Here is a 248,638-nt window from a genome sequence, read left to right on the forward strand (position 1 = left end):
TTGTTCAAGCTGAAGGGCTCAGGGTTTACTTGAAGTGACCTTCAAAAAGCCTACTTAAGGGTATTTTTGTTTTAAATCTTAATATAAGATGCTTAAAGGTAAATAGTTATAAAATTTAGTTCTCAAAGATAAATATTTTCAATCAAAAGCCCATTCACTTCTAGTACATTCAACAATCACTTATTTTGGGAGAGAATTTCTTACATGTATACAATGTAAGATTATTTTGGCAATTTCATATGTGTATACAGTGTATTTTTTTATCAGAGTCAGCTCTGACGCTCTTTCCTGTCCCCCCTCTTCTGTTCAGCCCCTGCCCTCTGTGTATGTGTGTTTGTATGTGTCCCACTGATTTTAGTTAAAGTTGCTTACATGAGCATAGACAGAGGACTATTTGCTGGAGTTTGGACAACATACCAGTGGCTGCACACCTGGAGAAAATGATTCCCCCTCCCCTGGCAACCCATCGGCTGTCAGTAGCTCCTCAAGGAGGAGTGGACCCTTAAGAGCCCTTCCTGAGTGGATGATGAAATGCTGATGGATTCCATCTTATGCAGTAACCACAGCTACTATGAGTTCATGACAACAATAGCTATGTCGTATCTAGAAAGGAGTATTTTATATTACTCCTCCCCACCTTTGACTCTTACCTGGTCCATCCCTTTTCTGTAATGTTCCCTGGATCTTGGATGGGGGTGCTATAGACATCCTATTTAGGGCTGACCACTCAACAGTCTCTTATTCTTAGAATTACCAGTTATGAGTCTGCATTAACCCCTGCTCACTGCAAAGCTAACCTTCTTTAGCCAAGACTGAGAACAGCATTAGTCTATGGGCATGAACATATATCTTTAGAAATTGTTTGGACAGCTTGCTTATTTAGCAAACCAAATGTAGTACATTCTCCCCTAGAGCCTGTGGCATTCCCAACTATGGACTTTGAACAGGTTTATAATATCAGGCATGAATACTTTCCTACAAGGCAAGATTCTAATCAGAAAGCAATTGTTTTCCCCCATAACAGTCATACCACCATTGAGCCAACGGGCATTCCGTGCTTGGAAGGTTGGCATTGAAACCTACAGTGTCGACAGATGGAGAAGATCCTTGATGACTTTTCTCCCCAGCAGCCTGCACAGCAGCTTCTAGCACTAGAATGCTAGCCAGCAGGGAAGACACTCCAGCTTGATTTCTTTATATCCTGTAACCAACATGCATATTGTCTTCAGCAATAAAGTCCCATTGTCTAGTTCCAGTGAGTAACCAAGAGCAACAGCAATAGCTGTATTGTTTGGGGAACCTCACTGGCCTTACTGATCAGCAGCTCATAAGGAAGTACCTCATGTATAGGCTTGGGGTGGTTTAATAAACCTTGCCTTCTGGGAGCAGCATTATCAGCTCATGCAGAGTTGATACTCATCAATAGCCAAATCATCCTCTCAAACTCTTTTACTTTATACATTTTTATGAATTATATTTTTAGTTTATAAAGTAGTAGGTTACTATGTGTTTTTTCTTCATGCATCTTCAGTTTTGGTTAACTCTTCCTCCACCCCTCTCTTCTTTCTATATCTCTGCCCCATCCCAATTAAAAGGGGGTTTGGAATAAACATTTCACCTTGCTTATAAACTTAAGCTACTTGTATAAATTCAATGATGTCCTATTTTTGTAAATCTTTTATTTATGAGCTAGTAAAAGATAAAACTTCCTCATCTCTTAAGTAAATAGTATAAAATTTTATGTATATATATGTATGATTAAAATATCTCCAATGTCCTGATACTGAACATATATTTAGTAAGATTTTTCACTTAATTCCTAAGTCTGGATCAAGTTCTCAATTATGTATTTTAACTGTGACTAAATGTCACTCAAAAAAGTTCTAGTTAATTCATATATATATATATATATATAAAGTACTCATTCATATATATATATGTGTGTGTATATATATGTAAAGTACTCAACATTTATGAACTTTTCAATACAAAAATACCAATGTCTTCAGTTTGATTTTCTTAAAATATGTATATACAGTTCTAAACCTTATAAGTTGGAGAGAACAGAGACAGTACGCTAATTATTTATTACCTTGCACATTGAGGACAATTATATTCTTATATATAATGTGGGAATGGCCTTTAGAGAACTAAATTACAAAATGACCACATATGTAGTTGGGTGCTCTGCACATCCCCTTCTTTGAAGGCCTGAAACCTGATTTGCTTTTATTGTGAAGACTACAAAGTCAGAGTGCTTGTGGGCTATGAAAGGGGGGGAAGCAGGGGAAGTGTTAGTCATTCTCCTGAACTCAAGTCTTATGAATCATCCTGTTTTTATTCTTTTCATGGTGTATATAACTCCTAACAGTTTGACAGTCTGACTGGATTTTACACTTCCTTGGCTCTTAAATTAGCGTCTGCTTCATCTACTTTTGCATGTCCTCATATTTGATTAGGAAAAATAACGTTCACTTTTTCATGGATTTGTGTTAGAGATGCATCTAACTTTCAGGAGTAGTACGCGGAGATACACCGTACCCTAAAGCTCTCTCTATGTTTTCCCTTACTTTTCCCAACTGCAAGGCCACCGAGCATGAGCCTAACTCTACAGTATTCAGTACTTGGCAGACCATGCCAGCTGCCGTCTGTATATCACTAGTCCGGGCATATTTTAAGCTCTCATGATAATGTAATTAATGTCATCCAAGGACAGCCACTGGGCTGCAATGAGATTTGGTCAGCAGCATCCACGCGAAGTGACATAAAGGAGGTTTTAGGGAGACATAATGACAACCTACAAATGTGTTCTATGAATGTGGTAGTAATTGGTTTCTCTTGCTTGGCTCCTGAGACCAGGGAACAGATGCAACAGGGTAGGAGGGAGATTGGAAACTGCCTGTTTAAAAGGTGAATGAGAAGAGTCAGATTGCAAAGACATTATTCGGAAAACGTGAAGAAGGGTGTTAGAAATTACAAAGAGGAAAGCTCAGAGAGGCAGAGGGGAGCTCAGAGCAGAAGTAAGCAACACAGAGCACCGGCTGCATAGTTGCTTAGTGGGAGGTTGTGGGGGATCTCACCAAAAGATAAGCCAAGCCCCCAGTAGTGAAGACATCAGCAGTCCTATCCTGGAGAAAACCCCATGGTCCCTGTGAGTCACAGCCACCACCATGGGTTTTGGTGGGCACTGATTCCAGATGGGTCGACGGTGAGAAAGGGGTCCATTGTCAGGCCATGTTTCTCTAGATCTTGTTCGGTTTTAAATTGTTGCTTCATAAGAGTTTATTTTCTCCTCTCAGCGATGCTAGAGACTGAGCTCTGAAGAGGAGGGTGCTCACTAAGAATATCTTCAGATAAAAGTGGAAGCTATAACCAAATGTGCATATCGCAACACCAAAGCAAAAGGAACATGAAAAAAGAAATCAAAAAAACAAGAGATTCTAACTGCCAAATTCAATGACATTGAAATGTTTGAAGTCCCAGGCAAACAATTTTAAAGTCTACTTCTAAATATTATCAGAAAACCGAGTAGATGAATGAAGGAATGAAACTATTGAGAACATAGATAGGAGAACCAGCAGCACAGAAGAAAAGTTAGCCACACAAATGTGAAATCCAGTAAGAAGGCTGGGGAGGAGGGGTTGGAAACAAAGATTTATGCACAATAAAGATTCTTTGAACAGGACTCCAGTTGCTCGGGAACTAAGGCCAATGGCTAACAAATGAGACCTCATGAAATTAAAAAGCTTCTTACACCGAAGGAAATAGTTAACGAAGTATAAAGATAGCCTACAGAATGGGAGAGAAATCTTTGCTAACTACATACCCATCATGGGTTCAGTATCTGAACCACGCAAAGAACTCAAAAGAGAACACAAACAAGCCAACTAAAAATGGGCTAAGGAAGCCAGCAGTAGTGGCACACGCCTTTAATCCCAGCACTTGGGAGGCAGAGGCAGGCGGATCTCTGTGAGATTGAGGACTGCCTGGTTTACAAGGTGAGTTCCAGGACAGCTGGAGCCACACAGAGAAAGCCTGTCTTGAAAAACCTATAATAAATAAATAAATAAATAAAATTAAGAAGTGCTAAGGAGCTAATCACAGACAGTTCTTAAAGGAAAACATGCAAATGGCTAATAAATATTTCTCAGGTGTTTAGTACACACAGCCATCACGCAAATGCAAATGAGAACTGCTGCAGCATTCCACCTCGGTCCCCACAGCTAACATTAAGAAAGCACGATAACAAACACTGCATGGGGGTGTTGAGGAACAGGAACATTTGTTTACTATTGATGGGAATGTAAATTGGTGCAGCCACTATAAAAATCAGTGTGGAGATTTCTCAAAAAGCTAAAAACAACACTTTGACGTGACCCAGCTCTGCGACTCCTGGGAATACAGCTGTCAGATTCTGTGTCCCATTACAAAGATGCTTGCCCATCCACGCTTATTGGTACGGTATTTCCTTAGCAAGGAAATGGAACCAACCTAGAGTCCATCATTGAAGGAACAAAAAAGGAAAATGTGGTGCTTTTACTTAATGAAAATTTTTCAGCCATAAAAAGATGGAGTTGGAGAACAATAAATCAAAGAAGGCAACTGCCTCAGTAAGACCAGTACCACATGTTCTTTTTCTTAGCTTCTCATATAGATAGATAAATGGATGGATGGATGGACGGATGGATGGATGGATGGATGGATATAGATATGTAGATACATATGCATGTATATAGATGCATATCTACAAGGGAGAAATGAACTAGAAATCCCAGGAAACAAGAAAGGTGCCCAAGAGAGAGTTTAAAGCTTACCTTCCAGCAGAAAATTACACTATAACTATGTATTGGTGAATACTATCTATGCTATATGTAAAACATGAAGTCATGAGTAATTAAATCAGTGATTGACAATTTGTGAATTTCTTAAAATTCCCAATTATGTTCTGCTAGGAGTTGCTGTTCAAATTTACTTCTAGACTTATCTCTTCTTCTGATTAGTAATGAAAGTATTGCAGAATTATGTTTCATACATTTCTCTACATTGAACTATTTCCCCTGAGTTTCTTTTTTAAATTTTATTGTCTATTTATTTTATTTTGTCTTGGGAGGCATGCACATGCCATGGCTTGGGTGTGGAGGTCAGTTGGTTTTCTCTCTTCCCCAAGTGGGTGGTAGGGAATCAAACTCAAGTCACCAGACTGGGTGACAACTTTAGCAACTAAGCCATCTTGCTGGTGCAGAGTTTCACTTTTATTTACATTTTGATACCTTTCATCTTTCACTGTTTCTCATTATGTAACACAGAACTCCCCAGTGTGTTCTCCCTGAGCATCTTATGTTCTAGCTGGGAGTGTCTCTTGCATGTATTGGGAGCGTGGAAAGCAAACACAGTACTGAGCCTGTGCAGGTGACCTGTCTCTGTATTTTCACAGGCCATTGAGCAGCAGCACCTTGCTGAAAAGATGAGACTGTGGTTGTCAAATTGTCCACGAGAGCCTGAGAGTTCTGTGTGCAGCCCTGAACCTCATGACAGGTGGATCCTGAGATCAATCCACTTGCTAATGTACAGTCCCCCGAGTTATTATCAAGTCTTAAAATCAGCTCTAATCCCTTAGAACTACCTTCCTTGGAGGAAGTAAACTTAAAACAGCCACTTTGGAAATCAATGTGGATATCCTTCAAAGTATTAAAATGGATTTACCAGAATATCTGACTGCACCCATCTAAGTCACCAGGCCACAGAGATACCTGCATACTTGTGATTGTTGTTGCTTCAATAGCCAAGATACACAAGCATCCTTGATGTGAGAAGTCCTTCTGTCTATGTGTTGCTTTTATTGATTAGTGAATAAAGAAACTGCTTTGGGCTTATAGCTGAGATATAGGGAAATAGAGCTCGGTGAGAAAACTAAACTGACTGCTGAGAGAAAGGAGGCGGAGTCAGGGAAATGCCATGTAACTGCCAGAGGGAAAAGATGTGAGCTGCCAGCTGGATCCTTGCCAGTAAGCTATGAGCCTCGTGGTAAAATATAAAATAATAGAAATGGGTTAATTTAACATGTAAGAGCTTGTGAGGAATATGCTATAGTGATTGGCCAAGCAGGCATTTAATTCAGTTTCTGTGTAGTTATTTCAGGAGTCTGGGCAGCCAGGAAATGAACAAGTGGCCTCCTACAACACATCCTAGACACCCATCAGCAGATGCATGGATAGAGAAAAAAGTGTGTGTGTGTGTGTGTGTGTGTGTGTGTGTGTGTGTGTGTGTGCGCGCACAATGGAATTATTAAACTATAAAGAAAATATAATCATGAAGTTTGTAGGAAAATGGATAAGCTTAGAAATATTGTGGTACATGAAATAGGCCAGATTGAGAAATACAAGTATCATAAGACAAGAAATTAGAAGGGGGCCTAGGATAGGGAAGGAAGACAAAATATCACAAGTTTTCTCTCACGCGTAACCTAGATTTATATATAAATATGTATATGCTTACATCCATATAAATGTAATAAATTTAAATGTATTTACATGTCTTTATAACATGAAAGCAGAAGGGAAGTTTCTGTAGGAGGAAGTAGACAAGCAAGAGGGGAATGGAGGCACTGGAGACAAATATAGACAAAATATTCAAGAATGTATCACAATGAAACCCATTATTTTATATGATCATTAATCTTTTAAAAGATACAACGGAATAGCAAACTTGACTCCGAATAAGCAAGATCTTTGTGATACATGACTTTTTCACAGGGAGGATGTTGCCTCGGGAGAAAAGTGAGTTACTCTGACTAGACCTATCTGCATGATCTGGGGTACCTGTCAAGAGTGGACCAGATGAACTTCTAACAATAGTCAAGAGGTTGTCATAAATGGTTTATAATGTGTCTTTCACCTTTGAGAGTCTCTGATTACAGTAAACAGTTTGCAAGGCTAGACAGCTCATAAAAGACACCTAAATGTCAAAACTTAATGGTGTCATTAAGTTGCCCCTTGTGCTGGAGCATAGCCATGTCAAACCTGATGCTAAGAAAGCATCCATTGTTCCTGGGACAGAAAGCCCTTTGAGTTTTAGAGAGATATCACAAACGGAGATGGATCTGAGAAGTAAGGCAGAGGTCTCAGAAATGAAGGGAAAAACCACAGTTGGAAGAAATTAGAGCCTCGGTGAAATCAAGAGAAACAGCTACGCAAAAAGGAGAGAGAATATATCACCACTCAGCACTTTAAAAAGAGGAAATGATAGAAAAGGTTTATTGTAAGATCTTGTAGATGCAATCATGAATGTGCATGTGTGTGTATGTGTGTGTGTGTGTGTAATAGATAATAATTTAATCAAAGAATATGCTATCTAAATGTGTATCTAGATAGAGCAAAATAAAACACTTTATCATTAGTAGTCACTATATTTTCATAATCCTATTAGCTAGTGTTTATTAAATCCCTGATCAGTAACAGGCACCACCTGGTATTTTTTTATACAGTATGCTGGTTTCCATCAGAAACAGATTAGGCATGATGTGGGACTCAGAAGGCTAAAAAGCATTGTAGAAAAATGTTCAGCGACCACTCTTCACACAAATGGGTTTTCAGTTTCTCTAGTCAGACATCTGACTTTGAAACTGAGTCCCATCATTTCACCAGGAACAGAAAACGTAAAATTGTAGAACCTCAGCTTCCATGCATATGGATAAATGATAGGGCTACTGTGTCATAGGACACAGGTACACAGTACGTGTTCTGTCACAGGAAGAATGATTTTTTTTCTATAAGAACAGGATTGTAAATTTTTCAGGCTTATGGGACATCCAGTCTATATCACAGCTATTCAACTGCCCAACTATTTTATTTATGGGCACTGAAATTTGAATGTTATAAAACTGTCACACGCACCCAAAATATTCTTCTCCTTTTTATCTTTTTCAACTATTTAAAAACATAAAACCTATCTTTAGCTTGCAATCTGTGGGTTGCAGTTTGCGAACCCCTGGGGCAGCATTCAGAGAGCCTTTTCCTCTACTCCACATTAGCCACAACTGAGTCATCAGCCTTGAACCAAGGCTTCTTTCCCCTCTCATAATTCATCGTTTTCTCACTTCAATTACAATTTTAAAAAAAACGCCCAAAATAACTTGAGTGAGTGCCGATACAGTGTTAAATATCGTAAGAGGAAGTAGCCTGCCTCTTTGGTATTTCCATCCCTGGTAGAGGAAGTCAAGAGTAGATGTGGGCGCCTGGTGGCCAGTCTCTTGCCACCATCTCTCTCCCTCTCTACACTCAGCAAAATCTGCCTGCCTCCTCACTGCGGCCTCTCCACTTATGAGACATATGCTCACAAACAGAAGTTGCAAAGTAAATTGTTCAGTTATTTTTGAAATAGCCTATGAAGAACATGAGAACACATACACATTTTTGCATATGTATGCATATTCATAGAAAATGCTGGGAGTACAGCGAAAATGCGAACGGTTATGATTGCTGGGCTATTCTCCTCGTTGCTTTCTTCCTGTTGCTACCAAGCCCCTTCTTAAGGGTTTTGGAGATGGCTCAGCAGGTAAAGGCAATTACTGTTAGGCCTGATGCCTGAGTTCAAGCCCTGGCACCCTATGGTGGAAGGAGAGACCTGAGACTCACAGCTTGTTCTCTGACCTCCACTAACGTGTCACAGCACCAATGTGCATGTGTGCGCACATACACACAAAATTAATAAAGAAAATGTAATAATAAAGACCCTCTCAACCTGTGAAAAGCAGTTGAAGCTGGCCATGAAAGCAACTTGGGTGTCATAAATAAGTTGTTTTTTTTTTGTTATTGAAGTTTGAGTTCTTTATTTTGGACAAGGGCCTCTGTTCAGATGTTTCTTTTTTTTTTTTTCATTTTTTTTCTTTTATTGAGAAAAAGAAAAAAAAGTTTCAGCCTCCTCCAACCTCACATTTCCCTCCCCCTCCTCCCACCCTTCTTCCCTTCCCCCCACTTCTTTCCCCTTCCCTCTCCAGTCCAAAGAGCAGTCAGGGTTCCCTGCCCTGTGGAAAGTCCAAGGTCCTCCCTCCTCCATCCATGTCTAGGAAGGTGAACAGCCAAACTGGCTAGGCTATAAATAAGTTTTTAAAGCATAAACTGATCAAAATAGGCTAGCACTCAATCTGACTGAGCTTCCTTTGAGGGATCTCATTACCACGTTTTAAAATCAGCACCATGCCGCTCTCCAAAATAAATGAATATTTCCACCCCAACGAACACTGAAAAAGGGTATCAGCTAGGCATTTATTTGAGAATTTCATAAATGAATACTGTGTTTACATAAATTCCACCACTCCCTCTTCCTCTTCATGCTCTCCCCCAACTCTTCACACTCCCTTTAGAGTTCATGACCTCTTCTTACATAATTACTGTGACTACAGATCCATGCACACACACACACCATACACACACACCCACACCATACACACACACACACACACACACACACACACTGGACACAGGAACTGATACAGAGCCATGAAGAAGTGCTGCTTACTGACTTGTTGCCCATGGCTTTCTCAGCTCTTTTACACCATCCAGGGCCACCCCAGGAGTGGTAGTTCCACAGGAACTGAACCCTTCCTCATTAATCATTAACCATAAAAATGAACCGCACGCTTTCCCACAGGACAACCTGGTGGGAGCATTTTCTCAAATGAGAAATTTTCCATCTAAAATCCCTCTAACTTGTGTCAAGTTGACATAAAACTAGCCAGCACAGACATTACGCTGGTTTTGTTTAAGCAAAAAAAAATCTTGAGATTTCATAGATGGAAACTTCCTGTCCTTTCTAGAAGACACTATCTCATAGCAGTTATCCTGGCCTCTGACTTTTAAAATCTTTCAGCTCCCCTCTTCTGTAATACCCCTGAGCCTTAGGTGTAGGAACCTCATTATAGATCTATCGTTGGGGCTGGTGACTGTGACATCCCATAGCCATGTATCCTTTGCTCTTTGACGAACTGTGGAATTCTGTAATAGTTTCCACCTACTCGCTCTGATGAGGGTTGAGAGCTACCCTTATCTGTGGGTATAAGGATAAGGAACTATATTGGTTTGGGGGAAACAGCAGTAGTGGGCTCTCCTCTAGGATCTGTGACCTCTCCAGACATGAGTAGCTGACTAGAATTATAGTACCAAACATGAATTCCTTACTATTAAGTAAGCCTTAAGTCCACTTAGATAGCTGTTGGTTACCACAGGACATAGGGGTCACTACAGCACCTTGAGGTGATAATTGCTATCTGTGATTCATAGATTTGACAGACGGATAACATTATTGATTGCTTCTCCTTTGGCAGCTTGGAAAGCGCCATCACATAGTATGAGAGCTAGTCCTCAGGGAGGAGACTTCAGTTTATTCTTGTTTCCTCCAAGGCCTGTGCCCAAGGCTCATGGTACCTTCAGCAATAAGGTCTTACTCTCAAGTACTGAGAGGCAGCCAAGGACAATGTCAATAACCTATATAGTTTGAGAGTCTCTTACATCCCCTGACCTCAAACGGAGAGTTCCCATGCTGGGCACTGGGATTTTGTTAGATCCCAGTCTATGACTCTTGAAAGGGAGCATTATCACCCCTGGGGTATAACTCCATTAAATAATATTAATAATATATGTGTGTTATTTAAAAATGAATATTTACCAAACTGAATTAATTGCATACATATTTAAAATAAGCTTATGAAGTAAAATATTTCCTTGTGGCTTTTTGAAACATCTTTAGTGTTATTTATTTCTCATTCTTTCCCCTCCCTCTGCGTTACCCTCCTCACTCTTCACACCACCTTCCATGTTTCCCCGTTTTCCCCACCTCAAAGCATCTGCCTCCTACCCGCCCCCACCCCAGCTTCTTCTTTCCCTTCCCCCAGGATCCATTTTTCTGGATCCTGTGTTTATTCTAGTTAACATACACAGCTCCTAAGATTCAGAGCTAGGATTCACAAATAAGAGAGAACATGTGACATTTGTTTTTCTGGGTTTGGATTATTTCCCTCAACATAGTGTTTTCTGGTTCTATCCATTTACCTAAAAAAAATCACCATTTTGTTTTTCTTTACATCTGGTAGAAATCCATTGTAGATATTTAGCACATTTTTAGTATCCATTATCAGCTGGAAGACAGCTAGGCTCTTTTAGTGTCTTAGCTTTTGTGAGTAGAGAGCCAATGAGCAGGGCTGAGTAAGTTTCTCCGTAGTAGGATATCAGACCTTTGGGGACATGTCAGGAAGTGATATATTCAGGTAATATGGTTACTCAATTCTTAGTCTTTTGATAACTCTTCACATTGATTTCCATAGTGGCCACACCAGTTTGCAATCCCACCAAGTAAATGAAAGTTTCCTTTCCCCTAAATCCTAACTACTAGTTATTAGTTGTTTTCTTTATTGATGATTGATTGATTGATTATTTGAATATTTTATTTTTAAAATCAGACATGACAACAGTTGGCACATTTCCTGCCTCAGAGGAAGAAGACATAAATGTTTTTCCCCTTAGAGAAACGGGTTTTTTTTTATTTTTTTGTTAAAAATAGATTCTTTTCTCATACAGTACATCCTGATTACAGTTTCCCCTCCCTCTACTTCTCCCAGTTCTTCCCCCACAACCCATCCCATCTGGATCCACTCCCTTTCTGTCTGTCATTAGAAAAGAACAGACTTCTAAGAGGTAACAACAAAACATAACAAAATAAAATATAATAAGCTAAAACAAAAACTGTCACATCAATGTTGGACAAGGCAAATCAACAAAAGGAAAAATGGCCCAAGAGAAGACATGAGAAGCAGAGACACACTCATTCACACACTCAGACTAAACTTAAAGCTATACTATATATGCAGAGAACCTGGTGTGAGCTGTGTTATCCCTGTGCTTGCTGCTTCAGACTTTGTGAGCTCATATGATCTTTGCTCAGTTGGTTGAGAGCCTTGGTCTCCTGGTGTCCTCTATTCCCTCTCTCCCCCCAATTCCTGCTTCCTGAGGTCTGAGGGGTTTGATGGAGGCATCCAATTTAGAGTTGTTGTACCAAAGTCTCTCGTTCTGAGCATAATGTCTGGCTCTGGGTCTCTGTATTTGGTCAGCTTCTCTGTTGACGGCTGGGTATGGCGCTGATCTATGGTAAACCAGGATATCACTAGAAATTGTTTTATTCTTAGTTTCCCTTTTGCTTTTTAGACTAGTAGTATATGGTTGTACTCTAGGTCTCTGGGCTATCTAGTTTCTAGCTCTTGGTTACCCAAGCAGTACCAGATATGGGTTACATTTTGTGATGTGGGCTTTAAATCAAGTCAGACATTGGTTGCTTACTCCTCCAATGTTTGTGCCACCATTGTCCCTAGCATATTTTTCAGGCAGGGAAAATTGTAGACCAAAGGTTTTGTGGCAGTGTTGGGGTATACGTTTCTCTTCTGGTAGCCTACAGAGTACCTTCCTGTACTAAAGACACTAGAGTATCTTCCTGATTTATAATACAAGACATTGTAAATCCTTCAACTGTCCTGGAGAGTATGCTGGTGATATTTATCAGGATTTTCAATGTTGTTACTCCTTTCCCACTAGGTAACTGATCTCCTAAGAATGAACCCTGAGGAAATTATGCAAATACATATGTGGAATTTTATGATCAAGATGTTCATCATAGCTTATATATGGATATGTGTTAAACGGACAGTTTCTCTCAGGATTTTGGATTAGAATAGCAGTATTCTTCACACAGTATTTGATGAAAAGAATAGGACATGATGGCAACTGAAAAGAGCTAAGTATAAACTGTTCATATTATATACCTTAATTTTGACAAAGTTAAAAATGAATATTGAATAAGTGAATTGCTTAATAATTAGTTTGTATGTGGAAAGAAACTCTCAGAGTTATTTCTCTACTCCTATAAATGTTTTATATGTGCCCTTCATGCCACCATGGATGTGATGGCTAACTCGTCAACCCGACTGTGTTTCCAATCACCTAGGACACACATTTCTGATGGGTCATGAAGGGGTTTCCAGAGAGGCTCAACTGAGGGAGGAAGAACTTCCATGAATGTCGGTGTCACCATCTCATGGGTTCTTGTCCCTGATTGAATAAAAGGGAGAAGAAAAGATCAACTGGACGTTAGCATTTGCCCTCTTCTTTGCTTCTGGGTCTGTGTCACAAAGTCACTTTCAACAGTTTTGTTCCTTCTCTTCCATGATGGACTGTGTTTCTCAAAGCCAGAGGCTAAAATAAGCCCTTTTCCCCTTATGTTGCTTTTTTTTTTTTTTTTTGGTCAGGTATCTGGTCACAGAGACATTCATCTACTTGTCAAATTTATCCTGGATAGCAGCATTAGAACTGAGAGTCCCCTCTGTGTGCTGTGATTAACATTAATCAGTAAAGAAACTGCTTTGGAGCCGGGCGATGGTGGCGCACGCCTTTAATCCCAGCACTCGGGAGGCAGAGGCAGGCGGCTCTCTGTGAGTTCGAGACCAGTCTGGTCTACAGAGCTAGTTCCAGGACAGGCTCCAAAGCCACAGAGAAACCCTGTCTCGAAAAACAAAAAAACAAAAAAAAAAAACCCCAAGAAACTGCCTTGGCCTATTGATAGGGCAGAACTTAGGTAGGCAGGGAGGACTTGCCTGAACGCTGGGAGAAAGAAGGGCGGAGTCGGGGGATGCCATGGATCTTCCACCAGAGACAGACGTGCTGAAACTTTGCTGGTAGACTACGATCTCAAGGTGATATACAGATTAATAGAAATGGGTTAAATTAAGATGTAAGAGTTAGCCAATAAGAAGCTAGAGCTAATGGGCCAAGCAGTAATTTAATTAATACAGTTTCTGTGTGATTAATTTGGTTCTGGGCAGCTGGGATGAACAAGCAGCTCCTTCTCCCTACAAGCATTGACAGTGAAGGTGACAGCTATGGTTAGTTACTTAATTTTCTGAAGGCTACAAAGATAAAACAGGACAAACACAAGGGTTTTGGCACATGCCCACAAGCACAAGTTGCACAGTCACTTGTTCAGTTTTTAAGAAGTTATTCTCTAGAGATGGAAAGTCAGCTTGGTGAGTAAGAACAATTATGGTACAGCATGAGAACCTGAGTTCAAATCTACAGCATCCACATGAAAAGTTTAGCATGGCTGCACATCACTGCAACACCAGTACTGAGGGTCAGACACAAGTAGATCCCAGGAGTTCACTGTCCAGCCTGCACAGCCGAAACAGAGTTTCTAGTTGTCTGACAGACCCTGTCTTAAGGGGATAGAGTGGGGCGTAATAGTGGAAGGGATCTTTCTTTGCCTTCGGCCTGTGAGTTCATGAGCGCAGACACTCATGTGTGCAATGCAGACAAACACACATACACTTAATTGGTTAATTAAAACAATTAAATTAAGAAAATAAGCATACAGATACATAGCACAAACACACAACTACACCTTTGTACATTCACATAGAATAAAAAAAATTAGAAGATACACCAAAATGCAGTTATCTGTTATGATTGTGACAGAATGGCCAATTGTTGTGAGTTATTTTGCTCTTTGTATTTTTCTACATTTTATAGGTGACTTGCATTTTGAATGAACATGGATTTCTTTTCATATAGTAATTAATAGTAAAGGGTTTGCAAGAATAATGATCATAATGGTAATAATAACAGCAACACCATCCAAGTTAGGCTCCATTCCTGAGCCCTTGCATTTCCTCTCTTTACTCTGACATGTGGGAGGTGGGTCACAGATAAGATTACATGTTAGGAGAAGATATAAAACCGTATTGATCATCCTTGAAATATACCTATGCTGGCATCTTCAGCTAGCTACTCAGATCCCTTTCTGCTCTTCTGCACTCACCTCAGTGGCCCCCTGGGCTGATGTGCAGAGGTGTGCCCTACCAAAGCTCCTTTTCCCGCTGGTATCAGCTAGACCCCATCAAGGCAGTGTACATCTTCGGGTCTGTGGAATTCAAGCTCCACAGCCGTGCCACCCAAGCACTTCCTTCTTCTGAAGTCCTAGGAAGTCCTTTCCCCACCTTGTCCCTTCAAGTCTGGTGGCAATGGAGTCCTTACCATCTTTGCCCCATGATTCTTCCTCATTCCTTATCATTTTTACAAGCATTGCCCATATCACTAAAGTCAACCATTTATTAAATGTTCCTTTATATCTGAAGCCAGTGACGTTTCCTACTGAGCCAGGGCTGCATAAATGCATGGTTATCAAACCCTGGAGTCATTATATACATTTGCTAAGTAAGGCTCAAATGTTGATGTGTTTGAACACTTGATTTCAAGGTCTGGAGCTGTATGGGTGAATTGTGGAACCTTTAGTAATAGGCCAAGCTGGAGGAAGTAGGCTGCTCAGAGGAAGAGGGTTGCTCAGAGGAAGATCTTATGAGTTGTAATTGGGATTGCCTGGTTCTGGAACAATCTCTTTACATTTCCTGTTTGGTACCATGTAACCAGCACCTACAAGCTCCTACTACCAGGTACCTCATTGCTTCAGCTTCCATGCCTTCTCCCACGTGACACACAAAATGCTCTCAAAGCCTGAGCCAAAGCAAACACTTCCTCCCTTATGTTTCTTTATTTGATGTTTTGCCACAACGATGAGAAAAATAACTAATATTGTATTCCTGTTTTCAATCAACCTGCTAATCACTAGGACTCTTCCCTAATGTCCTTGCTAAAAGCACAGTGTGGCTCATGGGTTTTCGCCAGACATCTCTGCACTGGGATCAGGGAATATGAAGGATGAGGCCTCCACTGATCATGAAGCTGTGTTCCTGGATAGTCTGAGTGGTGTCTCAATGTCAAAGCATGGCCCAGACTGCTAGCCACCATAGCTATTCCACCACAGACCATTCTCCTTTCCCTTCCATGATGTATTGTCCTCTTTGTTTTGTTTTGTATTGTTTTTTGAGACAGGGTTTCTCTGTGTAACAGCCTTAGCTGTCCTAGAACTAGCTCTTGTAGACCAGGCAGGCCTTGAACTCACAGAGATCCGCCTACCTCTGTCTCCTGAGTGCTGGGATTAAAGGCATGCACCACCACCGCCTGGCCCTCTTTAATTTTTTTTTAAATCCCCATATCTAATCTCTGGGAATTGTTAACTTTCCAAACTGAGGACACTTTCCTCATCTCCCAGTGTGTCCTGCTCATACCAGTCCAGTCTTGTACTCTTGGTGTCTTCCTTTAGTTCCAGAGGTAGCTATAGCTTCTGTTACCATCTCTGCTAAAGTTCTGGCCCAGATCCTAAAGGGAAGTGGGAGGTGTTAGAGCGTAGGAGAAGATAATCCCAGCCAGAAACGCCAGTGAATGCTATGCAAATTGTTTATGATGTCCACATATATAAAACAACACAGTCTTGGGCTTTTTCTAATAAAAAAAAAAACCATGACTTCAAAGCTGCATGTACCTAGACCTTCTTTGTGATGGGTAATCATCACCTGTTGGGACCATTGGGAGTCCTGGCCTTCAGCTGCTCTTCCCTGCTAGAGCCTTCTCATTAGAGTTACTAAAAGCTGTGCCTTGCCTTGAGGATCAGAGGATAAGGTTTTCACCTGTTGGCCCACTTGACTGTTGGGTATATAAGCGTCCATGGCGCTATTGAATAAAGGGCTTCTTACCAGTGATTAGACGTCCGTGTGTCTGTCTGTCTCTGTGTGTGTTTGTGTGTTTCAACCTCCAGCCCCTTGCCCGAAGCTCACGAACTGTATTGTACACATAGAGCACAGATAGGGGCGTAGTGCGCGGCAATCACCTCCATTTGGAAGAACCATATAGAAAGCACCTCAGGTGACACTTGAAAGAATCAACACCCTATTCTAATTCCATGTGGCAAGTGTGGGTATTATTAGTCATTCTGAACCACAATGCCTCTGTCCAGTGCTGATTCTCCATGGCCGGTCTGACACGGGGCACTGTTCTGAGTGGGCTGCCTTTATGTCTACTATGTGGATTTCTTAATAACAGTGAAACCATGTTCATAATCTATTTCTGTTTAACAAATCTCTCCAAGCTTAGTTGCTTATGATTTATTATAAACTCATGGTTTCAGATCTTGGTTGGAGAGTTCTTTTCCTGGTACTTTTGGGGCTCACCCACATGCAGCAGGGGTGGAGGCTAAGGACCGGCTCTGATGAGATGGATGTTTGCCTTCACTAACATAATCTTCTGTTATCACAAGGTGGTCTCAGATTCTCAGAGGATGAGAACAGAAGCCTCAGAAAAGTGACGTTTCTACTACATCTCAAGAAAGACCTAGCTAGAGTCAATCCAGAATCTAAGAGGCAGAAATACATTCCTGTTCCTCACAGGAGGAGCTACGACATCACAATGCCACAGCACACAAAAGGTGGAAAAGATTGTTCCATCTTCAGAAACAAACTAACAGACACAAGGGGGCATGAAACATAACTCTAATTTTCAGGATAAACCCTTAGTTTAAAGAATAATTAATTTATCAATCAGGTGATTTTGACAAATTATAATTTCATTATAACATGTTATATGAGTATATGGTATAAAATCATTTTTAAAAACTTAAATTTTTCCCTTTTTATTTTAAACTTTTTTGTTCATTTTACATACCAACTACAGTTCCCCCTCCCTCCTATCCTCCCACTTCTCCCCTTCTTCCCCCCCCACAACCCCCTCCACTCCTAAGAAAGGGTAGAGTCTCCCATGGAGAGTCATTTATGCATTTTACCCTTATTGGACTTTAGGTTTTTCTTTTCCATCTTGCTGATATGCATTTACAATAATTCATTTAAAGTATATAACCTAGCTCTAAAAGGAGCTTTGGGAAATTATTGTGGAATGTATTTCTTAAAATATAATATTATATACTTATATAACATAGATTATGATAAAATTATAATTTGTCAAAATCACCTGATTGATAGAGATTTTTTTAACTAAGGATTTATCTTGAAAATTAAGAGAAATGTTTTATCCCCCTTCTGTCTGTTAAGCTGTTTCCAGAGATGGCACAATCTTTTCCACAGTGTCTGACTTTACTAGACAACAGCAAACTACTTTGCAACTTACTCCCCTTAAATCCTGTGAAAACTCCCAATGCTCTATTTCTAAGCCAACATATGACTTTTTAAATCTATTTTTTTCCAATTCAATGATAAGAATCAGCATGTCACTCTGTTTTCAGTGGGCATTTTAGTCAATAACGGTGTTGAGAACAGTTCCATAGACTTATTGATCATTTCTCTTTGTAGACTAGCCAGGTGGTGGTGGTGCACGCCTTTAATCCCAGCCCTCAGGAGGCAGAAGCAGGCAGATTTCTGTGAGTTCAAGGTCAGCCTGGTCTACAGAGTGAGTTCCAGGACAGGCTCAAAAGCTACACAGAGAAATCAAAACAAATAAACAAACAAACAACTCTTTAGGCATATTTTCCCATTTCTATTGTCTTTCATTTATTCTTAAGGAATCTTAATCCTCTCAAGGTTCTACCTAATCACATAATAAAATATCTTCTTTTCCAGCTCAAGGGTCATTTTTTTTACAGTTGCAAAACTATATTTCTTTCTGATACCACTAATTTTACTTGAAAACATCCCACTTCTCTGACTACAACCCTTGTCTTTGAACCTCAACTCTTCCCGGGAAAAATCCTTTTTCTGTCCAGCTAGGGCAGCGGTTCTCAACCTTCCTAATACTGCAATCTTTTAATACAGCTCCTCATCTTGTGATGACCCCAACCATAAAAATATTTTCATTGCTACTTCAAAACTGGAATTAATTTTGCTAGTGTTATAAATTATATATAACTGTCTGATATGAAAATCCCATGAAAAGGTTGTTCAACCCCCAAAGGGATCACAACCCACAGGTTGAGAACTGCTGAGCTAGAGACACCTGTGCAAATAGGCTTTGGAATTCCCACTCATTGCCCAACATCTCGGAAAGTTACAAATCCTAGTCTCTTGGAAAATGCCCTTTGTTCCCCAAGTGGTGCCATGAATTGGCCAATCTACAACTGGAGCTAGTGAATGAGTCAGAACACACACACACACACACACACACAGAGAGAGAGAGAGAGAGAGAGAGAGAGAGAGAGAGGGAGAGAGAGAGAGAGAGATGACCTCCACTCTCCACAGCCGGAGTGATGGACACTCCCATCACCTGCCACACTGAGGAAGAAGAAAGAGTGGAGAAATAATCACCCAGACACTGGGAATCCACCTCTCTTGTGCTTTCCAGTCTCAGCTGAGTTTTGTGTTCTTCCTCTTGCTCCTCATCACTTTTCTTCTCTCTCCATCAGCAATGTCCTGTTTCCAAGCCATGACAAACCCAGGGCAGCTGTGTATTTGACCACCCTATTGACAAATACATCAAATGTGTAGCTCAAACCTTGACAGGAACTGTAAGTTCTTCCCTGATTTAGACTTTGGCAAAGCATGCCACACGGGAAAGTACTTTCAGGCTTTGTTTATTTTTCCCCTTTGCATTTGGCCTGAAAATCATTAGACCCTATAGCCTTCTGCCCCTTCCTCCCAAAGACCTTCAGGGTTACCCAGGAGTACCCAGGAGCAGGTAGTCCAGTACCCAGGACCAGGAGTACCCAGGAGCAGGTAGTCCAGTACCCAGGACCAGGAGTACCCAGGACCAGAAACTCTAGTACTCAGGACCAGGAGTACCCAGGATCAGGAGTACCTAGGAGCAGAAGTACCCGTGAGTGATCGTAGGCACTTTCCCCTCTAGCCTCAAATCTCACCAAGTTTCCACAAACCTAAGAGACTGGAGACATGGGCTAGGCATCATGACATATGTGGAGTAAGAAAGCAGAGTTTTTTTAGCTAGACAGAAGGTGAAGGAAGGTATAGTCAGTGACTTAACTGATTTGTTTTTCCCCAAACAGTTCAAGAAAGTCCTCTGGGCCATGTCTAGAAATTCCTCCTCAGGGTTCTCTTCACATGGAGTCTGGAGGATGGTGTTCATGCCATACATGGTAGTTTCATCTAAGGCACAGGTTTCCTCCCACCAGGCCTCACAGCCAGCCCAGCCCCTTGGGATTCCCACCACCTCCCTAAGGCTCTCCTGCTCCAACATCAATCCTTTCCACAACACCTTCACTCCCATGCCCATCCCTACCTCCTCTGACCTTCTTCCTTTCCCACACCTGCCATATGGCATAAAGATCTTGAGAAAAATATTTAGGCTTTTAAAAGATCTAGGAAGTATTCCTCCAAGCAGCTTTTGAAACAACCCTACAAAACGCTTAAAGGTTGGGCATCAAGGAAAGCTTAGTGGGAACAAATGCAAGCAAAGAATGCCTAAGCTGCTGTAGTCCTTGACTTTCTATTGCTTTGCTCAAACAGCATCCAAGAGCAACTCAGGGGAAGAATGGGTTTGTCTGACTGATGAGTTACAGAGCCTCGTCAAGGGAAGGTGAGGCAGAAATTCAAACCAGGAACTGAAGCCTGTGACACGCTGCTTCCTGGGTGGCTTCTGTAGCTTGCTCAGCCCCTTTCCTATACAACTCGGGACTATCTGCCCAAGGGGTGGCACAGTGCATGATGGGCTTGGCCTCCCATATCCATCATTAATGAGGAAAATGCCCCACTGACAGGACTAAGGCCAACACGACATGATGCCCCACTGACGGGACACAGGCCAACACGACATGATGGAGACAATTTCTCAACCGAGGTTTTCTCTTCTCAGGTGACTCTAGTTTGTGTTAACAGAAACTAGCCAGCAGGGCTATCCTGCCATAGCAGCAGGTAGGACGCTCCTGTGGAGATGGTGGTCTGGGCCTCGGTAGTAGCTGGTAGAGTCTAAGGTGGGGGGACGTTCTCAGGGTCAGGCCTGCAGTTCCTGAGTAGAGCTCTAACTAGTGGGATTCTCTGAAGACAGCGGCGCCCTAAATGTCTGCACCACTTTGCCTCTCATATTGCAAATTCTGATATTGTTTCTCTTATCTATATTTAGTGCTTAAATTCTCATTTCTCTTATTACAGTCACATATTCCAGCTTGCTAGTTGCATACCAGTTCTTGCCAGAGCAGGGACCCAGATCTGCACCTCCTTACATAACACATCACACTCTACAGATGCTCAATAAATACCAATCCAGTGAAATCACGACTTTCAAACAAGTCTCCAGCTTTCCAAAGGAAGATCCTAATTATTCCTTCTTCTCTTATAGGTAGCTCCTTCAATCCTGAATAATTATAGACACTTTTCTTGAATTAATGTTTCTTGTTTGCAAAAAAATTGTATTTCAGCTACAGAAGAGTCATGCTTTAACAGAAGCAGATATTTAAGTTTTTATGGAGGATTTTGTATTTAATTTCTGTGCTAGGCAGATGAGACTGTATTATCTTGGTTGCCTTGGGTGAAGCAGTGCATTCAGGGTTCAGTCTAAGCAATATACGTAGCTATTAAGGAGTGGCCCCTAATCCTTGGGGTGCTTGAGACACTCTTGGAAGGACAGCAAGATAAAAAAAAATGATCTTTGTTGTAATACAAAGAAGCCATTTGCTTTGTTCAGTAGGATTAGTGCTTACGTTCCAAATCAAAGATGGGCCAAACCGATGGGGCCTGGGCATTGGCTGTCATTATATTCTTCACACCATGCACTCGGCATTTTTTAAAGTCAATTTTCTCTGAGTGTCCTTGACGAAGTAGTAAGATTGTTAATTTGATTGAGTCTTGGCCATTGATAACACGTCTTTTTAATGCCTAAGCGATGAGTGAGAACTGCACACACATCACCGCTGTTTCATTATGAATCTAAGGGTTTCTTGGGAAATGAAAGCATGTGGCTGAACTGTGGGCTCCATTGTTGGCTTGTTCATGGAGTACCAGTTTAAACGTGAAGGAATGACAGGCAAAATGTGGGTATGGGGCTTGGCAGACATTTTCTCCAACAATGATGAAGTGAACCTGTCATTTCAAAGAAATAAAGTTGAAAAGCCAGACATGCGTACCCCAATAATCCCACCATTCTGTAGGCTGAGGTAAGTGGGTCACCAGCTCGAGGACAGCCTGAGCTACAGAACTTTCCCCCAAACGAAACAAAACACGACCACACATTACTGAACGGAACGTCAAACCTGAAATCACCTTCACAACTACACTCACGCATCCCCTAACAGTAGGGAGTGCGGATACAATTAAAACACAAGACAAATCACTTGCTTTTACAGCACATGACCAGTCCATATGGGTTCAGATTCCCAACGCAACTAACTTCTAAAAAACTAACTTATACTGGGCCAGTGATATGGCTCAGCAGGTAAGGGTGATTACTGCCAAGCCTGGCAACCTACGTTCAATCCCCAGGCCACACGTGATATAAGGAAAGGAACAGCTCCACATACATGACTGAATGCGCATGCATGCACACATACAAACACACTCATTCAATAAATAAATGCTTTAATAATGATTGTATTTTAGTGTATCATCCAAGAAAAATACCCACATTGGTTTATTTGCATTCTACCTTTTAAAAATATGGTTACTAAAAAAGTTCATTTGTATTAATATGTAATGAATTGTTTTTAATGAGTTTTACATTAACTACGGACTCTTGTTGGACTCTTTAAAACATTTTAATTTTTATCACAGGGACCCAAAACCACTGGGTAGGCCAGCTCAACTTGTGGGGCTGTTTATTGGCTCAGACTTACTGGCCCCGGGTAAGATGCACTCCCTATCTTTAAAGTTCAAACCAGATCATGTTTGCCCATGTGCACTATCTAACTGTTGCCTGTGCTGCTTTCTGCGGCGTGCTTTCGTGGGCTCACAGGGCTTGACTGAACAACAGCTGTGTTGCACTGTATAGAGGAGCTTGGTGTTATGAGAAAACACAGAGACTCTGTCTTCCCAGATCCTCCATTCAAATGTTGAGTCAGATTGCCCTCTGCCTTGTTATTGATAACAGCATCCTTTTAGCTATATAAACTTTCTGTTTCAAAGACAATCGCCTGCCCTTAAGTAAACTCTGCCCCTAGACAATCTTAGCCTGGGGATTGTCTCCCCAGTGCGCTATCATCAAAGGCTGACGTCAGAATCCACAGTTCCTCATACGAATCCACCAGGGTCTCCTTAGAGGACGATTTGCCCAAATAGTTTATGATTAATTCAGTATCCTTGTTGCTTGAAATTTCCTGCTTCATGGAAATGTCTGCTGGATACTATGGGCCTGAAGGCTGAAGATGGATACCCCAATGGTACAGAGGAACTTTGGGTGACTGTACAGGCAGCGAGATGTCTCTGTCATTTCTAGAGCTTTGGATTTCTTGTTTGCTTAGGTAATATTACATCCTTCTGGAGTCTTTGATGGAGTTGAAGAATAGTTAGTTATAGTTATAGTTTTCCTTAGTTATGATGAAAGATAAAATAGATATAAATATTGTAACTGTAATTCTTGCTTGATAACTGTTTTGTTATATGTAATCTTACTATGTTAAAATGAAAGTCTTTCTTTTTTGTTTAAACAGAAAAAGGGGAAATGATGGGGGAGAGTCTTCTGGCTTGTGTTAATTTCATTGGTTAAATAAAGAGACTGCCTTGGCCCTTTAATAGGACATAAAATTAGGTAGGTGGAGTAAACAGAACAGAATGCTGGGAGAAAGAAGCTGAGTCAAGGAGTAGCCATGATTCTCCTACCGGACACAGAAGCAGGTTAAGATCTTCCTTGGTGAGACACTGCGTGGTGTTACAGGGATATTAGAAATGGGTTAGATAGATATGTAAGAGCTAGCCAATAAGAGGCTGGAACTAATGGGCCAGGCAGTGTTTAAAAGAATACAGTTTCCGTGTAATTATTTCGGGGCATAAGCTAGCCATGTGGGCGGCTGGGTGGCGGGACACAGCCCCGCTGCTCCTATTTCTACAACATTGCCGCTCAAGTGACTTATTGAAAGTCTCAGTCAGAGATGCTTTGTATTAGAACAACATCCCATTTGAAGTCCTAGCTTATCTTCAGCCTAACCCCAATGTGAAGCTGGTCCAGAAGTGCCCTGTGTCCCCGTGTCTGATGTCTATAGAGTCCTTGCATCATCCCCTGTATTCCTCCGACCTTCAACAGTTTCTTCCTCTGTGCTCGGGATCATTAGGCACTTCCTTTCAATATCTAATGTGCAAAACTGGTGGCATTTGTTGCTCCCAAAAGCATTTTCAGCCTCTTAAGACTCCCTTTTGTATGATTTTCCTTAAGTAACTACAGGAATTCATTTCAACCTAGCCGTTTAGGGCTTGTGTTTTTAAAGCTGGTATAGTAATGCTGCTTTTTCTTACTTTGCTCTCCCTCTAGTTCTGGATGTAAGCACGTGGTCACTGTTTTGTGATGGTTCCCCCACAGTTAGCCTTCTGTAGCTATTCCTGGTCACCACTCAAGACAAAATGCATTGTATTTATTTCCTTGAGGATCAAAGACTGGCTTTTATAAAAATAATTTGTATCATCCCCAATTTCACATTCCTATAGGTAGTCCTGATCCATGCATAGTAACTACAATGTGTGGAAATCCTTCCTTAGGGATATTCTCTATTCTGATCTCTGGGTCTGAGTCTGTTCCTTCTTTCCTTTCTGCAATAAGAGTTCAGGCTTGTCACTGAACTCAATGACTATGTGTCCAGCACACGCTGGAATAAACGCTGCGAGGGACCATGCTATAGAACACAATGTAAAAGTCTGAATACACCAGGCCCTCTGTTCAGTCGACGGAGGAGACAGGCTGACAGGAGTAACTGGAACTGGCACAAACACAAGACGTTGGGACCACAGAAGAGGCCAGCAGTTACCAGAATTGCATTCTTGGTGGCAGCTGTATTTAAGGTTTCACACAATCCTCTTTGTTTAGTTCTTTTTCTTTCTGACTATAGCAGTCTGCCTGCTATGCAGCCCAGTCAGGTACCAAGCACAAAAGACATTGCATAGAGTTCACCCCCAAAAGTCCCACTGGACAACCTCTACCTCCCAGCCTGCTTCCTGTGGCAGGTTCTGCGGTGGCCTCATTCTGTACTGCTTCTTCTCGCGTGCGCCTCGAGCTCTGCTACACAAACACATTGTGGCCATCCCCGCCACGGCCTTTAGAGCAGAGCCCTGCGGCTTCTACCGCTACCACTGATGTGCTAGATGCTGGGACAGCATTTTATCCACTCTTGGAAGCTAGCTGACAATGGTTTTTTTTCCAGTTGTTAGGATGACCTATATGTCTACGTAGTCCCTTCTGAAGAAGATATTGGAACAAGTTCCCTGGAGTCAGAAAGTTGACTAGAGTCACCACCATTTGTCAAAGGCTCAGAAAAAAAATTTTTTTCTCTTCACAGTAGATTCTCTGTCTTCTTATATACATACAGATTTCAAAGCTTCTAAAATCTTTTTAAATTTTGTATTTGTTTATTCTCACTCTCTTTCTTGTGTGTCTTCTTCCCCAGTATATACTCATACATAGTATATACTATATACTATATCTGCTCAATACACTAACATATAGGTTATCTTTAAAATATTATATTGTGAGTATTTTAACAAGTTTTTCAGAAACAATGCTGCTGTCTTATCATGTCAATTAATACATTTTTCATATGTTTCATGATATTTCATAATGTGGATTAACAATAACTTTTTTGTTTCTGGTTTTTGAGCACTGTTTGTCATAGCCAGAACCTGGAAACAACCTAAATGCCCCTTTAACAAAAAATGGATAAGGAAAATGTGGTACATTTACACAATGGAGTACTAGACAGCAGAAAAAAATAATGACATCTTGAAATTTGTGGGCAAATGGATGGATCTAGAAAACATAATATTGAGTGAGGTAAGATCCAGAAAGACAAGTATCATGTGTACTCACTCATAAGCGGCTTTTAGACATAAAGCAAAGAAAACCAGCCTACAATTCACAATCCCAGAGAACCTAGTCAACAAAGAGGATCCTAAGCAAGACATAGATGGATCTAAACTACATGGGAAGTAGAAAAAGACAAGATCTCCTGAGTAAATTGGGAGCATGAGGACCATGGGAAAGGGTAGAAGGGGAGGGGAGAGGAGAAAAATATATAGCTCAATAAAAATAAAAAAAACATATCTGAACTTGGGTACAATACAAAACCAATAGAAATCACTGTCTCTCTGAGGGATACCAGTAGCCACTGAGAATATAACAGACTCAGAAATCATCACCACAGTCAAACCACAGCCTATTCCTGGTTGCTCACTTCTCCGGGCTCTTGACATGGTCTTGTCACTTCTCTGAGTGACATGAAAACTGTGCCAGCATCTGCTCTGCTCACCACCGTAATTCCAATGTCCGGAGCATAGTGAGTCCTTCTCTCTCCAGAACACTCCTAAGGGCCAAATGTCCAGGTTTATCTGAGACTAAGGGGCTTTCCAGAATACAGAGCATACAGTGCCACATCCATGGGAGTCCTAAGCAGACTGAGGAAACTGGTTATTGTTCCTGTCAATAAAATCCAAAAGGAAGGGAAAATCTGAGTCTCCACAGTTAGCAAAGAAGTAACTTACTTCTCAGAAAAGAAAATGAGCCCAACATGGTGGTGGACACATGTAAACTCAGCATTTAGGAAGCTGAGGCAGGAGGATCTCAAGTCAGGCTGCTGTACACAGTGAGATTCTGTCTCAAAACCTAAAACAAAGCAAAACAAAATAAGAAAGTGAGTGAATTTTTACTGTGGCTATTTGGGCAAATAATTAAACAAATCAAACTTAAATTTAGAATTGGGTTATGAAACTGTGTCTTGCTATAATAAAAATACAAGGGCATTTGGGAACATAAGATAACATTCAAACCACCGAAACTATGTGAACCTTAAATATAAGATTCTTCCCACATTCTCCTTAACAGAAGCTCAAAGTGAGAAACCATAAAGAAATTTTCTTTATGAAATTGCAAGCAACTGTAATAGCTCTTCTACCAAAAATAACCCACACAGATCAGAAGACCCTCATTGCTCTGGAGATAATTTCAAAAGAATACTCATCTGATGAAATAACTATGTGAAATGAGGGATAGGAATGATTCATTTGCATTACATTCACTACTTGAAAAATAATTTTTCTAAGATACCCTCAATAGCACCAGAGAGTGTTACTTCAAAATAACCTTCATTACAGTCAACGTGTAGAGGAGAATAACGGTGACACATTAGTCAACAAGTCAAAACGTGCTATGGTGTAAATGTATGCGTTCCTCCGAAATCCGTATGTTGGAGCTTAGACCCTAAGAGTTATGTGAGGTTTTGGAGAGAAATGGGAGTGACTAATGGGAACAGGGTTTCTTCATATGATGACAATAATATTCTAGAAATGACTGTGGTATTCTTTGTTCAACCTTGGGACTATAATTAGAACCAATGAACTATACTCTTTAAATAAGTGAATTGTATGGCTTGTGAGTTGTACCTTACTAAAACGGTTAGGGGAAGAAAAGAACAATGGGTTAGGATGAGTGCATGCATAAATGTCCCTGAATCTTCACCCCTGCCTGCTATGTGATTTTCCATTTCTGTTCACCAAAGAAATGGAGTCGTTTCCTTACCGGTTGAACCTGGTCTGACCGTGTGATTTACCTTGTCCAGTGGGATGCAGAGGAGTGACTTTGTGCCTTCCACCTGACTTCACCTGAAGAACCTACCTAGATTATCCACAGAAAGAGAAGCTTGTGGCACCAAGGGGCTCCTTGGTCTATCAAAGGTCACCCCAAACCAGCCAACATTCTGTCAGTTCTAAGACATGTGAAGGAGGCCAGCTGTAACCGGTAAAACTATCATTCCACCCACTTCTGCCAACTTTAACAGATGTAAAGTGATTGGCTGTTTGTTGTCTTAAGGCAGTGTGTTGTGGATTGTTTTCATCCTTGGTGTGTGTGTGTGTGTGTGTGTGTGTGTGTGTGTGTGTGTGTGTGCATTTGCACTCAAATATAATCAACCAGCATACCAAGATAACACAGGATTCAAATAGCATCTCAGGAACTTGACGAGAAAGAACAGAGAAAATAAGCAATAAAACTCAGAGCTGTCTGGCTCCCAAGAGTGGGAGATGTAGATGGACATGTATTCAGTTGTGTGTGCAAATGCATATGTTGTTAAAATTACATTTAAATACACAACGTATTCTCCTTAGTATCTACAACAGACTACAAAGAAAGTTTTCAGTGTAAGAGTCTGGCCAAGGAGCATCACATCAATGCTATTCTTACCCCAAATTTTTATTCTTTTTTTTATTCATGAGAAAATGTCAGAGTAATCCAGATTGTGGGGAAATTTTAATAGAAAATTCAGGATCATGAAGGAACAAAAGGTAAGGAACTTATCCAGATTTGAAGAAATTAAAAAAAAATCATGAGTTAAACACAGAATGTTTGTAGTCTACAATCTTAAAACAATTGCATTCTATAATCTAAAATTTTTAAAATAAGAGTTATAGACTAGTCAATAATAAATAGTGTTGGATTGACAATGATTTTTGGTATTTTTTTAAAAACCTGTTTATCAGTTCTCAACATTTGGGGAAGCTGGGTGAAAGGTTATGTGAGCATGCTGTGTACTATTCTTGTAACTATAATTATTTAAAAATGAAAAGTTTTCTTAAAGGCAGGGCAAGTGTAATGTGATCAATTTACAATTTTCAAAGAGGGGCACACAGAAATCTGTCAAGAGTTATTTCCCCAAATAACTTACTGGCATGAGGGGGCTGAAGCACTCAGCAGTACAGAGAATCCCTGCTCCTTGCTCTCAGGAACGCTGTTTCACAAGACAGACAGGAGATGTACAAGATCATTTCAATGGGTACTAAATCCTGTGCAGGAAGAAAACAGGATGAGGGTGAAGATTGGAGGAGCTATTCTAGAGACGGTGGTCAGGGACCCGTCTCCGAGGGTGCATCATTCATATGAAACCAAACTGTGAAGATACAGGCAAGTACGAAGTGTTCTAGGGAGAAAAGGCCCAGCCCGTGCAGAGTGAACGCTTCCAGGTTAGTCTGGTCCAAGAGTGTAGAACAGAGAGGTCACTCACGGGGAGGAGTTTGGGTTTCAGCTTATGTACAAATGAAAGCCATTGGGTGGTTTTGCAGGGGGTGGAATAAGATATAACAGACTTTTTTCTTAAAACATCATTTCATTTTTGGTGGAAAATCCCTAATAGGAAGACAGGAGAGGTAGAGGGAAGCCTGTTTGGTGGGAAGTAGTAGGCAGTTGTAGAGATAGCTTGTTAGAAGGGGAGTTGAATAAGTTACTGATTAGTTACATGTATAGGGTGGAAATATTCTTGAATAACTATTTTTTTTCTTGTTCCACTTGGGTGGATTTCGGTGCCATTTAGCAGAAATTGATAGAGGAACCGTCTTCTGATGGGGTAGTGGGAGATGATGACAGCATTCTGCTCCAGAAATAATAAATTGGAGGTATTTCAAGGCTTCTAATATTTCACATTTTTTGGATGATTATATAACATATATAAACATACATATTATTTTTGGAGCTTACACTTTGAAAAACTAATGAAGCTGTAGAATATCCAAACGTATCACGCCAGGGGATACATCATTTATTCTAATAAAGGCTTGGCACATGTCCTGAAAAAGTCGCTGAGGAGAGCTGATATATGAGACCAAATGACTCCATCCTACAATCAAGCAGTTGTACAAGTCACAAGTGGAAGTGACATCTGAAAAGTAGTCCCAAGGATGACCAATGCTATGCACCCATGAGTGGATCTTTACATAACTGTCATCATCCACGTAGACGAAACAGTTTGCAAGAGAAAAATCAATGGAATTGCAAGAAGAGGGAAGAGAGGCTGACCATGTGTGCAATATACAAAGACAAGTGTAATTTCCCTTCCTCTAAAGCATCAGTGCATGGGGAATCCAGTGACTCCAGGAGTACGGGTAGTAAGTAGACCGTGGTCGAACCATGTCATGGTGATGCTCAAGAGCCTGTGCTATAATTTTAGGTCCACCACTTACTTGTGTAACTTTACTCAAGCCCTGTAACATCTGTATGCTTCAGTTCTATGTGCTTCAGATATACACGCGTCTGTCCCATAAAACAGAATATCTTCTCTTTCCTCCCCGACTGTGAATACTCAGACCACTCCCTAGTAAACATTCGGCATGCTTAGCTCTACCTGGAAGGCTGCCTCCAACAGAGTAAAACATACAACATGATCGTATTCCCCTCTTAGTCCAGTCCTTGGGAATAAATAAGCCACCATGCATAAAGTACTTAAAGAGAACTTGCACACAGGCAAAATGTAAGGGTCAGTGGTCATTGTTGAAGTAGCCTTCTTAGGAGGCTTCCAACATCTGCAATAATCTTTATTGTTGCGCTCATGCAAGTTCAATGTCGTGCTTTGAAGTAAATAAAATTAGTTGCCATGCCCTAGGTGATGAGATAGGAAAGGAAGTTGTTTTGAACTTACTGTTTCTATTTAGAATTCACATTTTCTTGATATCTGGGGCCAGCTCCCATTAACTATCTGGTTATATACACCATTCTCTATTTGTATAGTGAGCTTCTGGGGGGGGGGGTGTTACTGAGAAAGAAGAGAATTACGTTTCCACTGGGCTTGGGTTGCCTTCATTTCATAGAGTTATGACAAGGATCTGATTTTGCAGGGTCCTTTTCTGAGATAAGAGGAAGCCAATGTCCTGAGCTTATTTTGCTCTGTCCAGACACAGTTATTGTAACCAGAGGGCTGGATCTTAAACTCGCTTTGTTGTCGCATTTTTTTTTGGTCTGGCTCGTAAATATTTGATATTTATAGACTAAAATGGAGATTGAATTTTCCCCATAAAGCTGAAGGCTCTAAAACAAAAATCACCACAAGGCTGCTCCTCACGGAAAGTGACGCAAAGCCTCATGTCCAAATCTGGAAAACACGCATCACTCCAGACAGCCAGATTATACATTAGTTGAGGCCCCATCCCGATATCTCAGGAAAAGAACTGGCAAATGCAAAGTGGCTTAGAAGTAGAGGCTATGGCTGGAAGAAGATATAGCTGGGCTTTAACCTAATTTCTCAAAGAATATTAATGGTACAATTTGGTTTGAACAATGTGTAAAACATATTCGTTTCTCCTTCTTCTAATTTAGATCCCTCAAATTTATATCCCTCCTATATTTGTCTAATATCTTTGTGCTGTGCACAATTTTGGAAATAATCATCCAAGTGGCAACCTGTTTAATAAAAATTTTGTGCTGTCTGCTTCTTATCCACCCTGACTCATTTGAAGTCCTTGGGACCTCAAGATTCTATCCATGACAGTCAGGGCACAGATCTCCACTCCAGAAGGCATTTCCCGTCATGACAAGTTGAGGAGGTTGGAAGTGAATGGCATGTCTGCTTGAGGGAAAGGTGGCCCATTGTTTTGCCTTTTTTATAACCTCTGCCTCCATCCATGCATAATTCTTATTCCTAGGATCATCTATGTAGTCTTCATAGTCCACAAAATGATCATGCAGAATCATCTGTGCAGTTGTTTCTTTAGCCCCTACCTCTGTAATGAGTTCATAGCTTTATCATTAAATTTTCTCTTCGATGTGGTGTTGAGTGCCCCTGAACGCATCTTCTCTCCCCTGGAGTTATTCATTCTCCTCTGTCTATCTTTTTGATGGCTACAAACTACAAAGTATTTTCCCTGGAAACAAGGTAGGTTACTGCATTTTCCTGGCTATCCCTTTTCTGCCCAGTTAGGTTAGTATTATCCCTAAGATTGGGATTGAAAGGCTTCAAAAGTCACATCCTGTGGGTCCTACAGGATTTCAGAGTTCATCATTTTCAACCCCATACAAGTCATTCTGACTCCCTCTTTCCATGTACCCTCCGTATTTATTAAATTTAGGACAGACATTCCTTTCATATGCCAGAAGTCCTGCCCAAGACATTCATGCAGTGTCCTCTACAGGGTTAGAACCACATTGTCTCCACTCAACCAGACACTTTCCTGTTGGAGACCCAACCCCACTCCACTTTAGAGCCATGGTATTGGGAGGTCCCAGATTTCTTGTGTTTGGAGGGGAATCTAAGCAATGACAGTTGAACCCAGGGTAATAAAGTTTAGAAAAAAATCCACATAAAGAATGCTGGGCAACTGCTGGACTCGAAAATTGTAGAGACCAAGACCAAAGAGAGAAATTATCAAAGTTGGCCAAGAAGCATCCTGCTGCTCACCACCCTGTGACCTGTTATTATCTGGGTTGTTGTCTCTTGGATGCAATCACAACGCCATATCCAAGGGCCCTCACGGATGGTGGCCAAGTTTTTCTACAAAAGCTCCACTAGGGTTAGACTTTCCTAATGAGTTCCTGGTGCTTCCAATCACCTTCTGAAACACCAGAACCATGCCTAAATTTAACTGAACCCAGGGTGACTAGGAGCTTACAGGGACCCCAGTTCTGTTTCATCTCAACCCTCCGGGTCTTACAGTCTTCCTTCCCCTCTTCTGAAATGTTCCCTGATCTCTAGACACAGGAGTTGGTTTTTTAGATGTAGTCTTTGAGACTGGGCTCCACAACTCTGCAATTCGATTGCTTGTGGTTTTCTGAAATCAGCTTTGTCTGCTGTGAAGAGAAGTTTCCTTGATGGGGAGGTAAGACAACACTGATGTGTGGGAATTAAGACAAATTAGGGTTTATACTGGTTTAATAAAGTAAAAACTAAAACGTTTTAAAAGTTAAAAAATGAATGATAGAGACAGTTTCAAAATGTGGGTCCATCTTTTCCGGTCTGAATGGTTTGGTCAAGTTGCTTAAATCTCACTCCTAATGCCAGCTGCCATGCCAGTCACTGAAGGCTGGACCAGGAGGCCACTGCTTTTAGGTATTTCTTTCGAAAGGCAGTACAGATGGGAGTTAAACAAATTCCAGTCCTGGTGCCAATCCTACTTATCCCCCTCCCCATCAACGTGGGGCCTTCTTGAGCAAAGTTACTTGCGTCCTCTTCAAGTTTCCCTGTGTGTAAAGCAGAAATACTCTTAATACTTCCTTAAAAGATTGTTATGATAATTAGGTGGGGTGTTACATGAAAAGCTATTAACACAATGTGTGGTCCACAGTGCACACTAGTGAGAGCTAGTTGTCATTGTTGTAGCTAATTAAGTTCACATACACACACACACACACACACACACACACACACACACACACACACGCCCGCGCTGAAAACTGTGTGACTAGAACAGGTTAGCTGAAGCGATTATGAGAACTGTGTAGCTCACATGTGAGGCCAGTCTGAAATAGCCTACAACTTCTCTGATGGAGAAATTCCAAACCAAGAAATAATAGCATCTAAGCTCTGAAATGATAACTGAAGAGAGGAGACACAGTCTCATTGCAAAGAAGAAGAAAAAAAATCCTTGGGCCAAGTATCTTCTCATTTGGAACAGCTAGTTTTAGAACAAACTGAGTATATGTCATTTGTCTAATTGAAACCCAAAGAATAACACTTCCAAAGTTGGTTCCATATGACACCAATCCTTTGAAACACATCTAATAGATAATGATGTAAGGTCAAATATGGTCACATAATTCTATATAATTATGTCCTTCCACTAACAAATCTGCAGGATTCACATCAGTATTTTAAAGACAACTGAGAATTCTTCCAGAAGCAAAGCAAATCAGCCCTAAACCATGATTTCGTTTTATTTGATATTTTCCAAACTATTTGGCCAGAGACTGCTTCTTTGCAATAACTGGCACAATTTAGAAACAGACTTTCTCAAATCTAGAAATGTTTCAGAGTATATATCTGTGCCTGCACCTGAGGGGAAGTGTAGACAGTTCCATCTGAAGTCGTTTTAAGTTATCACCATTGTGACCACAGATGGCAGCTACTAAATCCCTGTCCCATGCCTCTTAAAGAATCCCAAACTAGACACACCCTTCTGAAAGCCCTGAAAGTCAGCAATAACTGGGGTTATAAGAACAAGGCAGTGGGAAAGAAGCGAGAGCACAGGAGTATGAGACCCTGTCGTAACTCACAATCACCAGAATCAGCAATGTTGAGATCGTACTGTGCAGCAGACACTGTAGCAAGCACCACGGGAAAAGAAACATGATCAGTCAGCAAGACGACCCAGTTCTTTATAAATCTTATCTGCCTGTGCATGATCTTTTTCATTCTTGAAATTCCTTTCTCTTTGGAAAAAATGTTTTTAAAAACCAATAATATGAGAACTTATCAATTTTGAGAGAAGATACTTATAAATTTTGCATACTAGTATTTTCAGGTTCCTAACCCAACTTATAAGAAAGAAATGAAGGATATGTCTTGGGATTGCCTCAGGCTTCCTCTTGCTATAGGTCATGTAGCATTCCTCTGATATGTGGCTTCTCTGAGTCTTGGTTCCTCTCTATAAAAGGAATGTGTAAGCCTCTGTTATCTACAAAAGTCCTTCCGGCTTTAACGTTTTATGGTTCTAGGATCTATAAAAATCTCATTATTAGAAGGCCAAGGTCAAATTTTGCTATTAATCAAAAAGGCCAGATGTTCGAATATAAACAACCAGACGCTCAGGGGGAAACACACACACACTACACACACACACACACACACACACACACACACACACACACACGGGAAGCAAGAAAAAAGGGAAGGCATGGAAAGTCATATACAATGCAGAAATCTGAAGCCACAGAAGAATTCGTGGAATAGCAGATAAAGAATACTCCATTTTATTTTTTGGCATCATTAAATGACAAATGACAGTCAAGTGGGACCATTTCATAACCATAGTGCACAATATACCCCAAGGAAAAGAAGTGAAAATTTTTAGGAACCAAAAGAAGTATTTTCTGGGAAGCTACTGGATAGATTCCTTTCCTAAATCATCTTCTGGAGTAGAACAGACAGAGTTAAACATGGGGAATGGTATGCCCCAAACCAAGAACAAGGAACAACCACCAAGCAGAAAGTATTGCAGAAGGCAGAATGCAGATGAGGGAGCAGGGACATGAAAGGGTCCAGACAGCACAGGAGAACCATCTTTCTTGCCCCTCTGAAAAGCAGAAACAGTCGTACCCATACCCAATGCATTTAACCGTGAAGCATTCGTCACTCCCTGAAGTGAGGCTAAGACCCGGTTTCAGAAAGAAACCTAAAGGAGAACAGGGGCAGGAATTTTTCTTCACTGTTAGGCATTATTAATGATAATAAATAAAGGATGTACGGTAACTGCCATTTATAAGTTCTTTTCAAGAAACAGACTGGAGGACACAGGTTTGCCTGATTTTGAAGCCTGGCTCAGTCACCTCTTAGCTAGGTGATCTTATTTTATAATTTCTCCAGGCCTGAATTTCCTTATTCAAGAACTGTAATGGCATCTGTGCTGTAAGCTTGATATAAGATTATTCAACCAAAGACCTCAAATTCTTGAAAAGTAAGACCTTGATAAATACCATAGTCTAACACAAGTATTATTTCAAGCACTGAACATTCATTATCCCATTGTTCAATTATCAGATAATCCTAGGAGTTAGGCACATATACTAATATCACCAGCTACCACCTAAAGACACTGAGGTTCCTGGTTAAGTTAAGTGTGTCCAAGGTCACACAGCTAGTCACTAATATATATTAGAACTGGAATGATTTAAAATTCATGTATATTTTATTGAAAGTTTAAATTCATGTTAAAATTTATTTTATATGGCAAATAGTAGTATTTTATCATTAATACATAAAGTTGGGTTACATTAAAATGGTTCTGCTAGGGTCACTGTAAGAAGCACAGCTAGGAGAAAACAAAATTGTTCTAATACAACTGTAAAGTGAAGATGTCCTGAATGATGGCCGAGTTCAGAGCAAAGGGAGACAAACTGAAGAGGGTGTGGAGGCACAGAGAGAAGGAGTCCAAGGTCGCCCACTTCCATTCAAAAGGACCCCATGGGTTGGTAGTGACAGGCAGAAATGGGGAACTGGGGAAGGGTTTTGGCAACATGGTTTATCACCACATATGTTCCAAAGGTACCTGATAAGCACATGGAATGTGAATGTGTGCTTTGAGAATGCAAGATTTTGCCACTATTGCTACTGCTTTACATTTTTACTGTGTGTGCGTGCATGTGTGCATGTGAGTATGTGTCTTCCACATGCACACACAGGCATGCCACAGCTTGCACGTGGAAAATAGAGGAAAATTTGTGGGAGTTAGAACTCTCTTTCCACCAAACGGGTCCCAGGGATTGAACTGAAGTCTTCATCCTTGATGGCAAAGCGTTTTTATTCACTGGGCTATCGTGCCACTATCTTCTTCTGGGTCTCAGTTTCCTTTTAATGAAACGAGTAGTTGATTTAGAACTAAGCCTTTTGTTTCCTTCCAACTTCCCAGAACAGGCATGTAAGTGAAGTTGAGAAACTATAAGGTAGCTTTTAGAGATTAAGTATTGAATTATGAATTTGTTTTGAAGTAAGAGAGAAAATGGAATATTTACTGACTTTTTAAGATTAAGAAAAACTGTGTTTTTTAAGAACTGATTTTGACAAGATAATATAGCCATATGTAGAACTGAGGAACTTCTATATTAATGGAAGCAAAGTTTATAATGGTGGTAGTTAAGTAGCCTTTACTGTATGGTGTGGTTTGAGGGTGTTACAAAAGTCCAATGGCTAGCAAAATGCCTTCCCAACTTTAAAATATTGCTTCAGTTTACAACATTAAAACGAATTCCTTCAAATGTTCTTTATATTGTAGATTGCACATTTATCCCACCCTCCAAAGCTGCATATTTTCTGATAAATTAGTGGAGCAGACTACAATCTAGCCACAACAGTCACCCAGAGAGAGCATGTTCTCTGAAGGGTGGGGAGGAAGAGATTCTTTCAGAGTGTGTGCCACTGTCCACGCCAGGCGGTCCACAACATGCGGCATCTGCCTTACTCCGGATACTGAGCTAGTCCTTGAGCTAAAAGGTCAAATGGTTCATTGCCTCAAGACGCTTATGTCCTGAGAGTAGGCAACGTAGTAATTGTGGGGTTGGGGGAGTTTTGAACAGCAGGACCAGGGTCTAAGAAAGGAAGCGTGTAATCTGTAATAGACAGGACAGTCTGAAGGCTTTTGCACGATCCCAGTGAATTTCCTCCTACCAAGGTGGGTTCGATACTACATGGGCTAAGAGCACTATATAAATCAAACACTTCTAATTTAATGACTTTCAGTTTTCTGAAATTTAAATTAGTTAAGCTTACTATATCAGAATTTGGAAACTATTTCTGATAATGAAATGTCCACAACTAATTTTTATGCTCCCTATCTCCCTCTGAAATTTTACAGTATGCCTGAGTAGCCAGGGATGGTAAGGATATCAGAAGGAATTGGAGCTAGAAATATGACTCTTTTGTTGTCGTTTTTTTCTTTTTTGAGACAAGGTCTCATTATACAGCACTGGCTGTCCTGGAACCCATCATATAGACCAGGCTGGCCTTGAACTCACGGAGATTCACTTGCTTCTACCTTCCAAGTGCTGGGATTAAAGGTGTGTTCAACCATGCATGGCTGAGACCTTCTTTAAACAGCAAACTAGCAGAGTGCTGTGTTTTCACAGATGACATCAAACACTAGAACTCCCAGGGTCAGAAACCCTCAATTAGGGCTTTCAAGGCTTGAAGCTTATTCTGGTTCTGGCATCCTCTTGCTTGATGGCACTGGAAGCATAATAATATGAATTTATATTTTTGAGTGCCACTTCCCAGACACTGTGCTCCATACTCACAATGCAGAATATCTGGGAATCCTCAAATTTCCTGTTGACAGCCTCATCCTGTGTGATTGTATTAAAGGGGACGCTTTTGGGAGGAGCTTAGGTGGTAATGGTGGGGTTTGCAAGACTGGGGTGGGTGCCCTCATGAAAAGGATCCAAGTATGTTAGGCAGCGGTGCTGCTCCCCTTGAATCCCAGCACTCAGGAGGCAGAGGCAGGCAGATCTCTATGAGTTCGAGGCCAGCCTGGTCTACAGCGTGAGTTGCAGAACAGAAAGGGCTACACAGAGAAACCCTGTCTTGAAAAACCAACCAACCAACCAACCAACCAACCAACCAACCAACCAACCAACATATCAAGCAAACAAAGTAAACTCAAAAACCAAAAAAGAAAAGAATCTCAACATAGGTCTCTCACTCACTCTCTTTCCTCTGCCAAGACACAAGGGGTTGACAATTTGCACTCCCGAAAGGAGACATCTTCTCACAGAGCTCTGGCCACAACAGAACCCTAGTCACAGACTTCCTCCTCTAGAACTGCGAGAAGGAAATGTTTAAGTTACTTACTCTATGGCTGCTTTCGTTGTTGCTGCCCAAACTGACTATAGAGTGTTTTACAGCTAATGTTTAATTTTCACAAAAGCCTCTGAAGTAGATGATGTCATTTTCCCTACTACGTTGAGAAAGAAACTTAACCACATGTAAGTTCACAGCCCAACATTTATCAAGGAAGGGATTTGAATGTGGATAGACTTTAATGGCCACATCACCTTGATATTCAGGTACCCAAACCTTGTAGGCTGTAGTTCTCCTGATTTAAAACATTTTGGCCTAGACAGTGTTCATACTTCTTTCTGGCCTTAAAACATTATGGTTCAAATAATATGAACTATACATATATTTAGGATTTTATCTGTGCTTCTGAATACACCGTTGTGGAGAACGGTGATAGAGAAACTTTCTGAAACATGCTCTAATTTGTTGGCGTTCTTTTGCACTTTAGTCAAGTTGCATCATACTTTTTACTGCTCCACCAAAAACTCTCCTCCTTGATCAATTTCCCGCTTTTCAATTCTATTCCTTCAAAAACCCGAATGCTGCCTCCTCTATTAGGCATTGTGAATCTTTGGAGGTTTAAAACGATGTCCCGGACTGTTGGAATTTGGGGGCTTGGGGAGGTGTTTCTGATAACGAGAGGAAGACATGAAGGATAAGGACGTGAGGAGGGAACTCCCGACAGGAACAGGAAGGACTGTGGCCAGTGTCGCCAGCAACCTGCGGAAACAAAGTCTCCTTTGTGACAGACAATAGGCGAGGCACCAAATTTTATCCAGTGGTGCTTGGTCAGTGAGTGTGTGGTGAAGATTAGCAAGATAACAGACACAAACAGGCTAACCCTGTGTCTGGAAGGACCACAACATGGCGGTGTGTAATCGGAATGCCTTAACGGGAAGCAGGACATGCCTTTCACACCAAAGCCTGCAGCTGACACAGGGATGACAGTATGATGAGAACTCAGAGAGGGAGAGTTAGGAGGAGACAGGAAGGAAACACAAAGAGAAGTGAGCGGAGATGAGAAAAGGGAAGCCCAAGGAAGTCATGATGGAAGAGGAGCCTAACAAGAGAATGAATGAAACAAAGATAGAGGGGAGAACAAAGTGCCGGGGCGTGCATGGGGGTGGGGGGGTGGTGTGTTTGGTCACGTCGCAGAAACTGACCTGGAGGATGAATCCCAGAGGTGACCAGGTGCTGCACCCACGCCTGGGGCACCTGTCACTCATCACTCTGCTCTGGGCTTCATTCTCCTCTCCCTCACACCGGGCATGTGTGAGCCTTTGTCACATGTACACGAGTTTCTGCTTTCTCCACAGGGTGACTGAGGAGGCTGAGAAGAAAGGGTAGGAGGAAGGCCCCTCTGCTTGGTATCTCCACAAGAAGCTGCTCTCTGTCATTTTTTTTTTGCTCCGCTGCTCTGGAGCCCTAGGGGAGAAGCAGCTTCTAGGGCTACCAATCTCAGGGTAGCCTCACCCTCCCCTGGTGGCGTTTGCAGTTCTTTCAATGTATTTGCACTAATTTGATTTATCTGGAAAAAAAAAAAACACCAGAGTTCAGATCTTCTCCCAATGGGACTATATACTAAATATCTAGAAAAAGAAATCCAGTCATCCCAGCAGTCAAGAAGGACTAAGGTCCATCCCAGGATATATGAAAAGTAGTGTTTGATCAGACAGAGATGAATCCACGCATCTCATCAGAACTGGAGGGCTCCTCGTGTCCCTAATCGTCTGTAAAGTGACTGAACTTGTGTCTGTTGCTTTATGATTTCTTTACTCTATTCACACTGGCCACCGTGGGCCTTGCCGTAAGGAACCATTCAGAAGAACCCAGTCACTCTCCACCCAGAGCTGTTGTGACTTTAGACTCACTTAGATGTGGAGAGTGAATACAGAGACAGGAAACATGGAGGACACACTTGGGGTTCGAAGTGTTTGCTCTTGACAAGATGAGATGTGTGCTCTCAGGTCTTCAGAGACTCCACGTTCTCCGGACCCCGCCGAATGGCAGACACGAAGACAACACGGAATTATTTTCAGTTTCATTTCTCCCAGTTGCTGGAACCCTGTTGAAACCTGGCCATTTTCCTTAAGAAATCTACAGGATGGGAGGGGAGGTGTGCATGGCACAGGCACATGACTGATGCCTAGGTCAGATTGATGTCAGTCGCCAGGGAGTCCAGAAGACTAAGTAAAAATAGTGGAAGGAAGAAGGGGAGTGGAGTCTAGGAAACCTGCTCAGGTAGAGGGAACCCGGGTGCTCTCTGGCAGAGAACAGAACAGGATCCAGGGAATGCAAATCTACCAAAGCATTCAAGGCGTGGTATTTAGGCATAGGTTCTGAGGTGACAGTTGGATAGAAGAGAAGAGGCTGAAACTGCTGGGAGCTCTGGCAGTGAAGGAAGCTGAGGCCATGTGAAGTCCTCAGAGGACTCTCAGCACCCCGGTGGGGAGGTCACTTCTGGGAGGGCAACTTTTGAATGTCAGGTGCAAGATGTGAGATTAAAAACCAGGGAAGCAGGAGGCAGAAGAGAACTGCGAGCGCCCACGGTCAGCTTCTATAAGAAGCACCAACTTGACCAACGAGCACACTGATTTTTGAGCTGTTTTTCTATCTACTCAAGGGCAAGCTTCCTATGGGAACGGGGGTGACGATGGAGGGGATGGAGTGGGGGTATCTAATCAACCGCTGGAGCAGAAGCAGCCTCCAAGCCAGAGAAGTTTCAAGTTTCTCCTTGCCAAGGTCGCACCACTACAGGTGGGCTACTCCTAGCTCCTGGCGCCCGCTTCGCTCCACGCCCACTCTGCCTGCCTCCCCGACAGTCCCCCATCCAGGCCGGGGCACTGCGGTGGGCTGTGCCCAGCAGGCGCTCCGGGAGCTACGCAGCAGCGGCGGCGGCTGCTCCAGAAGGCCTGGCGGGCGGCGGCGAGAGGCTGTGCCCCAGTTTGTGTCCAATCAGGGAGTGCGGGCTGTGCCCCGAGCCGGGCAGCAATGCGTAAACAAACCCTCTGGCAACTCCTCCGCCCCCTTGGCGCGCTCTCCCCGCGCCCATCGCCGTCGCCTCCGCCGCCGCCACCGTCACCGCGGGCTCGGCTGCTGTCGTGCTCTCCCTCCCATCCCGCCCCCCCCCCCCCCCCGCCACCCTCCCGCCGCGGGGCCGCCCGGACCCCCGCCCGCGCAGCTCGCGCCCCGCCACTCGGCCCTGCTCCGCCCCCGCCCGCGCGGGCTGCTCACCTACCGCCCCACGCGCGCGCGCTCGTGCACCACGCGCCCCGTGCGGCCCGCCCGGAACGTGGCCTCCCGAGAGCTAGGTAAGAGCGATGCTCGGGGACCCCGGTGGTGGCTTCCCGGCTTTGGGAACTTTCTAGCGCGGTTGTTCTTCCGCTGGGCCCTGGGCTAGATTCCCCGCGGGAGCCTTGCGAGCTCAGCGGGCTGCAGGGGCCGCGCGCAGCCGGGGGTCCCAAGTTGCCCACGCCAGGGCACGGGTGCGGGTGGCGCGGCTGGGCCGAGCGGGCGACGGGAGGGTCCCCGGGAACTTTATCGTCCCCCGAGACGCGCCTGCCAGCGCGGCCCGCGGCCCTGGCCCCACGGTGGCGGCTCCGGGGCTGGAGAGAGACAGGGCACGGTGTTTGAAGAAGCTGACGCAGTTGGTGACGCTCGCGGCTTCCTGAAGGGGACCGACCACAACCGAGCGCCTTCGCGAGGGGACGCGTGGGGCAGGCGCTCGGGCCTTTCCCCCGTCTCGTGGGAGCTGCGTGGGAAGCCCCTGGGGCTCGGGGCTTGAGCACCTCTGCCCGGCGGCGCGCGCCCCGCTTCCGTTTGGATCGGCTCGGGCTATTATATAAGATGCCACGGAGAGCAGAGGGGCGAGCGGGAACGCGGCGGCGAGGGCGGCGGGGACCCACCTGTGCGCCACCGCGCGCCTCGGGGGTCGGGTCGGGGACCAGCCCTAACCACCGCGCCCCTGCCCGCCCCGGGACTCTCGCTCCCGGCCACCTCGCCCGGCTCGGGCGTTTCTCGCTGCAGGCGTCTGTACTTTGAAACATTTGTTTAATATTAAGGAAGCTGCGTGTGCGGCCGTCATAGTACGCCGGGGACGTGTGGCCGCGAGCTCCGGAGCGGTGAATGAATCATCGCCCGGGCGGACCGCGCTCCGATGATCCACACGCGCGCGTACTCGCCGTGGGCCTCCGACCCAGGAGAGCGGCCCTTCTGCAAGTGATGACGCCTGGAGGGGCGGGGGGACTTCTTGCTTAGGGCGGCGAGGTTTTGGCTTTTTAGACCTGCCACTGTTAACTTTGAGGGCGGCGGGCTCCCCCACCTTCCCTAGCCTGGCTTCGCGTTTTCTGGGAGGGTAACTAGAATCCACCTGGCTGCGTTAATGAGGCAGGGGAAGCGCTGATTCGCTGCAGGGCCCGGTCCAGTCTCATTCAGAATTTGAATGGTGTCAAGTGAAGGAGGTTGCTAGCTTGGAAAGACTTCTAGTAATTGCGTCAACTTCAGTAGTTTTCGAGTAATTAGAAGAATCTTAAAAAAGTTGATCTTGAACAATTGGTCCCTTAAGTAGATATTAAAGATTAGCTTGAATTTTCTTCAAGTTATAAAAGGCCATTTAATTTTTCATTCATAATACAGAATGTTTCCTGCTGTAATCCTTCTTAAGTGTCAACTTGGCTCATTCGCATCTCACCACGCATTTCAAGGACTATAGAGCAAAGTTTTCTCATCGTTGGGGCTCACCTCCAATGGCAAGGCCCCACAAATACTCTTGATGACTTGACTTAGTTCTTGCCCCCCCCCAACTGCTCGATAGTCCTTTTTTCTTCATAGCTCCTAATTGCTAATAATATTTTGTTGAGGCAATCTGTAAGTTGGCTCTTGCCCAACAAGAATGTAAGTTCCATGGGGGAGAGAACAGAGGACTTTACCTGCTCATTAATTTCTATACTAGAATCTACAAAAACCTCATATATATATATATATATATATATATATATATATATATATATATATATATATATATATATATATTCGGGGCACCCTAGGTTTGTTGACATACTGAAAGAATACATTGTCTTTCCGGTTCTTGGTAGGATCACGTTGACGCTTGGAATTCATTGTCCTTGGTGGGCAAGCTACCAATATGGTGCACTTCTGATTTCCTCTTTACTGTTGTCTTTTTCTCGCGATCAGTTGTTTTCTCCTCCTGCTGTTGGTGGCGCAGGATGACAGACCTCAAAGCATGCTGTCTTAAGATGCCCACCATGAAAAAGGATGTGGGACTTTGGAACTACAGTGCATTACCAAGGGAGCAAACAAAAATATAGGCAGTAGTTGAAAATGAAAGTGCAAACGCTATTGCTGTGAGATCAGTAGTTAAAGCATCAGTGGGCCGTGTTTCCCCATCCCTCTTTCCTACCTGTACACCAAACTCGTAGTTAGCAGCAGTGAAGACTGTCCATAGTAATATGACATAGTGATAATTAAAACAAACCCAAAGCTTTCTTTCTCTGTCAGAGGCCCTAGCTCTAATTTGTTAAAGTTGGTAATGCCACACAATAGTAGGTAAAAGGTATTGCTTAAATTTATCCTTTAAACTTGAAACGAGCTCATGTCTCGATCAGTGTGCAGCATTATGGGAGGAAGAATTGAATGTAGCGTTTATACTCCCCAGGAGACTACCTTGATAAAGTATATTATTACAATGAATAAACTTTGCATCGTCTTACTCAGCCTCCCGTCTTGGTTTTTCTACCATTTGCTGATAAATAAGAGGGGTCACCCTTCCATTTGTGGTCACTTTTGGGAGTGTAACTTCAAGACTGAGTTCAGAGAGCAACAGTTTAGAGCTAGCGGCAAGAGAACTTGAAGTGGCTGGACTATATTCTTCCTTTCCCCAGGTCCCTCTTAGAAGAGACTTAAGGCCGTAAAGTGATTTGCTCAAGAGTTGGAGCTGGCATCAGAACTAAGAATCTGGAGTTTCTGTAGTTGGACACCCTTGGGTTAGTCCAGTTCCCAACAGGTGGGGAGGAATGGCTTCGAATCTGGAGTTTCTATTGTTGGAACCCAGGGGTTAGTTCAAGTCCAAGCAGGTGGAGAGGAATTGCTCCTATCACTAACAGATCTGCTGCTTCTAGCTTGTGACCCCTCGGAGAGTAAAATGCCGAGATTTGTACCTTCCCATGTCCCACATCTAAGGGACTCAACAACTACTTGCTGAATGTGGTTGGACGCAATGACTTTTCCTTTGAAAATGTATTTAAGAAGTAAAAACCAAAAAAGACGTTTTCTGGCAAATAGGATCAGGCTTCACAGTTTTCTAATGGGAAAGCTACCGTATCATTTTAATGTCTCTAAGTTCTAAGGAAAATGGGTTGAAACTTTTCGTGTGTGTTTCTACTTAGTTGTCATAGTTAGTAGGAGAAGACACAGCAGGGGACAGAGTTAGGCCACGTTGATGCTGCGTACCCCGAAGGGTGTGTGAACCCGGCATAACGTACGAGGAACTGGTGACTGCTCGGCTCTTAATAAGTAATATCTGAAAGCTGGGTGTGGTGGCAACACCTGTAATCCCAGTGCGTGGGAAATTGAGGCAGGAGGATCAGGAATCCAAGGTCATCTTTGGCTACCTAGTGAGTTCAAGGCCAGCCTGTACTAGATGAATCCTGGTCTCAAAGATAAATAATAAATAAATAAAACATAAAATGGATGGTAACTGCTGCAGACCACACACTTTTGCAGCTATGAGACTGACACAGAGGGATTAAATGACCCCTAAGGTCTACCCTAACTCTGGGTTTGAGAACCAATTTCATTTGTGCTGTTCTGCATTTGTAACTAAAGTGATTCCTACATCCCAATCTAATGTTATTAAGTACAAAAAGTGCTTAGTTTGTAGGCCCCCTAAGAGTTTGTTTAATTAACACTGATAAATTTAACTCCTTTTTTATTCTGTTCACTCTGTAGATTAACTTGAACCTTCTCTCCGTTTGCTATATGAAAGACAGTGTGAGAAGTGTTCGGGTTAATCAGGCTACGAGAGCCTTACGAGTTACATAGAAAGGATATGACAGATAACCAAAGGCTGTGTCACATGGAGCTGTTAAAGAATCGTAAAGAAAATAAATACATGGCAGTTTTAGGAAAGAAAATCAAATCTGTTACTAGACAGAAAAATTCAAGGAAGTATTGGGGGATTTTGCACAAGACCTTAAAGAATCCCTAGGAGTAGAACTCGCAGAGACTTGGGGACCGACCTGTATTGAGACTTGAAGGAAAGAGTATGCAGCCATATCCAGAAATGGAGGAAATGTGGCTGAGTTGAAGGCTGAGGAGCTAGAAGACTTTACTGGGAAAGGGGGATCCGTGAAAACGGTAGGGCCCATATTATAAAGCTTCTTAAATGTTGGGCTGGGGAGCCTGTTTGGTTTGTAGGGGAGAATATCAAAGATATGCTAAGTGCAGGTCCGTGTTATCAAAGTTACATTCTGAAGCTATTCCACACGGGGAGTAATGTAGCTTCGGGTGGGGAACTGTTGAGTTAGCTTCCGGAAGAGCAGCAATGCAAATAGGCACCGAGGAGTGGGTAGGCGGGTGAGTGAGCTGCCATAGAAGGGCTGCAACACCACTTGTTGGTGAGTTGGATGAAGGAGATGGGAAGACAGGCATTGAACCACACAGGAAGAGCTGTGGGAAGCACATCCAGGTGATGTGCAATCCATCAACACAGGTCTAATGGATGGAGGCAATTATAACTTAAACCAATATAACTCAGCCAGTTATATCGCCAGCACATCTCTTAAAATTTCTTAGGATACGTTTTATTTATTTGCATGTTGAGGATGGCCATTTCCATTCTAAAGGAAACTCCCCTTTTCAGCAATAAATTATTTGATCATTTTGATTATGATGAAGTTATTTCTGGATAATCATGGCAATAAGACAACAATAATACAAAGATATATTGGTTCTGAAAGAGGAAATAAAGCTGTGGTTGGTTAAGAGTTGTCTATATGAAAAATGAGAAAGAATCAAAATTAAACTTCCTGCAACTAATAAATAATAACCGCAGAGATCATGCAAGGTTAACGGACAGATGCTACTGTCCTGTATGCCAGGGGTGAAATTTGCATTAAGAAACTTAGTTAGATTTCTGTTGCTGCAATAAACATCACTGCCTAAAGCTACTTGGGGAGGGCAGGGTTTGTCTTACTCTTGGTGATCCCACTGCATCACTGAAGGAGGCCTCGGCAGGAGCTTGAGCAGGAATCTGGAGGCAGGAGCTAAAGCAGAGACCACAAGGGATCCTGATTACTGACTTGCTCTCCATGGTTTGCTCAGCTACCGTTCTTCCATAACCCAGGACCACCTGCCCAAGGGTTGTACCTCCTACACTAGGTTAATCCCTTCCAAATCAATCATAGATCAAGAAACTGACCAACAGATAGATAGCTGATAGACCATTCTGACAGAAGCATTTTCTCAACTGAAGTTCCCGTTCCCTGGATGATCCTAACTCGTTGACAAAAGTCAAGGAAAAGTTAAATAAGTAGAAATTTCATGTTGGTGAATAGGGAGATTCAATAGAGTTAGGACTTCTGAACTTGATTCATAAATTCAGTGCAATCTCAAATGAAATTCCATTAGTTACTTAATGAACATTGATAAACTAATTTTAGAGTTTATATAAAAAAGCAAGCAAGATACTAAAGAACGGAGCTGGATGGTTGATATTACCCGCCTTTAAGACTTATAGAAAGATGTAGTCATCAGGGCACTGCGGCATTGGCAGGAGATTAAACAAGCAGGTCAGTGGAGCAGAACCGAGATGAGGGCTCCTGAGGTCCCACAGAATTAATCAATTGACCTCTCTCATGAAGCAAGGGCAGCATGGTGGGGAATTGCCTTTTCAGCTAGTGGTGCCAGGACAACTAACAAAAGATAACTCAAAACGGGCCATAAAATCTGTTAGGAAGTAGCAGATCAGGATATTCAAGTAACTTTCGGCTTGACTATTTTTTAAATAGGACAACAAAGGCATAGTTCATGGGTGAAAGATACCAGAAGTTGTACCTATTAAAATTTTTATTTAAAAAATATTCCTTAGCAAAAAGACACTGTCAAGAGGATAAAAAGATGAGTTCCAGGCCAGGAGAAGATAGTGTGCAGGGAGGGGTGGCTAGGAAGAACACGGAGGGTTTGAGGGCTCTGGATGTGCGCTGCATCTTACTGTAATGATGGATACACGCCATTACATTTCTCTAAAACTGTAGCCTATGCAGTTAAAGAAGTTAGAGAAGGCAAGGATGAATTCTGAATTTTAGAGTCGTTTGAAGATGGTCACTGACTTCAATTGAAATGATTTGATCATCTTTTGTCTATTGCTGAGAAATTGAGAGCGAGGTGTGAAGCTGAGGTAGAGTAGACGACATTTGAAAGCTGTTCGCCTACATCCACGGAAGATCCGAAGGCATTGAGAGCTGGGGTAGTCTGCTGTACCTGTGGAGGACACGCCACTCCTGTGTTCATGGCTTCCTCCAGCGGTGTTCACAACATTAGAGGTAGAGATGGCTTACCTGTCTCTGAATTGCCAACCCTACGTGGACACTCAGTCAAGGACAAGGACTACTGGAAATGGGGTGGGGGTGGCTGGGACAGGGACCAGGAGCACACACGTGTGGCAGCAAGAACGAGGAGAAGGGGATGATGTGGATGGTAGAGAGGGAAAGGCATGAGGGATTTTCAGGTCTTTCTAACTGTGCTGTGACCAGTTGTGAGTGACGATAAAAGCTCAAAGTGAAGCTGAGGTAAACGATGGGGCAAGACCAGGCCCTCGGAAGTAGAAAGCTGTAGTCGTCGAGAACTCTGAAACCAGAGTGTCACAGTGATTGTGTGTCACAGTGATTGTGTGTCTCAGTGATTGTGTGTCTCAGTGATTGTGTGTCACAGTGATTGTGTGTCTCAGTGATTGTGTCACAGTGATTGTGTGTCACAGTGATTGTGTGTCTCAGTGATTGTGTGTCTCAGTGATTGTGTGTCTCAATGATTGTGTGTCAGTGTAAATGTCTGTTCCCGCAAGCAGAGAATATATGCATTCAAGTCTTTCTTAGCACTTAGTCCGCAGGGTTAGAAAGAGGAAAGGGAGGGACGAGATGTGGAAGTGACTCTGCCATTTAAAAGATGAGGACGTCCTAAGGTCCTTTAAACAGTTTGTACAGATGTGAGACGGTCCCAGATGTGCAGGTCTCAGCCGGAACAGATAAAACCTGGGGTTTCTGAATTCTAGTTAGAATGGCTGGCAAAATAATTCCAGTATCCACCGACTGGATCTTAGAGAGCGTCCTCTGCATGCAGTTCCACCAGTGCTGTCGAAGAGAGTCTGTGGGCTGTAGGTCGGATGCGGGCACCAGCAGCTCCTCAGCATGTAAGAATTGGTGAAGAAACAGAACACAGATCTCTACTCTTGAAGGCTAGGTTGGAAAAGATAGCTTGGTGTGGGGCTCAGAGGGACTTTGTGTGCACCACCTCGCCTACTCTGAATTTTAGATGGAAAACTTTAGTCTTCCCATCAAAAATGCTTACCCAAGTGCCTTTACTTCCCAGGTAGGAAGAAAAAAATGCACTAAATACCGCACTTAATGCCTTTGAATTTTTTTTTTTAAATCTCCCTCCTCCAAGCCCCACTATTTGAGAACTGGGAACCCCGAACCAGACCCATGGCGTTCACACGCAGAATAAATTTCTCTATGAGGAGGAATGTAATATGGAAGATAGAGGCTCCTGGGGTATACTGGGGGTACCCCATATTTGGAAACTCCTTGAGCCACAAAAGGTATCAGTTTCTTTGTCTAAGGTTATTGACTGTCCGTACCTTACATGCATCTGACTTTGACCTCTGATGCAGTATTGTTACGTCACCTAGATGTGAATGAAATGATGGGACAGCTAGCCTGGGTCCTTTGTAATGACTTCCACAGCCACACTTAGTAGATCTCTCCTCCTCTGCGGGAATCTCAGGAAACTCATAGTTCCAGGACCGACTTTGACATCCTGTGTTTGAACTCAGGACTTTGGAAATGTAGGCAGTTCTCTCCATAAAACATTTAAGAAGCCCCTAGCATGCTTGCGCATGCCTGTGTTGTACATGTGTTCAGTGCACCACCCAACCCGGACCCGCATCCTCTCTCCTGATTCTTTCACTATTTGCAGTCTTGGCTGCTGCTCACCTCTTACCCCAGTTCTGGGGCTCAAACCTACGGCCTGGAATGTAAGGCAAGGTACACTCTGAGCTCACTATTTCTGACTGTACTAACTGGCTGTTAAGCCTTGCACTTGCCTCACTCATTGCATGGGCGAAAGTCACATTTACTCCATCTTTTGTGGATTTGATGCTAAAACTCTCTGTAAACAAATAGTATTATGCAAATGCCAGGGTTGCCATAGGAAATGCAACATCAGCCTAATCTCGGGTCATCCTTTTCAAGTAGCTGTTTCCAACAAGGACACAGACAACTGTTGAGATTTGGCAGGACACCGGTTTAGTCTTTTATGTTAGTCGTGGCAACTTTCCTCCTTTATGCATGCCAGACTGGCTACGTGAGATCGAAGCTGTATACTTCCTGACAAGTGGGATGTCTGCCTTATGTATTCTTTTGGCTTTTGGAGACTTTTTTTTTAATTGTAAAATGTCATACATGTACACAGAAAACATTTGAAGTGTAAATGCACACATTCGCTAACTGTGAAAAGCGAGCACCCACATAATTGCCGTCCAGCTCAAGAGCTAGACCCATTTAATTTCTTCCACATGGGGAAGCCTCTGTCCTGAAAGATGCTTGCTCTGTTTACTTGTTCTTTAGGGGAGTTGTGAGTAAGAGCGGAAGACAGGTATTAAGTTTTGACAGGTCAGAGTATATTCCTTTTGAGTGGAATCAGACCAAAGGTTTGTAATACTAGTGTTTTCCTCTCTAGGTATTCTTGGACTTTATTTGTCCATATAGCTGTGCATTTAGTGTTTAGGACAAGTGCTTGGATTTTATCCTTACAGATTGAAACCTTCAGGCTTAGCATCTTCAGTTTGTGTTCACTAGATGACCATAAAAAGGCTGTGATCCCCTGGATGTAGGAACAGCCCTCCTGCTTATCTTTTTTTTTTTAAAGTTCTCCTCCATCCTTTCCTGCCTTTGGAAAATACTTAACAGTATCAAGGCAGGCAGGTGCCTTTCAGTTCATGTCATCATAAGGTAGACGCGAGGTGGCAAGAAGGATTCCATGAAAAAACCTCATTGCACAAAAAGCCACCTATTACCTTTAATTGTGATGTAGGGCCACAATGCTTTGTCAGGGCATATTATTTTTAATTTTTAAAAATCTGTTTATTTATTGTTTTTTTCAAGACAGGGTCTTTCTGTGTAGTCCTGGTGGTACTGCAGCTCACTCTGTAAACTAGACTCAGAATCAGAAACTGGCCTGCCTATTCGCCTCCTGAGTGTTAGGATTAAAGCATGCCCCACCACACCCCCAACTAGGGCATACGTGTGTGTGTGTGTGTGTGTGTGTGTGTGTGTCTATGTGTGTTTCTTGTCTTTTTCTCTAACTCTTTCTTCTGCTTGTTTCATCCTAGTCCAGTTTGTTTGGTTTTGCTTTATCTTATTTTATTTTGCTATTGTTCTTGAGACAGCTCTTAGTTTTATAAGGATAGACAGAAAAGTTATGGATTCCGATTGAAGGAAGCATGGAAGGATCTCAGAGGAGATGGGGTAGGGGAGCCATAATCAGAATATATTGTATAAAAAAATCTGGTTTCAATAAAAAAAAGAGGAAAATAATCAAGTGTCATAAATCATATTTAAGAGTAAATTGATTCAAGAGTAAATAGATTAAAAGTCTTTTGTGCTACCTAGAAAAAATTCTTTATTTAACTTACTTGTTTAAGTTAACTGTAGCACAATTAATAAAAATCCAGAGACAGAAATTGGGGTTCAACCTGAAGATCCCCAAAAGCAAAACAACCAGCCACTAGCTCTTACCTTTAACTTAGTCTGAAATGGCGATTCTGCCTCCGGGAGTCCTCATAATGAGGCTGTGTCTGAGAGCTGTCTCCTCCCATCTTACATTCCTCTTCAGTGCTGGGAGTAAAGGCGTGCCCAGTTTCTATGGCAAACTAGTGTGGCTAATGGGTTTAAAGGCGTGCGTCACCACTGCCTGGTCTGTAAGGCTGACCAGGGCAGCTGTTTTACTCTCTGATCGTCAGGCAAGCTTTATTTATTAAAACGCAAAAGAAGTATCATTGCAGTTAACTTATTAAGCGGGTCCTATTTGCTGAAGCTGTACCCCCGCCAGCCTTATATTTGCCTTCTTCTCTTTCCAGTAGCCCCAAGAACTGAAATTACCCGTGTGAGCCACTGCACCTAACTTATTCATTTGAATGTTCTGTGTGTGTGTGTGATTAAAAAGGAAAAAGCCTTTTCCCACATCTTAAAAAATAGTAAGATAATTGGGAAGCTATTAGTGACTCAAATGACCTCAGCAAAACTCCAAGTGTCAAAAGCGCAGTCCCTCTGCCTATGAAAGTGGGTTAGTAAGGCTTCCTATGAGAATTTGGTAGACTGGTCGTGTTTACTGGCAGCCCTTCCTGAGATGCTGCGTTAATTTGGTGTCCCTGTGGGAAAATACCCGAGATAAAGGGAGAAAGGTCTGGTTTGGCTCATCGTTTCTGAGGTTTCAGTATCCTTAGTCAGCCATGCTGCCTCTGGGCCTGGCTCAAAGACAGGGCGTCACGGCAGGGAATACAGTCTACTGTGATGCCCTTCACTTGGTGGACAGGAAGCAGACAGAAAGAATCAGGGCCGGGGTTCTGATATACCCTCCAAAGCACACCCCAGTTACCCAGCTTTTTTCACAATTTCCCAAGTTCCCACAGCTTCTGAATAGTCCCGCTCCACTGGCTGGCAGCCAAGCCCTGGATGCGTGAGAATTCAGAAGGCTCTCAGGTCCAAACTATTAACAAACAACCATGGAATGATGGTGGGCACAGGAGGCAACAGTGGGGAGTCGCATGCAAAACTTTAGGAGATACACAACCAGCCCAGTGACTTCTGGCTTAGTGCAGAGGAGAAAATAGATACCGGAGTGTCCCGAGGGGGTGGGGGTGAATGCTGGGAAGAAGCTGTGGGCTTATCGCTAGAATCTGGAGAGGCTCAGGAAGCAGAGACCCTGGGGCAGGCAGAGGCCTCCAAAGCAGGACTGTTTGAGAGCCTGAGAGTTAGAAATCTCTTCTCCCATCACAAACAACACCCTAAGACTAGAATCATTTTCCTCTGCAGAATGGAGAGAAAGGAAAGGTTCCGGCTTTGTAATTATGGGGCAAAGCAAGGAAAAGGGAACATGCTCAATAAAAACAGAATTATTGAAATTCTACACACTAAGTAAGCAGTGAGGCCCTATACATTTCCCACGGATTGATTCTTGGGTAGCCAGGTAATTAGACAGACAGTTTATGAAAAATAAGAAAACTGATTACAGAGAAGGCAGAAATACAGGAGGAATAGGGAAATAAAACTCAAAGCTCGTCTGCCTGTATTAAGCTGTAGAGAGATAAGAAAGATTCTGCCGTAAGAATGGAGACTGAAAAAGTAACAATGAGAGAATACGAAGTTAATCATAGAAATTAAACATAAAATAGCAACAACAAGAAAGTCATTAGGCTGACCAAAAAATTCATTGGGCTGAACCAGAAAAGCAAACAAAAATCAAAGAAAAACGGAAGAAAAGTTAGAATTAAATTATTGAGCAATGTACTTAGTAATATTCTAGAGAAGCTGAAGAGAAAGATAAAGAGGAGGAAGTTACCTAAGGAATAATAGAAAAAAGTCTTTCCAGAACTGGAAGACAGTCATTTCAGGATTATCCAGAAGAGTCAGTGAGAGCATACACACACACCATGGACACGGACACATGCGTGTACACACACACACACACACACCGCCTAATGTACAAATCACACCACTGTAAAATTGCACTATACTAAGACAGTGAATCTATATTAAACCATATAGTGGAAACAGGCCCTATGCAGAAGACTGAAATGGGATGGCGTTAGATGATTTAACACCAACACTGGATTCTTGCACACCTTACATCCCAGCAGTCAGGATGCAGAAGCAGGCAGATGTCAGTGAGCCTGGTCTGCATAGTGAGTTCTGGGACAGCCACATCTACATAATGGAGAAACCCTGTCTCAATAAATAAATTAAAAAAAAAATAAGAACCCTGAATTACTGCCTTAAAAATTCAGATGGAAATCATTTTCAATCTAAAAATGAAAAAAGTGCAAACACTGGAGATTAAATGTTTTATTCTCCCTTTGAAACAAAGTCTCATTATATAGCCCACACTGACCTCATGCTCACAGTCCTGCCACTACCAGGATCCATCTTCTAATTCAGCTCTCACTGCCATGTCTGATATTGGGGATGGAACCTAAGGCCTCCATGTGCACTGAGAGTCAGCCCTCCTTTTTACTTATTTTGAAACAGTCTCACTAAGTTGACTAGGCTGGCATTGAACTCAACATTATAACCCTTGATGCTGGAGAGATGGCTCAGAGGTTAAGAGCATTGCCTGCTCTTCCAAAGGTCCTGAGTTCAATTCCCAGCAACCACATGGTAGCTCACAACCATCTGTAATGGGGTCTGGTGCCCTCTTCTGGTCTGCAGGCATACACACAGACAGAATATTGTATACATAATAAATAAATAAATAAATTTTTTAAAAAAAGATAAAAATGAAAAAAGTATCAAGTGGGAGAAAGAATTAAAACTTTTTATTGCCTCGTAATAGAGATCTAAATAAATTATTCTCTGCATCATTTTCACTGAAAGCTACTGTGTGGTATTTTTAAATAAAAAGTGTGGAAATAAATCAAGGAAGAATAATATACGGTATTCCAGAGCCTTGTAACTACACAGAAGGGCAAAGAGAACTCTAGAATGACAATTTAGAACAGTCTAGCAGCCTAGAGGGAAGCTGTCCAGGGCAGAGAGGTAGCAGGCTGACTTTGGGGAAGAGGCTTCCATGAATTTCCAAGTAAAAACAAAGCTGCCGGGCAGCCTGCCTTAGTGTAAAATGCCCTTCAGAGGGGCTTGCTATCTCCAAGGGCTTATCAATTAGGAAAAGCTGTCAAATGAGGTTGGTGGAAGGCAGTTACAAATGGCTCTATAAGAAAGTGAAAATGGCTCAGCACATGGCATTAGGAAGGTCCCAATGGCGCCAGTCACTGCTGAGCCAGTAAAATATAAGACCGTGAGGAGTAGTGCACTTTTTAATCCCAGCATGCCTTCAATCCCAGCATGCCTTCAATCCCAGCATGCCTTCAATCCCAGCACGCCTTCAATCCCAGCACTAGGGAGGCAGAGGGAAGAAGGACCTGGATTTCAGAATTCAAGGCCAGCCTAGTCTACACAGAGAGTTCCCGGACAGCCAAGGCTACATATTGAGACCTTTTCTCAAAAAACTAAAAGAGGTTTAGTTTTAGAAAACAAAACAAGCCGGGCGGTGGTGGCGCACGCCTTTAATCCCAGCACTCAGGAGGCAGAGGCAGGCGGATCTCTGGGAGTTCGAGGCCAGCCTGGTCTACAAGAGCTAGTTCCGGGACAGGCACCAAAGCTACAGAGAAACCCTGTCTCGAAGAACCAAAAAAAAAAGAAAACAAAACAAAAAGTCTATACAGCTGCAATATAATAGAATTTCCTTCCCTAAATTGTAATTTAAAGAAGCTAGTCACTTTTTATTTCTTGGTCCAGCTTAGGGTTAGCAAGTGTTTTGAGGGGTTGAATGTCTGCTTTACAAGGCTCTTCACCCCTTTCCCCCCACACCGTCCCCTGCTATCTGTAGAGTTAAAAGCCCGTCAGCTAGTGTTTGTGTTGTGGATTGTAGGAACATAAGGACGTGTCTGGAAGTGCAGTACCTCACTTTCGCTTATATTCAAATAGTAAGAATGAATTACACGGTTATACCTACAGGCAATATTCAGAATTTTTAACAACCAACTGGTAGCCAGGCCACTGACAAGTCGGAACAGGGACCTGCTGTAGGATAAAGGCAAGCTGTGAAGGCTGTCCCTGCTGCAGCACGTGTTAACCCTTTGTTTGCTGAATTGTGCGGACCGGTGGGCTGGAGGTCAAAGCCCCAGCTACCATCAGCTGTTCTGGAAGTATGGGAATGACAATCGGTGCAGCTTTGTCAAGATACATGAATCAAATGCTGACCCTGGCTGCGCCTGACTCCAGAAAAGACTGACTATTACAGATGATCAGGAGGGAACAAGCTAGCATATAACAAATTTATATTAGTAAAGGTCTAGAATTAGTATATCAATAAATTTTGTTTATTTACATATTGTTAGAAATATAAAATGAAATATCAGAAGAAACTTAAAAAGTTTATATTGAGTTTGCCTTTGGGATTGAGTGAGAAGTTAGTCAGGATACTGCTATTTTTTTTTTTATTTTAAACTTGATAGCACACTTTGAATTTCCGTGGGCTAGTATAGTAAAAACTAAAATCAGTAAGAAAAAGGTAATGAAGCGATCAAAAGGGATTGGAGATTGACCTGGATCCAAAGCTCTAGAAATGTGTATGTTCAAAGATAAGACATACATTTGCTTTGAAGTGCAATCCTCTGCCCCAGCACTGATTCCGGCAGGGCTCATTCCATCTCAGCACCGTTGGGTGAGCTTTTTTTACACACTTGAAATGCTTCCTAGCCCCGCACTCTTGAGTGTTTGGTTTGGGCGGACCCCCGAGGAACTCCCAGCTTCTTCTTTGCTGTAAGACTAGCTTCTCTACCCAAGGGGTATTTAAACCTCACTGTTTTCCGGAACATTGTAGTCGCTCAGCCTGTTCGCATTTTGAATTTGTTCATGGTCATTTTTGCAAAAGCTGCTTACCTTTATCTCAGATTCTCTGTGGAGAAATTTTAGGGCTCAGATTAAGTAAATCTGAACATACTGTGATTTTTCTCGTGTCTTTACCTTCCTCTGCTGCACCCTCAAGTTGCCCCCCAGCTTCGTCTCCATGGTCATGTCTGATATCTCCCAGCTAAGGTCTGCCAGGAACTCAACCGAGAAGAGCAATTCTCGCTGTAGTTGGCATCACCAGAGGTTTTGCCTAGCTAATTAGTTTCACCAAAGGAATTCTAAGAAAGATGAAAATATTCAAGAAAGGGTCGTAAGAGCTATGGTTTTCCAAGGTTGGAGAGCTTGCTGCATTGGACAGTTGACTAAAGAAATTGTGGAAAAAGCCAGGCGGTGGTGGTGCATGCCTTTGATCCCAGCCCTTGGGCAGTAGAGGCAGGCGGATCACTGAGTTGGAGGCCAGCCTGGTCTACAGAGGGAGTTCCAGGACTACATGGAAAATAAGAAATGTTTTATTGTATAGATGAGATAAATATTCTGTACACCAGAGAAAACTTTTTAAATTTATGTTTATTTTATTCGTGTTTTACCTGTGTGTATGTCTGTGTGAGGGTGTTGGATCCTGGGGTTGCAGAAAGTTGTGAGCTGCCGTGTAGGGCCTGGGATTTGAACCCTGATCCCCTGGAAGAGCAGTCAGTGCCCTTAACCACTGAGCTGTCTCTCCAGCCCCAGAGGAAACTTTTAATGGCAAATTACAAACAAAAGTTTTCTCCGTGCTTCTTTTCCCTATAGCGAAGGGTGTCAGATGTGTAAGGGACCTGCCAGGCCCAGGTCTGGCTTCTGATACGGTGTCCATACTCAGAGAAAGTCCAGGCTGGTTGCTGAGATTGCCTTACACTTGTACGTACTTAATACGAGTGTGCCAGTGAAGGCTTTAAGGCAGTGGTTCTCCGCCTTCCTAACGCAGCGCCCCTTTTAATTATTTCTCATGGTGTGGTGACCTCAACCATAAAATTATTTTCATTGCTACTTCACTTAATTTTGCTACTGTTATAAATCATAATGTAAATATCTATTTTCCAATGGTCTTAGGTGACCCCCTGTGAAAGGGTCGTTCAGCCCACAGGTTGAGAAACACTGCTTTAAGGTGAGAGACTGGCCCTCTCCTACAAGGTTCAGAGTTTGTCCACTTGATACAAGACATGTCTGGGCCAGTGCTTTGCACAGTTGATTGTACACCCCAGTTGCTGGAATGTCATAACATTCTCAAGGGGATTCAGAGTCTATTCCAGGGCCTGCCTACACTTTTGGGGGGGTCAGACTACAGTAGAATCAGGGTCTGGTGAGGGTCTGATTCTCGCGGTTGCTCATGGTCACTTTAGAATCATCTGAGGGTCTTTAAAATGACTGGTATCCGATACCTGTCTGTAGTGACTGCGATTGAATTGGTCCTGAAGTGTGTACTGATAGATATGAGTCACCTACAGCTGCCTCTGATTTCACACCCACGTGCTAGTAGGACCAAGAGCCCAAGGTGTGGGATCGATCGGCACACCTTTTCTCTGACTCGTGGCTAAAATTCTTTCTGTGTGGATTAACCCGGGAGGCACCTTAGGTAACATTCTAAATACAGTTACTTTGTGGATGTCGTCAACAAAGAAGAGATTCTTCTCAGTCGGAAGGTCCCTGGAGATGAGCTGAGTGCTGTCAGAGGAACACACCCAGGAAGAAAAATGGTCCTTCTTTAAAGTACCCAGACAATGTCCCGTGCCCCAGGAAGGAGGTGAAGAGAGACTCTGAATGGATTCTCTCATCTCAGGAGACCCTTTTTCCTCTGTGTCTCTGCACTGAGAGACCAGGCAGACAGTGCATTGTGAACGCAACTCGGTTGCACTGGGGTTCTTTGGAAACAGCTATTTCTTTACTCCTTACTGTGTGTTCATGTGTGCACTGGTGAAATTTCCACACTGCTAGAATTCTGGCATTTATGTGTTTCCTTTGCCAACTGTTTAAGAAGTTTTAGAATATTTTCTGTACACTTACTTGCTCCTCTGCCCAAATTTAGTGACTCAAGATGCTGGGAGTACTGCTGCCACTCTAGGAGCTTCCAGTGCTGCCGACAGAGTGAGGGTTAACTTGCTCAAAACCGTAGACCTGGGTTCAGCTGTTTGATTTCTGTTGCAAAAACAATCTTAAAAAGAGAGGAAGTAACTATATTAACATTGTGTTAATGACGACTTCTTAAAGAAAGTACACTTCAGCGTTCATGGGTTAACAATGAAAATAGTCGTGTTGTTGTTCATAAGTTGGAATTCTTGAGGCCAGCGATGTGGCTCAGCGTGTGAATGTGCATGCGTACCTCGAGTATGGTGACCAAAGTTTGATTCCCAGAACCCACGGGAGAGAAGGACCAACTCCCTCCCTCATGGTGTCTTCTGAACTCAGCACTTGTGTGTCCTGGTACATGCAAGGGACCCTCACATTTCTTGCATTCTGCCAGCTCCTGACTAAACCCTTCCGTTCCTGGTCACTCTTTTTATGCATGCTCGGACCACCCTGTGAAACACTTTGTCTTTGCTGCCAAAATTCTTTTTTATTATTATTCTATCATATTGTATCCCAACACAGAAGTTTCCCCATCTTCTCCTCCCCCCAATCTCTCTGCTCCCACGTCATCTCTCCATAGATCTACCCTCCCTCTGTCTCCCCTCTGAAAGAGCAGGCTTCCCAGGGACATCAGCCAAACATGGCATAATACACGACTGTGAGACCAGGCGCATACTGTAACGTCAGGGCTGTACAAGGCAACCCAGTAGGAGGAAAAGGGTCCCGTAAGTAGGCAAAAAAAAAAGTTTTTTTTATTTTGGTCAGTTTTAATTCTTGTAATCTTTAAGGAGGAAAGGATCAATAAGCACAATAATCAGAGCTAGTCAACAAAAGGAAGATAAACAGCAGTCGGCATACCGAAGACGGTGCCTAGGAAATATTTAACAAGCTTGTGACTTCATGCTTTCAAAAATTAAGACAGCGAAGTTATTTTTCGATCAAGCAAAACATCCGGCTGTAAGTTCCTGAAGACAGCTGGAAAGAAATAGGGGACACTTCACAAACTGGCCTGCCGTCCTTGCGCGGGGTCCACGCTAATCTTCTCTCTGTCGTTCCAGTTTTAGTTATGTTCTGCTGAAACGAGCTCAGTAGTTCTTTCTTGCAGACTGCTGTTGGCAGTTTTCGCCTCTTCCCTTTTCCCCATGCTTGGTCCTCTCCCCTCCCTCCATCCCTCCCTCCCCGCTAGTGGTGCACTGACTGCACCACAGCTAGGACCCTCCCCCCCTTTTCTCCACTGTGTTGTACATTCAGCAGTAGTTAAGTTGTGAACAACACACAGTTAGCATGTGTAATAAATGTTAGGCAAATGAATGAAAAATGTTAGGCAAATGAATGAAAGATTTCCCTGTAAAGTATTGAGAATCTGCACGTGTCTGGTTGGGGTTCAAGATCGATTCCGCTTAGAAATATTTAGCCAAAAGTTACATTGATTTGATTTTCATTATGTTTTTCACTACAAAATATAAGCTCATAACGTTCTTTCCAAATAGTCACCAAAATTTTTATTATGTCTTCCCCTACCAAATATAAGTTCATAACATGTTCTTTCCAAATATTCACAGATACATACCTATGCATAAGTGTAGATATACCTATATACAAAAGTGGGGGAAGTAAAAACCATCAAAGATTATTCATAAATATTAAGTATCTGAGGTTTAAAAAAAATGTTTAAATAAACTAGAAAAATGCCAGGCAGCAGTGGTGCACACCTTTAATCCCAGCACTCAGGAGTCAGAGGCAGGCAGATCTCTAAGGTTGAGGCCAGCCTGGTCTCCGGAGTGAGTTTTGGGACAGTCATGGCTACACAGAGAAACCCAGTCTCAGAAAAACCAAAACAAAACAAAACGAGAAATCTTCATAGAGGTCTGCACGATGCGCATGCATGGCTTATCTGCTTTCTTTCGTGAAGCCTGCTTGGTTGAAAGCAAACAGGCTAAAGCCCTAGACTCACCTGAGCCAGTATGGAACACGCCTATATTCAAGTTATACTGCAATTCTAACTATAAAAAATACTTGGAGAGTTTTTTATCAATCATGTGAAAAGCATGGAAATTTTAACCACCGAAACAGTTTTATATAGTTTACAAATGGGAGCCAGACAGAAACTGACATCTGCCATTTTTTCTGCAGTGACGTCTTAGCTTCTTCAGGCTGCTATAAGAGAATGTCAGAAACGAGGGGGCTTAACAAACAGCAGAAGTCCATTCTCCACAGTTCAGGGAGGGGGAGCCGAAGATCAAGACACGGGCAGATTGACATGCGGTGAGGGTGGGGCTCTGGTTCTAGCATGTGCTGTCTTGGCTGTGCCCTTGCATGGCAAGATGGGACTAGTCTGTGGACTCTCTTTGGTAAAGGCGTGGATCCCAGCTGTGTTCTCATGATGTGAAGCCCTCAGAAGGCCTCACCTTAACAGGGTCACCTTGGAGGTTAGGGCTCCATTGTACGGATTTTAGGGGTGCAGACACTGAGGTCATAAAGTGTAATGACTCCTCATCAGTCCTGTTGAGTGAGGAGCCTTAGGGTGGCTTCCTCCTTAAGCTTTAGTTTCTCCATGTATAAGATAGGGGATTTGGTTCAAATTACTACCATGGTCATTTTGACTCAAGTATGAGTCTGGAAAGTTAGGAAACACAGCCCGTTACCATGGTGAGGTCAGATGATTGGTGGATCCAAAAATACATTATTTTCTCCTTCTCCCTAACAGCAATGCTTTCCCATTGAGTAAGTCACTCTGTGTATATTCCATTAATAAACCAATCTCTTGATTTTTTTTAAAAGAAAATACCAGCTGCTCAATAGTGAATGGAAGAGCATTGAGAAATACCAAACAAATGAGCTCTTGCCTCTGTGTTAAATATAGATCTGCATTATTGCAATGTTTTTCTTTCCTGTTGTAGGTATTCAGAAGGCAGTGGGTGATGATTTGATATATTTAGAAACTATTTCCCATCAATTCCTGCTGCCTTTGTGTTTCTGTGAGAATCTCATTAAAAATATATATGATTTATTCTCTTAAAATATGATTTCCTTTATTTTGGCCTTTCTACAGGCAGCAAGTTTGTGTCTATAAATACAGATTTTTGTCAGGATCCTTGCATTGACGTTCATTTTTCTCCATTAGCGTCTAGGTAATCTACTTAGGCAATACCGCATTTGACCCTCTTGGTTTGCTGAAGTGTGGTCTCATCAGTTTGTCCTGGCACACTGATGCCCTAAGCAGCCCTCCAAGAGCCACTGTGAAGCTGCAAGGCTCGTGGCCAGGCTCCTTGGGGACTGTCCCCTGTCAAGAACGCTGCTCCTGAAATGAGGCATCCTGACCTAGTTGGGACAAGCACCAGACGGACAGGCAGTCTCACTGTTTGCTAACATACACTCCAGACAGACTCAGCTTTCTGAGCAGAGATTCGGACCATTAAATGAACATTGCCCAAGGAGATAGCAGAAAGCCAGGTGTGGGTGGTGCCCCTCCCATCACTTGGGAGGTGGAGACAGGAGGGTCCAGAGTTCCAGACCAGCCTTAGAGCCAGCCTGGACTGCATGAGACCCGGGGATAAACCAAAACCACAAAACTAATAACTATGATAAAACAAGGAATGGAGATTTGGTTGGTTTTCACTGCTTTATTCGACAGTAGTCTTTTATTGCTGACCAGCTGTGTGAGATGAGAGGGATGCTCTCTTCTGAGCTTCGGTTTATAGGACAGTGGTTCTATAAAGTTTGGGTCTTATTTCTAAAATGCATTTGGTTCTAGAACCCACTTATGGTCACCTCATGTCTGTCGCCTCTACTTTCTCCTCTTTCTTTCCATTCTTTCTAGCTTCATTTAAGCTTGCTGGGGACCAGCTGTGCTTTAAATCTAAGCAGCTTTCCCTTTTTTCTCATGGTTCTTCCTTAAATCAGTGTGGTTCAACTTTTCAGTTTGTAGAGATTTTTAGAAAACATTTATTATGACTGATTTAGTCCATTTATTTTCTAGACATGTTGAGATGAGGTTAACTCAACAACTCAATTTGTTTTGCTTCTATGCTTGGATAACGGTCTGAAAAGAAACCATTATATTTCTTATTGTTATAGAAATTGTAATTAGACACATTTCCCTCATCAGGCATTTCTGTACATCTCTATCAGCGAGAATCAAGCTGATTTGATGCTGTGGACAGCAGTCACAGGATATATCTAGAGAAAAAGTGTTTGCCATTTACACATCGTCCCTGCCATCAGCGCAGAATCTGTTCTACTTAGTACGTCCACACTGTTAAAAGCAAAAGGAAGGCTGGCAACCACGAAGTCCTGCAGAAGTGAGTTAGAAAATAGTCTCCGATAGGGTCACTCCCTCCTTGCAGAAATACCCGTCGAGCTGTCTGCTAGGTTGTCTTTGGCATGTTGTCATGCAGAACAGACGTTCTTGCTGTACAGAGTTGATTTCTCTGCTATCAGAAAGCAAGGTAGTAAAAGCTGTGGGACTACGAAAACCAGAGCAGAAAAGGAGGGATCCAGGGGAAATGAGAAGCGGAGAACTTGGCTGTAGTGTAAGTACCTATGAATGGGTTAAATGTCCAGGCTAAACAGACTTTCTGGGTGCAGTCACAGTTAAATATCTTAAATCAGGAGATGTCATACTGGTTAGTGTATGGAAGTGTTGAGAGGTTGGTGAGATTTGATTCCAAATCAGCATAAGGGGCCATGGGGAAGCGTACAGAGGACAGGGAACAGCCTTGAGGAAATAGATCAGCTTTCCCACTCACTGCCCCCAGGGGCCTAGCAGAGACCAAATCCAGCCAAAAACCAGAAGCAACCAGAAGAAGATGCTTTTGGTGGGCTTCAAAACGGTTCCATTTGAGAATTGAAGCCAAAGGCTCAGCTGATGCTGCACCCAGGCCTGGGACCTACAGGACTGACATAGTAGGTGGTATTGTCTGAGCCTCCTCTTTCTGTGGCGATTTGACATATCAGTAATGGAACACCCACAGAGTCAGAGAGCTGGCAGAGAGAAAACAAGAACAGAGTTCTAAGGTGGTATACCTGGGGGACAGAGGGGCTGCAAGGTGGCCACTGTGGCTGGAATGCAGAAAATACGGGGCCGAGTAGGAAATGAGGTCAGATAGGAAAAGGAAAGTTAGTGGGGGGCGGAGACCATGAAGGGCTCTGGCTCTTATTCCAGGGGAGCTATGGGGACATTGCGTGTTTTCATTGCAGAAGCAATGGGCTTGCTTAGCTTTAAAAACAATCTTACTGGCTGCCCTGAAAAATAGACTCCAGGAGAGAAGCAGGAAGACCAATTAGTAATGACGGCAGGCCTCCCAGGGCAAGGTGGTGGGAAGGGGTCCGGAGTCTAGGTATATTTTAAAGATAGTCCCTTTTCTTTGTGACTTGGATGTGATATATGCACGTGGGAGAGAAGCCAGAGATGCCCCTACATGAAGTGGAAGATGGAGTTGCTATCTGCTCGGATGCAGGAAACAGCAGGCTGAGTGTTGAAGAGTGGAGGTCAGTTGGGACCTACCGAGTCAGAGTTGTGTGTTGGCCGCCCAGCAGGCGTGGACGCAAGTGTGGTAGGCAGAACAGCGGCCCGCACATAGTTCCCGTTCTGGTCTCCATAACCTGTGGCGGTGTCACCTTACCCTCGAGGTGGCTGGTTATCTGGGCCCTTTAAAAGCTGAGAACTTTCGCATGGTGGTCAGGAGCTGAGGCAGCTCTGGACGAATGACCAGAGCACTGTTGCTGACAGAAGATGGAGGAATGAAGGCAAGGGCCTGCGAGTGTGTGTGACCTCTAGCAAGGAGGCACGGCACGGAAGCCCGTTCTCCCCTACATCCTCCAGACCGCCCGACACCTGACCATAAAGCTATAAAATGATAAAATTTAACTTGGGTAATTCACTACAGTAGCCAAAGAAATCCCCCAGAGTAAACAGTGCGACTCTGTAGGAAGAGAGAGTTAGGGGTTTGAAGGCACAGAGGTAGCAGTGGGATCTCCGAGACAGGCTGGAGACAGGAGGCAGATGGAGAAGCATTCCTTATCTGTTCCTGTGCTCTGATTAGTCTTATCTAGGCACCTGCTGGCCAGGTGTTCCAGATGGGGTCTTTCAAGACTGTGTGTGTGCGCTAGAATGGCTCGGGGGGGCTTCACCTGGTATTCCATAGGGTGGTGGCCGAGTGAGGCCAGAGCGGGCAGTGTAAGAAGAGGGAGAAGCTGACATGCCGTACTGACAAAGACTGGACCAAGAAAAAGTGTGCCAAGAGATTTGGAGGAGTAAACAGTGCCCAGTATAGAAATTTACTAATTGACAATAAACATGCTAAAATTTGAACAAAACATAACCAGTCCTGCGTTACATTATAAAAGATGTTATTTATTTTTTATATGTATTGAATGCTTTACCTGCCTGTTTGTCTGTTTGCCACACTCCTTTAACCTCTAGAGGTTAAAAGAGGACAGCAGAGTCCCCAGAACTGGAGTTAAAGGTTGTTAGAGCCACTGCCTACATGCTGGGAACTAAGGCCAGGTCTCCTATGAGAGCAACAAGTACTGTTAGCCACTGTACCACCCCTCCAGCCCCTGGTCATGAATTCTACCATACAAAGCTTCAATATGGTCAGTTTGTATGGTGTGTGTGTGTGTGTGTGTGTGTGCGCGCACGCGCGCGCGTTGAGGAGCAAATTTCTTACCACTGAGCTGCACCCCAGTCCTTCATAGCTTTGACTTTTTAGGCAAAATATTCCATGCATGTGTATCAAAAAGGAAAACAAAAACTGAGCACCTCTGGCATCATGGAAGCTTGGAGCAGAGTTCCGTGCCCCTCCTCTTACTTGGGCCTTCACATTTATTATGCTACCTTATTCCTTGATATCAAAATTTTTCCATGACTCCACTCATGCATAGTTTGGGTTTGGGTTTAGTTTTTGTTTGTTTTTTGTTTTTTCGAGACAGGGTTTCTCTGTGAACTCACAGAGATCCACTTGCCTCGGCCTCTTAAATGCTGTGATTAAAGACCTGTGCCATCACCACCCGGCAGTCCCACAAGTTTTAACAGAAGTATCAAAATGTCCTCAGAGGGACCTTCCGTAGTACCCTAACAAAATACTGCACACTGCTGTTGGAACCCAGCTGCCTTCCTTCTAAGCGAAACTCCTCACCTGTGTGCTTAGGGTTTGACTCTGTCCGCAGCTACCCCCCCCCCCCGCCCTCACTCAGACTCAGACTCTCGTCCATATTCTTGCCACACCCTGTGTATCTTAGTGTCCTCTGCCCATAGACCCCCTCCATGGGGAAGGAGCCAAGTCTATACTTGTGGGCTACACTGGTTTTGAGTATTACTCATTGCTCAGCCCACGCGCACTACCATGGTCTGCTTTTGTGCCAGCAGCACAGGCAGGCAGTTTCAGGCTAAGGAGCACTGAGGCAGGCGCACGGTCCCTTTGGAAGGTGAGCTGTGGTTGCTTCCTGAATCCTCCAGTTCTTGCTTCCCTGTGCAGGATGGGGCGGCACTCCTATGGTTTGATGTAGTTTCTAGGTAAGGGTGGATAAAAGACGGGATTGACCCCAGCGTTCTGGTAATCTGATGCCGTGTGTCAACCCACCCCAAAGCTTAATGACTTCAGACAACGGTGATTCTTTGTTATCTCCCGCCGTTTCTCAAGTCTGGAATTTGGCTGTGTGGCCTGGCCCTGTTCCACATGGTGGTCACAGGGTAAACTCAACAGCTCAGGGCTGGAATTATCTGTAGGCTTGTTGATGTGCCTGGTGCCTGATCTGAGATACCCAGGTTCTTCAGGCTGTTTCTGTCTGTCTGCGGGACCTCTCTCTCATATCGTTTTCCAGGGGCGTCTGCCCAGGCGTGTGGCTGTGGAAAGTGAGATCTCCACAGGCAATGTCAGAGTCACAGCGAGCACTGACGTTTATTGAGGGCTTGTTAACCCCTCGCAGGTGTGATTTATAAGGTAGCTTGCTCTTTACAGTGAGGGGTAGAGAGTCCGTGAGGTTAAATAATGGTTTTAAGCTCACAGTGGGTTTCTGAGTTTGTGATAAAAGGGGCTAATGGTGGAGAGTCAGTGGGAGCCTCGTTTCCAGAAAGAACCACAGCTTTACTGGTGCCTCCATCAGCTTCTTCTGGGCACCCCCCCCCCCGTCCAGTACAAGCACACCCCCCTTTCCCTTCCCTATAGGATCGAAAACCTTCACTTTGTTCGATCACATTTCAATAATATTTTCCTACTTCTATTTTTTCCATTGAAAATATGTCACTTTTATTATAACTTGAGCCAATGAATTGATCTAGAAACTTAAGTATTATAAAAAAGACACCCAAACTGATTTAAAAAAAAAAAACCAATAGTCAACCAATGTAGCCTTTAATCCCAGCACTTGGAAGGCAAAGGCAGGCAGGTCTCTCGTTTGGTTTTACTAGTGAATTCCAAACATTTTTTTTTCAACCAGAGGCTGGACCTGAGACGTACCTGGGTCCGTGGAAACGCTAGTGTTGATGGAGTAAGTGTCCTTTGGTTCTTTCCCACAGTCCCTTCCTGCCTTGAGCAGTTCCCCGTTCCCCTAGTACTGTCCTGTGTCAGTCTCATTATAATTGCCTCTCTTGGACACTCTTGTTGAGCGTGTGGTTAGTGAATGAATTTCATACATTTGAACCCTCCAAATGGCTGCGGAATCTGTGGTTTTCCTTGAACCTGGCCAGCAGTCTTTAGAAAAGACATAATTTAGTTTACGGACCTCTTCTAGGTGCCCTAAAGGGAGATAAATATAAATAATTGTTATTTTGTCCTCTTGGTAGTAGGTTAAGTAGGTGTGTGTGTGTGTGTGTGTGTGTGTGTGTGTGTGTGTGTTTGTTTGTTTGTCTGGGTACACTGCCATTCATGAAGGGAATCCAGGTTTCCCCCAAGATGGTGTGTTGATTCATTGTGTTAATTACACACTCTATGTGACACTGGGAAACTCTCCCAAGGGCCCAACAGACAGACAGCGCCTCCTCTCTCAAAGCCTGCCTCCTTAGGGGCTGAGATAGTAAGCTCGTAGCATGTTTAACTGGTCAATTGTGAGGAATAGTACGTACAAGATAAATCCTGTCGAGGGCTTGTTTCCTGCTTTTCGCATTGCTGTGGTAGAATAGATAGAAAGTAAGAGGAACGTGCTCTGGCCCACAGTTCAGGGACTCGGTGACATCACGATGAGAGGAAGGCATGGCGGCAGGAGTGACCCCTCTGTGGCAGGTGGAGTATACCGTGGCTGGTCGGTTCCATCGTGGCAGCCGTCAGGAAGAGGCAGTCCCAGAGGGGCTACTGTAACCTCTAGTCCCACCCCCAAGTCACCCATTTCCTCTAACCAGGCCTCAGAAAGTCCACAACTTTCCAACACAAACGCCTCCAGCCCTGGACCAAGTGTTCAAACATGAACCTCGGGCGGGGAGGGGGCGCGACATTTTCACATTTCAGCAGCAACTGAGGGAAACTTGGGGTGTCAGACTGTGTCATCCTACCCAAGTTTGTCCCCATTTTATTTCCCATCTTCAAGTAGAAGCCAGCAGGTTTCAGATCAGCCGCTCCTCTGCTTCTCCTCAGCCACACTGGTCTCCTTGCTGCAGGGACCCGGGCGCCAGCATTATCCTTGTTCTTGGTACTTCCCCTTCTCTTGGTGTGGCCCCACGAAGCTAACCCCTTCACCTCTTTCTGGGCTCTACCCAGATTCATCCTCTTAAGTATCAGACACCTTGCTACCGCCCTCCACACCTCTAATCCCTTGGCTGTAGTGCAACTGAGGCGGTGGAGACCAGCAGTCAGACACAACCGTGAGCAAAGCTGTCGCCAGCTTCCTCTCCACAGCTACTGGGGATCCCCCTTGCCCTTCAGTTGTCAGGAAGGTTCTCTATAAAGGTCCTCCCTGCAGCACCCTGGGGATCCCCCTGGACTCTACAGTAGAACCAATTCAGCCCTGCTCTTAACTGGGAATTTCCGCATGACATTTGGCCTCTCCCCGTGTGGCCTTCACTCTGTGGATTGGATGGAGTTTCTTGAAGTCGGGGACCCCGCTTCAGATCCGGGTGATTTCTGCTGCAGGAGTCTTGGCTGTGTGAATCCAGTCTGTGGCCCCTGCCAGGGAGCCCATTCTAGCCCTCCTTGGATGCTTCTCTTACATCATCGTCTCCGGCTGCCTCAGCTGTGGTCTCGGCTTTCATTTTCACTGGCTGTTCTGGCCTTTTATGTCTTGGTTGTTTTGTTCAGAAACTGAAACTGCATCTCATGCCTAACAGGTTTGTGTCTACCTCGTTTCATTCTCTTAAAACCGCTGCCTCTCTCCCTTTCTGCCACTCGCTTCTTGGTCCCAGAGCAGCATCAAGAAGGGACAGCGCCACCTCCACCAGTAAAGTTCCACACGGTACAGTTTTGGAGACGTTAATAAGCAGTATTTAAAGTTGTCTTGTCACGGGTTTGGTTCTCACAGATTCAAGGTGGGTTTTTGTTTTTTTGTTTTTATAAGAGAGATGGGAAGGAGGAGCTAGGTATAACTCAGTGGGTAAGACTGCTTTTTGTGTATTAGCATGCAGAGCTGAGTTCAGATCTCAGGACCCATGAAAAAAGCTGTTTGTGTGTGTGTGTGTCTGTCTGTCTGTGTCTGTTATGTGTATCTGTGTCTGTAATCCCAGTCCTGTGGGGGGTAGAGACAGCAGGATCACTGAAGCTTGATGACTTACAGCCTAGCTCCAAGCTCAGTAGACATACTGTCTAAGGCAGAGACCAATAGATCAGGATATCCAATGTCCTCCTCCAGCCTCTGTGCATGGATACATACGTGTACTTATGGCACATATAAACACCCCTCTCATACACACATACACACAACACAGTCATTTACTCAGGGGTGGGGGGCAGAGGAGAAATTCAGCAGATTAAGCTGCTATGCCAGCCTCAGTGGGAGTCCGGAGCTGGGATGGCTCTTCAGACCTCTCTTGACTTGACTTTGACTTTACGCCGGCCTCCCTCAGTCACTGCACGTTGGTCACCTGGACAGAGTCCATCCCTGCAGACCTCTCAAGCACCACATGAAAGTATGCCATGAAAGCCTCCCTTTCATGTAGTCCTCAGCTACGCCCCAGCACCTTCCGTATTCCTGTAGGCGACCCCTGGGGCTGGGGAGATGGCTTGGTGGTTAAGATCTCTTACTGCCCTTCCACAGGACCCAGGTTTGCTTCCCAGCACCCACACGGTGGCTTACAGTGATCTTTAACTCCAGGTCCAGGGGATTGTATACGCTATTCTGGCCTCCTTGGGTCCAGGGGATTGTATACGCTATTCTGGCCTCCTTGGGTCCAGGGGATCGTCTACCCTATTCTGCCCCCCTCGGGTCCAGGGGATCGTCTACCCTATTCTGGCCTCCTCGGGTCCAGGGGATCGTCTACCCTATTCTGGCCTCCTCGGGTCCAGGGGATCGTCTACCCTATTCTGGCCTCCTCGGGTCCAGGGGATCGTCTACCCTATTCTGGCCTCCTTGGGTCCAGAGGATCGTCTACCCTATTCTGGCCTCCTTGGGTCCAGGGGATCGTCTACCCTGTTCTTACAGTGATCTGTAACTCCAGGTCCAGGGGACCGCCTACCCTATTCTGGCCTCCTTGGGCACAAGGCACACAAGCACTCATACGTAAAAGTGAAAATAAATAAGTGGGTTTTTTAAAATAAATAAACTTTTTGGTCGGTTTTAGTTTGCTACTGAACTTCTGTGGATGTCATTGATGAAGCCTTAGAGAGAGTTATGGAGCCCTTCTGTCTGGCAAATGGAGAAGTGGGGTAATAAGAAGACAGAGGAAGTCATAGGGTGGCTTTCCATGGCACAGACCCCTGCCCTTTATAAGAACTTAAGAAACAACCCCCGAAATACCAACAGACAAATATGGAAGTGGGATCATGAGAGAAAAATCACCCAAGAAGGGTGTGTTCTAGAGGAACTCTGCCCTGGGCCAGGGGAAGCCAGTCCCTTCAGACAGCTCCAGAGACCAGTCTCCAATCTCCATGTTACCCTGCGCACGTGGAGAGGAAACTGGGGTGATCGGCTGCCCTCCTGGTCTGAGACCGTGTCCCGAGCCACGACTCCCTACGGTTTCACTGGGTCTGCAGAGGAGTCCTGTTACGGGAGGTCCTCCCACTCCTCCAGCCTATCGCCGCTGAGATACCAGCCCCTTGGGGCGTGGTCTCTCTCCCTTTAAAAAAGCGGCCACTTCCCTCTCCTCTCTCTCTTCACTTCCTGCTCCGCCGGTGACTTGACTTCCTTCCTGGTTACGCAGAGGGCCGACAGTGATCTGTAAGTTTTTTCCCCTTTAAATAAATACCACCCTATTAATCATAATTCCAAACCGGTGTGGCATTGTTTGTGACTTACGCCTTCATTTGGCGCCCAACGTTTGGTTTTAGAACCTCTCCCGGCTCGCAGCCGCGAGTTCGGCTTGGCGGCCGGAAGTTCGGCTTGGCGGCCGCAAGTTCGGCTTGGCGGGCGCTTGTTCAGCTTGGTGGGAGCCCTTGCTTCCTCAGCCGCTGCCTGTGGATTTAAACTCCACAGGCCCACGTAGTCTCTGCCCGCCTGGTTTGCTCTTTTCTGAGTCGTTTTTAAATCCCCCTTGCAAGCACAGCTCTTAAGTGGCGCGAACCAGAGCACGCGGTTGCTGAAAGCTGCAACCCCTCAGGGTGACTCTGTCACGTGGAGGCATAAGCGGCTTCCAGGTTGCTCTTCTCTACCCCTGGATTCTGGTTTCTGGTTCCATCTCTGGAATTGATTTAATTACATTTACTTTGTTGAGCAACTTACATTTTCCAGTTTTTAACAAATACTAGGCGGACTCTGAAACAGGACCGTGTTTTCGTCGAGACTTGGCAACAGCGCCACCTGCTGGATAATAGGTAATATGGCAGTTCCCGTTTCCAACGCGAATTTTACTGTTCTGGTTACCAATACAATGGGTTATATCATGCAAGGTTTATATGACTATGGGGATAACTTAATTTACTGGTTACTAGGTTTTAGTATTCTTTTGCATATTCTATCATTTAGGAAGATCATGGCACTCCTAAGAACCATACAATCTTTACTAGAAACTCATGCAGGTCAGGAGATTAAGGATTCAAAAGAGACAATAATAAAAAGACTTGAAATGATTGAAGAAATGATTGGAGCTGGTGAACAGAGTAATAAGGCACAAGGACAGGATACAATGCCAACACCAGCTATTAGAACTGGCTTACCAAAGGTTTTAGCAGCATACCCTATACTTAATTCTGACAAAGCGTCAACTTCTAAAGGCTCAAAGGGAGTCAGAGAAGCTAGATGGACGCCAATAGCAATGAATGATCTAAAAGAAATTAAGCAAGCTATTGTTAATTTTGGCTTGCACTCTGCATACGTAAAGGAAATGATAAGGACTTGGGCTTCTAATGCTAGAGCTACCCCCCATGATTTCCATCAGTTAGTGTCTGCAGTTTTAGATAATGGACCTTCCTTGATGTTTGGAATTTATTTTAGAGAAGAATCCAAACATATGGAACAGCAAGGAAGAGCAAAAGGTATTGAGGTTTCCCAAGACCAAATTCTTGGTGCAGGAGAATATGCTGATCCACAGGTCCAAGCTCTTTATGATGATGAAGTACTGTGTCTATGTCACCAAGCAGCTTTAAATGCTTGGAATAGGATACAAGATCCAGCAAAAAGGGTTGAATCATATACCAGAATTAGGCAGGGACAGAGAGAACCCTTTATTGACTTTTTGCAAAGATTAATTAAGGCTCTGGACATAGGGGTAACAGACCCAGAAGCTAGACGAATACTTCTTGAATCTCTAGCTTTTGAGAATGCAAACATAGAATGCAAAAAGATAATTGGGCCTTTAAAGTCTAGATCAGCACCTATGGATGAATGGATTCAGCATACGATGAATGTTGAGACATTTAGCTATAACGATGAATCTTGGGTAGGAGAAGCGATTTCCACAGCAATGAGGAGACATCAAACTGCCAGGTGTTTTAATTGTGGTAAATTAGGACATCTGAAAAGGGATTGCAGGCACAGAATTTCTAGGAATATTATCTCCTCTGGGAATGACAAAGATAGGAGACCTAGGCCTTCAGGTATATGTAGGAGATGCGGTAAAGGCCGACATTGGTCCAATGAATGCAGGTCAACAACAGACAAACAAGGCAACCCGATACCGTCGGGAAACTCCTTGAGGGGCCTCTCGCAGGCCCCCAAGCCAACAGTGGCCCAGTCATTCCCAGTCACAGTGGAGAACGTGCCTCACCAAGAAAATTAAAAGCTCCAATTTCTGCTGTAAAAAGTAATACTGGTCTAAATGATGAAATCCATGTGGAGGATGAGTCAAAAAACCCAGTTGGACAGAGTAAACGTATATTTTGGCAGACTTCTATTAATGATCAAAGACCAAAGCTAAGAGTCTGTATAAATGGCACTTTTATTGAAGGCTTATTAGACACAGGTGCGGATGTAAGTATCATTACCCCAGAATCTTGGCATCCGAATTGGCCTCTTCAAGAGGTTGATGTTCAGTTCCTGGGAATTGGAACCCTATCTCGTGTAAAACAAAGCACAAGATGGGTTGAATGCATAGGGCCCGAAGGGCAAATAGGAAGACTAAGGCCATATATAGCCAATATTGCCATAAATTTATGGGGCCGTGACCTGCTACAGCAATGGAATACCCAGATTAACATTCCTGTAGTTCCAGGAACTCATAATTCTGGGAAGTATATGATGAGGTATTATGGAAAAAGGTCACTAGCCATTCAGGCTGTACAAGAACATACAGCAAATACCAAACCTTTAGAGGTACCAACAGCCCTACCTTTAAAATGGCTAACTGAGAAGCCAATATGGATCAAACAGTGGCCTCTAGCTGAAGATAAACTACAGGCATTGGAACAGCTGGTGCAGGAGCAACTAGATGCTCACCACATTGAAGAATCAACCAGCCCTTGGAATTCTCCTGTGTTTGTTGTAAAAAAGAAATCTGGTAAATGGAGAATGGTGACAGATCTAAGAGCTGTCAACAAAGTAATTCAACCTATGGGCTCACTACAATCTGGAATTCCTTTGCCTTCTCTGTTACCAAAAGGATGGCCTCTTATAGTTATTGATTTGAAAGATTGTTTTTTCACTATACCGTTACAAGAAAAGGATAGAGAAAAATTTGCCTTCACAGTGCCTACTTATAATAATTCTCAGCCCAATAGGAGATATCAATGGACTGTCCTCCCACAGGGTATGCTCAATAGTCCTACACTGTGCCAATATTTTGTAAGTAAGCCATTGGAAATAATTCGTAAACAATTCCCCAAGTCCATTATTTATCATTACATGGATGACATCTTGTTATCTGATTCAAATAAAGATACTTTAGAAAGGATGTTTGAAGAAGTAAAGAAAGTCTTGCCTAGGTGGGGATTACAAATTGCCCCTGAAAAGATTCAAAGAGGAAATTCTATTAATTACCTAGGTTACAGAATAGGGTTAGAGAAAATTAAAACGCAAAAGGCACAAATTAGGAGAGACCGGTTAAAGACTCTTAATGACTTCCAAAGATTGTTAGGAGACATTTCCAGTCTACGACCAGCTGTTGGGATAACACCTGATCTAATAGTTCATTTAAACAAAACCTTAGATGGTGATAAAGATTTGAATAGTCCAAGAGAACTGACAGCTGAAGCAGAAAAGGAACTGACAATGATTGAGGAAAAATTACAGGAGGCACATGTGGATAGGGTGAACCCAAATCTTAGCTGCATCCTAGTCATATTGCCTTCCAGAATTTCTCCTACAGGGATTCTAATGCAGAGGGAAGATATTATTTTGGAGTGGATATTTATACCTAATAAACCAAGTAAAAAATTAAAAACTTATGTGGAAAAAGTCTCTGAATTAATTATAAAAGGTAAGCTGAGACTTCGTCAACTAGCAGGTATAGACCCAGCAGAAATTATAGTGCCTTTTACTACTGAAGAAATAAAAAAGTTATGGGAAGACAATGAACCGTGGCAAAGAGCTTGTGCTAATTTCTTGGGAGAAATTAATAGCAACTATCCCAAAAGTGGTAGACTTAACCTCATAAAAAGAACTTCTTGGATTCTTCCTAGAATTGTACGTGATGCTCCAATAACTGGAGCCCGTACGTTCTATACTGATGCAAATAAATCAGGGAAAGCAGGTTACAAGTCAGATGAATTGAGTAAGGTGGAACAAAGCCCTTATAATTCTGTCCAGAAGGCAGAATTATATGCCATTCTTATGGTGCTAAGGGATTTTAAAGAACCTCTTAATATAGTTACAGATTCACAATATGCAGAAAGAGTTATCTTGCATATTGAAACCGCTGAATTTATACCAGATGACACAGAGTTGACTTCATTGTTTATCCAGGTACAAGACATAATCAGGAACAGGCTTTGTCCGATGTACATAACACACATCCGGTCCCATACAGGTCTGCCTGGTCCTCTAGCCCAAGGCAACGCTGAGATTGATCAATTATTGATTGGAAGTGTGTTGCAGGCCTCAGAATTTCATAAGAAGCATCATGTCAATAGTAAAGGCCTAAAGAAAGAATTTTCCATTACTTGGCAACAAGCTAAGGACATTATAAAGAGATGTCCTACTTGTTCTTTCTATAATCAAACACCGTTGCCTGCAGGGAGTAACCCAAAGGGCACTAAGAGAAATGAAATCTGGCAGATGGATGTGTTCCACTTTATAGAATTTGGTAAATTAAAATATGTACACCACACCATAGACACGTATTCAGGTTTTCAATGGGCTACTGCCCTGAGCTCAGAAAAGGCTGATTCAGTAATCACACATTTATTGGAAGTTATGGCCATCATGGGTATACCTGCGCAAATAAAGACAGATAATGGTCCAGCATATGTATCTAAGAAAATGAAACGCTTTTTTGATTATTATAATATAAAACACATTACAGGTATACCAAATAATCCTACAGGTCAGGCAGTTATAGAAAGATCAAATCGTACTATAAAGGATATGCTGAACAAACAGAAAGGGACCGAAAATACCCCCAGAAATAGATTACATAATGCTTTATTAACCTTGAATTTTCTTAACGCTAATGAGAAAGGAACGACAGCAGCAGAGAGACATTGGATAATGGAAAAGTCTGCTGAACTAAATCAACCGATTTATTTCAAAGATGTGCTGACCTCTCAGTGGAAGCCAGGAGATGTGCTACGTTGGGGAAGGGGTTTTGCTCTTGTTTCCACAGGAGAAGAAAAATTGTGGATACCATCAAAATTAATAAAGTTTCGATTTGAAGAAGAGAAACCTCTTGGAAAGGAGAAATGACAACTCATCCACAATGATTATATTCATACAGGTGGTAAGAAAAACATATAGAATGGGGGCAGGGTTCTGTTCTTATCTCCACAGGAAAACACTCATCTTTGAGAAATTCAAGGGACCCTGGATGTTTGGATACTGACAGATGGAAAAATACCTGCCCGATAGGAAATATCAAGAAAACTGAATGGGATGTGTAAGTAATATTAAACCATATTTCTAAATTTATAAAGCTGGTTTTGAAGTTGGACTCTGGCTCAGTCCCTCTCCAATTCCAAGCCTGTTAGTAAGAGAAAAACCCAGAGTTTCTGGAGTTTCTGTCTCATGTCAAGAGCCATGATGTGGGACAGAAAGAAATATGAGTTTAGAAAACATCTTTGCTTTTCTTCATATCTATCATACTTTTCATTGAATATATCTATCATGTCTTTCATTGAATATATATATATGTCTATATGATTAATGCTTAAGTTTTTCATAATGAACAATGAGTTTTTCCTGAAGTGACATTTGAAGTTTCCAGGAAGAAGATGGGGCCCCATAACAACAACTCCACCTGGTTGATATGACGTCATGATACTGATAGCGCTACAACAAGACCTGCTTTGGGTACCAGCTGCACAAGACAGTTCCAACTTGGTTAGCTGAAATGGTGCACATCTTATACAACATTTTGGCCAGACCTGCACAAAATACTCAGAGACTATTGGCAATATTAAAAGACTTGATCTTGAAATTTAACCATCATTTTACTTTCACAGGATCCCCCAGAAAGAACGTCGCCCCCATGACAGCTGGAAGTAATTCTAGAGGACGACGTCCCCTCTCCCAGTAAAGTTTGCCCTTGGGTTTAGGGACATCATTTAGGGGTTGATTATAATTAGTATACGATTGAGGGTTGGGGGAGGAATTTTATAAGCTCAGGGATCATTTTGAAAAAAAAAAAAAAAAAAGAGGGATGATGGGATAATAGATTTGTAATTGTGAGTTACTGTTTTTAGACAAATATATTGGTATAGATTCTTGTATATTGATACAAAGTTAAATTATATTGACTATTGTATGCATGCATGTTTCTACCTTGTTTAAAACATTTTTATGTATTGACATATATTGTATTGTATATATTTACCATATTGCTGTGTACATTTCTACCTCTGATTAAGATACTTATATAATGTTTGTGTATTGATATATATTTACCTACTGCAATGTATATTTGTACATTGTTTATATTTGGAGGTCATTGTCCTCATTTGTTTCACAGTTGTTTATTGTCTTAATCTTTAAGTTAGATAGATATTGAGAATTATATAGACTAATAGTCATCTAAGTTTGTCATTTATAATTAGACTAATCAGGTTCTTTAGATATATAGAGATTATACTCAGTATAGATAGTCTTCAACTTCTTCAAAGAGCTGTAGAAAATGGCCTTTAATCTAACTCAGAGTTTTGTGGTAGTGAGACACAATTGCTCCTGGCAACACCACTCTATTCCCGAGAGAATGTTGAGCACCAAAGACACTCCACCTGGAGCCTTTCCTTTTGGCAGAACTGGCCTTGGGGCAAAGAAATGCCCATACCTCAACCACTGACAAAGATACAGAGCATGCATCAATGGATAAAACAGGGCTGTCTTATCCTGCCAAGACAGGGTAAGATAGTTTTGAAAAGTTGCTTGCCTTTGAAAATGGTGTGTCAGTTATGTTAGGCCTTAGCCAAAGTTGGTTGCTTCAACACTGCTAATGTGACTTTGGGTGATTGCCTAGGTAGCTAGTTGTCTCTGTGATTTGTTGCATGTTTTGGAAGTTGTTTTACTGAACTTCCTAATTAACCAGGTAACATTATTTCCCTTCTCAGATCTTCGATGGGGTTGAAGACTATATAGATGTAGTTACTTTTCTCTCATGACTTGGCCAATTTATTTATTATACAAGACCTAAGCTAGTTAGAATAGGATATTTGTACTTATTGTATATAATTTCATAGTAGGTTTAGAACTCTCTTATTTAAACAAAAGGGGGAGGTGTTACGGGAGGTCCTCCCACTCCTCCAGCCTATCGCCGCTGAGATACCAGCCCCTTGGGGCGTGGTCTCTCTCCCTTTAAAAAAGCGGCCACTTCCCTCTCCTCTCTCTCTTCACTTCCTGCTCCGCCGGTGACTTGACTTCCTTCCTGGTTACGCAGAGGGCCGACAGTGATCTGTAAGTTTTTTCCCCTTTAAATAAATACCACCCTATTAATCATAATTCCAAACCGGTGTGGCATTGTTTGTGACTTACGCCTTCAGAGTCCTGTCAATAAGGCTGTTGTGCTGTATTTACCAAGAGCGGCGCTCTCACAGTCTTTGCCCTAAGCTATCTTCTCAGGGTAGCCTAGCCCGCTCCCAGAGCCATAGCTACTTCTGCGCGAGTCCTTGAGGAACCTGGGGAGGGGTGCAGTGACAGCATCTGTTTCATGGGATTGCCTAAAACTACAGATGCACTGACTACCTGCCAAGACACTACACCAGCCTGCCCTATGTCTGGGTGAGGGAACATGGGGAGTTCTGAGTAGCACTCTATCAAGGGAAGACCTGACCGATAGGACCAGCACTGCGGGCAGTTGCTGCTGCACTGTGACCAGCCGCCATAGTGCTCAGTGGTGTCCAGGTCTTGCTGGAAAAGCTGTTCCAGAAGGAAAGGTACTTCCTATGTGCCTTGAGCAGACTGAGTCGTGAAGAAAGTTCCAATGGGACCTGGAACAATCCTGAAGTGGAACACCCTGCTGGTAAACAGTTGGGGGCTTTTGGAGAGGGCTGACTAGGTTTGCATCGTCTTCATCTCCGACCTAGTGAACATTGGGCAGTAGGCAAATTAAGCCTTAGTCTCCTGCTCTGAAAGTAGTATCGATATGATAGACTTCAATTCACAGGGGTGTTTAGAGCACTCCATGATGTAACCGATATAAAAATATCTGACTAGAGCTTGCTGTGTAATAAGTGTTAGCTGTGATGCTGATTATGATTGGCAGGAGGGAGTGGAAAGGGAGGTTCAGGTAAGAGAATGGCCAGAGCTTGGGTAAACATGGCATGGAAGAAGAGAAAGGAGAAATGCTAAGGCCAGGGAAGGCATCATAGCCGAGAAGGGTTGCCCACTTAGGACAAAACCTCCTAGCAAAACCGCCAGGGGAAGCCCAGTATGTAAAACACATTAACAGAGCCACTTACTTGAACGTGGAGTCAGGAACCGCGGTCCTGTCATTTCCCCCTCTTCCTCCAGCTACCCACAGCCCCAAGGGAATTCTGAGAAACCCCAACGCTGCAAGAACAAAACCAATTTTCTATAGAAGGATTTGTAAGAAGCCACCATAACACCTCGTTTGTTCTGAATTGACTAAGTTTTCCGGCCAGAAGGGGGTCTTTTAAGAGTCATCTAGGATGAAACTTTGCTTACATGTGTTGCTTATTTGCCTTCTTAACAAGGCTGGATGAAAATCCTGTAACCTGATGAGTTTTGTTATCCTAATGAGCATTTAGTTACAGTTCTGTGCCTTAGTTGATGCTTTCCAGCCTCAGAGGTTCTGAAGAGTAGGCGCTCCCAACTAGCCTGTACTCTCCAGATTACTGTGAGCAGTGGATTGGTGTGTGTGTGCCGGGGGGGGGGGGTGTCTGGACATGGGGACCAGGCTGTCCAGACTACATCCCAACATGCATCCTATTAGAACTGTGACCTTAACCTCTCTCTCAGTTTCTTCTGCAAACTGTGGATGATAATCATATTTACTCAACGGGGTTGGAGTGTGAAGTAAATTTTCAACTCTTCCTCTGTTTGGAACAGTGATTTGTGTAGGACTGCTATATAAGTGTAAGTATGGTTGTGGTGGAGGGGTAGGGATGGTAGTGATGAACCCATTTTATAGAATTTTTCGGCCATCACCTATCACATGGCATAGTGCTTGAGCCTATGAACTCTGAATCTATTAATACTCTGAACTTGAGTCCCACCAACGATGTGACCTTGGGAAAGTTAATTCTGTGATTCTTCAGTTCATTCATCTGAAAAAGAGGGATTAAAATACAAAGTAGTTTATAGGATTTCTGTGAAGACCAAAAAGAATAGATGTTTGTTAAACCCCTGTTAACACCTGTTTGACAGACAGAGGGTGGCCTTGTATGGCTTCCATCTGTCTTACTCACTAAGGGTCTTGATGTCATGTGTAGCACAGAGTTGGAGTTGTTAATTTTTTACTCCTTAAAGCCCTTGAGAAGAGTTTTTACTTTGTTAGTTAATTGGCTTCGACTTACGGAGGTCGTTAGCTTACTGATCTTAAGTGAAGTGCTTAATGCTGGCACAAGGGTAGGTGGATGGGAAGATCAACCATGTATGTGTTAATAACACAATACTGCTTATAATACTGTGGTGTGAATTTGCATGCATTTTTATGTTGAAGGATCATGCTTTGCTGAAAAGGTTGACCTGCTTAGCGTTCCTACAGGGGAATTTTGCCAAGGGAAGGGAAGCGATGGGGAACTGTATTTTAGAAATGACTAGAAGCAGGACAGGCAGCAGGTTTTCTAATGCAGCCAACTAGAAGCCAAATATGTGACAAAAAGCAAGAAAGAAAACAAACAAGAAAAAAAAAAGGACTTTTACGGCCTTTTTAGGGGGCAGGAGAATGCTCACCTCTGTATGATTTTTGCAGGCCAATTTGAGTCTCTAGAGCAGCAATTCTCAGCCTGTTGATTGCAGCCCCTTCACAAGTGTCACCTAAGACCATTGGAAAACACAGATATTTATGTTATAATTCATAGCAGGGGCAAAATTACAGTTAGGATGTATCAAGATCAGCTCCTTAGGAAAGAGTTTGAAGCAGTCAGGATTGCATCGAGTAATTAAAATGTTTGGTGGGCAGTGGGAGTGAGATTAGGGGTGTGTATTGCATGTCCATTCTGTGTTATCCTGGAACACTTACACATGCTTGGACATATTCCTTAGGAAACTATACCTTCGTCTAAGTGACTGTTGACTGTTAATCAGAACCCTGATTCTGCAAAATCAGATGTTATGTGTTTGGCAGCCTACAAAAAATTTCTGCGCAGAGGTGACGTTCTTGTAGAAGGAGCAGAGCGGCAGGCTGCGGTCCTGCCGCCCCGGCTCACGGCCTCCTGGCTAGCTTATGCCCCAAAATAATTACATGGAAACTGTATTCTTTTAAACACTGCCTGGCCCATTAGTTCCAGCCTCTTATTGGCTAGCTCTTACATATTGATCTAACCCATTTCTAATAATCTGTGTAGCCCACGAGGAGGCTTACCAGGGAAGATCTTAACCTGCATCTGTCTGGAGTGGGAGAATCATGGCGACTCCCTGACTCAGCTTCTTTCTCCCAGCATTCTGTTCTGTCTACTCTGCCTACCTAATTTTCTGTCCTATCAGAGGCCAAGCAGTTTCTTTATTACTTAACCAATGAAACAATAGCTAGAAAGATGACCCTCTTCCATCACGTTCTGTTCTGTGAGAGACTTTTCCTGGGGAGGCAGAACACAAAGATGTCTACCTACCCCGAAAAGGAATCCCCTGACAGACCACAGTACCGGCTGCACCAGAGTCTAACTAAGTGATCAGTGAGTTTTATTTGGGTTACTTACAGGAACGGGGATGACCCAGAACAGTCACATTACCAGAAACAAACCATCCAGAGGGTGGCTACCGACAAAGCCTCATCCCTGGAGCTCTGTGCACAGCAGGCAGGAACAACCTTCTCCCCCTACTGTTGTTTTCTGCTCCTATAACTCTGGGAGAGTTCCCTGTGAACTTTGGAAATGTGCGGTTTGTTTATTCCTGGGTCTCGTGAGCACGCACACCCCTCCTCCTTTCTGGAGAGGATGTGTTAATTCAGAAGAAAGGGCTAGCAGCACCCTCCTAAAGCCACGGTTTCTTCTGTCCTGTGGGACATTAACTGGTTTAATAACTAAATTAGCCATATTTTAAAAATAAGATTGTGTGTGTGTGCGCATGCGCATGTGTTTACCCAAACATGCATATGCATGCACATACACATGCATGCACATTGTATGCAGAAGAAAGCGTCAGAGTTCCTGGAGCTGGCATTGCAGCTGTCAGACATGAGTGCTGAGAACTGAACTCCGACTGTCTGCAAGAAGTGCACTTAACCTCCGAGCCGTCCCTCCAGCCCCATACACTACAAATCTTATTTATTTATTCTGGCTTTCAGGAGCTGGATATACTTGGTTCTCCTGTACTTCAGTGACACTCGTGTGTCATCTGGTGTTTTCCTTATGAGTGAATTAAATAAAGCTTTGACACGTATTCAATATATATTTGTATAAAAGTCGTATTTTAGATCTCCTGAAAAATGCACGCTGGCATATCGCCTGCTTATTAGTACAAATTATCTTTCTTCCTGCTTTCTCTGTTCCCTGGCAATTTTGTTTGTTCTCTGCCTGTAGGCGATCTATGCACAGCAGAACGTGTCCACCAGAGTTTTAACCTGACGGCTCTAGCTTGTAGTTGTGAACCTAATGATTTCAGTAAGGTGCTCGTCATTGGACTTAGTGTCTGTCAGGGTAGGGTAATGGAACACAATTTTCATGGGGTCTCAGTTGTCATTTGCTGTTGAGTTTGTGGGACACAATACCACCAAATTATAAAAATACTTGATTTTGAGGAGCCAGAATTATAGTGCATGAGGTATTGCATGATAAAACTTTAGATTACATGTTTTTGAATAGTTATTTGCTCTCATAAAGATAAGTTTTAGACTCAAATGAAGTGTTTAATTTGTAAATCTCTTTCCTACCTTGAGATTCCCCTTCCTCTCTCTTTCTGGAGTGAAGGAATTACAGGCATGCAGCCAGCAAGCTAGCTGCCCACTCTACTCTGTATATTCCAACCAGGCTTGCAGTAGAGAAGAGGGTAAGCTGTAAGATTGCCACAAATCAGTTCTGACACTGGATGACACTGAATTTACCTACTGAGGTAGCTCAGACTGTTAGGCTTACGGCTTTCATTAAAACAAACAAAAACAAGCAAAACTTAGTGTCTCATCTTTTGTTAGAAGTTTGTACTCTGGGGCTGGCAGAATAGCTCAGGAGGTAAAGACACAGAATCAACTGAGGATTGTCCTTTTGTTTTGTTTTGTTTTTTAAGACAAGGTTTCTCTGAGTACCCCTGGCTATTCTGAAACTCACTTTGTAGACCAGGCTGGCCTTAGACTCACAGAGATCCCCCTGTCTCTGCCTCCCTAATTCTGGGATTAAATGTGTGTGCCACTACCGCCTAGTGAAAGTTGTCCTTTAACTTCCACACAGGCATTATGGTTTGCACACCTGCATATATGATGATGATGATGATGATGATGATGATGATGATGATGATGATAATGACAAGAGCAGCATCCTTTTAAAACAAGAAAATGGAAGTTTGTGGAGGGAAAATTCTCTTAGTATTTATTTAGCAGATACTAAATGTAAATACTTAATACTTCTTGACCAAAGCTCCTTGAGAACAGGGCCCTGTCTATGTATTCAGCCCCGTGCTCCAGGCATCTCACTCAGTTCCTGGTAGGTGGTAGGTAGTCCTCTGAAGAGTTATGAATGACGTAATAACTCTTACCACTTACAGAGAGTAACAAAACAAGGAATGGCGTTACATCTTGGTAATAGGTGATTCTGAATGCTGCAAATGCTGAACCTGATTGATTGGTCCAGGGCTTTACCACACTTTCAGCATCCTAAAGACACAGTGTAAGTCTCACATTGGTCACCTGTAGCAAACACTTCCCTTCTTTACAGTGCTTTAAAAAAAATGACCTTGCTTGAAAATTACCAGAACCGGGAGTATTGGATGTGAAAATAAGTGTTGGAGGCATTCACCTGATGCACGTTGCTTCTCTGTGGTCTAGATGACAGGCATGGGAACCTAGACGTGCTAAGACGGATAGCCCAGAGAATCAGTCAGTGATACAGGATTGAATTCCCCCGTTACCGGGCTCACTGCTGCCCTGCCCTTTTTCTCACTTCCTCAAACTCCTCACTGCTTTAACAGCCCCAGTTTCCTCCCCGGAACTGATAGTGTGTAGGTCAGCAAATTCAGGGACTATAATGAATACTGTTCTCTATATACAGTGCTGAAAGTTTTCCTTGATGTTCAAGTTTGCATTTTCCATAAAATACTAGAAATAGTGATGATCTTAAAATTCCCAAATGTGTAAATTACATATAGAGCTGTGAACTCTCTAGTAAATATGTAACTGTTGCACCGACAGCAGTGTTTGTGAGTAAACTAAATTCTGTGCAAGGCAGGCTCGTGATCAGAGCCCTCACCATCCAGTGAGATTCGAGATACACAAGCTCTTGTTTTTAAAGCATCAAATACCCTTCCTGCCCTCACTAGACCCACTAAGCTGATCATAGTCTTCTCTCCTTCCATTCTCTATACCATCCCTTGTTGAGCCCAAATATTATACAAGGGTGATGCTGATGATTTTCTAACAACTGGACATGTTAAATATGAATTCTGTTTAGTTCAACAGATATAAAGCCAATACATGCCACCCCTCCCCACATCAACCCTGGTGCTCTAACTATGTCGCAAAGTAGACCCATGGTCACAGGTGCTAGTATTGCATGTGACAAGGCTGTATGCCAAAGTTGATCGATAACTTGTTTTAGTCAAGTTCAAAACTAGTTCTTCCTATAGAAATAACGTTAACCGCTGTTGGTGGCTTAACCTGACAGCCCACACACCTATCTGATGTATGGCTGCCTATATCATAACCAAGATCCAGGGGAGGCCTGAGGCATGCCATACCTGTGCCAGGCCTCCTCAGCCTTATTCCCCAGGGAAAGGTGAGTGTGCTATCTGCCCATTCTACAGACCCATGATGCAGGACAATCAGACGCCATAGGGAGTCAAGTCAAAGCAGAAACTCAATTTATTACTGTGAGTGTCAGCTTATATAGGTTAAGTGACATCGTGTGATGTGGAGGTACCTCCAGCCAGAGAAACAGCCAAGCCCTCCCTCTGGCTGGAGGGACATCTACCTAGATTTTGCTGTCTCATCCTAACTTGGTTCCCTCAAACTTGAGCCAGGCTTTTCTCTGTCCTACAGGCCTCAAGGTATTGGCCCTGTGATAATTTTGGCCCAACATCTCCACCTTTTTTTTTTATATCCCACCCCCTACCCCAGTCACCAAGCCAGAATAGCCTAAGGGAATTCTCCAGTGTAGTTTTTTTTTTTTTTTTTTTTTTTTTGGTTTTTCTAGACAGGGTTTCTCTGTGGCTTTGGAGCCAGTCCTGGAACTAGCTCTTGTAGACCAGGCTGGCCTCGAACTCACAGAGATCCGTCCAGTGTAGTTCTTGATACAGCTTCACTAACCAGGACTCCCCAAAGTGGGTGTTTCAGGGTCCCCAGAAATCCCTCCAAGGCGAGAACAATGTCTGGCCCCCATTCTAAATCCTTAATTTTGAATGGAATTATTAATTTAGAGAGATCTTTTCCATAATGTTGGAGGGACATGTCCCTGATTTTTATGATCATATCAGCTATTTGATTGACTAGAGAGTACACCATGGGAGTGCCCCCCCGGGGGGTGGTGTGTACCCATTTGACTGCTGAACAATGGCAGCCAGCGTGGTCTTTTTCCCTAATAATATCCAGCCTTGGATTGGAATGTTAGGATTTATCTCGCCAAAGAAGCCTGATGGAGCTCATTGATGAATTCAGTAAGTGCCTGATGGCTTTCAGGGACAAGGAGTGATCTCTTGAGGGTGCTCCCCTTTAGGAGACTATATAACATGTCTAGTCTCCCAGTCTCTCCAGGCAGCAAGAGAGCCTTACCCAGTTCGGTTCCCCCAGTATCTTTTGTAACCCTGATAAAGTGATAGACTCAGGCAGGATTAATTGGGGTCCATTCACTTTGGCTTGAGTGAGTGTTAATTGGGATCCCAGTATATAAAATGGGGGTACTTTTTGTATTTTGTTTGGAGTTATTTTAAAGCCATGTTGTTGGAGGATATCAACAATAGTGGCTATCCAGGGAGCTAGCTCTGATTCCTCCAAATGCCCAGTGATTAGATCATCCATATAAACATATAAGAGGGTATTATCTTTGTCAAAATAAGGAGAGAGGATACTGTACAGATACTGTTGACAAACGGCCAGACTACTGGTCATCCCCTGTGGGAGAACTGCCCATTCGTATCTCTAGTCAGGTCAAGAGGAGTTAACTGTAGGAATGAAAAAGGTGAACTTTTCACAATCCTCCTTCAATTACAGTGAAGTGAAACTGGGAGGGCATTGCTGGGACTCAAGGTAAGCCCCTTAAAGGGGCCCCTACTAATTCCATATGGGAACTGATTGTTCATAGGTCCTGTAACATTATCCAGGTCCCAGTAGGCTTACTTATCTCAAACACAGGGCTGTTCTAGGGGCTCATCGAGGGCCTTACCATCCTTCTTTAAGCAGATTTCTGGTGATTTTCTTGAGCATATTAAGTTTAAGTTCAGGTAATGGCCGCTGCTCCACCCATACCAGCTTACCAGGTGCCTACCTAATGGGGGGACCCTGGGGCAGTGGCCTTTACTTTACTTTACAAGTGTCGGGGGGTCTGCCTGATGACACCTTGCTCAGTTTTATCATCATAAAAGGCTGGGTGGTCAGTGGTAATAAGGACCTCCATTTGTCCTAACAAATCTTGTCCCAGGAGGTTTGCAGACAACCCTAGGAGGATCAGAGGCCTGAACTTCCCTTTGTCTTCATCCAGCCCCACCCCGGTTATGGAACTGACCATTTCATGGGACATAGACCTTCCCCGAACCTCTGTGACAGGTGGTCCGGTTATGAGATCCCAGCTGGTCGGGACCTCTTCCTTTCTGAGGACCATCCCGTCAGCTCCCATATCTATCAGGCATTGGAATTTTTGCCCCCCCCCCCCCGCCCCCAAGGATCATAGTCATTTTGGGTCAGAACCCCTCTATCATTAGAATGGTCCAGTTAACTGAAGGTGCATCTTTCCTTCCTTTGGTTAAGGGGGCTGGAAGGCGCCCCCCCCCCATCTAGTTTAAAGCCTGATTTGCGATGGGTTTTCCAATTTATATCAAATTTGGAGTAACATTCTGAGCCCCAGTGGTACCCCTTGTGGCAGCGAGGGCAGGGAGACAGAGGGGGTCCCTTCTGCATCTGGGTCTTATTGCCCTTTTGTGGGCAATTCCTCTTAAAATGCCCCAGTTGACCGCATAGGAAACATTTCCTAGGTATTTGCTTTTGTTGTCCAACTACCAGGGCTTGAGTAATAGAAAAGGCTAGAGTTTGGGTCTGGGCCTGAAGGGCCTCCACGAGGGTCTGGTTGGTATGTGATTGGGTCTTGACAGTCTGCGATGCCATAGCCCACTGACTCATGGACCCTTCCCTGAGGCCAACACAAGCCATCCTAGTATCTCGGTTCATACCTTCCCAGACTAGGAGCTTAGTAAATTGGTCTCTAAGCCCACCGGGGAGTGATTTCCTCTCGAGGCTGGTCTGCACATGGACAATAAAATCCAGAAACAGCTCCCTTGTTTTGGCATCGTGCCAGCTACAGGTGATTAAGTGGGTCCCTCCTCTAGTGTGGCCCAAGCCCCCAGGCCTGCTTGTCTAACTTGGTCCCAATACGGAGCCACAATCCCGGCTTGTTGGACCCCAGTGGAAAAGCCTTCCCCTGTACCAGTTAGCATTGGATAAGTGATGGGAATTGGGGTGTCGGCCTCGCTATTGAACTCTGCCCTAGTGCGACAAGCCTCCTTAAAGAAGGCTGTCCATTTAACATATTGGGGACCCCCACGGTGGCCTTAGCCAGATCATACCAGTCCTTAGGGACACAAGGATGGTAGGCTACCTCCTGAAGGAGGGTCATGGCCCAAGGGGAGTTGGGGCCATCCTCAGCCACTGCCTTCCTCAATTCTTTCAGATCCTTAGATTTCCAAGGATACCAGGCTAGGGGGCAGTTAGGGCGGGGGCCACATTGACCAGGAAGGCTTGGGGTCCTTAGCCCTATAGGCCTCGGTGTAAGTAGGGTTAGGATCTCCAGGAGGCTCCGCCCACGTTTCCTCTGTCTGAGAGCCCCAACTTTGCAATTCCTCCCAGAGGCTGGTATATTCATTTCCTTCTGGCAAGGATGGAGCCCTCTTACTTGTCCCATTCCCCTCTCCCGTTTTATCCTTTCCAGGGCGGCTGGGGGCATAAGGAGGCGGCCACTCCTCGTCACAGACAATATCTACGTTCCTTTCTGTCTTTGCCTCTGCCTGCTTTATTCCTTCCCCCTGGGACCACTCTTAAGTAAATTGCACCCATTTTTGATCTTCCCCCTCGCCTGTCTCCTTTTCTCCTGTTCTTTTGGTTAATTGGTTACTTTTGGATTCTTCAGACCTTTCCTGATCTTTGGCCTTTTCCTGCTCCTTGCCTCTCTCCTTCCTCCCCTCCTCCCCCCTGCCTTTCTATCCAGTTGGTTATTTTCAGATTCTTTAAGACCTCTCCCAATCTCTGGCCTTTTCCTTACTGCCCTTGGGGGAGTCAGAGCAGCGGGTGAAAACAGGCCTTAAGGGCTGCAGTAGTTGATTAGAATCTCAGTGGTGGGGGTTTATCAAAGTGTTTTTCCTTTTTCCTGGCCAGAGTCTCCACCTGGTTCCAGGTGTCCCAAGAGAAAAGATTCCCGGTGGGTACCCAGAGGGCCAGGTAATTATATCCTCCATGCCTTGATCGCATTGTGATCTGACAATTCCAGGCCTCAGGAGAGTAGCATATATCTCAGTGCCTTAAGGGCTGGGTCTTTTTTTTTTTGCTTTATTTTTCTTCTTTTTTCCCCGTTTATTTATTTATTAAAGATTTCTGTCTCTTCCCCGCCACCTCCTCCCATTTCCCTCCCCCTCCCCCAATCAAGTTCCCCTCCCCCAATAAAGTTCCCCTCCCTTGTCAGCCCATAGAGCTATCAGGGTTGGGCTGGGTCATTTTTGTGTGAAGTTGCATTACCCATCATGGGGTCCCACTCACCTTGACTGACCACTTAACCCTAGAACTAGCCGAGTCCCAGGTTTGGGCTCCAATTGCCAGGCCTCCTTAGCCTTATTCCCCAGAGAAAGGTGAGTGCCGTGCCGTGCCGTATTCACCCAGTCCACAGCCCCACAACGCAGGACAGTCAGTCCCGACAATCAGACACAATGGGGAGTCAAATCAAAGCAGGAACTCAGTTTATTACTGCGAGTGTCAGCTTATATAGGTTAAATGACATCGTGTGGTGTGGGGGTACCTCCAGCCAGAGAAACAGCCAAGCCCTCCCTCTGGCTGGAGGAGCATCTACCTAGATTTTGCTGTCTCATCCTCACTCAGTAGCTTTGAAATTATCCTTCAAACTCTAGCCAGGCTTTTCTCTGTCCTGCAGGCCTCGAGGTACAGGCCCTGAGATAATTTTGGCCCAACAACCCGCACCATGTACTAGATTGTACCTGAATCTCTAGAGATGGATGTGTTTACAGTTAACAGCAACTGTGGAACATGCTGAGCCAACACTTTGGCAATTCCAGTCAGATTATTAAAAGGTTGATTTTTTTTTAATCCCTGATGTATACAACAGCCCCATGGATATCACAGAGTTGCTAGGTGTTTGGCTCCATAGCCATCACCTCAAAGAGTGACCAGGACACTAGCTCTGACTGCAGAGCTGAATCCAGATCTAGAAGAAAAGTAAGTTATATTGAAAGTGTATGGAGATGTGAGTGCATATGGAACATCCTGGAAGAAGAGTGGCTTCTCTGAAAAGAAACCCTGGATGTGGTAAATACAGCGCAAGCTAACCACCCTCGACTAGATACTTTAAGAGCAAACAAAACTTGCAGAAGGAAACTTTTTGGGTTGAAGGTTTGAAAAGCGGCAGAGAAAGAGGGAGTGAGGATTACGAGGAAGGCATCTCTTGAGGTGACTGGTAGGTGGGGAGGGAAAGTCTTTATAGAATCTCACTGAGAGGAGCAAAGGAGGCTGTGTCCTTTCTTACGGCACCACTGTGCCAGCCGCCCAGAACAGTAGGCTTGAGTAGACGGGGAAGGTGAGGCAGCAATACGGGTGTCAGAATACACGACACTGTCTCAGAGACGACCTAGGAGTGGTTGTGTGGCCTCGCCCCTGGCTGTTTCAGCTGGAAAATTCAGCCCTTTGCTCGGGACTTTCTCTGCTGCTTTGCTTTCCGCCACTGCCTGCCTGCTCAGTGAGTACCTTAGCTTGTTCATCTCTTGTTTGAGTGTGATCTGACTGCGGTCATCTAATCCCTCTCCTTCTTTAAGACAAGATATGGAACACTGCAACTTCGCGTGTCATTCTTGCACAGGAGCCGTGCGATCTCTGTGTTGTAGGTTTAGTGTGTGCTGCTGCAGCGAGCAAGCAAGCACTAACTCCCTTTTTTAAAGTGCCGCTTCCCCGAAGTCCCCCTCAGCTTTACCCTCCTTTAGAACACTATTGCTACTTGACTTACGTTCCTAATTTGGGGTCTTCTTCCATCAGACTGTAATTTCCAGCAGTCAGGGAATATGATTCTCTGCTGTTTCCTGTGCTGAGGATATAGCCTAGCACACTGAACACAAAATTAGGAGGTATATTTTTTAAGAAGGGTTTTTTTTTTGGTTTTTTTGTTTGTTTTTTTTTTTTTGGCTGGAAAGAGCGTTCCCTTTACAAAAAGTCTTTGCAGGAGGAATCCATCCAGCCTGTCATTCATTTTTATTCAGTCACAAAATCAGAGGGTGATCCAGTTAGAAGTCAGGTTCTTCTACTAGAAGAGTGTGGAGTCAGGCACCATTTGCCGCCCTGTGGGTGTTTGATATCTCACTTTTCTTCCAGGTTTTATTTGACGAATTGAAAGCCCATAGAAGAGGCACAAATAGGAACGTCCACATTTCCCACTTCATTCACTGGTGTTCCCACGCCACCACATTGACGCCCCCTCTCTACTCTGTGTATCTTAGCATAATCCCCACAGTTCTTTACAAGTGTGGTTCTTCTCAGTCCTTCAGTCTTAGCACGCAGGGAGGCTCAGTGCTAAGTTCGGGATTTGTAACGTGGATACCGTACAGCCCGATGTACGCGTCCTTCTAAATTATGCCTGTCCTTTCCTTTCTGATCGGAGCCACAACAGTGGACGCCCTTGTCGGGGAGCCCACCCAGATCCACACATTACATTTAGTTCTCACGTTTCTTTAATCTTTACCATGTGCAATATTTTTCTAAAGCCTGTGTCATTTGTTTCATTAAGTGGCCCTTGCTAGGCCTTGTTTGTATTATTAGAATCACGATAGGCTCCTGGCGGAAATATTACACGGACAGCAGTGTATCCTTGTAAGTGCATCAGCTTAGCGGACGTGTGGTGTCAGAGTGGACCCTCACCAGCGTCGGCAATGTCTTTTACATTTCCTCACTAGTACGTACTGCTAGTGAGTACTTTGCAACTCACAACTTCACAGTGTAAAGTTGTGTTACATAGAGCGGGAGCATTTGTGTGGACAAATGTTGTAAAACTATATGAATATCCTGTGTCCCAGCATCCTTTACCTGTTCGTTTATGATCCCTGAAAACTGTTGCCTGATCATGCATTAATGTCATTCATTTTAACATCCAGCTTATCCTAGCGTTAGCCTAATGTCCAGCTTCTAGGGGGAAAAGCACTAATTCAAGAGTAATGAGTGTTTTTACTCCACTTAGCATGTGATTGCACAAGAAGCACCCAGGTTGGGCCCAGATCCATCATCCATGCCGATGACCGGGTAATGATGGTCTGTGGACTGTATTGAAGTAGCAAAGCTGTATGAACCTGCGGGCTGGCCTTGAAAGAGTTTAAACACATACATTCTATTAAAATTTATCTCTAGGCCTGGAGAGATGGCTCAGTGGTAAACAGCACTTGGCACTCTTGCAGAGGACCTTGGTGTGGTTCCCAGCAGCCACACAGCACCTGTAACTCCTATATTAGAGGTTCTGACACTGTCTTCTACCTCTGCCATTCCCACACATCCTGGCAACTCAAAAGACACATGGTACACATAAATTAAATAAATATATTAAAATGTAAAACTTGTCTTCTTGGCTTAAAAGGGACATGTGTCCTCTGGGAGACAGGGAGAGAAAAGGCACACCTCAGCCAGTCCCAGCAACCATGCGGATGAGTGCTGTGTCCCCACGTTCACACTTCGGGTGCAAATCCAGCACCTGATTTCTGGGACCATGGAGAAGTAGCCGTAGTTTCTGCTGTGCATGGTCATCTTTGTGTTCTCCTTCGTCTAATGTAACTTTATTGATACCCAAACAAAAGTTAGACAGGTTGAGCTTTCCGCACCAAAAAATAAATGTTTTTGTTGACCTGCAGGAGTAGGGTTTGGTCCTTAGCTCCCTTAGAAGTCATTTCTAGACAAATTATTGTTGTTAGCACTTCGGCTATTTGTACTTTGTGTCTTTTAAATTCATAAAAGTTCCACATGTACACAGTATTTGTGTTGCTTAGTAACCTGGTTCAGTTTATTTGCATTTTAATCAGTCATCCTTTTTTCTATGAGTTAATTTCACTTGCACCTCTGCTATCTTGCTTTACTTCCCCTCTCTTCATCATGTTAAGAACAGAGGTCTGTTTTGTCTTTTCTTACGAGAGACTGTCACAAGAACACTTGCCCTCTCGTGGACACAGGCTGAGGCACACATCACTTCTTCCTTCCCTCTGTGGGTAAGAAGGCACCTGCTGACTTACACTCTGATCCTTGCACTCTCGTGGACATAGGATGAGGCACACATCACTTCTTCCTTCCCTCTGTGGGTAAGAAGGCACCTGCTGACTTACACTCTGATCCTTTGAACACCTCTGCCACAAAGGGCCATCAGCGAGTGAGCGGAGTGGATGGGTATGTCAGCTCGGTGGTAACAGAATCAGAAAGATTTCCCAAATGGGTGCTTTCCTTTCTGTGTGTTTGCTTTTTTTATTTTGTGCCGTCTGTGTCCTCTGCTGCTTTTGACATTTGGATAGATAGTGGATGATAGAACTAGATGTCTCTATTTTAAAAAGCTCAATCAACATCTGACATTAATGTTCTACAACTCCACGTGACACACTGCTTTCTCAGTTCTCCCAGATGGGTCTTAGACGCCATTCTTGTCATTGCAAAGAGTCTACTTACCGCTGGCGTCCCCGCCCATCCCAGGTGACATCCTGGTGATTTGTTCCCTGGTCTCCACACATGCCTACAAAGCCCACTGAACAATGTTGTCATCAGTGGGGTTTTTCCTTTGCCCCCCTCAGTGGTGTTTAAGATAGCTTCTTCAGAGCTAACCGGGACATTGTCTGCTACAGTGTTTAGGTTTCTAAGTATCTGCTAAGACTTCTTGGTTGGAGGTGACACCTGAAGACTTTGAGAATCAGGCTGTGTAAGTAGCTCAGTCTGGCAAGAGACCGTTGTTCCACAGAGCTCCATTGTTCCCCATAGAAGTACAGGGCCGTGGAACTCGTGGTCTGTGTGGTCTGTGCAAGCCACGATCTCGGTATTCAAAGCTTGCCCATGGCTGGGTGCCAGGCCCTGTGGTGAGCAGAAAGGCTACATCAGTGTCTCTAATGCTCGACACCTGCTACCAATTAGTTCACACCTGCCTTGTGCTGTCTTTCGCTCCCATTCTCTCTCCCATGGGCTATCCTTTAAAAACACTGACAACCAGAAGTGTTTCAGATTCTGACCTAGATCTCCATGTATCTTTACAAGCTCTGAAAAGTTGTTGATGAAGTCTCTGGATAATAAATAAGAGATCAACGCTCACCCATTCTATTTAAATATAGATAAATGTCACATCCTTTGTGACACTGAAAGCTTCTCAGATGCTTCACGCGCGCGCGCGTGCACACACACACACACACACACACACACACACACACACAGAGCCAGGAGGACCATGGGAGCATCATTCATGGTACCCAGAACAGTGTTTAACATGCATTAGAGTCAGAAAAGTATTTGCCATACTCAAAAGCAGAAAGGTAGTCAACTGAGTACATTTTATTTTGACTCCCCATGTCAGGAGATTTTTCCAGTTGTAGCTTTGAATCCAGCAGAGCTAAGCACCTCACCATGTCCAGTGTTGTTTAAGCACTGGTCAGGCACTAGCCCCTTCCAGGCTATGCACGCTAGGTGCACATAGTGACCCGCTAGGTCCAAATACAGCAATGTGTCTTTAGTACATACAGTTAGCTAGAGGATTGATTCTAAGTTGAAGGATGTCCCAGAAAGTTAATGGTACCTTCAGTTTTGCCTGAAGTATCTCGAGGTTGTTACTTAGAGAGTTGGCTTCTGCCAATGCACTGTATTAGTTTCACTTCCTGTATTGCTGTAGAGGTTATTTTAAATTCAGCCAGCATTTACTCAACACCAGCAAGATTTACGCACTGACCTCTCCTTGACTTAAGTTATTTCCCACCTTCCCTGATGCTAATAAACAGGAACATTGATACTGATTCAAAACTTCTTAAAGTATGGAGCGCATGGGTCTCTAGTAGTCTTTAAAAAAGGGAGAATCTTGTGAGGTGGAGAGAGCAAAGGAGCTATTTTGGATGAATCATAATTGCAACTGGGCTAAACCGGTGAGGAACATCGGGTTGGAGGGAGAGTGGGATGCAGGGTAGGCCAAAGCTAGAATGTGACATTCATCCTGTGTTTGAGTGACAGGCAAGGTTTTATGTTGGGAAGAGCATAGCTAAGGTCCTCTAGAATGGGACTGAGAAGCACTGGGGTGTTTCCTCAGGACCAAGTTCCACTTCACCTTCATCCATTACAGGCCTGTGATCCTTGCTGTTATGCAAACTCTCGGTGCCAGGATAGCCTCATTTACATGGGCAAAGCAACTGTGTTTACCTCATGGAGTTTCGTATGTAATAAAAGAAAGAGCAGGCAGGTGAAATGTTGAGCGTGCTCATGCTTAGCTGTTGGGCATGGAAGAAGAGTGGAAGCCACTTTGGAAAGTCGGCTTTGGCAGGCATGGATCGACTGAAGTATGGTGGGGTTGCCGTTCACCCATGCGGCATTAGAGGCGGGGCTTGAGAAGTGACACCCTGATAGCCGGATTCTGGACACAGGAAGGTGCAGGGATGTGCAGGAGTGCCCGGTCGAGCAAGACTGTTCTGTTCCCACCACACCTGCAGGTCACAGGTCCGAGCAACAGTCACGTTTAAATCCCTTGGCTGCGGTTGTTGGGGGTGTTCCGTAACCACGGAGAACCGTAATCCTGGTCAGGTGGAGGAAGTGAATGATGTGGACAGAACCAGAAGTTCGTTTGCTTTATTTATTTCTGGTTAACACTTTATATTGAATACCTGGAAGCTACTGTCCTGACAGGGATGACATAGAGAATGAATTTGAATAAATCTAAATAGAAAGTAACTAAGAATATCCCTAGAATGGCAGAACCCAATCTTAATGACTGAGCATGCTAATTCTGCCTGGGGAGTCAGTAAGAAAACACAGCATTGCCCCCTCTATGAAAACACTTCTCTTGTGTTTTACATTCATTTCTTAAGTTAGCATGTAATGTAATGAGTTTTGTCATGGCGTTTCCATACATGCGTGTCATACTTTGCTCTAGTCGGTCCCTCTTCCCCCGTGGCCCTGGGTCCTCTGAGGCACACACCGGTTCCCTTCTGTGTGTAGCTCTCCCCCTTTGTTCTCGCACTAGCTATGTGAACCATTATTCTCCCTTAAGCTCTGCCTCTTCCTCTTTTCTCATGGTTCCTCTTCTGGTGTCATCGCCTCTGTATGCACACAATATAAACACATGAAAATACGCATACATTCACGTTTAAAATTAAATCTAGGTTCTACATACGAGAAAAATGAGGCATTTTTCTTTCTGAGTTGGATTTATTCAACACAATGCAGTTTCATCCATCTTCTTGTATATACGTGTCTTAGTGTTCTGTTGCTGTGAAGAGACACTATGACCATAGCAACTCTTACAGAGGAAAGCACTTAACTGGGGCCCTTTCCCCGTTCTGAGGGCTGTTCGCCACTCTGGTGGGGCTTTCCATTGCTATGCAGAAGCCTTTTGGCTCGGTGCAGTCCCGTTTTTCAGTTCTTGGAATTATTCCTGTGTCTTGGAGCGTCTTACCTGTGTTTCCCCTAGAGGTTTCTATTGAAGGCATCACATAGGTCTTCGGTCTGTTTGAAATTGATTTGTGTGCCAGCTGGGGGACCCGGCTGTAGTTTAATTCTTTCACACGTGGGGTGGGACTCTAGTTTTGCCCCCGGTATTTGTTAAAAAGGTTGTCTTTGGTGTCTGTTTTTGATGCTTTTGTCAAAAATTAGGTGACTGTAGCTGTATGGGTTTATTTCCAAATCCTTTATTCTATTAGTCTAAGTATCTTCTTACTGTCACTGTTAAGCTCTTTGGTTATTGTGGTTCTGTAATGTAATTTGAGATCAGTGTTTTGATACTGTCAGCATTTCCCTTTTACTAAGGATTGCTTTGTGGTTTGTTTACATATATATATATATATATGTAAGAATTTTAGGGTAGTTTTTTCAATGAAGAGTGGCTATGGAATCTTGATGGGGATTACGTTGAATTTATAGATCACTTTCAGTAATATAGTCATTATAACAATATTAATTCTGCCAATCCATGAGCACGGATGGTCGTGCCATCTTCTAGAGCTGTCTTCAATGTTTCTCGTCAGTGTTTTTAATATTTCCATTGTAGATTTTTTTCACTTCATTAGATAGTTTTAGTCCTAGGTATTTCTAAAGTATTACAACTAATTACATTTGTTCTTAGACAATTCCACACATGCACAATAGATAGTAGTGACCGCTCTGATCCCTCACCCACCTTCCTTCCATGCTGTTCTCCCCTCCTCCCCACAAATCAATATCTCTCTCTCTCTCTCTGTCTCTCTCTCTGTCTCTCTCTCTCTCTCCTGCATGTCTCTTTGTTTTGTTTTACGACCTACTGAGTTTAACCAGGGCTGTCTGTGAGACCACAGATATGAAGCTAATCCTTCATGTGGTAGAGATCCACAGCAGAGTGGTACTTAATTGTGTGCCCGCTCCCAGAACCTATCAGTAGCCAGTAGTTCATCAGTAAAGCCTGTGAAGCCTTTTGCCCTTCCATAACTGATCGTTGACAGGGCCAGTCTTGTGCAGACCACTACAGGTGATCACAGCTGTTAGGAGTTAATGGTTGCAATGGTTGTGTAAAGTCTAGAGGATGGTTCTTTACAGCCCTTCACCCCATCTTCCAACTTTTTACAGGGCAGTGTTTCGTGAGTCTTAAAGCAGATGGTACAATGCCTTGTTTAGGGTTGAGCCCACAGCCGTCGCTTATTCTCAGCATCTTGGGCTCCCATGAGTATCTGCCTTCACCACCGTTCATTGTAAGGAGAGACTTTTCTGGTCTGGGACATAAGCATAGATATTTAGAAGGGAGTTGAATTTTAACATTAGTAAGTTGTTCAGCTGGGCTGTTGACTTCCCCAGACCTGGGTTGTTAGCCTGGCTTATAGTACTGGGCATGGATTCCCCTATTCTTGGAGCAAGCCTCAAACCCAGTGAGTGGGCAGTTGGTTCTCCCCACAACAGTCAAGCTGCTAGCTGTTGTACAATTGGGATATCTTGCCTGGCAGGTTGATCTTCTGATTCACAGAGTGGAAAGATCGATGCTGCCTTTTCTTGTACAGTAGCCCTCTCAGCCTGGTTTTATTGCTAGCTGGCAGGGAGGAAGTTTGTAACTCATGCCTCTCCTGTTTTTCTCTGTGTCTTACATCTAAGGTGTGTGTTGTCTTCTACAATATGGATCCTATCCTCCAGCTCTGGTGTGAAACTGCCTTAGTTTGCTTTCTATTGCTGTGATAAAAACACCATGACCAATACCACTTTTGGAGATGTTGTATATTGAAAGAAAATGACTTCCAAAGGGAATAGCACTATTAGGAGGTGTGGCCTTGTTGGAGGAAGTATTATCACTGTGGAGATGGGCTTTGAGGTCTCATACATGCTCAAGCCATGTCTAGTGAAATAGGCCACTTCCTGTTGCCTGTACAAGATGTAGAACTCTTGGCTAACTCTCCAGCACCATGTCTGCCTGCACAACACCATGTCCTACCATGATGATAATGTAAGCCTATGAAAATGTAAGCCACCCCAATTAATCGTTTATAAAGTTGCCGTGGGGGGCTGGAGAGATGGCTCAGTGGTTAAGAGCACTGGCTGCTCTTCCAGAGGTCCTGAGTTCAATTCCCAGCAACCACATGGTGGCTCACAACCATCTGTAATGAGATCTGGCACCCTCCTCTGGCGTGTGGGCATATATGGAAACAGAATGTTGTATACATAATAAATAAATAAATCTTTTTTTTTTTTTAAAGAGAGAGTTGCCGTGGTCTCTTTACAGCAATCGAAAGGTTCATTTGGCTTACACATTCTGTTTATAGCCCATTGGTAAGGGAAGTCAGGACAGGAGTGCAAGGCAGGAGCTAAAGCAGAGGCATGGAGGAACACTCCTTAATGGTTTTCTCTCCATGGCTTGCTCAGCTTGCTCTCTGATATCATCCAGGACCTGCCCAGGGGTGGTATGCCCCAATGAACTAGACCCTCCCATATCAATCATTAATCAAGAAAATGCACCACAGACTCACCTGCAGGCCAGTCTGATGGATGCCGTTCCTCAGGTGAGGTTCCTCCTCCCGGATATTTCAAGTTGTGTCAAGTTGATAAACAACAAGATGCAGCACAGTAGTGAAGAGGGATGACAAGAGCCATTGTTTTGGGGGGCCTAGGCTTCCCCCACCAACTTATCTGGTAATAGCTCATGCCCAGGAATGACTGGAAACTATATTCAATAACCCAGTGCTTCAAGGAGACTTGCCATTCAGCCTTGGGGGATGACTGTCTTTAGTCCCTCCTAGGGATTCTAACGGGTCTAAGACAGCACTTTTCCATGTCTTCTGTCTACTCCCTTATCCCGTTTACCCATCCTGCACCCTATTGTGAGTAGGGAATTCTCCCCGCTGATTTCTTTTCCAGAAAATCCATTATTAGCATGTTAAAAGCTACTGACTTTTGCTTGTTTGTTTTCTGTTCTACTAATACGTTAAACATGTATATCACTTCTCAGAGTTTACGGTAATCTTTTAAACATGTGATCATGTCCTCTTATCTTTTTTGTTTTGAATCCCTTTTACTCTCTCATTGTTCTAGCTAAGATTTTAAACCATGTATTGGGTAGAGTGAGTAGAAGCTCCTGTCTCAATCTAGATTTTAGAGGAAATATAGTATATTGTTGGTTATAGGTTTGTCATAAGCACTGTGATGGCTATTCTTGGTTGTCACCTTGACTACATCTGGAATTTAACTAAACCCCCAAATGGAGGGGCACACCCATGAGGGATTTTTGCCTAATTTGGAGTAGGAAGATCCCTTTCTAATCCAGATTTTTTTTTTTTTGAGTCAAGAAGACACACCTCTAATCTGGGCTACACCTTCTGCTGGAAGCCTATATAGAAGGAAGTCTTCCCTCTTTGCCTGCTTGCTCTTGCCTGGCTAGCAAGTCCATTTCCTGCACTGGCATTGGAGCCCATTTCTTTGGGATTCCAGCGAATACATACTGAAGACTAGACGAGACACCCAGCCTCATAGACTAAATAACTATCAGATTCTTGAAGCTTCTGTTCAGTGGTAGCCATTGTTGGACGAGTAGGACCCTGTAAGTCATTCTAACAAATTCCAGAGAGAGAGAGAGAGAGAGAGAGAGAGAGAGAGAGAGCGCGATTCATCTATAAATTCTGTTACTCTAGAGAACTGTGATTAATACATATGGTCTTTATTTCTTTATTGTATTAGGATATGTTCCTTTCTAGTCCTAGTTTTTTCAGGGTTTTTATTATGAAGTGATGTTCAACTTAGACAAAGGCCCTTTCTCATCAATTGAAATGATTGTGTACTTTCTTTCCCGAAACCTATTTATGTGCTGTGTTACATTTATTACTTTGCATCTATTGAACAGTCTTCTTTTCATTCATGAAATAAGCCCACCTTGGTTTGCAAGAATTGTATTGAGTTTTTTTTTTCTTTTTGTCTTTAATCCGTCAGAGACAATGCATGTAATTTTCTTGTTGTTGTGGCCTTATCCAGTTTTGGGGTCAGGGTAATGTTGGCTTCATGGAATTAATTTGATTGGTAAAATGCCTTCCTTTCTGTTTTATATGATTGTGAGGAATGTTTGTGCAAGGTTTTCCTCAGTGGTTATATCTTTAATTTTAGTGTGTCATATATGGCTAGGAATTTATCTGTTTTTAGAAAATTTCTACAATTTCCAGGGTTTTGGAGGTATAAGTTGTTAAAATATTTCCTCAAGATTACCTGGCTTTGTTTTTGTTGGGATTTATTACAATACTCTCATTTTCATCTTTTTTTTTTATGAGACAGGGTTTCTCTGTAGCTTTGGAGCCTGTCCTGGAACTAGCTCTTGTAGACCAGGCTGGCCTCAAACTCACAGAGATCCACCTGCCTCTGCCTCCTGAGTGCTGGGATTAAAGTCGTGCACCACCACCCTTTCATCTTTCATATAATGAATTTGGGTCTCTTTCCTGTGTTCTCTTCTTTGGTTGTAGTATTCCTTTAAATATCTTCTTCGGGATGTTTTGGTGATTGTGCACTGCCTTGGTTTGTGATTTTCTTGGAATATTATTATTTCCTCACAATTTTAAGAGAGCTTTGCTGGATCTGATAGAGTTGGTTGGCAGACATTTGTTTTCATACTTGAAATGCTTTGCTCCGTCTGTTTCTGGTCCCTGGATTTCTGTTGTGAGGTCTTGTGTTTCTCTGACCTATTTACTTTTTCAAAAGAGTTGGGTTTTGTTTGTTTGTTTGTTTTTGTGTTTTTTAATTGAGAAAGGGCCTCACTAGGAAGTCCTGGCTGACCTAGAGCTCACTATTTGACCAAGATGACCTTGAACTCAAAGAGATTATCCTGCTTCTGCTTTCCCTGGGCGCTGAGATTAAAGGTGTGTACCCACCATACCTGACTGCTGTGTACTCTTGGCATCTTGAATATAATGTGTCATGGCAAGGTTCTGTTTTGATGTCTTTGGAGTTCTGTATGCCTCTTCTGCTTGGGCATCCATTTCTTTTCCTACATTTTGGAAAATTTTTACTATATTTATTTTAAAACACCGTAAAGAGAAGTCATGCCATGCGACAAGGCTCACATAGGAGGCCTGTTGGAAGAGGAGAGAGAGGGGAAAGAGAAGGAGGCAGAAACTGGTCCCTGGGGACAAGAATGGCAGAAGATAAAGAAAAAGAAAGAAGGAAAGAGAGAAGGGAGGTGGGCAAGGCCCACCTTTTACAAGGGAATATAGCGAATGTGCACAAATGGGGCTCTTAATGGCTGCAGCTGAGGACGTATCCTGTCAGGATACTGACAGTAATTTTGTAGAATAGACTCTCCAAGTCTTTAGGCTTTATTGTAGCTCTAACCTAAATATTTGTAAGTCTGGCCTTTTGATTATATTTCAGAGTTCTTACACAGTGTGGTCATGCTCATTTATTTTTATCATTATTAATGCTTGAATGTGGTATACGCATCCCTGATAGTCTTCCTTTTGAATGTAGTATATGCATCCCTGATAGTCTTCCTTTTGCTTGTTTGAGTCTTTTGGTGATGTTTTTCACTGTGTTTTTTATTTGATTCTTTGAGTTTTTATTTGTAACATTTCAGATTTGTTTCAAAATCCCACGTTCCCTGGTGTTTTTGTCCCCCCTCTTTGGGACTTTTTCATGTTTTGTTATCCATTTCGCTGGCTTTTTCCTGTGTGTTGTTGCCATTCCTCTATGTGTCCTAGATCGAATCCATCCGTCTGTCTGTGTTCCTTTTCACCTCACCAATCATTTTACTGTAAACTGACAACTTTTTACCCAGCAATCTAGTACTCCAGTATGGTTGAGTTTAGTAGTTGAGGCGTTAGAATACCCTGGAGAACTCCCGCTGCCTTGCTTTGCTATGTCTCTGTGTTGTTTGTATCTGTTAGCTTGGATCACATCTCTGGTTTATGTGGAGGGTCTTCCTGAGCAGCCTACACTCAAAGGTTTAATCTCCCGTCCCATTTGGAGGGGAGAAAATGAGCTGCTTTGGCTGGCAGCAACAGCACCAAACTATACAAGATACGGAAATACGCTTGATGGTGCTGGGGAAGGGCTGGGTCAGTAAAGCCCTTGCCACACAAGCATGGCGACCTGAGGGCAGATTCCCAGCAAGGAAAAACGTGCCTGTCCTCACAGCTAGCTACCTGTAGCCTGCTCCTGTTGGGGGTGGGGAGATAGAAACAGGAAGGTCTCCGAGCTCCAGCCAGCCAGTCTACTCAATAGATAAGCACCAGGCTGCGTGAGACCCTGCCTCTAAAGATAAGGCAGAGAGGGAGCAGAGGTTTTCAGTGGTGACCTCCGGCTTCCAAACACGTGCACACCTATGGACACACACAAGCACACAGAAACATACAGACTCAAAGAAATACACTTAAAATTCTTCACCAATGACCATAAAAACAGAAAGTGGCAAAATTAATGATACTAGGAAGTTAAAAATTATTTAAAGGGGGCTGGAGAGGTGTTTCCGTGGTTAAGAGCACTGACTGCCCTTCCAGGGGACCCAGTCTGTAACTTCTGTTCCAAGGGATCTAACACCCTCATCTAGCCTCCGTGGGCACCAGTCACACACGCGGTACAGACACATACATGCAGGCAAAACACCCATACACATAATTTTTTTAAAAAAAAAAACTTTAGAGCAATCATGGAAATGGTAAATTATTAGATTCTATATCTGGAAAAGTAATTTCCTTAGATTCAACGTAAGTGTTTTCAGGTGTCAAGACTCACAAGTTCGAGTGCTTCTGTTATCGGCTTCCAACTATGCCACTCATTTTCTGATACCAGGAAAGATGCTCATCTTGATATTTCTGTGCTAGATAATGTAAAATGATGAGCCAGTTAAAAATGTGGTTGTTAAGGGTGGGTATAATGTCACCTCTTTGGAGGCTAAGGCAGGAGGATTGCCAATTTGAGGCCAACCTGGTTTGTATAGTGAGCTTACTCTCACCTTGGGCAACATAGTGAAATCTTGTCTCAAAAAACCAAGAATAGAAAAAAAAAAAGTCTTTTTAATGCTTGAGAAAGTACGTTGTATAAAGTAAGTAGTATAAAGGTGTTGTCTTTATACTATGGGTGTATAAAGAAATATATGTAAATATATATGAAGCAATTACAGATACTATTTGGCTCTCTTAGTGCAAATCAGTTTTATGCCAGATAGAAATATCTGATTGATAGGAATTAATCCAAAAGGCTATCCAGAATTAACTGTACTATAATTTGATTTTACAGCACTCTTTCTGACTTCTAGTCACTAATATGAGCAGAGTCACTGTGCTTCATCCCTGCTTACTTCAGTTAAGCCCCTCTGGATCCATGCCCCCCTTTTTTTTTCTCTCCAGCTGTGGGATGCAAGAGTCTGCAGCCCTTAGCCCTCTGGCTAGTCAGTTCACCCTGTGCTTCTCTACTGTGGTTGTCTGTGAGTCACACTGGCCCCAGTGCCAGCCCATCCTACAGGGTCCTCAGTTTTGTATGTAACTGGACAGATCTCTCCCAGTTCATATAACCCTAGTTCTAAATTGCATCAGTTTCCTTAAGCTTTCTCTAGCTCAAAGGCCCCCAACGGCGTGGTTATAGCTCTTCATTGATCTCCTCTCTTAGAAGGTGCCAGCCCTGTGTAGTGAGCCGAGCTCACTGTACCTTGGTTCTAGTTTTAAAAGAACTTATCTCTAAAGAAAATTAAGTTCATCAGACTCAAAGGCTTTGACATTTCTTTTGGAGATCACACAGTTCCTTCCCCACACTGGCCTTTGGAATAAATCTGTGTAGTACTTGACAGACAGTATTTAACAGTTGGTGTGGCGATATTAAAGTTACAAGTTAGTAAACCAAAAAGAAAGACGTGAAATGTTTATATAACTGCGAAGGGTGGGGATTACAGAGTCAACTCTTAAAAGCTAAATTCTGCTTACTTGGCTCGTTACTGACGAGTCTGTTGTTGGATGCTTCTAATGCGAACTGTCTCAACAGATCTGCGGACCTCGTGTCTGCTCTTCAATGTCCCTTTCTGATTCCAGAAAGTTTCCTTCTAGTAGAAATGAGTGTTTCACTCAAAACTTCAGACCTCCTCTGTAAAAAGGATCAAAGAATTCAGGAGACTCTAAAGGAAGTGATCTCCCAGCATAGAGTTTGTAAGTCCCAGTGAACTTCCCTGGCAGCTTGTGGTACCCTACACCTGCATAGCATTTGAGGATGTGACATATCATTGTAGATGCAACTTGGGAGCCACAGCTCTTAACACTTGCCTTCTGAAAGCTAAGTGGATAGAGAATGTGGGTTTACTTCTCTTTGAATCTGGGAGCATCTTTCTTAATGTAGTAAATTAAAATGTCACTATTGAAATTGTTTGCTGTCCAAACCTCTTAGACCTTATCAATAGTGGAGATAATAAATGGACCTTCATCTTGGTGGCTCGTGTGCAGAGTGCCTCGAAGTTGCGTATTATAGCCATGGTGGAAAGCTAGGAGCAGAGAGTGTTGCATCTGTCTCCAGCTGAAGTCTTGTCGAGAGTCCTAGGAGTGAGAGCATGCCTCCTCCACTGCAGCTAGTTCCACAGCTGCTCTGTCCTTATCTTCAGATTACCCTGCCTGGTTGCAGCTGCTGATTTTCAGAGGTAAAGAGAAGGTGGGCTCTCCCCCACCTTGGCCTCCAGGGTATGGCTGCAGGAGCCCGCTAGGGTGAGGCTGAAGCTACCTCAAAAGGCACGCCCAGCACTACTTGCTGAGGTGGGGCCAGCTTGCAATAGATAGCTTCCTGCTTTCTCTTAGGTCAGAATCCCAAAGTGAATGGGAGAACGTATCCTTTAAACATCACCGGGGTTTCTGGATATTTTGAAATGAGAGGTGTGAGGCCAAAGTCCTCGACAAAACGAACAGAATGTTTTAGTTTGGCATTTGTTGTTACTTTCTTGAAAGATTTCCGTATGTCGCAGGAGAAAGTTCAAATTATTGCAGACCATAGCAGAGCAGAATAAAACAATAGCTTCTAATGCCCTGGACTGTTGGGTGGTGAAGATAATGATGAGATCGTTTGGGAAACAGTGTATTTTATCCATTGCCTGGAAATAAGAATTCATACAATGATAGACATTGTACCACAATGAAATTGTCATGAATATTTTTTCAGAATTGTCAGAAACTTTTAAGTGGCAACCAGCTGTGTATGTCCATAGAAAGTGTTCTTCTGATCAGGCATTGACGGACTGTTGCTCAATGGTTGCATCTGGTTTGCTGCCTTTTTTTTTAAATAAAGTTTTATTGGAACACACCTACATTTACACGTTAATTTGGCAGCCTTTCCCCCTACTGAGCCAAAGTTGAGTAGTTATCTTAGAAACTACTGTGGTCCTCAAAACCTGAAATGAGCACTGTGGGGGCTGGGAAGATGGCTCAGTCGGCAAAGCTGTTGTCTTGCAGGCATGAGGATCTAAGTTTGGAGCCCAGCACGCACATCAAAAGCTGGACAGTAGCATGCACCTGATCCCAGCACTGGGGAAGCAGAGAAAGGTGGATCCCCAGAGCTCACTATTCGTTATGCTTGTTAGTTTTGTTGTGGGATGTTTGTTTGTTTGGTTTGTTTTGTTGACTTGACAAAATCTAGAGTTATTTGAGAAGAGACACTCTCAACTGAGAAAATGTCCCCATCTGACTGGTCCATAGCTAATCCTGTGGGGCAGTTTCTTGATTGATTGATGCGGAAGCATCCAGCCCACTGTAAGAGGCCATCCTTGGGCAGGCGGTGCTGGGGGGAGTATAAACAAGCAAACGGAACAAGCTGGGAGGAGCAAACCAGTAAGCAGTGTTCCTCCATGGCCTTTGCTTCACTTCCTGCGCTGATTTCCTCCCTGTGATGGGCTGTGACTGGGAAGGGTTAGCCCAGTAAATCATTTCCTTCCCACGCTGCTTTTGGTCAGAGTACTGCAGTGCTAGGAAGTAAACTAGAACCCTGGACAGAGTGATGAGCACCAGGTTCAGTGAGAGCCTCATGTCAAAATATAACATGGAATAAGGCCACTGAGGAGGGATCCTGACATGTCTCCACACGCATACATACCTGCATGCACATGGGAACATACGAGCGCAGGCACAAATGCAGTGCTTACTGTTCCCCCTCCTCAAGGTAATATTTTCAAATTGCACATGCATGTAATTTGAAGATCTGGAAGGATCCTTAGTGATTATCCCAAAACTAAAAGAATTTTATAAATCCAGGGTTTGGAAATGACTTGCTGGGGAACTTACACTTGGTTGGTAATTTTACCTTTTTTGTTTTTGTTTATTTTTTTCCTTTTATTGAAAATAGATGTTTTTCTCACATAATATCCTGATTACAGTTTTCCCTCCCTCTGTTCCTCCCAGTTCCTCCCCACCCTCCCTCCCCTCCAGATCCACTCCCCTTCTGTCTCTCATTAGAAAACAAACAGGCTTCTAAGGGATAATAGTAAAATATAAGATACCATGAAAACTAGCACATCAGAGTTGGACAAGACAAACAGAAAGAAAAGAGTCCAAGAAAAGACATGAGAATCAGAGGCCTGCTCATTCGCATACTAAGGAATCCCATAGAAACGCTAAACTGGAAGCAGAGGACCTTGTGTAGGCTGCCTCACTCGGTGAGCTCACGCGAGCTTTTATCATGGTGGTTTGTTTATAGGGCCTTCTTTGCTTGCTGTCCTCCATTCCGTCTGACTGACTCTTACATTCTTTCTGTCTTCTGTTCCTCAGAGTTCCCTGAGCCCTGAGGGAAGGGATTTGCTAGAGACATTCCTTTTGGGGCTGAGTGTTCCAAGGTGATTTACTCTCTGCGTGGTCTGACTTTGGGTCTCTGTTTTGTTCCCATCTGCTGCAGGAGGCAGCTTCTCTGATGATGGTTGAGCAAGGCCATGATCTATGAGTATGGCAAAATGTCATTAGGAGTCATTTTATTGCTATGGTTGTTGTTGTTTTATACCAGTAATATTTGGTTTTAGCCTAGGTCCCTGGGCTACCTAATCTCTGGTTCTTGGTCAAACTTGTCAGGTATGGGTTTCATCTCTTGGAGTGGGCCTTAAATCAGATATTGGCTGGGTTACTCCCACAAGCTTTGTGTCATCATTACCTAAGCATATCGTGCAGGCAGGGCACCATTGTGTAGATCAAAGGGACTGTGGCTGGCTTGGAATTTACATCCGTCCATCTGTCTGTCCGTCCATCCATCCATCCATCCATCCATCCATCCATCCATCCATCCATCCACTTACTTACTTATTTTAATAGCATGCACAGTACCTTCCTGTACCAAAGACGCTAGCACAAAGGGATGAAGGCTCTAGGTAGGCACCTACTCAACTTCTCCTTGGTCAGTGAGTTGTCTATGTATTGTCTTCAGCAATGGGACCTTGTGGAACTTTGTAGGGAACAACCTATCATCTTGACCTGGGTTGTTTGGGGATTCCTGTGGGCCTGCTTTGGCCAGCAACTCTATTTGGTGTAACCAGTCACAATAATGGGAACTTTGTTTGCTGGCAAGAGATGGCCAGTTGGGGCTCTGTCTCCTCCACTGTTTGGTGATGTCATTTGATCACTTTCACATATGTATATGTTTTAGGAGGCTTCTACCGTATTAGCTTTCCATACTACCCTTCAAATGGCCCTTAATTTTAGCTGGCCCTGATCACCCTCTCCCCTCCACTCCCCACTGGATCCTCCCATTCCAGCCCCCTGAGCTATTCATCACTAGTTCATTTCCCTTTCTTAATGAGACCTATCTGTCATCCCTAGACCCTTATTCTATACATAACCTGTGATTCTGTGGATTGTAGCTTGATAGTCATTGATTTAACAGGCAGTGTCCACATGTTAAGTGAATACATACCATATTTGTCTTTCTTGATCTGGATTACCTCAGGATGATTTTTTTGTAGTTCCATTAATTTTTTTTTTTTTTTTGGTTTTTTCGAGACAGGGTTTCTCCGTGGCTTTGGAGCCTGTCCTGGAACTAGCTCTGTAGACCAGGCTGGTCTCAAACTCACAGAGATCCGCCTGTTTCTGCCTCCCGAGTATTGGGATTAAAGGCGTGCGCCACCATCGCCCGGCCCTAGTTCCATTCATTTATATATAAGTTTCATGTTTTCATTTTTAATAGCTGGGCAATAGTCCATTGTGCAACTGTATCATATTTTAGTTATCTATTCTTCTGTTGAGGGCATCTAGGTTGTTTCCAATTTCTGGCCGTTATGAATAAAGCAGCAATGAACATGGTTGAGCCAGTGTCTCTATTGTAGGATGAAGCATCCTTGGGGTGTATGCCCAAGAGTGGTGAGCTGGATCCTGAGGTAGAGTCTCATCTTCCTAAGGAACTACCATACTGATCTCCATAGTGCCTGTACAAGTCTGCATTCCCACCACCCATGGAAGAGTGTTCGCTTGTTCTACATCCTTGTCAACATGAGCTGTTGCTTGTGTTATTGATATTAGCCATTCTGACAGGTGTGAGACGGATATGATTTGCATTTCCTGGTGGCTAAGAAAATGTTGAGCATCTCTTTAAGTGTTTCTCGGCCATCTGAGTTTCCTTTATTGAGAATTCTCTAAGTATAAATTTTCAAGAGAAAATAACATCAGACATAGGAAGAAGAATACTATGCAGGTCAAAAAGTTTACTTAACATCTGGAGAAGGGAAGAGAAAAGAGTGCTCAGCGGGCCTCTTGAGCACTGGAATCAGAGTTGGAGAGGAAGGATGACGGCTCCTGGGAGGCATCAAAACCTTCTGCCCTGGTGGCTCAGCTCAGTACTTGCCCTAGCTCGGCATCTCCTAGCCCTGTGTAGTACAGATGACAAACGGCCAGTCTTCCCCTTTATCTTTCCCCTTTCCTTTGCTCCTTGTTGACCATTATTTTCCTGTTTGCATAAACGTTTTCCAGAGAAGAATATAACTGACACAGCTAAGTTTTCTAAATATATCATGTTTCAGCCAATTCTGCCTCCCAAAGACGTTTCCAGGCAGGGAAATAGAGTTTTGAATATGTATGAAAGTACACACGCGTGCACGCGCACAAACACACACACACACACACACACATCCATTTCTCAGTTTCACCTTGGGATAGCCAGTTTAACCAAGACTTATTTTACTCATTTGCCTCATAAATAGCGGTCTTAACTTTCCTGGAGTGTGGAAAGCAGACCTATTGCAGGTAAATTTGGTTAACTAGCTTCACTTCCCTGCTGTATATTAAAAGCAAGCCAACTGTATGAAGAAATTTGTCCTATGGATTTGTTTGGAACCAGGGAGTTAAATTGGGTCCAAATGTTCCATTATTGGTGTATCTCCATAGAAGGAAGCAGTACAGGTGTAGGAATTACAAGTTAATTCAGAATGTGTCTGTTCATTGACTATGTAATCAGTGTATCCATGGCATGATCCACATAAGTCATGTAACTCCTATGTGATGTGTACTTCTTTCTATTAGGGCCATTTACGCGATGAGAAAACTGAGTCATGGATGGTTGTTTGGTCTGGAATATAAACCCAGACATGACTGTATCATGATTTGAACACAAGCAGTTCTCCTGCAAAGGTGGAGGCCATTTCTTTCCGTTTGTATGTTTGTTCGTGGATCCATTCTGCAAACATTTAATAAGACTCTGTTGTGTCTTAAGAACTGGGACTCGCTGAACATAGCGGACAATGAGGACTACTGAGAACTCAAGAACAATGGCAATGAGTTTTTGATCCTAGTGCACGTACTGGCTTTGTGGGAGCCTAGGCAGTTTGGATGCTCACCTTACTAGACCTGGATGGAGGTGGGAGGTCCTTGGACTTCCCACAGGGCAGGGAACCCTGATTGCTCTTTGGGCTGATGAGGGAGGGGGACTTGATGGGGGAGGGGGAGGGAAATGGGAGGCGGTGGCGGGGAGGAGGCAGAAATCTTTAATAAATAAATAAATAATTAAAAAAAAAGAACTGGCAGTAGTAGCAGATGCTATGCCCTCGTTCACTGTACGCCTGTGGAGCCAGTTTGTATTCCCAGAAGCTGCCTTATTTAAGGTAACTGGGGCTTCCCTCCTGGCTTTTTGTCGAGAAGACGCTACAGATTTTGTAACCTGGAAGACTTTCTCTAGTTGGCTAAGGCAGTTCTCTCCAGCAGTGGTCACATCCCAGGGAGATGGTCTTTATCTCCTTTATCTCCTCTTGAACTATGAGGGGGAAGTTTCCGTGACTTCAGAGGTTCATAATTTTGAAATTCAAGAGTCACAAGTTTTCATCCGATATTTTGGCTCATGTCTCCCTGCTTTCAATCAGACCTCGTCTCTGGCTTTCCACAAACCTAGGGAGAGAGAGAGAGAGTGAGAGAGAGAGCGCGAGCGAGCTGTACTGAGTCAATTATTAACTTCTTGAATACCTGAAAATAACAGATAAACTAATTTTACCTCTTGTTTTCGAAGAGTCCTTTTTTTCCCTTCCCTCCTCCCCGCTGTCTGAGCTTCAAGGTCCAAGACGGAATTATGAATGAGAGAGAAGAGCTTCCCCTCTTGGCGCCTTGCCCTCTCCTTTCCTGCTGTCCACCTCTTCCTCCCGCTGGCTGCTTTCCTGCTCGCCAGCACTGCATCACCTGCCCGTCAGCTGCTCACTGTGGACCCCTCCCTGAAGCCCGATCTCCTCCTTGGGCCTTTCTTCCTTTGGACTTAGGAGTCTGCTAATCCTGGCGGATCTGGAAACACCAGATAGTGCTCAAGTGAGGACTCATTAACTCTGACCCCTGGATGGAGAATCCGTATCTCCCTCTCTCCTGGTGGGGAGAATTCTATTACTCCCTCATTAGAGGGAAGTAAATTCTTAATGTTGACCTAGTTATTAGAACCTTCATGGACACTAGTTTCCTAATGAAATGTTTACGATTCCCCGTCTTAGTTTTTAAAACTTGGGTGTGAGTCAGAGATAGAGGAAGGAGTGTCTCCTAGCCAGCAACATTCTTTCTCCTTCTGTCATGCCCTGGACAAGATGATGAAATGGCCTCGGTGTTCTGCTGGGGTTATAGCTCATAGGTCAGAGCCCTTACCTAGCAGAATAAGGCCCTGCATTTGATACCAAATGCTTCCCTTCACCAAAGGAAGAAATAATCTCCGTTTTTGTAGAAAGAACACCAAGCTGATGGAACTGACTTAACCTGCCTACCAAAGTACAGGTTCTCGAGCCAGCAAGCTGGCTCATCAGGAAAAAGTGCTTGCCACCCAAGCCTATGGCCTGAGTTCGATCCCAGAGCCTATGGTGAAAGGAGAGAAGCGACTTGTAAAATGTGTCCTTTGACCTCCCCGCTGTGGAGGTCACTTCCTGTTGAGGTGAGTGAAGACTCACCACAGCACAGCTGCTCTCATAGGGCAGTGTGCGTGCTAAGTAGAGACTTTTAAAATAAAAAGTAAATGAGAACAGAACTGGTCTCTTGCCACTACTCTGTTCTTTAATTCTAACCCCCAGCTACCGATAGAAATCAAAACTTTTCCTGGACCTTACCCTTATGGTATTCGGTTTTCCACGTTGCTGGAGTTTACTGCGTCTCCTCACTTCGGATACTCTGCCTGGAGATTCGGGGGATTATTGTTAGTGTCTGTCTTCAAATCTCCTGCACATTTATAGCCCCAGGACTTTAACCTCCTGCCATTTCATGGATATGATTTGAAATGTCACAGCCCTGATGATTGGAGAAACTCGGTTTCCCTTACAGTTTGAAACTATTTAAATTCTCTTCTTGGTGTGTTTTGCCTGCATGTATACCCGTGCTGTGCTGTGAGTGCTAGAAGAGGGTATAGGATCCCCTAGACTAAAGTTACAGACAGTCGCGAGCCACTGGTCGGAATCCAAGTTGGGAACTGAACCCAGGTCTCCGGGAAGAGCAGCCAGTGCTCTTCTCGGCTGAACCATCTCTCCAGCCCCTCATTTCTGTTCTTTAGTCTTTGGGAATTCCCTGAACTTGTTCCATCCAGCCATTAACACGAGAGTAAAGAAAAATAGGTCCCCCCCCACACACACACCACCACCACACACACACACACACACACACACACACACACACTTTGCAAAGAGAAGAAAGTGTTGACTGTTCATCTGAGCATAGTACATTCAAGTGCTTTAAAATACTGGGCCAGGGAGCTGGCTGCGTGGCTAACGTAGCTACCGCGCAAGCATGAGGACCTGAATTGGGGCACCGTCACCCATGAAAAAGCAGGTCTTGTTAGGGCAGGGAGGACAGAGAAGGGTGGATCCCCGGAGCTCACTGACCAGCTAGTGTAGCCAGTTGGCGTGACTCGGGTGCAGTGAGAGTCGCTGTCTCAGAAAGAGAAGGTGAGGAGGGATTGAGGAGCATGATGCCAACGTGAACGCACCCTCACATACATAGCCAGATACACACAACAAAAAAGAAAACGTGTTTGCTGTTTGGGACTGGTACTCAGTCTTGTCTCTGGCGTTTCTCTGCTTGTTTGTAGTGTGCTGTTTGTGGTTTTACCTCCTTTCTGACTTTTCCATTTGTTCCTCAGATCCTAGCCTTTGGGACTGTGCCTTGCTGGCCTTTCTCACAGGCAGGGTGGGCATATGGGACTGATCTCTTGACCCCTACATAATGCGGCTCCTTTCCCCTGGCATTCTTACCATTTGGTCATGTTCTGTTTAACGCCGTTAACAAATCTGGTGTATTTCTAAGTAACTCGCTCTTGTGGCGAAGTCTTCACTCCCTGGTGTGATTTTAATTAACTGTCCTAGAAGTCGGGGATTATACCTTTATCATACTCTTTAAGAATTGCCCTGGAAGAAATCAAAAATAAAATAAAGTAGAGGCTCCATCCTCAAACGTAACTATTTGGGTTTTGGTGGTTGTTTGTTTTGTTCTGTGTTTAATAAACATTTCTTTGAGTGAGTGCTATTTTCTGTCACCTGCATTGGGGTTGGATAGTCCAGGGCAAATACACTGGGCTCATCTTCTAGTTCAGACTACTAAATAAGTGGGACAATTGAAGTCAGAAGGATAGGTGATTTGAAAGAATAAGTATGTGGTACTTGGGGCTGACATAGCAGGTAAAGCGCGCGCCAGGCAGGCATGGGGATCAGAGTTCAGATCCGGTATCTGCATACATCCTGGGCAGTTCTCAACTGTGATGCTGATGCTTAGGAGACAAAGACAGACAGATGGTCCATCCATTGTATGAGCAATCTCTGAATTCCTTTAGAAGTACGGCTCAGTGAATATGGTGGAAAGTGATGAAGGAACATACCTGGTGTCAGCTTTGGGCCTCCACACGCATGCACATACGTCTACACCTGTACCCACACAGGTTAAAAATGTGCACACCACAGACACATGCAAAGAAAATGGGTTGCCATGTAAATGTATGTGTGGTCTGTGTCTGTAGAGAAGGCTCCTCGAAGCTTTGGATATCTCCAGGAGCTATCCTGTGGAATAAGTGGATACCTAAAAAATACAAAAGATTTGTTCAGACAAGATGGAGCGAAGGGATTAGATTAGAGTACCAAACTGTAAGAAAACCATTTAGCTATCCAGAAGTCAAAGAGGTTCATCGAGGCTTGGATCCTGGAAGTCAAGAGGGGCTGTGGAGGTGACCGGAATCTGGGGTGGCCTTACCAACAAGTGTTTTGGAGTTTGCTTAATAACTCGAGGCTTTTTTAAGGTGGGGGCACGATGTGGCACCCTATTGTTAGGAGTCCTGTGGCTCTGATGAGGGCCACAGAGTAGCAGCTCTGTGTCCACTGATTCATAGTCTGGTGGGATGATGGGAAGATGGTAGTGACCTGGGCAAGCAGGAGTAGGGATTCGAGAGACGGGGCAGAGAGTCCTTGGCAGTCGTGGAAACTGGCGCGGTGAGAAAAGGAGACATGGTCAAGGATAGTGAAGGACTATGCCTTCATTCAGCACCCCCCCCCCCAGCTCTCCATCACCAATTTTAGGCAGTCATTGGTTTTGAGCTATAATATTTATGGTCATAACACAAAGGCACTTGGGTCCAATAGAATTCTTCCATTAAATTTTAATATTTTCCACATTCTTTATAGAAAGACATTTAGATTACAGAAGGTGGCTTATATATTAAAGATACCTGTTAAAAGCCTATATTGAGGTACATAAAATAATTTTTAAAATGAAAAGGCCTTTTGTTTTTATCTAAGTTATTCTATTTACCAATAAAGACTCAGGAGTCAGATATTGGGGCGAAAAACCTGTTAGAAAGGCTGAGAAACAACCAGCTGCCCTTCCTTTTTTCCTGGAGACCCAGCAAGAAAGCTTCTCTCCATCTACCTCAAACCAAAAGGGCCTTTGAACCTCATGTCCCTCCTATTACTTTGCTGTGTGTCTCTCTACTCATATCCCTGCTCCTCCATGTTCTCTGTGGCTAATTCCTGTCAACTAGTCGTTGGCTCATCCCCTAATTCAAGGTTAATTTTATTAACACAGTGTTGGGGTTTCACAGTGCAATCAAATATCCTGCAACAGGCCATCAATTAATTCATTTAATTCTCGGGAATATATCTCTCTAGTTTTCAAAAAAGTTATACCACTAAAATCAGCTGATACTGACTTACTAATTAATTAGTGGTGAAAATAGCTGCCGTAACTTGCTTTCCCCTCCCACATTTTGGAGTTGTTTCTAAGTTATTCTGCTTACTATATATCCCATAACTTCTTGTACTTGGGAATTTCTAAACGGTGTAAATAAACTGAACTGACATTTTTGTTTTGGACTTGGCGCACCCCAAATCAACTGTGATTGTGGATTTGCGCTTTCTCTGGCGCTGGCCTTCTGTCTGTAAAATGAAGTCAGAAGTTGGAATGTACACTAGCATTGCTCTAGTGTTTGGGGTTTGGAGGGCCAGTTGGTGTGTTTGTGTGTGTGTTGTTTCTCTTTATTCTGTTTTGGGGTAAGAGAATCCAGGTGGTTGCTAAGAAGAGAGAATAAATCACAAACTGGTGGTTTGACTCAGAATGACCTCCATGGATCATCTTTTTCGAACGCTTGGTTGTCAAGAAGTGGCAGTATTTGAGAAGGATTAGAAAGATTAAGTGCTGTGGCCTTGCTGCTGGAGGGCTGGAGGAAGTACCTTACTGGGGAGGAAGGTTTCAAAAACACTTGCCAGGCCCATTCTCTCTCTTGGCCTATAGGGATCAGGCTATAGCTCTTAGCTATGACTACAGCACCCCACCTGCCTGCCACCACGCTCCCTGCCACCATGCTGCTCGCCATGATGATGATGGACTAAGTCTCTGAGGAATTAAGCAGACCCCTAGTTAAATGCTTTCCCCTGTGTCACTGCGGTCATGGTTTCTCTTCACAGCAGTATAACAATGACTGAGACACTCTCCTCCATAATCTCTCAGCCCCACCATCATACTGCCCGCGACATAAGTATGGACCCTCCCTCTCTGCCAGAATCCATGATCAAGATCATTTCTGAAAATACTGGGTAGATTATTTATTGATCACCAATTGCATTTCCCTTGAGTTTCACAGACTGTTACTTCTGGAAAACAAAAGACATTTAAAATAATTTCAGACACAAGCTGCAACAGTATTGGGCCATTTTGTATACACTATAGTGTGCGCAACAGGTTCTTCCATGTAATATTTTAGTAGAATCTTCCAGTGCATATTTTAAATAGACTGGAAATAGGTTGGCTTTTCCCATTTGGATATGTTCCATCTGAAAGACACGAAGCCTATAGTCACTTGACATGGCTTGTTTTCTTTTGCTTACTGTAATTGCTGTGTCTCGTGCAAGTCATCCTATCCTGGAATCATAGTTTTGCAAAAGTCTTTAAGAAGATTATAAAGAAATCACTTAAAGCTCTCTGTGAAGATGTATTCTTTCGGTGGCAGTATTCAACTGAGTTTGTTTTACTTTCATCCAGTTTATCTAAGTTTAGTCGTAATGCGGATGGTTTCTAAAGTTTCTTGTTCTACTTGGTGCATTTTAAGTTTGAGATGTGTCTCCGGAAGCCTGTATGCCTGGCTTTGTTGGTTTGGTCCTCTGGCCATCTCCAGAACTCTGTCTCTAGCCAGAGGTGCTGCCTGTCTGTCTCCAGGGGATAATGCAAATGCTCCGCATTCCCTGTGAATTCTTTAGCCACCTTTGCTCTGGCTTTCACAAAAGAGGTGATGGAATTGCAACTTTTTTTCTTTCCTTTCTGGTGTGTGAGATCGAAGGTTGCCTTCGCAGTTTGCCCTTTGGAAAATGCTCCTTTTATGTTTAGTCAGTAAGTGATCCTAGGCTACCATGGTTTGCCTAGGATCCTAGGAGTCCTGGAGTAAAGTCGCCTAAGGAGTGAAGGACCGGCTCTAGCTCATGCTTAGCACAGTTGTAGTAGCAGGAATTTGAGTTTGGCAAAAGCAGTGGAAAAGGATCGCATGAAGAGTACAGGACGCCTTTCAAGGAATCTTTCTTTTCCTTCGGTGAATGGTGTCTTGGAAATCTCAAAGTCCGCTAAGAAAGAGCACTGGGGGCAGGGAGGGGGTTGTTTGTTTTGAACCTTGCAAACAGTCATCAATTTTTAGCACTTACCGTCCTCACGACAAATTTCCAGTCTACCTGTGTTTGCCAGTGAGGATGACTGCTGGACCCATCTTATTGTAGCAAGTTCAAATAGTGATTTCTAAATAAGGTTCATAGCAAGGTATGTCTTCATCTCCACCACACCCCCGTGGATCCAGTGTTTTTTTGATATCTTAAATTATATTTCTTTCTATGGATGTGTGCGGGTGCACTTGTGCCACATCGCCCTTGTGGAGGTCAGTGGACAACTTGCAGGAGTCGTTCTGTCCGTTCTCATCTCCCGCCGTGGAGTACTGGGGACTGAACTCAAGTGTTCAGGCGTGGCAGCAAGGGCTTTGACCGGCTGAGCCATCTCGCTGACCCCACGGAGAAAATTTAGTGGGGTGACGCAGTCTCAACACTGACCGTTGCTTTTGAACCCGTATGGTCATTGTTATAATGAAAACAACTGGGAGATAGGGGCGAGGATAAGAACAGAGATAAAATTTGGCCACAACTACGTGTCGTCGCACAGGAGCGACAGGGGTGGGGGGCAGGGCAAACAGGGTGGCCCAGGCGCCTAGGAGGAGCACCGGCTCGCCGGCGACGAGGGGCGGGGCCCACGAGGAAGGGCGTGGGGACGGGGCGTGGCCGGCGGGCGGGAGGCTCCGGCGGTTGGAGGTGGGTGGAGCTGCCCTTGGAGGCGGCACCGGCTTGGCCCCGAGGCTCGCCGCGCCCTATCGCGCCAGAGCCGAGTGGCCCCGTGGAGCCCGCGCGCTCCCGCCTGCTGGGGGAGGGCGGACAGGGCGCGGGGACCAGACAGGCCGCGGCGGGCGCTGTTTCTCTTTCGCTTTCCCGGGCTCGGAGGCGGGCGCGCCGGCGGGCTGAGGAGCGGCGGCGGCCGCTGGGTAGGTACGCGCGGGGGTGGCCCGGCCGCGCGCCAAGTTTGCGCCGGCGACCGCGGCGTCCCAGACACCTGCCGCGCCGGGCGCTGGAGCCCGAGCTGCTCGGGGGCGGGGCGGGCGTGCGGGGCTCGGGCTCTGCACTCGGGGGCGGCCCGGCCGGCCCGCTGCAACTTGTCCTGTCCCGCGGTCTCGGCGCGAGTGGCCCCGGCGCCCCGGCGGAGCACCTGCTAAGCGGCGGGAGGGCTTGAACCTCCGGGACCCGCGCCTCCCGACGCGGAAAAGTTGCCTTGGGCCGCCTGTGCAACACCGCAAGCCCTCGCTTCCTTTCGGCGTCTGGGTGACAGGGCTCTGGGCTTGGGATCCGGAGGGACTGCGTTTCCCACAGGTTTGCTGCCAGCGGAGCGCACCAGTAAGTCTTGGGAGTAAGGGCAAGCAGAGAGAAGGAGCGGAGACCCAGGCTAGGATGTTAATGCTTTCCTGAAGGTCACGAAGGGCTAAGGCCAGAATCCTGAGATTGCAATTAATTAAATTATACCTTCTGTCATATCCTTAACACCATTTCCCCCGAAGGGATAGACGCGCAGAGTCTCTGTCTTGGACGTTCACAGTGGGTGTGTGCTGATGGAATGATTCCTTCTAGACCTTTCCAGTTATTTTATCCTTGCTTATGAGCTAACAGCCAAGATAGGAGAAAAGTTCCCGTCCGGAAAATGAACTTAGTGAAATCAGCATCTTCATTGGCGTTATTTTCTAAGGGCATCTTCTTTGTAAGGAACTTGCAAAACTTTTAAAATAACCTAAGTAACGTAAAGTTGCAAGAAAAATTAATGTCGTATCTTCAGTTTCTCACTGTAAAACGCCATTCTAAGTAGATGGAGCTCTTAGCGTTATTTTACAATTAAAAGCAACAAAATAAACAGCCCCTTGAGACTTAAAGAAAGTGCATTCCCTAGGTTATATATCTATTAAGGGTGACTGGTTTCTGTTGACACTTTCTGATAGAGATAAAGAATAAGTGTTGGTAGCCTAGCATGCACATTGCCTGAGTTTGCTCCCTGTCACAGCGAAATCTGGGAGCGGCAAACACCTGTAATGCCAGCGCTCTGAAGTCATTGAGCCAAGAGGATCAGAAGTTCGAGGTCATCCCATCAGGGTTCTAGGCCAGCCTGGGCCATATGAAAATCAATCCTGGGGAAAACAAGAATGAATGAATGAATGATAGTTGTAAATCAAAATGAAAGAAAAGTGTAACCAGGGAGAAGTAAGCCTTAGAGATTACCCTGGACAGCATTCGAGTGGAAGTCTCGGGCTAAGTAGGATGCAGCTGTCGGAAGGAAAGTCATGTTGGATGGAAGCTACATGCCTACAGAGCCCATGATGGAGAGGAGTGATCGTGTCAGTCTACCTGAAGGGTTGAAGGCAAGGGTACCGTCAACCAGAAGTGTGGTTACCTCTCATGGGGCAGGCTAAAAAGCAGACTTATCTGCTAGGAAGAGGAAGCGCTCTAAATGTAATGGATGGAGCAGAGCTGGTAGCAGAATAGAAGGTGGCCTGGCCGGAGGGCATCTGTTTGGAATGGACATCAACTTGATTTGACTGTTCACTAGTTGGTGAGTGCCAAGTAGTCAGAGTTTTGGTAGGTGGGTCAGTGATTTCAGTTTGAGCCTTTGTGCCTTGCATTGGTAGAAGCTCCTGGGAGACAGTAAAATGCAGTGCTTTTGAGGAGTGCTGTTAACTGGACTCAGTAGCTTTTGGTGCCGTGAGTTGAGCTTCAGAACTGGGTGAGTTTGTTACTCTCAGTTAACTTATAATAGATTTACAGGTTAATAGTACAATAAAGGTTGTGTTCTGCTCTCCAAATTTAGACCCTGCAAACTTACTGACCCTGATGTTAAACATAGTCCAAGGAATTTGATGCCTTCTCTCTACGGTTTTGGAAACAGATATGAAAAGGCAGCCCTGCCAGGAGGAGTGATGGTCAGTGGCCCTGCGCAGGCTGGGTGTTCATGCTCATGCCTCAGGACGCCTACAAGAACATTGCGCCAGCTACTGGACCAGCTTTGCATCCACTTAGTGCCCCTCCTTGCCTGAACTGCTGACGCCGGCAAACCACGAATGGCTACCCAAAGGAAACACTTGGTGAAAGATTTCAATCCTTACATCACCTGCTACATCTGTAAAGGCTATCTGATCAAGCCCACAACAGTGACAGAATGCCTCCATACATGTACGTATTTGTGTCATCTGCTCATCAAAATTTATTTCTGTTTGTTCCTTTAAAACTGCTGTGTTTTGTTTTTGTCTGGATTTTAAGTTTTACAAAGCGGTCTCAGAATTATTTCCAAGTTAACTTTCAGAATCTTTGTCACTGGGATGTCGTGAGCATGTTTTCCTTTCAGTTGAATCCTAACGGACTATAAAATGTTCTAAAAGGGCTTTAAGTGACTATGAATTTGCAAAAAGTGAACTAGTTCAGGTCTTTTTAAATGACTCTGAAGGAGTTGCGTATGGTCATACCATTGTGGGCATTTCCTGAGAAGCTAGTAGGAATGCAGCTTGTCCACAGACCCACTTCCTGAGGGGTCCTGTGCACAGCACCTGTCTTTTAGGGAGTTGACTTGTTAATTCTGAAACTTGTCAAGTTTGAGACTGTTGAAGTAGCACCATAGCTGAAGAGTTTCTAAGACTTCATTGTCTCCTGCCTTATCAGAGGGAAGGAGACATTTTTATAATCACTTGTATGAGTCTACACGTCTGTGCTTTCTGCTAGTACGATTTTATTTCAGTGAAACTAATTCCAGTAGACTTGCTTTACTGTTGGTCAGACGTTGTAAACTCCATGCTGTATGCACCTAAATCATTACAGCTTTTCTGGTATCTTGAAGCGGTTTGCAGAAGGTATAGGGGAGAGAGTTTTTGGAGTCTCCACATTTTATGTACGTGAAAAGTACGTTTCACTGACCGTCTCACAGCTACCACTGTGGTGGACCCGAATTCGACCCCAAAGCCTTGTCAGTTTCTCACGTAGCAGCACCGCCTTTTGTCAAAGCTTCCTTTGAGCTCCTCTCCCCTCCTGAGCAGATAGAATTCATACTCACGGTTTCAAACAGATGAGCCAGATACAATCACCTGGAAAGTAAAATGATATATTTTATGTTCCATATAATTTAATCATAATTTAATTTTAAAAACAGAATTTTATTGAATGCTGCTTGAACATACTGATACTGTGGGGTCTTGCGATCAGGCCTGGTCACATATACTGTGGAAAAGCTGTCGTGGTTTTGATGGATATTCCTCTGGGATAGTAATTGGCTCATGCCATTCAATTAGCAGTTAACTATGAAATGCCTTCTGTGGTTAATTGGCCCTTGCCTTGTATTTAATTTGAAAAGTTAATAATTAATTGTTATTGAAAACATTTATTGATTATCTACTATATGTCAGGTACAGTTCTAAATACAGATGATACAAGAGTGCTCAAAATAAAATCTCTGATCAAGGAATTTACATCCGAGGAAGGGAAACTTATAATAATGAGTTGTAAAGTATTTGACGGTGAATGGCATGAAAGGGAACAGATTGTAGATAAGGGTAGGGTGACTTTATACGATGCAGTGTCACCTCTCTGTGCCATTTTAACAGAAACTTCAGGGGACTGAGCTACCTCTAGGAATATGGGAAGAACCTTCTAGACAGAGAGTATGTTTGACAGGTTCAAGGAACACCAGATCAGTTAAGGTTCCACATGCACAGGTGCACACAGCGTCGCCTATAAGACAGACTTCAAACCAAGATAGTAAGATTTGGGATGGGGTGGTGAAGAGTGGTTGAACCGTGGATGTTTGGGGAGAAGAGCTGGTTAAGGCGTGCACATTGGCATGGGCTGTCGGGTACATTTATTTCCTGTTGTATCTGTACGTACCTGAATATGGCTCACAATCTGCTTTGTTTCACCAGTCCTGACATTTGTGCGTTGTTTTTGTATTTGGATCTCTCTAGCAAAAATGGCCAACTATGAGAGATAAGATAAAAGCACAAATCTCCCAATTTCTGTCTTCTACAAATTTTATGTCCCTGAAACAAATTTTGAAAAAAAATCCCAAATTAGTGTCTCATTTTTGAAGAAAACCAAAAGATTGTAGAAGTATACATAACTAGTTATAAGCAAGAATTATTTTTAAAATCTTTTCCTGATCAACCATGAACTTCTAGTTAGATGCTTGAAATAGCATTTTAACATTTATTTTAACATTGGAGCATACACTGTTAAAATACATTATAAAGAAATATTTTCCATAAAAAGATTTGCTGACATTTTCCTTTTTTGCCATTCTTTATTTAAAATATTTTATGCAGTGTAGTCAGTCTGAGTACATGTACCCCTCCCGAACTTCTCCCCTCACCTGCCTACCCACCCAGCTCCATGCTCTTGCTTTCTCTTTTTAAAAAATAAACCACAAAAAAACCCAAGAAACTCACCCGTGTATGCACATTTGCATGCGCGCAGCGCGCGCGCGCGCACACGCGCACACACACACACACACACACACACACACACACACACACACACACACACAAGATAACCTACAAAAATGCAAACTTGGAAACCAAAATATACAAGTAAAAGACCAGTAAGATGAAAAGTGCAAACAGAGCAATATGAGATGTTGTAGGAGGCTGCTTGTTTGTTCCTGGCCGCTCAGAACCGGAATACAATCACACAAAAACTATATTATTTAAATCACTGCTTGGCCAATTACTTTAGTGTATTGCTAGCTCTTACATCTTTGGTTAACTCATTTTTATTATTTTATATTTTACCACAAGACTCCAGCTGGCATCTTGCGTCTTTTCCCTCTGGCGGCTACATGGTGTTTCACTGACTCTGCCTACTCTCTCTATATATACACATATATGTGTATCTCTTCCAGTCTGGCTGTATTTTGTTAAGCCATTGGCCAAAAACAGCTCCTTTATTAACCAATAAAAGCAATGCATATACAGAAGGACTTCCCACGCCAATGAGACAGAAAGTCTACAAAAATACCATGGAGTTTATTTTGTGTTGACCATCTGCTGTTACTCCTGGGCATGGGGCCTACTCTGAAGTGCGGATAATATAGCCAGTGGGATCTATTGCAGATAGCTTCTTGGTTAGGGCTGGGAACTTGTGTCCACTTCCCCCTCTCAGTGAGGGCCTCATCTGACATGAACCTATACAGGTCTCACAGTCTCTGTGAGTTCATATGTGTATCAGTGTCCTATGCATGTTCTCAGCAATCTCTGAGTTCATATGTGTATCAGTCCTGTTGTGTCTGGGGACAATTTCCATAGAGTCCTCTGTCATCTCTGGCTTTTCCAGTCTTTTCACATAGCTCAGAGGAGCTGTGGGGGGAGGGATTGATGAAGACATCCCCTTTAGGATTGAGTGTTTCTAAATTTCTTACCCCGTGCACACTGTCCAGTTGTGGGTCTCTGTTGCCATCCACTGCAAGAAGAAGCTTTGTTGGTGATGGCTGATTGAGGTACTGATCGATTGGTATAAAAGAATGTCATTTGGAGTTATTTTATTGCTGTGTTCCTGTAGCAGAACAAGAGTGTTTGGTTTGCCCCTAGGCTCGGCTTCCTGTGTTCAGTGAGGTATGTAAGTGTTGTCTTCAGCAATAGGCCCTTACTGTCAGTTTGTGGAGAGCAGCCAGTCGCCTTGGCAATAGCTTGTTGAAATAGTAGTTGAAAGCTTACAGAGGTAAATAACAAGCCATACAGATCATTCCGGTATAAACAGTGAGGGCCTGGCACCTTCACTGAGAGTTGAAGTGGTAGAATTTTGATGAGAATACGGTGGTTACGAGAATGTGGACTTTATCATCCACAGGAATCCTGAAGAAAATGGTGGAGCCGGGTATTCAGCCTGGTGCCTGACAGAGATCTGGGGATTCTGTAGCACATAGCTTGGAACTTATTAATGACTGTGTCCTGTTTCTGTGCCCTGTATATTTTTATATTGAACCTTTAGAGGAAATAATCCCACTTGCAAAGCATTCCTTATTTATGTTGCTAGCGTAAGTAGTGTCATTGAGCAGCATCGCTAGACTTCCATGGGGTCTTTTGATGGACGGTCATATTCTGGGTCTTCTGTCAGGGTTGTTCACATATGGTAATGTAGGACGATACAGTTGTACAGTGATTTGGAATGGCTATAAAACTGAGTAAAGCAGAGAAGTGGGAAAGGCAGGAATTGAGAAGATGAAGGGACACAGTGATACCGTGTAGTTTTAGGTGTTGACTTAACTTCCTATGAAGAGTGTCTGCACAAGACTGCAGTGGAATGAGAAGTTAGTAAAAGTAAGTGAGCACTTTTCCTTGCTGTCAGTCAAGTGAGAAATACCCACGTGAAGTAGGCTGGTGAGCAAAGCCAGACATGGGGTCTGCACCCCCACCCCTGGGCTAGCCAGTCAAGTTGGAGAAGAGTGAGGGAGTTTAAAAAACAAAAAACAAAAAAATGAAACAAACAAACAAAAAAAAAACGGTGTGGAATAAGCACAGTGAAGATAATGGACATGATAGAATCACAAGTGTGGCCAAGATATTAGAGCAGAGTGGATTTAGAGAATTCTGACATCCCTGAGGCATCAGGCCTTTCTAGGGAGGGCCTGCTGCAGCAGGGGACCAGAGGGTTCTTCTCTGTGGTGCTTTGACTGGGCAAATACCTCAGCCTCCTCTCAACTTACTGTCCACCTATATTTTACCTCCCTCCTTTCTCATATCCCCACCCCCCATCCTTGGTGGTGGGGGTAGGGGTTTTTGTTTTGTTTGGTGTTTGATTTTTTTAAAAGGCGGTTTCTTTGTGGAACCTTGGCTGTTCTAGCACTAGTTCCGTAGACAAGACTGACCTTAAACAGAGATCTGCCTGCCTTTGCCTCCTGAGTACTGGAATAAAAGGTGTGTGCCGCCTGCCGCCACACTAGACTTCATTCTCAGTTTTTTTAAAAATACATGTTTTTAATTGAAATAGAACTACATCATTTCCTCCTTTTCTTTTCTCCCTCCAGGTACTGCAGTTGCTGCCAGGTACCCTTCCTTTAACCCCTTCCATGTCCCCTCTACTCTCCAGTTGATAGCACCTCTTTTCTTTGATTATTGCTACATATATACATATACACACGTATGTATGCACAAGTAAATGCAACCTGCTGAGTCTGTTTTTGTTGTTTGCATGTCTATGGTTTGAGGGATGACCACTCTGTATTGGACAACCTATAAGAGGGCTCATCTCTAGGAGAGGCCGATTCATTAGTTCCTGTAGTTCTTTGTCTAGTACTGGGAACACATTGAAATTTTCCCCATTCCACTTTGATACGTACATTGATATTGTCATTTTTTTCTGTCTTCTTTATGTAGCCATTTCTAGAGAGATTGCTTCACAGCAGAATTCCTGTATTCTGGCTCTTACAGTCTTTCCAACCCTTCTGTAATGTTCCCTGAGCCACAGACACAGAAGCTATGATAGCTATGTATTCCCCATGATCCACTGATTGCATTGCGTCCATTTGTGGCTTTCTGTGATAATCTCCATTTGGTATTGTAGCATAAATTCTAATTGTTCTTAATAAAAACCCAGAGCCAGATATTAGGGGGTGAAAACAGAGAGATCAGAGAAGCAATGCAATCAGCCACTAGAGAGACCTTTTACCTCTACCAAATCCTCAGACCGAAAGGGCAATTCTGTCCTCAGACTGTATTCTCTGACTGCATCCTCAGACTGTATCTGAACTGTCTCCTCCTGTCTTATATTCCTCTCCCCACCCAGCCATATCCTTCCTGTCTTCACCTCCCAAGTTTTGGGATTAAAAACGTGAGCCTCTAGTGACCTAACTCTGCACTCTGATCTTCGGGAAAGCTTTGTTAAAACACAAACAAAATATCACTGCATGGGATAAGGACAGACTTCTTTGATGAGGGCTGATAACTACACTTATCTGTGGGTCTAAGGATAACATTTAGAATGTAGTAAGAAATTATACTGATCTAGCAAAATAGCTGTAGTAGATTCTTTTCCAGTGACCCTGAGCCACTATTTCCAGGAAGCTGAGTAGGTAGGTGTTCAGGACCAGGCACGGTTCCCCTCCTCCCCCCATTGAGTGGCCTTTGATCCAGTTAGACCACTCTTGGCTGGCTCTCTTCTCTTTACCCTTAACAAAGCTGTCACAGAATCCCAGTTTGTTTAGTTCCCCCCCCCCCCCCCCCCCGCTACTGTTGACATTCAAGTCCTCCTTCCATCTCACAGACCACTATAGCATATTCTTAACCGGTATCAGGCGGCTATTTACAGACGTAATGTCTGTCACTTACTTTTCATCTTGACCAAAAAATGTCTCAGTGCTGTGCTGCTGCCTCCAGAATGAATTAAAGCTATTTGCCTGTGTTTTGTTTTCCCCTGCCTCTCCTTCTCTACTACATCACACACACAGGGGAGACACTTGGTTCAGGTACCTACTTCCTTGTATGAACTTCCTTTGCTCTGTTCTCTGCCGGTAGTTATCAATCCTTTAATTAAAGACTCGGTTCCTCTGAGTTCTATCTAATACATGCCTCTCTCCTTCTACACAGATGGAGGCTAAGTGTCTACTTCATATCTGGTGAGTGTGTAATATGAGCTTAAATGCACAGTTAGTGATGGATCACTACGTTTCTCCTTTCAGTGATTCAAATGCAGTGCTAGCTAACTTGAAAGACACGCACACAATGTTGGTTAAGAGTTATGAGTTTTAAAAAAACTATCCTACAACCACCTGAGGCAGGCCTCTGTGAGTATTAGAGAAAGAGATGTACTCTAGAGTAGGAACTAATGTCTGATGGTCTTAGACCATGGCTATCCTGCCTTACAACAGGCCCCAAGAAATGTGTGGAAATTGCCTAGGATGTATATACTAATGATTGTGTACATTGTCAACTTAAAATAAAAGACTTGTCACTTAAATCAAGGATGAAGGCGATTCATTCTAAAAGCTCAGATGTGATAAATGTAGTGTGCATTTGTTCTTAACCCTTTCTAGACCAAGGTTCCTGTAGGAATCTTCTAGTTCTTCCCTTGGAGAGAAAATGTGTTCATAGGCATGAAATTCTGTGGTACAAAAAAAAAATCTGTGGAACATAATTTTTTCTTTCTGCCTTTTCAGAATTTATGGCAGCAATCCCTTGCAACAAAACACTGTTGTATTAATTTTTAGCTTACCCACAGAAGGCGGGCTCACTAAAAGATGCAGTTGATGTAGCTATGAAGAACTTGGTGATTTTTATATCACATTAATAATGGAAGAATCAATTTAACAGGTTAAGGTGCCTGACACCAAGCCTGAGTTAAATGCCTCACACACACACACACACAGAGACACAGAGAAAGTATAAGAGAATACCAGAGTAGCTTAATCATGATGGCAAATTTTAATTAGTCATTGATTTTTGTTTTAAAGATTTACTTTTTTAATTTTATACATGTTTCTGGGTTTTCGCACACGAGTGTAGATACCCACAGAAGCCATAGGACGGTATCAGGTCCCATGGAGCTGGAGTTGCAGGTGATTATGAGCTGCCCAGCATGAAAGTTGGTAACCAAACTCAGGTCCTCTGTAACTGTGTAAGAGTATCACACACTCATTAGTGATGAGCCGTCTCTCCAGCCCCTACTTACTGTTTTTGAATATCATAACCATATGACTACTCAGTTAAGGTATAGGGCTGATTTAAGCTAAAACCTTACACCCCACAGTCTTGCTTTTTCAAGTGTAGTCTCCAGGCATTCAGCAACCATGAGCAACAGTGTCACCTGGGAACTCATTAGCAGTGCAAATTCTTGGACTTCACTCTAGACCTGTGGAATCAGAACCTCTGGGGATAAGGCAGAAATCTGTACTAACAACCTCTCTAGGTGAGTCTGGTTGTACTAGAGGCTCATGGGCTTCACTTTGGACCAGAGCATTGTCATTCTAGCATTTCTTAATTAGACAGTTTACAGTTTAATCATACCATGATTAAAATAAATGCTAATAAAGGTGTAGCTGTTGTTTATTGAATGTTTATCACGGGGAGTTCAGCTTTCTTTTCATTGTCTTATTTAATCCAGCTGGACGGTGTTGATCACTCAGCAGGTGTTCATTGGCACTTCCATGTGCCAGGCGTTATTCTTACCACAGGAAACAAACAAATATGACAAGGCCAACCCATGACCTCCTAGAACCTGTGTTCTGATAGGGTAGACAGACAACAGACAGGGTTCTGTGTGTGACATGCTTTAGGGAAGTGATTGTTGCTGTTCATCAGAGACCAAAGACTAGGAAGGCATGTGCTACAGGAAGGCTTCAGGGAAGTTTCGGATTCTTCTCACAGGTAAGAGGCCTGAGAAATAAGAAACACCCAGTAAATAACAGAGCTGGGTCCTCAGGTCTGCTGTCTGACCTAGGTACATTGCAGATGCATTATGACATTTCCCTAACTTCCGTCTTTCTTTGTCCACTTATCTCTATTCTTAATATTTTATTAAGTAACATTAATTACATATGAGAGAAAAATATGATTTCATGAGGTATTACTAGGTAATCTCAAAGGGTATGAATCTACTATTAGTTCTTAATTGAAAGTCCTAATGAAAAAAAGACATTATTTTTGATGAAAGTTCTGATGTGTTTTAATACAGTTTTTAATTTGGGAGTGAAATCCGTTTTTATTTAGAAAAACAAAATATCCACATTGAAATTACATTACTGGTAGATGCACATACAATGTCATAGGTTGTATGAATGCATAGGAATGAAGACATCATACTGGTGTTAAAGCTTTAGGTAACATCTTGGCACTCATTAATAAAAGTGATTACGGTGTTCATTTTGATGGTTGTTAGAAGTGAGAATAGTTACTGTTTTTAAGCAGTCTAGATACTAGCTGTTAATTATGATGTTAAATATGAGTTATGTTAAGCTTATGGACCTTTTTTATTTTGAAGCTGTGAGATAGCGAGGAATAAACTGCTGAGCAAAGCATCATTGTAGGAGACACAGATAAACTAAGGAATAACAAAAATCTAAAAAGTGAAATTGTCTTGTATATTGATGTCTGAAAGTAAACATGGGCCAGAATGATAGAACTGATAGCAATGTTGGACTGAGGTTCAAGTATGTGACAGAAAGTCGTCAGTGCTAGAGATAATGGTAAATAAACAATATTAATTGAGAACCCAACACAAAGGCTGAATGTAGCTGAACAGCTGCAGTCTAACATTGTAGAAAAATGATTTCTGTTGGAGACTTTGAAGAATCTTCACAATTGCTTTGTTTTATACATACTGATTTTCAACACACTGTGGTATAAAAGAAGTTAAGTACATATACCAAACTTCCTTAGAATACTGCCGACTGAGAGAATGATTCTTGTTCGATATTAGTTATGGCAGAAAGAGTGCATTTTGTTTGTTGCTGGAAACTCTGAATCCCTTCTTCATTTGATGGTGTAAGCTTCTTTCTGACTTGACTACAGTGATACAATTGTAGGCCTGGAATCTGGGCTCCCTTCACTGTCCTGACCCATACGGCTTCCTTTTGTCTGCACATATTTATTGAGCCTGTTCTTGTTCAGACTCTGGTTCAGGTACTTGGCGGTAGAGTATATAATAAGTAAATCATAGTGCATGTTAGAAGGCTATCACTATATGCTATAGACAAAGGGAAGGTCAAACAGGGCAAGGGGAATTGAACTATCTAAAAGGTAATACAATTTATAAAAGTCTGTATCTAGGAAAAGCTTCATTAAGACTTCATTAAGTGATCTTTGAACTTGTGATAAAGAAGCTAGTTTGTGAGATATCAGAGAGAAAGAAGTTCCAGGCAGAGGGAGTACCAAGATCAAAGACTTGAAGGTATGAGTGTAGCGTGTAAAAGTGTCAGTACAGCTAGACTTCAGCGAGCGGATTAAAGTTCAGAGATGAGGTGGGGGTAGGCGTGGGCCACAGGTTCTGCACATTTAAGGATTTGGGTGACTTTTGTGTTGTTTCTTCTGAGGGAAATGAAGGCCCATTTCATGAATTGTTTTGAGTGAAGGAATAATATACAAACTGGTTTATAGTTAAAAGAATCACCTAGATTACTCTATTGAAAATAGAAATGTCAGGATCTTACTGCAGTATTTCAGGAAAAAGATTGTGATGGCTTGCACCACGGTGGTGATACTGGTGAATGTCAGGTTCTGAATATGCTCTGAAGGTAGATCCATGTTTGTTTGTTTGTTTGTTTTAACAACATGTAAAGAGCAAATGTTTTGTTTTTAATTTTATATATATAGTATTCTGGGCACCAGATCTCATTATAGATGGGTCTAAACCATCATGTGGTTGCTGGGAATTGAACTCAGGACCTCCGGAACAGCAGTCAGTTCTCTTAACCTCTGAGCCACCTCTCCAGCCCAATCCATGCTTGTTGACTTATTGATGAAGACCATCAGTATATAGAACATACTTACACAATGAAACCATGAAGGAAGTGAATATGGATCACAGAGTAGAGTACCAAAGGGGGCTTAACCCAGGAGGAAGTAAATAGGAGCCAAGAGGTAGGAGGACTCTGAGTGTTAGGAACAGGAAATTAGCTGAGTTGCATGGGCTGGATAAATTAGTAAGATTTGGCCGTAAGGATCCTCTTAAAAGCAGTTTCAGTGGATGGAAGAAGAGAAAATACGAGTACATTTGGGAAGACAGCAAACTTTTAATTTCCTAGTTTGACCATTGTACTGAATGACAAATTTAACCTTTTTTTCTTTTGTGAGAGTGGAAATTAAAGTTGAAGCCTCACAAATTTTAGGCACAAAATCTACAACTGAGATAAATCCAAGCTCTGTGCTTAACCTTAATAAAGGTTTAGACGGGATGAAAAAATAAGTTTTGAGAGAGAGTGTCTGTATAGGTATCAATTGCTGGTTTTGTTGTGAAGGAGAACGTAGCAAAGGGGAGATAGCTGGCAAGGTATATAGTCAACAAAAGTGTATTTTACCCTAAGGAAATGGCATGCCTGTGTACTAGTAAGAATCTTTAGTAGGAATTTACATGTGCAGTGACAGGGCTGAAGTTAGAGGTACGCCATGCATGTTCTGGAAGCAGGTCAGGACACAACAGAGCTGCTAGTGGAAGAGTGTGTTGTTGGTACAAGTTCCCTTTGGTTCTGTTATTGCTTTTGTTTTTTCAGTAAAATGGGATGTGAGTTATTTGGTGGAGAGGGAGAAGGGTTCAAAAGGGTCTGGGGAGACACACTGGCAAGGAGTGTAGTGAACTTGGTAAGCATGGCGTGCGACTGCCTGGCAGATGAAAACCCTACACTTCGTTAGGTTCATGGTCATAAGCTGAGGGTGAGAGATCCATCAACATGGTTTCATGGTTTTCTTCCACAATGCCCAGCTATAATCTTGTACAGTCAGAATATGTAGGATTTAAATATAATCAAGATTCTGGCTTAATTGAGCTAGTTAGTCAGTGTTTTATTATAATGAAACACCTAAGGTAGAAAGGAAGTTTGTTTAGCTCACAATTTGAGAGATTCGGAGTTTAAAATCTAGGAGTCTATTTAGTGTGGACTCTGATGATTGCTGCAGGTGGCATCACACTGTGGTCGAAGCATTTGCTGGAACAAAAAGTCAAATCTCAAATTAGGAAGCAGAGGGAGGGAGGAGGGACCAGGCTAGCACTTGTTTTATCAGCTCTCTGGTGTAATGGCTTGAGCTACCTTCCTTTCAAAAGCAGTACCTCCAGAGTGCAGAGACCTTGCTCTGGACCTCATTTTTAAAGGGTGCATCACCTTCTGCATCGTAACATTAGGGGCCAAGCTTCCAACACACAGACTCTTAGAAAGCAGACCTCATCCAAACCATAGCAGAGAGGTAGAGGAGTCGAAGTGTGTGTGTGTACAATTTTGATTGTGACACTGCAGCATCCAGGAACTCTGCCTGACTCTTTCCACGTGCAGTCCCTCTGTCTGCCTTCCAAAGCTCAGAAGGATGCCCTTCCTACTCAGTGTAAGGTTTCCCACATCATGCATAAAGCATAGTCTCTCCTGAATCTGTTCAGAACCTTTCTCTTACTGCCTATTTCTTTGTCCCAGTGGAAAAGGCATTCTAGGAAAGTAGGGAGGGAAACAAACAAAATGCTATTCTGATATATACCATGCTGTTATTATCCCTGTGTGTTTTGAGGCAAGCTATAAGTAATAGCATAGGCATAATAAAGATGTGGATTAGTTCCTTACATTAGTAAAACTAAAAAGTTCATGGTAGCAAATTGAAACTGTTGGGGAACTTTAAAATTAGTGTTAGTTACACATGTAGGAATATGTGTTAGGAAAAGCAAGAAACATAACTCTACTGCATATAATCATAGCCTACTTACAACCTATTAGCAGATAAAGTTCTCAATACAAAATGTTGCCCACAGTGACCTATAAGATGAAGGTTCTAGTTCAGTAGTGGGAGACTTGACCTCCAGCACTCGAAAAAAAAAAGAAGAAGAAAAGAAAGAAAAAGAATGGCACAAGCCAGACATGGTTGTATGTGCCTTTAGTCCCAGCCGGCAGGTCTCTGAGTTAGAGACCAGCTCCCTGCCAGCCAGAACTGCATAAGGAGACTCTGTTTTGCTTCTTTGGTTTTGGTTGATTTTTGTTCTTTTTAAAGAATTGCACATAAGGTGATATACTCAAAGGAGGGAAAATGATTTCAAGTTGGTAGATAAGACCAATACAGCTAGATGCTTTCAACAAAAATCAAGCCTTGGACAGTTTAATAAGTAAAGTGTTACTAATGGGTGGCAATGCTAAAAATACGAGAGAAAAGCTGATTATTATTTTACAGTTAGTAATGTCAGAATTAGTGCTCAGGAAGAGAAATCTGAATTACCTTGTGTTATCAAAGCTGGGAAACTTGGACTCTGATAGAGAAGAAATGTGGGTAAGTTGTGCATCTAAGATAGGTCAACAATTATCTTGTACCTGTTGTGCAGATGTCCCTCAAAACCATGAAAATAAGGAAGTGAGGTAGTTCTTAGATAATTCAGCTGTAAAATCAGAGTTCAATAGTGCATTAAAGTGAGTTTCTTCAAAATGATTGGGAAGTGACTGTGAATTAACTCCAGCCCAGGGCACTACTGGAGCATACTGAACAGGAAATTGTGGAGAAGTGTTAGTTGGTCTTGGACAAGAACCTACTCTACCCCACCTTGCCCCAGAAAAAAGAAGTGTCCTACATGAGAAGATAGTTTTCATCCAGGTGAAGCAATCAACGTGTCTTAAACTTCATATCAGAGTTCCAGAGTGTCCTCAGAGTAGAAATGGGTACAGGATATTAACCACAAAGTGATAGACATTCCAATTCCAGTAGAACCCCTGTCTGTTAAGGTAGATATATCAAAATGGTCTGATGGTATTCAATACTTTATGTTGATTCTCCATGTTCTGACTGTAGGCTCACCCAGTAATCTAATTTGCCAAAAGAGCTCACATTTACCAAGAGCTTACACGCTTCCGTAAAATGTATAAAACAGTAATTACATTTGGTCCCCATAACAACTGAGTAAGGTAGATAGCTTTTTAAAACTCTCTTACACTCAGGTGCAGAACAAATCATCTGCCTAATGGCAGGAGTGAGTGGGGTTCAGGTTTGAGCATCTGTGGCAGGGTCGTCTGGAATGACCATGCTGTGTGCTTTGGCTTCCCTACGTGCGCCTAACTCACATACTATTTGATTATGTCCTGTGACAGTAATTTATCCTTGGGATTGATAAAGTACTTGTGATGATAGTGTAGCAGAGAGCCACATCCTAGAGTGGGGGCTCCAACAGATTCTGTAAAGGAAGATGTTTGTGACCAACTTCTGCCTACCATGTGTCATTTGACCAGTGTTTCCCAGTTCTCTTTTGGCTATCCCAGTGTGAGAGTTTTGCTAAGTTAGAGTCTTAGGGTGATTGAATTTGTCCAAAAGGGAACCTGCAGATACCTTCTTTAAAAACTGTGGTCCATTGTGTGCTACCCGTCGTAATTGGAGAACTGCTTCAAAAGCATAGGAGCCGTCTCCCTGTTAATGCCTGTACCTGGCCTTGTTCACACTTAAAGAATGGTAGAAGTAAATAATTCAGCTAGTAAGTTTTTGGATTTTTTTTTTACTTAATGATGTTTATGATGAACTCCTGATAAATTAAAGATACCAAGTGGAAGAGGGTGTGGAATAGAGACCTTGCTTAGCATGCTTGGGGCCCTGGGTTTATTCACCACTCAGCAACAACAATAAGATAAGATGTCTTTTTGAGGTCAGGGACTAAATACTCTGAATCCTAAAATATATTGCATTGTGCTTAGATGTTAAAAGGGGAAATTCAGATGCCATGTCTGCTACAAGATTAGGAAGCTGTGGGAAGCCTTCTCAGCCTCTTTAGCCAATTGTTCATTTGTTGAAGGAGCATGGTCAGAGTCCGAAATGTAATCCATACCAAGATTTGAGCCCAGAGCCTGGCATCTGGCTAGTACTCGGCAAGTTTTAACATTGCCACTGAAGTGCTTTTCCACCTGGGTTATGTGATGAGCTGAACTGTTTGTACCCCTGCTGTTTCGTGTGGTTGTATCCACATCTCTAGAGTGACTGATGACAAAGACTTGGTGCTCTCCATAGTCTTACCAGAAACTGGGACATTTTAAATATCATTCAGAGGTCAGTTAAGTTAGCCAGAACAGCTGAGCATTTCTTTAAGGCACCTTACAGTGTGCTTTATTGCTAGTCTAGATTTCAGTTCATAAACTAAGACTCAAAGATAGTTTCCTAGTGATGAAAGTTTTTGAGCATTAGAAACCGTATCACAATTTCATGTTTTTCCATTGTCATTGAACTTTGGGCCTGGATTTCCTCAAGCTCTAATTTGTGTAATATAAACATGGTGGTTTTTTAGCACCTTATAAAAGCCAGACGGGAGATATATTTCCTAAAGTTTTGTTTTTAAAGAAAAAAAACTGTTTTAAAAGGCCATCTTATTTATGTAGTATACTAAAAGAGATCTAATTCTACTTATGTATAGCTCCCAAATTAATGAATAAGGTAGTCTCATTCTGTTCTATAGATCAGTGGGAGTTAGCAGCAAGAGACCTGTTATGTGAATATACGTTAGCTATGAAAAAACTCTGGATTCTCATCCTGGATTTCACCCATGTGCTGTCATGGTGTCCGACTGTCCTCTGCTCACATTCTCCATGTATGGGGTCAAATACTGCTGCATAGGTTGTGTGAAAAATCAAATTATTAGATTGGATTAATGTATCTAATTCAGTGTGTACCAACTTTGTCAAACCTCTCCAAAAGTATTTATGTTGCAGTTCATAACAGTAGCAAAATTACAGTTATGAAGTAGCAAGGAAAATAATTTTATGAGGAATGGTATATTAAAGGGTTGCAACATTAGGAATGTTGAGAACCACCGAATTGATATATTGAATTGCTTGTCAGCTATGATACACACATGTATACATAGAAGTTGAAATATATATACATATTTAGGATAATGGCCGATAAGTAATTCATCTGTCAGCGCTGTTGACAGCAATCCAGCCACCACCAAGTCATTTGAACATTGAGGAATACTAGGATAGAAAGAGTGTTTGCTCTACATCTTAAATTTTTCCTTTTAAGCTTATTTTAAAATTTTAGTAATTTTTCAGGCTAATTCTGAGCTTTAACCTCTAGAAGTGCTCCAGTTCACGTCATAAAGCCTGCATTTTGGTCTTAGTGCTGCCGTCCATAGAGCAGACCCACAGAAACTTGTTTTTCATTTGCAGACATGAATAAAATACTGTATTCTCAAATGTCCCTATGGAAAATAAACTCACTTCTTGATGGGAGTTTCTGTCCATTTACAGTACTCTTCAGTAGAAATAACTGTAATCCACAACAGGCATGCCTGTAATCCCAGCTCCTTGGTCACTTAGGCAGGGGAAAGACATGTTCATAATGTGCTTGAGCTATACAGTAACTTCAAGAACACTCTGAGCTACTGAGACTCTGTGTCTAACATTTTAAACAAGGCTGGGGAAGAGTGGTGGAACACTTGCCTGCTATGAACAAGGCCCTGGATTTAGTCCTTAAACATCCCCAACAAGTACTCAAGGTGTGTAATTAAATAATATCTAGTATGAGTACAGGGCCAAAAAGATGGCTCAGTGCTTAAGATCATTGAGTGCTTGCTCTTCCAGGGGATCCAGATTCTACTGACAGCACCAGTATGTTGACTCAAAACCATCTATAGGGCTGGTGAGATGGCTCAGAGGTTAAGAGCGCTGGCTGCTCTTCCAGAGGACCTGAGTTCAAGTCCCAGCAACCACATGGTGGCTCACAACCATCTGTAATGAGATCTGGTGCCCTCTTCTGGCCTGTAGGCACCAGAACACTGTATAAATAATAAATAAATAAATCTTAAAAAAAATCTATAAATGTAACTCCAGTTCCAGGGTATCTAATGCCTTATGGTCTCTGAGGGCACTGCACACATGTGCGCAGACATACATTCAGACAAAGCATCCATCTGCACAAAATAGTAAAAGTTAAACAGAATATCTCATAGCCACATTTAAAAGAAACAAGTTTAATATTTAACTCAATATATCTAAAATAATTGTCATTCCAATTTGTAACAACCTAAAAATTATTGAGGTTATTTTTATATTGAATATTTTAAATCTAGTGTGTATTTACAGTTGCAGTACATCTCAACCACATTTCAAGTGCTCAGCAACAGCTTGTGACCAGTGACTACAATATAGAACAATCCAGTTCTGGAATTTAGATAAGTATTCCTCATCAGCGTTCAGGTACTGGTACTGCCTTGGCCACAAGCAGCTCACACACCTTATTTTTAGAACTCTGTGAACCTTTGACTGCTTCAGCCTTGTGTCCCTTTGATCAGATAACTTAGATTAGCACTGATGTCCCTGGGAGGATAGGGTCTTACCCTTCGCGACTTGACTGGCCTAATGAGGATTTGCTCTGGGCATGGTATGTGCCTATGCTTGGTCAAGGTTGGTAGACAGAAATGGATTGCTGAATTCATTAATGTGATAAGACTTTTGAACCACAAGAATCAGAGCTCCAGGTCAATATTAGCAGTATTAGGCTTTGCCAAAATACCCTTTAGTCCTGTTTCTTATCTGTCTCTTTCTCCACTTAAATTTCAGTTATCCAGTGGCTCTGGGAAAGAGTACATACCAGGAATTGTCTAAAGGAATCCTGTCTCTGTTTTAACAAGTCAGCCCTCTGAGACATTATTTTGACTTTTGAACAAACATTTGAAAACCCCTTTGGAATCTAGGTGTGGTGGTGTTCACATGTAATCCAGGAGGGCTGGCAGCAGGAGGATCAAGAATAATGAATTCATAGCCTGGGCTCCATGAGGCCCTGTATCAAACAAACAAACAAAATTTATGCATTCTTTAGGTGTCAGGATATCTTGAAGAACAAGACAGATACTTCTGTATTATTTTACATTGGGCTAACTTTTTATCTTAATTTTTTTATCTTAATTTTTAAACATGTTTTCTGATGTCTTTCATCTAGATTTCTGGAGAATTATAGTGAAGAGGTTACTATCCTTGACTGTTGGAAGAAAGAGAAAGATAGTATGGGACTTAAGTGCCTTTATCAAACAACACAGAAAGATTTGTTAAGATGTCACCTTCTTGGGAGGCCCACCCTGATCAATGCATCTAAACAACTGCCAGACATTGGGGCTGTGCCTCTCCTTAAGGGCAGAGAAGATAAGACTACCACGTATCATTAACTGAAATTTGCATGCCTTTCTAAGCATAATACACACTCTTTAAGGATGGGGACTTCATGTCATTTATTCCTGCAGTGTCAGCTCCCAGTATAATACCTGATACTCAGTTCATTGAATAAATGAAAAATTAAATGAAATAAGTGATGTTATTTCCCATATATACTAAGTAATTATAAAATTAAACGCCTGGCGGAATTCCCCCTGTTGTTGCTCTAGTCAGTGTGATACGCTTGAGTTTGCAGACCTAATCTCAGTGGTAGGAATCTTGGTGTTTGCTCTTGACCAGTCATTTAGATAAACTTCACTTCTGTCAGAGCACACAGGCTATAAGGGGAGGGAACAGAGTAGCGTGGAGGGCAATTGTAAAACAAAGGGAGGGTAGCAGTTCTATACCCTGAGAAAATTTGATATAATATAGAAAAATAATCTGGGAAAGGGAATTATTGGGATAGGAATTGGATTGCAAGTTGCTCAAATTTGTTTAAGGACACTTTTGGACAAAACAGTCGGCTTACTAGGTAACAGAAGCATAGGTAAAAAATAAAAGGAACTCATGGCCACAGAGATCAGTACTGTTGAGAGGAAGTGTGAGCTGTGTTGCCATATGGCTCCAAACGTCTATCCTTCATTTAGAATATTTATTTAGAATTCTAATTACCCTTGTCCATTTCTCAGCCATTATTCCAGTTCACCTCTTCTGCCTGTATGCTAACATGACAGCCATTTCCTATACTGTGTGCTTTGTGACATCATGGCATCTATGAGCACAAACTCATCCTACTCTGCAAGGCCAGAAATTCTGTTGTAACTGCTGCTTTGTCCAGGAACCACCCTGTTGGTGTAATTGATCCGAGCATGTTGAAGGCTCACCCGTGTTTTGGTTTTCCATTGCTGTGGATAAGCCTGACAGACATGATGTTCTTTACCACCGAGCTAAATGTCTCACCTCTCGAGTCTTACTAAGAACCGTTTATATTACAATCAAAGAAACTTTTAGTAAAAGAAATAAACGCAAAAGCAGTAATTTTTACTTGTCTCTGTCTTACTTCTTTAAATGAGAAGGACTCTTTTTATGTAAAATATATTAGTTTTTTAATGGGCTATGACTAGAGTGTATTTAGTTTTTAAATATATTAATAGCCACAATATAAATAGATTGGAATTGTCTTGATATTGTGGCAGTGGGCTTTGATTTTAGTTAGGCTTTATTTCAGTTGGGTGTAATTTTAGAAGTTCATAGAGTTTAATTGTAACCTACTGTCTTCTCTCTTCTTAGTCTGTAAGACCTGTATTGTCCAGCACTTTGAAGACAGCAATGATTGTCCGAGGTGTGGCAACCAAGTTCATGAAACAAATCCATTAGAAATGTTGAGGTAAAGAATATATTTCATAATTTGTCTGATTTTAATTAATGTGCATATCTGTGATCTTTATCATTTATTATGCTATTTGAGCATAAGGTAAGTCAGGCATTTAAAACATTTTACATCGTTTTTAAATCTTTTAATAAAAGTTTGAAATAAGGTTATGTAATATTTAGGAAAAATGTATCTGCAATTACAATGACTATTTTCCTGGACTTTTCAGAGTGACTTCAGTTATTTTCAGATGCAGGTGAACTAGGTTGGATAAATGTATTGGTAATAAAATTATTAGGAAGGAAATGATAAGGGAAAAAAGTGTGCTGGGAGAAAAGAGATTGACAGGTGATGGTACCTAAGAAAGGAGGGATGATGTGAAGTCATCAAGAAAGGATATGTGGAAGACAGATGAGATGTAGCTGCAAGTAAGTCTCATTGAAAAGTGTGTGAATTAAGTGGAAAAAGAACAGAATCAGTGCTTTTGCTTTGAGCCTATGTGGGAGTGTTGTAGTGTCATTTAAAACCTTAAGGAAGTGAGGTAGCTAAGGGGTGTTCTGTGTTGGGGTTTGGTAAGAGAGTTTAACATACATGGGTTAAAGGAGGTGGATGAATAATTGAGCATCTGTTGGAAATACAGACTAGACTTAAGGTGTGAGCCGAACAACTACCCACATGTTAGTTTCAGGCCACAACAATCTATGAGGACTCTGGAAATATGGCCCCATGGGAAAACTGAAGGAAGGAAGATTGTAGAAGACTGCCTGCTCATTTCCCGGATGCTCAGACCTGAATAATCACACAGAAACTATAATAATTACAACACTGTATTATTTGTCTCACAGTCCTTTAGGTCCAAGCAATTTTCCAGGGTAGTCCCTGTTCTTGGGGTTGGGAATTCTCAAGAGATCTGGGCTCCACATCTTGATCAAGTGAAGAATGGCAAAGGCATGTTCAGAGGGTGTAACTGTAGAGAAGGCTGGGGACTTTGGGGCTATTCCCCCCACACACTAGTATACCACCAAGGGAAGTGCTCCATGTGAGGGCAGCACTGCTGTGGGAGTGCTCCATGGGAGGGAGCACTGCTGTAGGAGTGCTCCATGTGAGGGCAGCACTGCTGTAGGAGTGCTCCATGTGAGGGCAGCACTGCTGTGGGAGTGCTCCATGTGAGGGCAGCACTGCTGTGGGAGTGCTCCATGTGAGGGCAGCACTGCTGTAGGAGTGCTCCATGTGAGGGCAGCACTGCTGTGGGAGTGCTCCATGTGAGGGCAGCACTGCTGTAGGAGTGCTCCATGTGAGGGCAGCACTGCTGTAGGAAGTAAAAAGTAAGAAATCTCAACCATTTGCATATTGGATTTTGATATCTTTATTGTTTATCCCCCACCCCCACCCCTGAAGGTTGGATAATACATTGGAGGAAATTATATTTAAGCTGGTACCTGGACTACGAGAACGTAAGTTGCCCTTTGGTTTCTACAGACTTTTCTTTTGTGAAATCAGTTTTTCTGTTAAAGATTTCATCCTCCATGGTTTCCACTTTTTTCCCCTTCAAATTAGAAGAACTTCAGCGTGAATTGGAATTTTGGAAGAAAAATAAACCTCAAGAAAATGGACAAGGTAACTCTACATGTGTGTTCTTGATAGCTTATGTCATTGTTATATTGGTGGAATAGTGTCTTTCTGCACTCAGGATTCTCTTGTGCAGGACTCATGGAGCCCTTCATGAGGTAGTATCTAAATCATGCACATCTGCGTGACTCCAGTTGAAGGCAATTGGAGAGAGGAAAGCGGGCTTCGGGAGGAGAGAGGAAAGAGAGAACTGACTAGGTGATTGTACCAGGAGTTTCAGGCCAGAAATATCCGAAGAAAAAGTCTTAGTGTGTGCCTCAACCGTGAGGGCATTGAATTAATCTTAGTGTGCACCTCAATTGTGAGGGCATTTTAGTTTTACTTCATTTATAAAAGCACTTTAATAGGAGACAAAAATGAAATGTGGCTAAGAGCCAAGTCAGGGTTTGCTGTGCTCTGAGAATGTGGAAGGGACACAGGTGGACCACTGACAGGTCTGGCTTAGGTCTTGGATCTGTCAACAAGTGTCTCTGCTCATCAAGGTGTCCCCATCACTAGGCCAAATGTTCGTGTTTCTTCTCTGGGACCTAGCTAATAATTAATGATTTCAGCAGGGCCTGGAGAGAACTCATTGGCTAAAAAGCATGCCTCCAAAGCATGAGGACCTGAGTTTGATCCGCAGAACTGCATGGAAGAATGAGGCATGGGCCAGCGGATTATAGAGATGCTTGCACAGACACATGATATCTAAGTTCAGCCCTTCAAGGTGAACAGAGAGACCGGCTTGGAGATCTGTCCTTTGACATCCCATGTATGCTAGAACACACCATGTTTAAAAGTCGTCACAAGGAAGGCAGAGCTAGGCCGGTCTCTGGGGCTTGCTGACAGCCAATCCACCTAATCAGTGAGTTCCAGGCCAAACAGAGAAGTGGATAGCACCCGAGAAGAGCATCCAAGATTGAATCCTGGCCTCCATAAACACATGCATAAAACATGCGCGCACACACGCACATGTACAGATTTCCACACAGTAACAGTGATTTCAGCAAATTACTGAGAATGAACTGTTTGTATATTATCCATACAGAGGGATTTGTAAATTATAAAGTAATATCATTCTTCATGTTTTTAAACACAAGGCTTCATTCAGGATGTCTTAATACCATCAAAGTGGCCCTTTGTATTTGTGAACTTAGTCTCCTGTCCTTGATTTTCTCAAAAAGCCATTGAATTCTCAAAATTTCATAAAATCAGTGCCATTTCAGATGGACCAGGGAATGCTGGGTCTCTTTCTTTTTTTTTAATATTTATTTATTTATTATGTATACAATATTCTGTCTCTGTGTATCTCTGCAGGCCAGAAGAGGGCACCAGATCTCATTACAGATGGTTGTGAGCCACCATGTGGTTGCTGGGAATTGAACTCAGGACCTTTGGAAGGGCAGGCAATGTTCTTAACCACTGAGCCACCTCTCCAGCCCTCTCTTTCTCATTTCTAATGGGATAATGGCTTTAGTAGTTTACTTAACTGTAGAACTAACCCCTCAGCTGGGGAGCTGTGATAGTTTTGATGAGTAGAATGGGGTACAAGGGACTGTTGTACCTCATTGTTGTTTTGTAGCAGGAAAACGAAAGATGATGAAATGACCTAACCAAATGCTTGTTTTACCTGTGTACACTGTACGCAGACAGCCTGACCTTAAAAAAACGGTAAGTATTCCAGTTTTTACTAACACAGAGGCACATGGAATTGCTGTCAGAATTATAGAACAGGTTTAAGCTATGATTTGTATGTAAGGGTTATACATAAAATAGACATTTTGTTTATCCTGGTTTAAGAATTTTATCTCCCTTTTCCTATTTTCTCCTTTTCAAAATATTTTTGGATTTGGTCTTTAATTTGAATTGGGGAGGGCACTTTTCATTGAGCTAGATGTTTGGGTCATAAAAGACAGTGTGTGTACATGGGTTCTATATGCATACCCACTTTGGTAAGATACAAGGTAAGGCTTTTACTGTGTTGAACAACTTAGCCTCTTATTGGTAGAGAGACTTTTTAAGTGTAATTATTGGCTAGCTGATCTTTCATATTTAACTTAGGTAGATAGATTTCATCTGGGAAAGTTTCTTGAATTGTGCGTGGCCACGAATTTCATTTACTTACCCATCCTATATTTGCCTTTTCCTGTACCCTGGCACCATACTGCTAAGAATGGTGACCCTTGGTATGTGTTGCTTTCTCGTTACTGTGATAAAATACTTAACAAGAAGCAACCAGAGGATGGGAAGAGAAAAAAGGTGGCTTAGTCTGTGGCTGACATGTCAAGGGTACAATACATCATGGCAGGGAAGGCATGAGATCAAGAGCAGAGGACTCAGTTGCATTGAATCCATTGTCACAAAGAAGAGAACAGGAAGTGGAGCTGAGCAATAAAACTTTAAGACCCACTCCTTCCTCCAGCAAGGCTCTACCTCCTAAAGGTTTCATCACCTTTCACGGGAGCGTATGGAGGTATATCCTGTTTAGACTTCATGTCCTTCAATTGTGTTGTTGTTGCCTCAGGCCTAGCAATGCATGTCTGAAACATTGTTCAGGGTATTCCATAAATGCATTGATAAATACAGTTGCATGCAAGTAACATTTTAAATAAATTTTGTTATGTGTAGCATTCATATTTTCTTCATGGAATTTTAACATGTTGTGACTACAAAGCATGTTTTTAAAAATCTAATTCTCATTTTTCTCTGGCTGGTTTTATAAACAATTTGTAATTCAGAGAATTTAGAGAGACTATAATTTGAAAGTTAATACTTGAAACTTAAATAATTTGAAAGTTATCTAATTCAAACATATCTGTTATTGAATTTGGAAGTATTTGGTATCCTCTTTGCCTTCTAAAGTGGCCTAATCACTAATTGCAGTCTTTTATGACCAAATATAATTAATCCAGAATCTTTTCATTTGGATTTTCCAATATACCTAGAAATCTTACACTGCTAAGTTTCTGATGGCCTTCAATGAATATTCCGTTGTTGAGTATGCTAGAGGGTTTTAAGAAGTATTAACATTCTTGATTATTCCTCAGACCAGTTAGGAAGTATTTTAGGTTGGTTATTGTTTCCTTGAGTACCATATTGTTATTGACTCTCAACTCTGGGTGACAAGGACTTTGTTTCAATTATACAGATGACATCTCAAAGGTTGATAAATCTAAAGCAGATGAAGAAGGAGATGAAAACCAAGATGATAAAGACTACCATAGAAGTGACCCACAAATTGCTATCTGTCTGGATTGTTTACGAAATAATGGGCAGTCGGGGGACAATGTAGTGAAGGTGAGTGAGCAAATTTCACTGTTAATTTTTGATGAAATTTCCAACTCATCAAAATTGATTTCTTTCAAGTTTTTTGTTTATCTAGTGCAATTGAATGCCATTCTGTACAATCCCATACCTGGGAGTGACCAAGACCTTGCTCTCCCGGCCCTTGTCATCCTGCTGCAACCATCTCAAGCCAATGCCACCATCTAGTGGCTAATTTTTTTAATGCAGCAGCCAACTCAGACTGGTTATTTCATTCAAGCTGTGTCTCCAACCTTTTTATTAATTATCTTTATTTTTTTTAAACTAAGTTTTATGTGTGTAGGTGTTTTGCCTCTGTGTATGCTATGCACCATGTGCGTGCCTTGTGCCAGCAGAAGCCGTCAGAGGCTGTCTCCTGGAGTTACAGGTGGTTGTGAGCTGCCGTGTGGGTGCTGGGAATTGAACCTGGGTCCTCTGGAACAGCACTGGTGCCATCTCTGTTGTTTACTTTTATTTGAAACTCTATAAGCCTCAAATGCCATCACTAATATATTTCATTAATAAAATAGTAGGTTTTGAATTAAAATTGTGTTATAGCGTGCTTATGAACTGATCAAGTCCTTGAAGAATTTATTTTTGCATAGTGCTCATGTCTCATCCTGTTTCCCTGTGTCTGAACATTAAACTATCTCTTAAAGGATGATTTAATTTAAATGTAAAAAGGACCAATTATTTAAGAAGTTAAAGTCACACTTGTTAATTCTCCTCTGGTTGGTAGAGATATAAATCATAATACTAAAGAAATGAGAGGAAAACATAAAGCATTTGGGCTTAAAAAGCACAAAACTGACTTTCTGTTTTTATAAAGCTCCACAAAACTGAAAAACCATTTTGTATCCTAGAACTGCAGGCCCCTCTTAGCGCTCAGGAGGGACCGCTGCAGATCTTGCATTTAGTCTTTTAACTCCTCAGAAGCCAAAGGAGACAGGATCTGGGCCTTCATTTTATCAGCCTCTGACAGCTGCTGGTCCACTTCTGCCTCTGAAGTCGCTGAGTCCGGGCACTTGAGACCCAGGCACTCACACTGTGGCCTCAGAGAAAACAGCTTAGAAGGAGGGGACATTTCTGAATTCTGTCCTTTCTGACCTGAGTTGGGCAACAGGACACAGTAAGGTGTTGTGCCGTGGGGACAGAAGGTAACATTTTTGAAACATAACAGTCTTTTTCCATGTGGTATTTCTTCAGATATGCAGATATTCCCAAAATAGTGATCCTTTCTAGACATCTGAGCAGGGTAGGGTTAGACATGGACCTCCCCCACCCTTGGCAGCCTCCTGTGAGCCCTGGCTGTAGCACAATGCTTCCATTTTCCACATGTCAGGAAGGAGATAGTGAGAAGGCCGGCTTCTAACTCCTCTCCACCATCCTATCTTCCACCCAGCACCCTCCTATGGTGTCTGCGGCTTTCCTTTCTAGATGTCTATACAGTAGTTCTCAGGTGGACGCAACCAGAAAGCAGAGCCAGGTTAATTTGGCGTTGTTATAAAGTGTTTCTAGAGAAAATGCTTGTTATTTATTTTCTGAGTTTTCCAACTCAGCTTTCAGGTAATACAGATTGGAATTTTGTTAGATTTGTGTCAGACTTTACTGAATTAAGAACTCTAGAAACATTGTTTTGCCTTGTCTTAAAAATGTTGCCGTAACTATTTTGACGTCACTGAGTTATCATTGACTTGTAGAAGGTTGGACAGGGACGTGAGGAGCGGCTGGATGGCGGAGGGCTCTGCTCCAGCTTGAGACTGAATCAGAACCACCACCTTCATGTAAAACGAGACACATGAAGGCACACAGTCCTTGGTGATGTGTAGAGAAGTGCAGTGGCCCGTGCCTAGGGAAAGCTTTTTCTCAACCCACAGCCCACACCGCACAGCTGCAGGTGCTGAGGCGTGCTGTGGGCAGAGCAATGCCTCTCTGCTCTGTCCAGAGTTCTCCCAAGTCTTCTGTGAAAGTACTGCTCTGCAGTTATTTACAGCTCTGCATCGTGCTAAACAAGTGTCCCTACCATTTAAAAAAATACTGACATCTTTGTGCCCTTTTTCTTAAACTATTTCTTTATTTTTAAAAATTGTTGAGAAAAAAACAGATTGTCTACTTGACAGAATTTTGCTAATTCACATTTTTACTTAAAAGAATTAAAAGTTTTGGGTTTTGTTTTACATTTTGAAAATCCTTAAGCTTATAGTGAAAATCATGCCTTTGTTTTTGGTTTGGTAGTTTGTTTTGGGGTGGTCTTAACTACACTTGCATCCCAGGTGGAAGTCAAACTTAAATCCTGCCTCATCCTCTGAGTGCTGGGATTACAAACATGTGCCTCCGTGCCTGAGAATGCCTAAGGCTTTAGTCAAAGCAAATCAGAGCGTTCATTTTGTCATTTGTTTCCTGTAGGGTCTCATGAAGAAATTCATTCGATGTTCTACACGAGTCACTGTAGGAACTATTAAAAAGTTTCTAAGTTTAAAACTAAAACTTCCAAGTTCTTACGAGGTAAGTAAAATAATATCTAATTGTGATTGTTTTGATGATTCTTATCTTTAGTAAAATTCTAGCAAAAGAAGTAAAATAAGAATGTATAAAATTTTTGTAGAGACTGGTAATTTTTATTATAATGATAAATAGAATAATAAGAGTATAATGTTTATATAATATTTTATGACAACGTATCCCAAATAAATCACATTAATGCATTTGTAACGAAAGGAGATATTTGTCAAACTTACATTAAATACTCCCAAAATAAATCCCCTGGCCAAACGAGTTCTTTCTTTTTATAATGTCAGCGTGCTGTAAGATGTGTCACTTTTAGAATTGCTTGTTTTACTGCCTAACGACTTTATACATTTATCTGGGGACTCTGAGTTGCTTTCCTACCCACCCCCCTTTCTCATCACCCCTCTGGTTGGAACCCTTCTCAGTATACTTTACTCCTACTTTTGTGCCTTTTTTGTTTATGTTCCATTAAATTTAATAAGAACTCCTTGCCTGAGCCTGAGTAAGAGGTTATTTACTGGAACAAGCACATCTTATACTGGCTACATCATGACCCCTTCCCCAAGCAACCATGAATTGCCGATAGTTCCCCAGCATAGGATGGGGCTTCGTGGACTCCTCTCCCATCTGTGATGAGATGATGCTCTGCCCAGCCTCGTGCAGGTCTTGTGTGGTTAACTAGCTGCAAGAAGTCCGTTAGTGCGGAGGCTGTGTCATGTCCAGAAGAGCCCTTTCTGCTGTCCATCTCCCCATCCTCTGACTCTTAAAGTCTTTCTTTGAGGTCCTGAGCCTTGGAGGACAAAGCACAAATCTCAGGAGGCAAACAGGAGTGGATCTGAAGTATGGGCAGGCTCCCTATCCTCCAGTGGTGATCTGGAGCAGGGACCAAAATACAGGCTCACTCTATTGAGATGTGTGACTTCTTATGAGACTGTAGGTCCCTTTAATAGGTCTCTTCTTAAAGGAACTGAAGTGTGGTGGGATTTAAGCACAGACCTTGACAGGAAGGAGCCTGAGGAAGCATCTGATCTTGAACCCAATGGAAATATCTGACGTGGTAATGACTAGTCGAGGTTACATTTTTTTATTAGTTTGGTTCTGTGGCTTTTAAAGACTTCCAGACATGGGCTAGAGAGATTACACTGCAGTTAAGAGCACTGACTCTTTTCCAGAGGACCCAGGTTCAATTCCCAGTCCAGCTCACAACTGTCTGTAACTCTAAGATCTGACATCCTCACACAAGCAAAACACCAATGCACATAAAATAAAAATAAGTCATTTGTAAACATAAAAGGTAACAATTTATAGATAGCTATAGTGAAAAGTATACAATGAAATTTTCTTACTGTATTGTTTATCTCTTTTGTTCTCTTCACGCAAAATACCATGTATAGTTTTACTTCTCTAAAGTCTGGTTTGCTGAGTTTTCTTTTTTTTTCTTTTTTTGGTTTTTCGAGACAGGGTTTCTCTGTGGCTTTGGAGCCTGACCTGGAACTAGCTCTTATAGACCAGGCTGGTCCTGAGAGAGTTAATTTTCTTTTTTTTTAAAAATATTTATTTATTATGTATACAATATTCTGTCTGTGTGTATGCCTGCAGGTCAGAAGAGGGCACCAGACCTCATTACAGATGGTTGTGAGCACCATGTGGTTGCTGGGAATTGAACTCAGGATTTTTGGAAGAGCAGACAATGCTCTTAACCTCTGAGCCATCTCTCCAGCCCGAGAGTTAATTTTCTTATCTTCAGGAAGTTACTAGAGCTAAGAAAACTATTCTCTGTCTTCTTCCATGAACAATGATCTTAGTTTTTAAATAATTCCTTATCTATTCCAATCAAAGAACTTGTCCTTTGCTTCCTTTAAGACATAGATTGGTCTTATACTTTGTTTTTGCTGCCCAGCATATAGCGCTGTGATTTAATGAAATGTCTTAAACGTCCATAGCAGCGTCACTAATTGGTACAGGGCACTTGAGTTGATGACTGTGGGTGCAGCCTGCCTGGTTAGTAATTGCACCTTTACATCTTTGCTTAGGAATTGGTTTTACAGACAGGATAAGAGAGGTGCCTACTTTGTTCTTTTAAGAATTAATACAATAACTGAAAATTTTCAAAATTTACATATCACCACAAATCATTAAAATATCAATAATTTAGTTCATATATCTAATATAATTGGGACTAAATTTTGTGTTAGTCTTCAAGTTAAAAATTGTAGTCTTTGTTTAGATAGATACAGATTTCTTTAAGACTCCTTTCCCCTTCACACTTGAAATAAAATCTTAACCAGTTTCTTTCATTAGAAACTAAAGGACTGAGATATCTCTTTTATAGGATCTTTGATAAACATAGATTATATATTCTTTGTTGAATTATAAAGCACACACAAGGTTCTTGTAGCCTTTCGAAGCTTCGTTTCCTACAGCCTCAAACATGAGGGGGAGGTTTTGTACATACACTTTGTTATGACATTTCATACAGGGTGAGAAGAGGATCCATAAGTACACCCGAGAGGCTAGATAGCCTGGAGCACAGGTCTGTGCTGCAGGTGTTATGCCCTGTCTCTTTGATCCCATGATAGCCCAGAGCACAGGTGTGTGCATCAGCTGTAATGCCCTGTCTCTTTGATCCCATGATAGCCCAGAGCACAGATGTAATGCCTCATATTCCCCATCTTTTTGACACACAAACACACACAGCCCACCCCCGGTAAGGAGAAGGTGAAACTCCTTTCAATCCCAGGAACTTCAGAGGATTTCGAGTAGTGAATTTAGAAGGCGTTTGCTACATGTCTGCACTCTCTACACATCTCTATACACTTGCTACACTCTTCTCATTCGTAAGAGTAATCCCATGTTTATAGAATAAAACATGTAGGATTGCAGAAACATGAATCAAGATGGTTGGTACTGTATTTGTAAGCTGTATCAACATGAGATGTGGTTGTGTTGCTCAAGATAAATGATGTTTTATCTAGTTAAATCTGTACCATTGTCATTCTGTGGGAGAGTGGTTTTAATAAAAAAAAAGTCAGTGTTTTATAATTGGTACTTTTATGTTGGTATAACTAATTGAATCTTTTAAAATTTGAAAATACATAAAAGTATGAATTCAGTTTTTCTTTGGACTGATCTATTTTAATTATTCTTTTTAAAGTTGGACGTGCTGTGCAATGGTGAAATTATGGGGAAGGATCATACTATGGAATTCATCTATATGACAAGATGGCGACTAAGAGGAGAAAATGTAAATTGCTTTTATATTTACCTATGTGTATATTTAGTTATATGTTATTATGTAGTTTAAATTTAATAGTATCATTAAGGAGCTTTAAGAAATTAATTTGGGAAAGAGAAGAAACTGGATCCTCTTTATTCCCAAGCACCTAAAACTTGGTCCAAGTACAAGATCAGTGACTATGTTAAATATTTTGAAGGTGAGTTTTTAAGTCCAGCAATAAATAAATCCAGGATTGTGCTAGGCTGAGGGCAGAGGTGTCGTGTACTTTCTAAATCCTTGTGTCTGCTGGAAATGTGAGTGAGTGAAGCGGGCTCAGACAGACTCTCTTCTGCCCTGATAGCACTAGGGCTGTGGTGGAGAGAAGAGGTGGGTAGGATTTGATGATCACTGGAAGTATAAAGCCGGACTTAAGGATGACTGCATTAGCAGAGGTTTCTGATCCAGCAGTAGATTCCTGTGCTTTTGGCCGTAGTGATGAGGGAGAAATTGTTCACAGGTGAAAACCTAAGGTCAATCCTTCCCCCCAAAACTGGTTTTGGTGTGTGTTTTAAGTATTTTTGGTTATGTTCTAAAAAAAATAAAATAAAAAACCTCTTTGAGTCCACCTGAGCCAGGAATATTAGGGAAATGTGTGAGGCACTCTGTGTACTGTATTACAAGCCTGTCTGGGAGTAAGGAGCACTATTGTGAACAATGCTACCACAGATTCCCTTGATCTGCATACATAAATACACCTAAGATTGAGTAGAAAGCTGCGCTGCTTAACACCCAAGCTTACCCATGAAGCAGTAAGAGTGTGGTTTTTATAATACAGTATGTTGTACATTAACACTATAATGTTTCTACTAGATTTTATTGCATTTTCTTATGAAAATGTTATTGATGAGATACCTCACACAGTACAGATGATGTAGTGTTTACCAATAGTGACGGTGACTGTTTCAGTAATGACATGACGTTTAAGTAACATCGGTTGAACTGTTAGCAAACCTCAAAAATCCTTGTACAATAGAGTGCTTAAGATATTTGTCTACTTTTTTAGAAGAAAATGTGATGATGTGATAATATTGAAGCATCTAAGTTCTTAAATCAAGATTTTTGTTGTTTTCCTGTCTGGTTTTTGCATGGATCTTCTCTGTGAGGCTCAGTAGTCTAGTCACTGGCAAAAATGTTCTCAAGACCGGGAAAAAAAATTTATATTCTAGTGGTGTGTCCTTGAAGAAGATATCAGACTACTTTAGGGTTCATCACATAAATAAAATCTGCCTTGTTTGTAGACTTTATGGTTTCATGGGATCCTTAAGCCTGAAATGTTTCAGGTACAGGTGCACACTGCAAAGGGTAAGTCTGCATTGTCAGAAGCAAATACTCCAATTCTACAGTAACAGTCCTGCAATAAAAAGTAATCCTGTCTTTCTTTGCTAGTTCAGTGGGCATTTCAGCATGTGAGTGCTAGAACAGACTGCAGGTTAAAGGTCACCTCTCCTACGGCTCACCTGTCTGTGACAAGTGCTCTCCTGAAGATTGCCCATGGTGTCCATTTGTATGTGCCTGGGGTGGGGGACTGTGTTTTGAATGAAGATTTTACTATTTAGCTCAAGCTGGCCTGGAGCTCAATAGCACAGGCTAACTAACCTCAGACTAATATTCTCCTGCCTCTGCCTCATTAGAAGCATGGGCCATCAAGCTCAGCATTGCTAGTTATTTTAATGTCAAAGCATGAAAGGATTAACTCATATAAGCCTTTTGCTAACAGACTGCCAACTAAATTAGTCTTTATGTAATTACATTTCTGATCACACAGTTCTGAGGTTTCAGGTTTTTAGTTTTATTAGAAAAGATGACCCTAGGTGGCTTCTACCGTTCTCCTCATGATGAATTATTTTAAAATATCTTTATCCTTACGAATTAAAACAAATACCTGGTCAGACAGCTGCTATAACTTTCATAGTTCACAACAGTGTTTTTGTTTGGCAGTTGTCACTCCTAATGTCAGGGTTGGTCTGTTGCTGACGAGTAGGATGACAGTAGTGTGTCTTAAATCTCGGTACAAACACAAACGCTCTAGGGATGATGGCAACGTACAGTAGGCTCAGTAGGCTTGGGCGACCCTGAGTCATTTCTAGAAGGCTCTACTCATGTGAACACCTGAATCTTTACAGAAATTTTGGGAGACATGATCAGTGGCCAGGTTTCTTCTGTGACTTCTACAAGTTGAGGGTATGGAATTAAAGATTCATGTTTCAGTCAGGGGTTACTCAGTTGTCTAATGTTGCCAACAATCTAGTATTTCTCTTCATAATGCCAGTGCCAGTGGTCATAAGTTTTCTGAGACATAACTAGAATCATATATATTGCTAGCAAGTTTATTCTCATTTGATATGTCTTATGGAAAACCATTGCATTTTGAAGTTATTTCTCAAAATATTGATACAATTCAGTTTGCAGTACTAGTATAATTTAATTAACTATTTTGGTGGGCATTAGGAGTTTGTTTTAGTTTTAACATTTCAAGCAGTGCTGTATATAGTACAAGGCATGTATTTCTGCAAATGAACAAGCATAGCCATTGCCTAGATTGCTAGGTTTTCAATGGACTAAGTTTCACAGTGTGAGAGGTTGTCAGTTCTTAGAAAAAAGTTTCACAAGTTCTAGTTGTACCAGTAATGTACAAGAGGCCCATTTTCTGACTTCTTGGTGCTCATATTAGCAACATAACGTCTTTGTGAGTGTTCATATTATTGCCCTTTTAATCATGAGTTTGTCGTCTTCTGGTTGACTTCTGGGAACTGCTTTTGTGTTCTGAACACTTTTTGCTGCGTATGCTGAAGCTTTCTTTTGCTCCCAGTTGTGTTCTGCCTCCCAATTTTTCCTCAGTTCTTGGAATCCTTAAAATTGTGACAGTATCTGTGTAGGAAAATTTAGCAAGAATTAATATTATGTGCTAAAATGCTTAGCAGAATGCCTAGTCTAATAAATGTAAAAAAGTAACAGTGTCTCCGTTAAACTATGTTATGATCTTCATCCACTCTCCCTCCACTCCGTGAGAGCTACTGTCAGCATCTGTCTGTTCGTCTTCAGCTTTCCATCACGGACCGGACCAGACCGGTGTTGTTCCTGCTCGCTGTCTGGTTAGACTAGCTGCCTTTGCCCAAATGCTCTTCCTGCAGCCTCAGCCACTTCAGCACCATGCCTGCCTCTCATCGCTTGATTTGCAATTTCTGGCAGTTTTAGGGGGGAAAAAACATCTGTTTTAACTGATACCAAAGAGATTAATAAGAAAAATTCAAGAAATCATGTTGTAATTAGGAGCGGCGGGCTGCGTCCCCGGCACCCTCACGGCTAGCTTTACCAGAAATAATTACACGGAAACTATATTCTTTTAAACACCGCTTGGCCCATTATATCTAGCCTCTTCTAGGCTAACTCTCGCACCTGGACTAGCCCATTTCTAATAATCTGCTGTAGCCCACGAGCTGGCTTACCAGGAATGATCTTAATCTGCATCTGCCTGGAGTGGGAAAATCATGGCGACTCTCTGACTCAGCTTCTTCCTCTCAGCCTTCTGTTCTGTTTACTCCTCCCACCTATGTTTTAACCTATGAGGACCAAGCAGTTTTTTTATTGCTTAACCAATGAAATCAACAGATTGATATGTGACACTCCCACATCAAAATCACTTCTATCTTAACTCTGTATTCTTACTGAATGATTTTTGCAGCTTGCACAGTCAGACAAATGTGGTAGGTTAGAGCTTGAGGACTGCCTGAGCCAGAAAAGGACAGATGGAGGCTGTCCTGAGAGCATGACAATGAGCCTGGTGCATAATAAAGGACCAGCTCCAAAAAACCTGGGGACGATTATTATCTTACAAAGTCGGCTTTGGGAAGTTAAACTTTTCCTGATTAATTTAAATTTAATTTTCCAGCTTTTTTTTTACATTTAATTTTTTCCATTTGGAAGAATGTACTGTGTTACATATGTGCATAACTTAGAAGTTAGTTGCATAACTATTAAGACTGCAGACCTGCGCATCAAACAGACTCAAGGAGCTCATCAGTGCTGTTAAAACAGACTTGGGGATTAAGAATCTAACCTAAGCAGTATGAAAGTAAAAGGGCAATGCCTCCGTCCCTCAAAGGTTGATGGAGTTCCCTGCCCCTCAGAGTTCTGATCCTAAGTACTGTTCTCAGAGTAGCTGAAGAAGAGGCATAGGAGAGATCAATCTCAGGAACAGGTGGGAGAAAGATGGTACCCACTCTGTACTAAGAGAAGAAAGATGATGGTACCCTCTGTACTAAGAGATGGGTATGCCTCAGAAACTAGCATTTGAAAATGAAATGAAAGGGGTAGGATACCATCTTGGTAGGTTTAGAATATTAAAAACAAACAAATAAATTATTAAAAACCTGCATAGATAAATGTTAAAATTACTTAACACTAAAATTTACCAATCACCAGGTTACTAAATATTTCCCCTCCAAAAAAAAAAAAAACACCATTCCTCAATGTTTATTTAAATTTCTCATGTTGGCACTTACTTTTGACATTAAACCATTTTAAATAACAAGTTTTAAATGTGTCCCATTGTGGATGCCTCTTATCTGATGAGTTCATCTCCTCCGCAGTTTCGCTGTCTGAACTGCTCAACCTCGCAAGTCTGCTCTCAGGATGGCACTTTGTATCAGGTAAGAGGCACTCATGGCGGTACACATGACCATCACAGTGCCCTGTGCTTACCACTCCCATCCCAAACTCAAGTTCTCAGACTTGTCACTTTGTAAGAGCAATTTTTAAAGTCTTTCCAAACTTAAATAACAAGTTTCCCATTATTTCATTTCTCCCGAATTAACCATTTTACTGAACTAAAAATGAAATTGTGTGTAACAACTATTACTTATGAATCAGGAATTTTTAATAATCATTTATTTCATCCCCTGAGAAATCTCTAATCTGTCTTATATTGAGATGAAATGTCAAACTGAGTGACTCTAAATAGGGCTAGGGCTAACTCTTAATTGTGATCTGGCTGCTGGGCCCACCTAACTGCTGCTCTGGCTACCACAGAGGAATATGAGTTCACTTGTAACACACAAGGAGTTTAAACTTGTGTCTAAGAAAAACTTTTTTGTCTAATAAAAACACATTTTAGAAATTTGGGAAACAGGCTGGAGAGATGACTCAGCAGTTCAAAACCAGTTTTGATTCCCAGAGCCCACATCAGGTGGCTTGTAACTACCTAAACTCTGGTTCTAGGGCATCTGAGACCCTCACTGATATGCACATGCCCGCACACATACATATATTTAAAGGTAAATATTTTTAAATGGAGAACAGAAGAGTGTACAATACAGTAAAGGGCATAAATATTATATTACTAAATGCAGAGATAACATGGTCAGTCTTAATCTCATGGATGAGTTGTAGTATTTCTTTAAAATAATCCATTGCCCTTTTCCCCAGAAAATCATCAGTCTGGTTCCAGTAGTCAATAACTAGCAAACTTCAGTGTTGCAGTTTTAAGGTTGAGACAAATTAGTTTATATTGTGTCTTAAAAGAATACTTGTGAAGTCACTAAGCAGAAACTTTAATGAGCAGCATATCTAGAATTTTGCTCTTTTGGTTAATGCTGTGATTATGGGAATCTCAATTCATTAAAATGAGCTTTTTGATACATATTTTATTTTTAGGAATGGAGTTGTAGTAGGAGCTGCGGGCTGTGTTCCTGCAGCACGGCTCTCGGCCACCTGGCTAGCTTATGCCCCGAAATAACAACACACAAACTGTATTCATATAAACACTGCTTGGCCCATTTCTATTAATGTGTGTGGCACCACGAGGTGCGCTTACCAGGAAGATTCTAGCCTACGTCCATCTTGGGTCGGAGCTTCATAGTGTCTGCCCTGGAGAGGAGAGTGGCATGGCGATTGCCTAACTTCCTCTTCCTCCCAGCATTCTGTTCTGTTTACTCCACCCACCTATGTTCTATCCTATCAGGCCAAGCAGTTTCTTTATTAATTAACAATGACCTACCTCCATCATGGAGTAACCTGACACACTTGTAAATGGGCTAAGAGCAAGCCACCCGGAAAGGAAGCTGTTCTTTCTTTGTGCAGATGAGCACCAGGGCTGAGCAAACAGTTCAGCTGATGTAGTGAGATTGATAAACTCCAAATGGCAGGCGTGATAAGTCATGGTGATAACCTTGTCTGCATTATAACCCATGGTCCATCACTTCCACATCTGTCTTCATATTGCTGTCGGTCTCCTGAGAGGTGAAGTTGCTCCTTAGCTCTGATGCTAAGTGTAGAAGTACGTCGGATAAGACAAATCTTCACCCTCACACTCACTTCCTTTTCCTCAACGCTTCATTGTGGATAACAATCTTGTAAGAAAATTAAATCTTGCATTTAAATTTTCCCAAAATCATTTCATAAAGGGAGCGTCAATATGACAGTAGAACTTTACAGTGAGTACAGTTGGACTAGCACCAAGCAAGGTGGCACAGGCATTAAGCATGCATGTTTGTCTTGCAGAGGACCAGCGTTAAGTTCCTAGTACCCACATCAGGTGGCTCCAGGGAATGGACCCCTCCCTGGACAGTTTGGGCACCTGTATTCACATAAGCACAGACCCATACATATACACCTAGTTTAAAAATAAAAATAAAATCTTTTGAAAACTAGAACCAAATATCACTTTGAATATAAGTGCAAAGATATTACTAAATAATGTACAAAAATGTACTAAAGGGATAAAACCAAGGCCTGGTAGAATTTTTATCAGAAATGCAAGAATAGCTTAATATTATAGAGACAAAGACAAATAACAAGCTAGTATATCTCATGATACTCGAAAATGAAAATCAGTAAATGCTGAAAAGACATTTGATAAAAATCCAAGGTTAGTATTCATTTTCCTACTACTTAGTTTGAAGTTTGAAAATTGAAAACTGAAGTAATTACTTCAAATAAATCCTTTACCTAGATTTACCAATTAATATTTCACATTTTCTGTCTCCTCTTTGTCTCCTTGTATGCATCTTGGAGTTTTTTTTTTAATAAAACTGTTAAAAATAAGTCAAGTATAAGGGCAGGTGATTACAGAATTTTTTAGTCAAATATATATTTCCTCAAAACAGAGAACTACTCATGAATATCTCGAGTTCGTTTCACACACACAGACTTTAAATAGCATCTTAGATGTCATGCTGTGCACGAAGTCAAATTATGAAGTTAAATGTAACTCTGCATACTTTTTTTTTTTTTTTTTTGGTTTTTCGAGGCAAGGTTTCTCTGTGGTTTTGGAGCCTGTCCTGGAACTAGCTCTTGTAGACCAGGCTGGTCTCGAACTCACAGAGATCCGCCTGCCTCTGCCTCCTGAGTGCTGGGATTAAAGGCGTGAGCCACCACCGCCCGGCAACTCTGCATACTTTTACAATATCTTGTTTAACTGAACAAAGTTAAACTCACGCAAATCAGGAACTAGGTGTTTCTGGTCAGTCACATTTTCAGATAAGTCATGAATGGGACATGGTCACTGCCACCTGCAAGCAACAGTGTATCAGAACACTGAGAGCTCAAGTCAGGTGCTGATCTACACAGGCATGAGGAGAGAGAACTGCTCCCGGATAAGCTCTTGTCCAGGAGCCTCCAATTGCAGTGGTTCCAAGGGCTGAGGCAGAAATGTTCCTTTAAAAATAGATGTTGTGCATTGTAAGTATGCTTGGGGGTATTCTTCTAGCCCCGGAGCTATAGACATAAACATCAGGCGCAAGTTTTCACTCATAGAACAATTAGACCAAAAAAAAAAAAAAAGGAAATTTTAGTGTCCAAGGGAAACTAAGTAGATATAGATGTCTTGGTAACATATTTGTTTTGCAGGCATGAAGACTTGTATTCAATCCCAGAACCCATATAAAACTGGGCAGGTATATATTTAATCCCAGTCCTCTGGAAACAGAGACAGGTGGATTCTTGTGGCTCCCTAGCCAGCAAGTCTTACCTGTTGGCTAGCTCCAGGTGAATGACAGTCCCTGTCTCAGAAAATAAGGTGGACAGTCCTAGAGGAGCCATTCTCATGATTTCTTTTAGCCTCCACAAATGTGCATACACAGAGAGAGATGAACATGCACCTCCCCAGACACACACACACGGGAATATTTTGTACAGTAAGATAATCAAAGAAAAAATTCTTAAACGCGGTAGGTTTCAATCGTGAGGAAGACAGCCATGTGAGTATAAATACAGAACACTTAAAGCCAGGAGAACACACAGTGGCCTTGAGAAACAGGTGTGTCTCGCCATTCAGGATCTCCAAGGCCTTGGAGCAGGCAGGAGAGGGGATGTTGGAAATGGCACATTCAAAGACCACAGTGTTGGAGGTCGGATGCAGATCTGGGACTCTTGGTTAATTGCACTAAGACCACAGCAAGGCACTTCAACTCAAGTCTCAGATTATACACAGATACACACTCTTGATGGATCAAAACAATAAATGTTAAAAATTTTAATTGTATTGAAGAAAACATAGGCAAATGATATTTTAGCAGAGACGATCTTTCACACTTTACCTTTGAAAATTAAAGGGGACAAATCATGACTTAACTATTAATATTGAAAAGTACAAGGCAGAAATCTAATAAATTTTGCAGTATCTGACAGGAAGTGGATTAATGACATTAGATATAACAACTACTATATATCTGTAAGAAGAAACTTTCCATGATTGGACAAGCTATAGAAAGGAAATATAATTGACAAAATATAGATGTAATTAACTTTTTAGAAGTCAAGAAATAATGTAAAAATGATATTTTATGTTTATTAAATTGCCAAATTAAAAGGGGAAAGAAATGTCAGGAATTTGCACATTTCAGTAAAATTATTAGACTTCATGTGTCCACAGAACAAACACAAGTTTTGGGGGAGTGGAGAGAGAAAAAAAAAAGGAATCTTAGCCCCAAACAGAAAATGTCAGCCATTGACAACCAAGCTATTTTACTTCTATGTCTCTTTTTCACCTCCAATAGAATTGTTGCTGGACTCTATATAATGAACATATTCTAAAACGGGTAAATTTTAATTGCAGGAGTCAATCAGGAATAGAAAGTAAAGTTCGAAAGGCTGTAATAAGGGTAAGCTGGGGGTGGAGAGGAATAGAATGGGGCTTAATAAAGTTAGATAAGGTGACTGTCAGTGGTCTCAAAAAATCTGACGGCTTCAGAAATAGAGAACTTTGTGCTCAACTACCTGGTTATAAGCTGGTTCTGTAAGACCAGAGTAAAACTTAAGGTGAGTACAAGTAAACAGAATTACAAAGCAGAATAAGGCTAAGACTGTTGGAACCTTGCAAATCTGAGACGTGTATGCCAGCCCATTAAATCAGAAAAGCACTTGCTTAGTCTTCAGCTGAGAACAAGGCCCATGGCATCTTCACCACTCCCTTGTCCTGTCCTAGCTGCTCTTAGGACATAGCAGCATTGAGTCTCTGGAAGGGCATCTCAGGATTGCAGAATCTCAGTCAGTGCTCTCTCCTGAAGGCTTTGCACCTACCTATCCTGAGGTAGCAAAACATTGGTCAGTGGCCATCTCATTCTTTTCCTGATTCTTTGATAGTTAGCTCATTGAATCTCACTAAAAAATGAAAACCTGCCAGTTTTAGAACAGGAAAATTGTCAGTTCTGCAGACTGCTTTCTAATGATTTGGTTCTCTATGGTGGTGAAGGTGAAGGTGATGAAGCAGGTGGAGAGAGAGAGTGGCCCTTACCTCCATCTGCAGGAGGCCCTTCTCTCCCCGGGACTGTGTGTTGGGTACCTGGATGCCAGAGCCTTTGTACGGAGAACAGCACCAAGGACAATGAAAGCTTTTACTTTACTTACATCATCCAATAGCTGTGAACACTATATCATATTGAAAGGAGGCAGTCCCCATTCCATGTAACAGTTAGGAACATGTCTTCAATACTGTTAAAGAGCATTTCAAAATAGATCTTAAATACTAAAGGAAGGGGGTATCAAATGTATTAGCAATATTGTGGAAATTCCAGTTTTACCCATTCGCAGAATAGGGTCTCTTACTCTTGTGTGGTTTGGTGGGTTTTCACCAGCAGTAGCCATGGGAGAATCCAGGGCTCAAATGCTCAGCCCACAGAGTTGCTGGTTGGGTGCAGTGTGTAGTCCTCCATAGGCCCTCCACAGGAAGGGAGGGGAGGGGAAGGAGGACGGGAGGGAGAGGTACTGATAGTAACCTAAATGACAACCTAAATTTTTAACTTTTGTAATTATGATTATCAGTCAGTATAAATAATAATCCCCAGTTCTTCAGAGCTTTTCTGTGTAAACTCTCGTTCTCATGTAAACACAGTCTTACTCATGCTTTCTTTTTTATAGTCGTACCCCATGGTATTGCAGTACCGACCAAGAATTGATTTTGGGTAGGCCAAGGGGCCCAGCCTGCACGGAAGGAACCCTGCACTGTTTGTTTACTCGTCGACAGATTGCACAGTGACGGTGTGTGGACTCGAGAGACACAGTCTGATTGTCAGCATGCACATAAGGCATCGTCTGTCTCGAAATTGTCAGTTTCCTTCATGTCGTTTCTCTTAGGAGCAATCCAAGTGCCCTTCTGCTACTGACCATCTGCATAAGATACTCGTCTGTCTCACAGTGTGCAAGGCACGGCTGGACTCGGTTAGGTGTGCAGCCGTGACTGCTTTCTCAATATTTTGCTTGCCTGTTGCAAGATCGTTCTAATGTTAATTACACTAGTAAAATGGCTCAATCCTTGTGGTGTTGCAGTTTTCACATACTTAATACTTTTATTCTTGTTAAAATAGAGTACTGTACAAGAACCTAGTATAATTATATCTTGAAATTATTTTGTATAAGAATATATTTAGAAAAGTGGTTTCTGAACCACTGTCCTATTCTTGGTAAACTTTTATGTAAAAAAGAATAAACAGCCAAAAAAAAAAACCAAAATACCAGCTCATTCTTGAGTGTAAGTCCTTTTGTGAAGAATTCCAGTTACCTTTTGACCAGAGCACATTACAATGTGAGATACCCTGAAAGGTCTGGGTAGTCTCTGCCATTGCACAGGAAGGCATATTAGCCCTTCACATTGAAAACATATATGATTTGGACAACTGAAGTTCATAACGTTGGCAGCTGATCATACTGACTTGTAATAAATTAATGTGTGAGTATGTTGACGTCTGTTACTGTCTTAGGGAAGTGGTGTTGCTTACAGAACTCCATTGGTTGTCTGGCCCATGTTGTGTGCATCATTGCATTGTTGACGCCGTTCTAGGAAGTATCGTTTCTTCCAGGTCGTCCTTAGGCGTGTGCTGTGGCATGCAGAGGGTTGTTATGATGGTTTTAAATACTAAGATGTTAGGTGATATTCGCTCGTTTATGGATTTCCAAAAGATTGTTAGCTGCACAGCACATATCCAAACCATACGCACAAAACAAAATAAATGCCATGTAGTAGATAAATATTCTAACCAAAATTAGTGGTTTGGGGTAGTTTATTAGGTTACTGTAGTAAACAGGAGAAGTGGGATTGTTGTTTTAACTGTGAGTTCATTAAAGGTGGGTGTACCAGAAGTGAGAACCACGATGGTGTACTTGATGTTGGCAATTTGCTTCCATCTTCCATTCATTTTAAAATTAGCCTGCAAGTCAGGTCCTCTGTTACCTTATTACATGAGTAATGTTTTAGCTCTTGTAAAATACATAGTTGAAAAAGAAAACTGTGGAATATGTCAGTTGGTTGCTTTGAAACAAGTTAACTTCTGAGGGGTGGGGAAATGAGGGAAGATGACCGCTTAGAGAAATCTGACAAGAGCACTGCGTGTTCACACATCGTTGTTAAGACTGAACACGGGTGCTCTATGCTTTCCAGCAAAATATGTCATAAGCTAATGCTTTCTGGATTCCAGAGTGCGCCATAGAAATAAAACAGCCCTAAGAAATAACAAAGTGCAGCTCAATCTTGGCGTATTTCATAATATAAAAGTTTAAAAGTTTGGGATTATTTTTCCTTTTATCTTTTTTTTTTCCAAGTCAAAAAGTGTATTAAAGTTCGCTGCATTAGAAGACCACAGCATCTTTAACTTCATCTTGTTAGAATGGCCGTTCCTGGAAGAACTCACAAGCAGGGCTTAAAAGGCAGTTCATTTACTCTAAAGTTTAGAGACGATCATTATACTTGACAAAAAAAAAACAATTTATTATCTGACTATAGAAATGATTTTGACATTTTATAAAACCTAGTTGCCCCTAAAAAATTTTAAAGATACTATATTTGTCATGTTTAGATAAGTGTATTTTAAACATGGAGGTTAATTATAATAAACTTAAGTCAAAATCAGTTTTGAAAGCCACACGCTGACTCAGCTGTTTGGCTCCCCAACCAAAACTTAAGGCCATAGGTGAATTAAATATATAAGATTACTTTAAATTTTGCTAGTTGCCTGACATGTTACGACTATTTTCCAAGGGATACATAGGAAACAGTTAATAAAACAGCCGTTTTATAAAAATTCTTCTTTATTTAATGTTATGCATTGGTGTTTTCACTGAGATGCAATAGAGTATGTGCCAAAACACACCATTAAGGACGGCTGATGTCATATGGAAACATGAGTAATGTGGTATTGCTGGTGGCATCGGGCTTTTTCAGCCGCCTCCTCTGGTACATCAGCCAAGTGTGGAACATTTCCTTGACTGGTGTGACACGTACCCGCTGTGGGAAACATGAGCAGACACTGTTTGTGGCCAGCTTTACATGTACAGAGTTTCTTTAGCATGACCCTGTGTATTTAAATAATCTTCAGGAATAGCACTCTGGATCTATACACTTAAGAATAAATTAACATTATTCTTCAATCTGTTGTTCCTTAAGAAATAAACTAAAGAATTCTACTCCAGAAAAGATTTTGTTACCTGTTTTACCTGCCTTAAAAATCAGACATAAAGAGACCAAGGAATCTTGGCTATAAAAATGCCTGTGGTCTGTAAGAATCTCTTTAAATTGCAGTAATCACATCAGTTAATAGAGAAATGAAAACGTCCTTTTCCAAGCTTAAAAAATAAACTAAAAGGCTCATTGATGAGGTTATATTAAGTCTGAGATTTGGGTATCGAGAATAATGGTTTTTGGCAGCTTTTACATATTCCTTATTCACCAAGCATCTGCCCCACACTAGTGTGTTTCACAGGACAAATGCAGTGAGCACAGAAGAAAGAATTCAGTGTGTTAATATAATGTCGTGAACCGTTAAGCTTTACTGACTGTTTAAAAGAAAGTGCCTCATTGCTAAAGTGCATTCTGTTTTAGGTTTCCTGCATAAGTCTCCAGTCATCTATATTTGTCTCATAACTGGTCTCATATCTAAACAGGCACTTAACAAGCTAAAGTAGTCTTTTTAGAAAGAGTTTTATAAGAATATAGGTATCACCAAAGATGTTTTATTGTTAGTAACCATGTTGGAGAGAGTTTGGACAGTTGAGAGGGTGGGAACTGTTAGACTGTGACATCTCTTACTGAAGCATTGCCCATGATGCACTGCGGTGAGATTTCTGGGTGGGGCGGGTCAAGTGTCTCCGCTGTAGCCAGCATATTCCCCTTCAGGTGTGTGCACCTTTGCTTCAGCACCAGGCAGTGGATCTTAGAAAATCCTCAAGTGTGAGGAAGAAAGAAATACCGTCCCCATGAAAATGGGTGAAATACAGACTTAGAAAATTTAGATTTTTAAATTTTAAGACGCCTTTTATTCCATGGAGGTGGCCTGAAGGAAATTACGCCTGTTTAGCTCCGGGCTTCTTGGTAGACACGCTTTAGTAGAAGTGCCGAAGGGCCTGCCTGTGTAGGACATACATAGTACATCCTACTGGATTTACAGATGCACTTTCGCTGCTTTGAAAAGCGAGATTCCCCAAGGGCCTGTGATTGTCTTTTCTTTAAAAGTGACTTTCTTAGCAGTTACTTTATTGTTATTAAACTTAGCCATATGGCAAAATTTTGACAAAAAGCACTGAAAAATGTTTCAGCACGCCATTCTTTTTCTGGGGTTGTTGGTCTGCTCTGCGCCACCACTAAGGTAAAATCCGCCTGAGGTGGACCAACCGCAGAGTGGATGAAACTGCCCCACGGTCCTGTGTAGTCTGGTCTGCAAGCACTGTGCAACTGAGCCATCCATATCCCTCATCCATTCCTCTGATTGGATAAGGAATTCTCTAGAAATCTGCTTTATATCAGTGAAACATAAGTCTGAATTTGCCAAAACTTCTGGGTTAGAATCATAACGCCCTGAAATGCTGTTCCGGTTGTTTACAGTGTGTAAATCCTCTGGAGAACAGTAAGGGACGTACGTGGTGCATCTGCTGGGCCTGCTTCATGGGAGCCTGAACAGATCTCTAGAGACCAGACGCCCTTCAGAGCACAGAATCACCATGGGGTTGGGTTTACTTGGTGGGCTTCGCTCCAGTGTGTTTTGATTGAAAACATGAGATTAAGATAAAATGTATAAAATGTCCTTAGTAGCTTTAATTGGATTAAGTTGTAGTGTTTCTCAGGTCATTTGAAAGTCCTTCTTTTCCTGGAACATGATTTTCACAAATAGTAAGTTTACACCATATTTTCTAGTAGAATTAAAATATTTGGGCGCTTTTTCAGAAAATGATATAATTTTCTGAAAATTAAACATTTCAAAAGAATCGCTTTAAATTCTCATGCAGATGTCCCTGTCCTCAGGACACCTTTCCATGATCCATGCAGATGATTCAAAATGGCGGCTTTCCAGGAAGGTGTTTATCTTAATTGTCTTTGACTCTAGAATCAAGGGTAACAGATGTGTTAACTACCAGGCCTAGCTTTCTTTGGTCTTGTAGCGCTTACTAGAAAGCCAGCTGTAGCACACATGGGGACATCTCCACAGTCTGGTGTATTGACATGGGACCAGGAGCGGCTCCTCTACACATGGGCATGTCTGGAGGTCACCCTAGCACTGTGGAAGGCCGGCTTTCTTTTGCAGTCTCTTTCAGAATGGGGGTGGGGGTCTAAGTGTCCTTACGAAGCTGTGGTCTAGGACAAGAATGTGGGGGGAGGGGGGTGTGTTCCTTCACTTTGCTGTGCCTGGCAGCTCAACAGCAATCATTTCTTAGAATAGCCCTTGCGGTAAATCTAGCACAGAATAGATTGTAGAGTTATGTTGCTAATTTTATTTTGAAATACGAAATATTTTAAGCTTTTTGTCAAAAGTGGTAACATCTTAATACAAATAAAAACCTTTTTGTGGTTGTAAGATTTAGCTTATGAATCATTCAAATTGAAGTGAAAGAATTGCCAGGTCATTGTTAATGACGTAGTCTATCAAGAGTCTATGTATTTTTGTAAAGGAAAAGCACCTGTAGATATTTAATCAGTACAAGGTCTATGTCTGTTCCGCAGAAAGAAAATGCTGCTTAGAGATTCTCTTTAAATATTTTTTATTTTTGTGCTCATGTATTTTCTGTTAATCTATGGAATGTTCTGTACAAAACTGTATGACTGTACTGTTGAGCTGGATGGTTTTTGTTGTTGTTTTTTTAATTCTGGGCTTAGCCATGTATATTTGACCATGTTGAAAATAGTATCTTTGTTATTAAATTTTTGATTGCATATTTATTGCTTGCCTGTTTAGTGTTACTTGGTATATGAAGGCGTAAGTCACAAACAATGCCACACCAGTTTGGAATTATGATTAATAGGGTGGTATTTATTTAAAGGGGAAAAAACTTACAGATCACCGTCCCAGACAACAGCCCTCTGCGCAACCAGGAAGGGAGTCTAGTCGCCCGGTGGAGCAGGAAGTGAAGAGAGAGAGGAGAGGGAAGTGGCTGCTTTTTTTAAAGGGAGAGAGACCACACCCCAATGGGCTGGTATCTCAGCGGCTATAGGCTGGAGGAGTGGAAGGACCTCTCACAACAGGTATAGACTACTACCTCTGTTAAAAAAACGTTCCTTTAAGTCATTTGCATAGCAAATTTTACTGAGCTTTATTGAGTATTTGAGATTATAACTAAGTGTTATGGAACGTTTCTGAAGCTGTGTCTGCCCCTTAACTAGTACCTCAGGTATCTACCTGCACATGCCAAACTATTCAAACCCAGGGAGTCTCTAGAAAAGGTAATTATGCACCAAAGACTCAAGAGATTTGAAAGACTTTCCTCCACCACTTAGAGAACTTGGCTTTGAACATTCCTCACTGGTGGGTCGGTCGGTCGGTCGGTTGGTCGGTTGGTTGGGTCGTTGGAGGTGGGGTTTATTTGGTTTTCTTTGTTTTTTGTTTTTCTTAAGGCCTTCAAAGCAATGCTTGATAACCTATGTGTTACAATCGCTGCTAACACAAAGCTTGACTTGTCTTTAGGTGTTATACCTAATTTCAACCCTTCTATGTCTGGTGACAGTGCAAGGTTTACAGAAAGTTATGATAAGGATGACATCAGTGACCGTGGACATTGTAAGCCCCTTGTGGTTTGCCTGGTGTCATTCTTAAGTCTCTTGTGTATTAGCTCGTTTGGGTCTGATTGCAGCCCTCTTAAGATACGTTCTGTTAGTAGCCTCACTCACTATACAAGGAAAGAAACTCAGGCATGTAGGACTTGTGGTCCCTGGCCAGAGTTCTCAAAGCCAGAGGACGTAGGCTTATGCCGTCTGACTCCGGTGTCTTTGGGGTCATCTTTTAGCTATGTCTCAGTGCACCCTGCATGCCATTTGCTTCAGAATTCCAGTTAGGCTAAAGACAGACCTCTGAGTCCGAAAGGCGGGAAGGCTTTTCCCTGTGCTCCACTGATGTTCGTGGATCATGAAGGTAGCGAGACAGCTCAGGCCCTCAGTATGTTGAGATGCAGCTGGATTCGGCCTCCAGCCTCTTACCTCTACTTTCACCATGGATGCTCAGAATGGAAAAGAGCAGGAAGGATCCTGCACAGGGAGTACGTGGACTAGGCACACTTCATCCTCCTTGCATGGCATTGGCCAGAAGCTGGGAGGACTAACCAGAGGACCTGGTAAAGCCATGGCCAAGCAGGAGAACACATTCAGCACAAACAGATAAATGTTTTACTTTCTGCACTTGCATTCAAGAGAGGAGGTCATAGCTTACCTGGGACTTCACAGTGTTCTTGTCAACACAGGTTTGGCTGTTACCTCTAGTTTAGAAGGATATGGAGGGTCTTGTGTGTGGGCTGTACCTGAGGAGTTCAACTTTTTATGTATCTGGGAATTTACAGGTGATATTTTCTGGAAGCCAAGTCAAAAAGGATCCTTAACATTCCAAGTCCCGCCATGGAGTTTAGTGCCAGGATAGCTACCCTAAAGATGAGATGGGAATCGTGTCTATCAAGGCTAAGTAACACAGTGAAGGAAACTGCCCTGTTTGTTCAAACTAACCTCACTGGGCAGACCCACTCTTCACAGGCGACTCGGGGTTCCTGTTTCTTCAGACCTCAAGATCTCCTTATGAACCCATTTCTCCTGCTCAGCCCTACTCCTTTAAGCTCCGCACACCCGGGTCCTCACCCTATAAAGCTATCCTCAGACAGCACTGTCTCTCTCAACAAGACCTCCTCCAAGCCCTGCCCAGAACAGCCAGCATTCCCTCTCACAGCCCCATCCACCCTCCAAGGCTGGTGACAACCATTTGGCCTTGCTCATCCTGAACCCACAAGCTTCCCTTGGAGTCCTGTTCCATCTAACAAAAGCGCACTCTTTACCTGCTCACCTGGTGAATCCCTGCCCTTATCAAGCCCCAGCCTTCCCCCGGAGCCTCTGTGGAAATGGCAGGGTCCTGCATTTGCAGCATCCTGCTTTCACAAAGCCAGTCCCTCCTTGAAGTGGACTCTCCTAGGAAATCCTGTGTAACTCCTGCACCCCTGTGTAACTTCCTGCTGCTCCTACAAGCCTGCGCCCTGCAAGACAGGCTTTCTGATGCTCTGTACCCTCACTAAACTGCATAGCCCTTTCTCCCTGAACTCTGTTCCTTCTTAGGAAACCCTGTTCCACCCCAGAAACCCTGTCCTGGAGAAGTTGCGTCCCTGTTGTAAGCCACTGGTCAGCCATAGAAGCCAGGCAGCGGTGGCACACACCTTTAATCCCAGCACTCGAGAGAAAGAGGCAGATGGATCTCTGAGTTTTAAGGCCACTGTGGGCTATACGAGATTGAATCTGTCTAAAAGAGAAACAGAGCTTATACAAAGATGATTCCAGCACTTGGGATCCCATGCCTTTAATCCCAGCACTAGGGAGGTGTACAGGAATGATAAAGCTGGGCGGAGAGAGGAATATAAGGCGGGAGGAGACAGACGCTTAGATGCAGTCTGAGGGTTTGTAGAGACAGAATCGCCTCTTCGATCTGAGCGTTGGTAGAGAGGTAAGAACTTTCTAGCGGCTGGCCACTCTACTCTGATCTTCAGCATTAATCCCTATATCTCACTCTGGGTTTTTATTATTAATACCAACTAGAATTTGTGCTACACTCACCTGTGGGCTTTCCTGGAGTTTCCTTTTAAGTTGCATTTATAAGGCCATCCATTGTAAGGTTATATACTGCATCTGCTCACAGATCCCCCCCCTTCTAAAACTGCTGCCCCTTCTTCAAAGCTTCGCTGCTCCATATAGCTCCAATCTCCTTATATAGCACTTTCTCCTAATCCCCCAACTGACTTGAACATAGCCTACAGAGTCCCAGACCTCCTGTGTGGCCTGGATCCTTCTAGAAGGCCCTGATCACATGTATGCCCTAGGTCCATCCTTATAAGCTCTACTTATTCTACAAACCTTGCCAGCTCCCTAGGAAGCCTTTGTTCCTTCTAGAAAGCTCTCACCTGCTACAAACTCTTGTGCTTCCTAGGAAGTTCTACTTTCTATGAGCCCTGCTTCTCACAAAACCCACTCCTTCAAAGCCTTGCCTTCGTGTCTAGTATTGTATGTCTCCCGACAGAGTTCTGTTTGTCGTACAAGCCCCTTACCCTGTTGGATGCCCAAGCCTGGAGAAGCAATGTGTGCCTGAACTCTCAGCCACTTAGGAGATTGAGACAGGAGGAATGATTGAGCCCAGTAGTTTGAGACCAGCGTAGGCAGCATAGACAAACCCTGACTCAAAGAAAGATGCTAAAATACCTGTGTCCAACAAAAGCCTGTCTTGTTTTTCATACGAAGCCCTGGACCTACTTACAGTGCCCTATTTCTTCTACTGCACAGCTTATGCCCTACCAAGCACATCTGGCCACACTATTTTACTCCCATAGCACCTTCCTCAAAACCACTGATTTCTTTGCAGGAGATTATGAGCCTAGACAGGGGTATTGTTCATGTGACACAGAGCTTACACCATAACCAGAGTAAAAGGTAGTGAATGAAGCTGATTACAGAGGGGATTGATACCCACAGCAGTCTTCAGCACTGTCCACTGCCTCCTTCTCTGACATGGGCTCCATCTCCAGTTGAGAATTTCTGTGGTAAGTACAAAAGATGTCAGTTCATAAACACATTGCCCACTTGGGATAAGGTTCCCATATCCTTGTGTATGGTGGAGGCAGGATCTGATCTACCTTCCTGCGCCATTGTTCCCCCCGCATTGTATAAAACAGGGGCTGGAGAGATTGCTCAACACTTTAGAAGATGTGCTGCTCTTACAGACGACCCGGGTTTGATTCCCAGTACAAACATGGTGGCTCACAACCACCCATAGCTCCAGTTCTGGGTGACCCAATGCTCTTTTCTGACCTCACCAGTGCCAAATACATCACAGTGTGCATTCCCTACTGCAGGACTACAGGCTAGGAGACACAGAGGGCCCCCAGGGAAATGTCAGTGAGACTCAAGCCAATAGAAGTGGGGATGGAGGGAGGGGATGTCTTCCACAGCTCCCAAAAGCTGCCGAAACAATCATCTGCCACCTCCATACCATCCTGTATCACAACTGTCACAACTGCCACCATCGTAGCACTGCCAACACTCCCACGACTGTACCAGCCCTGTTCCCAGTACATGCACATCTCCCAGGCCTGTTCCTGCCATCAGCACCACCACCATCGCTGTGCTCATCAGCACCACCACCATCGCCATTTCCACCATCGCCATTTCCACCATCGCTGTCTATTATCACTCCCCTGTCATGCCAACCGCCACCACACCACCCGATCGCACCACCACCATCGCCATTTCCACCATTGCTGTCTATTATCACTCCCCTGTCATGCCAACCGCCACCACACCACCCAATCGCACCACCACCATCGCCATTTCCACCATCACTGTCCATTATCATTCCCCTGTCATGCCAACCGCCACCACCATACCACCCGATCACCATCTTCTCTACCACCGCCGTTACTACTGTTTCCATCGCCGTGACCACGCCACAACCACCATGCCATCTACCCACCTCCACCTTACTAGGTTCCAGGCAAAGGTCTTAGATAGCAGGTGGGGAAGGTGACCCAGAACGTGAGAAGGTAACTTGAAACCACAAAAAAAGCAGCCACAGACAAAGCCTCGCTGCTTTAGGAAGCGGGGGGGGGGAGGGGGGTTGGGGATTGGGGGCAGAGAGCTGGGTTCAAGTTCAAAGAGATGGAAGGAGCTCTCAAAAAGCCTTCCCTAGCCTTGTCTAGGACCTGACATCCAGGGCTCCCCACACCACCGGGGCTCTACCAACCACCTTTCCTGGTCCTGCTCTGGGATAGCTTCTGTCCAAGGTAGCCTAGAGTTCTAGCTTAAAGCTTGTTGTGGATAAGGAAAAGGGATTCTGGGTCACACCAGGATGGCTTTAGTCTTCATTTGATCCCTCCAGCCGAGTGGTCTTGGGTGGGTAGGCTACATCTCCCTCTGGTTCTTGCCTTGGCTGCTCTCTGGACATCCTTTCTGATAAACTGCTACAGCTGCCACATCCCATGCATCAGCAAACCTATTCTGCAATATTCCAGTATCAGCCAGCCTATTCTGCAGTATCCCCCAAGTCAGCCATTCTACAGTAGCCCATGTGTGAGACAGCCTATTCTGCAGTACCCCAGCATCAGCCTATTCTGCAGTATCCCAGCATCAGCCTATTCTGCAGTATCCCAGCATCAGCCTATTCTGCAGTATCCCAGCATCAGCCTATTCTGCAGTATCCCAGCATCAGCCTATTCTGCAGTATCCCAGCATCAGCCTATTCTGCAGTATCCCAGCATCAGCCTATTCTGCAGTATCCAAGTATCAGCCTATTCTGCAGTATCCCAGCATCAGCCTATTCTGCAGTATCCCAGCATCAGCCTATTCTGCAGTATCCACGTATCAGCCTATTCTGCAGTATCCACATATCAGCCTATTCTGCAGTATCCCAGCGCAAGCCTATTCTGCAGTATCCCAGCATCAGCCTATTCTGCAGTATCCCAGCATCAGCCTATTCTGCAGTATCTCAGCATCAGCCTATTCTGCAGTACCCCAGCATCAGCCTATTCTGCAGCATCCCAGCATCAGCCTATTCTGCAGGATCCCAGCATCAGCCTATTCTGCAGTACCCCAGCATCAGCCTATTCTGCAGTATCCCAGCATCAGCCTATTCTGCAGTATCCCAGCATCAGCCTATTCTGCAGTATCCCAGCGCCAGCCTATTCTGCAGTACCCCAGTATCAGCCTATTCTGCAGTATCCCAGCATCAGCCTATTCTGCAGTATCCCAGTATCAGCCTATTCTGCAGTATCCCAGCGCCAGCCTATTCTGCAGCATCCCAGCATCAGCCTATTCTGCAGTATCCCAGCATCAGCCTATTCTGCAGTATCCCAGCATCAGCCTATTCTGCAGTATCCCAGTATCAGCCTATTCTGCAGTACCCCAGTATCAGCCTATTCTGCAGTATCCCAGCATCAGCCTATTCTGCAGTATCCCAGCATCAGCCTATTCTGCAGTATCCCAGCATCAGCCTATTCTGCAGTATCCCAGCATCAGCCTATTCTGCAGTATCCCAGCATCAGCCTATTCTGCAGTATCCCAGTATCAGCCTATTCTGCAGTATCCCAGTATCAGCCTATTCTGCAGCATTCACGTATCAGCCTATTCTGCAGTATTCACATATCAGCCTATTCTGCAGCATCCCAGCATCAGCCTATTCTGCAGCATCCCAGCATCAGCCTATTCTGCAGTATCCCAGCATCAGCCTATTCTGCAGTATCCCAGTATCAGCCTATTCTGCAGTATCCCAGTATCAGCCTATTCTGCAGCATTCACGTATCAGCCTATTCTGCAGTATTCACATATCAGCCTATTCTGCAGCATCCCAGCATCAGCCTATTCTGCAGCATCCCAGCATCAGCCTATTCTGCAGCATCCCACGTATCAGACAGCCTCTGCTGCAGTATCCTCAGCACACAGCTAGTCTGCAGTGTTTAGCCATCAGTCCCAGCTAGGGCTTTGCCCACAGTGCTGCTCAGCAAGAACAAACTGAGAGCACTAACTCTACATTGGGAACACACAGCTTCTGTTCATTCACATTTGCAACCTCACCATTCCTCCTGTATTGTCAAGGGGAGTCACTGACCTGGACCTAGACATGGGTCTGCTTGTGGAATGTTCTAAAGATGCCCTTCACAAGTACCACAACACAAGGGCATGTCTTCTCCTGTGCTTCCAAGAAATGTTGTAAGGTCTTGGAGAGATGGCTTGGCTGATAAAGTGCTGGCCATGCAAACATAAAGACCCGAGTTCAAATCTCCACCACCCTTGTAAAATAAATCCCAGAATGGTGGTGCACATCTACAAGCCTGGACCTCAGAGGGATGGGAGGAAGCAACAGGTGGGCTCTCTGACCAGGCAGTCTGGCCTAATAGGTGAGCTCTAGGTGCAGTGAGAGACTCTGTCTCACAAAATAAGATGCCAACTGACCAAGGAAGACATATAGTTTAGACCTCTGTGGTACACATGCACACACATGCATACGTACACACACACACACACACACACACACACACACACGCACACACACTTTAACAAATAGTTGTATGAGCATCAACTAGAGCAGAGGCAAATACCATCCAGTTAGGCTCCCTGGCCAGAGGTGGTTGTTGGGATGGGAAGAGAAGCTGTGATCTCTCGTCTGAGAAACTACAGGATAGTGCTTACTTAGAGTTTGACAACTGGATTCCTACCCCTCCCCACCGCGCCCCCGCCCCCATCTCTAACTTCCTCTTTACTGGTGAAAACCCCTGATTAAACAGTTCAAGGAAGAAAAGGTTTATTTGGGTTCGCAATTTCAAACGGTGTAGTCCACCATAGTGGCGGAGACACTGAGGCTGACGCAGCCTCGTCCATAGTGTCAGAAGCACACAGCTGATGCTTCTCAAACTGTGTTCAACCAGGAAGTGGAGGGCGGGCATGGGCAAGAACCGGGAGTGAGTATAATCCTCAGGAGGGCACCTTTGCTGGCTGATTTCCGCCAATTGGGTCCCATAGCCCAAAGGTTCTGCCACTTCCCAAACAACTCCACTCTCTAGGGACCCGGTTATAGCACAGGAGCCTGAGGGTGACACTTCTGTGCACGAGAGGCTAGCAGCCTGTTCAGTAGCCTTCTGTGGACAGTTACACTCCTGTCCTGCTAGGTCTGCACTCTCTTCTACAAGGCCATTTTGCAGAGTTTCCTTTTAGGAATTTTTAACTCTCTTTTCCTCTCCTATGTGTCCGGCAAGTTACTTCACCCTCAAATAAATATGCGCTGCCTGCTGTTGTATCAGGACACCCTAGCTGAAGGGTTCCAGCTTAGAGGAGCTATGCCATCACAGCAAGTGTGTTATTTAGGTGAAACTCAACAGAGGCATTGTTTGCAGTAGTCGGAGAGTGAAGCCACTATAAATGGGAACCTGAAGAGAATTGATAAAGCCACCCTCTGGAGCCAGAAAGAATGAAACACATCTGTGTTCTAGGGGGAGAAATCGTACCTGCCATCTTGTTACAAGGGAAGGAGCAAGGTGTAGTGTTATGTAGCCATCATGACTCCTCTGTGCCACGAACCTGTAAGTACATACTGAGAGAGTCATTACAGGGTGAGAATGGTTGTCTTTGAGGAAGAAGTTGCTTAGAAAAGTAACGTTCGTGCTTATGGTCAGAAGGTCTTATAGTTTTCAACCCGTTCATCTCCAAAGCCAATTATATGAATGCATAGGTGTTTCTCGTTCTGTACTCCTCTAGATTATCCAAGTTGAAGGAGTACAAAAGTATGCCACATCTTTATTTTCAATATGTACAGCAGGAATGGAGAGAAGGTTAAGAGTGGATTCTGCTCTTCCAGAGGACCTGGTTTCAGTTTCCAGAACCCACCTTTTGTGGCTCACAACTGCCTGAAACTCCAGCTCCGGGGATCCAGTGCTCTCTTCTGGTCTCAATGGGCACTTCACTTACATGCACAAACCCAAACTTGATTACACATATACACATAATTAAAAATAAGAATTTTAAATTAAAAGCTACAACAATGTAAACGAGATGTTTGCTTTTCTATCTTGCTACACCAGGATGCAAGCTACATGCAAGCAATGGCCTCCTCTCTTTCCACGGTCATATGCCTGTGATTAGAACAGGGACAGTCACATAGCAAACATTTAGTACAAAGTTTTTAGCAAGAGAAAAATCTATATTTAAATGTTTTTAAACTCTGAGAATTTCATACAATGTATTTTGATCATATTCACCTCTAACTCCCAGATCTCCCTGCATCCCTCTCTCTCAACTCTGTGTTCTGTGTGTGTGTGTCTGTCTGTCTGTGTGTCATTTAATGACCCACTGATTCCAATTTGTGTTGTCCATACACTTGATGGGGTGCCATCCACTGGAGTGTGGCCGTAGCCCAGGCATCATCAGCTGTCCATAGCTCCTCATCACACAGTGCCGGAATGGTGACGGCTTGATCTTGTGCAAGGTCTGTAAGTTCATACGAGAAGCTGCTCTGTTGTGCTCAGAAAGGCACCATTTGCTCCAGTCTTACAACAGCTCTATCCTTAAAAAAAAAAACATATCTATCTTAACAAATTTATCATTGCCATCCCTCTCATCATTCCCGGGTCTTTATTGTTAAACTGAAGAATCCGAAATTCTCTGCCTCCATTGTAGTGGGCCCTGAATTGAGGTTGCCATTCCCTATGTCATGGGTTGTTATGATAAAGGGGTAGGAAAACCACAAGCCTGAAAAACAAATTAAAATTATCAAACGATAAAGTTTTAGGTAACAAAGCAAGGGTTTTTATTCTTAAGAAGTCTGGATGCCAGTTTATAGTTAACTCATTCAAACTGTGAGCTACCACAAAAGAACATTTGACTAATGCCAAGCAACAAACAAAGGCAAAAGCATGTGCTGTCAGCCCTGTCATGACTGTTTACAAAAACATTCAATCTATTTAGGAGAAAGAAACAAAACCACCAGGATATAATAGATTACAGTTTAGACAAAAAGGTCTTCAAAAATTAATGTGCACTAAATGCTATTCTGTAGCTGCTGGTATGTTTGGAAGGGATGCTATTGGTGTTTTTGTAGGGGATGCTGCTGGTGTGTTTGGAGGGGATGCTGCTGGTGTCCTTGGAGGGGATGCTGCTGATGTGTTCGGAAGGAATGTTGGTGGTGTGTTTGGAGGGGATGCTGCTGGTGTGTTTGGAGTGGGATGCTGCCGGTGTGTTTGGAAGAGATGCTGGGACACACCTACCACTGAACATTTCTTTACAACTTCCTTCTTGTGTTGCTGGAGAATGAAGTCACATCCAGGGGATGCCCTTGGTCTTAAGGATACATCATGGAACTCAAGCTAGAGTCTGAGGGTATGGTATAGAGAGAAAGCACTCAAGCCAGAGGACCTCGGCGTTTACAGGTTTCCGCTTCGGGGACAAGCAGGAAAAGGAGACTTCAAGGAGGTGTCAGTCCCCGCATCACCTGAACAAAATGGTTCTGGGTTTAGGGATCGTCGCCTCCTACAGGTTTTAGTTATGAATTCGATTGCCCCTGATTTCCCTTTTTGTAGTTGGCTCACAAGTAGATTCCTGTAGGGGTCAGGAAACAGTGCCTACCTGAAATGAGTGAGTCCTCAATAGAAAAGTGCAGGCACATTTTAATACCTATTTAGATTCAAGGAAATTTACTAATTTAACTGCTAGAAACTAATGCAAATAAAATGTGAATGACTTTGTTAGTATTGACTCCTTTATGCTTATTATCTATGTTTACAAAGGAAATCTATCATCCTTGCCTTAATCTACAATGATAGCTTAATGTCATTTCTTGCAATGTAGGTGAAAGTTACTTCATCAATATTCCATAGAAGTGCTTTTTATGAATAGAAAGGTTATAGCTGAATTCCACAGGACTTGAAGAATGGAGAATGTAAACTTTCACTTTTAGTTCATTTTACTGTGTGTTGTTGAGTTTATTTCAAAGATTGGGAAAGCCCCTAGTTCCTTGCAGTAGCTAGCATTGCCCCAGAAGCCCCTGGTTCCCTGCAGTAACTAGCATTGTCCCAGAAACCCCTGGTTCTCTGCAGTAGCTAGCATTGCCCCAGAAGCCCCTGGTTCTCTGCAGTAACTAGCATTGCCCCAGAAGCCCCTGGTTCCCTGCAGCATCTAGCATTGTCCCAGAAACCCCTGGTTCCCTGCAGCAGCTAGCATTGTCCCAGAAACCCCTGGTTCTCTGCAGCAGCTAGCATTGTCCCAGAAACCCCTGGTTCTCTGCAGCAGCTAGCATTGCCCCAGAAGCCCCTGGTTCTCTGCAGCAGCTAGCATTGTCCCAGAAACCCCTGGTTCTCTGCAGCAGCTAGCATTGTCCCAGAAACCCCTGGTTCTCTGCAGCATCTAGCATTGCCCCAGAAACCCCTGGTTCTCTGCAGCATCTAGCATTGTCCCAGAAACCCCTGGTTCTCTGCAGCATCTAGCATTGCCCCAGAAACCCCTGGTTCCCTGCAGCATCTAGCATTGTCCCAGAAACCCCTGGTTCTCTGCAGCATCTAGCATTGCCCCAGAAACCCCTGGTTCCCTGCAGCATCTAGCATTGTCCCAGAAACCCCTGGTTCTCTGCAGCAGCTAGCATTGTCCCAGAAGCCCCTGGGTTCCCTGCAGTAACTAGCATTGCTTAGGTGGCCCCTGGTTCCTTGCAGCAGCTGGTATTGTCCCAGAAACCCCTGGTTCTCTGCAGCAGCTAGCATTGCCCCAGAAGCCCCTGGATTCCCTGCAGTAGTTAGCATTGCCTCCAAAACCCCTGGTTCCCATTTCCTTGTTCTTACTGCTAGGGATTGTGACCCCTCTCTCTAATGGTTCCTCATAAAAGCACCCTGATGGGGTAACAACATCTCAATTCCAAGCTTTGCTGGCCAAATGGAAAGCATACAGGGGACGTTTGCCAAGAGAAAACAATCTACGCCATAAAGAAGGCTAATCATAGACTGGAAAGATTCTTGGAATGAGAAAGAGGAAGTGATTATCAAATTTTAAGCAATGTGTTGCTGTGCCCATGAAGGCATATACAAAATAAACCAGATATGGGTGGACTAGAATCCAGGCTCTGTGGTCAGAGACCAGGGTCTACATCTTCTCTGCCACTGACTTCGGCTTATCTGCCTCTCACACGCTCAGCTTCCTTATTTATAATTGATAAACCACAATTGCAGTGTTACTATGAAGAATATGTGAACGTCCTTTGTTAAAAATAGTTACTATCTTTTTTATAACATACCTATGCTGTTTAGAGAAATAAGAAATTATAAAATAACACACAAATGAAAATCATTGATCCTTATTTGACAAAGGCTCTGGGCTGCTTTATGTGATCCTTAATGGAAATTCTTAACATGAATGATTCAAAAACAGAAACAAATCTAGTTGGGTATTAAACCTAAAACAGCCACTGTTTATTCCTCCTCAAATGTGGGGGTGTGGGTCTCTTCCAAATGCCCAGAATGCGTAAGAACCATTGCCTCTCTTTGTTGTCTTTGGTCAGAATTCTTCCATGTCTTGTACTTGAATAGAGAACACTCAAAGGACAGCTCAAGCCTTCAGTGCCCCCACGAAGTCGCGGGAGCAAGGTGACTTAAACATAGAGCTTTTCATGGGGCTGTCCCAGTTTTAGTACTTTAAAGTTCAAGAACGCCCTCGGTCCCATGCAAACTGGAAATGGAGCCCCCTCTTCCAGGTGCCTGGCTTCCTTCTGTTGATTGCACTCAACTCTGCCTCAAAGACAGTGGCGATTCCTTCTCTTGGTAGAGTTATCATTTGACACTCACGAGTTTTTTCTTTCAGATGTTATAGAGGAAAGTGCATACAATACAAATGAAAGAAGAGTGGCATTACCTCCATCCATGACTGGGCCAGAATTCAGAAGATGTGCGGAACTTATAGAAAAGTGTGTGTGTGCATGCGTCTGAGGGCTTTGCTAGCCATATATGTGCTCATGTGGAGGAGGGCGAGAGGGAAGGGAGGGAGAAGGAGGCTGGGAGATAAGAGTATAGTTAAGAAATCTGATCTGAGCGGGAGACCCAAGAAAATGGAGGAAAACAGGGAGTCAGTTATAGATCAGAAGTTGAATCACGCAGTTCCTCAGCCCCGGCCTGTAGGGGGCGCAATCAACCCGCACTAGTTCTATTGCCTTTGGAGGGAAACAGAAGCAGCTCTGTCTTCCAGGTGTAAAAAGAAGGGTTGCAGTGTAACTTCAGGGACGGGATATTTACACTCAGAGGCCAGCCTGAAGGTCCCTGTAAACCCAGCTGCTGGAGGCACCTCAATCTGCTAAGATTAAAGTGCTTTATCACCTTAGCTTTGCCAATGTCCTTTACTTCGGAAAGAATGAGAATCATCATCCCAGCAGCCAATCTCTGGCAGACCTGCACCCTCAGATAAAAGAGCTCTGAAGCTTGCTAAGAGCAGAGATGGTATGGCCTGGACTCCGTGAAACTGAGTGGCGTCCCTGTCAACTGGCTGCATTGACAAAGCTGGCTGCGGGGGGGGGGGGGTGTGGGGGGGGGAGCATGTGGACGCGGCAGAATTGGAGCCTCTGGGTCACCTGCTCGCATGAATGAGGAGCTGATTGCTGATTGCAGCTCCCTGCTGATTGATGTGCATTTGTTCCGTTTGAAACACTCTGTTAAAAGCACGGTTTCTAAATAAGAGAATTTTGTGTGGGCACAGGGAACATTGAGGGCAAGATTCCAAAACCCCTAGGCGGGTGAGCCTTCTTTTTCTGCAACAATGGGCCACGGAAAGAAGAAGGATGACTTCCTGCAGCCTCCAGTAATCTAGGAACACCCTTGGGAAAGCGTCAGCATTCCTGTGTCTGTATCCCACTGCTGGGAATCGAAAACTACAGGAACTGGAAGCAGAGCCACAGCCGGTGCTATCACTATCCCCGTGTGGCCTCGAACAACCCACATGACATCGAGACCTTGGTTTCCTCGCCATCAGGGTAGGTGTCAGATCCCCAGGAGACAGAGCTACAGGCTGTGGGCTGCCGGATATGTGTGCTGGGAACCAAACAGCAGCCATCTTCAAGAGCAGCAAGTGTTCTTAACTGTTGAGCCATCTCTCCAGCCCTCTCATGTCTTTCTTAAACATGAGAATTTTAGTAGGCATTCTCAAAGGGTGAGTTTTACATTTTGTTAGCAGAATTTTTGTTAAATTACAATGAGCACAATACATACCCAGAACCACAATTATGACTATGGCATGCACAGACCTCAGTGACAGAGGACTGTGGATCCGAATAGAGCAGAGCCCAGGTGGTGGCAGGAGGCAAGCAGCGTTCTCCAAGCCTTCTTCAGGACTTAGAAGGAAGCATCATCTTTAGAGGGAAACAGGCATCAAATGTGGTGTGTCGACATAGTAACAGTTATATACAAAAAGTCCCCAGCCAATATTATACTGAGTAGGGGAAAATTGAATGTATTTCTTCTAAATTCTGAAATGAAACAGAATATCCATGATCCACAATATCATTCACTATAGTACTTAAAGCTTTAGCCAGGATAATAAGGCAAATAAAAGAGGATATTAACAGGGGAAGGAAAGGCCAAGTTATCTTTCTTTGCAAATATGATCCTGAACTTAGAAAACTCTAAAGACAGCACGTGGCTGGAGGCGTGGCTGGATGGCAAAGTGCTTGCCTCCATCCATGAGGCCCTGGCTTCCCTCTCTAGCATCGAAACCAACCCCACTAAAGACGTGTCCAACTGATAGGCAAATTCAACAAAGTGGCAGGGAGCAAAACCTGGAAGATAACCTTCTAATTTTTGTCAAATGAGCAAACAGTAATTTACCCGCAGGGCCTTCCAGCAAACCTCTGTTCACCAGCGCTGTGATACCGACTCCTACCAGAGTCTCTCCAGACACCGACGGCTGTTCTTCTCAGTCCCCTATAAGACTAAGGATGCAAGTAACAACCACTGAAACAGTATTTCCACCACGAAAAGTAGAAAGCAGCTTTAACCCTGCCTGACCCCTGGGTTCCTCATGTCAGACTCTGAGAAGCAGCTCGCAGCTGCAGGAAGGACGAAGCCTCTTCACGGGTCCACCAGTCCTTCAGAGCTACTACCCAGTACTGAAGGTGACAGGGGTCACAGTTGCTCTCATTCCCATGTAACCTGTCTCATACTACGTTTCTCTTTTCCCTATATTTAGATGTTGGGATAATTTTCTGCTTTATAAAACTAACTTTTTAAGCTTGAATATTTCCAAATGATGACCTTTGAATTGACATATATTAAAGGTTCTAAACAGAAAGGATTTGTGTTATCAAAACTCCATTTTTCTTCCTCTATTCTCCCAATTTGCCACTTGGACTAGCTGCTCGTCAAGGCCTGTGAGACGGAACAGCACATGCCTGAATTGCCACCATCCCTTTTCATCCTGTAGCCTCCGTGGACACACGATCAAGGTCCTTAGATTCAGCAGATAGCGGCTGGACCAAAATACCACAGATCCACTTTTGATACATGACTTCTGTCTTGTTAGGGTTTCTACTGCTGTGAAGAGACACCATGACCACTGCAATCCTTATAAAGAAAAACATTTCATCGGGGCTGGCTTACAGTTCCGAAGTTTAGAAGTTCATTATTATCATGGCAGGACACAGCAGCATGCAGGCAGACATGGAGCAGGAGGAGGAGCTGAGAGTTCTACATCTTGAACCGCAGGCAGCGGTAGGAGAGACTGTGTACTGGATGTAGCCCGAACATATATCAGACCTCCAAGCCTGACCCCATAGTGGCACACTTCCTCCAACAAGGCCACACCTCCTAATAGTGCCACTCCATATGGGCCAAGCATTCAAACACATTCATCTATGGGGGCCATACTTATTCAAACCACATTCCACTCCCTGGCCCTCATAGGCTTTTAGCCATAATAACACAATGCAAAAGGCATTGAGTCCAACTTCGACAGTCCCCGCAGTCTATCTCAGCCTCAACAATGTTTGAAAGTTCAATGTCTCTTCTGAGATTCATGCGATCTCTTAAGTGTAATCTCCTATAAAATCAAAATTAAAAAGCAGGTTACATACTTCCAACATATAATGGCACAAGATAAACATTACCAGTCCAAAATATAGGGAAAGGAGCATAGCAAGGAAATATTGGACCAAAAACCAACTGAACAAACGCCAAACTCTGAATCTTCATGTCTGATGTCAAAGGCTCTCCACATCTCCAACTCTGTCCAATTCTGTTGACTGCAACACACTTCCCTCTCCTGCGCCCGTTCCACTCCCTTTAGCAGCTCTTCTTGGCAGGTATCACACAGCTCTGGTGTCTCCAACGTCTCAAAGGTAATCCAGGCTTCACTTTCACCACCTCACGCCAGGGCCTATGTAGGCCTCCATCTAGGGACACCCCTGACACTTGGCCTCAGCAGCTTTCCCTAGTCATGGAGTGAGATTCCATGTCCCCTTTCTTCTGTCTTTGACTCTACATTCAAAAGCACAAGGCTGAAGTTGCCAAGTTCTGCTGCTTGCTGGGTCTGGAACATAACCTCCTTGTATTGAACATCTTCACCAACTTTCTGTTTTTCATGGTTACCGTCACTGCCTAAGCCTGGCTGTCCTGGAACTCAATCTGTAGACCAGACTGATATAGAATTTATAGATCCACTTGCTTCTGTCTCCAGAATCCTAGGATTAAAGGCACACACCACCATGCCGGGACCTAAGCTGTTCTTTACTTCTTTTTCACAAGTTGGAAACTTAGCAGGGTGAGGTCTCTTTCCCCGAGGTCACCACTCGCTTTATTCCATTTCTTAATCTCTTTATCTCCTTGAACACAGGATTTAGCTCCATTCTACTTCCTGGTGCACCTTTTCTCTTTGATCTATACATTTTGTATTTTCACTTGCTCAGCTCGCTCCTTTTCATTACACATCTTCATAAGAGTAAACACTAGAGGCTTGGGCTGGCGGGGAAGACATTCATGGGCCCACCAGATGCCATTTGGCTTAGGCAGGTGCTAGCGACCCACAGATGGGTGCCATTATCATGAGCAAATGTGTGGTGGAATGGTGTGGAAGTCCTTCTGTCTATGTGTTGCTTTTATTAGTTAATGAATAAAGAACTGCTTTGAGCCTATGGCAGGGAAGAACAGAACTAACTGGCCTGGTCATGTCCAAGAGGAGTTTCGGTGGGAATCCAGTGATGACGGTGTATCAGAAGCCAGAGGCCTTGAACCAGACCAGTGACTCACTGCAATAAACTGTAATGTCGGTAAAGCTGTTTGGACAAAAGGGATGAATGAAGGGGTGTTGGAGAGGTGAGAAAGATGGGGGAGCTAGGAGGGTTTTTGGGTTTGTGGGGGATTTGTTGGGTTTTTTTGTGTGTTATTGTTTGTTTTGTTTTTATTTTATTTCGAGGGGAGGGTGCTACAAGACTCTCAATAACTCCTTGCAGAGGAACAAATGAAAACAGGCATGCCTGCTTCGCTGCCCAGTCAGCTTGGACTTTGCACACCTCTCTAGTCTCAAGATGTTTGCAGTTTACTAACGGTGTGCACAGATGAGAGACGTGGAGGTGAGAAATCTGTTTATTTGAAAGAGCTCATAATTCTCTAAACTTCGAGTCTTGCTTTTCTTGTCCAGTAGTGTCTGTCAACATCTGATCCCTTCCAGAGAGAGCGCTTGATAAAACATACAGAAAGTTAAAAAATTGTGACTCAGTCTCCGTATTGCTCTTCCTCTGCCAGGGTCATGAGAGAGTGAGCCCGGAAACACCTTGATGGCGAGCCCCAGTGGGGGTTAGTAAGCTTTCCTTCTCCGTGATCCTTGCTCAAGTCTCAGAAATTCCCAATTCCCAATAAAATCGCTCTTTTTCTTAAATTTTTTGGTAATTTAGTACACGAGCACAATATATTTAGATCTACATGCACCCCTATGTGAGGGTCCAGCCAGCTGAAGAAACCCCACTGTTCCTTCTCTCATGGCCATTGACTGCTAGCATTCCTCAGTTAGGGGTGGGACTTCATGTGCCCCTTCCCTGTTCATACTGGCATGTTAGCATGCTTGAGCTTATGCATGTCTTATGCTGACAGTCGCAGCTGTGGGGAGTCCGTGAGCTCAATGGCTCTGTCAGGTCCAGAAGACATCATTTCAAAGCATTCTTCTCCCATCTTTTTTACTAAGACTCTTTCTGCCCCCTCTTCTACAACTAACATCGTTTTCCCCACTGGCTTGGTCCTTAGCTGCACATTTTTTACACATGGACTCCACAGGCTTTCTTCCTCACCCAGCTGAGTCTCGAGTGCTTGAAGACAGGAACCCATCACATCGCAGGACTGCACACGTGATGCATGTGCCAACCCACATGCAAGCAGCTGAGATACGTTTCTTTCTCTTTTTGAATTAAGGACTTAAAGGAAAAGAGGGGAAATCACATAAAGATTCTTCTCGTGGTACCAGAAAAAGAAGAAAGACAGGGAGGGAAAATTTGGCACTTAGCCCCAAAATGAGTGGCAGTGGGGAAAGATGACCCTCTGTAGGACTCATTCAGGAGAACACGCCTAGCACGGAAAAACACGTCGTCACTCTCCTCATCAAGGCATGTTAACTACCTCTCCTCTCCTTGAATCTGGGCCTCTGTAAGTGACTTAACTGCAGAAGCCATGAGACACAAGTTCCCGGGCTGCTAGGCCGAGCAACTTCTCCCCAGTCCCCTCGTGTCTCTTATTCTAGGGGAGTCTACCTATACCCCCATTGCAAGAACTCTAGTGACCCTGGGACTTCTGTGCCTCTGAAGCCATGTGCATGGGCTTCTGGCCAACAGCTCAACTGAGCTTCCAGTCAACAGCCAGAGCCAGTTGCCAGCCACATACATGAGCCAACCTGGATACCCAGTTCCAACAACTCAGGCACCATCTGACAGCAGCCTCATGGAGGCATTGAGTTCTGCCAGACTGTTTCTAAATCTGACTCTTATGGTAGAATAATTCATTTCAACCATTAAATTTGAGGGAGTTGGACTAGAAATTAATAATAACATGGCCCATTACCTCTGGGGGTTCTAGAAAAACCTATGAATTTCAAGTCTCTAATTCTCTAGTCAAGCAACTGAGCCCTTCATCAGTTTCCAAAGCAAGGGTACAGAAGGACCCAGTCACACACCACTCCTCAGTGTCTTAGTCCGTAAACGCAAACAAATTCTGGAGCCTGAACATGGATAACCCAAGATGAAAGGGGCGGTCCCTGCCTAATGAAGGCAAGAAAGATAAAACCTGTCTAAAGGAGAGCTGTAGTTATCAGAGGCTCCTGCAAAACTGATGTTTCCTAGGTACTGAACGAAGCCTTGGTTACTAGAAAGGTGCAGAAATTCTTCTCCCCGGAAAGGAAACGAGGGGGGAAAAATCCTTCACAGAAACATCTTGTGATTGAAGGCAACTCCACCCCCACACCGGGCCGCAATGCTGACTTCATCCCCTGCAACGTCGCTGTGACTAATTTCTGACAATTACTCCAAACTTCTGAATATTCCCCCCAGCCAAGACAGCAGTAGGAAACCTTTCCATATGGCCAAATCTTTCCACAGTCGGCAGTGTTTACAGGATTCGTAAATTAGACCTTTCACTTGTATAAAAGGAAAGAATTGCTCATGGGACCATTTGTTCTTCCTCGCTTCGTTCCCCTTCCATCTGAATCACGCAGTGTTCCTCGCATGTGCCTGTCCTTGTCCAGCAGCAAGGTGGAGGCTTCTTGGGCCCTCGTCGCAGACCCTGCCTTTTGCCATTCAACCCCCAACGTTCGGCACTCTACAGGATTTGCTCTAACTGAGTGGCGCTCTTTAGAGGGCTGTGCTGTCCTCACAGGTCTTTTTTTCCCACAGCCCGGCAGACTAGACCAGAGCAGCCTGAGGCCAGGAGCATCCACATCGGAGCTCTGCTTCTCCCAGAGGCTGCGAGTTGGCGACTTCCTATGGCTGTTCCAGAAACTGAGACCTGTACGTGGGCCCCATCCCCACCCTCACCCCCACCTGAGTAATCTCATTGAGAAGACAGGTCGGAAACTCGGAGAGGCCGTGGCTTGCAAGCCTTTATCAGAGAAGCCACAAAGACATACCTACGGGTTACCACAGAGAGTGAGAGTCGCGAACGGGATGAGTAGCCCGTGGGCACACTCCCTCCCTCCCACACAGCAACCAGAACACCTCTGCTTTCTCTAGCATGTTTGCCTTGACATATTTCATTACCAGAGAAGAAAATTGTTTGCAAGACCCTGCAGAGTAGAGTGAGGAGGGGAGGGACTTTGGGATCCAGGAGCTGTGTGGTCCTTAAGCCCCAACTTTCAGTGATTCTCGCTGTCTGTCTGTCCTCTCAGCTCTTCTGTGAGACGGAGGTAACAAGGCCAACCTCACAGTGAGGGTACAAGGAGATGTACTCGAACAGCTGACTATAGTCAAACAGCTTGATTTTTTTGTTTTGTTTTGTTTTTCGAGACAAGGTTTCTCTATGTAACATCCCTCTGTCCCTCTGTCCTCCTGAGAGCTTTAAAGAACCAGTGTTTTGTTTCTTTGGGATAGGTTATCATACACAGAAATGGACTTCATTGTGACATTTTCAAACCCTTACTCCCATCATCAGTGCCCTCCCCCCTCTCCATCCCCATCCCTCCTGCTGATCCCCTTTCCACCTCCCAGAAAGAAGTTCCCTGCTCTGCTCAGAGGATATACACCTTCCATTATGTTCTCTTACCCCCTCCTCCCTTTAGCCCTGGCCTCCCCTCGCAGTTTCTTTCCCACCTACTTGCCATATATATGATACACAAATTTAAACTGGCATCCACATAGGAGAGAAACCCAGATAGGTGTCTGTCTGAGTCTGACCTGTCTCATTTAACATAACGATTCCATCCACTTTCCTGCAAAGGTCGTGATTTCTTTTTCTTTGACGCTAAATATAATTGTATTTTGCACACTTGCCCTGTTTTCTTTGTTCACGCATGTTTGATGGGCATGGCTTGTTCTGTGTCTTAGCTATTATAAAGCGTAGCAATAAGCGTAGATGTGTAGATAAATCTGTTGTGTGGTGGCTTAGGCTTCTTTATGTCTATCCAGAAAAGGTAGAGGTGGGTCATATGGCAGTTTTATTTTCGGGTTTTTTTTTTTTTTTTTAGTTATCTCTACACTGACTTCCAAAGTGTTTACACAAATCTCCATTGTCACAAGTATATAATAAGGACTCCTATCCTCCCGCGCCACTTGTTTTCTCGATGCTAGCATTCTGACTGGGGTGAGATGGACACTCAAAGTTTTAATCTACATTTCTCCGATGGGTACGGATATTGGATGCTTTTTCACATACTTATTGGCATTTATATTTCTTTCTTGGAGAACCGTCTGTTTAATTTATGAACCTAAATATTGACTGGATGATTTGAATTTTTTGACATTTTATTTTTTTGGATATAGAAAACTTTGTTTATAGGTTCCAGGTACCAATTCCCTATCAGACAGGCACCAGCAAAGACTTCCCATTCTGTAGACTGTCTTTTCACTCACTCGATGCTTTCTTTTGCTGTCCGGGAGGTTGGTTTTTTTTTTTTTAACTTGAAGTTAAAATTCTATTTCCAATTTATTAGAATATTTTTTTTAGAAAGTTATTGTTTAAGCCTAAACCTCCAAGGGTTTTCCCCTAGCAGTTTCAGGGGGTTTCGGGTCTGTAGCAAGATCTTCGATCCATTTTTTTCATTTGATTTTACGTAGGGCAAGAGATAGAGATCTAGTCTCACTCTTGTTCCTGTGGATTCCCCTGCACCATTTGTTGAAGAAGCTTTTCTCACAATACACATTTTAGCACTTTTGTGAACAATTAGGGGCTTCTAAGTGTAGGGCTTTATTTTGGGGTCCTCTGCGTTATTCTTTTGTTCTACATGTCTGTTTTTGGGCTAGGACTAGCCTGTTTTGTGGCTACAGGTCTATTGTATAATTTGAGATCAGGTTCCGTGATGCCTGTAAGAACTATTCTTTCTGTTTAAGATTGCTTTGGGCATTTAGGCTCTTATGTGCTTCCATATAAATTTGAGGATTTTTTTTCCTAGTTCTGTGAAAAAATATCATTGGAATTTTGGTAGGATTGCATCAGCTCTGTAAATCATGTTCATGAATACTGCTGACCTACTGATGTTAATTCTGCCAATCCATTAGCATGGGTGGTCTTCCCGTCTTCTAGTTCTTCTTCGGTGTTTTGAAGTTTCCATTGGAAAGGTCTTTTATCTTTGGTTAGATTTGTTTTTGTTTTGTTTTGTTTTGTTTTTGTAAAGCTTTTGTGAATGGGATTCTCTCCTTATACATCTTATCAGCATATATATATATATATATATATATATATATATATATATATATACACATATATATATATGAGAGGCTACTGAGTTTTGTGTACCGATTTTGTATTCTGCTATTTGTTAAAGTGGTTATCAGAGTTTTCTGGTAGAATCTTCAGGGCATTTTAGGTGCTAGGATCATGTCATCTGAAAACTGGGATAATTTCTTTTTGTTGTTATGTTCTTACCTGGCTTTTGTATCAGGATGGTGCTAACTTCATAGAATGGCTTAGGGCTTAGGGAATGGCCCTTCTCTTTGTAGTGTACGGAACAGTTTGAGGAGTGTTAGCAATGGGTCTTCTTTGAAGGCCTGGTAGGACACAGTGGTGAATTCAACAGGTCCTGGGCTAGTCTTTGCTGGTAGACGTTTAGGTACTGTTTTGCTTGTTTTGAATATATTTACTTGATTTAATGTTGGCAGGTCATATGTGTCTAGGAGTTTAACCAGTTCTACTAAAATTTCCAGTTTAGACTGTTAGAATATATGTTTAGAAAACGAATATTCAAAATTTTTGCAAGTGATCCTTCAAAAATTAGAATCAGATTCTAATGGTAGAATCTTTCTAATCTCCTTTCTCATCTCTACTTTTAACAGTTTGGGTTCCCTCTCTCAGATTAGCTAAACGTTGATACTGTCGGTGTTTTCAAAGAACCAAGTCTTGGGTTGAGTCTATACAGAAGTAATTATTGGCATTATCTCTTTTCTTCTGCCCAAGTTCAAAATCCATTATGAGACAAATTCAAAACAACAAGAGATACAGTCCCCACCCCTCAGGAGCTAGCTCTTTGCAGGATGAGATTTAGCTCCTTGCCAGCAGAGGGCTTTTGAATATTGCATTCTAGAGATAAATTTGCCTAATGTAAGAGTTAAAAATTTGCCAGCTTCTGCCAAGGCAGGAGGCTTCTTTGTAAAATGTATATCTCCTCCGCAGAAAAGAAGAACCTAAAGAGATGTTTGTAAGGAAGGGGATGAATTATTTGTACTCACTTTGTAAAACTCACTGATACACGTTACTTATGTGACTTAGATGAATCATCACACATAGATACCCGTGCCTACTTTGCAATCATAAGTGACACTACTATTATAAAGTTTTGCTTGCTAATGGTAAATCCAGAAGTTTCCACAGGCCAGCCAACAAACTGACCTGATTTCTCAAAAAAAATTTTAATATACTAAGTATAAAGTAAAGCATCCACTAGGAAAATATCCAAAGAGAAATATGCCACAGTTAGCCTTGATAAGGAATTTTCTAGGAGAGAGATGTATGGGGAATTACAGGCAGATTAATCCCCCTGTAGTCAAAATGACAACATGGTTAACTGCTCCCGGGTGGAGAGCTGTCTGTTACTGTTGCGTTTTTGTCTTTGCACTGACCGCCCCAGAATAGACAATGGGGTCATAGAATGTAAATCCTGTTATACATTTGCGTGAGCCTTTGGGGCAATGTTTAGAGAGTGCTTACTAGTCATTGTGAATGCCTTGTGTAGGTGCATTTAACTCCTGTCGTCTTACAAAGGCCTACACTCTGCTCCCTGACTCTCAGTGTCTCTACCCACCCCGGGGAATATGCTGCCTGGAATATATTCAGATTTTTTAAAGGTTTTTTTTTTAAAATAATAACTCTCAAGCCTCTTTTAACATAAAGATTAATCTTGGGAAAGGACCAAGAGCTCACCCTAATGTCACAGTGTGTAATGTATATATACCACACTGAGAGGAAGAAGTATCACCCAGCATGACAGTGGGAACTCTACTCATTCCCCTGAAAACTTTGATTTTAACTGGTGGGAACACTTGTCTCAAAATGCCAAAACACTTAAAAAAGGGAAGATGCGCATTTTGTTGATTTTGGTCTAGTTTTATTTTATTCCCTTTATTGGATTTTTTTTTGGAAGAGCTTTGCCTGGTTACAATAAATGGAGAAGATGATAGCTGTATCTGCGGGATGCTGTGCATAGGAAACGAACATGGATGACTTGACAAGCGGCAAGGTCTCGGCAGAAATGTGAGCATTTGGAGGACAAAAGACTGTTGGTAGTTCTCGGTGACTATGGACTTTCTCTGAACTTTTTCTACTTCCAAAAACTTAATGGATTTGAAAAAGAAGCCACGGTTTGAGAAAATAACATAATACTTGTCAAACTTATTTACTGAGTAGAGTGTGCTTAGTACTTGATTTTCATTACCTCCCATTCAATATTTGCCTCATGTCAATAAAATTATTACCAATATAACCATCATTTTATAGAGGGGGGGAACTAAAGAGATGAAGTAACTCACCATGAGGCACAGGCTGCCTGCCAGGCTAGGGTTCGTGCTTAGATTCAGGCCAGGACTTGCACAATATTTTTCTTTTGAGAGGATGCAGACAAATACAGTTGGTATCCAGTCTTGATTTTGTTAATAGAAGTCTTCCTGTGTTCTAGTGGATATGAAGGGTTTAGGCAACAACAGAACAATCTGGAAAATTCTCCTCCTATCGGAGGCAAAAGCCTCCACAGTTTATAGAATAGATTAGAAATGAGATCAGGAAACTCTACAAGAGAAAGTTGCTTCTACCACGGGGCACATAATGGCTCCTGCGTGGCAACAATTTTGCCTCCACAGTTTCTAGAACAGATTAGAAATGAGATCAGGAAACTCTACAAGAGAAAGTTGCTTCTACCATGGGGCACATAATGGCTCCTGCGTGGTAACAAATTAGCCTCCACGTTGCTATGTGGGAAATGGCCCAACCATGGGCTCCAAGCTTGTAGGATGTTAGGGTGTTTTATACACTCAGGGTTGGCATAAAATGCTGGTCTCAGTTACAAAGGTCAGACTTCCAAGAAGCCCTGGCAACAACCTGATTCCTACCTATGGATGGAGGAAGCTGAGGATAGAACACACTACACTTGGGGTAAAGTTATACAAAAATGCGCGAAACATTTGGACTCCTACTAGAAAATTCAAGACAAAAATTTCTTAATGGATTTTTATTTGAAAATGGTTCTTTCACCAGGAAAAGGAAAACTGAGGCGCTGTGGTGTGGGTCCACAGAACCATTTTCAACTGCGCTACGCTGCTGTTTCAGAATCAAGGGAGAGTTTGAGTCATCATGATGCAGGGTTCGGTCTGTCAGAATCTTTTAGTTCCCTGCATATAAATTGCTCTAAATAAGCCTTATTTGTTTGGAAACCTCCTACTGCTTAATTGGAAACAAACTTCCCTGTGAGGTTGGAGGAAGAGGACTTGGAAATAATGTAAGAATATTTTATGGTCACGTCAAGTCCTTGGTTCTTTGCTTCATGTTGCATTAGAATAAAAACAAGCCTAGAGCTAAGAGGAACTTACAAAGAATTTTGTTTGATACAACTAGACACACAATTAGGTGGTCCAAGGGCTAGCGTTGGTGCTGGTTCATTGGTGCTGTTGTGTATTAACGCCAGTCATCACTGTTGGGGGCAGCAGTTGGGACTAGAAGTGTAAAGGTGAACACAGATGGCTTGGATGATGAGAAGCTCACAGTAAATCTGAGACGTAAGATAAATACATATCAAAGGTAGATCACTACTCAAACCAGAAAACCAGCTGACATATAAATGGCCAGAGATGCATTTATTTATTTAATTTATTCATTGATAATTCCATACAGGTATACAATATGTTCTGTTTCCTCTCATCTCCTACCTGCTCTCAACACACTCCCATCTACTCCTATCTACTGTCATCCTTCAGATACAGGTATATATTAGATAGATAGATAGATAGATAGATAGATAGATAGATAGATAGATAGATAGATAGATAGATAGATAGTGTGTGTGTGTGTGCCATGATTTGCAATGGTTGTGGTGTGCCCAGAAGATGGCATTCTGCAGCCCTTCTCCCTATCTTTTTGCTATTAACATTCTTCTGGCCCCTCTTTCCGCAATGCTCTCTGAGCCTTAAGCAGGAGTAGCATGGAGTGGCATGAAAGGTCTTGTTTAGGGGTAGGCTCCCAGCTGTCACTTATTTTCAGCATCTCTGGCAGCCGCGAGTCTGCAGTAACTGCCTACAGACCTCTCTGGCTAAGGCTGAGTAGCTTTTGGCTTTGGGATTCATATTTACAGGTTTAGAAGGCACTTTGGTTTGATGCTGTAGAAAGCGTGTGAACCTGGTTACTTTTGAAAACCAAGGTTTTCCCAATGAAGCCCAGGCATTCTTCCTGGGTGTCACTAAGCACATGAGCTCTCTAAACCAGGTTTCTGAAAGTCTGGAGCCTATGTTCACACACGATAGCTCTGAAACAAAAGTCACAACCTAAATCTAATATGGACTCCATGACATCCATGTCCCCCTTTCTCTCATGATTTAGGTGAGAAGACTCCTAGGAGCTGGGGAGAATTTTGGTCTTTAAGGATTTTGAGAAGAAGCAGAGAAAATTCTTTTCAACTGTTCAAAACTGTGTTAACAATTCGGAATTGTACCGAGTTGCACACCGGTGATAGCTATAGTTTTCTGGATGTATGTTGTGCTTCCATTAAAAAAAGAAAAAGAAAGAAAACAAGAAGCATAGCCTTGTGAAATAGCCTAGTAGCATGGCCAGTGTTTAAGGTGGCGCTTTGCAGATAAAGTCCTTGTCTGCACCTCTGCTTCCCCACCACCCCCTCTGTTTCTCTTCATAGGCAGACATCACACATCTGTGCTGATGTGGCTATAGCGGGAAGGGACCAGCTGTTTTCCAGTGAGGAACGGAAGCGGCGCTTCCCCTGGTCTCACAGTCAATCCACATTCATGACATCTTTCAAAGATACAGAGCTCAGGGCAGACCTGGCAAGAGCAAGTTTGAGAAACACAGGCAAAGAGGATATGAACACCTGGAATTTCGAAGAAAGGTCACTTTTCTATCAAAAAGTTCTCCCAGAAGAGAGACTCAGCCTGGAGTTCTGTTTAGGATGTGAGTGGATGATGGGAACGCAAAGTCTAAAGAATCTGTATGGATGGAGTTGCAAGATTTTAGAAAAAAAAAAAAAAGGAACAGAATGCCTTTGTAAATTTAAGTGAATATACAGATGAATAATGAATGTTTATTCATGCCTCATTAAATATATGGGGCAAACAAAGAAATGTATTTGTTCCTCCAGTTGAGATTTAAATAGGCATCCTGTATGTACCTGAGAGTGATAGCCAATTAAGAGCCCTGGCTACTCTTCCGGAGGACACAAGTCCATTCCCAGAACACACATGGCTGTTACAACATCTCTACTCCAGTTCCAGGGGATCCAGCACCCTCTTCTGGTCTCCACCATCACCAGGCAGGCACACAGTATACACAAAATACCTATACACATAAAATAGAGGTGGGCGGTCCTTGGGCTTCCCACAGGTCAGGGAACCCAGATTGCTCTTCGAGCAGATGAGGGAGGGTGACTTGATCGGGGGAGGGGGAGGGAAATGGGAGGCGGATGAGGGGGGGAGGCAGAAATCCTTAATAAATAAATAAATAAATAAAATAAAAGGACAGGATCAGCAGGAATGGAGAAATAAGACCTTCCCCAAATGCATTTCTCTGTGTAACAACTCTGGCAGTCCTGGAACTCGATTTGTAGACCAGGCTGGCCTTAGACTCACAGAGATCTGCCTGCCTCTGCATCCCAAGTGCTGGGATTCAGTTGTGTGCCACTTCTTCCCCTCGCTAAAATGTGCCCTTCTTAAACCATCCCCACTACCTGGATTCTCCACTATCAGAAGACTAAGTTTAAAGCTGCCTGCCTGAACGTGACAGATACTCTCCAAAACACACGGACGGCATCAGTAATAGAGAAACATTGTGTGTCAATATATTTAAGAAAATTTCTGCTAAATCATTATCCAAACAGTAAAAGGCTTCCATAGTTAAAGATGACAAGGAATAAAGGAGTTAGCTGAGGAAAGGCACCTCAGGGAAAGAAATGGCAATAACAAACCCAGAGGAAGAGAGACGTGTGATTGCAGATACTGCAACATATTTTTAAGAGCCTGGTTTTCGATAAAAACTCAAAGGCATGCACAGAGACAAGGAAGTTTGGCCTTTGGGGAACAGGGACAGGGCAGGTGTTCAATATGGACTCTTGGTTAACAGGCTGATGTTGGAACTCACAGGCAAAGCATTTAGAGCAGCAATTATGTAAAGAACTAAAAGGAAGGGTGAGAACGATGTCTTGCTAAATAGAAAATATCAGGGGAAAGGATTATAACAAATAAATATAGAAATTACAGAATTTAAAGGCATAAAATGAAATGAAAAGGCCAGGAGAGGGGATTAAAGACAGATTCGACTTGCCGAGGATAAATTGGTCAAGTTTAAATTAATGCGATGGAGATGGTCCAATCTGAGAATAACAGTGGAAAAAGAGCCTCAGAGACCTGTGGAAAGCCATCGGCCTAGTGACAGATGTCTCAGAAGGATAGGAGAGAAAGAAACAGGTACAAAGAATATTTTTAAATGACCTACATTTCTAAATTTAATAAAAATTACATATAAAAAATCAGAACAAGCTACAAACAGGATAAATTTAAAGTGGTCTCTACTTAGTATATCATAACCAAACTGTACAAAGAAACAGAAAACAATGTCAACAAGAAGGAGAGATGGGGAGAAGGGGAGAGGGGAAGGAAGGGGAGAAGGGGAGAGGGGAAGGAAGGGGAGAAGGGGAGAGGGGAAGGAAGGGGAGAAGGGGAGAGGGGAAGGAAGGGGAGAAGGGGAGAGGGGAAGGAAGGGGAGAAGGGGAGAGGGGAAGGAAGGGGAGAAGGGGAGAGGGGAAGGAAGGGGAGAAGGGGAGAGGGGAAGGAAGGGGAGAAGGGGAGAGGGGAAGGAAGGGGAGAAGGGGAGAGGGGAAGGGAGGGGAGAAAAGGAGAGGGGAAGGAAGGGGAGAAGGGGAGAGGGGAAGGAAGGGGAGAAAAGGAGAGGGGAAGGAAGGGGAGAAGGGGAGAGGGGAAGGGAGGGGAGAAAAGGAGAGGGGAAGGAAGGGGAGAAGGGGAGAGGGGAAGGAAGGGGAGAAAAGGAGAGGGGAAGGAAGGGGAGAAGGGGAGAGGGGAAGGGAGGGGAGAAAAGGAGAGGGGAAGGAAGGGGAGAAGGGGAGAGGGGAAGGAAGGGGAGAAGGGGAGAGGGGAAGGAAGGAGAGAAAAGGAGAGGGGAAGGAAGGGGAGAAAAGGAGAGGGGAAGGAAGGGGAGAAAGGGAGAGGGGAAGGAAGGGGAAGTGAAGAAATGGGAGGAGAGTGGAGAGGAAAGAAGCAGGGAGAGGAGTTCCTAGTCCACATATGATGACTGGAAAAATAATCAGACTTTGGCTATAACTTCTGGAGCCCTAAATTATCCACCTTTGGCAGTTCTGCTGCATTAACTTATGGGCACCCTGTGGGACATCCTGCTGTTTATTCAGCCACCTGTGGGAGGTGACAGGAAGGAGTCATGGGAACCTGATAAGGCTGGAAGCTCCCCCCCCTCCCCCAGGTCGTTACCAAGGGCAACAAGCACTAGAAGATGGATGTAACCTTCAACTTAGGAAACGTAGAAGCTGGGAGACAAGGAACAGCCTGCACCAGGAGAAATTTACCATCAGAGCAGCCGCGGATGAGAACGTTTGAGGTCTCCAGACGGTCTGGAGACTGGGCTGCAGTCAATTCTCATCTGTGGAGAATACTGAGAAAACACAGGAAAGGCCACCAATATAACACACAGCTCCTCTTCAGGTTTTGTCCTAAAAATACATATTCCACCCAGCAACTATGTTTCTGTTAAGACCTGCTCTTCTTACAGGGAAATTTCTTATGCGGTTACTTTACTAAGCAGGAATTCTAGGTTCTCATATACCTCGTTTCAAATAATACAGCCAAGTGTTCTTCACAATGTCATTCTCATATTAACTTGCCTTTTTGTTTGTTTTTTGTTTTTTTTTTTTTGAGACGAGGTTTGCAGCTTTGGTGCCTGTCCTGGAACTAGCTCCGGTAGACCAGGCTGACCTTGAACTCACAGAGATCCACTTGCCTCTGCCTCCCAAGTGCTGGGATTAAAGGTGTGCACCACCACCACCCGGCTAACTTGCCTTATCTATTGCCACGTAAAACTTTGAACATCTCGCCGCCAATAATCTCTTAGTCACTGAGAAATATCACTTATTTATTTTCCCGTCTTTTAAATGGCTTTGGCAACCTTAGAGACAAACATACACCCCATGAATAGCAAATGCAGAGGATTTCTTAGAGCAGCATATGCTGTACCCCTGACCTTTTCTCCTACCCTTTCTTTTTTTATATAAATTTATTTATTTATTTATTAAAGATTTCTGTCTCTTCCTCGCCACCCAATTCCCTCCCCTTCCCCCAATCAAGTCCCCCTCCCTCGTCAGCCCAAAGAGCAATCAGGTCTCCTACCCTTTCTTAAGCAAAGGATGTGGCTCTGTGCATGTCTACATGTGGGTACCATGGTCACAACAGTAACAACAAAGAGAAGGGAAAGATGCTGGCACTCTGATGGTGAGGTTTTGAAGACCTGCTCCATATGAGGCATCCTCCCCACTGCTTGGTGTTAGAAGGCTGGACTGCTTTGGTCACTGTTAACTGGTTCAGCATTTCTGAACATTCAATGGCAGTGGAGGAGGTTTGTGATGGAAACCGTTGTCGGGGAAGGAGACACACCCTGCAGGTCCACTGTACAGCGCCTTGTACAATCACTAGGGATGTGGAAATTGCACAGACCAGTGAGGATGAATGGTGAACCAAGTAAGACTTCCAGGTAGATAATAGTTCTTTGTTTCTCCGGAGGAATAAAAGTAATATGAAATAAGACAAATGTAAATATTAAAAACTCGTGGACTTTCAGAACTGTCTTGAAAGCAAACTGGGACCATAGCTCTGAGGTGTAGCATGAATTCTAACTGTTCTTTGCAATGAAAACCCAGAGATAGCTATGAGAAGGTGAAAGCTGAAGGATCAGAGAAACAGAGCAGCCAGCCACTAGAGGTTCTTACCTCTACCAAGGTTCAAGCCAAAAGGGCGAGATCCTGTCTCTGTAAAACCTCCGACTACATGCTCAGACTGAATCCTCAGACCATATCTGAAATCCTGTCTCCTCCCACCTTATATTCCTCTCTCTGCCCAGCCATATGACTCCTGTCTCCACCTCCTTAGTGCTGGGATTAAAGGCATGGGATCTCAAGATCACTATTGTGTGAGCTCTGTTTCTTTTTTAGACAGATTCAATCATGTATAGCCCAGGGTGGCCTTCAACTCACCAAGATCCTTTTGTCTTAGTCTCCTGAGTGCTAGGACTAAAGGTGTGTGCCACCACTGCCTTGCCTCTATTGCTAACCACTGGCTTAGTTCTGCACTCTGATCTTCAGGCAAGCTTTTTTTGTTAGATTACAAAGAAAATATCACTATACTAAGGGGAAGGAAAACCTGAGGATTTTTAAAAGCTGTCCAGTCCATGACAACGTGGCTAAGAAAAAGTCCATCTGCTGCCCCAACAAGTGCTGATAGATCCTGAAGGTAGCCAAGGATCCAGGAGGAAAAAAAAAGTAAATGTATATAATTAAAAATAAAGCAAAGTCTACACCACATGAGAAGATAGGGCTCAATTCTTCACTACCTTCAAGGGTGCAAAAAAGCCAAAAGGAGGTGTTTATATTAAAATTAGTTTAAGATTTGTGAAATTCCCAGGGCAAAGTCAATATAGTTCTTGAGGAATATTTCTCTAATCCAGAGGGCATAGGATTCATGATCTCCGCCACCACACTGCCCAGTCTCAATGACTAATTTTATTGTCTTGGTTTGTTTTCCTGTTGTGATAAAACATGCAGACAAAAACTACTTAAGGGGAAGAAAAGATTTATTTGACTCAGAATTTCATCTGTCATTACGAAGAAATGTATGTGGCAAAAGCTTGAAGCCCCTGGTCACATCCTGTCCACAGTTGCGTATATGCCCGTGTTCAGCTTCCTTTCTTTACTGTTATATATTCCAGGCTATCCTGCCAGACAGTGGTGCCACCTTCCCATCAATAGAATCCTCTATAAACATGCCCACAAGCCAACCTCCTCTAAACAGTTCTTCAAGGAGCCTCCCTCCTAGGTGACTCTAGTCAGTGCCAAGCTGACAATGAAAACAACTGCGTTTCTAAAAGCATTCCACATCGTCTGAGGAAGCATCAACCTTGAAGGAGATGACAGGCGTGAGATGCAAAAGAAACAGTATTTTCATGATGTGGAGAAAATATAACAATCTGTGAAACCAAAATAGAAGTATGCTTAATATAATTAAAGACTGTAGCAGCATGTAAGAAAATAGGCGGAAAACAAATAGGGCTTTCGGAGTAAAATTCTGCTTAAATTCCATGAATTAGTGAACTGGAGGATAGATTATCAGCAAATGACTGGCAGAGAAGTCAGAGGCAAAGAGATGGGCATTAGGAAATAAAGATAGGGCTGCCAGAACTCCAGATGTAATACTGCCTCTGGCTCTAAATGCCAGCCTTAGATAGAGGGAAATGACATGAAGCAAGTAGAAATGGGGGGAAATTACTTATAGTTTTGACCAAAATACAGTTTTGATTTTATTTTGGCTTGTCTCTAAAATGTCCCCAACAGGCTGTTTTAAATGCTTAGTCTTCAGTTTCCAGCGCTATTTTGACAGCTGTGGCGTCTAGGAAGTGGAGTTTGGTAGAGGAAGGAGGTCTTTAGGGGCGGACCCTTGGAAGGTATACCCACCCCTGGCGCAATCTAGCTTTCTCAGCTTGAATCTGCTAGCATATAAAGACTTCACCTGCCTGCTCTCATCGCCGTGAACTCTGCACTGCCTTTCCTGCCATGAGGAACGAAATTCTCTGAACCTATGAGTCAAGATAAACCTTTCCTTCCTTAAGGTCCCCTGTCAAGCATTTTGTCGCAGCAATGAGAAAAGTGACATGTGTCGATGTGTCAGGGACAGGCGAGGAGGCAGGGTCAGCGAACTTCAGTCTGCTCACGGCAATGTCACAACTTACAGCAGATAAAAAATAAATGAGGGAATATTCATAAGGAATGGTGTTTCTTCTAACCCTGGGGATCCCTCGGGTGGTCCATCTTTACTCCTGCATGGAATTTTCCATCATCTTTAGGGTCCTAGCACCATAAAAATAGGAATAAATTAGGGAGAAGGAGAAGGCTAATCCAATATGTATCTGCCGTATCTACCTGTTAACCACAAAGTGCATCAGGAAGTGGAGAGTTTTGAGCAGGCTGCTACAGTGGATGGATGGCCAGTGAGGAGGGTGTCACAATTAAAAGGAAGAGAAATGGGGATTTGTAGCCTTAAATAAGAAGAGAATCTCTAAGTCCTATGGACATCTCAAGGAAGGCTGACATTGGTCTTCTGTGGAACTACATGAAGTTAACTACTTGTAAAACACAGGAGAATGGGGAGATTGGGGAATCATGTCTGTGTCCCAGAAACAAACCTCACAGAACATTCCATATTGTCCACTGGACACTCATAAGGACAAACTAGAAAGAATAAGGAGAATCTGGGAAAGAGACAGCCTGAGACGTTTTCAAAATCAAGGAGAAGCAGAAGTCTTCACACGGGGAAGTATGCTATACTGTGCTGGACCTATAATAAGGCCTAAAACCAAGGCTGTGCCTGGACACCAGGCTGAAAACTAAACATGAAAAATATCACTGGTTAGGAACACTTTGTTTGCTTTTTATTTTTTTCCTCTTCTCACATTTCCGCTATTTCTGGTTCTACATTAAAATTGCACTCTTTATTCGTTTCCTTCTGAAGTGGAAAACTTACACAGAACCAAAATTAGTTACTAAAGTAAGATTTGGAACATTTGTGACGTCCTTTTCTCCATCACAGACAATTCTTTTTTACTTATTTAATTTATGTATTTTACATTCTATCCGCAGTTTTCCCTCCCTTCTTCTCCTCCCATTCCCACTCCCCATCTTCTCTCTGTGTCCCCCATCCACTCCTCTGTTTCTGTTCAGAAAGGGACAGGTCTCCCATGGGTATCAACAAAGCATGGCACATCAAGTTGCAGTAAGACTAAGTACCCCACCTCCCTACCCCCGTAGTAAGACTGGGCAAGGCAATCCAGTATGAGCAATAGGCTCCCAAAAGTCGGCCAAAGCATTGGGTGGGACAGCCCCTGCTCTCATTGTTAGGAGCCCCACAAGGGGAATCAAACTACACAACTGTCACATATATGCAGTATCTGAGTCAGTCCCATGCGGGCTCCCTAGCTGTCAGGTCAGTCTCTATAGCCCCTGTGAGCCCAGGTTAGTTGATTCTGTGGGTTTTCTTGTGATGTCCTTGGCCCCTCTGGCTCATACAATGCTTACCCCTTCTCTTCAGTAGGATTTCCCAGGCTGGGCCTAATGTTTGGCCGTGGGTCTCTGTACACAGGTAATTCTGTATCCTTGTTTATTCCCTGGGACTCAGCTTGCTGCCATCTTGGGTCTCTCTGCCCTTCCTCAGATCTGAGTCCTCTGCCATCTCTCTTCTATACAGCCCATTGAGAATGCTACAATTTCCCTAACTTGGTTTGCAAAGGGAATGATTTTTAGGTTTTTAGTTTTTTGGTTTCGTTTTGGTTTTCACTTTCCTGTAAGACCAAGATGACTTCCACAGAGCTCTTTCAGAAACAAGACACCTCACCTGCTACAAAATCTGTCTCTGCTCTCAAGTATGAAATTTGAAATTTCTGCTATGATTTTCCCCCTTAACGATCAAGTTCTTTGTGTAATAGGGATCATCAGCTTTTTATCATCTTGACTCTCAATGTCCTGTGCTGGGTACTATATTTGGATTATTCCTCCCACCATCAAGCACTAAACTTAGACCCCAGTTCAGTGGTTGGTAGGAAGTGGAATCTAATGATAGGTGGTTAGACCCTGGAGGTAAATGAAATAATCATCACTGAATATCAGTGAATGAATGAAATTGTTACTACGGTAGATTCATCAGCCTAAAAGAGGATTCTCTATGAAAAGAGGAGTTTGACTCCTCTTTGTCCTCCCCTTTTCCTACTATCCCTCCACCTTTCTCTCCCTTCCCTTCCTACCATCCCCAAGAAAGACCTTCCCAACTGGAAAACCCTTGATACTGGCCGAGACTCTAGTTTTGTGAGAAATGAATAGATGTTCCTTCTAAATCACCCAGTCTTGAGTAATCTCTGACCGCAGCTCAGAATGAGCTGAACGCTGAATCAGTCTTGGCATGGCACATGGGGAATGGGTTAAGGGTGCTTATGCACACGGCAGTGGAAAACTTCAAAAGAAAAAGCCTGCCATGTTTTAGAACATATGAAAACGGGCAAATTACTGCAGCTGCGTCAAAGTAACCCCATCACAACATACAATGATATTTATACTGCTATATTGTAGATGAGGAAACTGAAGCCCCAAACATTCAATTACATCTCTGAGTTCCCCTCACCAGGCAGTAGTTAAGCTGCTCTTCAACCCACCTTTCTGACTCAAACAGCCATTTTCTTCCGGTTCCAGCACAAAAGCTGTCGAGTTCCCTTTTCAGTTTTGTGTGTTTCATTTTAGCTTAAGTGGGAAAAAATTAAAGGTTGTTGTAACTGCAAATACTTGTTCCTACGTGATTGGAACTCAATTCCTCCTTACAATAGATGTTCTCAGAGGGTCAATAGGGAACAAATGTATGTATTTCTTTGAGTGCAGCTTAGTTGTCTTTGTTATAGATCAGCATGTGAAATACCTAGTGACCTGACTTCTGCAATTACAGCAATGAGCTTGGCCTCCTCCATAGTAAACGAGGCCGGCTTCTTATAGCCCAGATTGCTTCCTGGGTACGGTTTTCAGCTACGTTGGCAGCCAACAGCACCCACCTTATTAGGACTGAACAACACAGGTAAGCAGAAGTGCTGTGAAGCCATTCGTGGGGGGTATTCTTTAAATGTATTCATTCAACACACACTCCAGCATCTGTCTGTTACACGGCCACCTTGTGCTAGGCTTTGGGGATAGAGACACAGTCCTCACCCTCGTGTGGCAGGGAAGTCAATGTGAAGCAAATACTCTGAATTACACAAGGGGCCTCTGGCTTACTTTGCTGCAGCACAACACAGCGTTCTTCTTTCCAGTAAATGCAGTGTCAGCTCTGTGCCAAACACACTGGGGGCTAGCACAGATGTGGACCAGGACTTTGTGCAGGAAAATTTGCGTCCCTCATAGAATCTCCTGTATAAATCTTACAGTGAAGCCCTGTACAAAACCCCAGAGGAAGATCACACCTCAGCAAAATTCTCCAAAGTCTTTTATGAAATGTCTGATCTCCAAGTTAGATTTTTCCATGTCCCCATGCCCTGTCCTGACCTTGCTGACTTGTTTTTCTTAATATTTATTTATTATGTATATAATATTCTGTCTGTGTGTATGCTTGCAGGCACCAGACCCCACTATAGATGGTTGTGAGCCACCATGTGGTTGCTGGGAATTGAACTCAGGACCTTTGGAAGAGCAGGCAATGCTCCTAACCTCTGAGCCATCTCTCCAGCCCCGACCTTGCTGACTTGTGTCTCCTTCCTATTCCCGCCCTCACACATCCAGGCCTTTCCTTTTCCTGCCTCTGCCCTCACACCCATCACCGTGACAAGTGCAGCTTTACCCTGAGTCTCTCTCTAACTTCAGCAACCCGAGCCCACCATGGATACTTGGGGGTGGGAGGAGCAAAAGCTGATTTGCTACAATTAAATAGGTCATTGTATATCATTGTGATTGTTGGGTGAGGGAAAGATACGGGTGTTGGGAGGCTGAGCAAGGGTCAGGCCCCTTTGCTACAGCTGGCTACACATCCTGACTCACAGCCCGGGCCTCATTAGAAGTCCTGACCTCTGCCTGAATAACACTCGGGAGGAGAGTCTTCCTGAATGACTGCATTCACGCGGGATGAGGCACCGTCTCTCTCTGCTGGGAAGTGGAATGAAATAACTGACTCATATTTCACACTCCCGCTGTTGCCAGGCCTGGATGAAAATGTCGGTTACTCAGATGTGGGCTACAGCTGACTCTGCTCTGTGGAGCCGAGAGATCCGGCACGCAAGTGGAAATCCAGATACCCAGGAACCCTTGGACACAGACTGTGTCCTACATACCGTGGCAAGTCCTAGCCAGGCGCCAGTCCTCCAAGTGGTGGTCTATGCTCACCCTTAGTCAGGCCCTGAGGAGGTCCTGTTGATCTGAAGATTCTCCCACCAGACCTCGTCCTCTTTTGATGTCTCCTGGATCAACACAAATGCTAGATATCACAGGTCAGAGGTGGCGGAAGGTACCCTGGGCAGAATCAGAGTGTGAGAAATTACCACAAAGACTAAGATCAAGGATGAAGCTGGGAGTCAACCTGATCCCCAGGACTGAAAGCAAGAGTGCTCCCCAGAGCTGGCTCATTAGAACAAGCTGGTGCCTGTAGACCGCAGTGTGAGTGTGTGCTGGGGGTGGGGGTGACAGGGATATGTGACTTCCATTGCTCATTGTGGTTAATGAAGGCGATCAAACATCCCACTTTCTTCTTCTGATGTTATTTCATACACATGCCTCCGTGTCATTTGATGACATTACCAGATCCTTCCCCCTCAAAAAGTCCTGTAATTTATATATGTGCAGCTCTGCCATTATAGGTATTGTCACTGTGTTCTGGGATCTCTCCACAAAATACATAACCTCTCAGTAGGCCCACTGTGCCATTAGGTGACAGATTGCCTTCGGTCCCACCATGATCACCAGCAGGGAGTCCACACACTTCTCCTCTACTCAATGGTTGGTTCCACAAGTGGTCCTTTTTTTAAAAAAAAAATACCTTGTCATGAAAAAGATCTGGATCACTTTTGAGCCCTCCTCTCAATGCTCACAATACAAAGCACTGGCCAGTTAAACTCTCTATTGGGTAGATATTGTATCAACTGACATTTATCAAGCTCATAGGTTAAGAAATCATAGCTGGTCCTTATGATGTACACCTGTACTTGTAGAGCTGAAGGAAGATGCTTGCTGTGATCTTGAGGGAAGCCTGAACCGAAACAGGAAGACCCTGTCTCAAAATAACAAAAACAAATCATGGGGGGGGGGAATCTTCACAATATCTATGTGTCATAAAAACCTTCATTGATTTATGGAGATGGGTCTAAATGCCAAAGGGCTTAAGTAACTTGGTCAGAGTCATTCAAGAAATATTTGACAGTGCCAAGGCTCAAACCCAAGTCGGTTAGGACCCGTGTCTATAACCACTGTAATGCCTAATCTTTATGGTTAAATTCGTTGAGAGGCATCTGGAAGATCGGTGAAACATGCTTCAGGGTCTGTGAGTGAGGTTTAAGACACAGCTAGCTTATGAGATCTCGGATCTAATGATTGATCCATTGATGGGTCCATTGATCCATTGGTGGATTCAAATTTGAACAGACTATTGGGAGGTGAAGATGCTATGAAAAAATAGTGTTGGAAGAGATGAGTCACTGGAGGTGTGCATTGTAGACATGTCTCAGCCCTGGCCCTTCCTGGATACCATGGAGTGATCAGCTCTGCTCTGCCATGTCTTCTGCTGTGGTTTCTGCTTCACCATTGCCAAGAAACAATACAGCCACTTGACCATGGACTGAACCTTCTAAAAGCATTAGCTAGAGTGAACCTCTGTTGCCTGGGGTGATTAGTTGTGTTAACTTGACACAAACTGGAATCACCTGGGAAGGGAATCTCAATGAGGAATTATCTTTGGAAGAGATTAAGTTGGTTACCTTACTTGAGGTAAGAGGAGGTGCCACTGTGAGTGATACCATTCCCTGAGCAGGGAATCCTGGATTATGTAAGAGCGGAGAAAGTGAATTGAACACTAGTATGCAACATTAATTTATTGTTCTCTGCTATTTTTTAAGATATATTTATTTATTATGTATACAGGGTTCTGCCTGCACATCAGAAGGCGTCAGAGAGATAGTTGTGAGACACCGTATGGTTGCTGGGAACTGAACTCAGGACCTCTGAAAGAACAGGCAGTGTTCCTAACCTCAGAGTCATCTCTTCAGCCCCTGCTCTCTGCTCTTGACCATGGTTATCACGGGACCAGCTGCTTCAACTTCCTGCTGCCTTGACCTCCCATCAATAAAGTACTATAACCTGGAGTTGTGGGCCCAATAAACCTCCCTTTAGGCGCTTTCATCAGAGTATCCTGTCAGCAACAGGAAAAGAAGCTGCAATTCTGCCTTTTCAGTTGTTCTCACATGGGTGTGTCAAGTGATGAAAGTCTAAGCCAGCCATTCTGCTCTTTCCTGACAATGTGCACCAGGTAGTGACCTATGGCTGTTCTCTTCTGTCCCTTGGTGTTTCGTGCCCTGACACTGCACTGTGGCTGTCCCTCCCTCTCCAATGAACTCAAGGCAAAACACCTTTCCTATCATTGAGAGTCTGCACCAGAATAATTTTTATTGTGACCCCTCTGCTCCTTGCCCTTCTGTCCCTGACCAAGCCATCCTAGAGTCCCAGACTAAGTTACAGATTCTTGTTTTAAATGTATCCTCTCCAGGAGATGGAAACCCAGCTGTCACTTAGATGACCTTTCAGAAAAATGAGTTCTGAGGCCAGAGAGGTGGCCCAGGCTTTAAAGACTCAGGCTCACAACCAGAGAAAATCAGTTCTGGTGCTGGGAGTTTGGTTCAGTAGGGAAGTACTTTCCATGCAAACACAAGCTAGGCACAGCAGTGGGCCCCTGTAGTCTTAGTATTGGGGAGACGAAGGCAGGTGAATCCCTGGAGCTCGGTGACCAGCCAGTCCCTCTGTGTCTGTAAGTTCTGTACTGAGTGCAAGAGTCTATCTCAAAAGACGTTATGGAGAGAAAATGAGGAAGACATTGTCCTCTAGTCTCCACAAACACATGTACAAATGTACCCCCATCCACCATCCCGCAGTAAAGGTAAAGAAAATCAATCCTTAGAAATAAAAGAGAGAGAGAGAGAGAGAGAGAGAGAGAGAGAGAGAGAGAGAGAGAGAGAGAGAGAGAGAGAGAAACCAAAGATCAGTTCTGTCGAAACCTGATTAAACTTGAAGCCCAAGTTAGGTCAAAGTACAAGCCAGAGAGGTCAAAGTGCAAGCCAGAGACAGAAACCACCTCACTGCACTGGCCTCAATAAAACACATTTTAACTGTCTAGAGAAATGGCTCCGTGATTAAGAGCACTTGCTGATCTTCCAGAGGACCGGAGTTTGGTTCCCAACACCCACAGGGTGGCTCACAACCATCTGTTCCAAGGGAATTGACACCTTCTGATGCACACACAAACACGCAGGCAAAACTGCCATATATAGATAAAATCAAATTTATTTTAAGTAAACTGAACTGTAGTAAGATGCTGAGTGAGGCTCTTCCTGTTGTTGCAGAACTGGCTAGTGACCAAGGTGGTGAGTAGCCTGTGTCGTAGAGGGAGCCTACTCAAAAGCAACCGGAGCCAGGCACCTCCTTGGGGAAATAAGAACAGCTGGTTCATTCAGTTACTCAGCGTGGCATATAATTTTCTCCTAACTCAGAGGATTATGCCTGCCACAATGGGAACAGTTCTGAGCCTGGGGATGTCAGACTCTTAGTTAGAATGGCACAGCTCCCCTTCTGTCCCTGTGAGAGGAACATCCCCAGGAGGGATAAGCAAGGGAGGCAGGCAGTGACCACAATGCAGACAAGAAGAGGTCACCTTGTATTTTGTCTGCTCAGACCCAGGCTCATTTAGTGGAACTGCCCTGCCCCCTGTCAGAGAAGAAAGAGCTGGATAGAGACTACAACCCGGGAGAGTCTGTCCAGGCACTCTCGGATGTGACAAACGTATGTGGCCTTCCTGAAGAGAAATGGTCCTCAGGATGTATCTGGCACAAGATACTTTGCTAGGGACCGTACCTAGAAGGAGAGAGACCTTGCAAGTGGGAAGCTGTAAGTGGGAGCCTCGGTGGGTTAGGAAAGGTTAATTCCTGTATGCTTGTTGTTGTTGCTGCTGCTGCTACTGCTACTGCTGCTGTCTTTACCAAACTGAAAAGCTTTGTCCTGGGAAGACCGTCCCGTGGGGCTCTGGAGAAGCCACACTCATTGCTATGGACACGGCACATCTGAATTCCATGAGCACCATCAGGGCTCCAAGAACTTATCCTATCCATTTGCCAAAGCTTCTGTAACAGAATTCCAAAGACTGACGATCTTCGACAAGCAGAAATTAATTTGCTGACAGCTCTCGAGGCTGCAATTTCTAAATCAAGGGCTAGTTTGCTCTGAGGCCTGCCTTCTTGGCTTTCAAGGGCCCTCTCTGTATGGGCACACCCCGATCTTCATTTGCTCAAATTTCTCTTGTTATAAAGATACCAAGTAGATTGGGTATATGTGTATATATACATATACATATGTATATATACATATATACATACATTTATACATACATACATATGTATAGTGTGTGTGTGTGTGTGTGTGTGTGTGTGTGTGTGTGTGTGTGTGACCACACACAGTGTCTGTGAGCCCAGAAGGGGTTTGAATCTCCTCTAGCCAGAGTTGTAGGCAGTTACTCCACTGACATGGCAGTGGGCCCTCAGCTAGAGCAGTGCAGACTCTGGACTGCTGAGCCAGCTCTCCAACCCCAAAAAGGTCACTCTACTGGCTCACTTTTTAACCTATGTAACCAGTTAAAAGCTACTTAGTCTGTCCCTAACATAGCAGTTTGTTTCCCCAAAACTAAGAGGCAAATGAGCCAGAAGTCATAATAGCCAGAAACCCTTTTTGTCCCCTAGGAGACATTTGGCTGTGTTTAGAGTCATTTTTTATTGTTCCAGCTGGAGGCAAAGCATTCCTGACATCAAATTTGTAGGCATTCTCTAAACACTACACCACACAGGACCACTCCTTGCAGCTGCTTTTGGACAAAATATCAAAAGTCCTAAGATTGACTGAAGTAGGGGTTGAATGTTGGCAGCATCCTTTATATGTGCTATCCCACTCTGCAAAAGAGCTGTTAGCTCTACGTCTTATTCCTGAGGAAACTGAGACCTACAGGAGCCCAGTGATTTCCTCCAAGCCACACAGAAAGTAAGGAGAGAAGACAGACTTGAACACAGGTCAGTCCAAAGCCTCTCTAGGCTCTTCCAGGAGAAAGCAGGAGCAGAGGGAGTTGAAAGAGAGCAAGGTCTAACAGAAGGAACAGGGATTGGGTGTGCCCTCTTGGCCAGGAGTGTCCCAAATGCCATCCTGGCCACCTCATTTGCAATCTGCAAAGAGGAGAAATCGAGAGCTTGAGCAGGCTCTGCTCTCTTGGCAAAGACAGCTTGGCAAGGCCCCGTTCTGCATCGAGATGATGGGGCTGTGAATCTCTGTGCTCCCAGGAAGCCACAGTGCCTACACTGCTGAGTCCTCTCCCATATGCCTGAGACCCAGCTGTGTTCCCAGTGAATCACGGCTGACTGCTCAGAGGAGCCATGCCAAGCTCCTCTCCACTCTGCCTTCAGTATGGCAGGCCTGGCATCCTTCATGCCCTGGGACTCACTACCAATAGGATCCCCTTGAGAAGCCATCTGATAAGGGTAATTTATATTCCTAATAAGATCTACCTTGCCATGCCCTCCCCTTTCTACAACCATTTTGTATTTTCTTGCCGTCTATCCTTTCAATCAAATTTTGAACATTTTCCAAATGATCCTATCATTCTGAAGTAGATTCTTCATCTTAATTATGTTTTTTAAACCATCGTTTCTACTGGAAATTGACTTCATCACTCGTCTTAATATGATCTTAGGGTTAAAACCCAGGGCCTCATGTATGTAGATTCCCCCCCCCACTGAATTACACCCCCAGATCTGGGCAAACTTTTTGACTTAAAGGGATGGGAACATGTAAATTCATTCCAAAGTAGCACTCAAACAAAGAAGCTGTGAATGCCACACGTTTCAGAGGATTTATATCAAAAACATCCAGAATCGTGGGCACTTTGAAAGTTCTTATTTGGCAGGAGGGGAATTTTCTCCACCCTGGGGCCACAAGACTAAGCATACCTTTCATTAGCTGAGCGTGTGTAGGTGCCTACCTGCTGGCATTTCAAAGGGCACATATTCTTTGGCCAAATATGGCTTTGACATAGAGCCAGGCTCTCGGGACTCTGGGTGCCTCACCTTCAACTTGACTAATGCCTTCTCATCACCATGGGTTGAGTGAGAGGTGGTTCTTCAGTAGGGGCCATGGCTCAAAATCTCACAGGCTCACTCAGTCCTGCGGCCGGCTGGTATCATATTAGCTGCACCTAGAGATAGACAGATTCCGGTCTAAAAATGGCAATTATCAAGTAGCAACAACAACAAATGTGTAGATTTAAGACTCAATAGACAGAAACAAAAATGAAACATAAAAACCACAGTAAGTAATGCTGCAAAAAAGAACAGCCCCTCAAGTGCCACCGAGGGACGCATCCTTTCTGGGCTTTCTTCTGATGTCTGAGCAGTTGGCTCAGTTTCATTCTCTGACTTAAGTGACCAGTTATTGCCAGTTTGACTAGAAAGAAATTTTCATCTGGTTATTTTGTTTCTTTCCTGAATCATTTTGTTCTTTTGATTATTGCATACTGAAATTATTCTCCTAAGGTTTTCAATCTCCCCTTGGGGCACTGGCCATAATAAAAAATTGATCTTATGTTGTGACACAAAACAACGCCAATTTAAAGCGTTCTGATGAAATCCAAAGTGAATGCAAATAGCAGTCTGTGGAACTGTTTTGCTTTGGATTTGTAATATTGCTTGCTAAGATCTTTGGTGGTGCTCAGAAGTCGTGACACACACCTTTAATCGGGTGGCAGAGGCAGGTGAGTCTCTGTGAGTTTGAGTCCAGCCTGGTCTATAGAGTGAGTTCCAGGATAGTCATGACTGTCCACAGACAAACCCTGTCTTGAAGAAAAAAATCTTTGGTGGACTGAACCCCCAGTTTCACCCCTTAACTCTTCATTCTAAGTGCCAGCTATAAGTCCTGGTTATGGGTTTTCTTGTACATCATCAAATAGACAAGATCTTTAGAAAGTCTTATAGAACTATCACACCCAGGAGACTGAGACCATGGTGCTGTGTGGCTGTGGTTCTTGAACACATAGACAGGGGACTCTACTGGAGACAGCAGGTTAAGAAAGTGGAGCACCCCACCACACACACACCCCAACCACCCGGAGTCAGCCCCAGAGAAAGAGCCAAGATTCAAGCCAAGAAGACAGAAACTGTAAAATCATGGACAGAGACAAAGGAAGCAGCATAAAGGGATTCCCCAAGCAGAGCAAGGACCTCCTTTCCTCTTCTGTGGGCTTTCTTAGCGTACTTCGGACTGCTCCCCAGAGGACTATCACCAACCTTGCCAGTCACCCATAGTAATGAATTCCATACGCTGCCATCCTGTAAAAATCAAATCAAAGTTTCCCAAGTTATGTACCTCTCCTTACCCATGTAATACAGCAGCAAATGCCAGACATTGAATCAGCTTTTCTATGAATATCATTATTGTCTACAATATACATAATTATATTCATATGAGCAACTTTTGAAAATAGGTAAAGTTTTGTCATATCGAAAATATTTCTACTGATCCAATAATCCATTAGTACTCATTTTTTATGCTTAATTTCTAGTCAGGGCACAAATGATAAAGGCCTTTTTTATTTTATTTTATTGAGCTATGCATTTTTCTCTGCTTCCCTCCCTTTCTCTACCCTCTCCCATGGTCCCCATGCCCAATTTACTCAGGAGATCTTGTCTTTTTCTACTTCCCATGTAGATTAGATCCTCATATGTCTCTCTTAGGGTCCTCATTGTTGTCTAGGTTCTCTGGGATTATGATTTGTTGGCTGGTTTTCTTTACTTTCTGTTTAAAAGTCACTTATTAGTGAATACATTTACTTCCCGAAGTCCTTGTTTCTAATGGCTGGCTAACACCGTAGCAGGAGCACTGTCTAGAAATGCCTTTGCTCTCTCATTGTGCCTGCAAAATCCCTCATGGCTGGCTCAGCATCAGTTACTTTCTTCCTCCATCCAATCCTCCCCTCTTTCCATTCCTCTCACAGATTTTCTCCAAGTAATCCCTTAAAAATTTCTCGCTTGCCTACTTTCATCTCAGAGTCTGCCTCCTGGGGACTCCATCTGCAATAAGCAGGCTGGGAGGGTCTCATTTTCTAGATCAACTAACCCTAACCTACACCTTTAAATAAGTGTGAGGTCTTTGGGGTCCTGGGCTGCTGGATGTGGATGTGGATACCCTACTACTCTGCACACATTTTCTCAGTGACAGGGCACATATGAATCGGCTTAAGGGGGGCCCTTCCCTGAGAGAGTCCATAGATGCTCTAGTAAGTTAACGGTGGACAGATTCTTGGCTGAAAGAGCCTAGAATACTGAGTAAAATAAGGGCTAAAATATCAGATCCAGAGCGTTTCTAGCCTGGAGCCTGGATTGAATCCAGCGTTTTGTCTTAATCCTACAGTGAGATCAGAACTCCTTCACCAACCCCAAGTAGACTCTACTTTCTGGTTGTAGCCTGTCAGATTCCAACATCTTGAGTCTGACAGCTTTAGCCTTCCTCGAGTTGAATTTGCCCCTTAGAGATGCTGGCCAGCCTGGTACTAAAGCAAGCCCAAAAGACTCTTGTCAAGTTATCACCACCGAGATAAGTTATCTTAGAAAACAAGGGGATCAGTAAGACTTGGTGTAGACAGGAATGTCACTATAAAATGTCATCGTCACCTTCAAGAGGTGCCAAATGAACAAGTCCAGAGTTGCTTTTGGAGCATGCTTTGAATAAAGTCTTAGGATTCTTCTAGTTACTAAAGACCGTGAGGAAGAATGTGAGCGTAATATAATGTGAGCGTTACATGGGAAATGAAAGTCCCTGTTCTATCCTGGGAGAGGAGGCCTCTTACAGGTATGATTATAAAATCTTGATTCTCCCTGGCTCTGAATCACAGCTCTAAACATAGACCTGCATGTGAGCACATGCCCACAATTGTAGCAACTTTCCTGTCGGCTCAAAGAATTTGGTTTCAACTTTTCATCTCTAAGAAATTGCTGTTCTTTCCTAAGTCATCCTGCACGCCTAAGTCATCCCGCCCTGCCCCCTCTGCTCCCTAAAAGATAACAGAGCCAGATTTACAGAACTAAAGCACAGGGTATCTTCAGAGCAAGCTGCCACTGGAAACTAGCTCTCTGGATGGAAAGCAAACAACCAAGTCCCATTTCAGGACAAAACTTCTCGCTTAATGAGAAAGCAGTCTGCAGTTCCCGCACCTTGATACGTGGATGTTGAACTTAACATCCTTTTGTTGAAGCTTTCTATATAAATAATAAATCTACTGAGGTTGTTGATAGAGAAACACAGAAAGAGGCAGGCAGGCAGGCAGAGAAAGGGGAGAGATTTGGTTTCTGTGTTTAGATATTTTTATTCAATTATTTAAGTATTTGATTTAGTTTTTACCTGTGTTCAAAAGAGAGTGAATGTTATGTATTTTCACTTGTTCAGTATTATTCTATAGGCTACCCCAAAAAATAGCCCATCACCCAGCCATGTGTCTATGTGATAGAAATTAAGCAATCGAATTACTTGTTACTTGTTATACAGCAATCTATGAAGTATGCTAAGATTTGATTGTTTTTGTCCAAGATCCACAGGTTAAATCTTAATCCTAAATGCAACTAGGTTGGGACTGGAACATTTGGGGTAGTGTTTAGATGTTTAGATACCACCGTGTTGAATTGTACAATGCGTGTCTGCCCTCTCCTGCACTTCCACCTTCTGCCATATGGCAATGCAGCAAGAAGTACCTTGATCATGGACTTTCCAGCTGCTAAAACCGTGAGAAGTAAGTTGCATCGTTAGAAAATGCCCTGTCTCTAATAACAGCCTTACAACAAAAGGAAAGCGGGCTAAAACATGGTATTATTGTCTCAGGAAAATTGGGCTGGTCAGGGGAAGCAGTCAAAATATTGGGTTAAAACATGTCTGCAGATACAAACTTTTAAGAACGAGAACACTAAAGATAGCCTACTGGTCTGAGAGATTAGTAACCTCACCGGGAAGCCTTAGTCACAAACACTAGACTAAGAGTTGTCTCTGTTATAGATAGGACACTAAGACCCCACTGCTCTAGGCAAACCCAGGCCCCACTCAAGGTCATCCTAGTGATTAAAATGGGAAGGCGGGGCTCACAGTTAAGTGGGTGAATAACAGATGAAGTAGAGCTTACGTCCAGAACTCTCTGTTAAAACGTGAGTGTTGTAAGTCTTCTCCTTTTGTCCTTCCCCAAAATGCCAAAGATCCACAAGTTCAAACGCAGTTTACAGAGTTAATACAAGAACAATTGGATTGCCTGATTCTTCAACATTTAATGGCATTTAGAAGTTTTCAATGATGACTTCTGATATTTTTCCAGTGCTTTATGTACTAAATGATGAGAATTATTTATCCCTTTCCTCCTCCCTTGCTTCCTATACTGGCATTGACATGGTTTCCAAGAGCTGACTTCATGTATGGAAAGACTTCACAAAGAACGCCTCTCTCAGCCTGGTACTTTGGTTGTCACGCGTAGCGCAGTTTGTTCTTTTGGTGCTTTCTAAAAACAGCTAAGGAGACGCTGTGTTTTTCAGCGTCTGGGCTGGGACTGATTGCCAGGCTACCAGAGACCACGGGAAAGCAGTCTCCCCTTTTGATTTTGCGATGGGGTGCAGCTGATGCATTGAGGTCACTCTCACGCTTGGTGGGGTGATGATGACTGCTTGCATGCTGCTTGGCTATTTCTTTGCTTTTCTTTTAAGAAGGAAGAATTAGATCTCCAAAATATATAGAGAACTCAAGAAACTAGACTTTAAAATGCTAATTAACCCAATTAAAAATGGGGCACTGAACTGAACAGAGAATTCTCAACAGAAGAACTTCAAATGGCCAAAAGATACTTAAGGTCGTGCTCAACTTCCTTAGCAATCAGGGAAATGCAAATCAAAACAACTTTGAGATACCATCTTACACCTGTCAGAATGGCTAAAGTCAAAAACACCAAGGATAGCCTTTGCTGGAGAGGCTGTGGAGGAAGGGGTACCCTCATCCATTGCTGGTGGGAATGCAATCTTGTGCAACCACTGTGGAAGTCAGTGTTTCGGTTTCTCAGGAAATTCGGGATCAACCTACCCCTGGACCCAGCAATACCACTCTTGGGAATTTACCCAAGAGATGTTCTATCACATGTCAAAAGCATTTGTTCAACTATGTTCATAGCAGTATTATTTGTAATAGCCAGAACCTGGAAACAACCTAGATGCCCTTCAATGGAAGAATGGATGAAGAAAGTATGGAATATATACACACTAGAGTACTACGCTGCGGTAAAAAACAATGACTTCTCGAATTTTGCATGCAAATGGATGGAAATAGAAAACACTATCCTGAATGAGGTATCCCAGACCCAAAAAGAAGAACATGGGATGTACTCACTCATAATTGGTTTCTAGCCATAAATAGGGGTCACAGAATCTACAATTGGCGAACCTAAAGAAGCTAAGTAAGAAGGTGAACACAAGGAAAAACATATCGTTATCCTCTTGGATAAGGGAAGTAGACAAAATTGCCGGGGAGAAAAGTGGGATCTTGGGGATGGGGTGGGAAGGGGGTAAGGGGAGATGGGGAGAGAAAAGGTAGAAGGGAAGGAGGGGGGACTTGGGGAAATAGGAGGATCGGGATAAAGGAAGGTTGGATAGGGGAGCACGGAACCACAATTCTTAGTTAAGGGACCCACTTTAGGGTGGGCAGGAGAATTGACCCTAGAGGGGCTCCCAGGTGCCCAAGCTGAGGTCCCCAGTTAGTTCCTTGGGCAGCTGAGGATAGGGAACCTGAAATGACCCCATCCTAGCGCAATACTGACGAATATCTTGCATATCATCTTAGAACTTTCATCTGGTGATGGATGGAGATAGAGACAGAGACCGAGACCCACACTGGAGCACTGGACTGAGCTCCCAAGGTCCCAATGAGGAGCAGAAGGAGGGAGAACATGAGCAAAGAAGTCGGGACCGCGAGGGGTGCACCCACCCACTGAGACAGTGGAGCTGATCTACTGGGAGCTCACCAAGGCCAGCTGGACTATTACCAAAAAAAGCATGGGATAAAACTGAACTCTCTGATCATGACGAACAATGAGGGCTGATGAGCCGCCAAGGACAATGGCACGCAGTTTTGATCCTACGCAATCTGCTGGCTTGGTGGGAGCCTAGCCAGTTTGGATGTTCACCTTCCTAGATATGGACGGAGGGGGGAGGACCTAGGACTTACCACAGGGCAGGGAACCCTGACTGCTCTTGGGACTGGAGAGGGAGGGGGAGAGGAGTGGGGAGAAGGGGAGAGGGGTGGGAGGAGGGGGAGAAGAATGGGAGGAGGGGGAGAAGAGTGGGAGGAGGGGGAGGGAAAGGGGAGGCTGGGAGGAGGTGGAAATTTGTTTTTTTTTTCCTTTATTCTTTTACCAATAAAAAAAAATAATCAAAAAAAAAAGAAGGAAGAATTATTTCTGAAATCCAAGAATTAACCTGCTTCAGTCTTTCAAAGGTATTTTGCTTTTTTAGGTAACAATATCCTCTATGCATAATCGCAAGAACCTTCTTTGTCATGTAATCAACAACAACAACAACAAAAATCCCCAAAGCATCTGACTTTAGTTATGTCGATGTGTTTTGTTTTTCAGCTATGTATACATGTGTGCACAGGCCGAAAGGGAAAACTGGCTCTTTGGGGCTTCTTTAAATTCTTTGAAAATTCCATACTTGACTAAAATGTGGTATCTTGGTCATAACCACTCTGACCCTCCCCCAACTCTCCTGCATCTCCCACACTTCTCCCCCCAGCTTGTGTTCTCTCTCTCTCTCTCTCTCTCTCTCTCTCTCTCTCTCTCTCTCTCCCTCCCTCCCTCCCTCCCTCTCTCTCTCTCTCTCTCTCTCCTCTCTCTCTCTCTGCCACTGAGTCTAATCAGTGTTTTCCATATGCACTGGGGCATGGGCAACCTACCAGCAGCCACACCCCTAAGGAAACATCCTCCTGCAACATCTATCAGCCATCACTAACTCCTCAGCGAGAGGCGGGGCCTCAGTAGCCCCACCCCTTCATGCTAGAATACTTCACCGACTTGATCTTCTGCCGGTCTCCTGCAGGTAGCGCTGCTGTGCTGAGCTCAAGAGTTCAAAAGCCGTGACTCGAGTAGAGGACAGCATTTCATGTGTCTCCTCCCCAGCTTCCAGCTCTGCCATCCTTTCTATCCTCTCTTCCGAGATTGTCCGCGGAGTCTGGGAAAGGAGGTCGGCATAGATGTCCCGCGTTCACCTAGGCGCACACAAGCGGACTGGTTCTTTAGAATACAAAGAATGCAGACAACTAGAGGGTTCTTCTCCAGGGGGTCCTTGCAGTTCTCAAGAATGACTAGACAGTGCTAGTAAGAGACGAAGGGCCTAAAACCCTGTTCCTCTCAGGCGTTCTAGCCACCCGAGTTAGGGAGGGATTGCCTTGCTTTCCTGTCCACTAAGAACGCCTTTCAAAGCTTTACCCACTAGGCACACAGCAAGAGGTGTGTACTTAATCTGGGCTGAGCTATCTTTCTGGAAGTTATCAAGTAACACCTCACATCCTCACAAGAGGTGGAGTGAGGGGCGCACACCGCTGAGACCCTCACTTGTCCCAGGCTACTTTCTTGTGCCTTAGGCCTTGGTCACAGGAGATCTTTGGCCTATTTCTTCCCTTTCATCCTATCTGTTGGTGAATGGACCCGAACTCACTTGTACCGTTTTTTGCAGCTCTGTATCCATATGTTAGTTTTCATCACAGTTACCTGACAGAAACAGTGTAGTGGACGAGGGGTTTGTTGACCCTCATGGTTCTGGACATTTCAGTTCCTCATAGTTGGAGTTCGCCTGTTCTGTCTCAAGGACTCAGGTGGGTAATAGAAAAACCAGCACACCGTGCCCCACAGATTATCCTAGGCAAGGCTCTGCCGCACAGCTGTGAGCAAGCAAATTCCTCACAAGCCTCAACTGCCTGAGCATGTCAGCGCTCTTACAATGACAGCGCTAGGAATTTTCTTCTCGGAGTCCTTCAAATTGCAAATCGTCACTGAACGTCACTTGGTGCTTAAAAGCTCATGAGTATCTCTTCATGGAGGAAATTATATTTGATCAAAATAAAGCGCATTCGCGTCTTGCCTGGGAGTGCGTTTTCTCTTGAACGTTAGGCTGACTAGGCGGTGCATTGTTCCTTCCTTTTCTAGAGCGTTTTGATTGAGGTGTGTTGACTCATTGCGGTATAAACATGGAACTGCCTTAATACACAAATAACTGCTCTCGGCTGAGTGGAATAGTCTTCACAGTGTCTCTCTGTGATCTCGCGTCACCTACTAGGTGGTGAAGAAAAACCAATCTCTCCCCGGCTCCTCCCGGTCCAGGCTGGAGCTTCACTGACGGGGGTTGGTAATAAAGAGCCAGGAGTGTGGGCCCTCAGTGCTCATTACTCTCTCTCTCTCTCTCTCTTGCCCTCTGCCTTGTCCTGGTGACTGTCTCTCAGCTGGGAGGCGGATAAAGATCCTCTTACAAGACTGTCCAGGGGAAGTGGTGGCCTCTGATTTGCTGGTCATAAACATGATTCTTTTATGAGTCTCCATTGGTCCATGGTGACGAGGTAGCAGGCCACTGTCACCCCGGCTGAGTTAGCTCATTATCTATGGGCTTGTGGGATGTGAGCAGACACCCGCTGCCGAGGATTTCAACCCTAAGAACCGTACCTAGTCACAGATGAGCCTTAGTAAGGGGCAAACGCTTCCACCCGGCCACCCGATGGCACCCAGCTCCGTGGCTTTCCTCTGCTGCACGTTCCTCTCTCGCCCAAGGCATGGCACACTATTTGGACAGTTTTCAACTCCGACTCTGCGCAAGCCTGATGAGACCAAAATGGGAATGTTATTTGAATTCTGGATATTGAAGGCGGAAGCCTCCAGGAGGAGGTTCTTCTCTCCTCTGTTCGTCCCCTTTGTCCTACGGTAAACCAGCAACCAATGCAGGGTTTCTTTCTGGAGAGCAAGATATGAGTCTCCTTTCATGTGGAAAAAGAAATCTGGCAAGCTTCCTAAGAAGAGTGGCCTCCCTTTCCTGTGAAGGATGCCTTCCATAACCTCCAGTGTATGTCTGAAACGACGGAGAGAACTGAACTCATTTATATCATTTTCATAGTTATACATCTATGTGTTCGTTATTTTTCCCTTGTTACCTGACAGAAACAATGTAAAGGATACGGTTGGTTTTGTTTCATGATTTTGGACTTTCCAGTCCCTCCTAATTGGAAAGTTGTGACAGCTTAATTCGTTGCAATGGAAGCATGGTGTGGAGTCTTCTCACAAATCATGTGACAGGAAGCAGAGAATGCTTGTGTGAAGCAGAGAATGCTTGTGCAAACCAGGTGTGAGCCCCCTGGTGCATCCCTTATAACCTACATCTGTCAGTCAGGGCCCGCCTTCTAGAAGGTTCCTTGACACTTCAAAGAGTGCCACAAGTTGGTCATTATGTACACATAAAACACGAGCCTACGGAGACCAGAAACGCAAACCAGAACATTTCAATCACAACATGTTCCCCAAAGGCTCTTGGTCACCTAGCAATGCAAAACACATTTAAAACACTTCAACACTCCCCATAGTCTTAACTGCCCTAACATTGTTCAGAAATCCAAAGTCTCATTTAAGACTCAGACAAACTTTTTAAATTGATTTTATTGAGCTATACATTTTTCTCTGCTCCTCTCCCTTTCTCTCCCCTCCCCTTCAGCCCTCTCCCATGGTCCCCATGCTCCCAGTTTACTCAGGAGATCCATGTATGTCTCTCTTAGGGTCCTCATTGTTGTCTAGGTTCTCTGGGATTGTGAATTGTAGACTGGTTTTCTTCGCTTTATTAGACTCAGACAAACTCTTTATTGCTGTTTTTTTTTCTAGAAATGGTTTCTCTGTGTAGCCCTGGCTGTCCTAGAACTTCCTCTGTAGACCAGGCTGACTGAACTCAGAGAGATCCACCTGCCTCTGCTTCCTGAATGCTGAGATTAAAGGAATATGCCACCATATCCAGCTCAGGCAAACTCTTAACTATAAGCTCCTGTAAGGTAAAAAAGAAATATATGCACATTTAATATACAATGCTAGAGTTTTGGCAGTATCACAAACACAGAGGAAGGCACACACACACACACATTTAGTAAAGGGAGCATCATAAAGATAGCAAGGAAGGATTTAGCCAAAGCAGTATCAAAATCCTGTTCCTTTATGTCCACTCTATAAAGCACATGGTGGCATTATATAAGCTAGAGTGCCTTTGGCAGCCTCATCCCTGTGGCCCTGCCATTTGCTGCAAACATGACTTATCTCTGGAGCTGGCTCTGTTCAGTGCCTGAGACATTTCTAGGCAGGTACCCATGTTCCTGGCATCTCCAACACCCTGGGATCTCCTTTGTAACTTCAGCATCACCATCACAATTTTCATCCATAGCCTACATAAAGGTTCCCTGCAGAGATTCCCACCTTACTATACATTGCCTGGCTTCCCAGATAGGAGCCCTCTTGACTACAGGACTTCCAGTCTTCAGGCCTCCCAGCCAGCACCACGGAGAACATCAAGGTTTGTTGCCTATTTCCTGACATGCTGCACATCCTCAGGGCAACACAGCCCTCCACATGGAGCCATGAGCTGGAGGCTTAGTGCTCAAAACGTGAGCCTGTTGGGGTGCATGCCAGATTCAAACAGTAACAGCACAGAAAGAGTAACACCGGCAACTCATAGAGATGTAAGAAATCTAACTTACTGTACCAAAATCACTGTGGAGATACGGTATGTCCCCTGCAGTATCTTCATTGTTCACACTGCTTCTTGTGAGGATGTAAACCGGTACACAAAGGCAGCACATCGTGATTCTTCTTTGGTGTATCTGGATTGCTAACGTTACCATCCCTGTGGGAGGAGGTTGCTATTAAATAAAATAAAGGTGCATTTGGTCTTGAACAGGAACCCCGCTGCTGTGAGGTTCTGGGAGCATCAGCTCTACCCTGTCCAGAAGGCACACACTCTTAGTGGTCTTTCCTCTACCTCTGCCTCAACTGGCCACCACCTCTTCCTTGATGTTCTCTGAGCCTGGGGTGTAGGGACAGTGGGGGGATGGAGGGATGCGGATCTCCATTTGTGGCTGAGAATTCTGTAGTCACTTATTCATGTGCACTTTGAGCAGTTGAGACTTGGTATTAACCATGGACCACTGCAAAGAAAAGTTTTCCTAATGAGGGCTGCTCTGTGTTTTATCTTCTCATCTTTCCTGTCTTTTCTCCTCCTCCTTCCTCCTCCTCCTCCTACTTTCTCCTCTTCCTTCCTCCTCCTCCTCCTTCCTTCTCCTCCTTCTACTTTCTCCTCTTCCTTCCTCCTCCTCCTCCTCCTCCTTCCTCCTCTTCCTTCCTCCTCCTCCTCCTCCTTCTATTTTTGAGTCCACTCTCCCACACTGATGATTTTTAAACCGCTTATTTGGTGTAATTTGTGAGCATCTTCTGGTCGTGTTTGCCTGATTTTGTTCCCATGATGACTAGAGTTTATGCCAGAATTCTTTGAAACTCTCTATATAACTTTCTCTTTCAGAAATCATCCTTTCAGATTTAGTTACTTGAAACAACCAAGTTCACACCTCAAATACAGGTGATCCCAGCCAGTTCCTCATGTTGTTCACACTCTTAGTGGTCTTTCCTCTACCTCTGCCTCAACTGGCCACCACCTCTTCCCTGATGTTCTCTGAGCCTGGGGTGTAGGGACAGTGGGGGGATGGAGGGATGCGGATCTCCATTTGTGGCTGAGAATTCTATAGTCACTTATTCATGTGCACTTTGAGCAGTTGAGACTTGGTATTAACCATGGACCACTGCAAAGAGAAGTTTTCCTAATGAGGGCTGCTCGGTGTTTTATCTTCTCATCTTTCCTGTCTTTTCTCCTCCTCCTTCCTCCTCCTCCTCCCTCCTCCTCTTCCTTCCTTCCTCCTCCTCTTCCTCTTCCTCCTCTTCCTTCCTCCTCCTCCTCCTCCTCCTCCTTCTATTTTTGAGTCCACTCTCCCACACTGATGATTTTTAAACCGCTTATTTGGTGTAATTTGTGAGCATCTTCTGGTCTCGTTTGCCTGATTTTGTTCCCATGATGACTAGAGTTTATGCCAGAATTCTTTGAAACTCTCTATATAACTTTCTCTTTCAGAAATCATCCTTTCAGATTTAGTTACTTGAAACAACCAAGTTCACACCTCAAATACAGGTGATCCCAGCCCGTTCCTCATGTTGTTCAGAAACTGGGGTTCTATGGTGGGGAGAAGAGAGGGCTGCCTGAGCTGGCTAGAGAGCATTGAAAACATACACTATGGTATAGGATTCTCTGGGTCTCTCTCTCTCTCTCTCTCTCTCTGTGTGTGTGTGTGTGTGTGTGTGAGTGTGTGTGTGTCTGCCTCCTCTCTCCTTCCCTCCTTTCTTCACCTCCCATCCACACCCCCATTCCTACCCTATTACCGTGCACATCTCCATAACCCCTTGCTGTCTGTTTTAGGATTGAGTGTGATAAAGGAAGAATGGCCTGTGCTTCTGCCTCTAAGTTTCATTACAAATTCTAAGAGCAAAGTAATATTTTGGAATCATATTTTGTGCATGTTTTTCTGATAATGACTGACTCAGAAATTCCAATTTGAAGCAGGAGAATAATGTTACTCTGTCGAGATAAGTCCAAAGTGGATGAGGAACATGTGGCAAGACTGGGGTCGGGAAGCATCCATGGGGACTTTGGGGAAGAAACATGCTGAGGTCATGAAGCAGAAGACCAGAAAGGCTCTTCTTGTGGGATCAGATCAGTTCAGCTGTACTCACGGAGAAATTGGGAGGTTCCATGTTTCTTCTGCTGATTCCACGTGGATTTCAAACGTTTATCTGGGGAGAAACGCCAATATCATAGACAAATCAACAGTGCTTTCTAGAAGGGTTTGTCAGAATTTTATCTTTCCTGTTCCAATATCATGTGTGTTTAATTCTTTAAGATGAAGTAAATATCCTTATTTATGAAAACAAAGAATAACATTAGCTTGTTTAAGGCATATTCACAACTGGAGAAGCCATGGGATCGGTTGGTGTTATGGTCTATGCTGTCTATAATGACAAAGATTGTGCACAGTGGACAGGGAACCTTGAGGATGTCACAACTAAGAGTGACCTAGCTGCAGGAAATCCATGTTGTCTTCACAGACTAGCAAAGGAACACAATCGCGTGACAACTACAATCCAATTAACTGAATGGTTTTTAGACAAATAACAAATTCTTTTCACTGCACCTCAGTTTCCAAATTCATAAAACATGCATTTGCTCATTTCAAAGACATTATTACCTAGCTAGGATGTGCTCTTCATGTGAATCTAGTCCCCAGGGCCACACAGTATGTAGATGGGTGATCAGGTTCTTGAATCGTGTCAACTGCAACAGCTCAGTCTCATCCCAGGTTCCTCACTGCTTCACGAGTAACTAAGAGGCAAGTCAAACCCTAAAATATCTGTCTCTGTTCAAAACATTCTAATTAGTCTTTACCAGCCAAAATGGCCATTTCCAAGATTTTAATTATTCTTCCTTGCCAAAAAAATAGTGATATGACTATATTTTTCTTCTTAAAAATAATATGCATTCACAATTACACTAAGAAACTGATATCAACCAACCAAATGAACATAAAACCAGAAACATTTAAAGAAAGAGCTGAAGGAGAAATTTGTGCTAATTTTCTCTGTGACTAGAGCTATGTGATCCCTGTGAATTCTCAACTCTGTTACTCAGGTTGCAGATGCGGGCCAGCTCCTCTTAGGGACTTCCTCCATATCCTGCAGTCCAGAAACCTTGAACAAGAAGCTTGGTTAACTACAGGGCCCACTCTGTTTGTTTCTATTAAAGGCTTACTGTTCTGTACTACTTCCTGTCAAATGTCTGGGAACAACTAACCCATATATTCTGTGTACCTTTTAATCACTTGAATCTAAGAGTTAGAGTCCAATCAATGTTACTTTATTATGACCAGAAATTTCTGGATAGCTAGTTTTATAATTGTAAGTATTTTTTAATCATTAATATTTCATGCTATGTTTAGTTGATGTCTTACTCTCCTATATATCTCTATATAGATATAGATATCCTTAAATATATCTCTCAGATATAGTCTTTGTATTTCCTCTGCCTGTGTCATCTGTAATTATTATCATTTTTTCCATCTTGGTAAAGGACTGGGAAATGTTCTAAGAGTCCACACCTCAGTTTGCCACTTTCCTTTCTTTGTTAATTGCCCGATTTTATCAACCAATAATTTTTGTGTCATTATAAATTAACGGACTTATTTGATATGCTTCAGTCTCTGAATTTGTGACTCTCACTGAAACTCAATCTGTCCCCCTACCTGGACAGCATAAACCTACTCATAATGGTTCCTACATTCTTATGCCATGACCACCGTTGTTTTTAGTATCTATCCTCCTATCTGCTTTGACAAAATAAGACATATATGACTATTCTAGATATCCTAAATCTTCTCTGAGCGATAGTACCATTTAGCATTCCCTCTGGAATAGAAAAATGCTGGTTTATTTAGAACCCCATTGTCCTGGTTAGTTAGCTTTTTTGATAACTCGACACAAGCTGGAGTCATCTAGGAAGAAGACTCTCAATGCTTCTATCAGATTACATATGAGCAAGTCTATAGGGTGTGTTCTTGGTTAATGATTGCGGTGGGAGGGCCCAGCCCACTGGGGCAGTGCCACCTCTGGGCAGGTGGGCCTGAGCAGTATGAGAAAGCGAGCTCAGCAGGCCAGGTCCCGCAAGCCTGTAAACAGCGTTCCATCATCGGCTCTGCTCCAGTTCTTGCCTCTAGGTTCCCACCCTGCTTGGGTTCCTGCCTTGACTTCTCTCAACAATGAACTATGATTGGGACATAGAAGCCAAATAAAGCCTTTATTCTCCAAATTGCTTCTAGCCATGGTTTCTTTATCACAGCAATAAACAATAACTAGGGCAGAATAGTGAGTCAAATTTCGGGGTTTTTTGCAGCTCTGATAGGTGAGGAACCATATCACTGCAGTGTTAATTTGAATTTATCACTGTTAGACTATTTCTACATATGGTTAAGAGTCATTTTCTGTGAAGCGCTCTGTACCCCAGACCATTTTGCAAAAATGTTTTTTAAGCAAACTGTAGTTTCTTTGGAAGACTGTCTTAAGCCATATGCCCACTTTGCAAAGTTAATTAAGACACAAAGTAATTTTACGGCCACTTATCCAATATAAAGTTATCCAGGCAATGTGTTACATTGTAAAAGCAAAGGAAGGCTAAGACACTAGCCATGGCCTCTGTGAGTTTCGGAGCTCCCACTCAACCTAACTCTCAGGACACTTCACACTCTGAATGTGACAGATATGTCGGCTAAGTGGGAAAGTCAAGGTCAACCTATAAACTGTAGTTTTAAAACCTATATTAGTTACTTTTGTCATCACTGGACAAAATACTCCACAGATGCAACCTAAGGGAGGAGAGGTTTGTTTGGGCTCACGATCTCCCGAGACTCGGGCTGTGCTGGCTGATCTCATGTCGACTTGACTCAAGCTGGCCATCTGAGAGGAGGGAGCCTCAATTGAGGAAATGCCTCCCGAAGATCCACCTGTAAGACACTACTGTAATTAGTGATTGATGTGGGAGGGCCCATCCCTTATGGGTGGTGCCATCCTTGGGCTGATGGCCCTTAGTGCTATAAGAAAGCAGGCTGAGCAAGCCATGAGGAGCAAGTCAATAAGAAGCACGCTCCCATGGCCTCTGCATCAGCTCCTGCTTCCTGGTTCCTACCCTGTCTGAGTTCCTGTCCTGACTTCCTTTAGTGATGGACTGCAATGTGGAAGTATAAGCCAGATAAACCCTTTCCTTCCCAAGTTGCTTTGGTCATTCTTGTGAAATAATCTTTTTGTACATTGTGAATATGTGTCATTCTGTTGGTCTAATAAAAAGCTGACCAGCCAATAGAAAGGTAGGATTTTCAGGGCAGAGAGGATGCTGGGAAGAAGAAGGGAGTTCCCAGCTGGATGCAGAGGAAGCAAGACATACAGGATGAGAGGTTAAAATCATGTGTAGATGAACAGAAATAGGTTAATTTAAGTTATAAGAGTTGGTTAGAAACAAGCCTAATGTATCAGCCAAGCTTTCATAATTAATAATAAGTCTCTGTGTCATTTCCTGTGAGCTGGAAACCCAAAGAAAAATCTGTCTACAGGTCATGGTGTTTTGTCATAATAGTAGTAACCCTAACTAAGACAGTCCAGACATCACGGTGGCAAAGGAAGCATGGTGGTGGCAGCAGCTTTAGCACAGCCTGAGGTCTCTCTCTCTCTCTCTCTCTCTCTCTCTCTCTCTCTCTCTCTCTCTCTCTCTCTCTCTCTCTCTCTCTCTCTCTCTCTCTCTCTCTCTCTCTCCTCTCCTCTCTCTCTCTCTCTCTCTCTCTCTCTCTCTCTCTCTCTCTCTCTCCTCAGCCACAAACCAGCAGTTTCCAAGGAATCTCACCAGAGAACCCATCTACAGCGTAGAGACATGTATTAAATCCCCTGTGCAATACTACCAACCATGGATTTTTCCTGATCAGGCTAAAATTTCATCCAAGGCATCTTCAGAGCCACCTCACTTATCAAGAGAGAGAGAAAAGAAAAGGGAGGCAGGGAGATTTCTTAGAAACCTTTGGAAACGCAGCCCAAGAGCAGTCAAAGTGACATCTATGGCGAAGGCTAAGACAATTCATTGCTTACCCTCCCTTGAGGAGCCCACAACCACCCACCACTGGGATATACCTCTTCTCCCTTGGGAAGCACCTCTCACCACTTGGGTGAGTCTTATCTTCTTCTGACTGCCTCTTTCTCTCAACCCTCATGCTTAAGTTTGTATTATAATAATTTTAATAAAAGTTCCAACTCTGCTTCACTATACCAGGAAGTCCTGAAGTTATCTTCATCGTCGAAGCCACAAATCCTAGTCGAGCCTACACTGAGGTCTGTAAAAGCTTAGGGGAACTTCTTGGACTAGTGAGGGAAGTGTCATAGAGGTTTCCATCCTGCTGACCTAGCAAAGCACAGGCCCTCAGTGCCACCGTCTGGAGACCAACTGTCCAGACACATCAGCCCAGTGAGGATATTTCTAATCCCCAACTACAGCTAATTTGGTTCATTTATTTCCTTTTTTTTTTTACATTAAAAAGACACCACAAACCGGGTGGTGGTGGCGCACGCCTTTGATTCCAGCACTCTGAAGGCAGAGGCAGGCAGATCTCTGCGAGTTCGAGGCCAGCTTGGTCTTTAAGAGCTAGTTCCCAGACAGGCACCAAAGCTACAGAGAAACCCTCTTTGAAAAACCACTACGAACATACCAATAGTTGTCTTTGTTAATGAGTATGCTTAAAAACCTTTGAAAACACCGAGGAGCTTACCTAGCATGACCCCATGGGAGATACACAGAAACCACTTTATAACCATTGTCTCAGTTCTGAGTGTGGCATAGTGAAGAATACAGGAGAATGTGCCCCTGCCCACACTCCAGCCTCCTCTCAGGTCCCTTGTCTCTTGGCTCCGCTGTTCTTCATGCCCTTCTCTTTCATCTCGTGTGCCACAGACTGCCACGTGCCCTGCACAATTATCTGCACCTATGCCACCCGAAAGGGACTTCTCTGTGAGACCACCCTTTTTTTCTCAGACAGACGCCAACCATGTCTTCTTCTAAAGCAGTGGTTCTCAACCTTCCCAACGCAGTAGCGCTTTAACACAGTTCCTCCTGCTCTGGTGACCCCTGACCATAAAATTATTTTACTGTTACTTCACAGCTGCAATTTGCCTGCTGTTATGAATTGCAATGTAATGTCTGATCTGCTGTATATATATGCGACCCTCAAAGGGGTCAAAATTTCCTGGAGATGCCAGATGTAAACCTGTTTGGGGCAGAAACAGAGCTTCAGTGTGATCCCAGAGGGGGCACTCAGCAAATTCTACCCTCTTGGAGACAAAAGGAAAAAGAGAGTAACCCAGGAGGCCACCCTATCTGCCTATCATGGGTGGAGGTTTGAAAGAGAAATGTCCTGTATAGGCTCCCGTATTTAAAGCGATGGTCTCCAGTTGGTGGCGCTGTTCCAGGAAGTGATATAGCCTTGATGGAGGATGTACACAGCTAAAGGTGGGATTTGAGAATTTAAAGTCTCAGCTCCCTCGCAGTCCACTCCTTCTGCTTCTGGAATGTGGATAGTGATGTTAAGACCTCACAGCTTCCAGATCCTGCTTCCAGGCCTGCTTCTTGCTACCACACCTCCCCCTGCCACCATGGACTCTTAGCCCTCTGGTACCAGAAACCAAAATAAACTATTTTTTCTTTGAGTTGGTTCGGTCCTGTTGTTTTATCGCAGTAACAGAAAACTACCTGACCGTGTTCAAGAACTGCCCAAGTTCTTATCTCTCATTTCCTCCAGAAGCCTCCATGACCATATGCAGGGCCTCTCTCACCTCATCTTCAGGCCTGCAGAAGCTCTAGGTCAGAGTTCTAACAGAGAGCTTGGAGGTCCTATCATCAGTCAGACTAACCAGACAGCGTTAAATAAAACCAACACCCAATACAGAGACTCCCGTTTCCCCTCTTAAATTAACAGTTTTCTAGGCACAAGTTCCCAGAGGAGGAAACGGACAAATGATGGGCTTTTTAGACCTCAGATCATAGATGCAGTTGAGCAAACCCAATCAAATAAATGTGCTGCACTCAAAGACCGAAAAGAAACAGAATGGTTAGCATGCAACTGTATTTAGGTTCCATAAATTCTCCGCAGGGTTCATTAAAATTCCCGATTCCAGGACATCTCTTGAGACATTGATTCGGAAAAGCCTGGAAAACACCTAGCTATCTGGACACCAGATCTCCAGTGACTCGGGGTGCAGGTACTTTCAGTGACCTAGGAGGAAGTTGGGAGCTGTAAAAGCTGCTGGAGTCAGTTAAACACTGTCCATGGAGGAGGTGTGTTTGTGTAGGCTGCCTCTGCGATATGGATTACGTAGCTAGCTGCCTCTGTTCCCGTCGTGGGCTCATTTGCACCCTTGGGCCATCGTTAGACTTCCCTCCTGGCTGGCTTGCAAGAAGGTAACTCAGGACGTGAACATGGCCATAGGTTTCATTATGAGACCCACTCCTCGGCCTTGCTCTCAACGCCTCATTTGTGTGGCTTTGGCTACCGCAAAGCGCCTCTCCTGAAAGGCAGAGCTTCTCTCTGGATGCAGACAAAGTCGAGCTGATCAATCTCCTGCAACTACACGTCCAGAAGAATGTTCAGAACAGTAACTTCCTTCTCAAACCATCTGCCGGCAGCCCAGCAGCAGCTCTCCTTCCCAGGGCTCCACCCCCGCCCGCCCTTTGTTCTCAGCTCCCCAGGCCACCCACGCTGTCACCTCTTTCCCAGGGTCCTGGGAGCCCCTCCCCTTTATGGAAGGCTTTTTTGTTCCTTTCCACCTCTTAGTGTTTTAAATCGCTCGGCTCCTAGATCTCAGATCTCAGCCTTTCCCCTCCTTAGTTTCCGGTCCACGTTGCCAATCACTCCTTCCATCTGCTTTCCTTTCTTTCTTTCTTTCCTTGCCTGGAACAGAAGAATTTCCAAGAGTTTCTAGTCCCTGCTGGTGGACAAAGGTCTGGCTTGACAAAAGACCCCTTTCTCTTATCCTTGCTTACTGCATGCCTGATCCCAAAGGGAACTTGGGTGTGTGCCATGCCCCAGGGAAAGGGAAGGGGGGGAAAAAAACCTTATCCTGCCAACAGGACCGACGCCAGATCCTTCTTGGTTCGAGTCACGGCAGAGAATGTCACCCTGTGCCTGACTTGGCAGTCGGCTGGTTTTCCAGGGCGATAGCCCCGTGAAATGCCTGAAGTTTATTCACAGCGTTCAAGGGAAAGAACGGGAGAAAAGCTGAAGTAGATTAGAGCAATCATCCTCCCGGAGCAATCTTGAGCTCTTAACAGCAGTCCTGACTGGCAGGTGCCCTTTGAGCTCTTTACATCATTAGACCAGCGCCAGCCCCACACAGCCCTTTTCCATAGTAACCCACCACTTAAACTTCACCCTTATTCCCACCGTCTTTATGTCCCGCTGCCACCATCTTTGTTCTCGCTCATTCTCTCTCACACTCCAGCTACTAGAAGGGTCTGATTTCTGTTTTGGACTCTCCCTCACCCTGACAAGAGCAATCAGTCTCTGGGAAACACTTCCATGGTCTCACTTGCCGGCTTAGAATCTCACTACCACAGTCAGAGATTCCTATACGCCGTGTGTGTGTGTGTGTGTGTGTGTGTGTGTGTGTGTGTGTGTGTGTGTGTGTGTGTGTGTGATTTATGTATGCCACAGTTCTCAGATTTCTGTAGCTTAACAAACTTCGTCTCAAACTCCATCTGTGCTCAGGTCCTTCTTGGTCCCAAGATCCCAAGCCCGTCTGCAGATCTCTATCCTACCACCTCCCGCGCTTTCTCACCTGCCCTGTGTGTCAGGCTTCAGGAAGAGTGACAAGAAGGGAAACAAATAAGCATTGCTAGCGCAGTGTTTTCGTAATTTGAGGCCCAAGGTTGGTTGAATCCACAGGAGCAGATGCTCCGTATACACAAGCTGACTGCATTTAAGGGATTTGATGCTGGGACTCCCTCATCTTGTGTATTCGTTACCTATAACCTGCAAACTGGTCCACTGTACACTAACCTATTCGGTCTCTCTTTCCTATGTATATAATTCAGGTTTTTAATTAAGATGACAACTCTGCGCCTGCCGATATTCTGCGCAGGAGCAAAGGTGGGCCTGCCACATTCGCTGAAGTAAACAATTGTTTACCTTGTTCTCGCCCTCTCCTCCCGTTGGAGCCTCGGTTATATTCACTTTAGAGTTTGTTATGCTTTCGTGTGCTGTTTCCCTGTTGTCTTATGAATACATTTTTCTCGTCCAGGAAGGCTATCAGTTCTCTGGGCAGAGATGGCAAAGCATTTGCTCTTTGCCATCCCATGTTCAGCCCACCCGAGAGCACAGGTGCAGAGGCAGGGACAGCGATGCTCAGGCTGTGGCAGAGAGAGGTGGGGGGCCTATGATGATGCTTGTCTGGTCAGTCGCTGTGGAAGGCAGGAGCGTTCACGTGTTCTGCTTTCATTTTACAGACTCCATTCCATGCTGTCCATGTGTGATTTTGACTGTCTCAAGTTCTCCAGGCTGACGAGTGGAGTATCCAAGGCACCTGGATTTTTCTTCCTTGCCCCCACTTCCTCCAGCCCTGCCCATCTTTTCTCCATCCTTGGCCTTGTATCTACTACTAGATCCCAGGGAAACAGAGAGACAGAAAGGCCAAAGTCAGACTTTTGATTAAGAAAGAAAGTGAACATATGTTTTTTTTAACAACCAGTCCAGACTCTAACTCACTTGCTTGCTGTTTCAAAAGGAGAAGCAGGTTGTCTGGTCTGGCCAAGGCTCCGGCTTTGAGTCAGGTGTACTCAGTTATGATGAGAGGGCAAGATCCTGCCTACTGTGCCCCTAGCGCCGTGATGAGGATCTCTTCCTCAAAGACACAAAGACACAGAGCATCGAGGCCGAGGAAGAAGAGGCCTAAGGAGTTCAACTCAAGTTACCTGAGATACTGGTCCACTGAGAGGAGCCTGATAACCTGCAGAAATAGGAAAACTAGACCAGCCACAATGGGCAATGCTGGAAGGGATGAGTCAGGAGGAAAACGATCCCCACTGGCTCTGACAACCTTCACTGTTCCCTGGAAGCTGCCCAACAAGGAAAAGCGGACCTCCTGATGAGGCCCTGGTGAAGGACCCAAGTGACCAATGCTAGGGAATTATTAGTGTGTCTCACAGAAAGGACTCTGACAGGCTTGTAAATCAAGAGCATGTGTGAAGGATTAACCTAATGGCTGCATCTTAACCTCAGACTGTAAAATACACAGAGCTAGAGCTATCACTTCAAGCCTATTTACCTGCTCTCAGGCCAATGGCAGTCAGCCTAGAAAGAGGTTATTTGCTGAAAAATGTGTCTTCCATTTCTTTTCCAAACCTAGAAGACAGGAGAGAGAATATGAGGTATGAGGAGTTATGTATGCAAGTGTGTAGGTGCTTACTCCTTTAGGGTGTGTGTGTGTGTGTGTGTGTGTGTGTGTTGTTTGTTTGTTTTTTATCCTTGCAAACACACAGTCTCAACCCACACGGGATGACTGGTAAGTATTCAGTACTAGCCCCAGTGATATATTGTGTTGTTAGAGGAAGGACTCGGGGCAAAGGAAAGAAATGAGTGGCAAGCAGAAACAGCAGTTTCATTGTCAACAGCAATCGGCTTCGCTATGTTATTCTTGAATCCTAAACTCTGCCCTCTTTTCTGTGGGTTTGAACTGTCTGGCTCTAATGCCAATGTAAACTTCTTCCTTGGCTTTGGAAAGAGGTAACCCCCAAAACTCTCAATGTGTTAAATCTATTTTAATTTCTGGGAAGCAAAAGAATGGGAGGGAAGGACTAGGAGAGTGGAGGGAGGAGAGAGAAAAGAGTGATTCAGTGTGTGTGAGTATGTGTGTGTGTGTGCGCGAGCGCGCGCGCATTCTTTTCCAAATCTCTGGGATTGTACTGACACCATTGTTACTTCTCGAGAATAGACCTTTCCTAAGTCACCCACTCATGTTTTGAAACTTGCCAGGATCTGAAATAATTTGATGAGTTTTCAGGGCTAAAATTATCCTTGGAGGAAAAGTCCTACACACCAAATATTCCTCCGTACCCCGGAGAAGACTCTAAAAATCAGTTGTTTCTTTGTCTGTGCCAGTGATCAAGGCTGGATATTCAACCCTGTCCAGTTAGGGAGGAGGAATCTAAGCAGCCCTCAGCACATCCGCACCGCTGCCCTGTCTGGAAGCCACCATGTTGCTTGCTGGGCGTGTCTTCCCCTCTCAATTGCATACTGATACTTGGAGCTTTGTTTTCTGCTAAGAACAAGGGAGACCTCCACATCTCCTGCAGAGCTGGCTTGCACTGGATAGATGGAGGATGGATAAAGCATCATGGTGTACCTAAAGTTGGATAGCAACAAATAAAATGCTGTTTCCCACTCTAAAAAGCTGGTGTTGGGCCAGTTGTGGGTTCACACACTTAAACCCAGTGAGGCAGAGGCAGGCAGATCTCTAACTTTGAGGCCAACCTGATTTACAGAGTTAGTTCCAGGCCAGTCCGGGCTACACAGTATGATTTTCTCAAACTAAGTAAACAAATAGCAGGTTGGGAGCCAATGAGATGGCCCAGCAGACAAAGGCATTTGTTATGCAAACCCAGCAACCCAAGATGGATCCCCAGAACCCATGTAAAGGTGGAAGGAGAGAACAGGTTCATAAAGTTGTCTTCTTACTTGGTGCTGTGGCAATGTGAATACACAAACAGGAATGATGATGATGATGATGATGATATAATAACAACAGAAAGGTTTGTGATCTAGGAAATGTACTCATTTCTTTGCACTTCCTATGATAGGAAACACCCGTCCATATGAAGCATGTGTCTGCAGCACCTCCAGCAACAATTATTCCTTCTCTAACTCACACTGCTGATTCAACTAATGTTTGTGTTTCATCCTCAGCTGGAACATAGCGAAGTTACTTTAGAGAGAGGCAATGTCTTAAAGACACTCCAGTTGCCTGGGCTATGGAACACATTTATTTACCTCAGACTAAGTAGGAAGGAACGAACCCGGGTGAGATGTGATGACCTTGAAGACCCATTTGATCACAGATGTATACTTAGTCTTCTGACGTTGGGAATATTGGTAATCCCATCCCTCTCCTAGGAAAGATGCATTCCCTCATCCTCCCCACCTCTCAGGCTCATGCACCACGCTCCTCTCGTCTGGACCAGGGTACTAGCTACTTGAGGGGTAGCCGGCAGCATCGCTTGCCTCTTCCCACCTAAGCAGAGGGCGTGCAGCCCCGGGCTCTGCTTGACATGGAGCAGAGCCTCAGTAAATGGTGGGAGGAGATGTTAGGATGCCCTGACATCTGGCTTGCCTGAGAAGTCAAGGAAATGAGGCAGAAGCTGTGAAGTCTCAGATGCTAGAGCCCTTTCTAGATGTAAGGTTCTTTGGGCAAAATGGAATGCGCATAGCGGTTGTTCAGTTGTTCTTCCCTTTGAGTGGCAGTGTGCTGCAGCTAGGCTTGCTTCAAAGAGTGAGCGGAGTGGGGAGGGGATCATCTTTTAGGAATACTTTATTGGTCTCAAACTTTTTTCTCCATACATTCTATTAATCCCTCCAGAAGTCCTGGAGATGAGCGTTAATATCTCTTTTCACATATGAGAAAATGGAGGTCAGAGAGACCAGGACCCTTGCCAGTGTCACACAGCAAGTGACTGAAGAAGATGCTGTTTCATCTGTCTGTCCCGGCCTTTCTAATATATAACGTGCACGTAGTTTGTATTTTGTGGGTGTACTGGGGAATCAGGATGACAACACTGGGCTTAGGCATACTGTGAAAGTCACACGAAAGACCCCTGACTGTAAGGCGCGCCATGCATGTTGCTGACTGGTATCCCCGACTCAGGATGCTTTCTCCTTCATCCTAGAACAACACACACATATGTGTGTGCACACACTCACAAACACCCTTAGGAAACACCCATGTGTTTTTACAAAGTGCTTTTCAAATATAACATGTTCAAAGGGCAGAGAGATGTCTCGGTAGACAGCACACTTCCTGTTTTTGAGGAGGACCTGGGTTCAGTTCCCTGTACCCAGGCTGGGTGGCCAACACTTGCCTGTAACTCTGGATCCGAAAGATCTGGCATCCTTTTCTGGTTTCTGTGGACAAACACATACGCATGCACACATGCACGTATGCACACACAATGAGCAGCAAAATAAGTCTTTTAAAATAATTTTTTAAAATGTAACATGTTTTGAAAGTCCTCCATCAAAGTACTCCTCTGTCTTTGTACCTACTGCTTTGGTTTCTTTCTCACACTGTGCTATGACAAAAAGAAGATTTTGTTAGACCAAGAAATGGACAAGAGTCTTCGTCATCTGAGCTTCTTCAGTGACGCCTCGGCGTGAAACATTCAATAAATGCTCAAATGTTGCATAGAAAGGGAAACGAGTTTTACGCCTAATAACCTCAAGCTGCCACTAGAGGGCAATGTAATCCAAAGTACTATACAGCACTAATCGGTTCTAGGAGAATCACAAACCCAGCTTTTTAAAAACTCTTATTTCCCATTCTTTGTGTATTTCACTGTACATTTTCATCAGTTCTATATTTAACAAGACTTTTCAGGATGTAAAAAGAACATTTCAAACGGAGGCTTGTCAGAGCATCAAAAAACCTAGGGATTAATTCCCTGCCCTGGAGAGAAGCTACCTCTCAACTGGGTACTCTGTATACCCCTCACAAAGGAAGCAACGAACTGATAATGTCCGTTGTATATCTTTAACCCTTTCAAAATGTTTGGTCCTCCACGATATTCTTCACTATGTTTATGAAAAACTGACATACACGGGCCCAAGCATCCGTGAGTCCTGAGAAAGTATTAACGAAACAGGACTTTGAGCCTAGAAAGGTTCTATGTATTTATCTCTGAGGCAGGACTTGAGGCATAGTTCAGTGGACAAATGCTTGCCATATGCTCAGCACACATAGGATGTGAGTTCAGTCCCTAAGACCAGAGAGAGAGAGAGAGAGAGAGAGAGAGAGAGAGAGAGAGAGAGAGAGAGAGTTTTCTGGTGGAGTCATCTCTACCCCCATTGCCATGACGCCTGATGAGACTTCTATACTTGACCTAGAGACCTCTGCTCAACCTTCCAAAAAAACAAAAAGCAAGACAAAAACCCGCACAAACTTTGATCTCCGTCAGTTTCGCTCCCATGGTTCCTTGCTTTGACCTTTCAGACAAGACCTTCCGCTCTAGTCTTTGTATTGGACTTACATGACTCAGCGCCCCTCAGGGCTGAAAGCCCTGCACGGCCAGTCATGTTTGTTCATATTTATAACCCAAAGAGTAAATTCCTGGTAAAACTATAGTCTCTTTCTTCACTGAATAGGTTGGAAGTGAATTTATTTTATAGCTACTATGAATTTGAAGCCTGTTTGGTTTCTGTTTGTTCTAGTTTGTTTCTACATCATTTGATTTAGGAGCTGTACTCACCACTTCTAAACGTGGACGGGTTCTTACATGATTGAAAAATTGATGAACATTTAGAACTAACATCACAATTAAATTCACAGTTACATACCTATTATTCAACCTTACTAACCTCCAGTTCCCTCATCTTTAGTTTTAGAGAGGATAAACAAGAACATATATTTAAAATTGATAATGTCCCTTTTATAATTTTATATAAAGCCTTTTAGTTTTGTTTTTGATTGTTTTTGTTTTCAAAACATGGTCTCCCTAGGTAGCCATGACTGTTCTGGAACTCACTATGTCAGACCAGGATGGCCTGGAACTCACAGAGATCCACCTGCCTCTGTCTCCCCAGTGCTAGGACTAAAGACTTGCATCACCACACCCAGGATCTATATTCTAAATGTTTTCACCAATTTAACTCTATTTGCACATTCGAAGATGCTTATTATAATCTTTCTAAAGTATTCAAGCACAAATAATTGCCAGCAGCTGAGTGTTGCTTTAATACTGGCTGATATAATTCTAGCCCTAATAATTTATTTGTTTATTCTATAAAGGTTCATTAAGTGCCTACTGGGAATCAAGCTCTGCTCTTGGCACTGACATAGGGTGAACAAAGGAGCAATGGTTGCTGCCCGAGTGGTGTTGGCGTTCCAGAAGAGATGAAAACAAACACACACACACACACAATATGTCAGGATGCAGTGAGCCTGTGCAGCAGCACTTGGCTGATGTGGGATGTCCTTCTCTACGCTGTGAATATGTGTTGCTTTCATTGATTGATGAATAAAAGCAGCTTTAGCCTATGGCGGGGCAGAATATAGCTAGGTGGGAAAGCCAAACTGAATATAGGGAGAAGGGCAGGGGTGAGGGAGAAGCCAGTGAGTCATGGAGCAGTAAGATGTACTAGAGAACAGGTAAGGCCGTGAAGCCACATGATGATACACACTTAGAAACGGGTTGATTCGAATGTAAGAGCGAGCCATTGGTAGCCTGAATCATCGGCCAAACGATTATAATTAATATTAAGTTTCTGAATGATTATTTTATAAGCAGCTGCAGGGACTGGTGAGTGGGAGAGAAACTGGTCCAACAGGACTGGGCAAGTCAGAGAAAGCTTCTGGCTCCACTTGGCAATACTTGTGTGTGGAGGCCCCAAAATGTGAGCCCTTTTCCACCTTGTCTGATGGTCAGAGAGTTTGAGCTTGTTCAAAGCTGTTGACAACCGTGTGACTACACACCCTGACCTAGGGTGTGGTCACGTGGTCTTTTTGACATTCAGATGGCCACAGAGGTAGATCCACTCCACCCTGACCAATGGTCAGGATATTCAAGCATACTTCTGCTCCTTCCTTTGAAATAGAAGGCTTGACCTTCAGGATACTTGTTGCAGGGTGGGTTTACTGCCTACACAACAGAATGCTTTTCTCATGGATTAATGGCTTGATGGCTCAAAGTGTTGAAGCAAGTAATTGTTCTAGTTGTCCATAGTATCATGTTAAAGCAGTCTTTTACCTTTTCCCCTCGTATTGGGACATAAAAGTGTATGCAAAATTAAATGCTGGCAGATTTCAGTATTCACTGGAACTCCCTCCCGGTACTACCCTATGCTTCTCTTTGTTATTTTCACTCGTGTCTTTGTTCTTTTCACTAACTTTTCTGATCCTCATGCCCCTACCCTGGTAAGTGGTATTTTTGTTGAAGCTGGTCTCCAACACTTGTGCAACTTAATGCAGAACTTTGAAAGTTTTGAAATAAGGTCTGGAGAAATGGCTCAGTGGTTAAGAGCATGACCCAAGTTTGATTCCTAGCACTCACATGGCAGCTCATAACCATCTCTAACCTCAGTTCTAGAAGATTTGACATCCTCTTTTGGCTTCCATGGGTACCAGGCATGCAAAGTAGTGCACAGACACATATAGGCAAAACCAGACACACATACACACACACACACACACAGGTTTAGAAATAGCTTGTGTTTAACACAATCTCCAGTATCTACTCCCCACCACTTTGTGTAATGATCCTGTAAATGGCGGTTCTCAGGTCCCCTTACTTTGAATATTCTGTTCACAATTTTCTTGACTACATTAGTTTTCTATTGTGGTGTCAAAATTAGGACAATGCTGAGGAGATGGCTCCGTGGGTAAGAGTACTTGCTGTACAACATAAACTCAAATCCCCAAAGCTCACATACAAATCCGGGCATGACCACACATGCCTGTAACTCCAGTGCTGTGGGTAGCAGAGGCTCAAGGATTATTGAGGCTTCCTGCTATCTAGGCCAGCTTCAGCTTCGATGTCAGACTCTGTGTCAAGAAACCAAGATGAAGAGTGATGGGGTAGGACAGCTGACATCGTCTTCTGATTCTGCATGTGCAGGAGTGTGTGTGCATAATTCTCTCTCTCTCTCTCTCTCTCTCTCTCTCTCTCTCTCTCTCTCTCACACACACACACACACACACACACACACTTCTCACAGATTCACAGAAACATATAAAAATGGGACAAATTTAACCACTTAACAGCAGTCGTGTATGAGTTCACGATTCTATTGGCCAGATGTCGAGACAGACCTGACTGAATTCTCTGAGAGTCTACAAGGCTCAGGTCAAGGAGGCTACTGACTGAGCGCTGCTGACAGAATCCAAGGCTGAGATCCTTGCTTTGTCCAGAGACCTTCCTCAGCTCTTTAAAAGCGGCTTCCATTTGGCCTTTTGTGCCCCCGCTTCCATCGTCTAGGCACCAATGGCACATGGACCCCTTCTCATACTGTGAGTCTCTGATTTCTGCCAGCCAGTTTCCAGTGTCCAAGCCCCCTGTGTTTGGATAGGATTGCCCGGGCACTCTCTCTACCCTGAGTCAATTATACTCCAAACTGTAACGCAGTCACAGGGCGGGGGCTCATCACTTTACAGGGTCTAGTAAGAAGATGTGACATGTTTGGGGACCAGTTAGAAACTCATCCTACCTTGGTGTGTGCTGTGAAGAATAAGTCATTTAGAGACCTTTGTGCCCACACAGGAGGATTCCAGGCCCCTGCCATGGATAAAGGTTTTAGAATTATTTAAAATCATTAATATTTGATTAATTTATTTAATGGAATTAAGGTCCTTCTAAAAATTCGAGTTGGAATGATCCAGAAACCATTCGAAGATTATTTTTATCCTTCTCTTTCATGTCTTAACCTTAAAAAATATCATCTTTTTAAAAGATTTATTTATTTTTATTCTATGTGCATAGTGTTTTGCCTGCATATATGTCTGAATACTATATGCAGACCTGGTGCCTGTGGAGGCCAGAAGAGGGTGTGGGATCTCCTATGAGCTGCTCTGTTTGCTGGAAATCGAACCTAGGTTCTATGAAAGAGCAGTCAGTGCTTTTAACCACTGTGGCATCTCTCCTACCCCAAATACCATCTTCTTAAGTAAGCAAAATATTAATAACACTGGACATCTTTGTGATGTTAATCTTGGTTGTCAACCTGATTGGATCTAGGATAAACTAAGAGACATCCCTCTGGGTAGGACTGTAAGGGTATTTCCTGGAAGGATTAACTGAAGGTGGGAAGCTTGCATGCTGCCCCAACCCCTACCCCCTAAATCAAGAAGTACCTTCCAGCAGTATTCCAGGTATATGGAGGTCCATTAGTCCCGAGGAGAAGTTGTTGCTGGGGCTGTAAAGGTGGGTCAGCAGTCAGTAGCACACACTGGCTAACCATGGGGCCAGCTGGGGCTATAAAGGTGGGCCAGCATTCAGTAGCACACACTGGCTAACCATGAGGCCAGCTGGGGTTTAACTCCAGTATCCACACAACATGCTAGGCATCTGATGCATGCCTGTAACCCGAGCTCTGCTGTCCCCACAGACAGGAGGATCAGTCTAGCCAAGAAAACATGAGCACCAAGTTCAGGGAGAGACCCTGCCTCAAAAGACTAGTCAGAGAGTGATGGAGAACACTGGTGTCCTTTTCTGGCTTCAACATGCATTCAGAGGTACACACACCCACAAAAACAAGTGTGGATATACCATATGTGCACACACAGACACATACAGACAACCCTGTGCATGCTGGAGTTTGAACTCAACTCTTTAGGCTGGACAGCAGGCATCTTTACCCACGAGGCCATCTCACAGCCTTCTGTCCGTGTTCAGCTGGCATTTCAGGAACTCATCAGCAGAATATAGATAGATCGGATTGATTGATATCTGAAAATCACAACAATGCCTCCCAATTTTCTGCAGCCCTTTTTACTTGTGTAGAGGGAGAATATAAGAGCTGCTGGTTTTGTTTAAGGTTCTCTGCTCTGACTGTTGACTATTTGGGGTGACAGCTCCTCTTTTACTGGGTAATGACTACTTAAGACCCATTTTCTCTACTTCGCTATATAAAAGGCATAAAATTGGTGTCATTGTTGCTGCAATGAAATCGTTTATGACGGCAAGGCAGAAAATGTATGATTTTTAAGTTTCAAGAGCATTTATCTTTGGCAGATGTGTTGTAGACAAATGACTTAGGCTGTCAAAATACAGTTCATTAAATGTGATTCAGTTAAACTCTTGTTAACCTACATACTTTACTTAAAAGTTTGGAGAACTAAGTTAATGAAGCAAATACCCTTGTTCTCTGAAAATGTGGCTCTAAGGCCACTGCCACCCAATCCAGAGTCACCTATAACACTTATTAAAACAATATGTTTACTGCCCCCAAAGTTATCATACCAACTAAGACTTAGTTCACTATACATAATAATGACAGAAGCATACACCGCTTCTTATGAGGAAGATGTCATTAATCAAGTTCCGCAGGTCATCAAGAGCACGAGAAAACCCAGTTTATTTTCTCCCTTGCTTGTCACCCTTGAGCTTATTCCTTCAGAACATCCACCATATGAGAGCAGGAGGGAATGGGGGAGGAACAGAGGCAGAGAGACAGAGGGGGTGGAAGAGAAAGGGAGAGAGAGAGACAGAGAGAGATTGTTCCTGCAAGTTCTCCGTGCAAAGCAGTGTTCTCTGAAAAGACTTCCTTACCTCTTGCTAACTTGAGGTGGGTCAAGCCCCCATCCCAGAACTAATCATTGTGGATAAAAGAGGAACTGTCACTGATGGACCATGAGTAGTAGCATGCCCACATTTAACATGAGACATGGAGACATCTTTCCCTAAAATGCAGGGAGAACCTGGCAGGAGGGCATGTGAGATGAGGAGAAACCAATTTGAGGAAGACTCCACAGTGCCCGCTCTTCTTCCCACACTCCTTGGCCACACAGGTGTAACTCACACTCTCAGAGAACACGAGGTGAAGCATCAGTGTTTATTCTTATTCTAGCACCATTCGCAATATCAAGGGTCGGAGTCAGCAGACTCCATCAAAAGATGAATAAATAAAACATTATGGTATGCATACAGGGTGGGTTTTTGTTTAGCTATGAAGAAGAATGAAAGTTTGTCACAGGAAAAATGGGTGGAAAATTATCATGTTAAGTGAAATAATCCATGAGCAACTGAGGTTTTCTATCTTCTAGTGTTTTCTCCAGTTTATTTCTTTAATATTTTGATATTTTCATTTTAGAGGTCTTTTACTTCTTTGGTTAGGTTAATTCCAAGATTGATTATCATCTATCTATCTATCTATCTATCTATCTATCTATCTATCTATCTATCTATCTATCTTCTATCTATCTATCTATCTATCTATCATCTATCCATCATCTATCTATCTATCATCTATATATCTATCTTCTATCTTCTATCTATCATCCATCTATCTATCATCTATCTATCTATCTATCTATCTATCTATCTATCTATCTATCTATCTATCTATCTATCTATCTATCATCTCACAGCCCTATATAAGTCCCTGCTTGATACCATTAAATGAGTTCCTGCTTTGAGGAACTCAAACTGATCTATCACACTGACTCAGTGTGTGTGTTTCTCCCTGGTGCTCAGTGGGGAGGGCTGAGTCACAACACTCACTATCCCGTTCAGCCCCAGGGAGAGTCCAACGGGTCCAGCTCTGTTCCCCACCACCCCCCACCCCCCGCCACTGCTCTTTCTGCCAGAGAACCCAGCATATTTTGGTTTGGTTTTATTTTTTTGAGACAGGGTTTCTCTGTAGCTTTGGAGCCTGTCCTAAACTAGCTCTTGTAGAACAGGCTGGCCTTGAACTCACAGAGATCCACCTGCCTCTGCCTCCTGAGTGCTGGGATTAAAGGCATGTGCCACCATCGCCCAGCTGTTTTGCATATGTTAAACCATTCCTGGATCTCTAAAATGATGACACACTGTTCATGGTGAATGATCTTTTTGATGTGTTCATGTATTTAGTTTGCAAATATTTTATTGAGAAATTTTACATCTATGATTATCAGGGAGATTGATGTATTTTGTAGCTGTGTCTTTATCTAATCTGATATCAAGGTAATAGTGGCTTTATAAAAAAAAGTTATATATTTTCCTGTTCCATGGAATCATTTGAGAGGACTGCTGTTAGGTCTTCAGTTTTTAAGTGTGTGTGTGTAGGTCCTGAAGGTGTCAGATTACCTGGAGATGGAGTTATCAGCAACTGTAAGACACCTGCCTTGGATGTTGGAATCCAAACCCAAGGCCTCTGTAGGAGTAGGATGTGCTCTTGAGCACTGAGCCAGCTCTCCAGCCTGAAGTTCTTTACATGGCAGATAAATTCAGCTTGACTCCATCTGAGCCCGGACTTCTTTTGGTTGGGAGATGTTTTAATTATTACTTCACATTGCTTGTTATATATTTGCTTAATTAATTTATCTTACATTTGTTGAATTTTGGTAGAAAATTAATCCATTTCTAGATTTGAAGAAATATAAATTTTAAAAATATGTCCCATGGTTTTCTGTTACATTTCTTTTCATCTCTAACATAACTAATTTGTGTTTTTTCCCCTCTCTCCTTTTGATTATTTTGGGTAAGAGTTTGCCTATCTTTTTGTCTATTTAATAAACCAATTCTTTGTTTCATTGATTCTTTGTATTATAAATTTTCATTTCATTGAAATTGCCTATGATTTTAATTCCTTCTTTCTGTTTACTGGTTTGGGGTTATGATTTGTTTTTGTTCTTCCAAGGCCTTTAAAGGCTTTATTATTTATTTAAGATCTGATTTTTTTAAAAAAAATGTTAGCTTCCCTCTTAAGACTGCTATAATTGAATCCATAGATTTGGGTGTCATGATTTCATTATCATTTGGTTCCAAGAAATATTTTTTTAAATATTTATTTAGTATACAATATTCTGTCTGTGTGCATGTCTGCAGGCCAGAAGAGGGTACCAGACCTCTTTACAGATGGTTGTGAGCCACCATGTGGTTGCCGGGAATTGAACTCAGGACCTTTGGAAGAGCAGGCAATGCTCTTAACCACTGAGCCATCTCTCCAGCCCTCCAAGAAATATTTTAAAATTTCCTTCATGCTTTATTTGATGACCCATTCATCATTCAGTAGTGTGTTCTTTAATCTTCATGAGTCTCTGTGTGTTCTGTAGTTTCTCCTGCTGTTGCTTTCTGGTTTTATTCCATTCTGATCAGAAAGAATATAAGACAGTATTCCAATTTTGTATATTTGTTAATACATGATTTATGTCTTATTATATGATGTAGTTTAAGATCAGTTCTTTGCATTATCACAAAGAATGTATATTCTGTAGTGTTTGGGTAGACCATTCTGTAGATGTTTACTGGGTCAGTATGAGCAACAACATCATTGAATTCCCATTTCTCTGTTAATATTTGTTAGAATGACCTGGCTATTGGTAAGAGTGGGTTAATGAAGTCACTCACTATTTTTGTGTTGGATTAAATCGGTGATGTCTGTATTTGGTGTGTATATGTTTAAAATTGTAAAGACCCTGTGGTGGTTTTGGGAAAAGGAATGACCCACATAGACTCATGTGTTTGGATGCTTGGTCCCTGGAGACTGGCATTATTAGGAGGTGTGGCCTTTTTGGGAGTAGGTGTGGCCTTGTTGGAGGAAGTACATCACTGTGGTGGCAGGCTTTGAGGTCTCATATGCTCAAACTCTGACCAATGTGGCAGTCTCTTCCTGCTGCCTGCAGATCCAGATGTAGAACTCTCAGCTCCTTCTCCAGCACCATGTCTGCCTGCATGTCGCCATGCTTCTCAGCATGATGATAATGGCCCAAACCTCTGAAACTGTAAACCAGCCCCAATTAAATATTTTCCTATGTAAGAGTTGCCATGGTGATGGTGTCTCTTCACAGCAAGTGTGTGTGTGTGTGTGTGTGTGTGAAAACATCATATTATATATCTTAAATCTTCGTGATTATTTGTCGACCTTACCTCAATACATTATCCTTCAGTAGACGAGGAGAGGAAAAAGATGGCTCTGAGCAAACAGTATACCAAATATGATTCCCTAGTTCTCTCATCCATAAAATGGAAGAAGTCCTATTCTACAACACCCATTAAAGTGGATTTCTGAGAAGAAAACAGATGCCAATCCACAAAACTGCTGAGCACAGTCTCTGGTACCCAGCAGTGAGCATCAAGTTACAGTTACTAAAATTCATTATAGCTCACAAAGCCCTTTTGCATGCTTCCTCGTTTTTTTTTTTTTTTTCTGCAACACTCATTCAAGTGTAAGGAAATTAACTCAAAGAGCAATCTAGTTAAAAAATTAGAAGAGACAGAGCTAAAGGCAATTTTCACAGCTTATTGTTTCCAATGCAGGGAGTTAAATCCATGGGCATCTTTTCTTACTCTGAAGAAGAAAGTTTGCTGATTTATCAAGGTTGTTAGATTTCCTGAGCTCTAACAGTAAGATTAAGATATTTTCTTCAATTAGAGACATCACATGATGCAAGTTCTATCAGTTAAAATTCAACTAACTGAATGGTTGGGTGAATTAAGACAAAATTTAGAAACCTATGTGTTGGTGGAGTGTGTATATATGTGTGTATGTGGAGAGTGTATATGTATGTATGTGTGTGCATGTATACACGTGTGCGTGTGTTTTGCTTGATGTCTGTTGTAGGTGCCACAGTAGAGAGAGAAGCTCACCAAGATGCTAAGCCTCCCTTTTATAAAGAAGCAGAAGGGTTCAGCCTTCTTGGGAAAGACTGATACCCAGCTACCTCACTCCAGTTACTTTATCCAAATGTAGACAATGTTAATTGGGGCTAAGAAAAGTTCCAGCTACCAAAGTTACCTTGCTCTTACTGCCTGGAGAGCAGACAGCCCACACACATCTCAGTCCCTTTTGATTATGGCTAGCTAGGTTTCTCAGAAATGTCTTAGGACCAAGATCAGGGCAGCTGCAAGCTCTCACGTAACACCAAGTGCAGATTCTCCAGAGAGACAACAAATCTTCAAGGTTCAAACGGTCTCAAAACAGTTTCTCAGCCTCTGCTGATTAAAGCAAACATAGAAAAAGACTTTGCTGAAGCACTTCACTCAAAGCCAGACACAAAGGCTTTCCTATACATTTCACTTAAAGTCAGACACAAAGCCTTTGCTTTACATATCACTACACGTGTGTGTGTGTGTGTGTGTGTGTGTGGTATATATGTATTTGTGGAGCATGTGTCTATGGGTGTATGTGTGTTTGTGAAGTGTGTCTTCATACACATGCATACACATGTTGAAAATAACAGAAATATATTTAACGCAAATGATGAAAGGGGCATTCAACATGGATTTAAACAAGGTAAGGAATTAATTGAATAGCAAGAAATCCAAATACAAGCAGGCATAGCTGCTATAGCAGTTACAGTTTCAGGAATGTTCCAGACTTCTGCTTAATAGCATAGTGCCATGTCCAAACACTATATTCTCATTTCAGGCAGAAAACAGTGGCAAATACTTCCCCTAAAATACATTTCGTTCAGCAGAATCATATCACATGGTCACCACTAGCTAAAAGAAAGACCAGAGACGAAACCACTTTTAATTGGGCATCTCTAACAAGACAAGAGGATGAGTGAATAAAATGACTGCCATCTTGATTTGTTTTGATGTCTTCTGCTACCTTAGAATAGTTATTGTTTTAACTCATAAAAATTGTAAATAGAATATCCTGCACAGGATAATTCTGATGTATAATTTATTATTTTATTATTGTTTTTATCTCTTGCAAGTAAAAAGGCAAGTGTAAAATTAGTTCTGAGATTTAGAAGTATCAATTATAGACAAGTAAGACAATTAGGAGAATTATACATGTGATATTTGAGGAGAATCCTTTAATAGTAATGTGTAATATGTGTGTAGGTAGACAAACATTCCTTTAGAAGTGCCTATAGAAGCCATTTAAAATCAACTTGAGAACATATATAGCCATCTTGACACTTTTTTGCTGTTAATCTTTTCAGTTTAGATCATTTCTCTATAGCCCTAGGCAAATATAAGATGCAGTCAAATGTAATTTGCATTACCCATAAATTCAAACTCCTGTGGAAACAGTATACTTCTTAAAAGACATCCCAAAAGTTAGGGAGTATAATTTAGCTTCTTAGGCTTGACCTCAGAGCCTGTAGATCTGCATTCATTACTTTGGTGAAGACTGGCTTGCATGCACTCTGAAAAATAAGGCTTAGAGTGGAGGTTATTTAGACAGGGTCCACTAATTTAGAGGGGCTCTTTTGTAGCTGAGATAACACCCAAGAGCTATTCTGATGATGCCCACCAGTCACACATGACCATTCAGATATGAAACACAATTAGTGGCTGCTCCATGGAACAGTAAAATATGCACCATTCCCAGCATCATGGAAAGTTCTTTTGATGGTCTTGTTCTTAAAATGGAGGTGTTTAATACCAGGGTGGCACATATCTGTTACCCCAAGGTTTGAGAGGCAAATACGGGGAAACTGACTTTGGTTTGAGACCATGTTGGTCTCCAAAGGGAGTTCTGGACCAGCTTGGGCTGTACAGCAAGACCCTGTTTCCAAAATGAGTAAGTAAAATTTAAAATGAAAAAGTAACAATACCAGGACCAAATCCTCTATGTGAGCATAGCCTATCTTGCAGGGTACTTTTCTAATTCCTCTTTGGGAACAATATCAGTACCCTTTTACATTAAAGAAACATCTTGTTTTATTAATTTGAGCGTATTGAGTTACCACAACAGCACACTCCAGATAGTATGCTCCCTGCAGGGCTCGAGGAGTCATTAGTCATGGTGCTTCCCTCTTCTCCTTGAATTTATTGTGGAACAAATAACAAAGACGCAATGCAGTCTGTGAATGCAAAGTAAATATGTACAATGTGTTCTGGGAGCAGAAAGAAAAAGGACTCTAATTAGGGCAATCTGGAAATCCTTGTTTGCAAAGAATTCAGGTGAATGCCAGAGCAGGGGGTTTGGGTTGCTATTGTAAGGGCTTTGAGAGGCTAGTAACGTGTTTTTAAGCAAAGAGTTCTATAAACTTTAAGAGGTCATTCTGGTGGCAATTTGAGTAGGGAAGAAACTGAAGGCAAGACCCGCGGTAGGCGAAGAGTGAGATTTAAGATGCTGAGGGCACTGAAAAGTCAGTGGTAAGGGGCCAAGTGTGGTATCACCACTCCGTTCCTCGGTCTTGGGTCTATGCAGCACCGTACACGTGTTAAAAAGTCCATCCTCTCTTTGCTCTGAATTGTTGTACTGTGTTCTTTCTAAACAGTTCCATACATGTGAAACATATTCCTATATCATGCAACTCACCCATTCCAGAGCCATTGCAAGGGCCAAGCCATCTTCTACTTCTAGAAAAGCAGCTTTGCCACTCCCCAGTTTTGTCGTCTCCGGCCTCCACCTTCTGACCTCCATCCATGAGTCATTCCTAACCCTCTCCCTACTGCCATCGGTGGCTGTTTCATACATTTTATTATAATTTTTTTTAATTTTTTTTTGAGACAGGGTTTCTCCGTAGCTTTTTGGTTCCTGTCCTGGAACTAGCTCTTCTAGACCAGGCTGGCCTCGAACTCACAGAGATACGCCTGCCTCTGCCTCCCAAGTGCTGGGATTAAAGGCGTGTGCCACACCGCTGGCTTATTCTAATTTTTTCATACGACATATTTTGACCATATTCTTCCCCGTCCTCCAGCTTCCCCCAGATCCTCCCCATCTCCTTACCCACCCAACTCCATATTCTTTTCTTCTCTCATTATTATCCCACCATTTAAAGCTGCCAGGGGAACAAGCTGCATAGGTTTAGTACAGTGTCTGGGTACAGTTTTGAATTTTTGTTTCCTTTTTTTAAAAATCAAGTAAGAAGGATCGTGTCTTTATGTGTGGAAGCAGAAATAGTTATGGGAGATATCCTAAAGTCTTAGTGAATATCTATAGTGGAACAGGATCTTTTCTCCTTATTTGCTTCATGTTCATAGCCAGTATGTTCTACTTTTTTTCTGTAATGGAATAGATTAGTTTTTTTCCCCCTCCAAAAGGTCACAATCATTATAGCTAAGGAAGTATGTCAGCATGGTTGAAAGAAGTATATTTACCAACTTTATGACTTCAGGACAATACTCAACAGGAATATGAAGAAGATGCTGTCTTTAAAACGATGTTACAAGATCTGGGTGACAATTGTAACTTGGTCTTTTATGAGGCCCGTAGAAGTGGGACCAAGACCTGTTCCTGATTCCTGAGCTGGCTCTTTGGAACCTATTCCCTATGGTGGGATGCCTTGTTTTAGCCTTGATGCAGGGGGCGAGGAGCTCGGTCCTGACTCAGCTTGATGCGCTGTGCTTTGTTGATTCCCATGGGAGGCCTTACGTTCTAAAGGGAGATGAGAAGGAGTAGGTGGGGGAGTAGGAGGTAGGTAGAAGGAGGGGAAACTGTAGTTAGTATGTAAAATAAAAAGTGATGGAAAAAATACGTTGCAAGGCTAATGGGATGGCTTGCTGGATTAAGACACCTGCTGCTCAGCCTGGCCACCTGAGCTGGATCCTCAGGAACCCACACTATAGAACTGACTCCCACAAATTATCTCTGACCTCCACATACGCAATGTGGCACACAGAATAAATCAGTGTGGCAAAACTTAAAAATAAGACTGAAGGAAAATTTAAAATAGACCAGATGATTTCATAATGGCTGGTTATGAACCATTCTTAAATGTTCTTCCAGAGCCAATCTTGTTATTGTTTAGCACATTATTATTATTGTGTGTGGTGTGTGGTTAAAGTAGAAGTTTTCTGTAAGTTCGACTTTCCATTGCCTTCTAACTCCATCTTTGACATTCTTCTTTGAAAATTACACCTCAAAATCCCATTTCACCCTCCCCTCCCCCATTCCCTTTCAGGTAGGTCACCTTTCTAAATTCCGATGGGAAACCCGATTAATGCAGCCCAGTTGCATCTGGACTTAGGAAGGTCCCCACTTCTTCTGAGGCCAATGAGTTTGTTCTTGACTTGGTGTGGCTGAAAAGCATCTTCTGTATGCATTTATACAGAACAGCCAGAATTCTGTGTGACTCCCAACCCCAAACTGGACACATAGCGTCTTTCGTGGCAGTTGTCTTTCAAGCCTCTAGCTTACCAAGAACACACACACATGTCTACCTCCCATTTCCTACCCAGGCCTTGTAAGAAAGAGACATTAGGTCAGGTAAACTGAGAGGTATCTATTTAGTAGGGAGCGGAAACAAAGTGAACATATTGCTTATCTTTTCTATGTAAAGGGTGAATAACCAACCCCACGGACTTCTCTCCCCTGATGCAGCAGAAATGAACATTTCTGACTTGCCAGGTTTGGCCAACATCTAAATATTTTTGTTCTGTTGGGTGTGACTAGATGTACAGACACACTTCTATTTTGTCTCACACATGAAAAGTGGCAGCATAAGGCATGGCATCCAACTCGTTTCTCAGCCAAGTACTTTAATAGTAAACTGCTAAATTTAGTTGTAGACAATAGGAAAGATAAGCCAGCACCGCTTCAGTATTTAGTCTGTCTGTCTAGACACGGTAGCGCAGCACATCTTGTACGGTACAGTGTTTGCCAGTCTTCAACATGCTGACCCGCTAAGAGAAAATGGTCGTTTCTCTCCCTAGGTCATTTCTGAGACTTAAGAGGTCTGGAAACAAAAGACTCAAGAAAAAGGAAATAGAAAAGGATGCCACGAAGTAATACCTACGTCATCACTTGGCTCTAAAGACAATTAGTACTGAAATACTTTGTGTTGACTGCTTTCTCATGCTTATTCCACACCTCTTGTTAATAAGGGAATGTTTGGTGATCGCAACTATATTAAAACTATAAAGCCTCCCATGAATGAATGCAAAACTTATCATTTCAAAAGAAATATACTAGGCACTATCGTAGTCGTATTATTGCTTGCTGCGAATTTTGGGCTTCAACACCGGCCCCATGCCATGAAGAACTTAGTATTTAGTTCTGTCGACTCTGAATTATATAAAATGACATCCTCCAAATCCCCCTTTGAGTTTGCTTCAGAGATATTCTTGCTCCTTGTATTTGGAGCTGAGTATTCTTGGATTAGAAAA

The 248,638-nt window shown here is 43.2% G+C and overlaps 1 protein-coding gene and 1 non-coding gene across 10 annotated transcripts; one reads left to right on the forward strand and one right to left on the reverse strand.

Annotated features, from left to right (window-relative positions):
• The first annotated feature begins 41,402 nt into the window (after positions 1-41,402).
• Positions 41,403-164,744, forward strand: Pcgf5 (polycomb group ring finger 5). 9 transcript variants are annotated; one of them, XM_075973906.1, is made up of 11 exons: positions 117,063-117,222; positions 119,163-119,446; positions 138,333-138,429; positions 139,813-139,868; positions 139,972-140,031; positions 143,171-143,319; positions 145,732-145,830; positions 148,988-149,077; positions 153,700-153,759; positions 158,163-158,208; positions 159,464-164,744. In XM_075973906.1, exons 2-10 carry the CDS (start codon positions 119,335-119,337, stop codon positions 158,184-158,186), a joined length of 747 nt encoding a protein of 248 aa, XP_075830021.1. In that variant the 5' UTR covers positions 117,063-117,222; positions 119,163-119,334; the 3' UTR covers positions 158,187-158,208; positions 159,464-164,744. The 9 variants fall into 9 exon arrangements, with proteins under 9 accessions (XP_075830018.1, XP_075830016.1, XP_075830022.1 ...); XM_075973903.1 differs by lacking the exons at positions 117,063-117,222; positions 158,163-158,208 and adding an exon at positions 41,403-41,558 and having other exon boundaries at positions 119,085-119,446; XM_075973901.1 differs by lacking the exons at positions 117,063-117,222; positions 158,163-158,208 and adding an exon at positions 41,403-41,558.
• LOC142851436 (U6 spliceosomal RNA) lies at positions 59,250-59,352 on the reverse strand. The gene has a single exon (XR_012910758.1). It is a non-coding gene; the product is annotated as a U6 spliceosomal RNA (small nuclear RNA).
• Positions 164,745-248,638: the final 83,894 nt, after the last annotated feature.

This window comes from Microtus pennsylvanicus, chromosome 5 (genome assembly GCF_037038515.1).
Source record: "Microtus pennsylvanicus isolate mMicPen1 chromosome 5, mMicPen1.hap1, whole genome shotgun sequence".
Lineage (NCBI taxonomy): Eukaryota > Metazoa > Chordata > Mammalia > Rodentia > Cricetidae > Microtus > Microtus pennsylvanicus.

Coding starts and splice junctions, on each gene's coding strand:
- Pcgf5 (XM_075973903.1), top strand. CDS start 119,335: ATGGCTACCCAAAGGAAACACTTGGTGAAAGATTTCAATCCTTACATC. Junction 119,447..138,332: donor GACAGAATGCCTCCATACAT/GTACGTATTTGT, acceptor CTCTCTTCTTAG/TCTGTAAGACCTGTATTGTC. Junction 149,078..153,699: donor GGCGACTAAGAGGAGAAAAT/GTAAATTGCTTT, acceptor TCTCCTCCGCAG/TTTCGCTGTCTGAACTGCTC.